General features: G+C 37.4%; 5 protein-coding genes, 2 non-coding genes and 1 pseudogene across 27 annotated transcripts in view; 2 read left to right on the top strand and 6 right to left on the bottom strand.

Annotated features, from left to right (window-relative positions):
• Positions 1-8,314, bottom strand: part of SKIL (SKI like proto-oncogene) — a 26,126-nt gene extending 17,812 nt beyond the window's left edge. The window contains exons 1-2 of the mRNA XM_072960748.1: positions 7,920-8,314; positions 4,560-6,310 (exon numbers count right to left, since the gene is read on the bottom strand). Coding sequence (XP_072816849.1) covers positions 4,560-5,657 — 1,098 coding nt within the window. The 5' untranslated portion in view covers positions 5,658-6,310; positions 7,920-8,314. The remainder of the gene's footprint in view (positions 1-4,559; positions 6,311-7,919) is intronic.
• A 10,586-nt stretch (positions 8,315-18,900) lies between these two features.
• Positions 18,901-18,973, bottom strand: TRNAA-CGC (transfer RNA alanine (anticodon CGC)). Its single transcript has one exon. It is a non-coding gene; the product is annotated as a tRNA-Ala (tRNA).
• A 16,073-nt stretch (positions 18,974-35,046) lies between these two features.
• Positions 35,047-98,408, bottom strand: PRKCI (protein kinase C iota). Of its 3 annotated transcripts, XM_072960823.1 has the most exons (19): positions 98,348-98,408; positions 97,717-97,771; positions 83,730-83,851; positions 67,925-68,014; positions 66,220-66,270; positions 62,900-62,985; positions 61,638-61,778; positions 58,996-59,050; positions 57,854-57,912; positions 53,746-53,922; positions 53,216-53,313; positions 52,367-52,453; positions 50,383-50,518; positions 45,386-45,473; positions 44,251-44,376; positions 43,093-43,172; positions 41,659-41,748; positions 41,160-41,275; positions 35,047-37,639 (listed from the first exon to the last, which is right to left on the bottom strand). In XM_072960823.1, the coding sequence occupies exons 3-19, from the start codon at positions 83,842-83,844 to the stop codon at positions 37,552-37,554; spliced, it is 1,683 nt and encodes a 560-aa protein (XP_072816924.1). In that variant the 5' UTR covers positions 83,845-83,851; positions 97,717-97,771; positions 98,348-98,408; the 3' UTR covers positions 35,047-37,551. The 3 variants fall into 3 exon arrangements, with proteins under 3 accessions (XP_072816924.1, XP_072816916.1, XP_072816929.1); XM_072960815.1 differs by lacking the exon at positions 98,348-98,408 and having other exon boundaries at positions 97,717-98,086; XM_072960828.1 differs by lacking the exons at positions 61,638-61,778; positions 62,900-62,985; positions 66,220-66,270; ... (2 more) ...; positions 97,717-97,771; positions 98,348-98,408 and adding an exon at positions 60,460-60,555.
• Positions 75,729-83,535, bottom strand: LOC102535810 (heterogeneous nuclear ribonucleoprotein A3 pseudogene; annotated as a pseudogene).
• A 23,998-nt stretch (positions 98,409-122,406) lies between the features above and the next one.
• PHC3 (polyhomeotic homolog 3) lies at positions 122,407-202,590 on the top strand. 18 transcript variants are annotated; one of them, XR_012072459.1, is made up of 21 exons: positions 122,407-122,459; positions 124,931-125,096; positions 128,318-128,473; positions 129,590-129,667; positions 144,928-145,086; positions 147,152-147,250; positions 153,255-153,501; positions 158,730-159,601; positions 159,898-159,945; positions 164,132-164,285; positions 168,172-168,422; positions 171,023-171,182; positions 176,773-176,887; positions 179,817-179,949; positions 180,041-180,272; positions 185,869-193,215; positions 196,985-197,096; positions 199,624-199,802; positions 200,657-201,049; positions 202,286-202,325; positions 202,422-202,590. XR_012072459.1 is itself a non-coding variant. In XM_031679851.2 (16 exons), the coding sequence occupies exons 1-16, from the start codon at positions 122,446-122,448 to the stop codon at positions 186,021-186,023; spliced, it is 3,039 nt and encodes a 1,012-aa protein (XP_031535711.1). In that variant the 5' UTR covers positions 122,407-122,445; the 3' UTR covers positions 186,024-194,871. The 18 variants fall into 18 exon arrangements, 2 of the variants coding, with proteins under 2 accessions (XP_031535711.1, XP_072816905.1); XR_012072467.1 differs by having other exon boundaries at positions 185,869-186,076; positions 193,068-193,215; positions 200,657-202,590; XR_012072458.1 differs by lacking the exon at positions 202,286-202,325.
• LOC116281551 (U6 spliceosomal RNA) lies at positions 179,079-179,181 on the top strand. Its single transcript, XR_004191021.1, has one exon. It is a non-coding gene; the product is annotated as a U6 spliceosomal RNA (small nuclear RNA).
• Positions 194,071-232,591, bottom strand: GPR160 (G protein-coupled receptor 160). Of its 2 annotated transcripts, none has more exons than XM_072960841.1 (4): positions 232,402-232,591; positions 231,573-231,705; positions 200,387-200,507; positions 194,071-197,179 (listed from the first exon to the last, which is right to left on the bottom strand). In XM_072960841.1, exon 4 carries the CDS (start codon positions 197,108-197,110, stop codon positions 196,082-196,084), a length of 1,029 nt encoding a protein of 342 aa, XP_072816942.1. In that variant the 5' UTR covers positions 197,111-197,179; positions 200,387-200,507; positions 231,573-231,705; positions 232,402-232,591; the 3' UTR covers positions 194,071-196,081. The 2 variants fall into 2 exon arrangements, with proteins under 2 accessions (XP_072816942.1, XP_031535735.1); XM_031679875.2 differs by having other exon boundaries at positions 200,391-200,507.
• A 26,936-nt stretch (positions 232,592-259,527) lies between these two features.
• On the bottom strand, positions 259,528-285,791 carry SEC62 (SEC62 homolog, preprotein translocation factor). The gene is made up of 8 exons (XM_006200823.4): positions 285,480-285,791; positions 277,608-277,716; positions 276,499-276,604; positions 270,879-271,083; positions 270,539-270,631; positions 268,057-268,117; positions 266,165-266,284; positions 259,528-262,295 (listed from the first exon to the last, which is right to left on the bottom strand). Exons 1-8 carry the CDS (start codon positions 285,513-285,515, stop codon positions 261,829-261,831), a joined length of 1,197 nt encoding a protein of 398 aa, XP_006200885.2. The 5' UTR covers positions 285,516-285,791; the 3' UTR covers positions 259,528-261,828.
• Between the last annotated feature and the right edge of the window lie 2,567 nt (positions 285,792-288,358).

Below are 288,358 nucleotides of genomic sequence, written 5' to 3'. Positions count from 1 at the left end.
TACTAGCTGGCTGCACATTGATTCAAGCCCATCCTTTTTCTTTTCTTCCTTGAAGTTTCTTAATTTTTTTCCCATTTCTAACATCAAAAGGATACATTTCTAAGTTTTTTATCGTAAGCCTTTTTCAAAATGTTAACATTTTTAAATGTTTTACCATTTTTTAATGGTAAAAATGATTAAAGACTCCCTATTTCCTAAACCATAAGAGGGCACTATTCCCAAAGTCATTCTGAAGACTACATTGAAATGTCCTTCAATGTATTTTATAACAAACCTGTTTTGCATACTTTTTTCTTGCATACTTCATTTTAGTAAGTAAGCAAACATCCAACTAGTATAACTGTTGTGTACAAACAACTAAAAGGTACATCTGAGCCCAACCCTTAGTTACCCTCACTTACCTTAGAAATATTTTCAGATAATTCTAGATAAACCAAGAAAATGTTTGGGGAGAGGAAAAATCCCCAAAAACATTAGTAAATATTTCAATCATAGTTTGAAGTACTAGCCTATATTTTTAGACTCTTAACTTACAAAATTCTTTTACATCCATTCTCTCATTTGATCAGTTGTCTTACTCAACAGTTTATTTGCAAATTACATATGTTTACCAAGGGTTAAACCATCTTTTTTTTTTTTAATCCCACAAATTCTAAAATGTAATGCAGTGCTGTCTTCCAAAGATGTATTCGGTTAAAAAAATTTTTTTTTTTGTTTTTCACCGTGTAGCTCTGACATGCAGGTACAAAACTACATTCTGGGAAACAGGAAAAAAATCTCTAAACTCATTAAGACAGTTATTAATTTTAGAAAGTTAGACAAAAATATTCATACTGATCCCTCATATGAGCACAAATTGTTCATTTGATTCTGACCTTATCACCACTTGATCAAAATGTACACTAATTATAAAATGCAAACTATGCCTCTGATGTAACAAATTACCATCAAATCTACCACATTTATTACTGGTACGCATTTTGCCCCAAAACTATTCTTTGTAGTTACCCATCCTCTCTAATGTATTTCCTTACCTCATTTAAATTTGCACTAAGAAATACACTTACAAGAAACAGCTTACAAGAGGGGAGAATTTTTTGTACTTTTATCTTTATTCAAATAACCTCTGCAGAAATGATGAACTGTAAGGAAAATGCAAAACTAAAAAAAGTGAAACGTTTAATCGGCTTTAAGAGGAAAATTTTAAGTTGATATCTTAGGTCATCTATTTGCACTACAGATAACCCATAGGGTTTTTTCCCTAAGCAGAGTAAAAACTATTATTTTACTTACCTAAGAGTAGTCAAGTCTAAATGTTAGACATCTAAATTTTAACTTCTAAAAAAAATAAGGGCATAAGCCATCTTTATCTAGTGGAGATTGTCAGCCACATGGTGTTAACAGTAAAGAATCACCTACACTGATCTTATCAATTGACTACAAATGTGCTTTTCTAATGTGCTTGAAAATAATCTTAACTAAACATCAACCTTCAAATTTTATTTACAAATGATCAGTTTGCTTAGTAACCTTTTTTCCATAGATAGAAATGTAAGATTCAACAAAATCAGAATTAGATCAAATATATAATACCCACTGAAGATTTGGGGAAAAAAATCAAGAATATGATATTCTTGTATATATTTGTGCACTGTAACATACAGTCATTTTTCTAATAAAAAACATGAAACACTCAAAAGATCTGAAGAGATAGTTTAATAACACCATTTTACAAAGAAACCTAGGCAGATCTAAAATCAAGACCTGTGGTGAAGCTGAGTAAGAAAAAGTTCAAAATACTATACCTCTGGTGTCTACAAAAACAGTCAGTTCTTCACTTAGAGCACTGACCCTATACCACTTACTTCCCCATCTAAATATAGCTCCTAACTATGCAAAGTAAATATAGTTTTTAGCTAAGCAAATAGTTGATGATCATTACTAATATAATTTCCATCCTTAGAAATAATTTAACAGTTCCTATATTTCAAACAACTGCCTACTGAGTTTGAGGGGTTTTTTAATTTGAAAAAAATATTCTAACTACATTAAACATATCAAATTACATTCATGTTCACGCTAAACATCAGGTCCTTTAGATTAGAGATTAATATATTTAGTATATTCTTTAATTTTTTTTTTAAGTGCCTGCTTTTACTTTTTAAAATGAGTTCCTCTGGATCTGTTTGGTTTGTTTGGCAATCAACTCAGTGACTCACAGAAGATAAAATGTTCCTCAGTATAGGACTCTCTCCTTGCCCCCTTCCCAGTAAGACACTAGTCTACACACAAGTGAATAGAGTCTAAGAACCATTACAGTAAGGTACGTTGATAAGAAAAGTTGTTTCTCAAACTTCAGTTTCTTCTACTGAGTTTGCTTTCAGCAAAAGTAGTGACACTTACTAGGCTTCAAGTCAAAAGACCTCATTCAACTCCTGATTCTACCTCCTACTAGATACACTACTAGGAGCATGTGACCCATCTGGGACTGGTTTCTCATCTGAGAAACCTTGTTCACAGATTGTCAAAAAAGAAATTTTGAGGAAGAATTTTCAAAATGTGAAGTGGAAAGCACAGTAAAACAACCACACAAGTATGTACGACATGTGAACCCCCCCAAATCTTTCTTAAAGGTTTGATTACTGGTAATTTTCTTAAATTTCCTTAAACTGCTTAAAATTCAAATAAAATTGGAAAAAAAAATAACAAAAGTACACGAGAAACATCGTAGCAAACACTGTAAAAAATAACATAGTAAAAAGATGGGAAAAAACCTCACACCTTTCCCAAAAAAACTGAATAGAAATTAATAAATTCTGAGACAATAAAGGACTACATACAGATGAAGAATAGTTTCAATTTTAACCAAACCCTAGCACATTCAGTTTCAGTTAAGTAAATTCATCACCTTCTTTTTTTAACCTTTATCACGGTTCTCAGATATTTTTTCTCACAAATAGAGCAGGAATAATAGGCAAAGTAATTTATCTCCAAAATGTTTATGTCAGAGCAATCAAGACTGGACCAAGATTATCTGGCAAATAATGTGGCCACCTGTGGACATGCGAGAGTACAGCTCCTCATCAGGTTGGGGCAAGATATTAAAAATATCAAAAGGGGCATTTCACATTTTGAGAATATAGGTAATTCTAAGCACAACCTTCAGCATCAGACCAGGCCAGCTGTAAGTCCAGCAATGTGAGAACTGGCTTGAAGTCAATCCTGCTTTAAAATCAGTTAATAACTGCGCCTGAACAATATAAACTTACCTAGTAGCCACAGGAAAAGAATTTCGAAAAAGTACAGACCCTTGGGAATCAGCAAGTAGCAAACTACTCTGAATTCACATCTGAAATTACTGCCATTAGGCTTCAGAAGCAAATCACTGTCTTAAAACGACACTGTAACTAAATTTCCCTCAAAACATGAAAGGCACCCTATTAAAGCACAGAACACCAAAACTTAGGTTCTTGCCCAAGCTCTCGTCTTGCTATAAATAACCTTCAGTCATTTAATACACTTCATTCATTTCTTCTGCGAAGTAGAAAGGGCAGAGATTATGTCAAGAAATAAAAGCTAATAGAAAAAAAATTAGATTCTTAAGATGAAATGTGGCCAATTTTCTGTGGTACCAATCAAATAAAATCATGTGTGAAACTGCTCAAGAACAATGCTTGCCACATTTTAAACACCTAGTGTTAGCTACTGATCTTACTCTAGTGGGAAAATATTTAAAAACCAGATCAACAAACTGAGTATTTAATAGCCTAAACTTTGTCTATTAGCTAGGCATTCAAACTCTTAAAATGAAGTTTTGAGTTTAAGCCTATTAGATAATGCAGTGGGCAAGTAAGTTTAAAATCTCTCTGCTGATATTATTATTTATTTACTCTAAAGTAATCTTTATTCTAGCTGTCATAATTTTTTAAATTATTTTATTCTTTAAAAATTCTTGGTGATTATAATCATAAATTCTTCAGATAAATCTGTCTTTTCCATTTGTTTCCAATACTGATCAAGTCTGAATATCCAATTACAGAAACAATGTCAGAAATCCTAAATGTACCTTTGAAAAATGCTGTTTGGAACCCACCACCAGAACTGTTTTGGCTAGCTACTATACCATTTGCAAATGGAGATAGCACTAAAGTGTAAATTGTCTTGAGTCCTAGGAAAACAACAGATTTAGTCATCAAAAAGCAGGATGTGTGAAAAAGAAAAAGGACATGGCTTGAGAAAGAAGTCCCAAATCCTCCACTCCCTGGCTATATAATCTTGGGAAAGCCACTTGATCTCTCTGAGCCTCATTCTCTTTATCTGTAAAATGGGAATAATCCCACTTCTCTCAGTAGGGTATTTAGAAGATCAAACACACACAGGAAAGCATTTTATAGCCTAAAATGTATAACACAAACAAATTACATATATCAATATTTTTGTTGTTGCATGAGCAGCAAGATTCTTAACACACAGCTTAAGCTGCATTCTAACAGACTTGATTTCAAAGTAAACCATAACCATTATTCAAAATTACTATTAAAAAATAAAATAAAACTTGCCTTGGACTGAGTTCTCTTCCCATTTCTCATGCTAAACTTCTCCTTCATTTCTTCTAAAATTATCTTCAGTTTCTTTTCTTCAGGTGTCCCTAAGTATTTTTGGTTCACATGAAGATAGCAATGCCATTTGGCTGATTCAAAGCCCCAGTGGCAAGTCCTTTTGTCGGGTGATCTGTGAGAATGCATCACAAATGTCTGGGGTGCAAACATTCCACAGCACTCCAGACACTGAATACATGGAGAATCAGGCTGAACATAAAACTGGGGTGCAAACAAACCCTGACATTTGCCCAAGCATTCATGTTCCACTTCAAAGGCACTGCCAGTTTCCTTTAACTGGGCCAATGAGTTTTTAGCAGGAAGTATACTACCGTTTTGAGGGAAAGTGCGTGGCCGCAATAAAGCATTACATAGTCTTTGTGCATCAGTTAATGTGATCAGCCCACAGGATGGGGCATTGAATGGAAGTATTCCCAGGACCTTTAAGATATGAAGCTGGTCTGATGTACACCTTGAACAATAGATGTACAATTCGTCACACACTGTATTTATTTGCTGGAGTGAAAATTCTCGGAGAACAGAATTTAAGACTTGGGGCAAACAGAGTCTCTTTTCTCCTCCAACCTGAAAACAGGAAATAGACTCCCCTTCCAACACAGTCTGGGTGAGTTCTGTGGAGCTATCAGAAGGGATGAGCAGTGGACCAGGAAGAACCTGAGGAGATGGAAGAGGCAGAAATACAGTAGGTGACATGCTTTCTTGGGAATATCGAGCAGAAAATGCAGCTGGTCCACCCAGAGAACTCTGACTACTTAAATGGAACTGTGCCAAAGTGTGTTTCAAACTGGGATTTAAATGTAAAGGTTCAGGCACAGAGGCACAGGTTCGCTTGACATGCTCTTCATCAGTTTCCATTGGCGCTTCATAGTCATCCAAGTGTTCCTTCTTTACTGTTGGCATCTTGTTTATCATCATTTTTCCATTTGCGTGAATGTCCGTCATCATTTTTTTCACTGGAGGGCTGCCATCATCTCCCATTCCATTCAGTTTTTTATTTGAGCCCTGAACCAAGGGAAAATTTGTTTGTAGGTTTTCCATTGCTAAAAAACTACTGGTTTAAATAAGGAAGTCTGAAATTTGCATTGTTATTTAGTTGCTTATCTGAAGAGAGAAAAGCAATGTATACCAATACTTATGGTAACTTACTCTCACAGAAAATTTAAGTTTCCAGAGAGACTGCCCTACTCAATAGATTTTGCAACTTTGTTTTGGTTCTGCTTATACTGTAGTGTAATTTCACTGCAGGTACTATAAAATTTCTTACTTTATGTTTAATAATAAAGAAAATAATTTTAAAAGGCACACCTCCAAGGAAGCCTTTATTTTTAATTCTTCAGATATATGTATTAAAATAAAGTTACCAATTCTCTCAATTCAAGACGTCCAGGTTCAACGCAATGGTTTGGTTTGGTTTTAAGCACAACACGCAAAAAGTCTATGTAATTACTTGTGTCAAAATAATGCACTCAAATTTAATTTTTGGCACCAAGGACACCAAAGGTGGGGGGGGGTATCTTCTCCAGAAATGATGATCTGTTGGTCTGTGTGGACAAACTGAAGACTTGTATAAATCTTCACACCAGCAAGAAGAGCCTCTGACTCTACTTGAACGTCTACAATTAAAAATGAAATCTAAAGAAAAATTGCCCAGTTATCTTCAAGGATTACTGTTAATTCTTCTTTTAATTAATCTGGAAGAGAAGAGGGGTTGGGGGGAGAGTTACATTTGAATTTGCTCCAGAGGCCAAAGGGTCAGTTTGAAACTAGTTTCTTAACCTTAAACTGAGTTCACTTCACCAAAGGTGACACTTGAGTGATTTCTTTAAATCTAACAGTTAACTAGAAGAATCTTCATTTAAATACGAAAGCAATTTGAAATGGGTAAAGGGAACAATAATATCCCTCAAAAGGGTGAGGACTATTCCAACTCGGAACAGGAAGAACCTCAAGCAGAACATCTCACCCAAAATTCAGCACTACAGGCTTTCTCAGTTATGGCTTTTTAATTAAAATAATCTATTACTTCATCTCTTAATTAAAAAAACACCAGTTTCATCCAAAAAAAAGAGACACTAGTTAACATATCTACCATATGTAACTAAATTACAATCTTAAGTGTATAATTCATCTAGTCAGTGTATGCTATTTTTCCGAATGACTGCAGGCAAAAATTAACTTTCCCTTTAAAAGGTTAGAGAATTTGCTTAATGGAAGCCAAAAGCTATAGACTCCACTCCTGGGAATCTCCATCCTTGAACAAGACTAATCTGGGACAAAAACCACAAGGCAGACAGACCTCACAAAGAATGCAAATGGAGGAAAAGGGAAAAAGAAAAGATTCTTCTTCCACTTCCTTCTACAGAGAAAATCCAAAAGAAATTCAATAAATAGAAACGTATGCCTCCCAAACTCCGAGAAATTTACCTTAAAACAGACAAAAAGGGTTAAGGGCCAAGGCCACTAGCCAACGTACTGACTTTCGCCCACCACAGGAACACCTCAGCCAACGCAGGCCAAGGAAGAGGGCAGAAGGCATGACCTAGAATGGGGGAGCCCCCAAACCGTGAAATCCTCGGCCCACACAAAGCCACTCACCCATTTCATACTCCAGGGGGAGGCGGAGAGTGGAGGGCAAGGGAACAGTCCCGCCTTGGGGTGTGCAAGGTGGCAGTGGGAAGTGGAGGAAGAGGAGTCCCCCAACCCCCACCTGCGGTCTCGGAACACCCCAGTGCCCTCCCAACATCGCCCCACTGAGGGGGCCGCGAGGAGGACTGTGGAAATCCCCCGCGCACCCTCTCCCCGGGAAGTTCTCGGGTGTTACCCCAGCACCCCTAAGTCTGCGCCTCCCCCCGCCTGCCCAGGGCCAGAGGCAGAGAGGTCAGCGGGCGGGTGGGGCGCGGAGCCGGGATCCCCGCGCCGCCGGGCGCCGGCCGACCCGATCCAGCCCGGGGCATCCCTGCGGAGCGCAGACGGGCGGCGGGGGGAGGGGGGCGGTGACCGGCGTCCGGGTCTCCGGGGTCCCGACGGCTCTGGTCAAGTGCAGCGCCCTGCCCCTGCCCGCGTCCACCGTCCGGGACGGGCGAGGCATTATCTGCCGTGGGACACCCGCCCCGCGCCACCCCATGGCTCCGACCCCACCCGGGACCCGCGCATCCGGACCCCCGACTCCGGCCTCCAAGCCCGAAGAAGCCCGAGGAGCTTTGTTAACTCCCCACTACCCTGCGACGCCGCCGTCGGGCACCCCAGGAGCCGCGCGCCCCTTGCCTCCCGCCGCGTCACCCCCGCGAGCCGGGGCCGCACCTGTGCCCGCCGCCGCCGCCGCCGCCGCCGCCGCCGCTCGCTCGCTCCCCTCGGCTGTGCCGGCGCCGCTCCGAACCCCACACACATCGCTACACACAGCCCTCTGACGTCACCGAGCCCTCGGCCCGCCCACGTCACTGCGGAGACACACGGCTTCCCGCAGACGCCGCCGCCGTCTCCGGCCGCCCGGGGGAGAGCGAGGGCGGCGGGGGGGAGGGGAGGGGAACCGAGCCAGCAGCGAGACCGTGCGCGCGCCCTCGCCGCCGCCGCCTCGCGGCTTCTGGCCCCTCGAGGACGCGTGTGCCGTCTGGCCTATTGTGGCTCCGGAGGGCACCCCCGGCCAGTCGTCTGGCGCGCGCGCCCCTCCCCCCAGGCGCGCGCCCGGCGCTCCTGGCCCCGCGCGCCGTCTGGGCGGCTGGCGCGCGGCGCTGTCTGCGGTGCGCCCGGCGCAGACAGGATGTTCCCTCCCCGCCCCACCCCCACCGCCGCCCTCCCTCCTTCCTTCCTCGAGTCGCCCAGCCGGCTGTCTGGGGCCGCCACCGCCCCGCCCCCGTCCCACCCGCTGCTCGGTGGTGACGGGCCAGACCCGGGGGCGCCCTGGTCTCTGGGCTGCCGCGCGACACGGAGAGAGGGGGCAGGGCGGCCGCACGGTGCACTGTGCACGACCCCAGCAGCCGGCAGGGCGGAGGCAGGGCCCGCCTGGCGGAGCGCCGCCGCCCGAGGTCAGGCACGGGCGACCCTCCCCCAGCGCGGCCGCAGCTGGGCCGCCCCGCCCCGGAGGCAGCCGGGTGGCGGCCGCCCAGCCGCGCCCCCCCGTGTGGGCTCTGCGCGCGGGGGCTGCCCCCCGCCCCCGCGGGGCCTCCTGCGGGAGGGCCGCCCCGCCAGCTGCCTGCGCTGCGCTCCGCCCCACCCCGGCGGCCCCCGCCTGTCCTGGGTGGCCTCCGCCCAGACGCCTTCGCCAGGCTGACCTCCTCCTCCATCGGGCCGGGCCAAAGGACTGACCAAAGTTCCGGCAAAACCGAGAGACAACATTTTTGTCTCTACTTCTCAGCCTCCCTTCGCCCCCACCCCCTCACCAGACTGCTCTCTCGGTTCCAAAAGGGACCTAGAAATTACATGTTTCTACCGTGTTTACTGAAGGGTTTGGGGTTTTGTTTTGGAGGAGAACACCAGATGAGACTAGAAAAGCAACGACTTCAGAGCTTTGGGCTGTGACCCTGAGGGCCCAACAGAGTGGTGTCCTGGTCCGTGTTCCCAGGCTAGCCAATTAGCATATTGAACTCTGCCGAGCTGCTCCGTCATATTTCGAAACACCAAGAAAAACCCCTTTTTTGCACCCCACCGCAAGATCAGGAACTGAAACAGTCCTCCAGGTCTCGGTGCACCGAATTCAGAAGACTCGAGCTTTGTCTCCTACTTTTTTTTATTTTTTTCTTTTTGCTCATTGTCGTCCAATTTCTCCTGGTTTTACTGCTTCGAGGTCACTCATGTGGGGTCCACATTTTGAGGCAGCCAACTGGGAATGCTCCTGTGCTCATAGATTTCCCCACCCCCCGTTTTCCTCCCAACGGGCCTACCAGAAGCTCAGAAGCCTCTTATTCCCTCCACTCCCAAGTTCCGTGCCTCAAACCCCCAGCGCCTTTCTCCCAGGTCGTGCCCCCTCTCCCACCCCCCACCACCTTCCCCTCCTTCTTGACTGCCTCCTTTCCAGAACATGAATAATTCCGCAGCATTTCCCATCTGTTATTGCCATAGAGACAGAAGCTCAGCAAAGATAATGATGTTCTGTGCAGAGCCAGTGGGGGGAGAACAGCATCTGCGAGTCTGGGGAATAGATTTTCTAACCTCGAGGATATTCAGAAGGCCCGGCTGAAGGTCTGATGTGGAAGACGGGACAGTCCTGAGACTTGGCATCTGGTCAGCTCTCAGCACTTGGCTCCTGTCTAGCGAGGAAAAAAAAAAAATTTTTTTTAGAAACCAAAATGACAGATTTTTTAAAAAGTGATTTCAAACTGCGGTTAATGGTACACGTTCAGTAGTCATTTTATGAGCCATAAAAATTAATTACTTGCTAGCACATCCAAGGACCTAAGGACCAAAAATCAATTGGACAGTACATAGACTTTTGAGAAATCAAGCACGTTTTCCCCTCCCCTGTTCTTTTGATTTGCTTTCTCCAGGAATCTGTTTTTTGAGGGAAGGATCTTTTGTGCTGGTGATTTTATGTACAATGGGTTGAGAAATAGCAACAGGCAAATGTGACTAGAACCAGTGAAGCTTTGAGGGTTTCTTTTTTTTTTTTCTTTTTCTTTTTTCATTATTCATCAAAGTACAAAATGTACCAAATTAAAATTCACTTTGCCCTTGAATTCCCAAGGTCTTGGCCTCAAAGATACAGGTTTGAACTCAAGTGAAACTAAGCAGGGTACATTTACATAGATCTGATGTAGATGGGGAGGTGCACATTAACCCACATTTTTGCAGGTCTACTTACGGATTTTTGGAAATTATCAGTAAAATTGATTGTATAATGTCAAACAAAAGCACTGAAAGAAGTGGTAATGGCTCTTTATCTCAGAAACAGAATTGAATGGACACAGAGAATACAGGCCTTAGAAAAAATAAACATGATGAGGTAATGAATATTGTAATCCCCACCTACTGATGGTCTTCATCAATGTTTAAAAGTCAGTTTAAAGTCAGTTTATGTATTGGTTAGTAAATATTCTTATTCTTTTTTTATTTTTTTAATGGAGATACTGGGAACTGAACTCCATGCACCCTACCACTGAGCTACACACCCCCAACCCCTCCCCCCCCAGGAAATAGCTATTAGATAGGTTTTGCATGGCCTCCTACCTCACCATCTTAGCTGCCAGCAGGAGTGAGAGTGTGTGCCTGTATGCATGTAAAAATTCCAAATGACTGGGGGTGGGGTAGGGGACCCTACGCATTGTCTCAACTTAAAGCAGCACAGACAGAAGATACAACCGACTGGTACTAGGTGGTCTAGAATTTCTTCAGTAGTCATGGACGTCTGGTAGTAATAAAAGCAAGAATTTCGAGGTTATAAATTTGAAGGCCAGTTCTGCCATGTGGCCTGATAAATGGTTTGCGGCAAATGTTTTCCTCTTGTCTATATTTACTGCTCTATTGATAATGACTTGCTAATATCAGTTATTAAGAATACGGAAGCAAAAAGGATAGGGTGAAATGCAAACATTCAATGTAAATTCATTTTATTTTTATGCAGGAGTGGTAAGAAAAGTCAAATAAATGTTAATTGAGCCTACCAACAGGCTTATGATTTCCTTTACACCTTCTGCTCTTTTCCAAGAAAGAGAAACTAGGTGTAGGTTGATGGTTCCAAAGCCTCCTCTTCCCCCTTCCTTGATTCTCAACAACAACAACAAAAACTTGTTTGAAATATTTTTAAGCAGCAAGTCAAATGCTACAAGATCCTTCAGTTTCACAAAAGACTCTCAACTGTTTCCTTTTCCATCCCATTTTTCTCTGTAGCTTTTCATTTATTTCTGCTTGTCAGAATTACGACCATAATGATGCTCTTTAACTTTCTCAGAGCACTTTTATCTTTTTCCTATCTATCCTCTTCCCCATGCACTTTACTTCCCATATTAGCTTAATGCTACTGTCCCTGCCAGTACAAAGTTACTTCCCCTCATTGACTAGACTTTCTCCTTGGGGCTCCATTCTCCTCTTACCTGCCAAATCAATACTAATCTACAAGATTCCAATTCCTATTTTCATGCTTTAAATAAGATGAGAACCAGATACTTAAAAACTATTAACCTCCTTTTCCTGAATAGTGTCACATAGCACTTCTTTTCTTCAAGTTTTAACTTATGTTCTGTGGAATTGGAATGGAAGTAAGAGGAAGAAAGCAAAAAGGAATAGCCAGAAAAGGTAAAATAGGAAAGGCTGATGTTAGGAATGTTTGAATTTTCAGGCTTAGATTGCAATAAACTCTAAAGTGAATGTAACAGACATATTAAGTGTATTTCGTTGTCAATGCATTTTAACCTACAGTTTAAGAAACAATGTATTAAAGAATAATAATCAATGTTAACATTTATATAGTGTTTACTATTGCTAGGCTTTGTTCTATTCTATTTTACAGATAATAACTCATTTAATCCTCACAACCCTATGAGGTAGTGTCTATTATTATCCCATTTTATAGATGAAGAAACTGGCACAGTGTTGTGCTCAAAATCACATAACTAGGTAAATCTTTCCCTTCAGATTATAAAAAAAATTATAAAAGATTATGCATATACTCAACTGAGTTCTATGTAGGATCAATCTGAATGTAAAAAAATGGGATTAAAGTTTTACGTTATGTGATCTCAGGGTCACTAAAGTTTCTATCTCCCCCATTGCCTTTCTGACACAGTATTTGAAATTCCCATAAAATATTTTATTTCCATTAATATTCAAGTTAAATTGAAAATATATTATTTAGAAGGGAGTAGAATTATTATTGTTATTATTATTATTATTACTCTCTAAACCTCAAAACAATACTCCAAGCTAATTAGACAATATCCCCATTTATCAAATGACAAAATGGATATTCTGGGTATCAGTTATCTGAAATCTTTGCTACAGTTTGCTGTCTATCAGAATAATTGGTCATCTAGCAGAATTCTATTATAATGGTACACAAGATTAAAAAAAACATTGCTCAGAGGAGGATGTAGAAATAGAATATACTCATGGTATAATTCAGTGATGGAAAGATCAGGTAAATAACTAAAGAGGGGAGCCCTGAGCCACCAAATGGTAGACTGAGAATTTCAGTGGCCTCTTGTAGGGTTGGCTACCAAGCTCTGTGTCTGTTCCTGGCTCCTGCCCCACCCTGTGAACCATGTGGCCATAGCAGCAGGGATTCATGCCACGATGGTTGACCTTGCCCCCAGTCATAGCCAGTTGGACCAAGAATGGATACCCGAGCCAAGCTAGGCCAATGAACACCTTCCCAGAGATGACTGGAATGTACACTGAAAGAGTCTAGCCTCAGATGGCCTGGCATATTGAATGGAGGAAATATAATCTTGGGAGCTATTGGTGGTCGTAATTGCTCTATCATGGAGAAGAAAAGCACTGTAAGCTGCTCTGTAGAGAGAAACCAAAATGAGGCAGATGCAAAGAGAGGGGCAGATAGAGTGCTGATAAGACCGAAGTCTTAGGTTCCAGTTTGGTTCCAGGCTGAGCTGCACAACTGTCCTTGGAGGATCCTGCAACTTTGAACTATATCCTCTTTTTCAGGCTTGAGCTTGCCCAAGTGGGTTTCTGTTACTTTCAACCAAATGAGTCTGAGAAAGAGGTGTAAGGATGGGGTAATGGCAGAAAGACCCACACACTTCAATTTTATGTATCACTGGACTTAGTTAGAACTGCCAAATCTCACTAGCAATAGAGTTCTCAACAACAACAACAAATCAACTAGTTAAAATACCCCTTTTTTTTTAACTTTGGCATATGAAATATTCAAGGATCTTCTCACTTCTTTTAAATGTAGGAGTCTGTGGACTAGTGCTGTCCGGTAAAACTTTCTGCAGTGATGAATATGTTCTATATCTATATTGTTCAAGAGAGAACTCTTAGTTAAATGTTGAGCTCTTGAAATGTGGCTGGTGCAACCAGGAAACTGAATTTTTAAAAATATATCTAAATAGCCACCATGTGTAACCGGTGGCTGCCATGTTGGACAGCACAGCTCTCTAGTTATTGAAAAGAGATTTTCTTCTGTAACAAGATACAAATAGTAAAAGTTGGTTTGCAGTGTTAAGATGAGAATTAAAGAAAGTAGGGAATCGAATGAGAGTAGGGCAGCAGCACTAGTGAACAACTCTGAAGGATCTGACCCAGTGATTGTAAACTACATGCCTACCTCCCACTCCAGGCAGTAACTTGGGAAAAGGATATTAAGATGGATAAAGGGTAATAAGAATTACCTGTAAAATAAACAAAAAGAAAGAAAGGAACAAAGAAAGGAAAGAGGGAAGCAAAGAGAGGCAAAGTCACTTTGAAGAGAAAAAATCAGTTCTCTGGTCTAAAATATAACTGATAGCATTAACAAATCTTTGAAATAAATGCATCGCTCAGAAGGCTCTCTGGTCAGCAAGATTAGCAAAGCTGTCGCACTTGTGGCAATGAATGCACCAGCCTCACGATATCCAGAAAGCAAATCTTGCATTGAACTCCCCTTATTCTGACCTTGTGATCTTACCCAGGAAGCAAACTTCTGACTGTAATTGGACTTGCCAAAGCACTGGCATGCGGAGAGTTCCTTGCAGTGCAAATATTCCAGTTTCTTTCTAACTCTAAACAAATGTGTGGCAGGTGGGTCATGTGCACCAAGTGCTGTGAGTTTGGTTAAAGTGAACCTGCTTACAGACTAGATCCAGTCCTGTTTGTTGACAAAATCAAGTATCTGAACCTTCAAGGCAAAGAGCCAGGTTCTACTTGACCCAGATAACATCAGCCTGACCCTTTCCTGGTAGACAGCCAAATGACCTCCCCGCATACTCCCTGACCTGTCCCAGGGGCTTGTCTTCAACATACTAATTTCTAAAGTAGGATCAGGAGAAACTCTAGAGCTCCTCAGTGGATTCTGGCACAGTAAGAGCTGGTGTACGGCATAACGTTTCAGTCATACGTACGCACACATATATTCATTTTCATATACTTTTTCATTATAGGTTACTACAACATAGTGCTATACAGAAGAAACTTGTTATATGTCTATTTTATATATAGTTGTTAGTATCCGTAAATCTCGAACTCCCAATTTATCCCTTCCCACCCACTTTCCCCATTGGCAACCATAAGTTTGTTTTCTATGTTTGTGAGTCTGTTTCTGTTCTGTAAAAAGTTCATTAGTGCCTTTTTTTTTTTTTTTCAGATTCCACATATGAATGACATGGTATTTTTCTTTCTCTTTCTGGCTTACTTCACTTAGAATGACCATCTCCAGGTCCATCCATGTTGCTGCAAATGGCATTATTTTATTCTTTTTTATGGGAAAAAAACCTTAATTTTCATTTCCTCCCACCCAAAAAGTCCCCATTAAGTCCTCAAAGCCATTTTTCTCCAAGTACAGTTTATCAAGCACCTGTGCCAGAGTTACCTGAGGAACTTGTTAAACATACGGATTCTTGGGCCCCAGAACTACCAACTTAGAATCTCAGGGGTTGGAGCATAGGACTCTGTACTTTGAGTAAACTCCCAGGGGCCTCTCTGCCCTCTCAGTTTGAGAAGCTCTACACCAAGGGAAGTATAAAGAAAATCACAGGGAAGATTTCTTCTCTCTGAAGTGTGACTAGGGACATCCCTCAGACCAGCCCTCGGGCAGGCAGGACAGAGTACAAATGCAGACTTCCCTGAGAGAATGGCTGAGAACATCCAGGCCTGGCTTTCCAAACTTTGTCAACTGTTCCACCACCCTGAGAGCAGTTTGGGTTTTTGGGGTTTTTTTTTAAGTCTTTTACAAAATTTGCGAAATTTTGTGAAAAACAGCACCTGGAATTTTATCTTTCTCTTTTTCTTGGATTGTGGCCTCCCTAGCAGCAGTCAAGCTGCCCTAATCTTTTCTTGAAGTAAAAAACATTCTAGAGATATGAATATTTCCCAAAATAACATTAAAATTCTTTCATAAACAGTTTCACAGAAAATCAAGAAAAAGAACAAGATTGTAAGGCTCAACCTCTCTTGTGAGCTGATTACAGAAATGAAACTTTTACGTCTTATAGGTTTACACACATGGAGAGAGGAAGTTAGTATTATATTCTTGGTGTTCAGTAAGTAAAATATTAAGAGATCAAGAGAAATATAATGGTAAAAACATGGCAGGATAGGTAGCAAAATTAAAAATTTGTATACCCTTTGAGTCAACAGTTAATCTTCTGAAAATTTATCCTAACAAAGTTAGTGGACAAATGCAGAAAGATGTATAACAAGGATGTGTATCAGTGTAGTTTACAATACAGAAAGATCGGAAACCTTTAACATGAAACACATCAATCATAATGCATGCACCTCTTCTATCCTTCCATATCAGAATCCATCCTGCTCACAGTCCCTTGCTGTGTGGCCTCAGATTTTTCTTGAGCAAAGGGTGATCACTGAATGGATCAGGAGTGGGGATCTGAACCATAGGCTGGCCAACAACCTAGACTTAGCCTGACCCAAAAAGCCCCGCCCAGAGGGGTGGATAACTAATTAATTAGGCCAATTAGATATTTTCCTTTTACAATTCAACAGAAAAAATATAGAATTAACCAATTAGAATGGACATATACATTTTTCTTTATACATAAATTATAAACTTATATATTAAAACCTCAGGCAGTAAAATGGGTATTTGCAAATATGCCTAATATAAGTATGAAAGTTATTTTCCTGAGAAAAATATTAACAACTCTGTTGTTTTATCCATTAATATTTCAATCATTTACTAGTTAAATTAGTTACAGTAGGTGGTTGACATATTCTTCTGACAGCACGGGAAATAAGTGTTGATTATAAAGTCTTATAATCATAAAGTTAAATATCTTGGATTTTAAAGCTCACTAGAATTGGCCTCTGTGGGCTCTGAATATTGGCTCTGTTACCAAAATCAGAGACTGGATTTCCAATGAATAGGTTTTCTTTATACAGGTAATATAGATTTTAAAGAAACCACATGGGCTCATTAAAGGTTAATATAAATGTGAAATTACTACCCTAAAGTTCCATTAGCCACTTTGTTGATTTTTAAAATAAATCAGATTGTGAAAAAAGCTCTGTATAATATTTTCCTCATGTGTTTTAGTCTCTTTCTCCTGGATGGACAAGTGCCAGGCATTCAGTATGTTTTACGCATTTGAAAATAGATAAATACTGAATTAGCATAATTTTAGGAAAATGAAGAACAACTTGCCAATAAATGTTACAGAATTATTTATTGAGTAAACAATCATCCACAATGATGTAGCCTAGCCTCAAGCCCTCCATAAAGTATACACCACAGAGATCACAGTAGGACAAAATAAACAGGAAATGAGTCCAGTCTCCCACAGGCCTCTATGACCCCACCGGTAGCCCCACATCTCCTCAGTGTGTGTCCTCAATGTGTGACATTCAGTGAGTCCTCTACCTAAACTGGGAGATCTTCTAGTTATCTCCTCTCCAGGTTTGCCTCTTGCTTCCAGAAAACAATGCCAACTCTAACACCTGCTCTGTTGATTGTCGACATATCAAAATATTCGAAATATGCATCTGCTGTTATCAGCTGTATCCAATTTCTACCCTTCAAGGTGTAACCTCTCTGCCCTTTAATTCTTATCAAAACACACCAAACACTACCTAGTGGAGTGAAAGGCCATCCACTCTTCTTAAGCTTGTTATGTTTTCTCCCCCTTAGATTTTTTTTCCCTTGGATCAAATCAGCCAACCAAAATGTTCATACTTAAAACCAGGAGCGTTCCCCTCCTTAGTAGGATTTTGGTATTATGTTCTCCATTTGCATAATGAATTTTCTAAGAAAAAGCCACCTGTCATTTGTTGGTTGAGGATAATGTGGCTTTCTCTTTACGAGGACCCGTGAGAGAAATTTCTGTTGGGCTTTAACTGTTTCGCTTCTGTCTCACAAAATACTAAAAAGGTTATTATTAACCATGTTTCCACCCAGCTCTTTGGAAGGTCAGAAGCAAATCTGTAGGATATATCCAGCTAGTTGTGTGTTGGCTCTACACCTAGTTTGATTTTATCTCCCACCTTTACTTTCTCATTGCTCTCATTTCATCCATGACACAAGGAAGGAGGGCGGGTGAGAAAGAAGTTGGTGATAAAACAAAGAGAAACTGGAAGTTCTGGCTAACTTACGCCATTTGTTGATTCCTGTCACATACAAATGTAGGGCAACATCCACCTTACAACTACAATTCAAGGCATTTGTACCAAGAGAGTCTCGGAGCTAAAAGAGAAAAAAACTGGGTTCCTATGTCCATTCATCTTGTCCATATAATTTAATCAATGATTTGGTTAAAGAACAGTTGTCCATTCCACTTACTTCAAGTCACTTAGAGGTAGAGGATTATACAAGGGACCTTTTACTGAAACCAGAGAGTCCTCAGACTCCTAGGTAGCCTGGTACCACCTTCTCCCCTTCATAACTTTGACTTACACATGGCATCATTTCACTTGAGCTCTTTCATGTGCTTACATTTAAATTATCAAGAAGACTTTCATGGGCTCAGAATGTCTTTCTAAGCCAGGCTGTGCTAGTCAGGCCACACCTGGGAGTGACAGTCCTGGGTCAGGTAACCTCCTCTTACCTAACCTGGAATAGGGGGTTGTGGGTATTAAAACATGACTGCCTGCAAGAGCCTTTGGACAAGGCGGCTTCTTTGTAAGGAATGCAGACACGCAGGCCCTGGCAACATCTAGTATACCATGGTGGTATTAGATAGGAGAAAAGCTCGCTCTCCCTTTAACACCTGCTGAAATTCAGGCCACCCTTCAAAGCTAGACTCAGTCCTCAGATCCTTTGTGAAGCTGTGCCTGCCCATCTCAGCCTTCCCTAATTTCACAGTCATATACATTTACCACATTATGCTTACAATGTAACTTTATGAGCTCTGATTTTTCACCTATATTGTAAAATCTGGCAGGTCAGGAACCTCATCTTACTCATGTCTGTATCCCCCACAGGGCTTGGTTTGGTTCCTTTACATGGTACTCTCAAGAAACCTTTGTTCTTGACTGTGCAGAAGTTGATACAGTCAGCCTTCCTGCTAACCCATTAAATAAATTAAGATTTTCAGCAAGATCCTGAAATACATCAAAAATCCTGTTGTTGTTGTTTTTTTTAAGAGTCTCTACCACATTCTGATATTTTTCTAGTGTTTAGGAAGAATCTCAGACTTTGTTGTTTTTTTTGGGGGGGTGATAATTCTGTTTATTTATTTATTTTTAACAGAAGTACTGGGGATTGAACCCAGGACCTTGTGCATGCGAAGCACACATTCTACCACTGAGCTATACCCTCCCCTACAGACTTATTTTTAAATTGAATAAAAATCAACTGATCACAGGGAGAAAAGGAGTAGGTTTTCTGCCCCTTAGGCCCTTAGTCCCCTTCCCTTTACTTTCTTTCAGTGCCCAGAAAAGTCTCTGGTGGCTGCAAAGTGAGATATGCCCTTTGCCTGTGTATGTAAGGATGCCCTTTGGAACCAATCAGTGTGGCCACAGCCTGTCATTCCAACTGGGGCACTTCTGACTCTCCATCAGGGTGGATTTCCTGTCTGGCTGACACCCTTGGTGTACAGATGCTTATCATTAAATCAACACATACAGGCTCCCCAAGGGACTGCCTTTTCCTGGTAGTGCATTTCCTACCGATCCTTGCTTTGTCAGTTTGATAAGCATAATAGTCTTTAATCCACTATGACTAGGTGCAAGACTTCTCTACTGATTGTCAAAGAGGTGGATGTGGCCAAAAGTTGTATTTCCAAAAAAAAAAGTCTATATTCATTTCAAGCATAGTTTAGGTCTGTTGCAGGACTCATGAATTTAGCTGAAGGATATAGAGCCTAGACCTATGCTCTTTGGCCTCCTGTGTTGATTCATTTTCTCTCTCTCCCCACCTATTATTGAACTTGAATGCCTTCAGATAGCACCTGTGCTCCCTGATTTACCATGGCCCCGTCACTCTCTGCTGCTGGCCCTGGCACACACATTTTCACACTCAGCAACTACTACTACTACTCACGGTGGCAGGCTCCCCTAGACCTTCCTTGGCTCTGACTGCAAGGGCCCACGAAGGGCGGGCTCTGCGGCAAGCCAGAGGGGGCCTGGGCGCCTACACTAGCCTTCTGACTCTGTTGTAAAGGGAACCAACCCTATGGAATAACAGTTTGTGGGAGAAGGCAGGCAGGCAATAGGAGATTCTCTTTGCTTTGGTTGTGTATCTCTAAACAAGAAGTCCTTTGCAAACAATCACAATACCAGAGTTGTACCTTAAACAATTAACAGCAATCCCTTAATATCATCAAATATCTATTCAGTGTTCACAGGTCCCTGATTGTCTCATAAAGTTTTGTTTGCTTTGTTTTTATAGTTGATATGTTTAAATCGAGAGCCACATACTATACTTGGGCATATTTCTTGAGTCTCTGAATATATAGGTGCTCCTTTTCCCCTTGCCATTTATTTGTGGAAGAAACTGTGCCATTTATCCTATACAAATATCCTATATTCTGATTTTTGATGATTTTGTTAACTGCATCCCTATAACGTCAATTTAACATGTTCTTGCTCCCTCTGTTTTCTGTTACAGTGGGAGTAAAATCTAGCAGCTTAATCACATTGTCTTTAATTTGTTGGCAAGAATATCTTATTGGCAGTGTTGTGCACTTCCTGTTTATATCACGTGAGGCACATAATGTCTGTTGCCTCTCTTTTGTGTAGTATTAAGGTTGATCAGTGTTTCCAGATGCTGTCAGCCTGATCCATCTATTATAAAGGTCCCCGTCAGTTTTCAGCAAATGGTTTCGGCAACCACTGATGATCATTGCCTGGATCCATTATTTCATTAAGGGTTACACTTATTTATTAATGAGGAATATTTTTTAAGAAGAAGAACTCTCTTGTATCTATTGGTCAACCTGAAGTGCGGTTTTGTTTTGTTTTTTCAGGAAAGGCAGGCTGTTTGAGTCTTTCCTTTTATTTACCAGTTTTCAGAATAAGAAGCATCTTCCAAAGATGGCCAAGGAGTTTTCTTGATTTTAATTTTTTGTGTCCATAGGAACACATCAGTTTTTAGCCTGTTTTATGTTTTGCTCAAAATGTTTCACTTTTGGCCATATGAGCTGCTTGGTTCTTAGACATGAGTGACCCATGATCATACAAACCTTTTCTTTCCCATATGACTAAGAGCTACTTTCCAGAACTTACAAAGTGGTTTGTTATGAGTTATATAATGTTGTATTTATAGCCCCAAATTGGTGTGTTACTAGAGTTTCAGAGGACGTTACATGCTGATGTGAAGTCCGACTGTCAGGCAGATGGCGGGAGGCAGCTCCAGTTGTGAGGAGGAACTTCTCAATGTGTTGTTGGTGTTGCAATGGTCGGGGTTTTCAGATTCTGCTATTCCTGTGGGGCTGCCGTGACTTTTACTCTACAGGACTGAAGTTGGGAAATGTCACATTCCTACCACCTGATAAGCGGCACTCTTGAAAAAAATAACATCTGCATCTTCCTGAACCCTCATTAAAAGTGAGGTAAATAAATAAAGTAAGCACAAACCCACAAGAACACAAAAATTCAAGAAATGAGGGCGAAGGGAAATGTGAGACTGACGGTGAAAGGAAGCCCCACAATGACAAGCACGTTCCGGCCCAGATTAACGCAGGAGGATGAGGACGGTCAGAAAAATGACACACTTCCTAACGTCTGAACACAGTGAGAGTGCCTTACTGTGTTGAGAGAAAGTCCGAGGATGAATGAGTGATGGATAGGTAAATAGAAAACTAAGCCAAGTTTTTCTAAGGTACTTATTAACTCTAGAAAAAACAAAAAGTTATTCAAGAAAGGAAATTATACTACCTGACTCTTGTGAATACTATTGTCATTGTTACACTAATGTAAATATACTTTATTAATAGCCAAAATTATGAAATTGTGATATAATTGTATTGAGAGGAGAGAGGGGAGGTAGTGTGTGTGTGTGTGTGTGTAAAAGAGTTGAATTTTCATCCTCCATGTTAAGAAATCCCTAGACAATGTATAAAACTCAAAAACTCCAGAAATGCCTTCTTTAGAATTACGGAGGGAAGAGTGAGAAAAAACAGCTAAAAGGTTGAAGGTGGTTATTCCTGGGAAGTGGGAATCTGGAGTGCGGAGGTAGGACAAGGGACTTTTATTTGACATTTTAAATTATGGAACTATGCACATTTACTAATTATGACTTTTTTCATTAACAACTTGTCATATTTCTATGTACCTCTAATTCATATAATTCGGCAGCCAGGAAGTTAATTTCAGTCATGATTTGGGGTTCTCCCCACCCCGAAAGTCATCCAGGAGTCTGAGATGTTCCCCTGTATTCTAGGATACATGGGGCAGGTCCTCTGGTCTCCAGCACACATAGGTCCCAATGCCTCTTTCAAGTCCATAATCTCCTTGGATCTTGGGCCAAACTCCAGCAGAAGAGTCTTTCACTGCTGCCCTCAAATCTTAGCATCTCCCAACTCTCCTCATCAGAGAGGCCTTGTTGCCTTGTGGGGCCCTACATGGAGTGGAACTCCACGCCTCTGCTCAGAGGACCTGAAAACAAAAGCAGCAGCTCCTTCTCCACTCCCCTCCTTCCCAGCACTTCCCTTTCCCTCCTCTCAGTGACCTTTCAGAAATCCAGGGTCTGCTTCTCTTTCCTGGAGGGGGGAAATGAGAAGAGAAGTTACTGAGCAACACCTAGGGCACCCCGTCTCACCTCCATTATCTTCCATTCAGACAATTAACATCTTCCCATTCTTCTGTAAAGGTCTACTCAGAGAGAGCTTCTGGCTAGATCTCATCGCCTCTCACTTGGCCCCTCCTCATTTGCCGCACCCGCCCCTAGAAGAATTCTGCAGCTGCAACTGAGGGGAGCCTACCATTGGCATTTTTTTCTTACTCGTGTTGTTACATTTGTAGTATTTTACTTTGGTTGTACTTGTGCAATCTGTGTATTGTTACAATTTTTATCATAATTTTGTTTCTCTCCAATTTATAATCACCCAGTTCCCCTGCTCCCCAAAGGAGTGTGATAAATGGGTCCTTTGCCTCATTAAGAGCCAGTTCTAAGGTAGCCGTTTCCAAAGGGCCTGTGCACAACCTAGAGGCACACATGTGAGCATCAGGGTGTGGGAAGAAGATACCAGGACTTCTGTTCAATTGTTTGCTTTCTACTTTTGTATGTCTCTAATGTATATAAAGTATAATTGCAAGTTAGAAATTCATATATTTGAAGGACGCATTCTCAAACCTTTTTTTTTTCATTGATGAAGTGTGTAATCTAAGATATTTGAGAGCTATGTTCTAGGGCAACCCTGTCCAATAGAAGCATAGCGTGAACCACAAAGGTGAGCTGCATATGTAATTTTGTCTTCCATAGCCACAATCCGAAGAAATAAAAAGAGGTAGAATTAATTTTAATGTATTTTATTTAACCCAGTATATCCAAAATATTCTCATTTCAACATGTAATAAATATTAAAAGTATTAGTAAAGTATTCTACACTCTTCTTCTTTTACTAAGTCTTCAAAATCTGGCATGTAGTCTAGAGGGACAGCTCATCACTCCGACTAGCCACACTGCAAGTGGTCCCTAGTACACATAGCTCACATCTGCAACTCAGGGGTCTTAGAGGGCATCTGATATGCGTCCTGACTCTGGAACTGCTTCTACTGATGGTGGAGAAGACCTCCCGAGGTTAAGACAGGACCATACCTGCCTCATAGCTGCTGCACACCCCAGGCAGTAGGAGAAGAGAAGATGTAGTTCATTGAGCACCTACTCTGCACTTCACCACATTTACATCTATTTCACTTCATTTTCCAGCATCTCTTTGAGATAGAAATTATTAAACCATGTAAAGACGAAGAAATACAGACTTGGGTTACAGAACTAGTTAGAGTCCCAGTCTTCTTATCCAAAGCCCTAAATGCAGATTCTTCTGAAGGACACTCTGTTCCGTCCTTTGAAAGCTACTGAAATGATTCCACTCACTACTGTGTAATGCTGTTACCTGTTGAGACCACTTTCATAGCACAGGTGAAGAAAGCCTAAAGTCAGACCCTGGGGCAGTCACGGGGCCCTCCCCCTGAGAGAACGAAAAATACGGATTATGTCCCAGGCCACTCTCCTGCCTTCTTAGACTTTCCAGCTGTGTGCTGTCCGATTTCCCAGCATGATACTTTCCTCGTTGGGACTCCTTTATGTGAAGTCGATCTGCAGTGGATTAATTAAATACTGTATTGATTTTCGATTCTCTGGGGTACTTCTTAAAGGATTATATTCTTGAAGCCCCTTTCCCTTCTCTAAGCTAGTAGAACATTCCCCTTTGTAAATGTGATACTTAGAACTTTATCACAGTCCTCCCACCCAGAATCACCCTCCTCCACGCTACCCCCCACCCCCATCACTTGGCATAAAGTAACTTCTTGCCTTTCCCCAAAGACAGTAATGGAAAGAAAGGGGGAGGGAGTCCTGCTGGTTTTCAGGTCATGTTGATTTAACACCATGATTTATGCATCCTGGCTGTCCTGCTTGTATTTTCATTTTTGCATCCTGCTAAATACCTTGCAGGAGTGTTGTTCCTCTTAATTAGTTAATGTTTGTAAGGCATGCTAAAGATGAAAGTGCTGTGTCAGTGCTAAATATGAACACTCGGGTATCCTCGAGCTGTCCTTTGTCTGCACAGGGTTTTCCGGTGTAATGCAAATCATGAGAGATCTGCCTTTGAGAAAAGGCTTGGATATTCTTCCCTGAACTGTAGATTATTAAAGTATACATACTTGGAAATTAAGAGTGGCAATAAACACAGCGCATTTTGCATTCACACGGTTTTTTGATCCTGATGTAACGGTGCTTTCCCCACTTAGTCAAAACGCTATGACGATGCGGAGTGAGAACAGAACCTTCCCTGTGAATTGTGCTGCCTGGGTGGCAGACCCTTCACCTTCCTGATATGTAGCAAGTAATAAGTCATTTTTTTTTTTTTTTGTTCAGTGAGTGGGCGACTGAAACAATTTAAACTGCATTTCCAACCGTTGTCTGAGTAGAAAAAAAGATTCATTTAAAATTACAGCATGTTAAATTAAGTGTTGAGTAACGTTTCACTAAGAAAAAATTTTAAATACCAGTTTCATTTACTTTTGTTATATTCACTAAACCTGAGTTTATCAAATTTCTAAATGTGTAAAGAATCATGTTAAGCATTTTTATCAGGGTATTGGTTTCAATGGCTCGTCTTTGAACACGATCAAAATATGTTTTCTTTTAGAAGACTGAGTGGCTTACCATTCTTGACTGGTTTCTAATCCTCAGCTTTTAAGCTAGGTTTATATTTTAGAATGAGAAAACCACTTGAAATGGAGCACAGAAAGTTGCAGTCTTTTCTTTTAACAGCAAGGGTTTATGAAAAACATGAATATGGGGGTAATTTTTATTATTATTTATAAACAAAAAATAAAAATATAAACTTGCAGCCTAAAACACACTTTATACTTCTTTCCAAATTCACAAAATGGCTGTTACCAGCAAGTAATTTACAGTAATAAGTGATAAACTTGCAATGACATGTAATTGTATGTAATATAATGAATAAACAGTAAGAAATAAAAAATATGTTAATAAATGTTGTTTTGGCTGATCCAGACTTCATTCCAAGGTGGTAGCAAATTATCCTTCATCTTTTAGTTACTTTTCTATGTAAGAAAATCCTAGGTTTATTTTTTATTAATCAAAATTCCTAATGGCTCCAACAGGATCTTCAGTCAATGTAAATTTACATAATTCATTTTCTACTCAACTTGTTTTTCTATAATTAGTGCAGCTGTCACCAGGGAGCCACATTCTGGTGGGCAGGTAGCTATGGGTACAGCAGGCAGGCTTCAGTCAAACATTGCCTTTTAAACCAGCCATCAGTCTTCTCCCTCATTTCAAATGACTTGGATTCTATAAAGAAGAATTTGTTTCCAACCTAGCAGACCTCCCTCTTCAAATTTGGACTGTTGGTCCATATTCTACAATTCCGTCTCCAGGTCCACTTAGCCAAAAGGTATAAGTGAATCTCTGATGAATTTCTTGGTCAAGCCAACTTTAGGCTGCATACATAATATTTCTCTTTATAGCTTCCATATTTTTATCAAGACAGATCCTCATTTCCAAATGTAGTTATAATACTGTTAAAAACACAGCCAGACCACATTATAAGTACAATGACAAAGCAAGATTCAGAATGGTATAGTAAATGTTTAGCTTTACCCCTTCCTAGTGCTTATAGTCTTTAAATGGCCTTTCTTTTTAGAAGTTTATATAATCTTTGTCAGTAGTGCTATATGTTCAGCCATTTCTATCATTGCTTCACTTGTAATATTCATTTTGAGGACTGAGCAGTCAATTTTTTAAATCATTTAAATCTTCACTACAGAAAGAGTTTCCCTTAAAATAATAAATGGATAAGAAAGAAACTAGTATTAATAGTATTTAGTGAGTGCTTCGCCTGTGTTAGGTGCAGTGGTGTAAACAAAGAAGTACATACGAGCCACAATGCTTAGGACTTAACAAGATACTCATTAAATATAGACCAAGAGTTTCCAACTTAGATGGGGAAGGAAGTGGTAGATCGCCTATGTAAAAAAAACTCCACCATGATTAAGCTGTTGACATGCTAAATGACAAGTGAAGGATTCTTCCTGAGTGTAGTTGATGTCCCTATGTCCCTGAACTGCCTGGGCCACAGATGGTTTCTAGCTACGGAGCACCTCACGGACAGAAGACGTCCCCTAACACAGTCTGGAGTTGGAGGGAGCAAAAAGCTGAGTGTCTTCAAGTGTGAAAGGGACAGCTTCAAGAAGGCCAACCCCACAGTCAGCCAGTGGGGGTCACGTAGAGGTGAGAGAAACAAAAGAGGAGCCCAAAGTGTCAAAGCCAGGGGGAGGCCATAAAAGGCAGTGGCAGAGGATGGGGCATCTGGACACGGGTTCAGAGCCCTGGTGCCATTGTCCACATTAGGGGGAACAGAAGGGGACTTCCAGGACATGTGAGCCCAAAGACAAGCTGTCCAGTGGGCCGCTGAACAAGGGACCAGGAAACTCAGTCGGTGGATCCCGGTAGCAAGGAGTGACCATGAGCCTGAAGCCACACTGACTGGAAGCAGGAGGTGAGCAAAGGAAGGGGCTGAAGTCCAGCTGATCCAAGGACTGAAGAGGGAAGTCAAAGTGGGACGCAGCTGATGCAGCCACCAGGGACCCAAAGGGGCTGTGCCAGTGCTGGTAACCCCCTGAGTAACAGTTCATGACTCCCTACTCGATCCTTCTCCATCTGAAACCTATGCCAATGCCTCTCCAAGAGTCAATTCAGGGCTACTCATCTGATGCGACTCAGCCCGAAAGAAACCCCACCTCAGCGTGGTGGAGGCGGCTGGTAGCCCATGTAGATCTACTCCCTGCACCTTCCTGGTGCTTTAGGAAAGGCCATCGGACTGAGTTCTGGCCAAAGCAACAGGAGCTTATGTGAGACAAGTCACCTGCAGGCCTGGGCCCTAATGACCCCTCCAAATGTGCCCTCCAGCTTTTCCCCTTCCTATGGTTTGAAGATGGCAGGGCCCCCATTAGCCTGGTGCCTTGAATGTCAATGGGAAACAGAGCCCCATCCTCCCGGCTCCAGACCCAGAGCATCTGTCCTGAACTATTAGGGTAGGAATAAATAAACTTCCATTTCCATATGGGTCTGTTTGTTAGAGCAGCGTAGCTTAGCCTAAGCAATACTCAGTGAGGCCAGGGATTCCCCAAGGCCCCAAAAGGATTTCCATAGAGAGAATGTCCCAGGGCACCACCTTTATGTGTCTTATGTGTGTGACCACTCGTGCATACACATAGGGTCTGTTTCCATGGTAACACTAGGTCCACTGGTGGGCTTGCCATTCTTTATTTGGAACACAGAGGATCTTTCCCCACATAGATAGCGTTAGAAATGGCAGTTAGATCCTTACATCTACACCTGCTTAATCTGCAATACCAGGAGCAATAGTTCAGTACAGTCCATCATTGTCTATAATGTCTTTTTGCCTGATGTCAGAGGGTGAAAGAAACAGGAAATTGGGAAAGGGAAATCAGACATGGTTTCCGTGAAGTCACATTAATAGAGAAGGGGACTTCATAAGGCTCCTCCAGGTTTTAAAAGGAGACGGATGCTCTCTTAAGTCCCAGAGGCCCAAGAAACCTGCTAGCCGGGAGAGTACGAATCTAAACTGGACCTAGAGATATAACCATAGAATATTAATTCTCACAATGCAAGCGGTCTGATTTTTTAAAAAGAAATATAGAAGTGAGTGATCAAATTAAAAGCAAACAAAAACAGAAAGTAAAACCAAGGCAACTGCATGCAGTTCTTTCCTTCCCTCCTCCCACCCCCAAACCAACGCCTATGTTTTCCTACCGGTCTTAGCAGCAGGGTTGGGTGTAGGGTAAGAACAGCAGTTACTCTTGTGGTAGAGGAGGTGGGGGTGGGGGAGTGGGGCGAGGACACAGATTCTGGGTGGGGTGTGCTCAGCTATTTTTAGAGAGCACCCACGTGAGGACTCCCAAGGCCTGAGGGTGAGACCTTGCAGTTGTGTGAGCTTCTAGGGATAGGATTCTTAATCAGAGGTGTGAAGTCTCTCTTTTCATCCCCACCCAACCCCAACCGCATGAAATCCCATCACAAAGAGCCAGGAACGAAGTGAATACTCTTCTGGGTCTGTGAACACCGGCTTGGGAGAGCTTCTGAACTAGACTCTCCCCAGCCCTGCTCCAGAGCAAGCCCCTGTGATACCCCCAGGGGGCTCCACACAGAGACAAAGGGCACAGTTTGGGGGGATCATTGTGCTGGGAAAAAAAAATTCTCTTCAGTTCTCTGAAATTCTTCTCATCAGGTCTCTGAAAAGAACCGGAGTTCCTCTGTGGGCCAGAGAGAAGGGGGAATGTGTCCTTTCACCTCTGGAAGCCGTCTCAAGACCTCATCCCATCAGAGGCTCCTCTGCCGGGGGTTGGGGGAGGTGGGGTTGAGGTCCACATTTCCAGGACAATACTTCCCAGATTTGCCATTCGTATCAAATTTGACTCCAGTGGCTTTTGAGTATTTCTGAGAACTAAATCCATCTTCAGGGTATGAAATGAGTGGCCACTGAGGATTTTCAATAGGATTTTTTGCCTGGTTAAGGTGGAAGAGGCAATCTATACACTGACATTCTCCACTCCCAAATTCTTCCAACAAAATAGAAAACTAATAACCAACTAAATTAGTGTATGCTTTTCAGTCTCTACAGTCTTTCAGGAGTCCCCTTTCCCTTGATTTCCATTTATTACCTGAGCAATTGTGGGCCGTCTCTAAATGCTTCCTTTGACATCAGTGATGGGGAATCCCACAAAACCCCACAATGATTCACCTTCCCGACTACAGCAAAAATTCTCTAGCCTAGGTCAGCATTTAGGGTGTGTGGGTGAAGGCCTTTCCCTGGTTCTGTTTTCCAAACCTTATTAAAGCATAAAATTTAACTGCATGACCTATAAAAAAAACACCAGCCCCTTAGTTCTAGTTCTGCTGAAGCAATGAGAGTTTCCCTGCCAACCTCTACTCATGGTGAAACCACAAGCCAGCAGGAGCACTCTCTCTCCAAAGTACACAGCTAACATTTGTTCATTCACTCATGTATTTTATTCATTTAGTAAATCTTTCTGGAGGGCCCATGCACCAAGCATTGCTCTAGGTGCTGGGGCTGCAATAGTAAATGAAACTTGCATGGCCCCTGTCCTCATGGAACACAGATTGGTGGAGGTGACAGATGATGGCAAAAGAAATCAGCAAACATATACTTGCACATCATGAGAGATGCTGTGAAGAAGACAAGGTGTGATGACAGAGAAGAGTGGAGCGGACTAGATAAAGTGGCCCTAGGTTGTCCTCTTTGGGGAAAAGACACACATGCCAGAAGGGTCTAATTGCCCACCTGAGAAAAGGAGAGAGGGGAGAAGCGTATCACAGGCAGAGGGATGGCGTATGGTAAGATCTTAGGTGGAAACGCAGACTGAGTAGGAAGAAGGGATGGGGTTTGGTGTTTGACTGGGTGTTGAATTCCTGATCCCTGAGACACTGGTTGTCACAGATGGCAGGCCTCAGAGTCGAGCAGTGAGTCAGGTACCACATCTTCCCCAAATGAACTGGAATCGGCAGGACGACGTTCCATGACAAAGAGGCAGAGCCACACAGCACAAGCCCAGAAAAACTGGTCTTTTGCACGTGGGCGGAGGAGTAACAGTTTGCAGTGGCACTGAGGAACCAGGAGGATGCTCAACCCTGGGAACCATTAGAATGAGCCGCCTCCACTTGAGAGGGCGGCAGGGAAACACATCCTGGGGGGACAGTCAGGGGAGGAAGGAGAATGCAGTGAGTAGGCTGAAAGCACTGATGCTCATGTCTCCAGGAAGAAGCATCCCAGCAGGCACAGAGAACCATTAGGAGGGAAAGGAAGAAGTTTGTGAAGGGTGAAAACAGAGAAGAATGAGAATGAGAGTACAAGGCAGGCTGCCTCCCTGGAGTCACATCTTGGAGGGTCACCATAAACAAGATGCAGGCATAGCCAACTCCAAGATGTCTAAAAGAACTAACGCCCACCCAGAGGTGTGTGTATGTGTTGCAGGGGGCACCCTGGTTTCCCAGCAGTCAGCAGCATCCTGGACTTCTTGATCTGAGGAAGTCGTGGTTAGATGAGGCCAGTCACAGGGTTATCTCACTGGGCAGGCTCACACCAAATACTGGACCTAGGAAAAGTTTCTGGTGCGCTACCATGCAGTTCTGAGTGCTTGAAAAGAAGTCCTGGGCTGTTCAAGAAAGTGTATTTCATGCCTATGAAGCGGGAGGCTCATATCATGGCAAGATGGAGTACAACATCATGGGAAAAGGCTGGCAGGGTTGAACCAACACGGATGGTTGCAGAGAAGGGACTAAGGCCTTACGCAGACCCACAAAGAGAGCCATCAAGGAGTTAACAAGATAGCATTTAAAGAACAGTTCATTAATTAGCTGTGTGTAACTTCTCAGGAGACAGAATTTAGAGCAAACTTTACATAAACTGTCTTGAGAGGCAATAGGCACTGGGAGTCATGTGGACCTAAAGTAAGTTATTAACCTCCCTAAATCTGTACTTTTTCCCCCATCTGTTGAATGATGATAATAGTACATGTTAATACAAGTTTGTGGTTCTCCGAATTTAACTTGGGACCACCTGAGATCCCGCCTACACAGATTTCAGTTCAGTAGCTCTGGGATGGGAAACAGAGGATTGATTGATACGTGCAAAATGTTTAGCACATGCCTGCCCATGTCAGCTATTAAAATCCATAAATAGTATTTCTATTTGGGTGGACCCAACAGCAAGGAGCAACTTTCTTTGGGAAAATTAACTTCCTTTGGCATCACTGAAAATCAAACAGAAGTAAAAGTTGTCAGGTCTCATCATAAGGTACAAGCTTTCTCTCTATTTCGAAATACAAAAAGGAATTTTCTTTCGTTTTCTTCTATCACTACAGAAATTTGTAAAAATGTATTTATCTATTCCCCATTTTTTGTAAAATGTTTTTTTAATCTTTACTGACGTATAGTTGTTGTACAATATAAGTTATAGGTGTACAATATAGTGATTCACAATTTAAAAAGGTTCTAGTCCACTTATAGTTATTATAAAATATTGGCTATATCCCCCATGTTGTACAATATATCCTTGTCACTTACTTTATATCTCATAGTTTGTACCTGTTAATCCTCCACCCCTATGTCTCCCTCCCCACTCCCCCACTGGTAACCACAAGGTTGTCCTCTGTGATATCACCTACATTTGGAATCTAAAAAGTACAACACATTAGTGAATATAACAAAAAGGCAGACTTACCACAAGCAAGTCTTATACTTTAAAGAATCCTTTCTAAGTGGACAGATTTCATTCTTCCTAGTTACCCGTACCGCCAACTAACAATGTGCAAATTATAAAGTGGTGTCAACAACACAATGAATCTAAAAAGTTGTTGATGAAAAAACCTGTGAAGAAGAAGGTGTGAGGTTGTTTAATGCAACTCACGACACATTGTATGATCAGTTATTTTGGGCAATGAAGTAAATAACCGCCTGGAACTGAAGTATGCTGGGAATTCATTTTCAACGGGATTAGCAGGAAAATGGCTTTCCTTGGCAGACTGCTGCTTTCAGCTATTTACTTCCAACACAAGTGTTCAGTGTTTGTGAACAAATAGCAGCATAGTGAAAACTCTCCTGAAATCATGTTTTTAATGGATTATCTGAATGTCTACAAACTTCAAGGGGTTAAATCTGATGCCATGGAATAGTAGACGTAGGAAGTTCCACAAGTAAAGAATGTGGACAATTTCTTGCATTTGTTTTAACTGAACTCCACTATATTTAAATGACTAAAGTCAGCTGTGGCTCTTTATTTTCAGCTAAAGGTATCTTTCATAGATGGAAAAATACCCAGACAGCATGAAATATGACGTAACTAGACTCTTGCTTGATATATCTCCAGTGCCCAGCACCCAGTGAGTCTTCATTTGTCTTGAACAAATATGGGAGGTCTAACACCCAGAACAGACAAGAAGGCAAAGCAGTTCTATGAAAACTTGCCAGACTGCCAGGTAACTATGTGAGATTTCCTTCAAAAGAGCAATTCAAATGTTGAACTTTAATAGTTCTGTAAAATCAAAATACACATGATGAGCACTGATGAAATCCTGGACCCTCTTGGTAACTGTCCTGGAGTGCGTACATGGGATCCTCCAGAGGGCGAGCGCTGGTGATTCTGACCTTCATTACAGCAAGACACTGGCCCCTGGTGGTGAAGCGGATGGAATCACCCTTCTGAGATGCAACCAGAGATGCTGCTGTCTCACATCCATTTTTCAGACCTCACTACTCGGGGGCAGAATGTTAATTTTTATTTTAACTATTGGAAATCTCCCCTACCTAAAGGGGTAACAGACACACTGACTTTTTTTTCTTCTAAACTTAAGCCAAATTTTCAGGAATGAATTTATTCCTTGTATCACACACACATACAAAATTCCTTACAATAAAACTTTTTAAAATCCTGTAGAATAAGCACAGCGCTGAATTACAAGTCTTCAATAAATACATGAATTAAAACTTTAAAGAAGGTAAGAATAATTTAGCAAAATATCAAGTCTTATTAGATTGATTCACCGATTCAGATTTCTTCATTAAAATATTTCAAACTGAGTAAACTTCCAAAAGGCTCACAAATGCACATACTTTCATTACCTTTAAATTTAAAAATCTGGCTTTTAAGTAAAAATCGAGTGTGGAGAAAAACATTTTACTTAGGAAAAGTTGTTTCTGGAAAAGACCATAAAATGTGAGTTAGAATTAGGTTTCTCGAATATATGTATGCATATGCATGACTGGGACTCTGTGCTGTACACCAGAAATTGACACATTGTAACTAACTGTACTTCAATGTGAAAAAAAGAATTAGGTTTCTGTATTTAACTATCTTTACATGATTTTTTTCCCTAAATTTATTATGAATAACAAAAAGTCACTAAGTATAAACCCCCACATTGCAGAGTTTACATCATGGAAGGTTTAAATCTAGGTACCCAGTACTACCTCTCAAAACACAGCACTTCCCTTTTATGGAAAAAAACAAAGCACCTAACTTTTCAAGGATTTTGCTAGAGACTTTCAACGGGCTCCTTTTCCCCCCAAGGGGTTCTTTCTTACACAATTAGAATTTGCTTCTGACCAGCTAAACTGTCAATGAAAACTTGAGCTAAAGCTCTCTCTCGTGAATCCATCTGGTATGGGGCTTAACTGTCAGACAGCCTATTAAAGATCACACTGAACAGCCACTTAATTCTTAGAAAATTTGTAATTCCATTTTTTCAATAAAAACATTAAAAAGTCATTGGAATAAAAATACAGTGTTAATGTCAGTAAGGCACAAATTGCTACACAAAGGTGAATTGCACTGCCAGATTTCAAGCCAAAAATCACTCCAAGTTCTGAGCTGGATTCATCTTAATTATAAATTTCAGAGATGAACTGTACAAATGCTAATCTAAGCAGAAGCATCTGACAATTTTCTCTCCCAATTCCAATTCATATTTCTGAGCACAAAAGCCAAAAATGATCTTATATATAGAAATACTATGTGTATGTGTGTGTATACAGAGGGGGGAATCTCTCTAGATCTAAGATTTTGTTCTTATTATGTACAATACATTTGAAAACTTTAGAGCAAGGATCAATTTTATATGAAAATCAAGTAAAATTCATACAAGTTTCACTGGTAAAGGTGATAACCTTTCATGACCACATAATGCATATTTTATGACATTTTTCTGGCTTTTATCACTGGACTATTTGTTGCGGAAATAACCATCTTTCTCAGTGTGTCTGTGCTCTCTCTTGAATGTCAAGGGCAGACATTCTCTTTTTTAAGCCTTATTTAGCACCAGGCATTGGAAATTCCAGTACCTGCTAGAACAATATACTTTGGATACAAACTACTTAGACTATCTGGGTTTTAACTGATTCCTGAAGTCCTAGAGGAGACGAGGGTAAACCTATGAAGGGAGGCCATCAAATACGCCAAATGACTTGCTGTTGGGTGTTGACAAGAAACCAAGCTGTTGGATTTTAAAGACTGGAGATTGACTTGACTTTTCAGGGAGAAACTGGCTGCCCTACTATTTGCCTGAATATAAAATTTCCCTGAAGCTTCAAACTCCATTTTGGGAATTTACTAACTCAAAGAAAACAACCAAATTTATGATTTGGTACAGGGGATATTAGGATAAAATAATAGAGAAGACACAGGAGGTCATCTTTGGTGGTTTTAATATACAGGCTCTAGCTATCTGACAAGTCAATTTAAAAAGCACTTAAGATTTCACTCTCCTTGTAAAGGGAAACACTAAGTTATGGTGAAGAGGATCCTAAGTGTGGGACACTGAGTTCATGCTTGTTTATGTATGGGCACTAGGCTACAACTGCGAAAGGAGAAGTTCTGGAACTCCAGAACAGATCACTGTAGAACACACTGTTCTGAATCTGTCTAAATTTGGTTCAGTTTTCAAACTAGTTAAAACGCTTTATGTTCACTTGATTTTTCACTAGTTTGTTTTTCAAGATAAGAGATTCATAGAAGGGTTAGTTTAAAAATACACGGACTAATATTTTATGAGCAAATGTCTATAATATGGCATCAGAACTACCAGAATGCTGCTCTAAGTGCAGTGAAATTCCAAACACAACACTCTGATATGCTACATATTAAAAATGTTCCAATCTTGATGAGTATTAAACATTTTATTTAAAGATTTTAAAGTAAAAAAAAGGTACACAAATACAGATTACATTATACGAAGACAAAAATCAAAATTAAAAAAATTTAAAAGTAAATGTATAGGCACTAAACAAGCACAATACCCGATATCCATTTCAGGCTGCACACACATAAAATGACCTGACCACACACATGCTTCTGCAAAAGAGATTTTTTCTTAGAACACCAAAATTCCAACCATTCTGACTCTCAACTGCCTTAGTCCCCTGGTGAGTAATTTGAGAAAACATCTATGTAATAGAAAAAGAATTGGCAATGGCACATAAAGACTACAAAAAACAGAATACAATTAAAAACATATTTGTAATGCAATTCTGTATAAAATATACACAATTTTATTAGTTTAAAAAAAAGATTTAAAAACAAAAGGCCACCCTGAATAATGGTTAAAACCTCATCACAGAAAAATGCTCATCATTTGTAACATTACTGATAGAAAACTGATGGATTGTTTTTTTTGAGAAGATATCTAACTTGAAGATGTCTTTCATTCAAAATTTATTTAAAATTGTAGACAAGATAGTAACTCACTGTCTACCCTTTGCAAAATATTTTATCATGAATACTCGAATGCTCTAAGGACAAAATAAAAAAATAACTCGGAGAATTTAAAGTCTTTTTCAAAATGAGGTCCAAAGACCCAACAGAATTCTAAGGTGGGCCCAGTAATGTGCATTTTAAACAAACTTACTAGGTGATTATTCCACATTCTAACATCTGAGATACTAATGCCCGAAGGGAAACAGTACCACTTAAAAGCAAGATCACAAACATATTTCCGACATAAGACGCCAGAATTTTCTAAAAGTTTATGATTTGAAGTGACTACTGCTTTTTGTTTTAAAACAAGTTTCAGGTATTAAGAGAAACACATACACCAGTTAAATAAATGTGTGAATGTATTTCCTTTGAGGTGTTCACTGCTTTCAGACTTAGTTATTAGAAGAAAAGAGAGTACATGGCCAGAAACTTTGGAAAAATTACATTTCAAATGAAATGCAGCATCTAAAAAAAGAGATAATTTATTAAATGCCTATATATTTTAAATCATTCTAAATTTAAGACTAGATAGCTCTTCTAAAAATTACATTTTACTAAGATTGGACAATTGTAAGTAATTTAAATGATCATGGTTATTTTTAAAATCCCTTTTAATAAAAAAATATTTAAAAATAAACAGAAGGATGCTATCACTGGCATCACTTTAAATAATAAATTGTTAAACACTAATATTAATAAAATATAATCTGAAGAACTCTGCCTCTGAAATGTATTCTATTCTGATTACATGTGTTACCCACTTAACAAAAACTCATTGAAGGAGCTGGAACTGTGATGAATGTGAATATATGTGCATGTCCTGAACATTTTTTCATTTTATTATTTTTCTTGGATTTCATTGATGACTCCATAAACAGGGTCCAAAAGTATGGATAATGTGGTTTGGGAGAAGAAACAAGCAAGGTTAAGACACCATTTGGAAGATAAATTATTTTCCTGTATACTAAATTACAAGGAAAAAATCGTATACATTCTGTGTCCACTGGATAACGGAATGCTTTTACAAGTTTGGTAACGAGTGCTTCCTTATTATTTAAATAAAATCACAAAAAGCAACCGTGGGATTTACCCTCCAATAAGAAATAAATATTACAGTTTAATTTTCTGTGTCTGTTTTAAGTTTCTAATTTTTTCCTTTTAATATACGAGAAATGTTCCATTTAACTGCATCCTGGGTCCTTGGAACTACATTTATTAATATTCCAGTTAAGTTCTGGTTAAAGGGACAATCCAAGAAGCTAACCCTCTAATATACTACAGAAATAACTTGAATCAGTTTTTCAAAAACAGCTAATGATTTGGAATCTGATTCTTAGTAAAATGTGCCTATTTTTTTCCTCAAGGAGAATCTATATTCCCCAATTCTAAGCAAGCGACATCTTTTATTACCAATTTAATAACTATTGCCTTAAAAATCAATAATTTAATTTTCCAAGGCAATGATAAAATTTACAGCTGAATTTTAAACCATCAGAAAGTAATAGGTAATAAAGCAAGTTGTTCTGAATTGCTCTTTTATTCCAAAATTTAAACACTTAAATTACTTACTAGTGTGACAACAATCATGGGAGGCTCATGATATAATCCCACCATGTGTCTTAATGCAATAGATACTCTTTTTAGGTAAGTATTTCCTTTAAACAAAAAAGACAACTTTATTATTCATCAGTAGGTTGCTGGATTACCAGTGTAACCAACTTTTGACACGATTGCCTGGAAACTAATTTTTTTCACAGTTAAACTGAGATGTAATAATTGACTCTTATAGTCAACAACTATTGAATACTCTGTTTTGTAGGTGAAAAATATAAAATGGTTCATTGCATCCAGGCTGCTAACAAGTGTACCCATGCATTAAATGGCAACACAAGCAAAATGCATAGTTGAGAAGTTCAGACACATTCTTCTGCAGACATCAAAAGAGGATTAATGTACTCAAAACCTTCAAATTCAGACTGATCAATCTTCTTTACAATGTCACTGTTGAAAGAAAAATAAATTAATTTTCATAATCAAAATTTCTTTGATTTTTTATTTAAATGGTAAAATAAGATTAAAAAATTAAAAATAAGGCTAATTTATATAAATTATGGCGGGAAAAAACACCTACAAGTTTTTAGATTAATTCCAAAACATTTTCTAGAAGAATCACCATGAGTGCTGAAAACTAGAAAAGACTAATAATCCCACAGGCAAGTTTAGGACCAAAAAGTAGCGCAAACCTGAAGACTGGGAATAAATAAGGCACAAATTATCACAGTCCTGGTGATTTTAACTTTTGACCTGAAGAACATTCATAATTATAGGTGAACATCCAGGTCTGAATTAGCATTCAATTTAGCAGTCACCCCAACAGCCAGATGGAAGATGGTGAAAAGAATGCCCAGAAGGAGTTAACCAAAATGAAAAGGCAACAGGAGCAAGTACACCGATAGACCTGGAGTGAAGAGACCCCCACAGGGAGGCAGTGAGTGGGTCACAGGGAACAGAGAGGCTGGCATTCTGTGACACTGTGCTTCTAGTTTAATATAAAAGAGTGTGTACCGCCACCAAGTATTTTAGTACTTAAATGTACATGCCATACTGCAGACCACAAAGTTACACGGGCTATAGTCCCTAGCTTCAAGAAGGGGAGGTAGTTCATATAACAGAAAGCAGTAAACCTGCTAAGTTTCATACAGGACAAGCTAAGTCCTGCTCTAACCACAGTTCTAAAGAAAAGGGTGACTTCTACTTGGAGAAATTAAGAAGGGTAGCATCATTCCACAAACACTTACTAAATGGAATTATGAAAGATTATGGTAGGTCTGCAGAAACACAAGTAATTTACTAGAGTTGGAGCACAGAAATAGTGGGGTGTTAAGTGGCAGATGATGGCCAGCTCAAAGAAGCCAGCCAAGTTTACACTAAGGAGTTCCCCCTCGATGGAGTCCCATCACAGATCTGGGTACAGGTGAGGTAGCTCTGAGAGATGGGGAAGATTTTAAGAGGTAAAAAGGATGGAGGACTAGAGGGGAAATGGTCTGAGCACAGTATTAACAGCAGACTATCAGGGAACGGTGAGTAACAGCCTGATTGGAACACAGCATTTGTGTTGAGTATAGTGAGAGAGATGGCTACAAAGTCAGGCTGCAGCAGATGGCGGGGGGGCCTTAATTGCTTACCAAGAGGATAGATTTTTATCTGTTAGGCAATGTAGCAGTTACTGAAGGTTTCTGAGTAGAAGAGTTAAAGAACTGGAGTGGTGCTTCATGAGGTGTATCAAATGGGTTGCAAAGTAGAGAAGGAGCCCAATTCGGATGGCACAATATTCTAGGTATGATTTGAAAGAGATCTGAACTGGGCTTAATGGCAGAGGGAACGGAAAGGAAGGATCTAACACAAGTGATGACGTAAAGGAAGAAGAGACAAGGACTCGGCAGGGGAAGGTATTACATGGTTTGTTAAGGAGAAGGAACATCTTGAATCTAAATGCAGGAATACATGTTGGTACGATGAGCAGAAAGGGGTAAATAAAAACAAAGAACTGACTGAGAACAATTTAGACTTCGTATGCTACAGGTGCTTGTCTGACAAACCAGCAGAGATGTTTAAACAAGCAGATGGAAACGCAGCTTGGAAGAGGTATCCGAGCAGGGGTGAGGTGCCTCAGAAACTACCGCTCGTTTGCTCTTCACAGCAAGCCTGGGAGCTAGGCGGTACAAGAAGAAACAGGCTCAGAGGAGTCACGCCATTCACACCAGGGAAACCAGCTGGCAAGAGGTGGAGTCGGGATTCAAATTCCCACCTTCTGATTAAAGCCAGTGCTCTTCCTTATACACGATGCTGCCAGAAACAATGCTTTTGGTACATTTCTCTCTCCTCTAGCAGATGGTAAGATTTCTGAGAGACCGGTCTATGCCTTGATCACCTCTGAAAGTTTAGTACTCAGCACAGTGCCTTTTGCTCAACAATTGTTTGCCAATTACACTGGGAGTCACTTAATAGCTGGTATTCATGCTATGGGGCTGGCTGAAATCTCCAAGGTACAAACTGCAGATGGCAAAGAGAAGGCTGTCGCGAACACAACCACGGAGCATCCTAGTCTCAAGGGGAAAGGGGAAAAAGGACAAGTGGTCAGAGGTGACACAGAACCAGGATGGGCAGTGCCAACTGAAGCAGGCCATGGGTGCCAAATGCTTTACAGACATCAGGGGAGATGGGAACAGATCAAAAAATGCTTTAAAATATAGAAATTAGGAAGTCAGTTCAACCTTCAAAAGCTGAAGGAGCAGGTTAAACTGTAAGAGGTTGAAGTGTTTGCAGCAAGAGTGTAACGCAAGCAATGCTGGCTACTCTGAACGAGTTAATAGAGATACTGCTTATTTTTCTTCTCCCATTAGCAACTATTACCTATTTTTGAAAAAGCTTGAAGATGAAAAGAAAATGAGAAAAAAAAATGCAGTGGTTCAAAGAAGTGGAAAAATTAGGATATCTGAGCATGTTTATAAGCAGAGGGAAAGAAACTGGAAAAGAGAAGTTAAGGAGGTGGACTTAGTGAAGGTAACTGACGAAATGAATCCTGGAGAAAAAGAGGAGGGTACTCCTTGCACAGGAGAGACAGCCTTCTGGCAACAGGGAAGAAGAAAACGCTTGGGAAGAGTCAGAAAGCAAGTCTGAGATGTAAGGTGGTCTGGTGACCGCTGGAGAGGGTGCAAGCTCACACCAGGGAGGTCTCCATCCTTGCAGACAAGTCAAGGCAGGGTTAATGCGTTAAGAGTGATGGGAGCAGGGGTGGGGTTGAAGGCTTCTACAGTGCAGAGATAGTCAGGAACAGCTGCGGTGAGAAATACGGTAAGAACTAACAAGATGGAAAAGTAAAATGACTGCCAAGCAGTAAGGGCCTCCATGAGATGAGAGAAGGAATCTGTCATGACAGGTGAATGATCAGATATTCCCAAGTTATTCTAAAAAATACAACATACACACAAAACATATGTCAGATCACTGCTGGCTGGACCTGATAAGTTGATGTAATCTTTTAAAAAAGCAATTTGGCAATATATATCAAGAGCTTTACAAAGCTCATACCCTTTGACCTAATTCCCCCTCTAGGAATCTATCTTTGTAATACTCAGGAACTGACAAAGACGGTCATCATCACAACGGGAAACAGTGCAGTGCAGTGGAAAGAGCACAGGCCTTAGTCAGACTTGGGTATGAATCCTGGCTCTGCCACCTCACAGCTGTGTAACTTTGCTTAACCTCTCTGAGCCTCGGTTCCCTCATCTGAAAAACGAAGATGACACAGACTAGGTTTACAAGGTGGTTGTGAGAATCATAGATAATACATATAAAGCAAAGTAGAAAATGGCAGTTACTGTTTTTATAATTGTATAAATCAAATATCCCGTAACCGAATGATAAAGTTATAGTGTAATCTGATAATTAAATACAGTAGCCATTAAAAATGGAATTTTCAAAGAACTTTAAAAATATTACAGTTTATGGAATTACTTACTCATCGTCTGGAGTGAGCTGAACAGGTTCATTCGTAAACTGAGAATCAAAGTTGTCCAAACCAAATTCCCCAGAAATATTTGGTTTAAAGGGAGGTACCACCTGCTTTTGCTCCATCTAGAAAGACACACTGGATGACAGCTCAAGCCTGCATTCTTAGGAAAATTCCACCTTTATATTTCTCCTCTGCCCTCAGATGCTTCCCGGTCTTATTACAGTGAGTCCCTAGGCATGGTTCTACAATATTCACAATGATGGAAATAATTTACAAATCTGAACATTGATGCAGGTCTCCATAATACTACATCATTTTAATATTCCATTAAATTAACACTCTAAGCTTTTACTGTTTTGAAAACTTTTTAAAAAGCACTTGCAAGAGTGGTTTTAAGTTATTTAAGCTGTGATATACTTTTTTTTCCAATGTTCTTCTAAGTTAATAAACTTTGGCCAACCACAATAATGAAACCTAATACATAACACAATCAAAATTTACATACCATATCCCAATCAACATTTCGGAAGAACGGGTGTCCTTGAATATCAGCAAATCCTGTTTGAGGATGACAACCCAATCGTTCCTTTGGGTCCTACGGTGCAAAGAAATGTTTCAAGAACCGCGTGAATATCCTGCTTTAGAATCAATCACCTTTGTGACCTATGTTTTGTGTCTAATATGTGTCTATATGTCTGAAATCAGAATGGTCTACCTTTCATTTCTAGAAAGCATAACACTGGATATCAAATGAGTATCTGAGGCTTGTAACAAGTAGGATTTCCTCAAGGCTCTCTCTAGAGCTATCTTGTAATTCAAGTGGAGACCTGTCACAACACCTTGCTAAAGAAAAGTGGGAGGGAAAAGAGAGCAGCAGAATCACTTGGGCAGCATTCAGCTCTTCTGTTGACATGGGTTAGAGTGGCAGTCAAAATATGCAAACTCCTAAACTTTACAAGTTTATTCTTAGCTCCATTTAAAAGCCTTATGCCCAATTATAGCAGCAAACCAAAATCTGTGTACTATGAGGATACAATCATTATCTGAATCACTGGACTGAGAAGGGGCCAGCAACTTACAAAATTATCATGAATGAGAACGTGTTCCCCCTTTCCTTTCCAATGAAAGGCATTTTGTTTTTTTTGCACATTAACACTTCTCACCTTCATTTTTCAATGTATTGAAGCTTAGGTATCAGTTTAAATTTTTCCTCATATAAAGTACTCATTTAAAACAAGCTTGAATTTCTTATTTTATTAAAATTGGTCATTACCTATGTATCTTAGAAAGTACACTGCAAATCAGCCTACTTTCTAACATATCATTTATTTAAAATATGATTTTAAAGTAAGAATTGGTTGTTGGTATGGGAAAAACCTACATGTTTGGTGTCAGAAGTGATGAGTAAAAACAGTTAAGAATTGCAACCTTAGATTCTAAAACTCTTCTAGCCTACCAACTGCAACAAACAATGGAATGTGTTCAGATTTTTTTTTAACGTGCCAATGATAGCACTTCTTCTGAGTATTATCTAATTATAGGACTTTGACGTGGGAATTTGTAAGCAACACGACTGCCACAAGTGCTCAATAAGTAAAGACATTCTAGGAGTAATAATCCAAAGAAAATTGAAAAATAGAGCAACAGTACAATTGAGACTATCCCCAAAGATGCAATTTTCCCGAGTACATGGTATATATCATTTACATTGAAAATGTAATATATAGCTGGGGGCAAATTATATTGGCAAAATGGAAAGGACAATTTATCTCAGGATCTAATGCTGCCAACTTACTCTACAGTGAAGAGACAAATTCCAGATCTAACTGAAAAGTTACATACCCTGATGTTTTAGAATCTTACGTTGCCTGAGCCTCTACTTACCAGTTTCGTTTGTACAGAGAGATTAAATCACTAAAGGTTTACACACAATTTATACCTTGTTGAGGAAACTCTTCAGGACACTTGCTGCTTTTACAGACAGAGAACGTGGTATGCGAATCTGCTTTTCCAAAATAACTAGAAAGATAAAATTGACAGCATTTAACTTTTATAGGGATTTAATCTTGAACTTTATTATTATGAGATATTTAAGGCATCCTAGCAGAAAGAAACAAGATGTCACATATACCAGCTCAGCGTCCTGTGTCCTTTCCCAGTCCCACTTCGCTCCTTCCTTCTCAGAGACAGCCTCTCATCTAAACACTGTTTTCACCAGTTACACGCGTGTATTTTACTCTTTGACTACCTTATTGTGCTTTAGTTTCCTCATCTGTAAAACTGGAATAAAAATAATACCTGCGTCATAGGGGTGTTGTCAGGTTTAAACGTGTCAGTACCTGTGAAATGTGTGGCACATACTACCATATTCGATTTTATTGGACACTGCCAAATTATTCTCCAAAGCTGTTGTGTCAATTTTTCACTCCCGCCACCAGTCTCTGAGAGTTCCAATCGCTCCATATCCTCACCAGCATTGGTATTATCAGACTTAAAAATTTTTACCAAATGTGGGAGTATGAAAAGTAGCTCAATGTTTTAACGTGCACACCCTAACTAGTAGTGAGGTCGAACGTCTTTCCACATATTCCACAGCCACCTGGACTTCCCATTATATGAAATATCTATCCATTTCCTGTGATGGCCTTAATCATTAAATGTAGAATTTAATGGCACTTCTGTTCAATTCTTTGTATTTCCAATTGTGGGGCTTTTTTCTTCACCTTTTGATCCCTCTTATCTTCTTGGTATGCTACTTTCCCCTCAATATGGTTCTTGGACTTCTGCACTCAGCATTGTGGTCTAAACCAAATGTCACACAATTCCTTCCTCCAATCTCTGTGATGTACAATCTGAAGGAACCTCTCTGTCACGATTTCGAGTATGAGAAGGTTACTGGCGAAAGGGACTGGAGACTACAGAGGCAGGAAGGAGATATCAAAACAAAACAAAACCAAACTCCAAGCCTCACATGTGAAGCTGTATATTGTCTAGATTATTCTCCTCTTTCTTACTCAAAGTACTAACTTGAGCTGTCTTCATTCATGCTCTAGAATAGGTTACTCACAGGGAATCTTGATAAAATACTGCAAATTACCTTGAAAAAGGTAATCCTCTGTGTTTTGATCAGGGTTATCTGAGCTCCCAACAATATCAAATGGAGACCTTCCTGCCATCATCTCAAACATCAGCACTCCAAGAGCCCACCAGTCGACACTGAAACCTTCAAAAAAGAAGTTTGAAAGCAATAAATTATCCATTCTGCATTCTTCAGAGTCAGTAATTTGAGATTCATTTTACTACATAATAAAGAAGATAAACATAATGAAAAAGTAAACTATACCCTATAACTACCATAGTAGACATTGGGGATTATAGGAATATTTCACTGATCAAAAAGGGGGGGTGTCTAAAAGATAACTTTAAAAATAAAATATAGAAAGTGAAACATCAATTTCTCTTCCCAAATACGCCTGTAATTTCAGACTAATGGCCTCTATCTAGTATTTTGTTATGAGGATATAAATTGTATTTGAGAATAACCTTCCTTGGTGTGAAACTTGATCTCTTCTGCTAGCTGATTAAAGATCTTTGAAGGACGCTGGAATCAGATTATGAGCCACTATAAGAAGTACTCATCCTCCTTTACAACTGCTGAAATCAGAGGGCCAGAACCCAAAGGGTCAAATGTTTCCTTAAGATAAACATATCTTCTGGTTCCTGACAAGCACTCAATCTTTCCTCCATCTTTCAAATTCCTAGCGGTAAATACCACAGGAATTCTGAACAATCTTCCAGAGGTTTATGACTCTGGAGTCACATGACTAAAGTTTAAATCCCAGCTCTGCCACTTTTTAGCTACATGACCTTGGGCAAGCTATTTAAACTTTCTGTGCATCAGTTTCCTTGTTTGTAAAATGGGAATTAACAGTGCTGACCTCACAGGATTATTAAGATTAACTTAGTTAATATATGCAAACTGCTTAGAACAATGCCTAGTACTCATAAGTGCCTGCCACTAATAAAATATTATTAAAATCTGCACCCTCAAATACTGCCAAGGTCCCACTGTCTCTGATTTCAGAGTTTGGCGTTTTCATGTGAGATTGAAAGGGATCAAGTAAGTTGATATTAATAAGATCAGTAATGAAATACTATAGCATACTATAATGCAATTGGTATCATGTTTAACGACCCCCTAGTACATAGCTAAAATATCACCAATTTATTACCATAATCTTCTCCTCGTAAGATTTCAGGAGCAATGTAATTAGGAGTACCACAGAAAGTGCTGGTTGTGTCTCCTGGCCGTAATCCTTCCTTTTATTAAAAAAGAGAAACAATAATAACAAAATGCAAAATGTTTTAACTTCACCTCTTTTATTTCATCTATAAGTTTAGCATCTGTAGGTAATATATTAAGCTCACATATCACTAGCACAGTTGCCTTTATTATTGAAATCACACGTTGCTGCTAAATCACTTCAAGAAAACCTATCCTCATTAGAATCAGTTCAATTGAGATAAAAATTGCATTGAAAATAATTTATATTCAAGTCAAAATTTAACACAAAAATTTAAATTACATGAGTAGAGGAATCATATTTTATGAAGAAAAGAAGCACCTTAAATCCCACCTCCCAACACAATCACTGCTTGCATTATGGTGATTCCCTTCTGGTTGTTCTTCCTAAGGCACATGTTTTTTGGCTTTGTATTTAATAGCTACAGGATGGATAAAATAAAGGTAAAACACACTAATATGTATGAATAGATACATTTATACAATATGTATAAATAACATATGGAACAATCACCAAGAAGCTAAAAGAAACTTGCATGTAGTTAACAACACAGCCTCAAAATACAAATAGTGAAAATGGACAAAATTATTAAGAGAATTTCACAGTCACTGCTGTGGACTGAATGTTTGTGTGCACCCAAAATTTATATGCTAAAGCCCCAATGGTATAGCACTGGGAGGTGGGGCCTTTGAGGAGGTAATCAGGCCATGAGGTTGAAGCTCACATGATGGGATTCATGTTCTTATAAAGCCCCCCTGTCTCCTTGCTCTGTGAGGATACGAGGAGAAGAGAGCCATGCACCTTCACCCACGTGCAAACTAGGAAGGGTGACTTCAGACGCTGATTCTGCCTTGATCTTGGACTCTTCACTAAGAGGTGCTGGGTAAACTGGACAGCTACTTGTAAAAGAATAATTAGAACATTTTCTTACATCATATACAAAAATAAACTCCAAATGGATTAAAGACCTAAATGTAAGACTGGAAACCATAAACTCGTACAAGGAGACATAGGCAGAACACTCTGACATATATCATAGCAATATATATTTTTTGATCTGTCTCCTAAGGCAAAGGAAACAAAAGCAAAAATAAACAAATGGGACCTAATTAAAATTAAAAGCTTCTGCACAGCAAAGGAAATCGACAAAATGAACAGACGACCTACTCAATGGGAGAAAATATTTGCAAACGATATGAGATACAACGGTTAATATCTAAAATATATGAACAATTCCAAAAACCCAAAAACTCAGTTAAAAAATGGGCAGAAGGCCTGAATAGGTATTTTTCCAAAGAAGACACAGAGATGGCCAACAGGCACTAGAAAAGATGTTCAACATCACTAATCATTAGAGAAATGCAAATCAAAACTACAATGAGCCTCTACCTCACAACTGTCCCACCTATTCTCAAAAGGACCACAAATAACAAATGTTGGTGAGGATGTGGAGAAAAGGCAACCTTTGTATACTGTGGGTGGGAATGTAAATTGGTGCAGCCACTGTGAAAAGCAGTATAGAGATTCCTCAAAAAAACTGAAAACAGAACTACCATGTGATACAGCAGTTCCACTCTTGGATACATACATGTCCGAAGAAAATGAAAACATTAATTTGAAAAGATACTTGCACCCTAATGTTCATAGCAGCATTATTTACAACAGCCAAGATATGGAAGCAAACTAAGTGTTCATTGATAGACAAATGGATAAAGAAGATATGGTATACACACACACACACACACACACACACACACAATGGAATACTGCGAGTCACAAAAAAGAATGAGACTTTGCCATTTACAACAACATGGATGGACTTGGAGGGTATTATGCCTCGTGAAATAAATCAGAGAAAAAGAAATCCTGTATGCTATCACTTATATGTGGAATCTAAGGAATACAACAAAGCAGTGAATGTGACAATTACAACAACCCCCGCACCCAGACTCCCAGATACAGAGAACAGATTAGTGGCTACCAGTGTGGAGAGAGAGGGGGGAAAAGAAAAATAGAGATAAGGGATTAAGAGGTACAAACTACTATGTATAAAATAAATAAGCTACAAGGATATATTGTGCAGCATGGGGAATATAGCCCGTATTTTATAGTAACTATAACAGGAGTATAATCTTTAAAAACTGTGAATCACTATGTTGTACACCTGAAACTTATATAATATTGTAAATCAACCGTACCTGAACTTAAAACACTAAAAAGATCATCTAAAAATAAGCTGAATAATAGTAAATATACAATTAAGTATGTTTTTTTAACTTTATAAGCATGTAATTTCCCATGTGATTACAGACTTCTTATTATAAATGACTATAAAATTCAATTGAACATATGTACCTATTAACCATTTCCCTATTGTTGAATTATATGGTACAAAATTCCAAACAGAAGAAGGCAGGGAGATAGACTCTAAAAACCAAGCCTTCCTCCCATTCTTGTCCCTGACACATCCAGTTCCAGCTCCCTACAGGTAACCACTGGTATGAGGTTCTTACGTGTTCCCGCAGAGATATTCTGGGCTTGGGGTACGTATTTTTCTTCAAATTTTTTACTACTATATATAACACTAATATAACCACTTAGAAGAAACATATAGTAATACATGTTGTGACTCCAAGGATCTTTTTAAGATCCCTAATAGGGATATATATGTTATCTTTGTATACTGGCACATTGTGGAGATATCATGGTTTGGTTCCAGAATTCCACGATAAAGCAGATCACAATAAAACAAGTCACATGAATATTTTTGGTTTCCCAGTGCATGTAAAAATTATGTTTACATTATACTGTAATCTAATAAGTGTGCAACAGCATTATGTCTAAAAAACAAAGTGCATACCTTAATTTTAAAATGTTTTATTGTTAAAAATAAAAGCTCACCATCATCTGACAACACAGGGTTGCCACAAACCTTCAATTTGTAAAAAAAAAACAGTACCTGTGAAGCACAGTAAAGCGAAGTACAATAGCATGAGGTGTGCCTATACAAGGAACTATGAATGTGATTTAAGTTGTTCTGTATTATTGGCAATGGTTTGACATATAGTCTCATGGTAAATGACACGCATTTTCAAGGCAAGAGTCAGAGGCAAGGGATGCAGTTTGTTAACCTGTAAAAGAGCTATGCCATAAACTTGTGACTGGCTATCTGAATGTAGGCTCATCAGCTGAATTATCTACAGTATAACATAGATATTATTATAAAACCCCCTGCTGGACACAGTCAACAATCTTATAGTTACCGGGGAAAGGGGGTGGGAAGGGATAAATTTGGGAGTTTGAGATTTGCAAATGTTAGACACCATATATAAAAATAGATTTTAAAAAGTTTCTTCTGTACAGCACAGGGAACTATATTCAATATCTTATAATAACCTTTTATGAAAAAGAATAAAAATGAATATATGTATATGTATGCATGACTGGGACATTGTGCTGTACACCAGAAATTGACACAATGTAACTGACTGTACTTCATTTTAAAAAAAAGTCACCTGCTGAGGAAAAAACAAAATTAAAGGCACATCAACTGATAAAACAGCTAAAGTTTTTCAGACAACAAGAAATCAATGTTCATAAAATATTTCAAACGTAAGTCTGACGCTATTAACTGCAGTCTTCATATGCCTCCAGTCAGCACTATTCTCTACATTCTTTATATAAAAGCACCTAGTGAGAAACTGAAGAAATTAATGAAATCTAAAGTATTTGTGGAGAAACTATGAAAAACACCTGTGTCTTAGATTTCTCAAAGAACTACTGTAAGGAAAAGAAATTCATCCAATATTTGCCCAAGGTCAGACTTCAGGTAAGTTTAAATACTAACTCTAAGTCACAAAGTAAGAACATTCAAAATTCAGGGGATTTATTTCCCATAAGCTTTAATATTGGATGTAAATGTTAGTTGGAAAAGAGACAAAGTTCTGTTAGTAAAGTCTCTGAACAAGACTTCCAACCCTGGTATCTTTTCCTACTAATAATTAGAAACACCTCCTGGAGAAGGAGGAAAGACAGAAAGGGAGACAAGCAAGACAATCAATTTCAAGAACTACTAAATAAAACCTTTAAGATTTATCAAAGATCCTGAGTAACTTGATTAAGGATCTCTGGGAAGAGGAGAATATATTACAAACCAATATTATTTTTCAATAAGAGTAACAAAAGTTCAAGTAATTTTTTTCTAATAATATTTTCCAGGCAAAAGAGGATCCCCAAATTTCTTTGAATAGAGGAGAGAGGCTGTGAAGGCACTTCCCTCAGGTGAGTGGGGACAGGTGATCAGCAGATTTACACGCTTGCTGCTGTATTTACTGGGTGAAGATCATTCCACCCCAGCTCTTTTAATGAGGAAAGTAGCTCCCTACACGTTTTGTCAAAGACTGGACCCTTACATGGAATGTTGTTACAAAAAAGAATAAAATATCAAGAAATAAAGGATATGCCCTGAGAGTAATGAAAATTCTTATTTGACTCTATTGTACTTGATGTCAGATATTTAAATTTAAATATAAAAAAAAGTTAGATTTCCTAGGAAAATCTTGAATGTATTATTAAGCGTCACAATTAAATGGCAAAAACTGGAAGGAGATTCACAAGCAGTTGCGTTAAAGTTGTGGGTTTGCAGACAGCTTTTACCACAACATTTTCTTCAATAGTGTCACAACTTCCAAGACAAAAACTTACGGACAATAAAAATAAATTAACTCTTTATTATAGAACATAACACAGAAAATATGGAATTTCGTAAATGGCTAGGAAGTAAGTACATTCGCCTTTGTGATAGAATTCCAAAAAGTATCCTAAACAAAGTAGCAATTATTTCCCCATCTTTAAATATGAAGTTATTTACCAAAACAATCTCCTGAGCCGCTGAGATCTTTTGAATAACTAGAAATTTCCCTCACCTTACACATGCCATAGTCAGTGAGTTTAATGTGTCCTTCAGAGTCCAGCAATACGTTGTCCAGTTTCAAATCTCTATAAATTATCCCTCGTTCATGAAGGTAATTTAATGCTAGACTGATTTCTGCAGAGTAAAATCTAAAATAAAATAAAAAATTGCTCATTTGATTCAAAATTTTAAATTGTGGTAAGTTTCTAGAGGAAGGTATTTAAATCCTACTCCCATCTGCAAACCAGAACATCAAAATCATGTCAAAAGATTTTTTTCTTCCAGTGTTTTTAGGAACAACACCAAAACACAAATTGGAGTACCACTTTAAAATAGCTGAGCCCCAAATATAACTACAAAAGTTCCAGTCTAAATTAAACTCATACTTTTGTAAAGTTTAATGTTTAATTTGAACGTCTCAAGCAGGGGTTCTTAATCTGGGTCCTTGAATAGACTTCAGAAAGTCCATATTCCTACAAGTGGATGCAAAGTTGTATGTATGTGTATTTCTCCAATTGTTTCCACAGCTTACATCACTTCTCTAAGGGACAAATGATCTCCCCAAATGCTAAGAATCATTGGCTGGTCTAAAATAAGAGTATGGAGAGTTGACCCCTCAAACCATAAAAATCTATACTAAACTTCTAGAAACGGAATGGGAAGAAATTATTCTACAATAGTAACATTTAATATTAAAGAACTTCTCAAAACTGCCACCAACTCGTTGGTGATAAGCAGAACTTCTGACCTGAACAATGAAAATGAAACACCCAAGCTGATTTGTAGCTGCTTTGGTGAATACTATCACGATCATGCTTGGAGGTATGTAATACACACCTTCTAGCTACTTAATTCTATGAAGAGGGAATTTGAGCCCTTATCCCGCACTTTGGTTCCTAGAAAAGTGAAGATGGTATAAAACCAGAATGGGCACTTTAATACAGTAAAAACTAGATTACTTTCCCCAAGTCCAACTGAATAAACAAGGAAGAAATACTGGCTATATTCAAAATTTAAAATATCATCTGTGGCTTTGCTATGAAGGGTAATCATTTGATAGAGCCTAAATAAATAATGAACATACAGTAAAAAAACAAATAAACAAAGAGTTTGGCCTTGAGATTAGATTAACACACTTTATACCTTCTTATGAAGTTGAAGGATATTATCTCTTTTTGACAAGAAATATCAATGAATAGCAAGATTTCACTAAATAAGTTATTTTTTAAAATGAGTATCTAACCTTTGTTACATACCTATACAAACTTACATGCTTCTTTTTGGCATTACTCTTGTAAAGGGCAAAAGGGTAGAATTACTGCTAATTATGAGTGAAAAACAGCAAAGCATGGCACTGATGGATTTAAACTTCATAACCAAGACCATGGTGCCTAGCCACCTAACTCCTCCAACATTTATATAAACAATATACAATCTTGCATAATAATATCTTAAGAGCACTAAACAAATGATATTTAACACACTTTTCTCTTATTAATCAGAACATGGGATCATAAGGGGAAAAGCCAAAGGCAAAACAATTCAGAGATTATAATTATGGAAGAACAATCAGAATTACATAATAGCTTGAGAGGAATTGTTTTATTACTCTCAAGTATATATGAAATATAATCTTCTAATAAGTATTGCCAGAGATCACTGCAAACTTGAGGAGATTAGTAAAGTGTTTATAAATTCATCAATTCTTTCAGTGGCTGATGCTGAATAGCCAAAATATTTGAAAGCAACTGAGTTCAGTAGATTAAAGGTTTCCCCTTTGATACTGTTTACACTTTTTAATTGCTTACAATTATTATATATATAACATGTTATATATATTATAATATAAATTAACTTTTAGCTTACTCTCTACATGACATAAGGAATTAACTAGTATCAAAATCAATGATTTCCCTACTGTTTCACTGGCATATAAAAAGTCCCACAGCTCTCCCTTGCAAAATCCAACACAAGCAAACAATAAACAGGAAACTAACCTGGCATGTTCTTCAGGAAGTTTTCTCTGTCGCTGCATATGAAACATTAGATCGCCTCCATTAACATACTCTATGACAAAGAACAATCTAAAACACAGGAGAGAATATGTGAAACCAAGATTCAGAATAAGGCGGTGTAACTGCGTTTTAAACACTGTGGAAGAGGGTAGGGTATAGCTCAAGTGGAAGAGCGCATGCCTAGCACGGTCAAGGTCCTGGGTTCCATTCCCAGTACCTCCTCTAAAAATAAACAAACCTAATTACCCTCCCTCCAAAAAAAGAAAACCAAACCAAAACAAAAAAACACAGTGGAAACCACTGATGACACAGAAAGCATTCTACATGATTCACCCTTAACAAAAATTCCAGGAATTCGGTGGAAACAAAGGGTCCTAGAGTAAAAGGCTGTTTGATCACAGAAAGTAAACCAGAATGATAGCAATTCTCCTATTCTAAAGCAGTATCACTTGTGATCCAGAGCTCTCACTCCCACCCCAGTTTTAGCCTGTGCAAGGTAAGTCATTTTCAACTGTCACTTAAGGTAAAAGAATTAAGGATTTATCCCCCTATTAAACTCTAGGAAACTTTCCAATCCTAGAACTAGAATCTTAGAGATATAACCCGGCCTTTTGCTTTTTTTTTGGCCTAAAGCAGTAATTTCCTACTGCTGATCTCAATGTCAAGTTGATATCACTGATTAGAGTATGAGTAGCAAGAAATGAGCACAGTACTGTTGTGTCTGTTTCCATGTGACTTCCACTTCAGGAATGACCATAGAAAGGGTTCTTATTGTGTAATATATCAAAATGTGTAAAGCCCAGTAATCGTTCCATTATGTTTCAGTCTTACCTGCTTTCGGTCTGGAAGCAAGAATGCAGCCCAACAAGGAAAGGATGATTGGACGCCTGCTCAAAGACATGCTTCTCTGTCTGCACCCAGTCAATATCCTATTTTAAAATGTGAAAGAAATCTATGTCAAACTGAAGTGATATCATCAAAACTATGATAAATATGTTCTTAGCAATTCCATTACCACGAACACAATTATTAACTAATTAGGCTAAATATCAAAAGCATTGATAATCATGAAATAATAATTTACATATAAAGAGAAAAACACTACCAGTAAATCTTTCAATATTATGAAACAGTCTAGAAGACTTTTACAAAGTTCAAGTACTTTCCTTTGATAATAATATGATTTGATTTTTATTTTTAAAAAAATCTAATAATCAGATAACTTTAAATATACCCTACATAATATGTTTGAAGCCTATATTTAGAAAAGACTGAAATAATAAGGCACAAACACTGGGTTTTCTTCTGAAATAGTATACTTGAGCCAACTTAACAGTAAACACAAACATCATTGTCTTTACCTCATCATCATTGACAAGTTCTTTTTTCACCACCTTCATTGCATAAATACGATCTGTTTTTTTTAACCGCACCAACAGTACTTTAGCATAACTTCCTCTTCCTATTACCCGGAGCAAATCAAAATCCTGAAGACCTAAACTGGATGAAGCTTTGCCACTTTCCCTGGTGTTCATTGCCTGTTGAGAACAATCATATCAGCGTTACACTTGAAATATTTTGCATAATACAATATATTTCTAACACTGAGCTATAACTATACCTATAATACTTTCAATATTTTCTGACTCAAGTTCTTAATTATTTTCTTACATCATTCCAAACAACACGATCTAACTATTCAAGTGGTAGGATGAATTCATGAGTTGAGGTCAGCAGGGTGGTGTTAGGAATGGAGAGGGAGTTGAAATCTAAGAAATGCTGGAGGCAATGGAGATGCATTAATTAAAAAAGACTAACTTTGGTGACTAGGAGATTGGAGGTATCACTGCCAGAAAAATAAAGTGTGAGCACAGGATAAGACTGACAGAGTTGATGAGATACTGAGCTTGGTTTTTCACACTGAAGTTAGAAGTTATAAGGGGACATCAAGAGGAAAGAGTCTGCTGAAAGCTTGATGTATGAAATCTGAGTTAATGAGAGGACACTTTCAAAGACATTTCCACAAGCTACAGGCAGAAAACAGGTATAAGGCAGTTCAGCTAATGGAAAACATTCTTTTTTAATACAACACCAAGTCTCCTTTGGAATGACAAAGGCAGCCTTACAATTCATTAACAACTAGAAACTCAGGCCTCTGATAATTTACAGAGAAGGCTGAAGACAGTCTTTTATTAGATACCTGCAAAATCCTCAGCACACAACCAACAGATGTACCCGTGAGAATTAAGTATGAATTTTCTGAAGTGAAGAGTATGAAGAAAAACAAAGAGCGAATTTTGAGAAAGAGAAACTACTAAGCACAAAACAGAAAAAAAAGAAAGGTATTATGAAAATTGAAGGAGAATGACGATTCAAAAGAAAGCTCAACACATTAAAATTTAAAAATAATAATCTGATTTGGTAACAAGGATAAATTAAAAGGAGTGAAAGAAACTGGATTAGAGCAGATTAAGAAAGCAGAGAATGGTAAGAAGGTAAAGCAATGTACAGACTTAAGCACAGCTGAGTGAAAACGATAAAAAAGAATCAAAAGGAACAAATGCACAGCACCTTCACAGGGCCTGGAAAAAAGGCCTGCTGACCTACAATTCTATACCCTGAAAAAATAGCCTTCAAAATGAAAGTGGAATAAAAACATTTTCAGACAAACAAAAACTAAGGAAATCTATCATTAGCAGGCATTCATTAAAGCAAATAGAGTTCTTTGAGAAGAAAGAAGACCTCATATGGAAGATGCAGGAATGAGTACTGAACAAAAAGAATAAAATATGGATAAACCTAAATAAGATTTATCCACATTTAAAACTATTGACTATTTAAAAACACTAATACACACACACACACAAATACTTAAAATATGACAGAAATAGCACTAAAGGCAGGAAGGAAGCATGAATAAATTTAAATTGTTCTAAGGTCCTTGCATATTCTGGGAAATGGTAAAAAATATTACTAATTTATGTTGAATTTAAGTAAGTTAAGAGTATAAGATGCAATCTCTAGAACAACCAGTAATAGAATAGAATCACTAACCAAAAGAGAGTTGCAGCTAAACTAATATGAGACAGAGTAGTTGTAGCCTACTGTGGTGGCTGCTTCTAAAGGGCACCAGTGATCCCCATGTCCTAGTATTCATGCACTTGCAAAGTCCCCTCCCCTTGTGTGTGGGCTGGACCTAGTGACTTGCTTCTGATGAAAAATACGTGACAAAAATTGACGGAATGTCACTTCTGAGATTAGATTACAAAAAACTGTGTGTTCAGTCTTGCTAGCATTTATTTTCTCTGGATCTCACTGCTTGCTTGCTCTGATGAAGCAAGCTACCTTGCTATGAGCTGCCCTAAGGCCCTGTGGCAAGGAACTGAATCCTGCCAACAGTGAGGTGAGTGTGAAAGCAGTTCCTTCCCCAGCCAAGCCTTGGGATGACTGCAGTCTGCCTGCACACTGACTGCAGCGTGGAATGGACTCTGAGACAAGGACCCAGATAAGTCACACTTGGGCTTCTAACCCATAGAAATTGTAACATAATACATTTTGTTTCAAGACACTATATTTTAAGGTAATTTGGTAAGCAGACTTTAAGACAAGAAGCATTTCTACAGAGAGAAATTTCTTCATGAAAAAGGGCTAACCCAATAGAAGATTTTATGATTCTGAATCATAGACTCATAAGAATACTTAATAACATAGCCTCAAAATATATAAAGCAAAAACTAACAAAACTAAAAAGAGAAGGTAAACTCAGAAACCTTTTGGTACAGAAAGAACAAGCAGTCAGTGAGGTAACAGAAGACTGAATAAAACTGTTAATAATCTTGACCTAATTGACATGTACAGTTACCACACCCAACAACTATAGAACATGTTGCTTCTAAAAATACATATGGAACATTTACCAATGCCTATGTGTTCAGTCTTCAAGCAAATTTCAACAAAATTCAAAGGACTGAAATCACATGGAATGCGCTCTGACTTACAGCAGAATTAAGCTAGAAGTTAACAAAAAAATTTCCCAAGTATTGGAAAATCAATTAGTATACTTTTAAATAATATATGGATCAAAGAAGAAACCATAATAGAGATTAAGATATATTTTAAACTGACAAAAAAAAAAAGGAAATAATGAGAGGAGAAATCCGTGTACTAGAATAGAAAATAAGCATTCAACAAAGAAGAGCTAAAAGTTCTTTAAAAAGACTAATAAATTGATACCCTCCTGGCAAGACTGATGAAGAAAAAGAGAATGCACAGTAACTTTTATCAGGAATTAAAAAAGCATATAATTTCATATTCTCAGAAATTAACATCTTTATGTCAATAAATCCGAAAATTTAGGTTAAACAAATTCCAAGGAATAACACAAACACAAGAAACAGAGAAGCTAAACTGTCCTACATCTATTCAGAAATGGAATCTAGGATTAAATACTTCCCACAAAGAAAACCCCAGGCCAAGAGTGCTTTTCTGACAAATTCTTTCTAAAATATAAGCGATAAATAATGCTAATCTTGTAAGATTCTACCTTGGAAATAGAAAAAAAAATCCCAAAATCATTTTATCAGTCCAGTATTATCTTGACACCAAAACTAAACAATCCAATACAAAAAGGGACTTATAGGTCAATGACTCTCATTAATAATTTTTTTTAAAACCTAAATATTGGCAATCAGATTCATCAATATATAAAGAGAGTAATACATCATGACACATTAAATTTATTTCAGAAATGGAAAATAGGCTTAACATTTGAAAATTAATGAAATTTACACATGATCAACTCCATAAATGCTATAAAATGTCTTTTTTTCTCATTTTTAAAAATTGAAGTATAGATGATTTACAATGTATTAGTTTCTGGTGTTCAGCATAGTGATTCAGTTACACATATAAGTATATACCCTTTTTTCCATATTCTTTTTGTACCTCTATTAAAAAAAAAAGAATTTAAAAAAAGGGAGGAGGGGTGTGTAGCTCAGTGGTAGAGTATGCGGTTAGCATGTGTGAGGCCCTGGGTTCAATCCCTAGTAACTCCATTAAAAAAAGAAGAGTATGTTTTTAATAAAATTGAACATCTTTTCATGATGAAGACAAAAAGCTTACTAGGAATACAGATAAATAACCAGACCACAAAATGGAAGGATCCATAATATATTTTAAACAATACTATCAAGTATTCTAAACACCATTCTTAAATACATTTATAGTTTTTAGATTATGCTATCTTAAAGTGAAAATAAGCTATCACACCAGATCATTTCTTAATTTAAATGAAATTAGTAATCATTGGATTAAATCAGAATAAAACTCTAGAATCATCAAAAATCATACCTGCATCTTACCACTATGATCATTTAAAAATCTAAGCAAGTCAATCTCTCACATTTTTAAACTGTCAAGCTATTATTAAAAAGCTGATGACATAATGTACCATAAAACTAATTATCTTACCTCCTTTTCTTCACCAACTTGGTCCAAACTCTCATGACTTGCAGGATTATATGGAATTACTAAAAACCCAATCCCAAACAAAAAAAAAAAGAGAGAGAGAGAGAAAAACAAAGTATCCATTAACTCAGTTTGACTTAAAAATTTCTCCTGATCTGACTTTCCTTAGTTTTTATTTCTGAATAAGTGTTCATCATTTACAATTGAATATCTGTCCTATTAACAAAAAATTATATGTGAATATGAGTTAAATCTTAATTTTTAATGAGGGTAAAGACAGCAGGAACCAATCAACAGCCAAGTGCTGATTTTAACAAATATTTCTGCTATTTTAAAAATACTTCCCTTCCTTACAAATTAATCAATTCCTTCTAAAAAAGGTGACTCCATATATCTTATTTAATTGTTTTAGTATGACTGAGGCCTAGAGACAAAAAGTCTCCAGTTTTCACTCCTCACTTCCTTCATATTCAAAATGTTCCTGATTCAGAATGTACCATGCACACAGGTCAGGTAAAGAACTGACAAAGACTGGACTATAAAGCCTTCATTTCTTTTAACCAGCTTCTTCCATGAATAATATACTGCATTCTGTCCTTCCAGAAAAACTCCTTTGCTTTCTTTTTCTTGATTCACTCCAGATCAGACTGCTCTGTCCCATTTAATTGCTCTCCAAATTTCCCAGATACATATTTAAGGTTTTGTATCTATGAGACATTTGAACTCATGATCTTTTTTGAATTTTCTGTGCAGCATCTCTTTAGTTTTACATAATTTCGATATTTCATAATAGAGCTTTTAATAAAAATAGGTCACTTGAATATAGTCAACATGACCCACAAAATCAGTACATGTTTTCATTGTTGAAAAAAAATGGGCTTACTGAATATAAAGGGGTCTCAAAAGAAATTTATCTGAATGAAAGAAAACAGTCATTTGTTGTAGTTTACTTAGTTGTCTTTATAAAGTGCCGGATGTATATGTTATATATTGTGACTCTGCTGTTAACACGATGAAATATGGTTACTTAACTTTTATTTCAGAAGAATATCAGTGTTTTTAAACTTAGGTCAAAGATTCACATAAAGAAGTCTTTAAATGATACTTTGTTAATGAGCAATGGTTTGTGCCAGTAACATCCTTACCTGTCTGTGCATGGTCTGAATGCATGGATGACTGGTCCATGGGCATCATTGGTTCCTGCAAACATTTCCAAAGATACAGTAACTTAGTGAATTCTTTTTAAATCCCAATACCACTGTAAATCCAGAAACAACATTATTTTGATGAGACACAGCATATTAAAATTTAAATTTGAAAGAATATAACTTAAGTTAAATTATATTACTGTATAAAAATTTACATTTAGTTTATTATATGAATAAATGAATATATGAATATATAGGAAAATATGAATATATAGGAATATTTCTATGAATTAGGTAATATTAGTCATTTTACAGATCACAGAAGAAATCCAAAACTAATTTCAGATCATCAATTAGAAATCAAATTAAATTCCTGTATACTCTGATTTATTTCTCCTGTAACCACCTATTCTTCCTTCAATCTCTACATACTCATTTTAAGTCTTTGGCAAAAGGAGTCTTAGTATACAGTTATTTAGCTGATGTCCAGAAATAGACTTCAAGATGTCTATAAACCTCCTGAAATTGTATGTAAAATTTTATGGGTTTCCCATCTTTCTGAAGATTCTCAAAGGTATCAGTGACCCCAAAAAGGAAAAGAAATACTCCAAGAAAATGACTTACCAAATAACTCCCAATAACCTCAGGAACAATGCTAATTCAAACTAAAATGTAACTTATTCATTAATTTTGGACCCAAGTTTAATGAATACCAGCAAGAAAGGTTAAGCTTGAGAAGCAGCATTAGCTATGCAGTTACAATTGTAAGGCTGCCTTAAAGATAAGCTCAGGGATTTTTCAATGTGTTTAGCAGCCATCCTAAAATATCAATACAATCACTAAGCCTGTCCCTCTTCTACATTTATGAACTCATACAAGTCATTCCATCACTTAAAAATACTCAAGAATATCAACAGTAACCTGGATAAATGATATTCACAATTATTGGCCTTCTGCTTTTCCTTAAGATTAGATTCTCACCTCCTTAACTATAAACCCATTTGTAAACTTACACGAACTAGCGAAATAATTCTACTATCAATGAGCCACCAGTAATAATCCACTTTCACAACGTCTAAAGAAGATACTATGAATAAACATTGTATAATCATGCTAGAAGATAACTTAGAAAGATGAATCCAGATCATTTAAAAAACGCATATCCTTCAACCCAGTAATTCTACTTCTGCATCCTTAGGAAAGAAGACTGATTTACCAGGAAGTTCATTATGATTTTCTTTATAGGAGAACTTAGAAAATAACATTTAACCATGGGGATAGATTAAATAAATTATGGTATAGACATATAAAACATTATGCTAAAAATGAAGACACAGATATAGAAAAATGACCAAAATATATTGTTCAGTTAGAAAAATGAGTTAGAAAATAGTACATATATGATCTCATACTTTCACTAAAAAGTATGTAAAAGAACGAAACACAACCAACTTTACATGCCTTCTGATGAATAAATGCTCCACCTTCTATGAAGTAGTATCAACCCACAAAAAAACAAAAACTAGAATCTAATCAAACTCCTACATTCAACCATAATGTACAGAAAATACAGAGGATTGGGGAACATTCTAAATGTAACCATGGAGACGCAAAGAGAAAGATTCTGAAACTCTTTAAGTGACAAAACAGTTTCTTCTACAATTAATTGTAAGGAAAAAGAGAGAGATGGAAGAATCAGTAAATTGAACAGTATCTAAGACACAGTATCAATCAGCTTCAAATATGAACTTCACTTAGATCCTGATTCATAATGAAAATTATGAAAACAAGATTATAACATTTATGAGACAACTGAAATTTTGAATACTGCCAGGATGGATATTTGATGCAAGGAATTTGTTTTTTAGCTAGTTTTTTTTTTTAAAGAGTCATTATCTCTTAGAGGTATGTCTAAAATTTGTTTCAAAATAATATAGGGTGAGGACAGGTGAAATGCGGGTACAGATGAAACAAGACTGTTGTGAGGTGATAAATACTGGAGTTGGATGATTGTTATACGGAAGTTCATTATACTGTTCCATCTGCTCTTATATATGTTTAAAATTTTCCCATTTAAGTTTGCATAGTTCTGGAAGAATATATGCCAAATGACAATTGCCTTTAGATGGTAGATTTCATGGAGGATTTTTATTTTTCTTTCTTTATTTTAATTTTCTATTTCTTCTCCATTGAATATGTTTTAATTTCATATTTAAAACATAAAGTGAAAAATTCCCCAGTAATCTCACACTTTACATAATAAACATGAACCCTCTGACTCTTCTTACCTGATGTCTGCTTAGTGCAGATACTAGAATAATGGGAGTTATAAACTATAAACTAATGAGTTTAGCTTAAATAAGAAAAAAATATCTTTTAAATGTTTTTCCTTACATCTTCTTAATTAGACCAAAGGAATTTTGTAGTGGGTCAAAGAAGTTAACCATATTCTACAAACAAACTGGTAATAACAATTTCAAAATCCACAATATATTATCTGACTTCTAAAGGATTCCTACCCACGTTCTTTAATGACACTGTTGAGCTGTGATTTCCTTAACACTCCTCTATTTTAGCCCTCTGTATTAGCAGTGTTATCAAAAATGCTCTATTAAAAAAATCAGAGAGCTGCGTCTTACCGGTGGCAAAGAATGCCGCCCACATTCAATTGTGACAAGTTTGTGGCACTTCTTATGGACCAGGAGTTTGCAGTTGATGCACTTATATCCCTGGCGTCCAAGCCCCCATATTCGGTCAGTGCAGATGGCACAGTGGGCACGCTGGAGGGAGTAATGCAATAGCATTTTATTAACAACAACAAAAAAAGGTCATAATCATTTCCCAACAGTTTGCTCATGAAACAGTGACAATAAATGGCTTTCTTCTCTAATTCAATTCCCATCATCATATATAACTTGTACAAAGTTCACGATCACGGAAAAATAAACAGAAATGAGAGCTTGCTTTAAAGAGACAGCAAAAATAAAATAGACAGTGAAATTTGCAACCATGTTGTTTTCTAAGTCCAAGAATTTTCAATCTTCGCTAATTAAGTACAGAGCAATGAAAATAGGAAAAATGAATTAAACTTGAGAAACATATGGCAGAAAAAGCTGTGCAAGGACTCACAAGGAAATCTTCCAGACTGTTCAGAGGTCAAATCAAAGCCTTGTTCTTCTCTTAGACACCTAAAGGATTTCTCATTTCAAAGCTTTTCAAGTATCAGTGCTAAAGGGAACAACAGGTTAGGATACTTGGGTGATGGCTTCTATTTATGAACTATAGAAATGATCCCTGAAAGTATAGTCTTGGTGGCCTCTATTTATATTAATAAATTCAGAACATAACACTAGTCCTAGAATAGGAATGGAGTCCATACATTTGTAGTTATCAAGAGCTGTGTCATCTTGGGCAAGTTAACTGCAACTCAGTTTCTTCCTCTATAAAATGGAAATATATAGTACATACCTCATAAGGTTCTTGTAAGGGAACAAACGAGTCACTACATGTCTTTTGGAAAAGTGCTTGGTATACAGTAAACACTAGATAAATGTCTGCGATTACCACTTTCTAAACAGTGAAAACTAAAAGTGCAACAGTAAATGGTTTGCAAAATAAACCTTGTTTATTTTCTGGCTTTCTTAAATTATATTAAAAAATCCAACTTTCTTACAGCTAGGGTAAACCATATAATTAATCATCCAATCTGGAACATTTTTTAAGAGTCAAAGGAGATGCTATTAAAAATTGCCTCAAGATAAAGATGTACTGCCCCAGGCAAACTGGGAATTTTAGATCAGCCTACTTACTCTTTAGAAGAGAATAACAACCTTTCTTTCACAGCAGAGAGGGAAAAAACAGATTTTTCAAATTATCAACGTTCAACAAACTTAAGGTTTACCCTGTTGAAACGTTTGGCTTGAAAAGTATGGCCATTTGCACAATAAAGCTTTCTCCAGCGGCGTGCACCTCGGCGGTAGATGGATTCTGAAGAGAGATTAAAAGTTAAAAAAGAAAAAGAAAAAAGCAAGGGTGAATTAAGTCATTTTGTAATTAAGTCTGTGATTTTTTTCATGATATTCATTGTAAGAAATAATATAAACTGATAAAAATCTGAAAGTAAAAAAACTGATTCATCAAGAGACTAGATGAAAGTAAATAACTACTGATTTTCTATTTCTTAATTTTCCCCTAACTTCTAATTTTGGAAAATTTTTAAGCCCAAGAACATCTGAAAGAATAAACACCTCCATCCTTACCTTGATTTATCAACTACTGTCATTTTGCACATTAGCTTTCCTCTCTGGTTTATACATACTTTTTTTTTTTTTTCTGAATCATTTAAAAATAAATTGCAAACATTGTAACACTTTACCCTGAAATATCTTAAGTATCCACTGCCTGAGATTAAGGACATTCCCCCTAATTCTATTTAACCACAATATCATTAACATATCTTAGAAAATTAACATTAATTCAATCTCGCCTACTATACAGTTCATATGCAAATTTCCCTATTGCCTGAAAAGTGTCTTTCATAGCTTTCTTTTTCTCCCCAGGATCCAATCAAGATTTAAGCATTGCACTTCTTTGTTATACCTTTTTTGTCCTCTAAAGTATGCTAAAACATTCACTCTGTCTTTGTTGTTTATTTTCATGATGTTGACTTTTTTTTTTAAAGGATCTAGGCAGGTGTCATATTATGTCCTACATTCTAGACTTGTTTGTGTCCTCATTAGAGTCAAATACATTAAGGATCTGTAACACACTTCCCAGGTTAAAAAAAAAAATTCCCAGATAAAAAAGTATTAAATACTTTTGGCGAAAATAATACACAGGTGATGTGTTTTTCTTACTACACCACATGAAGAAATACACAAATGCAAGATTGTTGACTCCCACTAGGTGTTCCATCACTCTGTTAAAGGCAGTGATGCCTAGTTTTCTTCCCTGTAAAGTATATTTTTGTAAGTACTTTATAAGGGACATTTTGTACCATAAGAATATTCTCTTCTGCAACAACTTTTTATCCAATGGCTCTTATACTTTTTAAATACTTTTAAGTATTTTAAATACTTTCCTAAACAAATTAAGAGGTTCCATGAGATCCAGTCAAGTCCACTGGTGCAGTTTTGGTTAAGTCAATCACCATTATATATATATTGTCTATTAGTCATTAATAGTAAGATTCCAGTAATAGTAATACTGTGGAGATTTCATTTCTAGTCATATTTTCAAGCAAGTGTAACACTGGGTCTACTACTTAAGATTAAGATAGAAAAAATAGTTGAAATGCTCTGAATTAGAAATTTTGAGATAACATTGTACAGAACCTGAGATTCTTTTATTTTTAATTATTTATCCTGTTAGAAGTAACCAAAGCAGGTTTCTGTTATTATCTTAATTTAAAAGAACATCTTATTTCAGAAGCTTTCATGAACTACAGTTTGTTATATCTTAAATTTAAACATGTTAATGTTGCCTAGAAATTAAAAGAGCCAATGCTACGGAAACAACAGGCCAGCCAAGAAACAAGCACCACTTGGAGGGCTGGAGCGCTCAGATGTACTACGCTGGAGGGCTCAGAGGGGCTTCTGCTCCGAAGCTCTGAGCACCTCCAAGACGTGAGCATGAGATTTTGCAGGGTAAAGTACAAGCTTGGGGTATTCGGCTAATAGGCATGGAACAGCTTTACCAGCATCATTATCACAAAAGTGGAGGCAAGGAGGCAGCAAATCAACATTCCAAAGCCAGATATATATCTTCGAAAATCCAGCTGGCTAGCAAAAAACATGAACAGCAAACCAACACTAATTAACTTAGATTTACAAGTTAGTCCAGCAGAACTCAGATCAGTATTCCCATACTTAGATTTGTGAGTTATCTTGTTAGCCCAGCCCGGCTTTTCCTTCACACCAAGAGACCATATTAACAATTATCAATTTTCCTCCAGGCTGTAGTTTAGCTATATTGATAAGTGTCCAAATCCCTACCAGCAAATTTTAAAGAGGGAAACTGAACATGAAACATAGTGAAAGGTTAGGAAATGATATTTTATCTGGGAAGAGTACTACAGACCCATAATAGATTTGGAGATGGGATTCTGAAACCAAGATCTGCTACAATGGCAAGTCTTTTAAAATTCTGGCCTCCACAAAGAGGACAGCTGCTTCTCCAAAACCTCTGTGAAGGCTGCCCACGCTGGCTGTAGTCCATCTGTCACGGGAAATTCAGTGAAATATTCCTCGCTGAATTCAAACCTAGATTTTTCACTATTGCTTCAGGGGTCTACCTATTCCTTAAACTTCCCCATCTTCCTATAAAGTACATAACCGCCACTCAACTCTATATACAAACACCCATAGTTCTTTAATTTTCCCTTTTCACCAAGTTACACGAAGAATCACAGAATTAAAAGTTAGAACTATTTCACTTAATACAGAGCAAAAACATTTACCACTATTCTTTCTAAAGTCATATGTGCAGAAACTACAAATGAAAATGAGTTGCCTAATATCCACAACCTATAAATTATATTATGTATCAAAAGTAATAACATATGATCATACATAAGTTTGCATATTTAAATTCCATCAGACCAAATAGTTTTTTGACTCTTCCAATTCATCTAATTAATGTTAATCATTAGTTTAGACATTCAAAAGAAAATCCCATAACAGTTCCTAAAATGCATGCTAATGTATTTAGAGGTGAAGTGTCATATCAGCTACTTACTCTCAAGTGGGATAGTAAAAATAAAATAAAATAAAATAAAATAAAATAAAACAAGCCTGTGTGTGATGTATATACATGTAGCATATGTGTGCACAGATACAGAGATAAAGCAAACCCAGAAAATGTTAATAATTGGTGAATCTAGGTAATAGACATATGGGTATCTTTGTTTTTAATGTTTTCAATGTTGTTTCAACTTCTCCATAGGTTTGAAAATTTCCAAAGTTCCCCAAAACAGTAAGAAATGACTTAAGATGAACTTAATTTTCCTTTCAAATATTCAACAGACAATTATGTCCATAAGTTGTAACTAAAAACTTCCTGATTTTGATCTGGCAAAAGCAGAGAGTTTGGGCAGTTGTTAAAATATTTTCGGAAGAATGAAAAAGAAGTCAAATGAATTAAAAGTATTTCTGATTTCTTTCCACATGTGCCACTGTATTGTAAATAACTCTATTTAAAGGTATGAAGCATATAAATACTCACTATCTTCTCCTGGACAAGGCATTCCAGGACGTTCTGGTACACAAGGAAATACTGAAAAAAAATAAACTAAAATTAATACAGCATACTTAAAACATACAAATTACAGAGACTTTTACATTCCAGTATCAAATAAATTGACCCAAATTTCAACCTGATATTCTCTTGACATAAGATACTTAGCATATGGTCAGTACTATCTTTGGAAGGGATCCATTTTACCAAGGCTGTAATAAAAGAAGTTCTTATGAGAGTATCTATGAGCAATGCATTAGAAGCTCAAATTACTCATTCCAGTCCCTGTTACATCACTAACTGATTTTTCATCATTAGATAAATCATTAACTATTTCCTTAAATTCTTGTTGTAGTGACAAGTTTGCTATGATGAAGAATTAAAATTACAAAATGTATAGAAATGAAAACATATGCTATTACTGTTTTTAAAAGATGTATACTAAACTTAGGAATAAATAACATGGAAAACAGGACCCAAATCCAAAGATGTAAGTATTGTCTTAGGAACTATAGATTTATGAATATGCTTATTCAAACTATTTTTATAAGGAGATAGAATACAACAAAATCATACATTTATGAACATCTAGTCAATTATTTGTGGTCTGTGGTGGAAAAAAGGACATGGTTTAACATACAGCATAGAGTTGGGAAGCACTGTTCCTAATATATTTTTAAAAGTTGAAATATAAGCTAACTTCTGAAACAGATCTGTGAAATAGTTAAAAGAGCAATAAAAAACTGACTGTTCAATACTACTGATCAATCATTTCTTTAAACATTCATTAGTTTTATTCTAGAAAGAGATCACCAAAAGATGACTTCTAAAATTCTGTCAGGATCTCAACAAATGAGACTATGACCCCATGGGAGTCATAATCCTCAAGGCAGACAAAAATCAAACTACTATTTTTAAAAACACACACTGTAAAGAAGAGTACAAAGGAAATGAGTCATTATACTGAGGCGAGATTTACTATCTGTTCCAAGTTTTAAAGCATCCCCTAGATCTGGTCTTCTAAAGCTCCCCAAAATGTTATGTGAAATACTGCCAATATACTGCAGTTACATTAAGGGCATTAAACAGGTTCTACACGAAATAAAAATTTGAGGGATAGCATGGCAGAATGAAAAGAACACAGATTTGGAATTAGAATACCTAGATTTACAACACAGGTCTGCAATGTGCCAGGTTACACGATGGCTGAGTTTAGACCTCTTCTGTACCACTGCCACCTCTCAGGCTTGCTGATGTTTAACACACTTATGTTTATTATAACTATGTAAATGGTTTCACAATTAACCCTCAAACAAAAGAAAGGACATTTAAGATATCTTACCTTTGGAAATCATTATTTGCAAACACTACAAAACTGCAAGGGGATGACTTTGGTTCTGCTGGGCTGTCAGTTCTTAAATTCTGTGCTAAAACTTTGCTGTGAAACACTGAGATGATCACAGTTCACTGTCTAAGAAGGCATACACAAATAACAAATTTCCCAAGATTATAAGAAGCTGATTGATTTTGTCTTCTATAGCATTTGAGATACTACTGAATAAGGACAATTACACAGCATCGGGGGATAAAGATTAAGAAAATGACATCAGGATTATATTTTCAAATGGGCAAGAATATAGGGTTATTTTCCAAAAAATTTTAGCTCTAGAAGAGTAAAAAATTACTCCTTTACCATGAATCAAGAGTTCAGAATCCTTGTTTAGCTCATAAAGTCGAAAGGCTTCTTCTAACTCCAACTGAGATGATACTGTACATGGGTCTCCTAAAAAATATAAAAAAGAGAGTAAAGCTCACTTTTTATACCCTCTAAATGTGATTAGCAAACAATTTCCACTTTATAAAATCTTGAGGAAAAACAATTACATATACATGGAGAAATATTGACAAGAACAAATCTTTAGATACTTATTTAGACAATTCTATTCTCTGACACAGGTTAACATAACTTTCATTTCTATTTCTACAAAATATTACATGAGGTTCATAGATACCAAATTTTATACATATAAAACCACTTAATTTTCAATAATGTATATATTCAAAATACAGCAAACAGAATCTATACTGACCGCATTTTTAGATGGTCACTGCAATATGATTAATGGCCAGGAATAAGCTTTCTGTTACCTGTTTCTTTGAAAGAGGAAGTGCAAGTGGTTTCACTGCCACAGTATGGTCAAGTTGAGGTCTCTATTTAATGATTTTGTCAAATTTTCCTTCATTGGAGAGCCTGCTCAAGAGGCTCACAGAAAGGAAGCACAGCTACTAAAGTACCGTGGACTGAAGGACAGTTCTACTTGACTGCTTTTACGTGTAAATGCATAGTTCTGTGTAGAGAGTGGGAAGGAAGAAACATTTCCCTTAGTCAACTGGCCAATGAACCGAGCCATCCCTGGAAATCAATGAGATGGTACGTCTTCCCGCACAATGGCATTTCTCAACGAAAAAGTCATTTCGAAACATAGTTGGGGCCTGAGTTGGGTCGTCCACACTGCCATTCTTTTGCTCACTCCTGTGGTTACACCAAACATTAACATACATGAGATGCCGTCAACCCTGTCAAACCTCAGTCACTCTCAGCAAGGGAACTCAGTCCAGTACTCAAGAAAGTGAAGGCACCTCTTTTCCCACTAACTCAAAGAAATGAGTGCCTCTGTTCTTTTCTCCAACTTGGCCACTGAATCCCTACTTCTTTTTATCTTCTCTGGGTATTATTCCAACAGTTCTCCTCAGCCTCATTTTCATTTTTTCCTCCCTACCACTAGCTCTTCTCAGGCAATAGTATGTTTGAGTCTCCCTCTCAAAAATCTTCTCTCCTGCTCAGGGTGCCACTCCATTCATTCTGTAGCCACATGTCTCAAGAGTAAACCGCCAGCTGAAAATGGAGGAGCTGAGTGAGAAGAAGGGAAGAAAAGGGGGCAGGGTCTTTGATTTTAGACTTCATACTTTTGTATTTTTTTCATCATAAGTTTATAATCTTTCAGATTTATTAGAAATAACTTTTCTTAATATCAAGAGTAATCCTACCTCGTTTTCTCCATGTTCCTATCTTCCATGCATTTCTTAAAATTTTGCTACCATGTTTTAGTACTAACACTACTAAAACTGCTGTATCTAAGGTTGTGAAAACAGCTGCTGAAATCAGTGGCATGTCTGCTTTCATTCTGGTTGACTTCTGTATACCATCTAACCAAGTTGTCCACGGACTATTTGCAGAAGCTCTGTCTGGGTTTTTAAAACACCATTCTCCTGATTCACCAACTCTTTCTTTTTTTAACTTTTTATTTTGGACATTTTCAAACATATTACAAAACCCTGTTTTGCTTGCATACTCATTCCCTTAACCCCTTCCACCATATCATTTTGAGCAAATACCTATAACTCTAGATAAAAAGTCCTTAATATAATCACAATATCATTACACACCTATAAAAACTAACAAAAATTCACTACAAAATATTCAAACATAATCATATGTAAAAGAATGAAGTTGAACCTTTATCTTATACAATAAACAAAAATTAAATCAAATTAGGTCAAAGACCTAAATCCAAGAGAGAAAGCTTCACGACACTGGATTTGGCAGTAATTTCCTGGATGTGACATCAAAAGCACAAATAAGAAAGAAAATAGATAAATCAGTCTACATCAAAATTTAAAACTTTTGTGCATAAAAGGACACTATTAACACAGTGAAAAGACAGCCCAGTAGAGAAAATATTGGCAAATCATATATTGGATAAGAGATTAATATTCAAGATACATGAAGAACTCTTATAACTCGCAAACAATGACTCAAACCCCCCCCAAATAAACAAATGAGCAAAGGGTATTTCTCCAAAGAAGAAATGCAAATGACCAATAAGCACATGATATGCTCAAAATCAATAATCATTAGGAAAATGCAAATCAATGAGATACCACTTCAAACCCATAAGGATGGCTATTGTAAAACAAAAACACACAGACACAAGTGCTCACAGACAATAACAACTGTTGGCAAGGATGTGGAAAAACTGGAACCCTTGTGCATTGATGGTGACAACGTACAATGATGCAGCTACTTCAAAAAATAAAACATAGAATCACCATATTATCCAGAAATTCCACTTCTGGAACTAAAAGCAGAGACTCCAACAGATATTTGTATATCCACATTCAGAGCAGTACTATTCATAATAGCCAAAAGGTAGAAGCAACCCAAGTGTCCATCGACAGATGAATGGGTAAACAAAATGTGGTATATACACTTGGCCCTCCATTTCTATGCATCCTGAATCCATGGATTCAACCAACCATGGATTGAAAATATTCAGAAAAAAATACAGGAAGTCCCCAAAACCAAAACTTGAATTTGCCATGTATTGGCAACTATTTACACAGAATTCACATTGTATTAGGTATTATCATCTGGAGATTCTTCAAAGAATCTGGGAAGATGTGCATAGGTTATATGCAAATACTACACCATTTTACTTATGAGACTTGAGCATCCCCAGATTTTAGTCTCTGGGAGGCCCTGGAACCAATCCCCGGAAGATACCAAGGGATGACTATACATACAAAATAATATTATTCAACCTCAAAAAGGAAGCAAATTTTGATACGTGCTACAACATGGATGAACCTTGAAGACATGGTAAGCGAAATAAGTCAGTCACAAAAAGACAAATATGGTATGATTCTACTTAAATGAGATACCTAGAGTAGTCCAATTCATAGAAACAGAGAGCAGAATGGTGGTTGCCAGCTGCTGAGGGGAGAAGGGAATGAAGATTAGTTGGGTAAAGAGTAACTTTATTGGGTAAAGTTAATGGGTAAACAGTTTCAAGTTTGGGAAGGTGAGAAAGTTCTGGAGATGGATGGTGGTGATGGCTGCACACCAAAGTGCACCTGGACTGGCTCTATCACAGCATGAACTAAGACAAAGCCACAAAGTGGTGCTGTGCCAGTTCTACGCTTCAACCTTATAATGGTCTGGCATATTTTGCTTTTTTTGCTTTTTGGGAGCACCATGTAAGAAGTTCAGTTACCTCTGATAGTAGAAGCCTTGAGACTACACAGAGAGGGCAAGAGAACCTACATGCTAGCGTCCCAGGTGAGCCCCCACATGACTCCAGACCCAGCTGCCACCTGATTGCTATTGCATGAGAGACCCCCAGTGAGACCAGCAGAGCCAGTCAACTTACAGAAGTGTGAAAGAGTGTAAAACAAAATGGTGGGTTTTTAAAAGCTCCTAAGCTTTGAGGTGATCTGTTATATAACAAACCATCTTTCAAGTTGAATCCTGAAATTCTGTGTCTCTTACAAGACCCAGGACAAATGCCACCTCTTCTGAAAAGCTTTATCTAAGGAGGTAATGTTTCACATTTTTTTAAATGTTAAAAATAATCCACTAAATTTTAATAACAACTTTATCGAGATATAATTCACATCACATTCAATTTACTCATTTGGAGTGTACAATTCAATGGTTGTTAGTATGTTCACAGAGCTGTGTCACTATCACCATAATCCATTTTAGAACATTTTCATAACCCCTCTTCAAAAATAACCCTTCCAATTAGCAGTCATTCCCCATTTCCCCCCAACCTCTCCTCCCACCGCCAGACCTAGGCAACCATTGATTATTTTCAGTCTCTATAAATTTGCCTTTTCTCGACATTTCATATCAAATGGAATCACACAATACATGGTCTTTTATGTCTAGTTTTTTTTCCTTAGAATGTTTTCGAGGTTGATCTAAGTTAAAGCATGTATCAGTACTTCAGTACTTTTCCTTAGTGAATAATACAGTAAGTATTCCTGAACTGAAATATCTGTGCTTGAAAAACTTCTCATAATTCCTTGAAATAGAACTGATTGGTTCAAAGTGTGCCCACTTAAAATTCTGAGAATTATTTCAAAATTTTGGAATGACAGTAACTCCAAAAAGGTTATGACGTATATACTCATCAGCAGCGTATCCTTCCTAACTCCCTACAGGTAACGATTAAGTTTTAACTATTTTCTAATCTGATAGGTGAAAACTGATGTCTTACTTTAAAATCTTTGTTACTTTACTTACTAGTGATCCCTGAGCTTTTTTATTTATGAATTAGCTATTTTCACCTCTGTAAGTAGATCCCTCATCTATTTCTTTTGATTAAATTATTTCATATTAAAGATAGCAATCCTTTGTAAGTGCTGCAAATATTTTCTCTCAGTTGTTACTACTCTTATATATGTGATTATGGTGTTTTTCAATATACATAATGAGGAAAAGTCCTCTGTCTTTACATTTCCTTTTTCAGAATATTCCTGTTTATTCTTGAACATTTATTTTTCCAGATGAAATTGTCAGTTTTTTAAAAATCCTTTTAGAATTTTTTTTGGGAACTATGCTCTTTATAAATTGATCTGTAGGGAGTTTGCTTTTCACATGTTACTTCTTCCTAACCCCATTATTCAGGTTTTGCTTATGGCACCCAACTGGGTTTTTAAAGTTTTCATTCCATGGTTTCTATGTAGTTCTTTAAACTTAGTTCCTAGATTAAAAATAAAAAAGTATGTAGTTACTATGGATGAAATCTTTTCTTCTAATGTATTTTCTGATTGAGAATTATTTTTATAAAGGAAAGCTATTGGTTCTCTCATATACTAACTTTATACTTGTCTTAGTGTTACAGATAACTTAAGAGGCTACATGAAAAATAGATCAATATGATTCAACTAGACTGCAAAGATAGACCAGTTTTAGATCAACACTCAGTACACTGATAATAACAAGTATTGGTGAGGATGCAAAGAAACTGGAATCTTCGTATACTGCTAATGGGAACGTAAAATGGTACCACTACTTTGGAAAAAGAAATAAAGCAATTCTTTTATACAGACTCACTTTCTCAGTTATGCAAATTTCTCCCAACTTGCCACATATATGAAAGTGCAAGTCGCATAATTACATCCCACTTTTGACACAGGTTTAAAAAAATAACTTTTGCTTCTATAGAAGTATATTTAAGTGTAGGTCAAAGTTTAAAAATAGAAATGCAACATAAAAAATAATGAAAATTTCACATTTCAGTAAGTGTGTAATTATTCTTCCAGTTAGAAAAACAAAACATTTGTTAAAAAAGAAAGAAAGGGAGAAAAATAAGCCAGTTGACTAAATTAATTCTGAATAATGAAACAGTCAAAGAATTCTAGAAATAGAATAAATCTGAAATATAATTAATGCTTCATTTCTAATTTTCCAGGTAAGGAAATGGAGTCCACACTGGCAAATACATTTAAGCTCATCTCAGACTGTTTTTTAAACAATGAGAAATAATATATCATTCATGTGTATACATATGTATGTGTGTATCTCTCTCTACATATACATTTATACAAACATATGTACACCATACATGAATGATACCAATGGATGCCTTATAAACATCTTGTTTTTTTTAATTTAAACATTAAATCCAATTTTCTCTACACTCACTGGCTGCTTTTGATGTCCTAATGGGCTATTTCTACATACTTTTCAAAAAAAACCTTAAAAGACTGAACCAAAGTCAACACCCAGCAAACAGTGATGTCCACAATTCAAGTGACTTCTGCAGTTAGCATGGTTTTACTGCACTAGTCTATGAATCAAAAAAACCCAAACCTTAACAACCTCACCCTCCGAGCAACCTCAGGTAAACCACTTCTTTAAGATGGCCCCTGATTTCCTTAATTGCACAAAAAAGAAAAGACGAGACAAAAATTGATCAGATGCTATCTATAATGGGTTGGGAGTATCTTACAGAAAAGAAACTTCAGAAACAAACACAAAATAGCACAAAGGAAACAATCAAAATACATATAAAATGAACTTAAGAAAAGATCACTGAAAATATTACAAGTCTCCACGAAAAATAAACACATTTCTGCATCAAGATGATAGAAATATGGATGCAGTTTTTTTAAAGTTTTATTTTGTAACTTGAAAAGTTGACTTAATATTAAATCCTTAGCTGGCATCGACAAGGTATCAAAGGTCTAGAAAAGGAGCTGTGTGCACTGGAGAAAAATGTTGTAGTCTCAATTCACATCAACCTAATTAGATAGTTAGATGCTCCTAAAACAAAAGAAAAAATCAGCCAGAGATTACAGGCTGTATATAATATAGATAAATGTCATATAAAATAAATCCCTATAAAAAAAAATTTCCTAGGGAATGCCTGAGACAGGTCTTTAAAAAGGAGTATAAAAAATCTCCCAAAGAGGTATCCTGGAATACTTCACAAGCAGGTTCTCTCCCAGGCTCCAGATCCCTCCTCTCGTGTAACTTAAACAAAATTACTTCTTTGAGCTTCAATTTTCTCCTATGTTAAAACAAGGGCTATTACCTATATTGCAAGGATAATGGGAAAACTAAAGATCATATATTTACAGTGACTCATAGTATGCTTGGTTCATCACAGGTGTGGCTTTTATTACTGCACTCTGATTAAAAGTCATCGATGGAATTAACTACTGTTAAAGGTAGGAGAATAACCATATTTTAAAAAATCAATTTTTCCCTTTTGTTAGACATTGTCTTTTTGCCAGACAAGTATCTGCTTGCTGTTGGCTGAAACCTGTGTCAGGGCCAAGTACTTGTTTTCAACATGTACCTAGAGACTGATGCTTCTGAATAACCACAAGGAAGTGTGAAAGTAAGAGTTACTCACGAACATTACGTATATTCAAATCTATTTTGTTTTTATTGGCTGAGTGTCTTTGGTTCAGGTATTTCCTTTTCAGGCCAACTGCTTAATGCCTGATAAAGCAGAACACATAACTCAGAAGTAAAACATTCCATGCAGAGTCATCATGAAACAAAGATGAGAGAAAAAGCTGTTTTTCAAAGCTCACTCAATTACTAAAGTCTGAATTCACATCCTAAAACAGGCATACACCCAGAGTGAGATCTGCTCAGCTCGATGAATTCGAGGTAGTGAAATCTGTATATTAACCAGCAGGACTGGTCTTTTTTTCAATGGATCTACATTTTCTTTTCACCTATAAAAACAAATAAATTGGAGCAGTGGACCTCAAAGTGCTTAGTAAATATGCAAGATCCAATTATTCATGAGATACCCTCACAAGGTGTAGAACATGGCACACATATATAACACTAGTTCTATCTCGTATTTTAGCATGTGGCTGAATTCAGTGCCCCACATTTGAAAGAATCAACACAACCAAAGTTGGCAACCTTTAACACTTCCCTGAGATAGCACCGGCACACTCTCCTGATCTTTGGGCCTGCCATAGATTTACAGATTCCCTCTCTGTTCCCACCAGGACCTTCCCACTGCCACCCTGCCCCTGGATACTGGGTCCAGGACACTATATACCACTTGTGAAAGTCACAGCACTTCCTATTCTAAAGGGTTGCATTGATTAAGATGTAGATTTTCCAAAATTTTTACAATGCTATGGTGTTTAGGTGGTCATCCTTTCAATATTAGGCTCAATCACAAATTGTAATGGATTTCTGGCTTGCTTCCTTTCTCTGGGAGGTGGAATTCGGTGGTTACAGAAGCGTATGCTATCCTAACAAGCTGCCCATCCTCAGCTTCCATTTCTGGAGAAGACAAACTAACAGGAATTGGATTTAACCCTTCACCTAAAACAGCAGAAAAACTAGACAAAATAAATGAAAAATGGTTCAAGTATTGGAAATCAAGCAATGAAAGATCAACTGTTTCCAAGTAACTTAAATGCATCCCAGAAAAAAGTTCAAATATATCTATCTATATAAATATAAATATAAATATAAATATAAATATAAATATATAAATATATTCAATATCTAATAAGGCAAAAATCACAATGTCCAGGATCAAATAAAATACAACCAGGCATGTGAAGAAGCAGGAAAATATGACCCATAACAGGAAAAAAATCCATCACCTGAAACTGACCCCCAAATTGACACCAATAAAAGAACTTGTAGACGTGGACATTAAAAGAGTTATTATAATTATATTCAATACATTCAAAAGCTAGGGGTATTGAGTAAGTTAAGAAAACCTGGAAGATATTTTAAAAGACCCAAATTTAATGTCTAGAAATAATGTTACAACTTCTGAAATGAAAAACACTCTCAAGGGAATTAAAGGCAGATTAGACTTTGCAGAAGAAAAGATTAGTGAACAGCAATAAAACTATATAAAATGAAATGCATAAGGCTGAAAGAGAAAAAATAAAAGAACAGAGCATTAGGGAGATTTATGACAAATTCAAGAAGCCTATACACACGTAACTAGCGTTCTTCAAAGAGGAATCTGGTGACAGAAAAAAATTAAAGATAATGGCCAAAATTTTTCCAAATTTGATGAAAACTTTAAACATCAATCCAAGAAGATCAACTAATCTCGTGACAAGAAACACAAAGAAAACTAATGCACTCCTTACATTAATACATGAATAGATCTCAAGACATAAGATTCAGCAAAAAAAGAGGAAGTTTCAGAATCTGTGCTGAATCATGTCACTGATATGAATTTAAAAGTACCTTAAAAACACTATGTCATTTATATGTATAGAATAGTGACAGATTAGTGGTTGCTTGTGGATGGAGGGGTGAGAGTGAGAAAACAGTTAAGATTATGGATTTATCCTTTGATAGTAGCTGGCTCTTAGAGAGGGAAGGAAGACAATGCAACTACAGATGGGACTGCCAACAAGGACAGACCTTCCTAGAGACCAAAGCATGTTTGGGAGTCGTGATGACCTACTGGGCTCCTATGGCCTCTCCTGCTTCATTTCCTAACATACCCCCTACCCACCACTCCAAAGGGTTTCTCCCAGGTGGACTCCAGTCTGATCTCTTTACCTCTCTGGCATCACCACAGCCTGGTGTATAAATGGTAGCAACCAGAATTCACTGAGCAGAATATCTGGAGCATGGAGTTGGGATGGAGGCCAGAACTAAGAGAAGTGCTTGAGGACTTCTTTAAGTGAGCTTTCTTCTCATGGAGTCCTCTACCCCGGGGAAAATATGAAGACTTTCCAGGGACTACTAAGCACAGACAGTTTTTAAAAGGTATCAATTCCAGATCTTCAACTTTCATATGAAATCCTTTCTCAAAACTACCTGCCTGAGACTATGCCTGGACTGCAGTATCCCATTTTGTCTCCTTTTCAAATTTTTCTCTTCCTACTTTGTAAAAAGCAAGCATATATACCTACCATATGATCCAGCCATTCCACTTCTAAGTATTTACCCAAGAGAAAAGGAAATATACATCCAACAAAGGCTTATACATGATTGCCACAGCACTTTTATTTATAATAGCCCCAAACTAGAAACAACCTCAATGTCCATCAACAGATGAATGGATAAACAAGTTGTGGTATATCCACATGATGGAATACCACTCAGCAATAAAACGAAATGAACTACTGATACACACATGTATCAATAATTAAGCCGAGTCAAAGAAGCCAGACCAAAAAATAGAGTACATGTTGTATGATTCCATTCCTACAAAACTCTAGAAAATGTAAACTAATCTCTAGGGACAGAAAGCAGATCAGTAGTCGCCTGAGATGGAGGGGCAGGAGTGAGGAATCACAAAGTGCAAGGAAACATTTTGGGGGGAAAAGATACGTTCTCTGCCTTGCTTGTGGTGATTGTTTCCTGGGTGCCAAAACTCATCAAATAGTACACTCTTCATATGACAGTTTATTTGTATGTTAATTATATCTCAATAAAGCAATGTTTTTAAGGTGAAATAAAGACATGAAAAAGCTAAGAGAATTCATTACCTGCGAACTTCCACCACAAGAAATGTTAAAGGAGTTTTCAAGCAGAAGGAAAAAACCAGTTACAAAGTAAGAACTGCTCAGAGGTACTCGAGTATTTTTTCTTATTGATGCTGATTTTCATTTTTGAATTTTCAGGTTTGGAGCCACAACACTGCTATCTAAGTAACTGAAGTTACACTGAACATACATTCAGTCAAAAAGTTTTCCCCTCACTGTTTTTTTCTGCCATGATTACCATTGTAAGTATATAGCGTTGGGTATTAGAAAAAGTATGAAGAATGATTTACTATTTTAGTTCTTAACACACCAGCTAAAATTACACCAGACTAAATATGTTTGGAAAATATCACGTAAGAGAAATACGGTTCTTACCATCCTAAACATGTTTTTTTTTACATCTTGGTACTCAATTTACCCCCAACGAACACACATCAGGTTTTACACTGCAAGTCAGGAAGTTTAACCTCCTAGAATCATGAAACACTCCACACTCCATGTCAAAGAATGTTTACACTCATTTTAAATTTCCATGAATCTCACCTATTAAAGTCAACAGGACATGAATTAAAGAACTATATCCAAATAATAAATACCCTTTCCCATTCTCTGCAAATCACCTACATTTTAAACTTTTTCCCTCCCATAGTCTTTTGCAGGGTGTGAAAAAAAAATTCACAAATGGTATTGGTGAAAGTGTAACAAGGGGTACATTTTTGGTCAATTTGGTATCACTTATCACCAAGGACATATTCCATTTCACGGAATTTACTCTACAGATAATACAGTACAGGTGTCCCCGAAATACATGCAGAAAGATATCCTCTGCATCAATATTTTTCATAGTTAAACTGCCAACAATACAAATCTCCATCAAAACAGAATTAGTTTAGGAAATATTGATATAACATTGTCATACAATATTACACAGCCTTTAAGAGGAAGAGGTAAATCGACATGCACTGATAGAGAAAGATATCTACAAAATGGGAAGTGAAAGAGCAGGTTAAATAACAACTTGTATAATATTAGTCTATTTGTAAGATCAAAAAAAAAATCGTTACACTATCCCTTCCAATTCTATATTCACAGGAAAAGACATCAATTTGCTCACAGCAGCAATTTCTGAGGATCTGAAAATACCCAGAGATACTTTTTCCTTCAAATAAATCAATATTTTTAACAAGCATGCATTATTCTCAATAAAAACTTTAATAAGAAACAAAGTACCCAACAGCAAGTTTTTACTAAAAGTGACAGAATAGAAACACAGTTTTAAACCAGGCAAACAGATTCTGAATAAATTAGAAATTTACAGAATTAGAAATTTAGAAAATACTTATGTTGTAAATTTTAAAAGTACATCCTTAAGGAAAAAGTCACAATTAAAATATGATGAACTAAAAATAAAAAGTCACATTTACCATTCTCTGCCCCACAATCTCTCACTGCATATGAGAACTGGATATGATTGTTACAAAATTACTATTCATCTAAAATGTTTAGTTAGGTTAAACAAACCAGTTTTTCCACAGGCACATCAAAACAAATCCATAAAACTGGTTTTGAACAAAAAGAAAAAGAGCGGTTGTCATAATCTGTTGAAAGAAGTGAAGTAAGCTTATGATTTTTATTTGCTCTAATATAAAATCCTACAATTAAATGTTTAGCTTCTAGAACGTTTCTTTCTCATAAATCAGAGAAATCAAATTATAGTCCTGTCTTCCACTGATCCCAAGAGAAAATTTCTCCTCCATATAAGCATGCCCTAATGCCTACGTGACTAAAAATAAGGATGAAAAATTGCAACTGAAAAATAATTGCAAGGAACTTAAAAATAATTACTACTGGCTCTGTATGCCTAACATTAAGAAAAGACTGGTATCAGAATTAACACGGGAAGAGGGATCCCGTGGGAATCAACAGACCTTCATGAAAAGTTTCACCTTTTTACGTGAATGAGGCAAAGGCTACAGCTTTATAGTTTTCCCCAGAAAAATTAGGACACTTAACAGCTACTTAGAGAGAAGGAGCTATGAGTTGCACTATAAACGGATAAGACTGTTTCACCAGAGAATTAAATTAATTTACTACGTGAATCTGTTAATTAAAATAAACTATTAGGTTAAGGAAAAAAAGAATAAACTGCAATTCCCAATGCTTAAATCTCTAATAACCGACATAAAACGAACTGTGGAAAGGCTTGCTACCACCCTTTGGTACAATGCACAAGTATCTTTTGAACATACCAGTATTGAGTATTGCTCCAGGTACCAGAACTCCACAGAAAAGACAAGATGCCAGCTCTCATGGAGTTCACATCCTACCATACAAATACGATACAAAGTGAATACTGGAGAACATGACATTTGAGTTAAGACCTGAAGGACAAGACAGAGACAGCCATGTGACAATGTGGGAACAGAACTCTTCAGGCAAAGACAATACAGAGGATAATGGTACTATAAAAAAGCTTAACGGCTTGTCTCTAAACCAATTTCTTTTAACAAAATGCACTCTCTGATGATTCCTATGTGCACTAACAGTCTGAAAACCACTGGATGAAAAAATCCTTAAGAGATAAACAAATGACATGAAATCATCAGGACAGGATTAAAATGAGAATAACATTGGCTCATGTTAAGAATCAGTTAATCGATGCTAACTATATTGCATGCACTGTGTTAAATTATATAGTCTCATTTTCAGGCTGAAGACATACTGTGAAATATCCACACCACTTATAATTAACAATAGTTAAACAAACCTGTGATAGAGTAGGTCAAAAGTTGTTGGAATAGATGAAGATACTCAGTCTTACTCTTACAATAGTACAAAATTTAAAATACAAAGCTACCATTTCACTTATTAGATTCCAAAAAACATTAAGGACACATAATATCTGAGGCTGGTGAAGGCCAGAGTGAAGGGATGCTCCCATTCAACATAGCTGTGCCATAAACTGGTTTAACTTTCTTAGATAGCAAATTATCACTAGCTACTAAAATTTAACATGTGCATATTCTGCACATTTGCTGCACAGAGAGTCCCACATGATAGAACAAAATTACATATAAAACTGTTCATTATATACTGCTTATAGTAGCAAAAAAAAAAGGAAACTCCAAATGCCTATCAATAAGGGATTAAATAAATCATAAAAAGTAATGATATAAATTGATGCACATTGAAATGAAAAAGTGTCCAATACACAATGTAAAAGGAAAATATTGCTTGATGGTTTATATATGATATACAGTTCTTTTTTTGTGGAAACAAGTATGCTTATAATGTACAGAAACAAGACTGCTTGTATATGTATGGAATATATGTAGAAGGATTATATATTAAGCTGTTACCAGTGGTTTCCTCCTTTAGGACTAGGATTGGAGATGGAGAAAGGAGAAAGGGCAAACAGAAGACTTCTTTTTAAATTTCATAATCATCTCTATTATTTTTCCCCCAAATAGTGAACATGGATTACCTTAGATGAACTTTTTAAAATGTCTTTAAAAAATGAAGATGGGTTTGAGTTCACCAAGAGCTTGAAGCTGGAATATCTTTCCAAGGTTCTTTTTATCAGGGAACATAGAAATGGCCCCAAGTATTGAGCTAAATGTTATGACATTTCCTTAAAATGAAATACCATTGGTATTACAATTAATAGAAAACCATTATACAAAACTAGTATACCTAGGGTATCTTTTAACTATACCTAAATGACATTCCATCATATAAAATTAAGTATAATGTGGTTTGCAAAGCCTTCTGGGACTTAGTCCTATGCTTCTCAAACTTTAATAGTCATGCAAATCACCTGCAGATCCTGTAAAAATGCAGATTCTGTTTCAGTAGTCTGTGATGGGGCCTGAGAGCCCCCTTTTCTATTAAGTTCCAAAGACGAAATTTTGAGTAGCAAGAATCTAGCCCAAGCTTCTCACCACTCTCTATACTTAATTTTTAAACTAATTTTAAAAACTAGTTTTATTTTAAGCATCTGTCGCACAAAAGTTTTTTTTAAAGTAAATTAACATCCAATCTCAAGTTTAACAAGTCCTTGGTAGCAATAATAGCCCTTATGAGCAATCAGCATCTGATTTAAATAGTAATTGAGTAATATTTTAATTATTCTTTGGGAAAAGTTGTCTTTTTAAAAGGATAATTAGCACTAGGCCCTCACTGCTTCTGGTTAACAGGTTAAACACAAAAAACTTCCACCACCCCTAAAGTTTCCACCACAACCCATAAAGTTGCCAGATCCACCTCTTTACAAACCAGCAGACAGCATTTCTTGTTTAGAAAAAGCCTTTTTCACAATTATGCCCATTAACAGTGTGGTATTTCTGAACAACAATTTTATCAACTGTATCGCGATCATCAAAAATTACAAAAGCAAATCCTCTTTTCTCCACTCTGTCTGTCTTCAGTAACTGTCTTCAATATGGCTGCGATTTTGCCATACTTTTCATAGTCCCTCAAATTATATTCTACTGTATCTTTCATATCCGCAACGAAATTTCCTTCACTTTCAGAAGAGCAGCAGGCTTTCCAGAATCCTGTCTAGAAACAACTCTCTTTGGTTCCACCACACACCCACCAACCTCGTGTGGTCCAGCACTCACCGCTGCATCCTCCTCTTAACACGAGAGGAAGTCACAAAACTAAAGGTTCTGGAACGTTTTGTTTGGGGGTTTCTCATCACCACACAATCTGGAAGTGTGCCCCATTCCTCAAAATGTTCTTTTAAACTATCATCTGTAGTTGCAGAGATCAGACCACTAATTAAGTTTCCTCAATTGCTCTGGTTCCTTTGGACATGGCCCTCCTCCCTCTGGCAGCAGGCTGGCAGCAACAGGGTGGTGGCGTTACCTTCCTTTTAAGACCAGACTCACCTCTTCCAACTCTAGTTCAACATGGAACTGAGAGGAAGAAGCCTCCTCATACTTTAGATTCCATGAATTACTGCTCCAGTCCCTACACACCATATTCTTCATACCTCTGTGCCTTTTTACATCATCATCTTCCTTGTAAATGGTTTTCCCCTCACCTATTCCACTTCAAAAACTTTCACTCTTTGTTACAAGTTTAGTTCAACTTTGCAGGTATTTCAGGCATATGTGGATGCTGTTCTTTTGTATCCCGAGGCCCCTATGCATTTAGGTTCAACTGTCACATTTCTTATTCACTTGTCTGTCTCCTTATGAAACTATGAATTTGAAGCTAGAAGATATCTATCCTCAGCACATAGATATTCAATAAATGTTTTCTGCATCCAAGTCACTAAGGTATGATTCTGCCACTACCTTTAAGATAATGGTTGTCACACTTCTATAACTTCTATACTAAAAATATTTTCTTCAAAGAACTTTCCTTTAAAGTATTTTCCAGTGAAAAATACTGTCAAATTATTGAATGTAATCTCTTAAAATAAAAGACAACACATATTCAAAATTAAACTAAAAAGTAACGCTATTTGATAGGATGTTTACCTTACTGCTGGAAAAAAGTCATGTTAATTTCACTCTATTTGAGGGTAAAAAGGGCAAAGTTGTTCTCTTTGGTCCTCTTTTAAACACTAAATAAGAATGGCATTAATTTTCTTTCCCTCAAATTAATTAGGACTTCTACTATATTTTAAAAACAAAATGACATAATAGTATCTTAAATCAAAAGTTAATATAGGCAGTCCTCTCTTTACCACTCACCTTCCTCATCTATCCACTTCATGGTGAAAAGCTGTTCATTGTCAAAAGAACACATGTCTCGAACCTCATTGCAAAGGCCCTCAAAGGAGATTGAAGGTTCAAAATGAGTTATCATGATATCTCTGAAAAAGAAAAGGAGTTTTAAGTTAGTGACTAAAACTAATATAAGACTCTATAATACCTAAGGTCTGTAATCTGTAGATGCCTGACAATCTGATGGACTTGCGTTATTTTGTGTAGGCGTCAACATGTGTTGCTTACAGTAAACTATCTCTGTAAGGCAAAAAATAAAATATCAACATTAAATAACGCTTAAAAATAAAAATAGTGAATTTATGAGAAACCTTATTAAGGCTGCCTCTCTTACTCCCTCATCTTCGGAAACAGCCTGCATTCTGTCTATGGAGTGCGTATCTACTTTTATTTTAAACAGGAGCACCCAGCCCCGACATCTCGTGGCCTTTCTCTTACCTTTTGAAACAGCCTACACTCTATATAGTATGCATCTCTCTAAATAAATCTACCTTTACTCAACTGTGGCTCGCTCTTCAATTTTTTCCTGCACAAAGCCAAGACTTCACACTTGGCGGGGCACGTCCCAGGGGCTCAGCCAAGACCTGGGACACAGCCCTCCACACGCCCCACATTCGTTTTTCCTGTATCATCTCTCTGGCATGGGGCATTTAATTAAAGAGATGGGGCTCAAAGGGCATAATCTCGATCCATCTATTGGGCTACAGCTGCCCTCTCTTGCGGAGATTCAAGTAGCCCTTTAGGTGGCGGCTGACGCCGCTGCAGGATCTGGCAGAGGCCAGCTCTCTAGCCGAGAAGAAGCCCACCGAGCCCAAGGCTTTTCTCTCCTCGATCTTTTCTCATCCTCTCCTCTATCGCTCTATCTCTTCGGACTTGAGAAGATCCACCAAGGAGACCACTTGGACATCTAAATTAAGACCACGTGGCAAGTAACTGGCAACCTGGTAGGTGTTTAACCAGACCTTTTAAATCTTTTGTCATTATAGACAGTTGAACTGCTGTTACAAAGGTACTTCATCTTTAAGATGACTCATCACAGGTCTAAGGAAACAGTGGGTTACAACAGTCTCACATCAGAAGATGGCTATGAGAGGACTCCAGCCCATACCACCCTCTGACGCAAAAACAAAAGGCTGTCCTGCCCCTGGGAACCCTAGATTAGGCATTCAGAGATTTTTTACTCCCTGATAGGCAGGGTCAAAGCCCCTACCCAGCCCTGAAGTAGTTTCAGAAGACGGACCATCACCCCTCTGCACCCCCATAAGATTATGGGAGTAAAATCTCTGAGGGGGGATGAGACAGGAGGGAAGGGGGCAGGGCACAGCCATTCAAGGAATGACACAGCAATTAACACCAAAATGATGGAAGATTCAACTCTCAGTAGGCCTTGAGGTTCAAGATGGCGGGAGATTTGACTTCCAATAGATCCTGAGCTTCATTATATGCCCACTGTAATATTAACGTAGTAAATGACACTGCCACAGATGCCATGACAGCTTCAAGGCTGACCATAAAAGGTCAAAGAGTGGGTGGTGGCCCAATTCCTGGGAATCCCAGCCCTTTCCTCAGGGTAGTTGGAATGGTCCTCCCCCATGTTTGCATGTGAAGCTACTTGACTCCATAAAAATTGGCAACACTGCCTCATGGCCCCCCCTCTCGCTCCCTCATCTTTGGAGACTGCCCACAATCTGTCTATGGAGTGTGTATCTATTTTTACTTTAACCTGAACACCCAACCTCCACACTTTGTGGCCTGTCTCTCGCCTTCTGAAACAGCCTATACTCTATGCAGTATGTATTTCTCTAAATAAATCCACCTTTGCTCAAAAAGGAAAAAAAAAAAGAATAACCTTATTCAATCTCCCCTCTTCATTCAGGAAGCCCACCCTAACTGCTCTAACAGACAGTAGTCTCACTTTTGCTTTAATGTTAGTTATCACAAGCTTGCTCTTTTGTGAGGCATTGCAATCCACAAATAATTCCATTGTTGATAAGCTTCTGCATTATATTTAACTGAAATCTATTCCAATCCCTAGTGCTCCATCTCCCCTACCCTTCTACTTTCATTCAAGAGATGGCCATTCAAAAATTTGACAAAGATCAGTCATGTCCTTTTCCTCAGCCTAACTTCCACAGATTAAACACCCATGAGACTGTCAATCATTCTTTGTATGGAATTTTTTGATTTCACGCCTTCATTTTCACTTTTTTCCAAATGAACTGTGATTTGCCAAAATTGGTTTTAAAATAGGATTCATATTTTAAGGTAGACACCCCCAAAATGGAAGAAATAGACATAAATGTGTATTTATATTTATTTTACTGTTAAATAAGCCACAGTTTTTAAATAAAATGAATCCACATAGCAGCTATTCACCACAAGATTTAAAAATGCAACAAAATATTTTAGAGCAGAGGTCTGGGATTTTCTTCAAGGAGCCATGAGAAGGCAGCCTGTGATCTAATCCAATACATAGTAGCCAGCCACAGTCATCCTTGCAAATGTAAGTCAAATAGACTGAATGACTCTAATTTAACGTATAGTGATTTCTATGTGCCAGAGTCTGTCGTAAGGGTTTTACAAAAATTAATGTAGTTCATGTTTTTCCTCTGTGTGTGTTTTTTCAATAAGCACTATGACTTTCCTTTGTTTTAAACTCTTCAAATGCCTTTCCCCCCTCTCATGCAGAATAAAATCCAAGGTCCCCAGCAGGGTCTACAAGGCCCTGTGTGAACTGCCCCAGCTGCCTCTCCGACTACCTCTTCTACCTGGACAGTTAAACCAATGTTAATAGTCCACTGTCTACCCTAGCTAGAATGTAAACTTGATGAAAGTAGGAATTTTGTTTTGTTCATTATATTCCTAGTGGCCAATGTAGTGTCTAGCAGAGAATGGGCAGTCGATAAATATTTGTTGATGAAAAAAAAAAGGAACTGTAAGGAACTATGTGAACAGACATGCGTAGTTGGAACCTAGAACACACAGTAAGAAATAAGGGATTAAAATTTTTAGTCATCTGCGAAAACGTTAAAACTGCAATCTTTAGGGACCTTATAGAAGTAGTAAGTCAAACATAGAAACTGAATAGCTTTTTCTTGATAATCATTCTCTTTCTGAGCATCTCACGGTTTTCTGTCCCTGCCTCTTAAACGCATTTTTCCTTGGCTTTCATGACAATATGCTTCCCTGGCTCCCTTTCTACTATTCTGAACACTTCAATCACAAGACACTCTTCACGCCCTCTCTCATATTCATTCCTTGTCTCTCTCTTTCTGAAAGTCAATTCTCATTCAATGTTTTAACTATTATCTCTGTGTAAGGGTCTCTTAAATCTGTAATCCTAGTTCTCTGTGTAGTATTTAAGACTCTTGATAAGCTGGTTCCACTTTCTGTTCTCAATCTGATCCTAGACATTCCTGACACTGACACTCTGTTACAGACATCTGATTTACTCACAACCCCCACACATAAGACCTTGGTGATCCAAGTTTTAATCTTAAAAGTAAGATTGACTGTTTGTATGCATTATGTTCCTCAGTTCCTCAGTTTAAGGCTCAGTTTACAGAGGGAGGTGGGGATCTCTCTTTAACTGGCTATTCAACATCAACCCCCATCAAACCTTTTTCACCCACACTATGCTTGTCCAACATGTATCTTTTGTCCATCTTTTGTTTTCAACTATTTATATACACACATCCTCAATTAAATTATAAACAACTGAAAGACAAAAATTCTTGGCCTTTTTAATACATTCATATAACATAATAGGGACTCAAATACTACTTAACTGAATGTGCAAGAAGTATTTTCTAGGAGAAACTCATCTTCTGGAAAGTACACTTTTGACAAGAAAATATCACTGTTTATGTTTCCTTAGCCTATAAACATGTATGGAATATTCAGTGTGTTTCAGATGTTTGAATTAAGTTTTTATCTTATACGATCTTCACAAGAACTGTCAAACTAGACAAATTAATCCTATTTTACAGATTTTAAAAGCACAGCACAAAGGAACATTTGCTGGAGTCTCACAGTTAGGAAACAGAATATATATTCAAATCCACGTCTCCTAATGACACGTGGTGCATGCTGTGCTCTAACCTCCCCCTCCCTCACCTCCAGAATCCCCCATTAGCAATGGATCATTTATTACACTAGCTCCTGGGAGTGCTACCAGTAGACAACCCCAGCCATCAACCTCTTTCAGAGATATGACTCCTCCCTTATGTCAAACCCCAATGACTGATTTGAGGTGGGTACAAAGGTCCTAGATGTGACTCAGAAAGGCTCTCAAGTGTCAACTCATCTTCAGAATTCCCTGGAGGGTCAACTGAGGTTTCTGTTGAGACTTCACAGCATCTGGATTTTTTTCTACCTAAGCCTGCTTCCTTCCCTTCCCGTCTCTTCCATAATCCATAACCGTCAATCCCAAGAGCACTCCTGAAAAAACGTCCTGCATGCTAATCTGAGATATCACTTTCCACAGGAGCATCCACCCAAAGCATAGCTATTATCAGATGATACTATTTGACAAAAACATAATGCATAAAAACAGTCAATCTTACTTTCAAGAGATTGGCTAATGAAAACTGTAATCCTTGTTTCAGAGACTAAATCAGTCTACTCTATAGCACATGAAGCTAGTTAATTTTTTTTTTATTCTTCAGAGAAAATAAATTGCTGGCATGTATAAATTATACATATTTTACAGTCTGTCTCCCCCAGCTAAATGTAAAATTCATGAGAGCAGGCATTTTGTTTTGCTCATTGCTGTTATCACCAGTATCTGAAGCAGCATCTGGCCCACAGTAAATGTTCAATTAATAATTGTTGAGTGAATGGACTCTAAAGAAAGCGTGAGAAAATGTAAGCATAAAAAGCTTTTCACAAAGGAGTAATGACATATATTAGACAGCCACAGAATAATGGTTAAGACCATGAGAGCTAAAGCCAGTATGCTTGGGTCTGAATCCAGGCTCTATCACTTAGGTGAGTTACTTCTCTGTGGCTCAATTTCCTCACCTATAAAATGGGAATAATAATATCTCCTATGGTGTTATAAGGAGTTAATGGATTAAGTGAATTAATATTTATAGTACTCAGAATAGTACCGAGCATGTATCACACTCCATATGTGTTGAATAAATTTTAAAACATGTATCCTACAACACTTTAAATAGAAGTGAAACCTTATTAGAACAATAAAAATAATACAACCTTCTAAAAACAACCTACAGACGCTTCTGGTTTAATATGGTGGAGGGAACACAAATCTATATCCTTTCATCTTAAGGGCCCACTAAAATGACAGAAAACTGAAATGACAAATTTATCAAAGTCTTATAAAACAAAAAAGGGACCAGCAGTAGACCAGAAAGTATGAGAAAATCCTAAATGACTGAAAGCAGATGGTATAAAATTGACAGAGAAAACATACCAGCCCCCAAAACCAAAGTTAAGAGAAACTCTTAAAAGAGAGAAATTTTACTGACACAAGATTACTTCTCGTTCTTTAATCATACCTCTTGGCTTTTCAAGGACATGACACATACATAAGCATTTATTACAAGTGTTTTTTAAATTTGCTTTAAAGAAAAATTTATGAGTTAAAAGAATAGTGTTATAAAACTTTACAATGTAAAAATTACCAAGAAAAATCAAGATGTAGAGAAAGTGAAAGGAAGTATAAATTCAAAAATGTCTCTTTCCCAGCGGAGTCAACACTCTTATCTAAAACTAATATTTAAAAATAAAAGCAGGGAACAAGAAAAAAAAATAACCCAAATTAAAAAATGGGCAAAGAACCTGAACAGACATTTCTCCAAAGAGGATGAACAAATGGCCAACAAGCTCTAGAAAAAATGTTCACTAACACTAATCATTAGAGAAATGCAGATCAAAACGTTAACGAAACATCACCTCACATCCATTAGGATGCCTACTACCAAAAAAAAACCCAGAACAACAAATGTTTTCAATGATATGGAGCAACAGACACCTTGTGCACTGTTAGTGGGAATCTGAAATGGTGTAGCAACTATAGAAAACTGTATGAAAGTTCCTCAGAAAGTTAAAAATAGAATTTCCATATGATCCAGCAATTCCACTTCTGGGTGTATATATACTCAGAAGAATTGAAAGCAGGGAATCCACTAGATATTTGTACACCTACATTCATAGCAGCATTATTCACAATAGCCAAAAGGTGGAAGCAACCCAAGTGTCCACTGACAGATGAACAGATAAATAAAATGTGATATATAAATACAAAGAAGTATTATTCACCATTAAGAAGAAAGGAAATTCTAACACATGCTACAATATGGATGAACCTTGAAGATATTATGCTAAATGAAATAGGCCAGTCACAAAAAGACAAATCCCGTATGACTCCATTTTATATGAAGTATCTAGAGTAGTCAAATTCATAGAAACAGAAAACAGAACAGTAGTTGCTGGGGGGGGGGGAGGTGGAATAAGAGAGTTGTCAGTACAGAGCTTCAGTTTTGCAAAATGAAAAAGTTCTGGAGATTGGTCACATAATATAGTGAATATAGTTAGCACTATTGAATTGTACACTTAAAAATGGTTAATGGGAGGAAGGTATAGCTTAAGTGGTAGAGCGCATGCTTAGCATGCACAAGGTCCTGGGTTCAATCCCCAGTACATCCTCCAAATAATAAATAACTAAATCTAATTACCTTCCCTCAAAACAAAAACAAAAAACAAAAACAAAAACAAAAAAAAACCGGTTAAGATGGTCAATTTAAATTTTTTACCACAATTAAAAAAGAAAAGCAGGAGAAGGTATCATTTAAGTTATAAATGTAACAAGAAAAACTAAAAATAGTCAGGAGAGGAGGCAATGAAGAAGTGCTAAATTCCTCATCTTTCATATTGATCAGCAGATATAATAAAGGAAAACAACATTTTAACAGTAGTTCTAGGTGGTGGGATTGGGGAAGACTAAAGACAGAAAGAAGATGTACTGTATACTTTAACCCTTCTGAATGGTATAGATTACTATTAGTTTTTCTACCACCATGGAAAGGTATGATCTTACGATAAATTTTGCTTTTTAATAAAATATAAATACAATATAAAACAAATTTTAAATGACGATAGTAAATAAAATTGATTTAAATATGTAAAATTTTTATTTTTTAAAAAGAAAATTATAAAATAGTTCCTTCTTCTCATGACATTAAAAGAGAGCCTGCTTATCTTAAAGAAATTTTTCTTTCAAAATACCCTCAAGACTACTAGTATGAGGAGGTGAGGGTTGGGAGAATACATTTTAGAATAAAATCAGAAGAGAAGGAAAGGCTCCAAATTTCTCTGGCAAAGAACAAGTGTGATATTATCTTTTCTGAATGCAAGAGGCAAAAAATTAGTATGATCAGATATCATCAAAATATTACTTCCTTTTTAAGGTCCACAGGTAGTTGAAATTAATACATATGTAAGCATGTCTGTAAACAACAGGGATTTATCAGAAATCTTATTTTTCAAGAGCTGTTGAAATATTTATCAGAACATACAAATATTTAAAAAAATCTGTGTAATCCTTAAAAAAATCTTAAGTATATCTTAAAGAGACTCAAAAAGAAGTCATGCTTTCTCAACTGCCACTCCTTAAGTTCCAGGAACTAAAACATTTAAGGGAGTTTTTTATAAACATTTCTTTAAGTAATTGGGAAAGCACCATGTTCACACATCCCACAATCTCCAGATCCTTATTATAGTACCAAAGCTAAAAATAAGCTGCAAAGTAGAGATATTACTTCTAAAGGTACAAAACAAATTATGCATGGAAGTTTTTTTTCCTGGTTTTAACATCAGTGTTGGTATAAATTATCTTACCGCTGGTCCTCGATAGAATACAGTCTACTTCACCACAATGATACCCAAAATGGCAAATTTAGACATAGTTTTAACTGAATTTTAGAAAAAGAAAAAAAAGCATTTTTAATTTTGCTGTTGGGCTTCAGAAGTCACACTGTTTTAAGCATTCATTATGTTCCTATGTTCTAAAATACTGAATCTAAAGTTTTTCCTTAGGACTGCTTTTAAAAATAAACCTGAAAAAGAACCATATTCAGTCCTTCTGCTGTCTCAGTGCAAACTTTTCTCCTAAGTTAAATATGGTATAATCAGAAAAAATAGCTTTATTTGTGATCACCAATGTAGTAAGATTTACCACAGATGGTAAAATCACTGGGTTTTGAGGAAACAGGACTGGCATACAATCTCAAACTATCACCTCTCAAATTAATTGTTAATTATAAAAAAGCCATAAAGCAACTTTCATATTTTAATAATCAAGGAAATAGAAAATTGACTCAAAAAGAAAAACTTCCACAGTTATGAATCTGACAATAAAGAAAAAAGTAATCTTAAAAAGCCCCATCGATATGAGAAAAGAGAAATTTCTCTGAAGGGTAAAACTCAGTTTTATATTCTGGTTTCACTAAGCCTCAATGTTATCATCCACAAAATGGAGATAATGATATCTACCTCTGAATACTGTGTAAAAAAAAAAGTTAGCATTTTTTGCTAATCTTTTTTGCAAACATGTAAAAGACCAATAAACATGCAATGGAAGCATAAGAAAAATGCTTCCTTCCTACACTGTTGTTGGCAATGTAAATTGGTAAGTTTTTGGAGAACAATATCAAGGTTTATAACAGGCATATCTGACCATGTTTGCAAGAGTATATACTAAATATAAGGATGTTCTTTCAACATGATTTGAAGTAGTGATTTAATGAAAGTTCATCAATCAGAAAAAAAGACTAAATAAATTATGGTATAACACCACTACGGGACACTATGTACCAATTATAAAGAAAGAGGTGGATCATTCTACCTATCTATATGTATCTATCTCCTAATCTGTCTGTACTGACATGGAAAATTGACCGTGAACGAAAAAACTCTAGTTACAGAAACATGTACAGAAACACAAACACATTTACTGGAGAAATAAAAGGGTGTGTCTGTGCATATGCTTAAAGATACATTGATACGCTGTAGAATATCCCAAACTGTTAACGGGGTTATTACGGCTACCCTCCAGAAGCAGGGGTGAGAGGCTATAGAGGGAACTATCTCTTTTATGTATTTCTGTATTTTTAAAAGTCACCTTTAGTGCCTTGTCTTTGAGATCTGTATTTGGCCACTGGTGGCATTTTTGTTTCTATCATCATTCTCGGCCACATTCCCACACAGGTTAGCTGGCCTGCACAAGTGCTGAGGACACAGAGCAGGCGCACAGGGAGCAACTGTTCAGCTAATTCTGGGCATTTCCACCTGGATGTTCCCAAAGCACCTTGAGCTCAAAACTCGGTTACCTGTTCCAGGTAAGTAATTACCTTTTCTCGTAAATCTCTTCCTTCTGTATTCCCTGATCTCTCCCCAAATAAGACGTCTGTGAGTTGTCAGAACCCTTCCCTCTTCCCCACAGGCAACCCATCTCAAATTCATATTGATTCTACACCCTAAAATCGTCACTGAATCCATACCCTCTTTTCCAACTCCTCAGAATCTTTCACCTGGACTACTTCCAAAGTCTCCAGATTAGTCTCATCCATTGCTAATTCATCTCCACCCATCGCTAATTAATCTAATCATGCATCCTCCTTACTTAAAATCTTCACCTATGTAAAAAAGTCTGAAGCATGAACTATAATATTCTGGCGTCTTCATGATCTAGTGCCTGTGATCCTTCTTTTTAGCTCACTTTTCATCAGTGCCCACTTTGCGTTTTACGTCCTAGTGAGGAGTGACTATGGGACTGACAACTAAACTGATCTTAATCCCCCAAACATACCCTGCAGTTGTGCAATGCTTGGAATGACCTCCCACCCAACATTATAATCCACCAGACAAACCTACTTATCCTTTGAAAGCCTCAAACATTTCACCATATAGGAGGGCTTCCCTCACCCCAAACTCCTCCCCAATAGCCACCCTTGCACATACCTTACACACACACACACACACACACACACACACACTTTTATTAACTCTTCTAAGTTTCTCCTCCAACGAGTCTCTTAGTTCTTCACAGGCAGAGCCTTGTACTCTCCAGCTCAGCATCCTCTGCACCTACCCTAGCAATATGTGCCTGGCTTATAGTAGGTGTTCAACAACATTTATTAATCTGAATTTAAACACGCTTTGGTAAAATGTGAGATCCTAAGTAAGACTGGAATTTTTATAATTCATGTTTTAACTAAGCTCATTTCAACCATTAAAAAAAGACACTCAAGTTACCTTAAAAAGAGGTTTGGGGGCTGTACTTGAAAGCCATCTAGGAAAATTTTTTCAGGAAAGAGCTGCCTTTTTCTCCTCCGTTCCCTCAGCCCTTCAGTTTGCACATGGGCGGTCCTGGCCTCACTTGCCTCTCCCTAAACTCTTCAGCTTCAGTCCTCACTGCTAACAAGCGATTTATCTCCGTATTATCTAATCCGAACTTCTGAGAGGGCTGTTTTGGTTTTGGCGCCAGGCCACCATGTCCTTTGTCTCTGGCTGGTAAAGCTACAGCTCAGCTGCCCTGTGGTTAGGTGTCCTGCTCCAGAAGCTCCAGGACCAATAACATTACCCCAACTCTCAACTGAATATATTATTTTTATTTCCTCAGAACCATTACTGAAGTATATCGCTAAAATTATTTTGCAATACTTTTAAAAACAAGTCTTGCCAAGACTTGTTTGCAGTGATAAAAACCCTGCATACTTCATCACTGAACCAGCTATACATTTCCACATACGCCAGGCGTTCATCTCTTCCGACTTGTACACGTGCACAGAAAGAATCCTCTGGATTGTCGTAACGGCTCAACAGCAGTGGATTAAGAAGTACTTTCACAAGCTTTTTTGCAAAATTTCCCATACGAAAATTTCCCATACGTTTATAGACTGTAAAGAAATGAGCAGTTCAGAGATTTCCTTGTTAAATTCTATCCCATAATATCAAGTAACTTCATATAAGGATAGCAACACAATGGCAATCTATCACTAACCCACAAAACCTGTTTCTCCTCCTCCAAACTAACACCACTAGGTAATGATTGAAGGAAAGCAGGCCACTCATCGACAAGCTCCCGTGGTGAGGAAAGAGGAGTACAGGCCAGGAGACAGGCACCCTTAGGTGGTCTCCAATAAAATCAGATTCTCAGTGCTATTAATCTCCTGCGTAAAGACTAGAAGTCTAATTGAATAATCTGTTATATCTCGGGAGACATCACATTTACACAAAGAACAAATTTAACAGAATGAGAACACTAAACCCATTGTGGAAAGGAGAGGGCAATTTATTCACTAAAAAATCCTGATTATTCCAAGATTTCAATATTCACTGGAAAGAAATATTGTTAGAAGGGGATAAGGGTAAAGCTCTCTGATAATGGCCATTCAGCTGATCTGAAGGAAAAAAAAAAACTTTTTCAAATGTAGACTGTCCTTTATATTTCCTGATAGTAAAGGTAGAATTTTCTACTTTAAAATCAGGCAGGTATTCTAGTTAGCCAACCTGTTTAACTATCCTCATTGGTGACTCATTTTAGCTTCATCTGTAGTAATGAGCAGCTGACTGTGTACATCATACCATCAGTTGAGACTATTGTTAATAAACATACAATCTTAACAGATCTAATTTCAGAGGACAGAAATTGGTACAGTTTAGAGTGTTGATGTTGTCTTTAAGTGAAGCTTGCAATGAAGGCACTACTAGAAAGTTTTCATTGGATGAAAGCACTGAAGAGCAAAGGGTTGATTCATTCCTTAGCAGAATTCATAGGTTTTTAGAAACCAAAAAAAAGGTTAACTTGGATGTCTTAGAAACATTTCAGTCAAGCACTAATAGGTTTATTAAGTCCCTACCCTCCCTTTCCAAAAATAATTGGAGGACTAAGCCAAGAAAATATATCTATATTCTAAAGTTTCGTTTTCTTTCCAAAGGAGATGCTCACGGTGATTTTAATTTATTAACTAGGTCTATTTACATTTGTCAAACTAATAAAAGTGGGAAAAAAAAAGGAAGCACTAGTTTCTTGATGTTTCATAGCTGGAATTATTGGAAACTAAATTTTAAAAATCAAGAATTTATATTATTTAAAGTCAGAAAGGTAAACCAGAGAACTAAAAAAATGGTTTAACAATCAAAAATTGAGAGGCATCAGGTGGCGAGGAAGCAAAATGAATGTGCACCCAATTTCTCATCTTTCAGACGAAGGAATCAATAAATATCACTTGAAGGTGATAAATCACAAAACAGAAGTGTAACTTTTAAAGTAATAAAGGTAACCTCCAGAAGAACTGGAAATACACTGCCAACAGTAGTTACCTCTGGAGGTTGGGAAGACTGGATGGGGAACACTTTTTATTGTATACTTCTGTATAGTTTGCACTCTCCTACCATGTGCGTATATTCATTTTTTAATCTAGCTTTCTAAACTGTCAATAATCAGATACCATTTTAAAAAAGGAAAATGTACTATATTTCATTCTCTGTACCTAACAAGTCACAGTCAACTTTCTGAAATGTAATGGGTTTTAAAGTGAAATATCTCATCTGTCAAATTAAAGGTAAGGTAATAGGAAGCAAAGCTTTTTTCCCCACAGTGCTAAGTACATATCATAGCTCTTGTTTTATAATCAAGACCTCTGTGATCAATTTAAGTAAAAACACTGCTACTCTCTGAAATAACTCTTCTGAACTACTCCTGAATACAGTCAAGCTAATGAACACAGAGGTCAGAGACTTCATGGCAGCAACCAAACTAGTAAATCTTTGTATCAAATCAATAAAACATTTAGGGGCTTGTATTTGCTTTGAAATCAAAACAAGAGAGGCATTTTGAAAGTTTGGTATCTTCACTGATCCTCTCAGGAATGTAAAAGTATGCATTGCAGTTTCAACCTCCTAGTGCTTGAGTTTTTTTTTTAAAGGAACTTACTTCTGCTTGGACAAGCAGACAGGCCAAGTGGTCAGGTTTTCTGTTAACTCTTAGTTTCAAACCTTTATACTCACTAACATTTCACCTTTCTAATGCTCCCAAATGTAATTATCTCAAAGAAATTTCAAACCACAGCTGAATTCAAGAGAAGAGGGACACTTCAAATCACTGATTACAGAATATGACCTAACGATTTTAGGACTGGATTATTTCTGGTAACCACAGTAGTTATAACTTAGGTAATAATATGAGTAAAGATCACAGATTTAAAAACTGCCTAGGCTCGTCCTCTTCCCGCAATACCTCAACCTATGAGACAGTCCTTGAAGCAATGCTGACAAGCGTTCACAATTTTTAATTTACACTATATGTGTAACCTAACCTTGGCGAGACCTAACGTATATCCCTGAAAAGGCATCAAGTTCACTTAAAGAATAATTCCTATGCTAACATACTGTCAGCCTGACCACAGTCCAGATACACGTCGCGAACTCTTCTATGCGATAAAGAAACCTGACTTAGAACCAGAGGCTTTAGGCCTGCTGGTAATCAAAAGGGTCATCAAACGGAAGCATTCCTGTCTTCTAAATCCACAGTAAATTTAGTTAACTAAGGCATCACTCAGAATCAATTCTCAACCCCAAAAACATCCAGACTTAAAGAGACGTAAAGCTCTTGTAAATCTCTTAGTAGGCGAGGCTCTCGAACTCACCAGGTGAACCTACTCTACTCGAAGGCTCCTCCCTCGGACCCTACTCTGGACCCTCAGCTGCGCGACTCCCCGACGCCCAGCACTGCACCTTGGGGGTGCCCCAATCCAGCGCTCAATGCTCCTCCCCCGACCACTCGGTTCCCCATCCCGAGTCCCCGGAGTTGCCCGCCCTGATCAACTCTCCCACAACATCTCCAGCCTCTCACCGGCCCCTCCTCCAGGCCAAGTGGAGCCGGCCTTCCCCCGCCCTCCCACCCTCACCCCTACCCCACGATACTCACCCGCGGTAGTAGGCTTTCACCCGGACCTGGTGAGAATGGTCCCCGCTGCCGCCGCCTGCGATTGGGTGAGACATGGTACTGCTGTCTCTCTGGGTCGGCATCTCCTTACTCCCCCGCCTCAACGCCGGAGGCCGAGGGTGCGGGGGGCGCGCCAGGCGCGGTCCGGGACTCCGCAGCCCGAGCCGCTCCCGTAGCCGCGGCTGCCCGCTCGCCTACCTGTCCTCCCCGCCCGCGGCGCGGACCCAAGGGTCGCCTCGCCGGGGCAGCCGGAACCGCGCGGCTCCTCCCACCGTCCGCCGCGGCCACTGCCTCTACCGCTGCCCGGGCCCAGCACGCCTCCCGCCTCCGCCCCTCCCACCTCGCTCGCTCCAAAGCCCCACATTCCGGGGGAGGGCGGGTGCAACCATCGATCCAACTCAAGGAACCTCAATGCCCGGCTGAACCATTCTTACGGGGGGCAAAGGTAAGGGGGAGAGAGGATGGGGACGTTGACCATCACATCACATACGCCGACAGGGTACCTTTCGTGAAAACTGTAACTAAGGGGATGTGAAGATTCGGATAAGTCTAGTTCTGTAAAAGCCTCTTCCTACAAGGAAAATGGTAGGGAACTAATGCTGCGGCATCTCACCCCAGTTTCCTAACTTGGTCGCGCCCGCGGTCAGCCGACTTGGGACCCGGAGTAGATTCGCCCTGCGGGTTTCTGGGATTTGGAGTCCCCATGGGATTCTGGGACTCGAGGTTCCTTACGCGTAGAGCGCCCCGCCTTCTCGCTGAAGGTCGGTCTTCGGCTTGTGCTCCGGCAGTCGTAGGCGTGGAAATCCTGAATCCAGGTTGGGCATCTGAGGGCACTGGAAATGATTGGGTTTCGTCACGATCTACACTTTGTTCTCTGGTGAATTCTCCCTTCCAATTGCGTGAATCGTCTCAGTTATACAGTGCCCTTTTGGGGAAAAGGAATTTGGTTACCTGCTCAGCATAGTCCCTTTCATGGAAAGAATTTAATACAATGTGTGTAACACATGTAATAATGAATGTAATGAAGGAGGAAACTCAACTAGAAGATACGATGGCAGAGTGACTTTTCTTCCTTCGCGGCCCCGATATCTTGGTCCTTGTGTATTACCATTGCGTGGAACAAGGGCACAATGAATGTTTAGCCAATCCATCCATCCATCCATCCATCCATCCATCCATCCATTAGCATTTGTTTCTGTTAATACTGATTAACTAAGGATTATAAAGAAAACGTCCTTGCAGTGTAGTCTCTGGCGTTCCACTGGTCTTGGCTCTATCAAAAAGTGCAATGACAGCATGAATCCAGCCCTTCCGAGAGTCCTGGTACCAACACATGCTAAAAGGGTTGGAATAATCAAAGAAATAATTTGCTTTACTATAATAACATAGGCTTGGGAATTGACTCATCGGAGTTAAGCGTGACAGCTTGGTATGATGTCCTTCAACTGCCACAAACATGGATTTTATGTTCTTAATAAAAATCCCCGCTGAAAATTTGGTCCTGATGTTTTTTGCAACTGGGGACCTGCATCAGTGTGTTAAAGACGAATCAGTTAGCTATGGAATATAAACTGTTTCCAAAGTGAGACTGTGAAATTTTAATTGGATTAATGGAAATTTTAGTATGCTTGTGACAAATTTGAAAGATGATGTAACGCTCTAGAAAAGGAAATTTATGTTGTATGGAAAATGAGAATTTAAAAAGGTAAAGGTATAAAAATAAATAAATAAATAAATAAATAAATAAAGGTAAGGTATGAAAAACTTTTCATTTTGAATTCTTATTCCTTAGCAGTTTGAAAAATCCTTCATCGCTGGCCTCATAACATGCTCTGAAGATAATCATTGTTTTCAGAGGAGTCTTATTGTTTACTTTGTCATCAACAAGAATCTATAAATATTGATCATTTGCATCAATCCCACCATATAAATACCTTTCCTTTTTCTGAATGATGAAAGCTGTTACTTGTGATTACCAAGAAAAGCATGACCTTAATTTTTTAATAGTGTTATTGAGGTGTAATTCACGTATCATACAATTCATTCATTTAAAATGTACAATTCAATAGTTTTTAATATATTCACATAGTTATGCAATCATTACTACTATCTAATTCCAGACTTTCATCCCCTCAAAAGAAACTATGCATGCTTTAGCAGAAACTCCCCATTCTCCTTAGCCTCTGTCAACCACTGGTGTGTTTTCTGACGCTATGAATTTTCCTATTCTGGACATTTTGTATAAATGAAATCATACATTGCATAGCCTTTTGTATCTGGCTTCTTTCGCATAATGTTTTCAAGGTTCATTCATGTTGAATCATATGTATATACTTTTTCATTTACTATATGGCTGACTAATACTTCATTGTATGGGTATTCCATACTAATGCTGCTGTGAACATTCATGTATAAGTTTTTGTGTGAAAGATGTTTTTAATTCTTTTGGATATATACCTAAGAGTAGAATTGCTGCATCAGACAATAATTCTGTATTTAACATCTTAAGGGAATGACAAACTGTTTTCTAAAGTGGCTATACCATTTTACTTTTGTACTAGCTGTGTACTAGGGTTCCAATTTCTTCACATCCTTGCCAACACTTGCTATTACCCATCTGCTTTATTATAACAATCCTGGTGGCTATGAAAGTGGTATCTCATTGCAGTTTTGATTTGCTTTTCATTAATGACTAATGATGTTGAGGATCTTTTCATGTTTCATTGCCCTTTCTGTATTTCCTTTGGAGATTCATTAATTTAAATCCTTTGGCCATTTTAAAATTAGGTGATCTGTCTCTTCTCATTAAGTTGTAAGAATTTTTAAATATTCTGGAAATAAGTTCCTTGTTAGATGATTGCAAATATTTTGTCCTTTTCTGTGCATTAACTTCATTTTCTTAGAGGTATCATTTGCAGCACAAAACTTTTTAATTTTAAGGAAGTCAAATGTATCTATTTTGTTATTGTTCCTTATGCTTTTAGTGTTTAAGAAGACTTTGCCTGACCTAGAATCATGAAAATTTACAACTATGTTTTCTTCAAGAATTTTATAGTTAAACTCTTACATTTGGATCTATGATCCATATTGAGTTAATTTTTGTGTGTAGTATAAGTGGTCCACTTTCATTTCTTTGCATATAGATATGCAGTTGCCCCAGCACCGCTGAAAAGTCTGGTGAACATTATAGCTAAAAAATGACCATTGGATTGGACTGCAGGACAATTTTATGCTTCAAGGCATTGTCAAAAACACTGGAGCAGTCAGTTGCCAATTAGCAGAGGCTAACAGCTGGGAGTAATATCAATAAAGGCAAACCAATCAAACACTTGATAGGAGATGAGGGAAATAGACAAAGAGAACCTGACTAAAACTATGGTCACGGCCCAGGGGAAAGACGAGGAGTCAGGGTGACAATGTATATGTCAAAGCTTCACCCTCTGAGAAGAGACATTAGTGGGGAAATAGACTCTATTGAACTAGTCTGGCCAACTCACAAATAAACAAGCAAGCAACAAGAAGGACAACCAGCCCTCCATCAAGCCTAGATCAGTCTTTGGAGTTGCTATAATGGAGATGTAGGTTTGCAATAAAAAATTAGGAATCATACAAAGAAAAAGGCAATGGGACCCATACACACAGAAGCTGTCTTTGAGAGGATACATGTGTTGGACTTAGCAGACAAAGACTTCAAAGCAGGTATTATAAATATGTTTAAAGAACTAAAGGGAACCATGTTTATGAGTATAGATTCATAATTTCTTAATAAAATATTAGCAAATTGAATCTAGCAACATATGAAAAAGGATTATATGTCATAACCAAGAGGGATTTTTTCCAGGAATGCAAGGTTAGCTTACATCTAAAAATTAATTAATGTAAAAACTCATATCAATGGAATAAAGCACAAAACCACATGATAGCTCAATAGTCCCAGAAAAAAGAACTAAACAATCTCACATTATATATATGTATATGTGTGTATATATACATGTATATGTGTGTATATACATACACACACACACACACACACATATACATACATATATATAAACAATAGAAGATTACCTGGCCATAAAAAAGAAGGAAAATCCTGCCATTTGAGACAACATGGATGGACCTTGTGGGCATTATGCCAAGTGAAAAAGTCAGACATAGAAAGACAAATGCCACATAATCTCACATCTGGAATCTAAAAAACCAAACCAAACTAAACTCATAGATCCAGAGAACACATTGGTGGTTGTCAGAGGTGAAGCACTGGTGGTGGGTTGGAGAAATGGATGAAGGTGGTACAAGGTACAAAGTTCCATATATAATTAAGTCCTGGGGATGTAGTGTACAGTATAGTGACTATAGCTATGTATTGTATATTTGAAAGTGGCTAGGAGTAAATCTGGTGTTTTTGACAATGCCCTGAAGCATAAAATTGTCCCACAGTTCAATCCAATGGTCATTTTTTAGTTACAATGTTCACCAGTTATGGTTGTTTCATGGAGAAGAGTATACAGGGAACCCCATATATTGCCATTCTGGACGTGCTCTGACATTAATTTTTAAAGCCAGTGTGATGCAATTAGACTAGATGTAAGGCACAAATAGTTAAGCTTATAGGATGATCGGGGCACAGTAGAAATTATGCTATTTTTAGTAACAAAATGCTGGAAACCATTGAGCCATCTCTTTACTTTAAAGTAAACAGGACTCTGTAAAAGGGTTTAAAAGGAACCTGACATCATATTAATCAGATCTTTGGGAAAATTTGGTTTCCTTTCTACAGATTGAGCTGCTCTAACAAGAAAGTATCTAATCAGAATAGGTAAAACTTTATTATCAGTCTTAACTAGCCTCACCAGTGTACCCTGCAGCCAGGATCAAATATGAACATTTGTTTGCCATGTGCTTTATGTCATCTGATAAATCCTGCTGCCCGAACTTTGATGCCTGTTTCTCAACTGAGAATTGTATGATACAGAATGGAAAGTCAATGGGACATTGTGAACAAGCCTCCCACAGCCCATTTTCTTTCTATTATACTTAAAATGGTGCTTACTAATACCTTCGGCTTTTGGTAAGCCTGCCTCCCTTAACCTAGCATTCTTCAGTGGTTTCACAAAGCATGTGATAATGTCATTTAAAGGAGAGAAAAGTGTTTAAACTACAAGTCCTGATCATTTGGAGGGACTTTGTGACCTGTGGAGATAAATATTTGGTACTGGGCAGAATTATACTTCCTTTTGGCTCACTGCAATGACTTTAATAGAAAAAAATTAATTAATGCTCAAATCCACCAGCTTAAGGGATTTAAGATATTTTTGGCCAACATTCTCTCATTTTGTCATTATCAGAGTGCTTGTACCAATGTGGAGCAAAGAAATAACCTCTTGGAGAATGGTGAATGAGACGATAAATAGTAGGCACAGGACCTGTGTTATCATGTCTTAATAGTATCACATTAATTATTTTGTTTAACCCTCAAGAGCAGAAGCCATGACCCAAATTCCTAATTGGAGTCCTGACAGCTGAGGTTAGTGAGAGAGGTTATTCTGTTAATTAGCCTTACGGAGTTGGCGTAGATAGCAAACAATACCCCGTGACTCCCTTTCCACCTTCCTTCTCCAGTGCCCTCTCACTGCCCCACTGACATCGCCAACTTTATCTGGGTACTCCCTTCACTCCAGCCACATAAACTTATTTCCGCTGCAATTCCCCAATCTTACTCCCACACTACAGATAGTGACATATAGCAGTTTGAGCCTTAATCTGTTTTGCCTTTGAAATAAAATGTCTTCACTTTGAATTTAAAATAACTTTAAAATTCATGTCGTATGTTCCCTGATTATAACAGATTACAGAAAAGGAAGCTCATTTATTGATCCAATACCAAATATTCCTGGCTTGGGGAATACAGTACCCTCTGCTTAGTCTGAAACGCCCTCTGTAACTCAGTCCCCATCACTCCTGATCGACTTCCACTCTCCTGCAGAAAACATTTACAAAACTCACCTCTCTTCCCCAGGCTGTTAGATGCCAGTTTTCTTCATTTTTTCCTCTTCCTCTGTACTCCTGCTCTATGCTTTGTTTCTGTATCAATTACAGTATGTATTGCACAGTATCATATTTTATTTTCTTGCTGGCATGTTCATCAGGCTGGAACTGCAATTTGTTCATCTTCACGTCCCTGGCACCTAGCACATAATAGGTTCTCAATAATGTCCATTGACACTAAACAATACCACTTTGCTTCATTTTTCTTATCTATGAGACAAGCATAAACATTTGTTTTATTTGATAAAGATTTCCTGAGGCTGGACTAATTACTTAATTCTTGAAATATAAAGTAGCTCAGTGTTAATACAAACACTGTGTGAAAGAAGGGTTTCGTCCCCAAGTTTTCCATCATTCTTTTTTTAATTTTATTTTTTATTGAAGTGTAGTTGATTTACAATGTTAGTTTCAGGTGTACAGCAAAGAAGTTCAGTTATACATCTACATACATATTTTTTTTTAAGATTCTTTTCCATTATAGCTTATTATAAGAAACTGAATATAGTTCCCTGTGCTATACAGTAGTATACAGTATACAGTGTTGTTTATTATGTAGATAGTAGTGTGTATCTGTTAATCAAGAAGGGGTTTGTTTTAACAAACCATCAATGGAAAGTTCCATTAAGCAGAGGAGTCAGCAGAAAATATGATAATTATAAAACTTTTACTTAATGAAAGTCACTGAATAGTCAAAGAGTTCTAAGAAACCTCAACATAATTAATTCCTATGGGGTTAATCGGTGCAGGCACTATATGCTCTCTTTCTTTTCAAGAAAGTTACAACCCAGATAGGATGTCAGGAGGTACACCAATAAAGGGAAAAAATGCAAAATATAGGAAGCTATGTGCCAATAAGTGACAACGAATAATTGCAGCAACTCATGAGTCCTACTGCATCTTCTTTAGGAACCAGAAGAACCAACTGTGTCTGGCTTGACTGAAAGGCACAAAGTTGACTAGTAAAATGACAGGTTGAAAAAGCCACCATCAAAAATAGAAACTTAAAAAAAAATAGAAACTTCGTTTAGAAGTATCATTGTTTAATGATGTTCGCACACCAAATATGCTATCACTAACAGCAATCAACCATTAAGTGTAAGCTACCCTCCAATTTGAAAAGGCAAACCTGTTCTTGAGGACGGCATATCCAATTGAAAATATGAACGTTATCTAATAAATTCTCCCTGTTCCAGCAGCTTACCAACCCCACCTTTGGCCTCCTCCCATAATCTAGTTCTCTCTCCTCCATAAGGTTGCAACGCTTCTCCCCTCTCACAGAGGACTAGCTCATTTTCTCTTCCACCTCCACCTACTTCCGACTGGACTCATATCTTTTCATATTGAATTTCTGCTGACCTTGAATTAAACCATATCCGATTTTGGGCCACAGAGAGATCAGGGGGAAAAGCAGAGCTCATCATCCATAATGATTTCTGGCTGCTTAATCACATGTACACTGTCAAAGGGAACAGCACTCCAGAGATAAAGCTGCCTGTTAGTTCACCTGCACACTGTGCTTATCACCCTGTGACTTAGGCACAAGGTATTTTACTGAAGTGGTATGGCTTCCAATTCCGGATAATAACAAATTATGAATCAGCCTATAATTAAATTAATAAGGGCTGTAGACACTGAGACTTGTAAAGCAAAGCTGTTGTCTTCATTAGATGTCTCGAGAGCAGGATTCTGATCTTTTAAGTTCTTTTTGGCACTTAGAAAATTGTTAATATTTGACAAATACTAAATTTTTTTCCTTAACTGGGGATTGAACCCAGGACTTCATGGACACCAAGCATGTGCTCTTCCTCTAAGTTATACCCTCAACCCAAATTAATTGAATATTTAAATTATTTTATGTTGGTTTATGTCCACTTAAATGCTAAAATTAATCTTGGTGTCATAGGAAGGAAGCTGACACCACCAAACAGGCAGAGCAAGTCTTTATTTTCTGTTTGCTTTGCTAAAGCTGTGACCTGAAAAGTTAGTTCAACTTGCTGAGTGATCGATTTACTCAAGTCGAACACAACTTCTAAGAAAGTGATGCTCTTTTTCCTGAACATGGACTCTTCCAACTAGAATAATGGGATGGTAGAATTTACTAGCTGGAATTTGCTTTGTGTCATTTATGTCAGTCTTTCTCAAACTTTGACATGCCTACAAATTTGGTAGGGATTTTGATAAAATGCAGATTCTGATTTTAAAAGTCTTTTGCTGCTGATCCCCTGATTACAGTTTGAAGAGCAAAAAATCTAGACCTCATTTTACAACTGAAGTTCAAAGAACTGAAATGACAATGATTTTATCATTGTTACAATATGTTCCATTTTTTAGCATAATTTTAAAATACTGTGATTTTGAAACAAGAACTGAGTGATTTCTGGCAAATGAGGGGAAATAAATTAACTTCACAAAATTCTTAGTTTTAATTTATTATTCTCTTGTTTGTTTCCCATGATCTAACCATATGCTAAAATACTGTCTGGATTCATTGTTATTAGAAAATCAGTTTAATGCACACATAATCTGTTCTTACTGCAGTTGATTGACAGGCTCACTGTATTCCCATAGGTGCATGACATTGTGCTAAGCATCATGTCATGACAGACTCAGTCTTCCATTCAGCCACCTTTTCTCTTTCACCTCAGTTAAACAGTTCCAAAGATTCTGGTTATGTTCCACAAGGCACAGTCCAATATGAGGCTAGATTATGCCACCTCCTTCCTCCACCTCATAACTAGAAAGCAAGCCTGAGATAAGAGAAATAGGATCTCTTTTTCTCTTTCACTTTCTGACTCAGTCATTTAAAAACTACAACTCAGAGTTCCCTTGAGAATTAGTTTAATTTACTGGGTTCTTGGGGGAAATCCTGCCAATGGTTTTATCCTTTTAAGAAAAATTTAAAACTTTCAATAGTAATATTGAGAAATATTTAAAAATATACATGTACTAATTATTAGGTGTCTGGTATCTCCATTCTTCCATGAAAGCAAGTAGACAGTAACCAGAAAACGTCCAAAGATGAGAAGATGCTTCTCCCTTTGAGCCTCCCACCCTGGGCGTCTTAGAGTAAGCTGCCCTATCACCTATGAAAAGGGGGGAAAACAGAATGAAACTTAAGCCTAATCATTCCTTATTTTAAAACTGAATTCCATAAAAGCACAAATAATACCAAGAAACATCTGCTTTATGTCCACTAGGTACAGAGCCCCATATTTCATACGATCAAGTATAAAATCTAACTCTTGCACCTGAGTCTAGCTGGGATTGTCTACTAGGGAAGGCCACACATAAACCTATGATAAATAACAATTCAAGATTATATACAAATCCAAAGCCCTAGGGCAGTACAAAACAAATTGCTAAGTTTATGGAAGAGCAAGTAAGATCTATAGAAATTCAGAGAAAGGAGTAATTATGTCTGGCTGGGGTGGAGAAAAAATTTTTTTTAAATCTCTGATAGCAGTTATCTCAGAAGATAAGTGTGGTATGAAACAGAAGCAGTTGTCTTTCATCTGGAGAGGACTTTATCAAGGCCTAAATGAAAAAATGCTTTATCAAGGACTAACTGAAAAAAAATCCTTTGTTAACTTGTAAAGTCATAATGTAATTTCAGAGACCTGGGATCCTCTGGCAAATTAACATGAGATAGGACACAGGCTGCTATTTAGCCTTTTAAGGTCTGCTTTGCCTTAGGGGAAGGTGAGGGGGTTCATGATCTCCAGGACCCATTCCAGACTAGGACTGTAAGATTCTGGGACAACTTTGGAAACTTTTAGTTTGAAAAATTCACTAGACTTGGGAGCTTCATGAACAAAACTTCCCAGCACCTAGCCAAGTCTATAGCACTTGGTACTTGTTGGTTGACACTAGGATTCTCAAATCAGCTTTTCATTCATTGAACATGTTTGTTGAGGATTTACTATGTTATAGTCTCATGCTAAACATGGAGGCAGGAATACAAAAAACCTTGCCCTCAGGGAGCTGACAGTAACAGACATAAAAGTGTCAACATTTATTTAAAAACATGTGTTAGAGGCCAAGACAATTCAGTGGAGGAAATAATAGGGGTTTTTTGGTGGGGGAGGGGTGGTATTTGTTTTAACAAATGATGCTGGAACAATTTAATATCCACATACAAAAGAATGAAGCTGGACTTCTACCTAAACCATTTATCAAAATTAACTCAAAATGGATCAAATATTTAAGCATAAAAACTAAAATTATAAAACTCTTAGAAGAAAATGTAATAGTAAATCTTTGTGACCTTAGATTAGGATTCTTAGATTGACACCAAAAGCACAAATAAGCAAAGGAAAAGATAAATTGAACCTCATCAAAATTAAAAATGCAGGTATTTCAAAGGACACCATCAAGAAAGTGAAAAGTCTTCCTACAGAAAGGGAGAAAACATTTATAAATCATATGTCTGATAAGGGGCCAGTATTCAGATATATAAGCAACTCTTACAACTAAAAAAGACATAATTCAATTTCTCTTTGTGGGCAAAGACTTTGAATAGGCATTTCTCCAAAGAAGACATACAAATGGCCATAAAACATGAAAAAATATTCATTATTAGTCATTAGAAAATGCAGCTCAACGACTTTGTACCTATAGGTTGACTATAATCAAAAGATGGATAATAACAGGTGTTGGCGAGGACATGCAGGAAGTAGAACCTTCGTAGATTGCTTATGGGAATGCAAAGAGGTGCAACAACTTTGGAAAACAATTTGACAGTTCCTCAAGATGTTAAACATAGAGTTACTATATGATCCAGCAAATCCATTCTTCATTATATGACCCTCATTATATAAGAGAATTAAAAACACATGTCTGCACAAAAACTAGTGCACGAATATTCATATAAGCATTATCTATAGTAGCTAAAAAGTGAAATCAAACCAAATGTCTGTTAATTGAAGAATGGATAAACAAAATGTAGCATATCCATAAAATGAAATAGTATTCATTTATAAAAAGGAATGAAGTACTGAAACACACTGCAATGTAGATGAACCTTGAAAACATTAAGCTAAACAAAAGAAGCCAGACACAAAAGACTATATACTGTATGATTCTATTCATATTAAATGTCCAGAATAGACAAATCTATAGAGACAGAAAGCCATTTAGTGGTTGCCAGGGGTTGCAGGAAAGGACGAATGGCGAATGATTGCTAACTGGTCTTGGAGTTTTTTCTGGGGTGATGAAAATGTTCTGGAATTAGAGAGCAATGATAGTTACACAACAGTGTGAATATACACTGAGTTACACACTTTAAACAGATTAATTTTATTTTATGTGAATTATATCTCAATTAAAAGTAGACACCTGGTAAGTATTATTAGGAGTATAAACAGAGCACTGTGGGAGCATTGACTCCATCTGAGAGAGGCTATGAAGGTCAAAGGAAGAAAATGTTGAGCAGAATTTGAAGAATAATGCCAGGTGATGACAGTGGGCAATGGGGAGAGACAGCATATGGAAGAGGCCAGAAAACGTATTTCGCAGGTGGACTTCAGTTCCAAAGCTAATTCTGCCACTTGCTATCACTGTGACCTTGAACAGGTTACTTAATCCCACTGAAATGAGTATCCTCATCAGCAAAATGGAGGGTAACAACACCTGCTTCAGGGGTTTGCTGCTCAAATTAAATAGGAGACTTAGGTACAGCACTCAACTAGGACAGTCAGCCCTCTATAGCCTTAGGTTCTGCATCCACAGATTCAACCAACTGCAGATCAAGAATACTAAAAAAAATTCCAAAAAGTTTCAAAAAGCAAAACTTGAATTTACCATTCTCTGGCAACTATTTACTTAGCATTTAATTGTATTTACAACTATTTACATTGCATTAGATATTATAAATAATCCTAAAATGATTTAAAGTATACTGAAGGATGTGCACAGGTTATAAGCAAATACTACGCCATTTTATAGAAGAGAAGTGAGAATCCCTGGATTTTGGTGTCTGAGGGGTTCCTGAAAACAATCTGCCGGGACAAATGTATTCAACATGTGTAGACTTCTCTTTCTCCCCTCAGCCTCTCCTTATTGCTATTTTAGGTGGATTAATGTAGAGTGTAATTGAGTGTAAAGGCAGAGCAGTGAAAAGGCCTAGCTTGTGTCTGACTGGTGAGAAATTTAATTAGCCTTAAGTATAAAGGCATTTGGAAGCAGAGGAAGGTGTTTTAGAGTCAGAAAATAGAGACTTTGTAAGCAAAGGAAGGAGCTTTGGATTTAGTCCTGTGATTTAGTCCTAAATCACCTGAAATTTTAGGGTGAAGAGGAATGTGAAGATATTGGCTCTTTAGATGAGAGCAGAAGGAAGAATGGCCCAAAATAGACAAAAGTGGTAGCTCTGGGACCTCTGGAGAGGACACAGATTCTTAACTTTGTTAAGTAAAACCAATGCCTGCATCTCAGAGGCACTTGATGTGGCCTATTTAACTGATAATGCATTGCTAATGATTATTTGATGACAGACTTTCTATATTTTAATTGCTTGTTCCAGCAAGCATTTTGATAAAACCAAAGCTTAGATAATTCCGGCAAAAGAAGGTGCTTGTTTATCGTGGGGAGCTGTGCAGCTCCAATCTGAGCACTACGTGGCAAAATTGAAAGGCTTGGCTCTAATTTTGACTCAGGCAGGTTACATAACTTGTTGTGTGTTTATTTCCCTTTCAGAGAGTAGATGACGACAACTTTAACCTAACTGACTTAAAAATACTATGAAAATAAATAAACATTCCAAAGCTCTTTGTATTTCATTGAGGGAAAGTACCCTTTACAACCAAAATTTCACTTTGTAACTAGACAGTGACTTATTATTCTTTTCCTGAATCAGTTTTGAGCTTTCTGTCCTCCAGTCTTGCCTTTGAACGTTTCTACAATTACAATAACAACAAAAAACCTTCTGAATTCTTATTCTGAAAAAAAATGTCCCTGCAGTATACTGCACTAAGAGTAAACTTTAAACATATGCACATGGTGCATTGCAGTTACAAAACACTTAGACAAACACAGTCACATTTAGGTTAACCGATTTCTCCCCATAAGGTCACCTGGTAAAGATTACTGTTATCCTGTTGCCGAAACAAGTCCTCCATACCCTGTTTACTGAATTGAGACTCAAGGACAGAGTTTTGGATGAAGTAGAAAAGGCAGCTTTATTTCTTTGCCAGACAAAGGAGGTCACAGTGGGCTAATGCTTCTCAGACTGTGAGCCTGCTGGGAAGAGAAGGCAGGGGGTTTTATAGTAAAAGTTCGAGAGTTCAAGGGGTGGAGCTACTTTCCATAGAGATCACATACAGGGTAACAAATTATTGCAAGGTTGTTCTTGCTTTTGCGATGCAGCCATCCCCTTCCCTCTGCTGGGTATGAAGTTCACCTCTGGCTTTGGGATTCTCTTAATATTCTCGTACCTAGAACAAAGGGTGCATAGGAAGGGGCTCCATGGAAAAAAGCTCTAGAGAAAAGCTTGTGCATTTTAGAGTCAGGTTGATAAATGCTTTTAGACTTTTAAACAGGCTGAGGCCTGGGACCTCCTACTGTAGGCTGAAGCCTACAGCTCATATAACAAGATACAAGGAAACCACAAAGGGCCAAAAACAACCAGCAGACATGCACAGTTGGGGCTGGTTATGAACAATAAGATGCACAAAACCCCCAACTGCTATTTCTGAGGTGTCAGAGTCAAGAGGAGGGCACTGGGATCAGGTGCAGGGCACTGAGCATGATTCCTGCACACAGCACCACGAGGGGACTGGGCAGACCACCCAAGCCCCACTCCATCCCAACCCTGGTCAGCAAGAGCATGAGCAAAACCCTTTAAACCACTATTCAACTAAGCAACTACAAACACCATTACAGATATCAGATGGTCACCAGTGATGACAATAGGGTCCTGCTTGGTTACAATCCCAGCCTTTGTGATGAACTTTGCGTTCGGAGAGGTTAAATGAATTGCCTAAGAGCACTCAGCTGGGAATGGGCAAGATCAGTGGTTAAACTCAGGTTCTCAACTCTAAATTTCAGGCCTGCCTATCTTCCTGCATTAAACTAGGCAAAGATCTGTATACACAGATGCACAGACGCACACAAATATTTAATTACCTAGAAAATATTCCATACCTGTTTAAAATAACAGATTGCTTCTGGGCTCTTAAATATATCAAGACAGAGGAAATTTATTATAGGTTAAGATTAAATAGTATAGTACTGGCTAAGATAAAATTATCAGCTTTTAAATATTTTAATTTATTTCCATAAAACTACTTCAAGTAAGTAATCTGAGTATTTCTCAAAATAATATGTTAATATTACACAAGTTATTTGAATAAAACTATATACATTAAATTATCATAGCATAAATCATTCTGATGTCAATGTATATTGCACTACACTTTGTATAAATATATAATGTATTTAAAATACCACATAGTCCTAATAGTTTGTATTTTTCATCTGAAAAAATTAATCAGGGAATGAACATTCATAATATCTAAATTAGGCTAGAAAAGTATTAATAATGCTTTTTATTTTGTATATTTTATGATGCTTTGACATCTTCATGGCCTTACTGACAGAGGAGAGACTGCCACTCCCAGGGCTTTTATCTCTTCGAATTGTCCTAGAGACAGTGAATGACTCCTTCTGTGAATATGCCTTTCATATACAAACCAACCAATCCAAATTTCCTCCTTTATTTAATTCTCATACACCAAGCCAATACTCCCCCAGCCTTAGTCACCCCAGGGCCAGGTACTGGACAACTAGAAATCACCCCTATGGACCAGAGCCTGCCAAAATTATTCAAACTATCCAATCCCAAATTTGTTCAAACTTTCCTACACCGTCTCGCTCATTCCTTTCAGCAAAAACCACAATAATGGCTCTGGGCCATGTTTCTCTTTCACTCCTGCCTCCAGACTGATCCTGGTGCTTCCCCATGTGGCTCTGCATGGTGTGTTATGCCCCCTTCACTTGGGAACAGTAAATAATAAATTCTTCTTTCAAAAGCAGTTGTCCCTGTCTCTGTCACCTTACCATTCCTGATTAAAACAAATTCCAGGTGCAAATCAAGACAAATACAGTTGACCCTTGAACAATATGGGAATTAGGGGCACCAACCCCTGTGCAGCTGAAAACTTGTATATAACTTTACAGTCGGACTTCTGTATCCACAGTTCCACATCTACAGATGCAACCAACTGCAGATCATGTAAGTACGTTAGTACATATTTATTGAAAAAAATACATGTATAAGTGAAATTGCACAGTTCAGACTCATGTTGTTCAAGGGTCAACTGTATAGTATTGTTTCTTAATTAAGAATAAAGAACTGAAGAAAAAAGAAGGCAATGCTCTATCCATCATGGATACGAAGTGAAAGACCAAATACACCTTTTTCAGTGTGTTACTTGCAAACTTATTTTTTCCAACACATTTATTGAGAGCTATGTGCCTAGCACTGTGTGAGGCACTGAGTATGAGTAATGAACAAAACAGTTTTGTTCCCTGTCCTCGTGAGACAGATTCACAGTTTAGAGAGAAAAAGTAGGCAAGAAAATAGGTGAACAAGCACAATTACAAACTGTGGCACCTGCTCCAAGGGAAATAAGTACTGTGTAGTAACAGAGAATAATGGTGGGGAGGAATATTGTTCAGGGAAAAAATTACTTAAAGAAATGACATTTATGCTGAGAATTAGAGGGAAATAAGGAACTAGATTTGCAAAATATGGGAAAGAATATTCCAGGATGGTATGGAAGGCTCTGAAGTAAGCAAAGTTTGGCATCTTTGAAGAACTGGAAGGAAACCATTTGCACTGACATAGAAAAATATACAGTTAAGTGCAGAAGAGTATATATATTCCAATACCACTTTTGCTAAAAGAGATACATACACATATGTATGTCAATACATAGAAAATCAGAAAGAATATAAAATAGGCTATAAACACGGAAAGAGTGGATTATAGTGGACTCTCACTTTCTATTTCATATGTATTTCTGCATTATTTAGAGTTTTGCACAATTTTGTATTCAGGATTTACTAAAGATAAATATTAAAATCAAACTCTGTACTTTTGTTTCTGTCATAAAGCTTTCCCCCAACTTTTCATCCCTCTTCACTAGCTTTGCTTATTCCCTGTAATGTATTTTGTTCTGCCTCCTGTTGTCTCTGGCATTTTATGTAACTGTGAGAGACTTATCTACCATAAGTAGAATATTACAATTAAGACTGAATATGAAACTGATATGACACTGTTTAATACGTTAGGAGCACACAGGCAAAAATCTATTCTCAGATATAGACACAAAATATTTTAAAATACAGCGTAGTCAAGTTAAAAAATAATGTATAATATAATTAACTTAAAAGTAAGGACTGCCTTATCAAAAATGCATAACTTTTGGAAATATGATAGGAGGATTGTTTTCCCTTACTTTAAGCATATGTTGCAAAATAACCCAAAAAGGTAATTAATAATAACAGCTATGCTTAGTGAACATTTATTATGCTCCACTGTTTAAAAACATTATTTCATTTTTTATTTAACCTCTACAATAACTGTGGTAAATGTTGTCCCCATTTTTCAGATTAGCAATCCGAGGATTAGAGAGGTTAAGTAGCTTCATTCATTCAATGCGTATTTATCAAGCACTTAATGTTTAAAGAACTAGGAATATAGCAGTGAACAAAATGAGCAGCTTACAACCTGAGAGTTGATAAGAGTAGTAAATAAATAAAAAAATATGTACATAACATAATGTCTGGAGCATTGAAGTGTTATGAAGAAAAGTGAAGTGAGCTAAGGGACAGAAAGTGATGAGAAGGCCATGTTGGGTTAGGTGGTGGGGAGTGTGTTCTCAGGAGAAGATACTTGAGCAGAGTCCTGGATGAAGTCAGGATGTGAAATCTGTGTGAAAGGTTTGCCCAGCTGGGGAAGTAGCAAGTGCGAGGAGGAAAAGCCAAAAGCCAGCGTGGCTGGAGCAGAGTGTGCGAGGAAAAACTCAGGTCTCCCTGCTGAGCATGATGCATAGCTACTGGACAATTTGAGCAGGACAGTGACATCATCTGATTTACAGTTGTGGACGCTTACTGAATAGACTGTGGAGGACAAGAATAGAAGGAGGCCAGAGAGAGGGTATAGCTCAGTGGTAGAGTCCATGCTTAGCATGCACGAGGTCCTGGGTTCAATCCCCAGTGCCTCCATTAAATAAATAAATTAAATAAATAAATAAACCTAATCTCCTCCCCCCAAAATAGAAGTAGGGTGACATGTCAGGAGCCTATCACAGACCAGGGGAGAGGAGATGGTGGCTTGGCCTCGGCTGATAACTACGGTGGTGGTGAGACATGTCAGATTGATTTGGTTTGCAGTCTGAAAAATTCATGCATGTTCATGGTAGTATGGCTAGATATGAGGTTATCTTTTGAGGGTGGGGCTGACGGGATTGCAAGAGGTCATACAGCTAGTGAGTGACAGAACCAGGATTCAAATCTAAGTTTGTCTGATTCTATGGCCCTGCTTATAACAGCTCTTCCAGGCTGCCACAATGCTATGGAAACACTATGGATAAAAGCGGACGGGAAGTGAAAGTACATAGAGCAGCTTCAAGTGTTTATCAAGCACCTACACGCTTGGAGTAAGGCTATGTGACACAAGGCAAAAAACTCTGGACTTGGAGGGGTTAGGAAATTATGAGATCAGAGTTCAAATTTTGCTTCTGGCATGGATTTCCTCAGTGTGGGTCACATGACATCTAATGTCCTTTCTGAATTTAACACCTCCTTGTTTCTACTATTCAGCACCTGGGGAGATAGAACACACTCAGTTCAGTGCCACCCACAGGTACACAAGGGAAGATAAGAGTGATAAGTATATGATTAACATACTGATTATTGCAAAAGTAGATGAGAGATGGCGGGACTAGACTGTCTTTTCAGTTTCAATAATATTTGGTTTAGTAAAACTATCTGGTTTTGGTACATTATTTTTAAGTAAAAGAGAAAGCAAGTCCACACATTGTGTCATTCCAATCTATAGGATACACTAGAATTTTCTGTCTCATTCCTCCAAATATTCAAGCAGTCATTCCCTCAAAAGGCATTTAAAACCTATTGCAAATTAGGCATACTCAGCATTTACTGACCAAATCCAGGTGAAGGAAGTCCTTGATAAAAAGTTAAAAAAAAAAAAAGAGGACTTCTGTAGACTCTACATTTGGTTTTTTAAGACTGTTCAACAATCTTGTAAGGAGTTGTTCCTTTTTTTTTTTCATGTTCTAAAACTAAAACTTGAAGCAGTTCAATCACTGACCCAAGGTGGCTCACTACTTTACCAGTATTCAAATTTGGGTTGCTGAAATTTTTGGCTCACCATACAGGATATTATGAGAGCAGTCACAGTTGAGTTGGGGTATAGGACAGTATCTGTGTTCTATTAACTGCCCTGAAAGGGTGCAGCACCAGGCGACCAGTGATGTAGAATACAGGTCAGCATGCTTTTTCTGTAAAGGGCCAGAGAGTAAGTGGACCGTTACTGTGTCTGTTGCAACTGCTCAGCTCTGCCTTTGCAGCACAAAAGCAGCCATAGATGATGAATAGCTGTAGAAAAATGAATGAGCGTTACGGTGTTCCAGTAAGACCTTTTTAATGAACACTGAAATATAAATTTCACATAATTCTCACTTGTCCCAAAAGTATCTTTCTTCCTGTGATACTTTTTTCAATTGTTAGAAAATGTAAAAAGACTTTCTTAACTAGAGGGCCGTACAAAAACATGTGGCAGGCTGGATTTGGCCTGTGGGCTTGTGTTAGTCTGTCTTGGCTGCTATAATAAATACCATAGACTGGGTGGCTTAAACAACAAACAATCATTTCTCACAGTTCTAGAGGCTGGAAAGTCCAAAACCAGGGTGCTGGCAGATATGTCTGGTGAGAACCTTCTTCCTGGTTTGCAGACAATGGCCACCTTGTTGCTGTATCCTCATATGGTGGAGAGAGATCATCTCTCTCATTTCTCTTCTTACAAGAGCACTAATCCCATTTAGAAAGGTTCCACCCTAATGACCTAAATACCTCCCAAAGGCTCTAAATACCATCACACTGGGGATTGGGGCGTCAACATTTGAATGCTGAGGGGACACAAACATTCAGTCCATAGCAGCTTGTAAAGGGAACTCTGGCATCCCTGAAGGGCTCTGTGATCGTTCTTCTCTGCAGGCCAGACTTTACAGTGGGAACTGCAGCCACTGCATTGGGAAACCTAAATGCAATAGGAGTAACTGGATCCTAGGGTAGCAGGGGCCAAGTGGCAGCACTCAACTGCGAAAGGCAAGGTGGGCATGGTTACCATGGTGGACAGCAGAGTCTGACAACACTCAGTCTGACTTATGCGGACCTATGTCATTAGCTGGTTGATCATGATGTTCCTAGAAGTGAAATGGATAGGAAACTGACTAAATTCTTACTTGAACTGACTATATCAGTTGAAAAGTTCTAGGTTAAGTAAACAAAAGTCTAACCTGAATCATTAAAATGGAGTCATATCCCTTCAATCATTTCCCAGACTGGAGCCAGTTTACAGACCTCAGAATCTCTTAAATAAAGAGGAGGCCACATCCCCTAGAAGAAGGACACTGGTACACCAGCAAAAATTTATATAGTTTTATATATCTTTATAACATATTTATATCTATTTCCTCAATTTCACCAAAGAGACCTACAACCTTTTAGTAGGGTAACTGTACATTGGGGAAAAGGAAATAATCAGACCATTTGGGGACTATTAACACTGGCTCCGAACTGACACTAATTCCAGGAGATCAAACATCACCGTGGTCCACCAGTCAGAGGAGGGGCTTATGGAAGTCAGGTGATCGATGGAGTTTTATCTCAAGTCTGTCTCACAATGGGCCCAGTGGTTCCCCAAACCCGTCTTGTGGTTATTTCCCCAGTCCTGAAATGCATAATTAGAATAGATACACTGAGCACCTGGCAGAATCTCTACATCAGTTCCCTGGCCTGTGGAGTGAGGGCTATTATGGTGAGAAAGGCCAAGTGGAAGCCAGCAGACTTGCCTCTACCTAGGAAATAGTAAACTAAAAGCAATACTGTACACCTGGAGGGACTGCAGAGATTAGTGCCACCACCTCCCCATTCAACCTGCCTGTCTGACCTATGCAGAAGGCAGATGGATTTTGGAGAATGACAGTGGATTACTGTAAGCTTAACCAGGTGGTGACTTCAATTGCAACTGCTGTACCAGATGTGGTTTTACTGCTTGAGCAAATTAATACATCCCCTGGCACACAGCTATTGATCTGGCAAATGCTCTTTTCTTGATACCTACTGGTAAAGACCACCAGAAGTGGTTTGTTTTCAGCTGGCAGAGCCAGCAATCCACCTTCACAATCCTACATCAGGGCTAAATCAACTCTCCAGCCCTACAATGTCATTAGTTCACAAGAAACTTGATCACATTTTTCTTCCACAACATATCTCGCTGGTCCATTATACTGATGATCAGATGCGGTAAGCAATAAGTAGCAACTACTCTAGACTTATGGATAAGATATTTGCATATCAGAGGGTGGGAAATACATCCGACCAAAATTCAGTGAAATTTCTTCTTCTATGTCAATGAAATTTCTAGAGGGTCCAGAGGTGTGGGACATGTTGAGATATTCCTTCTAAGTGAAGGGTAAATTGTTGCTTCTGGCCCCTCCTATAAACAAAAAAGAGGCATAACACCTAGAGGGCATCCTTGGATTTTGGAGACTGCATATTCTTCATTTGGGTGTGTTACTTCAAACTACATGGCAGAGACAGGTAGGATGCCATTTCGAGCCTTCGGCAGCCCCTATAGGTGAATCACAGCACAGGCCCTTCGGATTTTGGAACAAAGCCCTGCCATCCTCTGCAGATAATAACTCTCCTTGGCCTTTTACTGGAACTTAGTAGAGACTAAATGCTCAACTAGAGACTGAATGCTCAATTTAGTAGAGGCTGAGTGCTTAACTACGGTCACCAAGTTACCATGCAGCCTGAGCTGCCATGAACTGAGTGTTGTCTGATCAGCCAGGCCATAAAGTTGGGTGTGCACAGCAGCATCCCATCATCGAATGGAAGTGGACTATACATGGCAGGGCCGAGCAGACCTCGAAGGCAGAAGGGAGTTACACGAAGAAGTGGCCCAAATGCCCATGGTCCACTGCCTTCTCTGTCCACCATGCAAGGATACAGCGAGAAGGTGGCCCTCTGGAACCCAGGAAGAGGGCTCTCACTGGACACTGAATCTGCCTGCACCTTGATCCTGAACTTCCCAGCCTCCAGAACTGAGAGAAATAGGTGTTTGTTGTTTAAGCCACCCAGTCTGTGGTATCTGTTATAGCAGCCCAAACTAAGACAGAAGTAATAGTTTGCCAATCCCTGATCTGGCATGCAGACTACCCTGTCCAATAGCTGTCTATAATGATGGGAATGTTCTGTATCTTCACTGTACAATACAGTTGCCACTAGCTACATGTAGCTACTGAGGACTTGAAGTGCGAGGAACAAAAATTTTATCTAGCCCTCCTTTCCATTTCTGTAGCCCCTGTTTCACTAAGGGTTAATACAGTTTCCCAGTAGTTTCCCTGTCTCTAGTTTCAGTTTCCTCCAATATATCATTGCTAGAGGAATTTTTCTAAAATCGAATAGGATGCTAGCATTTCTCCAAAGCAACATTTCCTGGAAACTTTAGAAAGAAGTTCAACCTGTTAGCATGATGCATAAATCTTTCCCACAGGCATCACAAAGAGGTAAAAGACTTTCCTCTGTTTCATAAGATAAGTGATGATGAATTTCTAGAAGTAGTCCTTCTTCATACTTTGTCTCCCCTAACATCTCACCAAATGGCTTGCGGAATGATGCAGTGAAGAAAACTTGGCTTTGGTCATGGAAAGTTTATGTTAGAACCCCTATTTCTGTTACATTCTAACAGAGTCATGGTAAGCATTTAATCACCTTTAGCCTCAGTATACTTTTGTGCTAAGCGAAAGTGATAACTAGGGTTGTTGTGGAGATCAAATGAATCTGTGGAAATCCTCTGCTCTTAGTAGAAGGCTATACAAATGTTACCGAGTCCAAACTCATTCTGCTTGCCGCATGACAGGCCAATCAATCAAAGATGTGTGGGGGCAAGGAATAGCGACTTTATTTGGAAAGCAGGCAGACCGAGAGGATGGCAGACTAATGTCTTGAAGAATCATCTTCCTCAAGTCAGAATACAGGCTCCTTTTAAACTAAAAAAGGTGGGGGGAGGGGGTGTTGTTGGTTGTTGCAAACTTCTTGGTGTAGGAATTCTTTGTTCTTGCAGCTATCTATAGTGGGTCAGGTCCAAACCTCCAACAAAACAAATGTTATTTTCTATTCTGCAAGTTGTTATCTTTACATAAGTGTTAATATCCTTTTACAAAAAGTGCAGAGCTAGCAAGACTAAGCCTAGAAAACAGGGCACAGGGTTAAAGCCAGAGGAGCAGATCTAATATGGAGTCAGATTTGTTCTTTTCTATTACACAAATACTAGTTGTTGTTACAATAAATACTGGGTTTTGAAATGTTTTTAAAAAGTAGCACCAACCTGACATTACCTAATATATGGTCTGACTTTTAAAGCCAATCTGTGTGAGATGGCAATATAGACATAGGCCTTAGAGGTTCAAAGAAAAGAGATGAAAAGGAACAATTTTGGCCCATTTATTCCAAACATTCCTTTGAATTACATATTTTTCATGTTTAAGTCTAAGACTGCGTTCTTCAGTTTTATTTTAGTAAACAAAAATTTCAGTAATACCAATAGATAGTTGATTCTTGAGAGTTGAATGACAATAATATCATATAAGCAGTCAGAAAAGAAAAAGTAGTAGTATCTCATTTTTAAGCACCTACAGGGACTTTTCAAAGGGAACTTTCTCAGTGAGTTCTCCTAGGAGTAGCAGGAAGGGCACTGCTTTCAGATGAGAAAATAAGGCAGAGACAGTGTTATCATACAGGAAAAAAACGGTATAGGGTCAATATAGTTTACATAGGAAGTATTCTTTTCCCTCCCTCAGGGGAGCCTCATCACAGGATTTTAAAGATTAAGCATACTTTTCATTAGACCACATCACACTTTGTGCTGAATTTCTATCACTACTTTGTTTTTCAGTTCTTGAAATGCTACTCCACCATGTTAAAAAAACGCAAAAAGAATATATCATTTGTGATCAGTATGCTTTTCTCTGTGAAGGACAGTAAATACTTATTATTCCTTTGACTTAAAGTATCCAAAGCATGAATCTGTATCAGAACATTTAGATTGTGTGGATATTTCTACAAATCCCACTTCACTCTCTAGATTAAGACTTGTTGGAAGACGGGGACTTCTTTCACTCAACTTTACATGTCTGTCTCATTCTGTTACCGGGAAAAGGGAAATAAGAATTACCTCAGTTCTCAGTCACCCGAAAAAAAAATTTTTTTTGACGAGAGACAAAAAGCGTGATATAAGTAAGATTTTTATTAGTGAAGTTAAAAAAAAATAGTAAAAGATAGTACACTCCTGAGAATTGGGAGCGGGCCAATCCAAGAGAGGAAAAAATGGCGCAGCTCCTTTGTTTTTCCGTTTCATATCCTGGCCTAGGGTGTTTTTGTGATTGATTGATTGATTGACAATCCAGGTTCCCTGTGCTCTGGCACACCCATCCCCTTTTGGGCAGGTTCATTGGGTCAAGTTATACCACGGCCTTCTCTTATACACAGCTGCAGTGCTTTGATTTTAACTGGCTTCTTTTACTGGCCCTCATTTAGAGAAAGTAAAAATTTCTGGAGTCCTTTTTCCTAAATGCAGACACACTTGCCATTTTCTGGGTTGTTCCTTTCCCCTTCCTCTCCCCCTACCCAGTGCTCATTTCTATTTACTGTCTAACAATCCTGCTTGGAGTAATTGCCACACGTATATAATATAAAACCATATTAGCAAACTGGCATCCATTCCTGCTTGTTCCCTGCACTATTCAGGTCTGCAGTCCCTACTAAGTGCTCAGTAAACTCCAGTTAAAGTAAAGAATGATATTCATAGGGTAATCAGAATGATTAACCACACACCTCATGGGCATTTGGAACACTATCTTTGAGCTTAAGAGAGGGACTCCTGGCTCAGACCCCAAACTGCAACGTGCCCCAGGTAACAAGCCCTCCGGCTATCATGGCATTTCCTTTACTCTGAGACCTCAGGATCCAATCTTCGTGGTATTTTCTTCCGTCTCACTTTCTGCAGTTTACATAGGCTTTTGGTGTATTTTAAATACTCTTAAAAATTTTAATTTAACAGTCTAATCAGAACTTTTCACGTCTTGGTTACAGACCCCTCCCCCAAACGAGTAAGACCCTAGGCAAGAGAAAGCAAGGGCCTGCAGGTGAGACACTAGGAGCTCAACTGGGGAAACCTGGCCAACTCCCAGAGGGAGCAAGGCTTGAGCTAGGACGGGGGATTGGAAGCCGAGGACCCCACGTGACCTCGGGCCCCGGGCTGAGCAGACCCCGCCCCTTCGTCCGCCGCCGCAGCTGCCGCGGCCGCTGCCGCCGGGGGGCGCATGCGCAGCCCGTGTTAGTGATGGAGGAGAGAAGATGGCGGAAGCGGAGTGAGTGACTTGCTGGTGACTGATGTCGTAACCGGGGAGCGAGTAGGGGCAGCGACACGTCCCCTCAGGGGAAAGCTGAGGGCTCTTTGGCGGGCATTGCGGGGAAGGGGGGACGCGAGAGCTTCCTTCTCGTGGAGGAGCCTGCTTGGCCCTTGTGGAGGAACGGAGGCGAACTGTAAGGGTCCAGTTACCTCCAGGCGGGAGCGCTCCTTCCGCCGTCTGGTCCCGGGGGCCCTGAGCACGGGGTCACTTCTCAGATCCCGACCCCTGGGGTCTGCTGGAAGATGAGCCGGGGTGGGGCTCGTCAGCCGCTGTCATCCCTGCAAGTGGGCCCCGCGGCAGCCTTGTCACGGCTGCCCGCGCCGGGGGCCCGCGGAGGCTGGGTAGGGCAGGGCGGGCACTGCCAGGCCTGCTTCGCGCTCTCCTCCTTCCCGCCCCGGCGCCTCTCTACTCCTTCTCAGTGGGAGAACCCGAGACGTGGGGCTGCTCACCGCCCTCCCCCGGGAGGCGTGGAGGAGGTGTCTCAGCGCGGGCCTTAGAGCGACGGGGGCTGTTGCGGTTCTGGCGAGGCTGAGGAAACACCCTGGAAGGAAAGATCCTCTTTCCCTCGGGTCTCTGGCTGCAGCGTTGGTGCCGCCCTAAAGGGCCACATTCTTGTGTGGCGGTGTGATGGTATGCTTAGTTAGCGACTCCAACTTAATGTTTCCTGGGTAGGCCGCTTGGATTTTGCAGGCAGTACTATGCATAGACGGTGGAGTTACCAAAATTGTTGTTTTGTGCCAGGAGTCCAATTTCAGTGCAACGGTTTGGCTAGTTCTACCCACCGATGTTTAGACTTGTGCCTAGAATTTGGATTCTCTGTGACCATTTTTGGTTAGTTACAGAACTGCTTACCGAAGGGTTTGAGGACGTGGTTGAACAAGATAGCGATGAAAAGGACCAGAATTTAAGCTGGCTTTTTGCATATCACTGGTACATGCCTCAGAAGTGTTTATGACAGGGAGTCCATTTGGTAAAAAGTTTACTTTATCTACCACTATATCTATTTGCTGTTTAGTAATTACCGTATGATGCTGTGATTTGATAACTGGAAGGTAGGTTGAAAAACTAGGGGGAAAAAACCCAAACCAGAGAACCATAAAAATGAGTCATTTACTAATCAAAAAAGTTAGTAAGTAAAGAGTCAGCTTCTCCCTTCGCGCTTTTTTCCTTTCACTTTTCCTGTTAAATCAAGACTTTTTAACATTTGATTGCTCAAAGAGCACATAAATACTGTTTACATACGTGATATAAAGAACAAAGAAGATTTGTACATAAAAGGACACCATATGGGAATAGTGCGTGCATACACAATTAGTGCCAAATTCCTTTGTCTTTTTCTGAAGTAGAAAGTGTTCTTGTTACAGTCTTGTCAGTGCTGCTCTTGTGAGGTGGTTCAGATTTTGTTTCTCAGAAGAAAAGACAAATAAGACTGTCAGATAAAACCAATACATTCTCAAGGGTGCTTTTCACCATTGTGGTGCATTTCTGACTCTACAAAAACTAGTGTAGTTCTAGTTTCTAACAATATTAAGTCCCTGATAACTGCCTTAAAATAGAATGTTGCTTGAATTTATTCAAATAGGGATTCTGTATTTAGTGGAGTTTTGTACCATAACAGTGAAATGAGGTTGTAATATTGGAGGGAAAAGAATCAGAATGGTACAAAAATGCACTTTACTGTCCATAGCTGAGGGAAGTGACATAATCATGCTGTTTTCAAAATTTGGAGCAGTTCTTTGTGAAAAAGATTTCTGTAAGGAAGTAGAGAAATTGTTTTCAGCTGTTTCTCTTATTTTAGAGTAATCTGCTCATGGATGTAACTCAGTTATTAAATGTAGTAAGGACAGTGTTTTAGAATAATTAGGGAGAAAGCAGTATGAGTTAATAAAAAATTATTAAACTTATTTTTTAAGAGAACTTGTTTTTAAAATAAACTATGTATGGTAACCAAAAAATAAGCTAATTAACCAAGTTAAACTAAGCCAACATAAGTCCATAGGCATCCTGTTTTAATGTGTAGATAAGAATGACTCTAATTTGTAATTAGTATGGTCAAAAGAATATAAAGAACTATTTTAATACTCTGATGTTGTTTAAGTTTTATTTTCCTAGGTAGTTTAGTGTTTTGTCATCATCTGTTTTGGTTTCCTTCAAGAGTAAAAACGTAAACTTTAGGTTAGGCTTTATTTGAGTTACATATCCTGAGTCATTTGAATTCAAATTTAGTAGATATGAACTATTAAATATGCTGTGTGTTTGTGAAATATTTTTCCCTTCCAAGTGCTTATGGTGACTGTGTGCTATCTATATTTTATGAGGGCCTTAGAAATTTAGATTGTTGCTGATTATTTCTTGGAATAATTAAATATTCTTTAAACACCATATTGATAATGCTTTTGCCAATACAGACCCTTTGTGTTATCTGCTAGGTTTAAGGACCACAGTACAGCTATGGATAGTGAACCAAATCCTGGAACATCTTCGGTGTCGACAACTACCAGTAGCACCACCACCACCACCATCACCACTTCCTCCTCTCGAATGCAGCAACCACAGATCTCTGTCTATAGTGGCTCAGACCGACATGCTGTACAGGTATTTCAGTTATCGCGATGGGCAGGCTGAGATTTAGGCTGTCTTTATTTTCTGCTTAAGCCAGATGAGTCTATTGTTTCATATCCTCAAATGACTTACATGATACCCTCTAAATGAGTACAGTTAGAATTGTTAATGTTTGAAACAACCAACAGAGTTATTTCATAATCACTCTATTGGGAGGGCTTACATTTGTCAGCATGTAGCTTACAAGGTTATATGTCAGGAAAATTATAATTGGAAAGTCTCCTCTAGGTGCGACTACAACGTGGAGATACTGATACTCAACCAAGAGCCCCAACATGAAGAACGGCTCTAGGTTTTTCTGGATTATTTTACATTTGAACCCAAAGTATAGACTTAGGGAGATCTATTCAGCTCTGTAGATGTGTTAAGTTCATTTTAAACCCAAGTGGCCTAAGAACGCTTAGCGTGAGAATCCATTCAAGAGCTCTACGGGGCACAGGGGAAAGGACATATTTAACTAGGAAAAATCTTAGGCTCTTCATTTAGTTGAGAAAATAAAGTTTACTCAGTTACCTTTATAACAGTGGAGGTTGAGACAATATGGTATTGCATAAAAAGGGCCTGGGCATTGGGATCTGGTGTGCTCTTTGAATTCCATTTTCTCTATCATTGGTAGCTGTATAGCCCTGGGTGAGGGGCATATGTCCTTGAGCCTCAGGAAACTATAAAATGGAGACCACCTGCTTGAATAGTTATGAGGATTGAAGGAAGCATCTAGAATTGTATGGGGTATGTCATGTGTACTCAGTAAATAATAATAGCGAATATGTGTTGAACAGTTGCTGTATGCCGAGCATTTGATAAATGCTTTACATGGATTATCTCTTTTAATCCTAACTGCACCCTTATGAAGTAGACCCTTGTACTATCTCCATTGTATAGATGGTAAAACTGATGTTTTAAATTGGCTAAATAACGTTCCTAAACTCACGTAGCTAGTTGGTTCTCTGGCTTTAGAGTTATGCCCTTAACCACTTTGTGAGTTCTTATTTTTTCCATTTTACCTGGTTTCTTATCAGATCCACATAATTTTACTCCATCTTGGAAAAAGCTTCCCTGTTTATGATGTAGTCCTCTCCCCACACCATTTTCCTAGAGTGGAAGATCCCAGTTTAATGGCTATTTAGCTGTAATGTGGTTTAGGATTCTGAAGTTACTGTGGAGTGGAATCGGAATTGTTGGAGCAAAATTCAAACTGGAAGGCAGAGTGTGTTTTTAATGTTTTTCACTTTTTTTCTGAGGCAGGGGCTATAGGGAAGAGTATCTGGATCTTTGAGCATACAGATAATGTGATACTTTAAATGCTGTTTTGTTGTCTAGCTTTTACCTAAGCTGGACATGTTAATAAAAAGTGAAGTGTTACTGGAAATGTGTAGATGTAGATACATCTCACAGATAGCACTAACTTTAGTTCTCATGAGATCATAGAATTGCTTCTCTTAAGATGTAATCAAATCACTATTTATTGAACTACGTAAATAGTTCTTTCATACCTTTCAGCTTTATTTTTCAGTCCTATGAATCCTCTTCACCCTCCTTGTTCCTTTAGAGGGACAAAAAAAGAACTATGTTCTATGTCTTTAACTTGTATTTAAAGAGTCTCTCTCCCGTGAGTGTAGCATTGAGTGGTAATGAAAGACTGTGCTGACTGTAGAAAAAAATTACTACACTCTGTCAAGTAGGTTATTCATTTTTAATTTCACTTTGATTTTAGAATTTTGTTACGGAATTAGAGGAACATACATAGATTTCCCTAACCAAAAAGACATCATCTTGTAACTCTAAATTACTTAATGCTGGTCTTCAGTCCCCTGCAACTAGGGGTCAAAAGCCTACATGGATTTTGTGACAGGAGTTTGTAGCTGGTGTAGCAGTCCATTGTTGGGGAACTGACATATGAACACGTGAAAGTAAACAACACAAGGAAATACGCCTTCTTGGAATTCGGATGAAGAGATTCATGGCTTTGTGTGAAAGATGCCCTGACTCAGACCCTCAAACTGTAGGATTATGTCTCTGTTACTCCCTTAGCTCTTTGAAAACTGGTTTGATACTGAGATTAGGGTGCTCTTTCAGAGTCACCGTGGGCATGATGTGATTTTGGGACGTGGTTGCAGAGGACTGGTGTAGTCTGACTTACCATTGGGACAGATAAAGGATTTTCCTCTTTTATTGGAATACTTCTCTAATTTATCAATTAATGAAGTTTGGACTCAGCTTTTACATTCTGGCAATAAATAGTCATAATAATCAGTACTTTTTCAGAAACTTTTTTTAGTGAGAATAGTTTTATTCTGTGTTCAAACAACTGAAACAAGGAATATGACATTTAAAAATTTAAAAACATTTTGAAAAGTGATTAGTAATTTTCTAAAAAAAGCTTTATAATTTTATGTGGTTATCACAAAACTAAGTTTTTTCAGACATTTAAAGTACAAGTGAGAAGGTAAAAGTCAGTTCTAATCTAGCTACCTGTCAGTAGTCTTTTAGTGGTTTGCTGAATATTCTGTGAAATATTTCAACATAAATGGTTATCTTTCTCCATACACTATTTAGTAACCTGCATTTTTCAACTAATAATATATTTGGGAATTTTTTGTTAATAAATATAGATTTATTTGCTCTGTTCAATACAGTAGCTACTACCTGCAGGTGGCTATTTTATATTTAAATTATAATTAAAATTCAGTAGAATTAAAAACTTAATTCCCTAGTTGCATTAGCCGCCTTGTAAGTGCTCAGACTAGTGGCTCCTGTACTGGATGGCACTGATCTACATTACTGTTAGTGATGGCTGCAGGGTATACATATCCTCTCTACTCTACCAACTTTTACCCAAAACGGTTATACCAATTTATACTCTTACTTACAGTAGTAGTAGTAGTAGTTTAAATCTTTATCAGTCAGAAAGTTAGAAAATAGTGTCTTGTTTTAATTTGTACTTTTGACTACTAATGAGATTGAAGATCTTTTCCAGTGTTTACTTGGCCCTTTTTCCTTTTGTGAATTGCCTCTACTGGGTTTCTTTTATTTGTACACATTAGTGAATCCTAGTAATAACTAGGAGAGCACTATATTTGTAAGTTTGATGACATTGAATCTTAAATTAGTGAAATTTTAAACTGCCGCTTTTTTGATACTTTATTTTATGGTTAAGGTTATGGTTTGACACTGGTTCAATTGACTTATCACAGGTAATTCAGCAGGCATTGCATCGCCCTCCCAGCTCAGCTGCTCAGTACCTTCAGCAAATGTACGCCGCCCAGCAGCAGCACTTAATGCTGCACACAGCAGCTCTCCAGCAGCAGCACTTAAGCAGCTCCCAGCTTCAGAGCCTTGCTGCTGTTCAGGTGAGGCTGAAGTGAATTAAGAACTTATGAGGCCAAAGTTGGCATTACCTGCAGATAATTACTGAAATTAAATACATTGGGTAGTATTTCAGAGTTCTCAGGTGTCCTGTAATTATTGTTTCTTAAGGACATCTAATAGGCTGCCAAATAGAAGTTAGTTTAAAAAAAAAATGGATATGTTTTATTTGTTATTCTGTTGCTAGCTTTTGGCCCTCTGCTTTTTATCTCCGTTTCAGAAATGCTATACTAGTGTCATGGTTTTGTGTATAAAATTCAAAGTACAACAGTGAATAGTTAGGGTTGTATGAATCACATTTACATTTTAGCAAAAAACGTTTTTTAATACATCAGCATTTTACACTCATTAAAAAAATCAAGCAGTATAAAACTGCTTATAAGTAAAATATAGAGGTGTCCTTTTCCACACCCGCTGCTGTTTTCCACTCTTCAGATGTGACCCCTAAGAGTTTTATTTGTATCCCTCCAGAAATTTTCCGTATAAAAACATATATGTGCACTTTTCTAAAATCCAATCATATGATTCCTACTACTAACAGGATGATTTTATCATTAAATGCTTATGTTTTAAAAGATTTTCAGTGTTGTTGTATTGTTTATTTAAGTAAAACTGTGTGAGATTTAAACTTAAGCTCCTCACCAGAGGAGAATCTCAGTTGACTGAACCTGAAAAAGGTTTATTTCTTTTATAAACACATCCCCACCTGTTGCTTCTTCTCAGTAGTGTAATTTCATGTAACGTCATGTTCATGATACGAATTAGGAAACTGAAACCCACTGGCACTTGATATAGCTCCAGTTTCTTTTTCATAACATTGAAGTGGTGATTTCACTTCAAAGAAGACAGAGACCTATAGAGTGAAACTGACAATGTGTGCAGCTATTAAAATAAGATTAGCCTTTGGATCTTCTCTTGTCACCATTCAATTTTTTTCTTTTTTTCTTAGTCAATTTGGCCAAAGCTTAATCCGTGTTGACTGTAAAATGAATTGCTTCATAGATGTTTTGACTTTTATTGTGGTTTTGTGGTATTCTGGTACCAGAAAGTTTTAAACTTCAGCCTTTTATAGACACATTGTAAAGATCTTATTATTTTAGGCAAGTTTGTCCAGTGGAAGACCACCTACATCCCCCACAGGAAGTGTCACACAGCAGTCAAGTATGTCCCAGACATCTGTAAGTGCCCTAAGTTTTTTTTCCTGGATTTAAAATTTTTAATTATTGCTTTCCAAAAGTGAGCTGTTAATATTTATAAAGCTATTATTGTGTATTTGTTGAATGCTATTTAATTAACAAGTGCCTAGAGATAGCAATAAGGTTCAAAAACTCAGAACTAATGTCAAACTTCTGAAAATCTGAGTCTTAAAAATGTTTTTGTATTATTTCTTACACATACTTCTCCACTGATTGTGTTCAGGTCTTATGTAAATAATTGCAGTTCTCAATGTGTATTGAAAGCCTGAAATACACAATGCAGAGGTATTAAGCCATGAATTTACTGTGGTATGCTGAAGAATGTCATGTCCTTGGTAGACATCTAAATGTTTCTATTTTTTTTCTGTGAAATCCACATTTTAGAAATTTTACTTTTAAGCTTATGCTTAACTTGAGTTATGTGAGTCCAATCTGGAAGTATCCATTCAAAATAGTGTAATTTATTTTGAGAAAGGAGTGAAAGAAAGGTGATTTGCTCTATTGCACATATAAACTGGGAAATTGTGCAGAGTTTCCCAGTTAAAAGAAATTTACAGGTATGGTGATACTTGTTAACTTTTAATTTTGATATAATTTCTTTTTTTAATATATATTTTTATTGAAATATATCTTCTTTTATGAAGCCACATGAAAATGACCAAATTCTGGGAGGGAGGGGTAAATTAGGAGTTTGTGATTAACATATATACAGCTACTATATATAAAATAGATAAACAAGGACCTACTGTATAGTGCAGGTAACTATATTCGGTATCTTGTTATAACTATAACGGAAACGAATCTGAAAAAGAATTATACACATAAGTATATGTGTAACTGAATCACTTTGCTGTACACCTGAAACTAACACAACATTATAAATCAGTCATACTTTAATTTTTAAAAAATGATCAAATTCAAGAAATTTAACATTGATACAATGCAGTGCATATTCAGATTTCATCAGTTGTCCCAGATTTCTGAGCCTCATCACTATAGACATTATGGGCCAGATAATTCTCTCTTGTTGAGGGGTATCCTGTGTATGATAGGTCATTAAGCAGCATCCCTAGCTTGGGTAGGCTGTGCCCTCCTTCCCCCAGCATGACAATCAGAAATGCCTCTAGACACTGCTAGATGTTTCCTGAGGGGTCAGGAATTGCCTCTGTTTTTTCCTGATTCAGGATGGTAATACTTTGATACTTTGTAAAATTGACTCCAATAGAATATAGTTTATAGATTGCCAAAGAATTGAAGATGAATTTGTGCTGTATTTCTTTAGCTAAGGGTATGGTCTTTGCAGAGTAAGTATATGTATGGTGAGCATATAGTTATTTTGGGGCTATTGGTCTGACATTTTTAATTAAAAAAATTCTGTTTTAGCATGGAAATACTCTGGAACATGAATAAAATTAGTTAAAAAAGAAATTACTTATGACTTGAGAATGTTAGACTGAAGAAAAAGAAAAATTTAAGTAATGTAATCAATCCCTAAGCATTATTGCTATAGTTATGGTTATAGATGTCAGATATGTCTTTAATTAATACATTCGGTAGTTAAGGAAAGGATTGGTAAACATTTTGTGGACTGGTTAAAGAAATTATAGATTAATCCTTTATGAAATAACATTAGGATATGTATAGAAAGATATGTGTTCTGAATTTTTTTTCTCTACATTCTTAAAAGGTATCCTTTTAAGTTGTTTTTCTTTCATTATGATTTTATGTATGTGATTTTCACAATCACATTTCCAGTGATTGTGATTATTTTTTTGTGACATCGTTAGTACTAGTTGTCATAAATTAGGTAGACTTATATGATGAAGGATGCCAGAACTTACTACTGGCTGATGGAGGAGAAGAAGTAAATAGGGAGAGCAAGTACTTAGGAAAAAAACAAAAGAATAACACATTGCATTTGTTTTGTTTTCTATTCTGACTGAGCAGTGGCTCAAGTGAGTTGACTAGCAGTCCACATTATGATACCCAAGGTAGCTTAGTAAATTCAGATCATTCTCCAAAAGACTGGCAGAGCATGGTAGCAGAAATCTCTAGGTAGTGATAACAATGATCGGTCAAGTGGCAGTAAAGTAGTTTTCAGAGTTTTGGTTCTTGTGAGGTAGGTTTCCAGTAACAGTGAAAGCCCTGGGGAGGGGTCCAACCTCCAGTAGGAAAAAGGGCTACAAGGTAGGTTGTCAAGCCACCATCCAAATAAGTTGGGGTTTAGAGTAGGAGTGGGATCCCAGTGGGAAAATGGAGTATTATATTTTAAAAAATGAAGTCAAAAGTCCATCATATCACCTGGAGAAACAATATATGTGGAGAGGACCATTGTTAACTGAATGTATAGGTAATTAGTGGGTGCCAGCATCCTCTTCTTTCCCCTCATTAGAACAGAAAAGCTAATTCTAGACTCTTACCAGTAATGAGAGGTGATTTTATAGTTGATTGGTTCTAAAACTAGTTGAGACTGAGCCTTTAGGTTGACGGCTTTGTCCTTCAACTGAATGGGACGAAGACTTAAATTTGATTTGCTAAAATGAAACCTAGACCAATTTAAAACTTTTACGCAAAAAAGAGCATCAGCAAAGTTATAAAACAACAAAATAGTTGAAAATACATTTGCACCATGTATGTCATCCAGCTTATATTTGTAAAATATTAAGGGCTCTTTTATGTTAGTAAGATGAACAGTGAGAATTCACAAAAGACCTGCATTGGTAATTTTCAAAAGAAAGCCTTTACCCTGTTAGTAATAAAGAAATGTATGTAAAAGCGACAGTGCTGTACTATTTTCACTTGTCAAATTAGGAAACAAGGAAAAACACTGAGACAGTACTCATTGGCAGGGATGTGAGAAAGTAGGTATACTTGTACACTATTGGTGGGAATGTAATTAGTACAACTTTTCTGGAGGGTTATTTGGCAATGTGTGTGAAAATTTAAACTGTGCATGTGCTTTCACATAGCAGTCTAATTTTTTTGTGATGTCTTTTACTAAAAATAACAATTATGATAGATAATTATGCAAAAAATGGCAAATAATTATGTAAATATGCATGGCTTATAATAGTGGAAAATTATAGACTAAATGTTCATTAATTGAGGTTTAGTTAAGTAAATTATACTTAATTCATACAGTGGGATACTATAGCTGCTTAAAATGCTGTATATGTACATAAAGAGACTTAGATTTTCATTAGATATTAAGTGAAAAAAAGCAAGAAAGTATAGTATCATCTCATTTAACTTATTTATTTAGGTTATTCTATTTTTCGGTTCTGAAATTCCCATTTGGTTCTTTTGTATTTTGCTGAGAGTTTATTTTTTCATTTGTTTCGAGTGGGCTCATAATTGCTTGTTCAAAACATTTTTTATGATGACTGCTTTAAGATCTTTTGTTGGATAATTATAATATTTCTTTCATCTTGGTGTTGGCATCTATTTATTGTCTTTTTCATTCAGCTTGAGGTCTTTTGGTTCTTGGTACAATTAAGTGATTTTTTTGATTGAAACCTGGACATTTTCAGTATTATGTTATATGACTGTGGGTCTTATTTAACCATTCTGTTTTGACTGGCTTCTGAAAAGGAGTGTGTGCCACCTCCTTACTGCCATATGGGGGTAGAAGTCCATGTTCCACATTTGGTTTCCACTGGTACCCAAGGGAGTGCTCCTTGTAATTGCCAAGTTGGAGTGCGTTATGGCTCCCCACTGATGTTTTTGTGGCTGGGAGGGATAGGAGTGCAGTGTTACTGCACCCCATGTGGTCTCCACTGTTACTACAGGAACGGGGTAGGTTGTTGGTGCTGGTCTGTTACTGCCTGACTGGGATGAAAGTCCTGGCTCTCTACGTGGCCTTCTTTGACACTAACCGGTTGGAAGGATTTGTGGGATTGGGGTGCCTCATTATGGCTTGGTGAGGGTGGAAGTCTAGGTCTTTGCTAGTGTGGAGGTGGGTGAGGCCACAGTGTTTTCTGTGGTGTTTGGCGGGAGTAGAGCAATTACTATCTGAAAGTTTTCTGTGTTGTTAGGCTGTCCCTTTTCTGGTCCTTGGCTAGAAAGAGCAGACCACTGGAGTTTTTTGTTTGTTTGTTTCTACCCATTGATGTTTCTAAGTTACTGACTTCTCAGCTTCATGTTTGGGTTATGTGAGACTTGAAAACCCAGGGAGCTTATAACCACATTGTTCACTGGGTCTTGAGGTCCCTACCGAGTCTGCTTTTAACCACCTTTTGGGATCTTACGTTTATTTTATGTGTAACATCCAGGATTTTTAGTTGTACTTAGGGACAGGAATAGGGAAAAAGTATGTCTATTCCACCTATCTGGAAACAGAATTCCTATTATTTAACTTAAAAAAACGGTTCTATCTATATGTCTGTCTGATTATATAGGAAGAAAATCTGTAATATGCAACCAACTGTTGATCAGTGGTTATCTCTGAGGAAGTAGAGTGAAGAGCTTCATTGTGTTAGTTTTTGTATTGTGTAAATAAAATATGAATATACTCTTGTCTAAGAGACAGATAATGCAAAAATGTAGAATAAAAGTGGCATTTCTTTTCAATAGTCCTTCTTTGCGCTGATGAAGTTTTGTGTGATGCTTTCCTATTTAATAAGTGTACATTTCTACACATAAATGTAAATAGATATTCCTATGGTTAATTTTGTTTGTTCCAGTGTAGGTGAAGTGCCGTCATTTTCTATCTTCTAAGTCTTTGGGCATTTTCATCTGGAAAGGATTATGTGGCTGGAAATTGCAATCATAAGTCTCTAAATGACTCAGGGGCTGTTTGTATCTCATTCGCTTTCCCTTTCTTTGTTTTTTGGCCCTAGAATCTACATTAATCCCAGATGTTTTGACTTTAATTTACTGCACTGTTCTGTCGAAAGGGAAAAACCTTATTTTTGATAGCTTTCTAGCTCTGGTACCAGATAAGGTGCGTTTTTGAAGCTCAGTTAGTTTTATGACTTCATTCATTCACACATTCACTCACTTATTCAGTAGGTATTTATTGAACATTTAATATGTGTCAGACACCCTTCTGGGTGCTGGGAATACAGCAACACAACAAATTCTCTGTCCTTATGGAGCTAGAGATAGATAGTGTAATATGTCAGATGATGGTAAGTTCTAGAGAGAAGAATAAAGCAAGGAAATGGAATGAGATGAGGGAATTTGCACTTTAAATTAAAATGATGGGGAAAGCATTGCTAGTAAAGATGGCATTTGAAGAAGAGTGAGGGAGGCAAACATGCGCCGGGGACAGAAGGAAGGGCAGTGTGGCTGGAGTGGAATGAGAGTGGGAGTATGTTTAGAGATGACATAGGTAATTGTAATCCAGTCAGGAGGAGATTATTAAACCCTTGGGTTTTTACTCAGCATGCATTGGGAAGCTATTGGAAAGCTATTTTAGTAGGGGACATTACATGACCTCACATAGGCTTTAACTTAGCTACAATGTTGAGAGAAAGTTCTAGGGGGCAGAGATGGAACCAAGGAGACCAGTTAAGTGGTTCCTATAATAATCCAAGAGAGAGATATTGGAGGCTTGGACCATGATGCTGACTGTAGATGTCATGAAAAATGGTTAGCCAGATTCTGAGTATTTTTTCTCTAATATTTTATTATAGAAATTTGGATGTTTTGAAAATATAGCTAACAGTTTATGCTGATGGATTGAATAAAGGATGTGAAGAAGGTGAAGAGTCAGGGATGACTCTGTAGTATTTTGGCCTGAGCATCTGGAAGGATCTGTCAAAGCAGGTTTTGGAAAAGAAAATCAGGAGTTCAGTTTTAGACATGATGTATATTAGACACCCACCTGTAGATGTTGAGTAGAGACTGGATATATGAGTTAGGAGTTCATTTGGGAGGTCTGATGATGAGTGATGGCTTACGCATCTCATTGAAAATTCAAGTCATAAGTGTACATGACTTTGCTACCAGTTGTGGAATATTATGTGAGAGAGTTTGGTAGAACGGAAGACATGAGGGACCTGGGTTCTAGGCTTAATTCTGTAACTGACTGCTGGCATGACTTAGGGCAAATCATTTAACCTCGTTATACCTCAGTTTTCTTTTATGTAAAATTGAGTTATCTAATTAGATGATTTTCAGTCTTTTCATCCAGCTATCCCTGGGTCTAGCTCAAGGAGAAGGTTCAATAGATGGTGCTATGCACTGAACTGCATCTCTCTCAAATTCGTATGTTGAAGCTCTAAACCCCATGTGACTGAATTAGAAATTGGGCCTTTAAGGAGGTGATTAAGGTTGAATGAGGTCATAAGTATGGAACCCTGATCCAGTAGACCTGGTGTCTGTAGAAGAGGAAGAGCCTCTGGAGATCTCCCCCTCTATTGTGAGGACGCAGTGAGAAGGTGGCCATCTGCAGGCCAGCAGAGAACTCTGCCAGAAACTGAATTGCACAGTACCTTGATCTTGGACTTCGTAGCCTCTAGAACTGTGAGAAATTCCGTTTTTTCAGCTACCCAGTTTGTGGTACTTTGTTTTGGCAGCCCAAGCAGACCGAGATGGATGGGGTGCTGAGCCTTACCCAAAACTTCAGACAGAATAGTTGTGTGATGTTTGAATCTGGGAATTCTTAATAAGACTGCCTGGAAAGAAAGGGTTCTATTTTTTTTTTTAAAGTTTGGGAACCGTTGTTTAGATGTTAATATAAGATTCTGTCAGGGTGTCTTAAATTGTTTATATGCATTATGGGAAATAGTGCCTATCACATAGTAGGTGTGTAATAAATATTTGTTGAATGATGAAGTTGTAGGAATTATAATCATCAACTAGAATATGTAATGCATAGAATTAATTTTAATTCTTGATTACTTCAAGTGGATTATCTTCAATTCAGAGAATCATTTTAGGATATTCTGATTGCCTGAAATTGCATTATCGAAGAGAGGCTAAGTCCTCACCTCTGTGATGAGATTCTTTTGCTGCTAGTTATGAGCAGGCAGCCAATTACCAGGTGTATCTATTGTCAACATTATGCTAGTTGCCCTTGGGGTACACATGAGTCAAAGTCCCTTCCCTCAGAGACAGTAATAGGCATTTGAAGAACTACGCCTAGACATATCAAATAGTAAACAACAAACAGTGTATAATCAAGTGATGAATGCCATGAGAGTTAACAGAAAAGAGATCTTTGAGTAGTTGGGAAAGGCTTCCTATATGGGACTTAAGCTGAGCTATAAAAAATATGTAGGGTTTGCAGAGACGAGGACTCATCCTGAGCTCGTGATTCTGAAACAGCAGAGCTTAGTTTCTGGGATTCACTGCTGAATGGGATTCTGTATTAGTCTCCCACACTTCTGAGGATAATCTGTGCCAGTATTTTCTTGCTTGGTTCCGGGCATGGTATTAAGTGCTCAGGAGCCAAAGTGAACAAAGGTCTTAGAGTACAGTGGATACAGAAAACAGACATGTAAACAAAGGACATTGTGATAAGTTTTTGTTTTACTGGAGTATCTTCTAATAACTTGCTTGTAAAGGGTACATGTAAGATAAATTTGGAATATTTGTAGGCCCCCAATTCCCTCCTCATACCTTTTAAGTAATTATTTGTACATAAATTATATATTGAAAATAATTTTTCTTAGGAAACTTGAAAGCAAGGACCATTGTTTTCAAAATTCTGGTACTGCCAAAGAGGCTGATTTTAAGTCTCATCATTCCTCTGGGGAAGTTGTTTCTTTCTCTTTACAGTCATTTACATTTTCGTGTTTTCTTTAGTTTTTCTGGATTTCATGACGTTGTGTCTAGATGTCATTGTGCAGGACACTTGTTGGACCCTCTTAGTGTGAAACTTAGTGTTCATGTGTATGAAACTAAAAAAAGTTTTAACAAAAATTAATTTCCTTTTATTTTCTCTGTTCTTTTTCTGAAGCTCCTTTTAGTTGGAAGTTGGTCTTTCCAGATTGATCAGAATATTTTTAGCTTTTTACTCATTTTCTGTCTTTATTTTGTTATACTATTGTGACATATTTCCTTGTCTTTTTTTTTTTTTGAAAAAACCTTTTCCTTTTACATTAAAAAGAAAACTGCAGTTCAGCTTTTGTACTTCCAATTTTTAAGCACATTTCCTTATTCTTTTTCCATAGTATTCTGTTTTTCTGTTATGGATGAAATATTTTAGATCTCCATTGTGATACTTACCAGCTTTTAAAACACCTTTTTTCTGCTTCCTGAATAATTTATATTTCTTAGAAACTATCTTCATTTTTTTCTTTCATGCTACTGATTTTTCTCTTAGAAAAGTTTTCTCTTAGAATGCTTGGTTTTCTGCTTATATTTATGGTGCAAATTATGTAAATTAATCAGCATGGATTTCTTTCACTGCTCTGAAGATAGATGTGCTCCTAGTTAGACCTCTCTCCTAGTGGAAAGGCTGATTAGAGTTTCTGTGTTTGCATGTGGGTATAGCAGTGGGGTGACAGTGGGAAGGGATATATCTTCGGCAGGTTTAGAATTGAAGGTATGCAGGTTGGAAGCTGGCTGTTAGGCTGGGGAGCGAGTAGTTTTCAGAATAATGAGGATTTTACTTCAAGGTACGAGTCCCAGTTCTACAGTTCTAGCTTTTCCTCCGCAGTTCTTTGACTTTTTTTTTAGCGAAGTGTCCTTTTTCTCCTAGGTCTCTATGCCTGTTGTTCTAGGTGCAAGAGGGGTAGGGTTATGGCTGGTGAATCTGTTTTCTAGACAGACCTGCAGATAATCAGTTCTTCAGTTTTTGGCCCCACTTCTTTCTTCTGCTTTCATGTCTCTAAATTCTGGGCCTAAACCCATTCTGGCCTATTTTTTTCTGTATTCTGGACTGCAGCTTCCTATCTGTTTTCTGCATCAGTATGATCCCATCTTCTTTAGATTTTAAAGAAATGCAGATGGTACCTTCCTCTCTTTCTCTTTGCTATATGTGTTTTCTTTTGTTTATTTCTTTTTTTTCTTTCGATACTATTCTTTCATCCCCCTTTTTTTTTGTTTTTGAAAAAAAACATTAAACCCATGGAAAAATGCTAAGACTAGGCAATGACCCTTGTGTACCCTTCATGTAGCTATCTATACCAGTTATTAAGTTTCTATTTATACACTGTTTTCCTGACCATTTGAAAATAAGTTGAAGATATCATGACACTTCAGTCCCAAGGGCTTTAGCGTGTATTGCCCAAGAAGGAGATTGTCCTACATAACCACAGTACCATGTCACATCTAAGAAATTTATTATTACAATAGTAATATCTAGTATATGCCTCACAAGTCCTATTTTCCTTTAATATAAAAAGGTCTCCTTGTCTTTTTTTTTTTTAAAGAGCACAGGTCACCTATCTTATGGAGTGTGCTACATTTTAAATTTATGTGTTAGTTTCTCTCATTTTTATTATCATATTTACTGCTTTTCCGTGGATTTTAGTAGGGGAGAGAAACAAATGGGTGTGCTCAGACTATAATTTTCAGTATTTGTTGTTTTATAAACATGAATTGTAATGGCTATATAATATTCTTCATTTTTTTAAACCTGTTTTCCTCTTGCTGGCAGTTTAATTTCTCATATTGTTTTGCTGTTATAAGTAAACCTGCATTGATGATTCTGTTATATATCTTTATTACATATTTAGTAATTTTCTTTAAACAAAATTTCCTAAGAGTACACTTATTGGGTCATTGAGGTTGTTTTTAGATCAAGAACTTTATAAATGATCAGTTTTCTCTATAAGTATCTAAATTAGATCAACGACATATCAAATGAATTCATTATGAATTCATCTGAGAGAAAATTACATGCTTATAACCAATGTCCTCATCCTCTGTTTTTAGGAGGCACTTTTAAGTTTTAAAACTCACTGTTTTCAAGGATTTTTAAAAATATAATTTCAAATGATTGTTTGAAGCATATTCCAAAACTTAATAGCAGTCTAAGATAAAACTGTAAACTGAATGTTTGTGTGGTCATCAGGAGCTTTCCTGAATTCTTACAAAATATGCCAGTAGTACAGAAAAAGTGAAAGTCCCCTTCAGTCCTTCTGTCTCCTCAATGTGCTAGATATCCCTCCAGATGTTTACGATGCATTATGGACATATATAGTATAAAGAAATTTCTGTGTATGTGTTTAACACACATTTTTTCCCCCACACTGTAAACACAGGCAGGTATTCTGCATTTTGTTTTTACATTTAATAGAGTGTGTCTTCAGAGCTTTCTGTCTCACTCACTTAAGCTACTGCATGGTTGCACACAGTATGGTTGCACTTTATCTTATATAACCATCTCTGCTGCTGGACAGTTACTTCCCATATTTTGATTGTTTCAGCCTTGCCACTATTCTTTCTAGGATGTCAAAATCTGAAAGCAGTTGGAGATTGTGAGGTGGTTTTTGCTTGTTTTGCTGTTGTTTTTACAGCTTGTATTGCAGAAAGTAGAAATAATGGTTTCCTATAATAAATAGGATAGACGTTTTCTTTTTTTCTTTGAAGTAGTTTTTTTTTTAAATTGAAGTACAGTTACAATGTGTCAGTTTCTGGTGTACAGCGCAATGTCCCAGTCATATTTCATTTCATATTAAAAATGTGCAGTCTCTTAAAAAGGAAGTCCTTCATGGGTAGATATTATTACTTGAAATTTCCATATAATATTTTACACTCCTGGGTATTTGAATTACTCATACATAAATTCCCACTGAATGAAGCAAGAAAATTTATATGCTGCTTTACATTGATAATAACAAAACAGCATACTAAAGTAAACATTAAAGAAAAAAAGGAAAATAGCATATTCTCTCTGATTCTAAAGTCAGTACCTACAGAGAAAAGACAAAAACTTTGAAAAAGAAAATATAAATTATTGCCAAATTTTACCCCTGGTAGGCATTATTCACCTTTAATGTTTTGGTGACTATTCTTCCAGGTGTGTCTGTATATGGGAATATATCTACACCAAATCTAGTAAGATGCAGTTTTATGAATATGCATTACTCTGTGTATATTACAATGCAGTCATTTTTCTCAACATATTTTTCACATGTATGGTATATGGTGTGTGTGTATATATATATATACAGTACATGTAGATATTAATATGTAATTACAGAAGTCCATTATATTCCACATGTTATTGTATAGTTTTTTCCACTCAGCAGTGGGTTATAAAGATATTTTCATGCCACTGAATATAGAGATACATCAACCTTTTAATATCTGTGTACCATGTCTCTCTGTAGATACACCTGATTGATTCTGATCATTCAAATGGCAGCAGTGGGTCTCAAATGGGCTTTAGTTCTAGGGAGTACTCTGGGCCAGAGACCCTGTATAACTTCCTTTTTTGGGGCACTGATGAGTGGTTGAGAGTTAAGTGACATTTCTTGGCAGATTGTGGTTTTCTCTGTGACTTTTATTGTCAATAGGGAGAGAGCTTCCAGTAATAGGGCTCAAGGAGTGAGTTCCTTTATGGAGTGTGGGGCTTGAGGTGTGAGGTGACAGGATTGGCCAAGGTTTTAAAATGAAAGAGAATTAAGAATGTTGAGATGGGATTGACAGAGAAGATAATGGAAACAGTTAAGGTCATCTGGTTCAGGTCAGCAGGGTGAAACAAAAAATAGAGGAGAACTGTATCATTTGTGGAAAGGAAGGGACTTCTTGCAGAAATTGCTACTGATCTGCTTGCCCTCATGGGTTGGGCATTCATTAATAGACACTGCCTGAAATGATACTTGCCCTATGGAACTTAAAAATAAACATGGTATTTGTTCTTTGATCTCACAACTTAGACCAAGTGAAATGCAGGTGGTTAGGAAGTTACTATTTAGTTTTCTTCCTTTTTTTCTGTTTTAAGAATAAGAAAAACATTGTTTGTACTTTATGTTCTACTTCCTTATAGAGTACTCTTAGCCATTTTAGCTATCAGCCAATCATTTTTTAAAAAGACTTTTAACATTATGCTGCACACCAGAAATTGACACAACATTGTAAACTGACTATACTTCAATTAAATAATAAAAAAAAAGGCTTTTATGTTTTTGTTTAGAGCGTGTGGTCTTTCCATACTACAGTACTTTCTTTCTTCCTTTTTTTCTTTAAAAGAATCACTGAAAAAAGTGATTATTAAAAAAGACATTATTACGGTAGAGTGACCCAAATTAATGAGCTATCAGGGTATAGGAAAGCACTTTGAACGCCAAACTATGAGTCAGAAAAGCTGGTCCAGTTTTACCCTGCTAAGTGATTTAATCTTTGGAGCAAGGCTTTATCCAGAACATCCACTTGTGGAGTGTATAGGAAAAGAATCAGTTTTTATTGGGGGGAGCTTATTAATAATTTATTATATAGCACGTCAAGAGTTGAGCTAACATGCTATCTCTGCATTTTTACTCTGCTTTGTTAGGGCCTATACCAGAATTGTTTTTTCTCTCTCTTATACACACAGTGTCACTGTGTGTGATAGGCTTATATATTTAAACTGTGAAGTATGCCTTAAAATTACATGGCATTCATTAACTTAATAAACTTATTGAATGAAGGCACTCTGATGGATATTGGATATATGATGATAAATAACACATGGTCTACAGCCTTAAAGAAATTATTGTTTAGAACAATGAGATGGAAGTATATGGCAAAAGTATACGGCAGTTACAGAAGATAACCAGGCAAAAGGGAGAAGAAATAGTCAGTTCTACTGTAGGGTGTAGGGATGCCTGAAAAAGTTTAGCAGATGATATTTTGAGAAGGAGTTGTTCACTCAGGTGGGGATGGGGTGGGTATGGGGGTAGTGGATGCTCAGTCCAATCCAGAGCATCATTACCAGGGCCATAGAGGCCTGAGACATTATGACACTGCATATAGCTTTATATGGATAATGTGAAGGGTATGTATGAAGGAGTGAAAGGAGATGATGCTAGAGAGGTAGTCAGGGGAGATTGTTATCTAGGAGATTTTGAAGTAGTTAATATTAATTAAAATCAGGGAAAAATTATCTGGCAGGTAGGAGGAGACAGGATTGCAAGCAGGGAGATCAATTTGCAGTTGCTAAAGTAATCTAGCTGAAAGTGCTGTGGGCCCAGAGTCTCAAACCAAGTGATTCAAAATCAAAATGAAATTGAGGAGGATAAAGGTGTAGAAACAGTAAGATGTGTAACTGATTTTGTGTGTGCGTGTGTGTGTTGTAGGAGAGGGAAGAATTAGAATGACTCCCAGATAATCTGTCTTGGGGATTTTTAGAGGATGCCACTGGATATTTGAGGAAAGGCTGGTTTAAGAAGGAATAATAATGAGTTTGGTGTTTGAGCATGTTGAATTTGAGTTGGTAAGAGATATCCAGAAAAATGTGTTCTGTAAGTATTTGAATCTGGAGAATAAGAGTTTGTTGTCAAGGATTGAGAGTCTTCAGGAATGAATTGTTTGAAACTATGAGAGTAGATATGATAATCAATTGAAGAATTGAAGAAGAGAAGTGTGAAGGACAAATTGAATTGAAGAAGAAAAGTGTTAAGGACAGAGCAAGAACAGTTTGAGGGTGGAATGAAAAAAAAAGGCTTGGTAAAGAAGACTGAGAGAGAATGGTCTAAAAAGAATCCACTGAGTTTGTCAGAGGATATGGGTGATTTTTGCTAATAGGATTTTAGTGGTATGCTAGGAATAATAGATTGCAGAATGATTTTTATATTAACTATATTTATGCACTGAATTACAGATTTAAGTATTTTATTAAAATTAAGGAATACTTAAAAGATACATTTAGGGAATTAGTTAACCAACTCTTGTGTACCCACTATGCAGTTTTAACTTTTAAATTTTTAAGTAATTATAGCCTTGGGAGTTAATAGTACAGAGAGGTCCTTCTATATAGCCTTCATTCAGCTTCCTCCAATCACTTATTCAGTTTAACAGATGTCCTGGACTCGTAAAAAGGCTAATGTTTGAGGAGGGATTATGGAACTATGCAGGTAATGTGAAGATGGATTCTGTACCCGGACATGGTGCAGCCCTGGGATTTTGATTCTCATAGGAGCCTCTCTCCTTCACTGGAAACAGTGCGGATGGCAAGCTTTCTTGCTGCTTCTCAGGACTTATGAGTGGAGCTTTTCCAGCTCCCTTTTTACAAATTGATGAGCCCTTTTGAGTATATTGGTTTAAAGTGGGTTTTATTTCCAGCTCTTCCCTGAAGTAGGCTCAAAATTGGGTCTTCTCTCTCTGTAAGGCCAGTATTCCCCTAAACTGCCTTGGTGTCAGCTGAAGCTTTCATCTTTTGAGTTTCTTTCTGGCACCTGGGAATTTCCCTCTCCTTTCCCCTTTTGTGAGTTCAGCTATAAATTCTAATTTTTCATTTTGATCTTGCATTTCAGTGAGGATATTTGAACCATGGATGTATTAGTCCAGTCTGTGTTGTTGCTTGAATCAAAAGTCTAATAAACTATTTCTTAATTTTCTCTGCGTCGTCCACAAAAAGGACTTGAGGCCAGATTGTATTACTCTTGTTAAAAATACTATTTATTTTTAAAATGAATAATACTTGGTAGGAAATTGGAAAGAAAAGGGACTACATGTCTTCGTTTGCCCTGTTCCCTACCTATCCCTCCCAGTGTGCCTTCCCAGATACAATCAGTTACCAGTCTTTTATATATCCTAGAGATGGCCTATGGACTAGTTTATTCTTTAACAGCAGTTTTAAATTTAGTGTTTATAATTTAATTTTGTAACCAGTATTCAGGGTTTTTCCCATCTGTTTGACAAGTAGCAGTTTCTTCTTCTCTGAGAGCTTTTGAAGGAGAATGTTATACTAATTACATGTTACATGTATGTTTTTATATATGTGAGTGAATTATTTGTGTTTTACCTTTTATTCATTTCAGAAACCCCTCAAAATTCGACAGAAAATGACAAAATAGTGTAAACGGTTGATTTGAATGTTTTAAGTTACTATGTAGAATATTAAAATAATAGCGTCCTAATTTTGGGGAGGTAGTGGAAATGATATTTTAAGATGCTAGAATCTTATGAAATACAATGAGGATATCCTTAAAAATGGTCCTAGTTGCTAACCACTAAATGCTTTTGTTTGCATATGTGCAAATAATTGCCCGAAGAAGTGACAGAAGTCTGTCAAAGATGAAGCCCTCTCTTTTAGGTTCCTTAGCCATAATACTTACATTGATTACCTAAGTACAGCTTGGTGAAATTCAGTGACATGGAAGCAAGAAATGGAAGCCTATGACCTGATATGTTTTCTTCCTTAGATCAACCTCTCTACTTCTCCTACACCTGCACAGTTAATAAGCCGTTCCCAGGCTTCCAGTTCTACCAGTGGCAGTATTACCCAACAGACTATGTTACTAGGGAGTACCTCCCCTACCCTAACGGCAAGCCAAGCTCAAATGTATCTCCGAGCTCAAATGGTAAGATATGAGCTACCAGATTTTCTCAGTGTTTAAAGACTTAAAAGAAATCAAAATGTTTCTTGATTTGATGCAGTAAGAGGCATTTTTAATCTTTAAGAAATGTTTAACAAACTTTTTTGTGTGTGCTTAGCTTTTGTACATTTTGTCATGAAAATTTCTTTTAGTCAGTAGGCCTTCTTGGTATATCAAACAGTAATTAGCAACATTGGGAAACTAATAGATTCTGTAACATAGGAGTGATTATTTTTTAATATCAAAGTTCATTGATTTCAAACCTTTTTTCCTATTTTAACACATCTGAACCTGAGATGCGTTTTATAATTGGTGGCATCTTACAGTTAAAATTGGTACTTACAGTGATCCTGAAATCACTGTATATCTTTGACGTCTTAGATTTGTGAAATGGTTAGAAATGTTAAAAACTTGATTGTTAGACATAAATTAGAATTTATATTGTGGGCTCTGCAGAAATCTGGCTTGGAGTTCCTGATAATTTACCAGATGAGCCTCAGCTTTGGTTATTTCCATCTTAAATTCTGCAAAGTGATTTATGTTCTTGCGCTCACTTTGATCTTTTGTTAATACAGGAATGTTAATTTGGCTATTCTGTATTTGAGTACCCATTGATTACCTAATTTCCGTGCTAGACTTCTTTAAGGAATGTAGAAATTGGTTGACATTTACTTTATTTGATGTCTTTACAGGTAGCTAGAGAAGTGCTTTTTCCCTGATACATATATATATATATATATATATTTATTTATTTATATTCTTTTTTGTTCAATAAACTGAGTATATATCTGGATCCCCAGTTCTCCATTAAAATTGGAAAGAAAATTGCCCATCATAATTTTAACAGGAAATAATGATATGGTCTGCCTTTTATTTACAGATTATTTAGTAGACATTATCATATTTCTGGTTTTTTTCCCCCGTTAGATCTTATTTGATTAATAATGTGCTTCAAAAATTGGCTGAACCATTTGAAATGGTTGCTATTTGACCATTTGTCAGCTCTAAATCTGGTAATTTCACATGATTCAAGCAAAATAGAACATCTTTTTAGGTTTAGTGCTTTCAGCTGTTTGTACTGGAAATTACCTTCTTGTGAAAGTTATACTTTGTTGTTTAATTCACTTAAATTTAGTGTATGAAGAACTGAAGTTCAAAAGATCCCTTAATTGGTAATTTTAATTTAAACAGAAATGGTTTTTGAGGAACTGAATAATCTTGATGGAATACTGAAATAGAACATTTACACATTCTTTGAAACAACTCTTAAATTTACTAAATTGGATTGGATAATCTGAGTGGATTGTATTGTCTTTTAAATTAATGGCATTCTGTTTCAGTATTGGAAAAGACATTTGAAAAGAGGTGGTGATAAGTATGTCTTGTCTTACCTACCTTTCTTTCTTTCTTTGTTGTGAAACTTTTTTGCAGGCTGTTTTGTTTTGTATTTTGGCATGTTGTGGCATTTACATTTACAATGAATATTTCTTTAGAAATAGTTTTAAAATCAAGAGGTAGACCTAGGTTTGTGCTATGGATTCTGTGTAGCTGAATGAAATACTATAGCGTAGTATGAGGCATTGTTATCCTTTGGGGTAGAGAGGACTGAAAAAGCTTTTTGCTGTTTCTTTTCATGTTTCTCACTGAAATTTAATTTGCATTCAAGAGTAGTGACTATGGTTGCCCATTATAATGTCCATTTTATGAATCCTTCCACAGTAGTTTTAAGCTGGGAAGAGTTTAATAGCTTATTTGGGGCAAACTTTGGTATGAAGATTTTATATTACCAAAATACATTTTCTTTTTTGAGCACTGATTTATTTTTCTACTCATCAGAATCACGAGCTGTTTCAGAAATGTTTATGATTTTTTTTTTTGAGTTCTCTATTATCAGAAACTTCTCTGTCATGTAGAACCTTTTGCTTAGGAGACAATCCTAAACTGCATTGTCTTTCTGTCACAAATTTCAGTCTCTCTTGCCTGCTATACATTTTGTGTGGGACATGTTCTTTTGTCTTAGGGTATTTTTTTGGTTTTTCTGTCTGTACAGCTGATTTTCACACCCGCTACCACTGTGGCTGCTGTACAGTCTGACATTCCTGTTGTCTCGTCGTCATCGTCATCTTCCTGTCAGTCTGCAGCTACTCAGGTGAGCTTGTCTAGCTTCATACTGTAGTACTTACGGTCTGGACCTGGAGGTTAAAGATAAACCTACATTTGTGTTTAAGTTGCTGATGGTTTCAGTGCTCTTTGTCACACAATACAGATTAAAATTTAATACCGTGAGAACTTTAAGAAAGTTTTATGGTTCTGTAGAAATTGAAATACCATTAAATACGGATATTTAGGTTATTTGACATTAGTGAAAGTTAACACATTTTTGGTATGACATGATGTTTAGTTTTACTATAAAGCAGATTTATTTCTTTTATTATGTAGGATGTATTATTCTTCAGATTCCTTTGCAAGCAGTTATGTAATAACAAGTCAAGATGGATTTTAAGTTTAAAAATGAATTGGGTAGATTTCGAATTTTAAAAATTGAGTAGAACATTACCCAGTTTTTTGTTTGTACTTTGTTTGGTATGATGGAAAAAAGGAACCTTAACTTTCTCTATCCACCATTCACAAGAATAAACTAGAAGTTGAATGTAGACCTAAAGATATGGACCCAAACTATAAAACCTCTAGCAGAAAACAGAGAATAGCTTTATAACTCTGGGGTTGGCAAAGCTTTCTCAGATAGGACACAAAAAGCATTAACCATAAAAGAAAATAATGATAACTTGGACTTTTTCAAAATTAAAAACTGTTCTTCAAAAGACATTGCTATGAAAACAAACAGGCAGGCCACAGACTGAGAGAAAATGTTCACAACACATATTTCTGACAAAGGGCTTATATCCAGAGTATACAAAGTAGGTTTACAACTCACTAATAAGATCATGAACAGTTTAATTAAAAATGGGCAAAAGACTTGAACACTTCACAGAAAAAAGATATACAAAAGGCCAATAAGCACACGAAGAAATGCTCAACATCATTAATCTTTACAGAAATGAAAATCAAAACCACAAAGAATATCACTACACACTTAGAATGGCTGAAATGAAGGATAATGAAAATTCCACATGTTGGCAAGAGTGTGAAGCAACCATACCATAATACATTGCTGGGGAAAGTGTATAAAATAGTACAACCACTTTGAAAAACAATTTTCCTGTAAAGTTAAACATGCTTAACATGTGACCCAGCAGTTCCACTTGTTTACCCTGAGAGATTTGAAAACATGTATCTACATAAAGACATGTAAATGAATGCTTGTTCAGAATAGCCCCAAGCTGGAAATAACCAGTGTCCTTTAGCTGGTGAATGGATAAACAAATTGTAGAATATTACTCAGAAATAAAAAAGAACAAACAACTGATGTGTCTTAGAAACATTACAATTAGTAAAAGAAGCCAATTGTCAGAGAGTACATACTCTGTGACTCCATTTATATGAAATTCCAGAACACGCAAACTAATCTATAGTGAAAAGAAATTGGATTTGTGATACCTGGGCAGAAGGAGGGGGAGATTGACTGGGAAGGGTAATAAGTGATGGAAATGTTCTATATCTTGCTTGGGGTGGTGGTAACATGGTGTAAACATGTTTCAAAACTCACTGAACTGGCTTATTCATTTCATTGTATGTAAGTTACACCTCAGTAAAGCAGATAAAAATGAATTAAATTGAGTAAATTTTAAATTAAAGCAGCTGAGTAGAATATTACTTTGAGACCCTTTTGGTATTTTTCTGTGGTTAATGTTTTAGATTGCGTATGGCAGAAATTGATATATGTCAGGGTCACCCTTGGCTTCATATTTTTAATTTAATAATCTTAGTCATCTGGTAAAAACAAAAAAGTAAGATAGCAACAATATTCTTTGGTACTTTTCATGGAACACCTTTATTATTTTATTTAATAATAAATACCAGTTTTCATATATCAGCATACAAAGTTGGTGATCATTTAAACTCAAGCTTTTTCTAATGTGTTCTGTGACTCTCTACAGTTCCTTAACTTTGGATTTTGGTTTCCACATTTACAAAATGAGACCTTTGGTTTTTGTTAACTTTAAGATTTTTTCAGCTCTTAACTTTTGTAATATCTCTTTATGGAATGAATTTGTTAATGTAATGATCCTCTTGATTTTTTTGTTTTTTTGTTATTTTTTTAATAAAACCTAATAGAGCTAGACAATGATCAACTTCCAGAATATTTTAAATTTTATTTTTTACTTTGTTCCAACTAAGATTTTAATTGGTTTACAAGTAAACTGCAAGTACTAGCTCAGAGTTGTTATAAGGAATAAATGAGATGGTGATCATAAAGCATTTAGCATAGTGCTTGGCACTTAAGATATGACATGCCACTAATTACTGTTTTTGTTATGCACTGTCTAAAGATGAGTGACGAATTTGGTTCTTAAGCTTTCAGTAGCTAATAGTCAAGAGAGAAACACAACCATTTAAAGCATTTGCAGTTTCCAAGGTAAAATAAACCAGTTATTAGGAAAATACAACTAATAAGCTCTCTAGAGCACAGTCTGTCTTGTGGGCTTTCATGGAGAAAACATCTTACATTGTCTTTAATAGCATCTTTAATGTGAGCATAGTCAAAGTAATTTGTAGAAGTGCTCTTTGGGGTCCAGTTTGATGTGTACAGGTATGTGGCTCTGTGATGATCTGACTTTATTCAAGGATAGACTTTGAGGAACTAGAAGGATGGATTGATCTTTAGGAACTTCTGTATTAATGTTTTTTCTTGCTGTGCTTTAGAAATGGCCTTGACTGAGGCTGGCAGTGGTGGGTCATGCTAATACTTTGAATATTCCAGTGGTAACTTTCTTCGAGTTCAAGGCTTTAGTTTTGAAAAATCTTTGCTCCGCTTTGTTAACTTTTAAATAGATATTTAAAGTTTTCAAAACAATTTGTTTATAATTGAGAAATAACAAGTTGAAGTTTTATTTTAATACTCTTTAACTGACAAAAGTCAATATAACTGTTGATTTTTCCTTACTATTAAAGTTTATAACATATTGTCAAAAAAGAGAAATTTGGAATATCTTACTCTTATTTACTATTTTAAATGCTTCATCTCTTCTTCCTACCATGAAAAAAAAAATCTTAACTTTCAGAAAGATATCCTAAGACTAAAAGTATGTTGTAGAAAGTATGAAATCTTACCAAGGGTATCTGGGGAATGCCTTTAGAATTGAGGAGAAAACAACCTTTTAGATTTAAAAGCTAGAAATTGAGTTCTACCACCAGCAATGTGACATTAACTCTTAATTTTCTCATCTGCAAACAAGGGATGCTACGATAATTCACACATGATTTGTTACATACAAATTAATTGATGTGAGATTATTTGGTACATAAAAATGAAATTAAAAAAAATTTCATATGAAATCTAGACTTTTACAAAAGCCAGAATGTTTCCACAAATTGATCATAGGAAAAGTTCAGATGAAATTAAGGTTGGACATTAAATGCGATAATGTTCTTTATCTTAGAAAAGGTAGATTCTTTTCAAAAGTGAAGCTCTGTCAAGGAAATCTGAACCTGTGATCTTTCTATTAACAGCTAAATTAACTGTGTATATATACTTTAGGAGTATAGTTTACATGCTTGAAATTTATTATAAATATTGAAGCCAAGACGACCATATATAGTAAAGTCATATTCTAAAATGTATCTATTCATATAATATGTAGTATATAATGTACACACATACATTTTCTTTCAGAATTCCAGAAAACAAAAGGAAGATTAGAAAAAACTGTATATTATTCGGAGGATTGGACTGCTGCAGGTTTAAGGGTTCATTGTGTCAAATCTTCATTTGCTGTGAATATGCTTTGAAGGAAAATTTTTAAGTTACTCAGATTATAATTCAGCCTTTGCTTATCATTATTATGTGGTCCACTTTATACGTTATTTTTGGGAGATGTTAAATTTTATACTGTTTTTTTTTTAGGTGGGGGTGGGTATAGCTCAGTGGAAGAATGCATGCCTAGCATGCAGGAGGTCCTGGTTCAATCCTCAGTACTTCCATTAAAAACAAATTATGCTGTTTTTCTCTTGCTTTCTGAGAGATGTTAATATGCCTCTGCTAGACATTTGTTGAGATTTTTTGGTTAAACGTGAACAGACTTTAATGTTAGCAGCCTGAAAAACTGTGAATAGAATGAAATACTTAACAGCAGCAACAAAAGCCATGTAACACATATTTCAGAATCAGATATAGGAGAATACCTCAGTCTTGTGTGGTTTCTGTTATGTCTGCCACCAGAACTGCAGGGAGTACAGACATGAATGTCAGAGATGAGGGCCTGCCAGCTAGAGTCCCAGTATTCCACAAGCGCAGACAGTAGTAATTCTAAAACAAACTAGAGGTTTGTCAGTGGTATAGGTTAGTATGATCCAAGTTCTGTGGGAAAAGCATAGAGTGGAGGAGAAATTATTTCTAACCAGGGGCTTTGGGGAGGTTTCTTCAGGAGAACAGAATTTTTACTGGTCTTGAGCAATGTGTTGGGCTTAGGAGACAGTGTTGAAGAAGGTGTGGCATTTTAGGCAAGAGGAATTGGAGCAAGGGCTCTAAATGAAAGAAGCGCAAGGCATGTTTGGAAAAGGGTGAGCAGGACAGTCTGGCTAGGATATGAGGATTGTGGACTAGAGTAGTGGAAAAGGGAGCTTGTTGCAGTTTGGGCCTTGGGTATGGAAGGCTTTGAGTGGCAAGCTGAGAAATCTAGATTTTAGTATATTCTATTTTTGCATTAAATCTCAATAATACAACAGTAATTAGTCCATTTAAACTGCCATGAAATATTTGACAAAAATCAGAGAAGATGCTCCATATGGCTTCACTTAGAAAATTCTTTCAGTAGCTTAGAATAGAACTGATTAAAATCTCAACTGCCCTGAAGTAAACATTTGTTTAGCATCTGCTGTTGGCTGAACACTCCATTGGCACTTAAGAGAAAGTATAGAGCATCAGTTAATGATATGATTGTAGAGACAGAACATACATGGAACTGAAGAACATTCATAAAGTAGCAATATACTTGTCACTTTAGAATCTCTTTTACATTAGTTTCCCTCCCAAGGCCAGTGCTAGCATAAATGTATTTGGTGCATTCATTCCAGAGAGGCAAAAGGTTAGGCAGCTACTGGAGAGGCATTTTTGAAAATGTTATAAACCTCAGGTGAGAGTAATTGGGATGATCCTTTCCACCATCCAGACTGACAGTGTATTTAGAATAGCCCTGATGTGGACAGGAGCCATCACGTGAACCGTTTCCAAGGCCGTGCACAGTTTTTCAGTTCAGACCTAGTTCTCAAAGGCAAATGTTTCATAACCACCACAACAAAATCTCATTAACTTTTTAAAGTTAGTTAATGGGAAATGCTTTTCATAATTATCACAGTGGGGTAGGTGATTTCATGAATTACTTTTCTTACTCAGGAGATTAGTGTTCCCTTACAATATCTGTAGAGCTGGTAACTTTTTAAAAAAAAAATCTTTCTCATCGTTATTAAGGCAGCAATATTGTATCCACACTCTCCTAATTCTGTGTAGTAATTTCTCACAAGTTCATGAGGTACTTGTAACCTAAAAATGTTTCACAGTCCTGGCATGGAGAACTCAGTGAAGGTGCGGGAAGTGCTCTTTCTTCCCTCCACGCCCTGGGCTCTCCCGCCTCTGTGGCTTTGCTCAGGTTTTCCCCTTTGCCTGGGATGCTCTTCCTCTTTCTCCTTCTTACCTTTCTCTGACCTGGTAACTTTGAAGTGCAGTATGTTGCAGAGTAATTTCCTCATATTCATAGTTTATTTGTTTTTTATATGTATATTCTGTTTTCATTTACTTCTTAATGATTCTCTTTCCCTTAATGTCTTTTTAAAAAAATTGCCACAGTGTTTAAGGTATGATTACTTACAATAATAACTCTCCTTTCCTTCAGGATTAATTGGTTGTTTCAAGTGCTTAGACCTTTATGTATGAAGAGCATAATATAAATGTGTTGTCATTGTTGTTATAATGGTAGTGATTACTACATCAATTAATGCCATCTATTTCATCCTTATTTTTTTTATGTGGTTCTTAGGTTCAGAATTTAACGTTACGCAGCCAGAAGTTGGGTGTATTATCTAGCTCACAGAATGGTCCACCAAAAAGCACTAGTCAAACTCAGTCATTGACAATTTGTCATAACAAAACAACAGTGACCAGTTCTAAAATCAGCCAACGAGATCCTTCTCCAGAAAGTAATAAGAAAGGAGAAAGTCCAAGTCTGGAATCACGAAGCACAGCTGTCACGCGGACGTCAAGTATTCACCAGTTAATAGCACCAGGTGGGATAAAGATTTTGTTGAAAATAGTTGTATTATTCATTTTCTTAGCAGGCAGAGCAAAACAAAAGATGTCCATTACTTGAACAGGAATACTTTTAAAACATTTAAAAAATGAGTTTTATAAATTAAAAATAAGAACATTTAATATTGTAGCTTGAAAAAAGACAAAAGAGCCTACTAGCGAAAACAAATTGTGATAGTAAAATAGATTTTTTTGGTCAGTTGACATTTAATTAACATCTTCATTATGTGCTGGTTTCCTGTTATATTGATAAAACCTTGTAGCTTTAAAAATTTTTTGCCTGTGGTTTATTTAATATGCTTTAGTGGAACAGAATTAAAAGTTTTTTTAAAAAGCAAGTGTATATTTTTCTTTAACGTTGTTATTAGTGGGATGAATTTATCACTTTCCGAAAGTAAGGATTATGCTTATTTTCCTTACCGTGTTGCTTTTTTTCCACCTTTGATTTCATTTCTGAGAGGACACTGTAAGAAATTACCTGCTTTCTTCTTTAAAGTTAGCACTGTTTCCTTATGTCACTGACTGCATCTTTTTTCCTGGCTCTTGATGTTCTCTCATAGTTACTATAGCATCTTGACCTTCTTTCATAGTTGTTATGGTATCTTTTGTCTCCCTCATGTTGGATCCTTTTCTTTGCTTCTCAAGCATACTTAGACCACTCCTATTTTTTAATATATCTACATATATTTTTATATCAGTATAACTACTGTTTATTCAAAGTGTGTGTGTGTGTGTGTGTGTGTGTGTGTCGTGTAATGAGCTAGATACCTCACATGTTACATTAAAAAAAAAAATCTTCCTCTGTTCCAACCTCATCAGGTAAGCATCTTCCTTCTTTCCTTATATAATTATGTATTACTTTTTAAAGATTCATTTTACACTACTGAAGTTTGTTTATTCTTCATCTAAACCTGTTTCTCTTTCCATGTTTCCTCTCTGCTAATATTGCCAACATTCTCTGTATCGCCCAATACTTGTATTAGCATTTTTATGCCTCTTTATGGTATTGTTTCTTTTATAATTATTTATATAGTTACTGATCATAGCTTTTCTACTAGGCAGTAACTAAACTCTTTGAGGGTAGGATAGTAATATGTAGCACTTACATGTCAGGTACTTTACATTTACTAAATCTTTTAATTCTTTTTCATATTCACTTTTTCACCCTTTTATCTTGGCAACACCAAGTTGTGCCTTATGTGTACTTATATCTATAATAGGTAGACAGTAAGTATTTGTTGGATTAATAGTTGATTTTTTTTCCGTTTGAATTTTGGAAGTTATAGCACAATTTTTTTCCATTTGTACTGATTATCACTGCTAAGAATTCTTAAATCTGAATCTTAGATAAGTGTAAGCTTTGTTATAAATTAATAAGTTAATTCAGAATATGGTTAGATGTGAATGTTTTTTTATAAATATTTGTGTGCCAGGTCCTGCTAGCTATATGGCTTGTTAACAGGATTTTTGTACTGTATTGTCCAGAGCATTCTTAGCCTCAAACCAGCCTCTGGTCAGTGTTGATAGGAGGAGTCACTGTGGAGGAGCAGTGACCCACTGTTCTTGGAATGACTGCTCAGGAGACAATTTCTAGTGATTTCTATAGTTTTAACAGATTATGATGGCGGATAGGTAGATTTCCTTCCAAAGAGGAAAGGTAGGAACTCTTTCAGGGTTATTCAAGCAAGGAGATCTACTTTTAGACTTTGAGTCCCCCTGAACTCTCAGTATTGGGCTCTAAATTGACACTTATTCTTTCCTCTTTTATTGATAGTGTGATAATATCCTTAAAGTTGCCTTCCTCTGATGGCCACTATTTTATGTAGGTATGGAGGAGAAAACCAGCAGAGTCTCAGGACAATTGGAATTCCAGATTCAGATCTTAATGTGTATTAACCAAACTCCAGTTTTCTGTGGTGGTGTTGATTAGAAACAAAACCAAATGGAATACCCTAAGCCACATAAACCTTTGCAATTACTGAACTTTTAAATTCATTCAGGTCTTACACTGAAGTTAGTCAAAGCAATTCATATCTTCTGGCAGGGCAGCAGTTATATTTTTCCAGAAAACAAGGAGTTTTTCTTCTCTTGTTGGTGGGAAGTTAGCCTAAAGTTAAGATTTTTTTTTTTTTTTTTGAGATTCTTGAATTGGTAATTTGGCCTTTTCTTTGATTATAAAAATGCTTGCTTCTGCAGGTTACTTTCAAACTAAAAAAAAATATCTACTTGTGTTCTAATGTAGTACAGTCTAATAATTATTATAATGGACATGATTATTATTTCCTTAGGTGTATTTCTAAGGTGCTAAAATCATTTGGTTTTCTTCATCATTTCTTCTTGGTGGAATTCTCACATAATATTTAATAATTCTATTTTTAATATTTAAAATAAAGCCAGACTTTAACCAAATGTCTGGAAGTTATGAATTACATTAGAGCTCGAGTTTTCTTATAGCAGTTTTTAGAGTTTTATGAAATTAATCTCATTGGAAAAAGCATGTACCATTTTTTGCAGACGTTAACTCAATATGGAGTGAGAAGCTGATTAGTCTGCTTAGGCTGCCATAAAAAATGCCATATTCTGAGTAGCTTAGACAACAGAAACTACATTTTCTCTCAGTTCTGGAGGATGGAAAGCCCAGGATCAAGAACTGACAGTATTTGGTTTTTGGTGAGAGCTCTCTCTTCCTGGCTTGCAGATGGCTGCCTTCTTGCTGTGTCCTTACATGGTCTTTCATCTGAATGCAAGGAGAAGAGAGGATAGTGAGCTCTTTGGTGTCTCTTCTCATAAGGTCACTAATCCTGCTGGGTCAAGGCCTCACCCTTCTGACCTCGTTTTACCTTAATTACTTCCATAGAGGCCCCATTAGCAAATATAGTCACATTAAGGGTTAGGGCTTCAACATATGAATCTGGGGACATAAACGTTCAGACCTCAATAAGAACCCAGAGGTGGCTAGGGTTATGTGTTCTTTTACACCTAGCACTACCTCTCAATAACTAGGTGATTTCAGACAAGTCACTTAAATACTCTTAAGTTTCTTCACCTGAAATATACTGGATTAGTATAGTATCGTATCTACCTCATAGGGTTTTAGTAACTACTACAATGAAATAATACAATTATTTACAATAATATATTTAATTATTGACAATAGTTAAATAAAAACCTCTACTACATATACAAGAGATGATGCCAATCATTAATTCTCCAGTTAAAAGGCCACCCTGACAATGAAATGTTTATTAAAATCAGAGAAATTAACTGATATCGTATGATTCTCCAAAGCACTAGGGCTTTTCTTATACAGGAGTATTGTTTCAGATGTCCTCACAATTATTCTGTAGTGTATGTGCTTGTCAGTGGGACTTCTGGACTAATATAAAACAGATAGATTCATTTTAATTTCTCAACAAAGAAAAATTTTATTTAGGTGGAAGGATAGACTTACTTTATTGGATTACCAGCTCTAGAACGTAAGCAAAGATTGCTTACTTGCTGCAGCACAGAAAGTGTTTTTATTCCCATGAATATAATCTCCAGTGTACTTCAAGAATATTGAAGTATTGAATTTTAATTATAACTTAAAGATTGAATTAAAGTGGGCCTTTGCTGTTAATAGAGGTTTGCTTGCAAAACCTCTATTTCCTTATCTGTAAAAGGGGCATAATACTACCTACTCCATAGGCATTTTGTGAGTGCAAAGGAGAGAGATGTGAAAGCATCTTAAGCCTAGCCCCTTGGTGGAAAGGTACTCTATAGAAATCCAAGATTTTATTGAATACTCTGTAATATAGAGTCTTTATCAACACATTTATAAAGTGCTGATGTAAAATTTTCAGTTTTAGTTTAAAGTGCTAGTCTAGTTATATGAAAATTATTTTGTTAGCTGAAATTTTAGGTCCGATTTCCTTTTTTTTGGTGGGTATTTGAACCTTTAAATGCCACTTTCTTAAGATGTTATTTAATCAGATGCTAATTTCCTTAAAGTATCTCTGGAATTTTAAATAATAACCAACCAAACACAAAAGGGTTAAAAAAGAGTTGTTAGAAGCTTTGATAAGGTCTTTGTCACAAATGTAGTTGAATATAAAAATAGATACAAGGCGTTACAGTCTTTATCTTAACTTTTTGAGATTAAGGGAAAAAATTGGCCTGTCCTGAGATCTGTTTTAAATGTGATGATTGTTACATGAAATGAATATTAAGCAATCTTTCCAGTTTATCTTCTAGTGAACCCAGTTTCCATTCTTAGGATTTCTCCAGCATTCCCTCTGTGTAATCATATGCAGTATGTAGAAGAGGCATAATGATGGGAAAACTGCTTATTACTGATTTTGCTAATTCTTATATTTTATTTTTTCCTATTGAGTGGTTCCTCTATGGAGAAAACTGATACTATCACTTAGAGATTACTGTAGGGTTTTGTGGGCAGGGGAATGTGGTGTGGTGGGGCAGGGGTGGGAGGCCAAGTAAAACAAGATCCTTTATTTAGATATCATGGACTTCTGATTGCCTCATTCTCTCTGCAAACGAAACTAGTGCTCTCCTAGATTTGGAATGGCCGTTGAAATTTCATTTTGTAGTTACTGTAATTATTTAACCGTGCTGTAGGATTCACACATACATTTTGCTTAACTGAATTAACTTTTATACAAAACATTTTCTCTTCTGGGTCAAATAATACCAACTGTTTATCTTGGTTCAAATTTGGAAACTTATTTGGGAAGCTTTATAAGTAATTACTTTTACTGTTAGTTGGAAGATTTTTTAGACATGAATTAGAAAGGATGGGACCTTTGTTTTATGATTTTGAAGTTATCTTTATGTGTATTATACTTGTTCAGTTATATTCCTCTTCTTCCCAGAGAAGGAATTCAAGTGGATAAACTTTGTTAAAAGTTAATGGAAATATTCTGGTGACCTATAAAATTTAATAAGAATAAATCATGTATGAATCAATTGTTTGAGGCAGTTTTCTTTTGGAACTTATCACAATACAGTTTATTTTATGAAATTACGTAGTTTTCCAAGGAAAAGTTGTTTGTCGTTACATTTTCAAGTCACTCTTGTTGGGAAGACTTGTAATTGGTTTCTGATGATTATGACCTTCTGATGTGAAATCTTTCCTCCTGTAGATTTATTTTAAAATTTATATGATGATATTTTTGAAATAAATACTAATTGTCGTTTTTTTCTCTCACAGCTTCATATCCTCCAATTCAGCCTCATCCTCTAATAAAACATCAGCAGATTCCTCTTCATTCACCACCTCCCAAAGTTTCCCACCATCAGCTGATACTACAGCAGCAGCAACAGCAAATTCAGCCAATCACACTTCAGAATCCAACTCAAGACCCACCCCCATCTCAGCACTGTATACCACTCCAAAACCATGGCCTTCCTCCAGCTCCCAGTAGTGCCCAGTCACAGCACTGTTCACCAATTCAGAGTCATCCCCCTCCTTTAACAATGTCTCCCAGCCAGTCACAGTCAGCACAGCAGTCTGTAGTGGTGTCTCCCCCACCACCCCATTCACCAAGTCAGTCTCCTACTATAATTATTCACCCACAAGCACTTATTCAGCCACACCCTCTTGTGTCATCAGCTCTCCAGCCAGGGTCAAACTTGCAGCAGCCACCTGCTAATCAGGTGCAACCTACAGCACAGCTGAATCTTCCGTCCCATCTTCCACTTCCAGCTTCCCCTGTTGTACACATTGGCCCAGTTCAGCAGTCTGCCTTGGTGTCCCCAGGTCAGCAGATTGTTTCTCCAACATCACACCAGCAGTATTCAACCCTGCAGTCTTCTCCAATCCCGATTGCAACCCCTCCACAGATGTCGACATCTCCTCCAGCTCAGATTCCACCACTGCCCTTGCAGTCTATGCAGTCTTTACAAGTGCAGCCTGAAATTCTGTCCCAGGGCCAGGTTTTGGTGCAGAATGCTTTGGTGTCAGAAGAGGAGCTTCCAGCTGCAGAAGCTTTGGTCCAGTTGCCATTTCAGACTCTTCCTCCTCCACAGACTGTTGCGGTAAATCTACAAGTACAACCACCAGCACCTGTTGATCCACCAGTGGTAAGCCCTTGGAAGCTCTTTGACTTTCTTGCTGAACTGAAAGTAAAAATGATTTTCTCCCACATTATGTTTTATTGCTAGATCTAAATGCCTATGAATTTAAAAAGCTTGGAATTTCCATCTGTCAGTGTCTGACAAACATGCTGTATGGGCACACACACAAAAAAATGCCATTTGTTGTAGTATGGTTGCATGCTTGATAATTTGTGATGGTTATTAAAAGTCCCTCGTTTATTTTATTACTATTTAAACAAATCCATCTGCTATCTTTACAGAGTTGATTTTTTTTCCCCAAGGGAATGCATTTGAACCAGTGTCATCTGCACAAAGTTTTTTCTCTTAAGGTGATTATCCTTCATAGATCCCTTCTGTTGGCTTGTATGTTCTTAAACGTATGGTTTATCTAGCTAACCTTTTTGGTTGTGTGCATTCTGAACTTCTAGGCTTTTAAGGGCTTTGTTTCATGGTGGAGGTATGCTTGTATGATGTCATTTTCTGGTAAAATTATATTTTGTAATTAAAATTTTATAAGAAACAGTCAAGGGAATAATCCAACTTTGCCAAAAACATTAACTGAAGGCCATCTTTTAAGATTATTAAACTTCTGATTTTTTAATTTCTGCTAAAGGAGAACATAGACTTGAAATATTTCTCATTTAAGAAGCTAAGAAAATCTCAGTGGATGAACTGAATACTGAGGCTGAAAAAGTCTACTGGGAGGAGTAAAAGTTTTGAATAATTGAGATTGTGGTGAAATTTATCAAAATAAACTTGTAAAAATGGTACATATTGCCTAGAAAGCAAAATTAACCTGAAAAATGATTTTCTTTTAAACATTCTATAAATGACTTTTAAAATTTATTAAAGAATTTACAATACAAATTGAAATAAGGTCTCTGAATGTTCATTAGAATGATCAAATTCATAATTAATATGTAACTGAGGAAAACAGTCTTCCCAAAGGAAGTTTTATATCAAACCCCACTAAAGAGATTTTGTCACTTAAGGGCCTAATGACCATTAGCTTAGAAAGGAAAGGAGTTTCAAATTCTGTCTATTCCTTAATGGGAAACATTTTGGTTCCGGGGATGCAGATTTACAGATTCTTTATTCTTGTCATTCTGACTGCTCTTAATAGGCATGAAGAGATTGAATTCTACTTCCTACTCACTTTTATTAAAAACAGAACTTGATGGAAAACAATTCACATCTAGAAATGTTTGTATTTCAATTATGTCTGTGTTTTCTTTTAATGGATTTTTGAAGAATTTACTATGGTTATTATAAAAACACAGGATTCAAAATGTACAGTACCTTCATAGAAGTCATATTTAATTTGATTTTATATTCTCATTTTCTAGTTCGATAAATTGGTTTTTAACAAGTAAAATCTGAAATTTCTCTATATGCCTTATATTTTTCTAATTGTTTTTGTCAGGGCAAACAGTAGAGGAATATGTTTGGGATAGAAATATCAAAAACATAATAACATTTAAAAAGCTAAAAATATTTAAGGTCTTGTTACTTCCTGCCTTCCTCTCAAAGTTTTTCTTTTAATTTGTTGTCTCATTTTGGGATTTTTTTTTTTCCCCCACAAAAAGAACAACTTTCTCTGCTATCACTGATATGATCATACTTCCTATAGATGTTCCATGTTATCTTTCTTATCTTTTACCTTTGAGGACTATAGCCTATTTATTAAATTGCTGTATTTTTCTTTTTTACCTTTAATCAAATCTGTTTTTTTAATCATCATATTTCTTCACAAATTATACATTCCTTCACAATTTCCTGGTTGTTTCAAGTATTTAAAAGTAGAAAAATACTACTTCTTAAGAAATGTGAAATTTTCAAAAATAAATGTGATTTATCAAAGTAAAACCAGTATGTTTTTTAAAGGATGTATTTATAAAACTAAGATTTTTTATTTGACATCTGAGTATCATAAGTAAGATTTGGTGAGAGTTCATAATTTATTACTAATAAATGTTCCACAATTTAGAAAAGGGAGACAGATGGAGCTAATTATTTTACTGAGGTAAGTTTGGCACACTGAAAGTTCTAGAATAGCTGTAGTTAATGAGCTAAAGAGAAATTGTGATATGCAGTGTCCAAATGATCTTATGAGCAAAATCTTCACGTCTTTGCTTTTATTCAATATTTTAGTTTGCTGTGCTTAGATTTTTTTATGCTGATGGTGCCAGATGTCTGTGACAGATGTTTACTTTTTTTATTCATTAACTTATTTTGCCTTTACATGGGAAATTTGGAAAAAAAGTATGTATAAATAAGCTTACCTATAAGGAATGAAATATTTTACAGTATTTTTTGATGGATTATTTTGGAATCTATTTGTATTTGCCTCTCTTTATCCTTTACAATTTTTTCATTATTTTTTAAAAATCAGAGTACTATGCATAATCAAACTTTGATTCCTTAAAAGGTACCATAGTAGGTGTTTGAAAAACTTGTGGCACCATTAATCTTAAAAGGGTGTTTCAGTAGTTTAAGAAAAAATGCTGATCTTTGGAAGAAAAGTAATACCTAATAAAAGAATGCTACATAGATAGATTTTGAACTGGTTGATAAAAACACACTTGTCTAATTACCTCTGAATCAGCATCCCTACCACTCTGCCAAATTAATCACTGCTTCAGCAGATGCCCCTCACTAGAAGGTTTTTTTTCTTTTTTTCTTTTTTTTCCCCCCTGTGTAACCCCTAGGACATTTTTTTTTTTTTGGATCCCTTTCCCTGTATTGGACATTATCATCATTGAAAAAACTTCCATGAACAGATACTAGCAGCTGTCATTGCTGCACTGTACAGTAATGAGCGACTGCTCTCCCTCCTGAGGACCCAGACATGAGGCAAGGACTCTTTTGGTGAAACAGGTTTCCAGATGCAGGGTTGTGAGCAAATAACTTTTTAAAATGTTGCATCCTTAGTAGCTGATTCAGATTACAGTTCTGTAAATTATTTTTGATACAAAATTATCAGTAACAGTAAGATTTTGAAGTTTTTAAAAAGGCAAAAGGAAAGATACTTTATTCTTAGTAGAGGCTTGGAAAGCTAGGGTTTTTTTGTTTATAATTCTATCAGTGTTGTTAGATATGCCTTTGTAGGTGAAACTTCATAGTCCTTTTTATCATACATGGTTTATGCTGGTTTTCAGAAATCTTGATCATTTTTATATTAATTTCAAATCATCAAACTTTTTCAGTAGTTTTGATTAAAAACTATATACAATATAAGATACCACATAAAGTTTTTTTATGAATGTTGGAATGTATTTGTTTTAACATTTATTAAAAATATTAATCATATATTCAATATCTTATAATAACCAATAATGGAAAAGAATCTGAAAAGAATATATATAATATATATGTATAACTGAATCACCTTGCTGTACACCTAAAACTAACACAGTATTGTAAATCAACTATACTTCAGTTAAAAAAGAGGGGGAAAATATTGATCAGTTTGCATAAGTTATCTTAAAACCTCATAACTTTAAATTTAAAGTTAAGTAATAAGCTTTGTACATAAAAAAGGGAGGTGAACTGCTTTATGGCTTTGTTTTTTAGTAACGTATCATCTTTCAAAAGTAATGGTTAAATAATGACAACAAATTAAAATACCTGTGTCAATCTCTACAAGTGGACTTTGAAAATTCAGTCTTCAGTTTAATAAAACAATTAAGAAATTTGATATTTTTAGTTATATAGTTCCTTCTCAGAGTGCTCTTAAGTCCATGTTTTCCTCTTAAGTATTGTCTTTACCATACTATAACAAAGTAGTTAAGTGAAAGATAAAAACTTTCTTCTGTAAGAATAGAACAATATTAAAGAACTAAAAATAACATGTCAAATATTTAGGATGGGGTGTGTATGTATGTATTATTTCAAAGACAGATATTTTCTGTTTAATTGATATTAGCTTAAAAAATTTATTAAATACTTGAGTAGATCGGAAGATTAACGAAAAGATGTAATCACATGCCTTTTTTATAGGTACTCAAGATACTACATTCAAAATTTAATTTTTAATTCACATAAGTTTAATGAAGAAGAGCCTGGGATGAAGTCCTTTAGACAGTACATTCTCTTATATATTATGTGTCATTTTGGAGATTACTTAACATGCTTGTGAAGAATATTAGTGTCTGTTTTGATTTATGACAATTGGAAGTTAACAGAAACAGTAGTAAATTTCCAAAATAGTTATTTGAGTCTGTAAAATTAAAACATTTAAAAAAAATTGACAGATGTAAAAATATATCCTGATTTGATTATTACCTTTTGGGAAACCTTAGTGATTTTTAGCCTAGATCCACAACTTGCTTTCAGTGAAATCATCAAGTATTATGAAAAACTTCATTTGAATGAATTTAAAGTTTTCCTTTCAACCAAATTGTCATTTTGTCTTGCTCTTCAATTTTAAAAACATTTAGAATTTATTTTTAACTAGAAACGCCTTATTAAATATATTTTAGAAACATTTTTAGGCAGTGTGGTTTGTTGTTGCAGGTTTATCAAGTAGAAGATGTATGTGAAGAAGAAATGCCAGAAGAATCAGATGAATGTGTACGGATGGACAGAACCCCACCACCACCCACGTTGTCTCCAGCAGCTATAACTGTGGGGAGAGGAGAAGATTTGACTTCTGAGCATCCTTTGTTAGGTGAGGACATACCTAAATATGGGGGAATTTTCTTATTAGATAGATGTTAGTAATGGGAAATTTTTTTTTCCTACTAGAGATGATATTAAGCTAATTTATTATGTAATTAATTGCAGCAAAACATAGATTAGAATTCAGAAAAATTTTTTTTGGTGAGGAACAGTTAAAACAATTGCTAAGGAACCACACAAAGTAAAAACATACTTCAGTCTTCAAATTTTTAGTGGTGTGTACAGATGTTTCATATGCCCATTCAGATTCATGTGTCAAGCTATTTCCAGCTTAAAAATTAGAATAAAGTTCTATCAGAAGATTTCAATTATACTTTCTGAAAATCACAAAGCATTTGAAGTCATATCTGACATTCCTCCTAATTGCTTGTGATCCAGATTTAGTAAGTGCTTTTAAAAGTGTTCTTTCCTGGACGGTACTTAAATTAAGCCTCACTAATTCTTACTAGAGACATGGATTAAAAAATTCTTGAGCTTAAGCATTAATTCTTACTCACTACTTCAGAGCCTATGAGTTCAAGTAAATCCTCTCTATACTTCTTACAATATAAAAGTGACTGTGAATCCTAGGTATTTTATTAAAACATTATGACCTACAGCCACTGTTTAAGTCCTAAAAAAGATATATTCTGTGTTAGGTTTTTTTTTTAAATTTATGAATATTTGATTTAGATCAGCAATTGGCAAATTATGGTTCATGCTTCAGTTCAGGTCTTTCCTGCTGCCTCTTTTTGTATGGCCCATGAGCTAAGGATGGTTTTAAAATTTTCAATGGTGAAAAACAAAATCAAAAGTAGAGTATTGTTTCATGTCATGTGAAAACTAGGTGAAATTCAAATTTCATTGTCCATAAAGTTCTGAGCAGCAGCTACATTTGTTTGTTCTGCTATTATCTGTGGCTGCTTTTGCACTATTGCAGCAAAGATGAGTTGTTGCAGAGACCGTATGTCCTGTATGGAAAGTTCACTGACCCCTGATCCAGATAATACTAATCTTGATTCAGGCTTTGTTGTGAGAGTGTTCTGCTCTATTGAATATCTCATGGCCCTTATGATCACTTTCAGTTAAGAAGAACCACTGTACTAGGCATGGAAACAAACTGTAATGGGGCATTGACTTTGCTACCAAAGCAACCGTTGTCCTTGCTTTTCTTCAGCATGCCACATCTTTAACCATTACTTCCCTTCTCTCCAGCTTTTATCCCTTACTGCCAGTGTCAATCTCTGCAAAGCATGAAAAGGAGAAAACCAATTTTCTTCCAACTTTTTCCCCCTCCTAAAAAATAGAAAACATTTACTCAAAATTCTGTAAAATATTTAAGACAAGTTTAATAGTACTGCCTTTGTTTATTCAAAATAATAATAAAACTGTAGTATTAAATTTTTGTAGTTTCTGTACACTGAAAATGGATTTATGTTGCTGCAGTTTTCCTGGAGTTTTGATTTAAAGGCAGCACTATATGTTTAAATGGATACTAACCTTGTATTATGACTATGATTTAATTGCCTAATAAGCATTACTAATGGTACTCAAGAAAATTAAACATTTTTAAAATATTGAAACTCAAGAATAGCTTCACATTGCTTCTTCACAAATATAATCTGAGATCCTGGCAAGCATATATCTCTGGCTAAATTGTCTAAGTACAATGTAGACTTTTGATCTTCCTTAAATTTACTTCGTGCTTATTGTTACTACTTTTCTATAGTATATGACCGGGGAAAGCAGGCACGGGTTGGTTTTTAGAATAACTCTCCTCAAATCATGTAATAAACTGACCTGCAAAAATAGAGGGACTTGTATCCATTCAATATTCAGTCTTCATAAATCTATAAAAATTCTTCAAAAATTTAAAGCATCCATAAAAAGGGTAGAAAAATGGATCTTGCTCAGAAAGTGAGACTGCAAATAGGCAGAGTAACCTGTAACGAAGTCGTATCAGTTAACTTGGGTTTTCTCTTACACAGTTGTCTTAAATCTAGAGAATGTAATAATTGTGTTCTTGTTCTGTATAATACATCAGTGCTTTTTGTGTTTTTGAGTTTAACAGCTGATTATAAACTCACAAGTAATAGTTACTAGCATCTTCAAAAAGTCAGTAACTTACAACTCTACTTTCAGCAAAACTTAGATCCGTTTGTATGTATGATCCAAAAGTTAGTTAGAACATATACCAAGCAGTATTTTCTGAACAAACCAAATTACACTTAATGCAGCTTTATATTTTTAAAATAACAAAGTATCTATAAATCTGTAAGGGAAATTAAAATATGTTCTTATTTTTCAGTTCTCCATAGATTTGTATTTTCCTTTCAAAAGAAAAAAATGCTTCTCAGTCCCTCTTTAGAATTTTACATCTTTTGTCCTTTTTTTTTTCTAGGAGTATATGTGAAGATTGAGTATGTGGGATAGGTTTTTTTGTGAAGTTCCTTGGTTTGGTAGTACATGTGTACAATTGTGTATTTGTTCCCAGAAATCAGTAAACTGCTGACTTTCTGTTTTAATTTTTAATGAGGGATTGTGTGACTTTAAACACATCTTCCAGTACAGTTTATCCTGGAAATGAGGTTAAGTTATGTCTGTAATATTGCTGTGATAAGCTACATAGTGGTGTTAGTCACATCAGAGTTACTAAGTGTGAACTGTTTAGTGTTTCCATTTCTGACACTACACTGATGATCACTATACTATTTTTTAGCTGAAATTTTAATTATTCAGGGATTCCTTTTCTTTCTTCTCTACCTAACTGGCCTATATTTTGACCACCTTTGATTGTGATGTCAATCCTTTTCATACTGATGGTGGAGAGGAGTTACCATAGCAATTAAAAGCATTGGCTCTAGAACCTGACTGCCTAGGTTAGTATCCCAGCCCCGCTGCTTATTAGCTGTGTGCCTTTTGGCAAGTTACTTTATCTTTTTGCGTCTTGGTTTTCACATCTATAAAATGGAAATAATAATAGTACTTAACCCATAGGCTAGTTTTGAGGATAGAATGAGTTACAATGTATAAGGTATTTACACGTGGCATATTAAGTGCTCAGTAAGTAGCAGTATGTATTCTCTTTACTACATGCTCTTTATTTTTCTTAGACATCTGTACTCGCTGATACTCCTAGCTATCAGCTGGTTGCATCTTTCCACTTTGGTACAGTTCTGTGAAGGTTCAGTACTGCCGAATGGATAGGTAAAGTCTCCATCATAGGCTGCGGGTCTATCTCACTGTGGTCTTCAGAGCTTGAAGGGAAGGAATCACAGTGATCCCGCCCAACGTTGTGCCGTTGCCTGCGTCTGCAGTGTTCCCCAAAATTGACACATACAGTGTCACTGAAGGGTTGTAAAAAACAAATAAAACCCAACAAAGGACATTTATGCATGGATTTGAATTAGCCTTACTGCTTGAAATAAAGGTAGTGACCTGTATGACTCATTAAAATCTCTACTCCATGGATTTCATGATCCATTTTTACTTAAGCGTATTTTCAGTGTACTCCCCCCACACTACCATTTAGGATATATAAACAGGAACCTAGGAAATTTAATATCTATATAGTTTAAAATTAAAAATGTTTAGTGATTATTCTAAATTGACATTCTAGAACATTTTCATGTCTTATGGGACAGTTCTTTTTAACCAAGTTATAATGATAACTTTGACCAAGTTACCCCTTTCCTCTGTAAGTGGGGATGATAGTTTGTATCTTTTAAGGTTATTGTGGAGATTAAATGAGATAATAAATAGAAAGTTCTTAGAATGTTTTTTAAAGCACCAGATATTAACTATTATTGTTATTAATGTTTATTCTTGAATTTTCTTTTATATTTGTCTGAGCAGAATGCTAAAAAAAATTTTTTTTAATGACTTTTGTTTTCCAGAGCAAGTTGAATTACCTGCTGTGGCATCAGTCAGTGCTTCAGTGATTAAATCTCCATCAGATCCTTCACATGTTTCTGTTCCTCCACCTCCGCTCTTACTTCCAGCTGCGACTACAAGGAATAATAGTACATCTATGCCCAGTAGCATACCCAATGTAGAAAACAAACCTCCACAGGCTATTGTTAAACCACAGATCTTGACCCATGTTATTGAAGGTTTTGTGATTCAGGAAGGATTGGAGCCATTTCCTGTAAGTAGCAAGCAAATCTGTACTTTTAAAATTATTCATGTAGCATTATTTTAAAATTTATAGTCTATTATTCTCTAATAAAAAGCTTGTAATTTTATTTCAAAAATTGTTACTTTTATCTAGAATTTCTTTCTATGTATTATTTATATATTTCCAAATATACTTCTAGAATCTTATGCTAGCTATTTAGAAGTATAAACTAGAGAAATTTTTCAGGATATAAGGCTATCAGTTTTATAATTTTTAGAGAAAGGATGTTTATTCCTGTGCTACACAGTACAATCTTGTTTATCTATAGTCAGACTTTTTAAATGCTTCAAAATGCTCACTTCAAAATGGAGGTGCTGTATCCATCACTAAAACTCTTGAGATTAGCTGTACCTAATTATATGCTAATATTTAAAGATGAACATTTTTCCTTAGAAAATAAATCAAGACAAGTGGCCAAAATCAACGCCCAAATCAAAGACAACAAAATTATTTATTTTGAAGGCCTTTGAATCATCTTATTTTTCAAATTCATGGTAGTGCATTGTGATTGTACTCTGATAGTTGATTGTCTAATCAGTTGCCTTTGTTTTCAGTTTACTGTGTATTAAACTTGAATCTCTTGTAAGAATGTCTGATGTAGTAAAGTGGAGGAGCAGTCTTTTCTCCCTTCTCCTTAGTGGTTGGATCCTAACTCTGCCATGTAGTGACTGTGTAACCTTTGTCAAGTCACTCAACCTTTTTGAAATTCATTTTGTTCAGCCAGCAAATAGAGATGTTACTTTGCTCTTAGGGTTGCTGTGAGGACTAAATGTACATGAATTGTTCTGTGTAATGCCTGGCACTTAACAGCCATAGCTATTATCACTTATTACTAGCAACAGTTACAATTTCTTTTTTCAGATTACAAAAGTAATATGTATTTTTTTTAATGACAAATTTGGGAAATGTACAGAACAAATAATCCTCAGTAATATCACAGAGTATATTTGAATACCTATATTTTCATGTGCTCAAGATTATTTCACATATATATAGTTCAGCTTCTTTCACTTAGTATATCTTGAGCATTTGTTTTCTCATTTGGTTAAATACTTTGGAAACATTTTGAAAGGTTATATAACATTCCACTTTATGAACAACCATGATTATGTAATCCTTCTATTATGGTTGGTCCTCAGTATCCACAGGTTCTATATCTGGGGCATCAGCCCAAATTTAGATTAAAAATTAAAAGAAAAAAATCTAGAAAGTTCCAAAAAAGCAAAACTTGAATTTGCTGTGCATAGACAACTATTTACTTCACATTTAGATTGTATTCGTTATTATAAGTAATCTAGAGATAATTTAAAGTATATGAGAGAATGTGCATAGGTTATATGTAAACAAATACACCACTTTGTATAAAGGACTTGGGTGTCTCCGGATTTTTGTATTCTCTGGAGTCCTGGAACCAGTCTCCTGCAGATACTGAGGGACAACTATACTGTTGGACATTTAGGTTTTCATTTTTTCACTGTTTAAAGAGTCATGAAAGGAATATCTTTGTATGTAAATTGTCCACATTTTAAATAATTTCTTAGGGTAAATTCCTAGGTATTGGATCACATTATGTGTATATTCATAAGACTCTGATACATATTGCCAAATTATTGTCTAGAAAGATTATTTATTCACACACCAGAAGTGTATACCTAGCAGCACTGAATGTTTTTCAGCAATAATTTCCATAAATTTTGCTTGAAGCATATTACATATACTAGCTGAAATGAACAAAATTTAAAAGCTTATGAGTGATTATTCCCTAGAGTTACATGTAGAAATTTCCCAATAAGCTATTGTTTACCATGTGTGGAAGATGTTGGAGACTTAACCAGCATTCTCAAATAGAATAAAAGTTTCCATTTTTTCAGATTAGCTGAGAGTTCAGTAGTGAATCAGTAAATTTTTTTGGTCTAGATTATTTTTGCTGAAAACATTTCTAAAATAAGGAGTTTTCATGACTTAACCAAGTATACTGAACATAAGGGAATTTATTTTTGTTGTTGATTTTAATGTTAATGTTTGAGGATTTTTCCAGTTATTTTTCTGATTATAATGGATTAGGTTGCTGAACTAAGAGTTAGGAGACTTGAGTTCTAGTCCTGATTCTGCTTTTGTAAAGAAATCACCTACATATTTTGAACATTAATTCCCTTATCTTTAAAGTACATATAATAATGATCTATCCTGAGGAGATAATCCTACAAATAAAAAGCTTTGTGCATGAACAATGAATTTTAAAAGTTGTTGTAGAAAAAATAAATTAAAAGTACTGGTTAATCAAAATTTATTACTGATTTTTAAAGACTTTTTAGACTACCTACCTAAACTAGGACCCTAGTTCCCATTTGACCGAGACTTTGAAGCAGCCATACTGCTGATGATCTGCAATATAAAGTATTTATGTTCAGATTGCCTAACCTTTTCTCAAGGAATAAAGCACTTAATGAATAGATGTGATAAATCGTACAAATAAATTGTCACAGGTACCATTCATTTCAAGAGATTTTTTTAACTAAGTTATTTCTGAAAGTCTTTTAAAAGATTATTTTATTCTCTCTCTTTTAAAGGTGAGTCGTTCATCTTTGCTGATTGAACAACCTGTGAAAAAAAGGCCTATTTTGGATAATCAGGTGATAAATTCTGTGTGTGTTCAGCCGGAGCTACAGAATAATGCAAAGCATGCAGATAATTCGTCTGACACAGAGATGGAAGACATGATTGCTGAAGGTTTGTGGATTTTACTTTAAGATACTCTTTAACTTTGACTTTTACTGCTTGAATGAAACAGGACATGGATTTTTATTCTACACAGATTTTCACTTGGAAGTATTTACTTTTATTTTTATATAATGCATTATTTGACTAAAATAATGGGAAAGCTAACCAGACTCTTACTGGCCATATAATTAAAATAGCAAAATTGGTGTTAATTTTCATAATGTTATTTGATTTTTGAAGAAGTGTGGGTGGGAAAAGTTCCATTATATATGAAAGTAATTCAGAATTTTAGCATCAAAACAACCCATCTTTTCTTTTCTTAAGCAGACTTAAGTAAATGACTATTTTACTGAGTTTGCTTAAAAATTTAGAGCTTCTGAGTTGCTTGCTTGGCTGTAGACTTCATGTATTCTGATGTTTGATATCAGGGGGTATTACAGTTGTATTAAGGATGTACTCTTTGATCAAGAGGTGATTAAATTTGTTCAGAGAGGAAATAGCACTAAATCTTCTCAATGTCAAAATCTTTTTCTATAGACTTAAATAATGGATAGTCCATAAAAGTTAGAGTGGTACACAAAATGACTGCAGGAAAACAAATACAAATAAATGCAAAAATGGTATATTTTATCATTTATTGATTCTGATCATGGCTCTGTAATTGATAACAAATCAATTTAATTAAATAGCATTTAGTATAATCAGGGCTCTGTAATAGTGAATTAATGTCTGTGTCTAAGTAATTATCCTCAATGTATTAGTATATTTCATCTAAAGTTAATTTACTCATTTTGTGGATATTTATTATGCATATACCGTGTGCCTGTACTTTGCTAACTAAGTAAAATAGCATGCTGGTAAGCAAAGTAGATGCTGACTTGGCTGGTAGTTTTCCTAATTCTTAACTAAGAGGAAGGCACCTCTGTCATGTTGGTAATTTATGAACTGTTGCAATGGATTTATCACTGTTTTACTTCTTATTTGAATAGCAGAGTATGATAGTAGTATAAATTTTGTTTTTTATTGCTAACTTACGTTGAATTCAATTTGATGGTTTTTTTCTATTTAAAAGAATGTTAAACATGAAGAATTTCATACATGCAGTTAGAACTGTAAAAGGAATCCCCACTCACCCAGGCTCAACATTATTACCCAGTTTCAGACCTTATTTTGCCATACTAAGCTTCATCCATCCCTTTTGTTTTTCTCCCTCCATTCCTCTCTTCTCACTTTCTCCCTCTTTGTTGCTTTTTCTTTCCCTTTTCTTCCCTTCTTCCTATTAAAAAAAAAAAAGTAGTTCTTGCTGTATTTTACTAGTACGTGCTTCAGTGTGCAACTTTAAAAAGTATACTTTTTTATATAACTACAATGCTGTGTCATGTAAAATAAATTAATAATTCTTTGGTGTCATCTAGTACCTGGGCCATATTCAGATTTCCTTAGTTGTATAATTGTGTAAATGTCCTTTTATAGTTATTTTTCAAATTAAGATCCAAACAGTGTCTGCATTTTGCCTTTTGTTGTTATGAATTTAATTTCATTTAATTCCTGAATACTTGCTTTTAGTTATGCATACTGTTTATCTGAGAAAAAATTTCATTTGAAATGAAGAGTTGTAAAGATGAATGTGCATGGATTTTTTTTCTTACCTATGTCTACAATAAGTGTAAAGTGAAAGTTTTCTAGGCTAAAAAGCGTATATAATATATGTGCACACATTGGAGAAAAATGGAAAACTGCCTAGGAAGCATCTTAGCATATTTAATGATGCTTGTGGTTTATAATATAATAGACACATACATGTGCTGGACTGTGCTAGAACCGAGAGAAACTTTTGATCTAGTAGGAATTAGTTTCCACAAGAGAGATAACTAAGGAGCAGCATATGGTAAGTTTTAAATGAATTATATAGACAGTAAGAACTTGGCACCTTAAAACTGGTTGAGAGTATTGCTAGTTTAGAGTTTTCTGTAGAGATGGGATTTGACCTGGGTCTTGGATGGTAAAGCATAGATTTAAGATAAGAAACAAGAAGAACCTCTCAGGTTAGCATGTGCTGAATAAATGCGCAAAGGATGTGCAAGTGCTAGGTAGCTTCAGGAGGGGGCAGTGAAGAGTAGCAAGTTGGGTCAGAGAAGTAGTGGAAAGTCAGAGGAGAGTCAGATTCTAGAGTACTTTGATACTCACCTAAGTTATCTTGCTGTCATGAAGATGGTTACTTAAGATTTCTAGGCAGGTGATATGGACAAGAGTGTTTTTGGAAACACTGCTGGTCATCTGTAGGATGAATGTAGAGGTTTGGCATATAACTGATTCTTGTAGTCATGGTGGGAAGAGGAAGGAAAGAATTGAATGAAGACAAGGCAAAGGGTAGTTTAAAAGGATAAGATACCAGAGGTAAGGAAAAGGAAAATTTAAAGATGATTAATCTATGCAACGAGTAGTAAATAAACCATAGAGATCGAATGCACAGTATAATGAATATAGACAACAGTATTGTACTACAATCATCAAGCTTGCCGAGAGACAAAAACTTAATTATCCCCATGACTAAAATGAAAGGATAAAAATGTAATAGAAGTGCTCAATATTGCTACAGAAGCAGTCATTATATATAAATGTATCAAATTAACACAGTGTACACCTTAAATTTACAGTTATATGTTAAATTATACTTAGTTTTAAAAATGATTATTTCATAGTAGAGATATGTTTATAGAAAATGTGTCAAATTTTAAAATACTTCATAATTTAATTTCCCAAGGAAATTTTATAAAGTGTTTCTGTTACTGTATACTTCATTGTTTACGGGAGATACTGTAGAGTGAAATGGTGAGGTCACTTATTTAGTGGCTTTGGTTTCAGTAGTATATACAGTTTAATTTGGTATGAAAATATAAGGATTATTCTTTTTTTAAAGGATAAGCTATGCCTCTGTTTGTACTAGTTCTATAACCAGAATCTCCAACCAGTAGTTTGTGATTTACCAAAATGTCATATGTCTTCCCTGGTAAATCATCACACTGATCATGGTTTCTATCTTATTGCCTCTTTCTTCGCTGCTGATCTTCAGGTGTCCTCAAGTCTTCAGAAAAATTAAAAAGTAACTCCTCCTTGCACAAAAAATTGGGGATCTCTATTGGTTAGGGTGTATGTTTGGCTGTTCCATTAGAGACCCAGAATAATATCTTATTAAATAAGAAAGTTTAATTTTCTCTGACGTAGCCCTAAGGTAAGCAGTCCAGGGCTCCATTGTGTTGGGCACCTAAGTTCCCAGTGTCTCTTGGCTCTGCCATCCCTAGAATGTTGCTCTTTCCAAGATAGCTAATCTTCATGATCACGGTCTCATCAGTGAGAAGGGGGAAAGGGCACCTGGAATTTGCAGGCATTTTCATTCGCATGTCATTGGTCAGAAATTGGCCACACGTAGGGCAGAAACTACTTTTTATTCTCAGTGGCCGTATTCCTAGCTAAAAATTAGGACTTTGTTACTATGGAAATGAAGAATGGATTTTAGAGAATTACCAGCTATCTCTGCCGTAGAATCCCATCTTTATTAGCTAATGCAACAGTGTTTGAAAACTTACTTGGCTTTGTAATGTTTTATTCACAAATGTGAAAAAGTAGCCTTGGTAACATTACCAGATTTGTTAAAATTCTGACCAAACATTAGAATTGGTTTTTTTTTTTAATCTGTTAATGTTCCTCTCTTCTTTATGAGAAATAAAACTGATGTTCTATTTTTGTCAGGTTGTAAACCCTTAGACCATACCTGTTTGGAATCTCCCCTCTCTCACCAGCAAAAACATTTCCTTCTCCTTCATAAGGTATTCTAACCTATTATCAAGTGTTGCATATTGTTATGTTAATTATAAAAACTTTGAAATAAAGCTTTCAGTATAGTCTGGAAATGGAACAGCTTGAGGAATGGACTCTTTGGGACTGGATTGGTGGTGGTGGTGGTGAAGTGAGAGATTCTGTCTCCAGTACAGGCTTTTCCAGGTTGGATCTGGTTACAGGCATGACAAAGTGAAAACAATACTCCTTGAAGTTATGACGCTAGGTCCAAGGAATGTGTTGTGGAGCACAGGTGTGTGAAAGCTGTCTCTAGGTCATTGGAAGGAGCAGTTTTTATTTTACTTGTTTTGAGACTCTTCCTCATCGCTACTGAATAGCTGAGTTTTGCTTATGAAGGCAGTCCTGAGAATTTTCTTAAGATGATCACTTGCTAGTTTATGATTTGATCAGTCATGACAGTGTATTTGGATGTCCCTTGGAACTTCCAGTATTTAATAGTATATTTTTCGGTTGTTCTCACTACCTTCACTTGATTTAGCACTTTGCCTTTTGCTTCTCCAGTAACACTAGAATACTGTGATGCTTGCATGTATTGAGTACATGTCATCCATGTCTACATTTCAGAGTCCCTTTCTTCATCTTAACAAGTCTTGGTTAAATGAATAACATAGAAAAGCACATATGGAGCTTACAGCTAAAAGCTTTAGTTAGTGGAGTGCCTTTTTGGTATATTTTATATGACTTGGTGTAGGAATTGTGGTGATGCATGAAAGTGGCAAATTATGGTGGATTTAAAAATTTAACAGTTTTCATTGAAGTTGTTCTTAAGCACTTACTACAGGTCTTACACTCTTAGTTCTTATGTGGAAAATAGGAAATGGAACAGTCACTTTTTTATGCCTACTACCTGTTGGACATGTATGTAATCTTCTTGGCAAGTCTTTGGGAAAAGGTATTATAAACTCCATTTTACAGATGAGAAGACTATGGGTCATGAAGATTAAGTTGCTGGCTTATACGTGACTGCTGCTGAATACTTGAGGATTTAGGTAGGAAGTTTCTTTGAGTCCTGTGGTAAGGCTTGAAGAAAGTTATGGATATAGAGGTGGAGGAAGGACATTCTAACTTAACAGAACACCCTGGCAGAAAGGAGCAGAGGTTAGAAATTACAAAACTATTGGTGATTTTTAAGATTAATCTGAATTATTTTTCTTTTAATATGATGTAACTAGAAGGGACTGCTTTATAATTAGATAAATACACCTTTATATATTTTGTTGTACACTGCAGATCTTTGAGAGTGTCAATTATATGAAATGCTCCTCTGAAATCAGACATATCAAAATTTTACCTTCTTTTGGAGTCATCCTCATTCTCTCCAGTTAGAATTGTGTTTTCTGCTCTATATATATCAAAATTCATATATTCACAATGTATCAAAATTAATATATACATGATGCTTTCTGAAAGTGTTCCACTTGAAAGGTAGTGACTTTGTCTTATCTGCACATTTTAGATAGGTTGGAGTCTTAGCAAAGTGAACCTTTAGAAATTTATTGCTTGTTTATATAGAGAAACTCCGTGAAATTTTTATACAGGAGCAAGAGGGAGTTGGTGGAAGTGGTTGTTTTGGGGAGCTTTTGCCTGGCCAAAGTGGCTATAGATTGAAAAGTTAAAAGACCATTCCTTTTAAGTTTCCTGGAGGGTCTGAACTAGCAGCATCCAACCAAAGTAGAAGCTAAAAGAAAATCTGCCACAATTAAATTTTTGGAAGTTTTTCCCTTTGTTTCCTTCTTTTTAGAGACATTAGAAGAAATGGACAGTGAGTTGCTCAAGTGTGAATTCTGTGGGAAGATGGGATATGCTAATGAATTTCTGCGGTCAAAACGATTCTGCACTATGTCATGTGCCAAGAGGTATTTTTTTTTCCCTTGAATTTACTAAATAAAGCAAAAACCAACATACAGTGCTAACAAAACCAGAAAACTTAGAATAGAGTTTATAATTAGTCAAAACTAGATATTACAGAGGAATGGTATCAAATAGGCATTATCTGGTGTTACTTTAGTTTTTAGTCTTTAAATTTTGCTCTGTGAAATTTGCATATTCCTAACACATACAGCATAATCTAATATGGAAGTAGCAATCTCCTGGTGGTAAGAATATGTTTAGGAGAATCCCTCCTGTAAATAGACTACTGTTCCTTAAGGTAGCAAAATAATACTTGTTTTATCAGTATTGAAATACCTGGATTTACTTGGTTACGTTTTAAAATGTTTTAATTTCTTTTAGCCATATCCTATTTCAGGTTTCTAAGTGAGATAGCTTAGCATAAGTTCTCCACATTGTTACATTACCAGACACCAAAATATCTGTCTTTTCTAAATCTGTATTTTCAATAGTAATATTATAGGTAAATAGTATTACTAACAAAAGAAATTTTAGTATCTTCATTGAACTTGTCACAAGTTTAGTTCACATTAAAGAAAACCCCTCTGATTCTGATAGTAAAGCCCATATAGGTATTTCCCACTAACGGTGAAGTGTATGCACAAGTTGATTATTTTCAAATTTGTTCTCTGTTCCAAAAGTTATTATTCTCTCAAAGAATTTGAGATCTTAATGGCACATCTAGGGAATTTCTTGCTTGAACATATTATTTATTATGGTGCCACTAAAATATATTTAGTAAAACCTAAGTTAAATAAGTAGTATAAGTATTTTCCTCTAAAAATGGGTTACTGATTTCTCAATTGTCAATCTGTTATTCAGATATATATTCTTTCATGTTATTGATAGTCCTCATCAAATTATGTAACTCCTGTTTTGACTTGGGAGTTTTCCAATTTGCATGTACCTCAGGAAAGAATAGTGGCTCTCTGATTCTAAGAGATTAAAAACTGAGGGAAAAGAAATGCCTTTCAGAATATTTTAAACTTTAGACTATTTAGAAATATTTCAGGACATTTAACACAACGACCATCACTCTTTTCCCAGAGATGATTGGTGAGCTGTCACGTTTTTGTACCTTTAGGTGAAACTCTTTAGAGGTTTAGAGATCCTAGCATAGGAAAATGCAGATGAGAGAAGAGCAAGGAGGAGAGGATAAATTAGGTCAGGTAAGAACTATGGTTTACCTGTCTGCCTGCCTAGCTATCTGTCTTAGAGATCTAAGTATTTAAGGACTAAATAGCAAGGACTAAAAAGCAAAGTTTAGTCTCTCTCCTTTGTTCTCTAGTCAGTTGGGAAAGAAGTTTTGTCAGTTGATGTGATTGGAAATCAGAAACCTTCAGAGCTGAGCCCACAGATGAGGATCATGAACACAGGAGGAGCTTGGTTAATTGTTTTAGGGTAAAATGAAATGGCCATCAGGGCACTTTTTTCTTTTTTATATTTTTAGGGGAAAAACAGCCAGTTCACTCCTGATATTTTCATAAAACATAGGTGAGGAACATTTATTTTGATATCTGTATATTGGTCTTAGAACAGTTATTAATAGCAAAGTTAATTGGGATTTATTATTTTTTCATTTTCCTGAAAAATCATCTTAGAGCAAGAGTTTTGAAAATAAGAAATTAAAATGACAGATTTATATGTTAAAAAAAAAAGAAAAAGGAACTGTGTGTATATTTCTTAGCCTTCCATAGCTTTTCAGAAATTCATTTCTTTGATTCATTCTTTTCACTCTTCTTTCTAGGGAAAGAGTTGGCAAACCATGCCCTGGCTGAGTCCTTCGTGTAGCTTATTTTTGTATGGCCCCTGAACTAAGGATAGTTTTTAGGTGGTTGAAAAAGAATCAAAAGAATAATATTTTGTGACACATGAAAATTGTATACAATTCAAATTTAAGTGTTATTAAGTAAAGTTTTACTGGAACACAGCCATGCTCATTCATTGTCTATGGCTGTTTTCATGTTACAGTTGCAGAGTTGAGTAGTTATACCAGAAACTTGTGTAGCCTACAAAGCCTAAAATATTTACTATCGGGCCCTTTATAGAAGAAGTTTGCCAGCCCCTGTTCTAGGGCACTGGAACCCAGTAAAAGGCATAGGACTCTTTTTAAGCTGTCGTCATGCCTTATAAAGGTCTACATTAAAAAATACTAGAGTGCTCACTTTGACAGCACATATTCAAAAATTGGAACGATGCAGAGATTAGCATGGCCCCTGGGCAAGGATGATGGCAAATTCATGAAGTATTCCATAGTTAAAATGTATATATTAGACAGTCTGTTTTGGTAAAATAAAATCTTTCAGCCAATTTCAAAGAATTACATATAGTTGAATTTCCTGAATAGTGAGAGCCATGAATTCCTTGTGTATTTTGAAGTCTAAACTACATTTTCACTCTTCAGTTTTAGTTACGTTTGAAAAATATTTTACTAGCCATTTGAGATTTCCTCTCTCTCTACTAAATTAAGCTCTTTTCATTATTCTCTCTTCAGAAATGATTACTTGAGAAAATAACAGTTTCAGTGAACATCTAAATAGTTAATTCGTAACTTCTTTTTCTCCTGGAACCTTGAATTATTTTACTGCTAAAAAAAAAGTTATTCTCTGTATTTTGCAGAAAGCCTCCCACTGTCATGCTGTTTTTAGAAGAAAACATCAATACCTTGCTAAAGGTGTCTAATATTACATTGAGAACTATGTTGTGATGTCTAAAGAGGCCTTTTTTTTCCTAAGTGTTAGCATAAATAAGTCTATTAAATACTGTGGTTTACTTTCTTAGGTATTATTGTCCGTAATGAAGTAAATGACACTTTCTGATTCACTTTAAGGTCATAATTACTAAGTGGAGTGTCCCATACATTATTTAATATTTTTTCTTACTTGAATTTCTTAGGTACAATGTTAGCTGTTCTAAAAAATTTGCACTTAGTCGTTGGAATCGTAAGCCTGATAATCAAAGTCTTGGGCATCGTGGTCGTCGTCCAAGTGGCCCTGATGGGGCAGCAAGAGACCATATCCTTAGGCAGGTCTGTAGAAACCTTGCTTCAATGTACAATACTCTTTTCAGAAATACAAGGAAAGTGCAATGCTGTATTTTACTTGTACTACATTTTCCAGCTTCCAATTACTTATCCATCTGCAGAAGAAGACTTGGCTTCTCATGAAGATTCTGTGCCATCTGCTATGACAACACGCCTGCGCAGGCAAAGTGAGCGGGAAAGAGAACGTGAGCTTCGGGACGTGAGAATGAGGAAAATGCCCGAGAACAGTGACTTGCTACCAGTTGCACAAACAGAGCCATCTATATGGACAGTTGATGACGTCTGGGCCTTCATCCATTCTTTGCCTGGTATGTGATTCACCACTTTGGCCTTAGTACATTTCTTGTGCATTCACACACTGGAATGACGCTAGATCCATCCACCCTGTTGCACAAAAGGGCTAGAGAAGTTCTCTGTATATGTACCCTTTAAATGGCATTTGCTATTGAAATGTGATCTGTTTCCTCTTGCTTATTCCCTCAGCACAACTGGGTATTTTCTCATACCTTCCAAGTTGATAAAAACTGACTAGTCCTGCTTCTGCTGTGACATCTCAGCCGGTGAAGATATTAAAGGTGCTCTCTTCTCTTCAGTCTGATTTCTCTCGAGAGGTCAGTAGAGAGATTGAGTCAGACACTTCTTCCCTTCTGCTCTTCAAGTTTTTTATCGTTATTTCCTCCTTATTTCCTACTTTAACCTTTTTAAAATGAAATAAATAATTTTTAAAAAACATTTTTGAAAGGTAATCAAGACCTTTTAGTATATAAAATTTTGGTTTCTTTTGAAAAATTAAGCTGGTTCTTTTAGAAATAGTTGCATTCTTTGATTCTTTGCAGTAAGTAGACATTAAGACCACTTCTGAAATTAAGTAGACAACTAAAATTCGTTCCAGTATTGAGGGTAACTTTCTTATTTATGTTTTCTGCTCTCTCATTTGGTACTTCTTCGATCAGCTTAAGTTGCCATTATGTTCTTTATCTTTTTTCTTTAATACAACAATAATCTTCTATATCCACTTCCTCTAAGGGGCTGGCTACTAAAGACAGCTGCTCATGCTGCTCACGCTGCTCACGCTGCTCACGCTGAGACCCACACTGGCTATATATATTAAGACTATATATTTTAAATCAGCAAATCTTTATTACTCATTTTGACTTTATGAATATGGAAAATAAGACTTTTAAAATATTTGTTTCAGTTTTTTTTTTGTGAATTATACCATTTCTCTTTGACACAAGCTTTCCAGAAAAATATATCCCCTTTGAACTTGTCTACAGACTTATTAAAATTAACCCAGCTATTTTTGTTTAATCTTTCTGTGAAGGTGACCACTGTCTCAGAAGCAAACTTATAACTAAAGTGTTGTGTGAGTGAAGAAAGTATGTTCAGAAGTATTCTGCTTTTTTAAAAAATTTATCAGCCATTTACCTTATACAGATGACCCCTGACTTATGATGGATTGACTTACAATTTTTTGACTTTATGATGGTGTGAAAGTGGTATGCATTCAGTAGAAACCGTGCTTCAAATCTTGAATTTTGATCTTTGCTAGAGAGATGCAGTACTATACTTCCTTCTCAAGCTGGGCAGGGTAGCAAGCCACAGCTCCCAGTCAGCCACACAATCACTTACAACCATTTTGTAACCATAAAACCATCTGTTTTTCACAGTATTCATTAAATTCCATAAGATTCAGTAATTTATTATAAAATAGGCTTTGTGTTTGATGATTTTGCCCAACTCTCATTAGGCTAACGTAAGTGTTCTGGAGGATGTTTAAGGTCGACTAGCCTAAGCTGTGATGTTCGGAAGATTGGGTATATTAAATGTATTTTTGACTTAATGATGTTTTCAACTTATGATGGGTTTATTGGGATGTAAGTTGAGGAAGATATATATATATATATATACGTGTGTATATATATATATATATATAGCTCAAAATTTTTATTTTTTTAATAGCTAATTTTAGAAATGCTAAATAAGTTTGGTTCTTTTTTTTAAAACAAGATATGGTCACTTTCAAAGAAAGATGAAATTGTTTAAAGAAGGGATACATTTTTCATGGGAAGATATTTAAACACACACCTAGGAAAACCTTTAGGTGTGAGTTAAGTACTGACTATGTGTCAGCTTTAAAAAACTGACATATTTAGAGGAGGTGAGTCTTCCCTGATTATGATTTTAATATTTTCTGAAATAAATTTTAGGTTTTATATCAGTCTAGATATCTTGAGAATTAACTTTGTAATCAACACTGATCCCCTGGGCTGGACTTTGATTCTGTCATCTTCAGACATAGTTTTAGGGTACGTGAGCTGTTCGTTAGCCTTATTTCTCATTTGGGGGAAAGTATTTCTTTTCCTTTGGGGAAGAGGAAAGTAGTTGGCTAAATAATTAAATAATATTGCTGATTCTTCTATCACTTCATATGCTATTTTTTAGGGCTTGTTTTCTGATGTTCCTCAGCATCCATTTGCCATGAGGATACTCTTGGCTGCTTTATTAGAACAAAGGCTAACTTCTTTGTCTCATTCTTGCTTCATTTGACTTGAAAAAAATAATTTTTTATAACTTGAGATGCCTGTCTTAGTGAGTTCATCAAGACACTTAATTTTGTTGCCAGTTGTTTAGAGAACATTACATATAAAGGAGACTGCTTTATAATTTAGAATTGCTTGGTGCTGTTTATGAGTCTGCTGAATATAACTCTGCTTTTCTTTTACTGAGTAAATGAGAGTATTTCCCAGCTGCTTTGACAGGCTAAATAACAAGCTTATTTGTGTGCTCAGTTACATTTTCTTTCCTGGGGTTTTTCTCTGAACAACGCCTATAGCTTAAGGCAAATCTCATGGCAGAAAATGCCTCTGTCTTCTCTTCTCTATGTTCTGTCCTTTATAAACTTCCTTTTGAGCCTCTTGCAGCTCCTTCATGGCTGGATTCCACCCCTCCCCCCCCCACCAGTAGTCTGCTGCCAAGCTTTTCTTATGGAGTGGGCAGACTTGTAAATTTTGAAATCTCTTAAGTTTTGTTTCTTTCCAGTTGAGGTTTCCCTCTTTTATTAGGATACCTATGTTTATTCCTGGAGTTTTCTCTTCTGTTTGTATAGTGTCCATATACAAACTTGTGAACCATATTGGTGGAACCATAATAGAGCTGATACACAGACCAATCTCAGAGCTATTTCCAGAGTGAAAAATTATTTTCTTCTAAATATTTGTACATTAAGAAATTCTCTATAGGAATGGTTCCTTTTATTTTCAGTTTATTGCAGTTACCTTCTTTAACTCTAACTTGATAACAATGAACTGCTTTTTGCAAAGATCAGTTTAGTCTGTGTTTGTTGATCTGTAAACCTCCAGTAGATTTGGTTTCTCTGTAGGCATTTAAAGTACAAATTGTCTAAAAACATATTATTTACTGGTTTTCATCATACTGATACTGGGACTTGTTTATTCTGTAGTACTGAGTGCAGGTGATATCTTTTCACCATCTTTACTGAACGTATTTTTTGTGCAGGGTATTTTTGCTTTAGTAAAGTTTAGCTGGAAAGGTGACTGGACACTTAGAAAGTTCATTGGGACCCACGTCCGTGTCCAGAGGTCCATGCCTAGACTGATGGCTGCTCCTGTTGACGTAAAGCCAGCTGAGCTGACTGGTGGCTGCAGTTGGGTTATGTTTTGTAATGTCCCTGGGGCACCAGCTGTTTAACAGAAGTAGATTCTGAATATTTCAGAAACTCATAGAACTTTAGCATAGTATATCTTGAGTGTATAGTTTTTTTTAAAAAAATGTATCTTTCTCTAATAAGTTTCTGGAAGCATAATTGCTTTTGCTTCCTCCCTCCCTTTTGAAGTTGCTTTATGTTTTTATTTCTATACTAGCGTATTACTACCTTTTTTTGTGGTTGGTTTAAGAAAGTTGTGATCTAAACTTCTGAAGATAATGCATTCCTGTTTGATCATGCTGTTTCCCCAGACACTTCTTATTCTTTATTATTTTGCTGATACATTTGCTGTCCACCTACAAGAAGACATTTGGAGAGGGATCTGTTAATACAGAGGAATAAGCACAGGCTGTGTATTTCTTCATGGAGAACTCCTTGTTTCTATTCCCAAATGTAGCTCCTATGGTCCTCATTACTTCTCATTGCTCCTGTTTTCTGAATCTAAGTAAGTCCTATCCTATCTTTCTCTCTCTTCTTTTCTTCCCTGTGTTCTTATAAGTAAGACTGAAGAGAGAAGAACATTAGTTCTTTCATAAAAAGAAGGATGAAGTCACAACTAGATGCAAGATTAGTCAGTTTTGTCTGCCCAGTTTTGAGAGCTACCTCTGGGAAGAGAAAAGGGGCTTTTCTATGGTGAGTAATCCCATTTTAACTATATTGTTTCTTTTATGTGGTAAATGGCCAAAACCATAAAAATTTCACATAGATACTTTTGAAATGTCAGTTTTAGAAAGTCTGAGAAACGATTAAAATAGAGAAATCGAAAAGCTAACTGATACGTGGGAAACAGGAAGGCTACAAACAACAGAGAAGGTGGGAAAAGAAATAACCAAGAAAAGCTGGCTACACAGCTGAATGCAGGGGGGAAGAAAGTTTGTATTACTCTTACAGATGGCTCCTTTTAAGCAGATTACATTTTTGTTCATTATTCATTCTTAGTCCTTCACTTATCCAAAAATATATGTATTTAGCACCTGTAATATTTTGTGCTTGATGCTCGGGTTTTAGAGATGACATTATCATCTTATATAAACAAGAAGATGATACATTTACCCTAGAAAGAATAGTCATTCCAACAAAGGTGTATCCAAAGGTTTACGTAATGTAATAATTTCCATTTTGCATTATCTTTTCTGATTTCCCTTTGAATCCTGATTTGAATAAAAAGAAAGACTTTAAGCTGTTAGTTTTTATTCTTAAATTGATTTTTGTAATTTTGTCTCTTATACGGAAGCGACCACATTTTTGCATTGTCTCCTCTTGTGTTTCCTTAATTCATTACCTTCTCTGCTGATTTCCCAGTGGGGAAGTTTATTAGCCTGGCTGTGCAGAATTTGTTAGATAATAATAACGTTTTAGGTTTAAGTAGATTGCTAGCATTGTTACTTGCTAAAGCACCTGGTTTATGCTGAGAGGTGAAATACTGGTTATTTGTCAGGAGAATAGCCAGCAAGCTCAAAATTTCAATGAGAATTTGTGTTTTCTTACCAGAAGTGGAGATGAGTCCAGTGATACTAAGATTTGAAGTGAAAATTACAAGTTGCGCATTGTAATACATTTCAGCAATAGTTTGATACTACAGTTTTGATGGATTGGTTCTGCCCTGAGTCAATAATAAAAATGTTTTAGATATGCTTGGCAATTGAAGGTTGTAAATTAGAATAGAGGTATAAATGATAATGAAAGTGGCACTTGAGAAAATATTTCTAAATTGTTCTAAATGGCAGAATATTATATTTTATTCTTCTGTACCTGTATGTATGTGAAGGATCTGTTATACAAAGAAAAATTCATGAGGTTTAGTAACTAGTTGAAGCTTCTATCTGTGGCATGCTTCCAGCTGACACCATTGTCCTTTTCATGAAGGTATGTTATATCTGGACTGATCAGTCTACATTTTACCTGACCCTTACTATTTATTTCTGCATTATTATTTTTCAAACAAGAATTCCAGATAAATTGCTTTACCTGGATTTCGAATTAATTCTTTTTTTTCAGAATGCCAGGAAATACCCTCTTCTTCAGGAGTGAAGCCAAGACTGCCATCAATATGTTTCATTTGTTTCTAGCCTGTATTTCAGATACTCAAACCCAATGAGAGTGTAACTGTAATTATTAGGAGTGACATCTAATTGATGTGTATTGACACTAACATCCTTCCTCTGGTCAAATTTTAGGCTGCCAGGATATTGCAGATGAGTTCAGAGCACAAGAGATTGATGGACAGGCTCTTCTCTTGCTAAAAGAAGACCATCTTATGAGTGCAATGAATATCAAGCTAGGCCCGGCCCTAAAGATCTGTGCACGCATCAACTCTCTGAAGGAATCTTAACAGGATCATGAGGCTTTGAGATAACAGCAGTTTTATTCTTCTTAACATGTAAGGTAAAGGCTCAAGTTGGCCTAGAATATTATCACTGATTGTGCTGGGTAGCCAAGCACATTGGGATCTCCACATCAAAGGCTGACATTTCTTCAGGTGTGATAATTCATCGTACATTTTCATAATTAGCCAACATTGGTGAAATTAATTTTACAGGTTACACACAACATTGAAAGACTTGTTATAGAGGGCCATGATATTTTTCAAAGTGTTTTTACTAGATAATTTTTTTAATGGTGATGTTTATCATTAATATAAAAAATCCTCTTAAAAGTAATTTAATGATTTACATTTCTCTTCGTTTGATTTGGTTTTCTTATACATTTTTCTACCCTTTAAGTTTTCTATAGGTTTTCATGAGAGATATAATTTAGGAGTAATTTAGGAGTCCAGTGACTGGAATTGTATGCAATGAGATATCAGTGTGTGTTTTAAAAAAACATGTCTGTTAGACAGTTGCTTTGTCTATAAAAAGGATTGCATTCTAGCATGAATCATACTGATCTGGAAGTTAGAAGAGTTGGCTTCTAGTCCATACTTGACCAAGAATTTGGTGTGACTGAGGAAGTTAGTTTTCCTCATATTTTTTTGTTCATTTTGAGCAGTGGTTCTCAATGGAGGTCAGTTTTGCTCCCCAGGGGGCATTTGACAATGTCAAGGAACATTTTGGTTGTCATAGCTTGGGAGTTTGGTGGGTGGTTGCTCTTGGTGTCTGGGGCATGGAGGACAGGGATGTTGCTAAATATCCTGCAGTGCACAGGACAGCCCTCTACAATGAAGAGTTACCTGGTCCAAAATGTCAGTTGTGCCAAGGTTGAGAAACCCAGATGTAGGAATGATAAATATTGCTCCCTTTCACCCAAAGGGATATTTTGAACAAATGAGACGTAGTAAGGAATACATTATACTATGGAAGTATTTCAGATAGCATTAATGTTCTGCTGATGTATTTTTCCCAGTTTTATGCAGTCTAGAAAAAGGGGGGAAATCCATTAAATTGGCCTATAAGATAAGGACTAGTACACCAGTAATTTGACTCTCAGTATGCATATTAGTTATCTTTCATATCTCTTTGCACTGATGAAGGCATAATATGATTATACCTTATGAACCAGTGCACAGCCTTTGCAGGCAAGGTGATAGTTTGTAGTGGCTAGTGGTTGGTCTTTGGATTTTTCTAGTGTTGAACATGCTGTGCCGAGTCTAGCTAGAATGCACATTCCTTTTTCCTTGACTAAATCCTTGTATGCTTCCTACAAAGCACTTACCCAGCTGATCTCTCTTGGATAATCTGACCTCATTTGGTATGTACATGTTTTAGGGGGAAAAAATTTTAAAAAACCTTTCATTGAACATTTAGTATTCTGTTAGAATTATGGCACTTAAACAAAATTGTTGTGAGAGCCCTTTGAGCTTTATAGTCCTGGACATCAAAACTGTTTTAATCTTTTTTTTAATCTTACCTTTACCATACAGTGGAAGTGTTTCAGTAATGGAAGGAACATTCATAGATATGTGGCAGAAGTTCAGTAAGTGAGGAAGAGTCCATGGGTTTCAGTCATTGTCACTGCTCTTTTCAAAAAGATTGTGTTACGCTAGTAGAAAACTAAAGATGTCATTAAAGACATCACAGATATTTATCTTTTGGCTTTGTGTACATTAGAGAATGTTGATTATTTTTATACAAAAATACAGCGGGTAATTTTTTTAACCTTTAGATGCCTCTTGTTTGAATGTATGCTTTGTGGGATTCTTTTGTGTAGTAATGTTTAAAAAGAAAAGATGTTTACTGATAGTTTTGTGTAGGATTAGAATATGTAACATAGTGTAAGGCTCATGTTCCAGACCTACAATAGCTTGTAGTCTATGTCACATATTTCTTTATATCACATTTTTAATTATTGGATTAAAGTTTCAAGGAAAGGTAGGTACTCTACAGTCAGTTTTCATTTATTAGCAGTTAATCATTGTGACAGAGTTGTCATATGCTTGACTTTTCCATTTATCTTGCAATTTCAGAACACAAGTATAAGCTGAGCATTAGTAGGAGATGGTCCACAGTATGGGGGCTGAGGGACACAGAGAAAAATCCCCCCTGGAATTAAAACTTTATCATAGGGAATCCACAAACAGTTCATACAAAACTGATTCTTTCAGGATACACTCCCCTAGCAATAATGATTACCTCCCATAATTATATTTTCTGTAGCCTTTACGGTATTAACTTGGACCTGTGTTACGGGGTTTCCTGTTTACTCCCTCTTCTGCTGTCAGTCACTGTGTACTTACTGAAAGCCCCTGTGCTTAGCACTGTGCTAAGTATCCAAGAAAGCTTACAAGAAGGGTTTCCATTTGAGAGCACCTTATAATCCTAAATCTTATAATAGTCTGAAGAATAGTCCAGATCTTTGGTTGTCCCCTCTTAAAACATACCCAGAAAATACACTTGCTTTTTTCAAGAGTTATTTTATTTAGAAATGGCTCATTTACTTTTCAATAGTAGTTTTCCTGTTGATGCAGCTGTTTCCTTCTGGATGATTTAACCATCTGAATTTCAAATTTTCAGTTATATATAATGGATAGTATAACAGACAGTAACACTGGGTGTCCACATGTCTCTGACCTTTTTTTTTTAAATGGAGGTACTGGGAATTGAACCCAGGACCTCATGCATGCTAAGCATGTGCTCTACTACCGAGCAATTCACCCTGCCCCCTAGCTTTAAGCACAGATTTAGCATGAAGTAAGTTGGGAGAGTGCTATTATTTTTATTTTCCTTCATATTATTAGTTGTTACAGGATTTTGATTGAGGAGAGGGAATGACAAGCAGAAAGGGGACATGGGAAGTTCTTTTTACTTTTGCTACTACCTAAGTTTGCATTTCTGACTTCTTTATACTGATGCACTCTTTTCTCATCGAGGAAGAAAATCCCTACAAGTTTGAAATTTTATTTGCTTTAAGCCATGTGTTCCTAAGAAAGTAAACAGAACAGTTGATTTGTAAAAGTTGTTTCTTAAATGACATGCATTTTCATCCAACCTCCGGTAGGCCTGTGTTGGATGCAGCTCTGCAGCTTTGAATGTAATCAGTATGAGAGTGCTGTCTCCAAACCTGTCACTTTTTAAGTGGCTGGTAATTTCTCCATGATGGTACTTTTAATTTGCTGGGGGTTTTTTTTTTAAGTCCCAGTTTAAGGGCCGTCTCCTCAGAGTAGAGAACATGGAATGGGAGGAAAGAAATATTAGTGAAGAAGCTTTAGACTAGGGGAGAGGGAGACAAGAGACCTGCCACTTTGTTAGTGTATCCCACTGCAACACTGAACAAATTTCTGCACTTTTGAAGTTAATATTCATGTTCTACCTAGTTTTAAATAGAAATTATTTTTTTTGGTAGCCCACTTTTTTTTGTTTCCTGGTGTGTTGAAACACTTATGAAATAAGTATTGTTGTACCCATGCCTTTGAATAATTTTCAGCATAGCTAATCTTCCTATATCTAGTGTGATATTCTAGTCAGACATTTATTCAAATAACTAGTCTTAGATTAAGATCTGGCCTAGTGCCCCGTGTCACTGCCTTGTTCAGTTAAATGTTATAAAGCGCCATTTATGTTTGCAGGGTTTTGGTACCGCCATGGCACAAGTATGGTAGGGAGGCAGTGTACAGATTGTATAGTCTTAGGCTGCATTTACATGTGTGTAAACCGTCTTGGAAAGAGTAAACTGTCACAGGTGTGTGTGAACGACGCTAGCCTCACAGCCATGTCAAGTGGGAGAAATCCCTGGCTGGACACACTGTTAAAACATTTCAAAGGTGTATTTTTCAACCAGAACAGCCTGGTTATGTTTTGTGGTTTGAAGATCCTCACCCTTAGTGAATGGCAAGAATTCATGCTGCCTTTGTGCAATGGGCATTGAACATTATTGCCCGATAGCATGAAAGGGCCTCACTCCCCCCTACCTCTTCTAGACCCAAGGAAACTGAAAACTTCCTCCTTAGAGAGACCTTTGCCTGAAAATCCATACAGTGGACTTTGTAGGGGGGATAATTTTAGGGATGTAACTGTTGCAAAACTTTCTAATACCTAATAGCCATGTTTCCATGAACCCTCTGGGCAGTGGAAACTGGCCATTTATGTACAGTGTTGCTCAGTCTGTTTCCTGTGCACAACGTGAAACTATAACTGGGCCTTTGGGAAGGTTTTCTAGAGGAAAGGGCAGGGAAGTGAAGGAAGAGACAGGAGGAAAAGCATTCTAGACCCAAGAGGATAATGCGGTTAACTGAGTGAGGCTGTGTAGTATAGATGTGGCCATCAGCAGTGCTAAACAGTAAACTGTAATGGTTGGCTCCCAGTTACAGCAGTAAACGGGATATGTTTTTTCTAAATGTCAAGATTTACCTGTAATCAGACTCATTCTTTCACTCTCTTTATCAAGTGATCCTGCCCTTAGAAGCATATTAATAGCCCTAATGATATATAAATTGGTGATTTTTGACTTCTGAAAAAGGTGACACCTATTACAGTTGGAGAATATTTATCAAAAACTCAGTAATTGAGTTATCAGAATTATAGAGATAATCCCTTTTCAGATACTACAGTTGAATCAACCATGTGGACTGTTAACAAAGAAAGGCATTTTAAAGATTTTTTAGATAGTATTTTGTTGGGTTGTGTCTCAGTCTAAGAATTGGATGACTAAGAGCTGTGGAGTTGTTTCTTTGTGTGGATTTCAGTAAACACAAGCCTACCTCTATTTCTTTGATGCACAGTAGTGTGGAACATGAAATGAACTGTTTAATCCACATTCATCAAAATTGGTATTTTCTGAATCTAGAGCATTTGATTTCGTCTTAACAATTGTGATTCAATTAAATAAGCACAAGTACAGAACTAGGGAAAATAAATATGCAATCTGACTAAAATTTAATTTCAACCTATTATAAGCTGTACATCTTTTAAAAAATTCTTTGGGGAGGATATTCCTCTTGTTAGAAGTTCATAAGATGTATCGTTATATAGTTTCCCTCATAGCACTAATAATATAAGCCATTTCTTCAATAAAAAGTTGAAAATTATATTATCTTCTTTGGGAAAAGTTTCCTAAATTTTTAAGAATTTTTAAGTTTTATGTATTATTTTTCAGAGCTTATTTACTCTATTTTAAAATAATACTATGGGAAAGCTTTTTTTGAAAGTTGTAAAGCACTAATACAGATATAATTATTACCATCATACTCCAGAGCAAAACATCTGGCTTTTTCTGACTTTCACTTTAGTGCACATATATGGAAAGGGAGACCTGCCCTCCTTTTCAGATCTGAAGCCCAGCTTTTCTTATGAAAACTCTCCCCTTCTACTCTTAACAAAGGCACACACAGCTCTTAAGCGCCATGTTTATGGAAGCTTTTGGGAAATGTTTTCTACAAATGTTTCATTTTTTTCCCTTTTTATAACTTGTGAACATTTAATTTTACTTAAAGATGACAATTTCAACCTCCAACATTAGAGAAGAGGTACATTCAAGAAGTATTTTTTTCTACTGCCTTTGAAAAATACAGTTGCTCTCAGTGATACTGGTGGCATCAGTATGAATCCACAGAAAGAAAACCTGTGTAAAGGTTTTTAAATGTATTGTTTAAAAGAAGTAATGATTAAAGAAAGTAATGAGTGAATTTTAATTTGGAAAAAGGAAATCAATATAAATTTTAAACACTCTTATGTCAACATGGTATAGTTTTCAATGTGAGAGTAACGAAGTAAGTCCTTTTAGACCACCTACTTAAATTGACTCCAGTAATCTTAAGCATTGATAGTAGCCATCGTTCATTGACTTAAAGGTTGTACTTCAGGGACTGTTATCAGTGTTAAATCCTTGATTTTGTGGAGCTTTAATGATGGAGATGAAAAAGTTGGTGTTTATAAGACTGTGGTGGGGAATGGTAATGAAATGAACATCAACCTATTTTAGAAAGAAGGAACTTTTTTAGTCTTGCCTCAAGCAAACCAAGTGTCCTTTGCTTAAAATCTTTGTTTAGAATGCTTATGTTAAAGTCATAATTTTGTTTTAGGTAATACTAAATAACCTACTTCAATAATAAATAATAGATGAATATAATCATTAAGTTAACATGGTAAATGAAGGTAAAACACCGGCTGGGGGAACGAGGGTTTTACCTCCCGTTGGTAAGTTAGCTGTGGTGACGCCTCAAGCGGCTACTTCGCTTGTGGCTTGTCTCCTCTTCTGATCATACAGAATGGAGCCGGTACTGCACATAGTGTGGATTTTGTTTAAATCGTTTTTAAGCTATATAAAGCTATGATTCTAGGCCACATAATGGCATACTTTTTAGTTTCTCCTACTTAATTCCCTTTTATCTTAATTCTCTTAATTTCCTTTTTTAATGGTTCGTTTCACACTTACAAGCTTTTGCTAAAGGGTGATTATTGAACATTCATTTCCTGGTTCACCCCAGTCCTTTGTTCTCCTAAGGAGTAAGGTAGAAAATTCATACAGGTGAGCAGATGAGGACATTTTTCTAAGTGCTTCTTGTTAAACCACTGAACATATGAACACATCTGAACATTGTCATTCATGCATTTATCCATTCATTTAGGAAACCATTTGAACACTTACTATGCAGTGTGTGGTATACCTGACTTAATGAACTAGTAATAAGTAAACAAAATCACCCCCGCCCCATTTTTTATTGTGACGTAAACAAACATGTAAATAATTATTACTTAAAATGTACTGAATGTAAAGTTGGAACTGAGAGGGAATTTTTATGCACTGGGTGAAAGATTAGGCTACATGACATCTTGGGGGTCTGAGTGAATTATTACAGTTCCCATAGCACACTTCACATAATCGATTAACCATATACCTGATTAGGTTACAGAATTAAAAGTACCTCACATTAGGATTTACATTTTGAAACTGTTGTGACAGCCCATATTGCTCAGAATTATTTTGACACTTGACTCTGTTCCAGAGGTGTTGCTATGCAGGGTGTGACAGAACAAAACAAAGAAGCTGGTGCTGACTCACTGTACATTTTGAACTACGAAAGCTTTACACCCAGTATTGACAGTGCAGTAACTTTTTGAAAACTTCAAGTCTCAAAGGAGCTCACTGAACAGGTTTGGTTTTTATTGTTTTGTTTCTTTTTAAAGCAAGAAAGATTACATAAAATTTTAGTAGTATTACAAATAATACACTTTTTAGAAAGCACACATGTAGTATATAGTTAAAGGGTTTCCTTTAAAATGCAGAACTGGTAGACAAAATAGTTCCATGCTTGGAGCTTGAAACTGACAAGTTTTGGGGAGTAAACAGAATGGGAGAATTGATTGGGTAGAAGCTCCCTGGCTGCCCAGGGATTCTATGAATTACAGTGTAATTCCTATTGACACAACTTTATATATTAACATCCACTTGATACTAACATTCTCCATAAAGACACAAAATGAAAATATATTAAAAAGATCTTTTATGCATCACAGTGACAGCTTTTTAAAGCAGGAAAGTGTTAGATTAGAATCTATAATAAACTGTAAAGAGAAACACTAACATACAAGTAACCAGATAGTCTGGGTTTAAAAAAATTTTTCCATGGTACTGGCTAATACTCTTAAAATATTTTAATTTACCTAGTTTTTCAAATATTTTATGCTGTTAAAATATCTATTACATACTTTTTGTATGTGTATTCTTAAAGTTCAAAAAATCAGTGGGAGTGTGCAAAGATAGTATAATTTTGGACATCTAATATCCAAGACATTTAACTAGATTCCCGTCTCATTCAAAAGCGTGGTGGTTTTGTTTTTCCCATAGGAAAAAAAAAAAGCAAGCTCCAAAAACTATCCTCAGAGTAAGGGGTGAGCTTGTGAAGGTTGGAGTTGTGGACAGCAGTGTGCAGGATAGATACTCACACTGATGTCAGGCATTTCAGGCCTCTTTGTTACATTAGTGCTTTTTGTCGTCTTGCTTGTTGAAAACATTTTTTTTTTTTTGTTAACAAAAGCAAATTGTGATAAACTTTAAAATTTAGTTTTGTTGCTTTAAGCAAATGTTAACTGATTTTTTTTTATTCCTCCTTTTGGTTCCTCCCATTGTCCTAAATAGGACTTTCATATTATTAAAACCTCAAACACTGATCCACCCAGGATGAACAAAGCATCACCAAGGGGAAAGGAAACATTTTTTATCTTTACAAAAAATAAATGTTAAGATTATATATAGATGTATTCTTTATGTTGGATATTGTAGTAGAGTCCTCCTTATGGGAAATGAGATAGTTTTAGCACTCTTAGCATTAGCATTACTAGATTGGTGTCTGTAGCTACCGTTTTAAAATGTATAACCTGAAAATGAAGTTAATTTTTGCATTATAAGAGCACACCATGATCTATGTAAAAAGATTGTCCATTTGGTGTATTTTTTTAAAAAAGAAAGCACTTTCATATTAACAAGTAGCATGTGTATGAATTTTAGATTTTCATATTTGTTGTGTCTGTATTCAGTGAAGTAAAATTGAACATTCAAATGTTTGTTGATGGCAACATTAACTGTTAAAGTAAAGCACCTTATACTCTGCTGCTTAAACTTGCTTGTAATTGCACCTTTGTTACCTGCACATTTTCACATAGAATATTGTTGTAACATTGCTTCATGTGGGTCTGGATGGAAGGTTAGTGGGCCTACAGGATCATTTATTTATATTGTTTATATTACAATAATATATTGTAGACCAGTTGTAAGTTCATTTCTTTACAAATAAAAGCCTCTTCCATTTGGCTGGTCTATTGAATAATTTCTTTTTTTCTTTACGAGGCATGGGGAATCTAAGTAAACGAACAGCTTAAGGAAGGGCTTGAAATAAATTTTCTGGATTTAAAATCTTGCAGAGTATAAGTCTTTACTAATTAAGTAAAATATATTTTTTAATCCCTGAGTTCCATGTGTGGCCAATTAGAAAGCAATACATTCAGAAGGAAAGTAACACAGAGAAGTAGAGCAGGCTTGGACATTGACAAATTAGACAACATCTATGTAGTTTAACTCAGTGATTTCAGATGATTCTGTCATTCATATTGCTTCACTCCAGTTGTTCTCAACTGAGGACAATTTTGCCCACCAAGGGAAATACGGGAATTTCTGGAAACTTTTTTTTTTTAAATGGGAATTGAATACAGGACCTCATGCATGCTAAGCATGCACTCTACCACTGAGCTGTACCCTCCCCTGGAAAGATTTTGATTGTAATGACTGGGGAAGGAGGTTCTACTGGCATCTAGTGGCCAGAGGGCAGAGATGCTGCTCTACTGGCATCTAGTGGCCAGAGGGCAGAGATGCTGCTCAACATGCTACAACACACAGGGCAGCAGCCCCCACAGCAAAGTATTATCCAACCTAAATGTCAGTAGTGCTCAGGATAAGAAACTGTACGTTCACACTGTGATACGTTGCCTGTGTGATTATGTAAATATGTGCCAGGTGTGTTACAACTGGAAATGAATTTGGTATGTCATGGAAGAGACCTAGTCACTACTGAAAGGTAAGCAACAAAACTTTTCTTTTGGAATATTTGCATTAAGAACAGAAATATATATTTTTTAATTAGCTAAATTTAAATAGAACTAATCTTTCCCCTAATGTTAAAGAATACGATCCTGACTTTCTTGCCCTGAGTTTAATAAAAATGTTTAAGCTCGTATCTGAAATGTTGACAGTGAATCTCAGATTTACATAACAGTTTTTTGGATAACACAAACATCAGTATGGCCAACAGGTATAAAATTTTTTTGTTGGAAGTGTTTTGTTTAAAACCAACCAACCAACCTAATAAATATCATAGCCCCCAAATGACACACTGTGAAAACGTATGAAAGTTTGGGGGTAAGGCGGAGTAGGGAAGCTTAAGTTTAGTTCATTCTTTGTATGTCCCAAGTCATCATTCTTTACCATTTGTAAAATTCTGCTTCTTATAGCTGTTAAGTTTTAGTATTAACATGGCACCATATCAACAGTTATTGATATAGGCTTTTCAATTTGCTCAAGATTATGAATTGTAAGTGGAATGAAGCAGCATTTCCAGTTGACAAATGGATCTACAGGCAATGCCATGTCTCTAAAATTAAGTTTGTGACAATTAAACCAATAAACTGTAGCAAGGAGGAAACTATTGACAAAGTACAACCACGGAATGTTCATCTCTATGTATGCTGGAATCTGTACTTTAAATAAAAGGATAATTACCTGTAGTAGTACAAATGGTAACCAGGTACCAAGAAAACAGATAATGAACTTAGGCAAGAGTGTTTTTTTAGAGCTTATAGTATAACTCGGGTGGGATGAAAAGGGAAAATATAGGATAGTCTCATTCATATAGGAAGTTATCCTAATAGCCTGTACCAAGGTAGTAACTTCTGACCAAGAGGTTATAAAAGCCATAAATAAAATTATCACCATGGAAAATGACAGCCAGTAACTCTGAATGCTAATGTAGAAAGGACATTGATAAGAATAAGCATTCTGTACCTTCAGGCTTTGGTAGATAGCTGGATCTCCTAAAACATAAGCAAAGACTGAAACCCAAATTAAAATAACTGTAAAGAAATAAAATAATTTTTGACACTTAAAGGGAAGCTTGGTGGTTTTAGAGAAATTCAGGTAATAATCTATAGAAGCTGTCAGGAAAACTGGATAATGCAGAAAGCCATAAGTAAAAGAAATAATTTGAGTAAATAGGCAGATGTGGTATTTAGTAAACCTAACACCTAAAAGCACAAAATCCCTGAAATAAGATATAATGGAGATGTTTACCAAAAGTAAAAGATCAATGAATGCTAGTGAAATGCAAAAATAGTCCATAAAATTTTGATGGGTGTTTTTTCTTCTCATTCCTAGTGTGAGGATATTTAATAATATTTTCCCAAGTATAATCACGAGTAAAAGACAGTTACCATCAAGGAGATGATTTGTTTGATGTAGCTGGTACTGAAAAGAGCAGTTCTCTGAGGTAAGAGCAGTCATTTTTTTTTTTAGTTAAATTTCAAAGGCCTGCTGCTATAATAAAACAATGCTTCGCCTTATTTTCCATCCCTGCAAAGAAAAGTAAAAAGAAAATCTTGATGTTACCTTGATGCTATCACTATTTTAAAACTTTACAAAGCAAGCACCTTTAGTCTCGAAAATCTAATTTAATCCAATCATTTCCCCAAATAATTAAATAGTAACTTATATTTCTCATAGTACTTACAATGATCAAAAAGAAGTACTGTGTTTACTTTGGTCATTCTTTGAGACCCAGGTGGTCCAGAACTCTCAGATCTATAACCGTTAGATATAAATTAATAACTTCTACATAAGTATAGGTTTTAATAACTTATTTTTTTAAAAAGTAGAAAAACACTTTATCTACCAGAGTCAAAAATACAGGCTTCAAATAGTAGCTTGATAGTAATTGTTGACTCACTCTGACTCCAGATAACATTACCCATTTTTGTCTTTTTGTCAGTGAAATTCAGATAATGCTTATGAAGCCCCTTTAGCAATTTACAAAGGTTTTTGACCGCAGGATTAACATTCAGATCAAATCTCTGAAGCTCAAAGATAAACAACAGATGGTTCAGCTGAAAATAATGAGAATATTGATAAGGGAAAGAGAGAAAGATTAACCTTCTTGATCAGATCTTTCAGGTATGGCACCTGGAGAGACAAAAGAACAGCAGGAAGGAGCAGGGACACCTGAGAGCATTAAGAAACGCTCGCTCGGTAAGGGCAAAGGAACAGGAGCTGAGCTTGATTTATAAATGCATTTGAAGCAGGAAAAAAAGAGAAAGGTCAGAAAAATCAGGAAAGGATGGGAAAAGGAAGGAAATTCAAGAAATTACCCTTAAAAAAAACAAAACACAGTTGACCCAAAGTTGTTTCTGCAAGACTCTTCAGTGTTTGTAACAGCAAAACAAAACCCAAACAACAAAACTACCCATGAATGTAGAGATGGGTTAAAAATGACACACGGGGTGGGGGTGGGGCTCAGTGGTAGAGGGAATGCTTAGCCTCCCAGGTACCTCCATTTAAAAAAAAGACAGTACATCCTTATGATACACTATTATGCAGCTATTAAAAGACTTAGTTTTCACTCTACCTTTTGTATACTTGTTAAATGTTGTTATACTTTGTGAATTTGTTAAATGTTAAAAAAAAATACTGTGGTAAATTTTTACAGTATGTTAAGTAAAATGTAGGTTAAAAACTTAAGCAGAAACATTATTTTAAGACATTATACATGTATAGAAAAAGATTCAAAAGGTATATACATCAGGTTATTAATATGGCAGTATTATAGATCTTTCTGAATTTCTCAAACTCTAAGGAAAAAAATAAGAATCAAGTCTGAAAAGTAAAAAACTGAATTTGCCTAAAAGCAGATAACGGATGATTAATTTCAAGGAAGCATTGAGGATACTATCTGAGGATAAAGACAAGAGTTGTTGTGGGAGAGGGCTACTAGTTCTTTTGACAAAATGAACCCTAACTTAAAAGAGAGTCTCTCCTGGTTGAGAAGAGAATTCAACACTTCTTCAACTAGCCCTGACTTCGGGCTTCTGTGTTTGTCTTTTCATTCTCCAGTTTTAGTAAGAATATTGCTAAGTTGGTTTAGTTAGAATCTCTCACCCTCGATATCTGATCAGGTTTCTCATCCCCACCATCTTCTGGGTCCAATCACCTTCATCTGCCTTGAGCAGGAATTCTGGCAGGTAAGTTTAACTAGAATTCCCCTTACCCTGGTGTTTCCTTGGTGATTGTTAATTCACTGACCACTCCCCCCCACCACTCCACCTTCTTCGGCTATAAATTCCCACTTTTCCTTGTTGTATTTGGAGTTGAGTCCAATCTCCATACCTCCCACCCCAACTGCAGAGTCCCATTGCTGCAGTCCCCACACCTATTGCAGTGGTTCTTAATGACGTCTGCCTGACTGTTCTTTAACAAGGGCTATTTCCATTTTTTCTTTAACATACATGGCCATAAATCTACCATGTCATTAGCTCAGATTATTAAGGTACACAAATAATGTATCTGTTTTCACACACGTGTATATGTAAAGACAGTCCATAAAAAAATCATACCTATTTTCATAACTATAGGTATAAAAGAACAAGTGAAACAAGTTATTTTTGTACACTCAGTTTTTTCCCCTATATTCAATATACTGTATATTTTATCCTGTCGCCAAAAAAGTTCTATTCCAGAAGGAATGGTAAGACCATGTTAACTCCTCCCTTGTGCCAAGTTAAAAACAGACTTAGTTTTAAATAGAAAAATGTTGGTTTAGAATGAGGGTAGGGAAGAGTTGATATTTATATAAAGACCTATTTTAAAAAATCATGTCTAGAATGAAAGAAATTAAGAATTATCAGTATAAAATTATTTTATCCTTTGTAACTCCTATCCAAAATTAAGTAAAGCTATGGAATTGTGTTTAAGTAGATGACATCCAAGGGATGTGTCCCAAATTTCCATTTCACCATTGACTCCAGGGGGAGCCGACTGGAAGGTACCAGGACGGCAGGCTAGCCCCTGAAGGAGGGAAGTAACCCTGAGTGTCTCCCAGGGACTAGGGAAGGTCAGGAGAGAAGGGGGAGGACGATCAGCCACAGCCACCTCGAACCTCTTCAGAACCTCCTCAGAAGGTTGGAAGAAAGAAGAAATGTAATACGTAAGAGAATTGTAAAGCTGGGAAAAACTTAAGAGATGAGAAAAATAAGGCCCAAGGAAGATATGCAAATTGAGGCAATAAAAAGCAGTCAAAAGGAAGTATGTCGGAAAATGAGGTTCTGGTTGTTTTACGATGGTTCCTGAACGCCATGATTATGGAAGCCAATCAAAACTTTCTTAGATGATACCAATCTCATACTCCACTTCCCCCATAAACCACTAAAAGTATTCAAAATTCCACTATTTCATTTTTTTAAAAGGCCTCCCAGGACGAGACAGAAATCCTTTGATAGGCCAAATAGTCCCTTGAAAAATGTTCACTTTAACTACGGTGATTCAGAGATTTATTAAGCTATGATCCTTTTCCTGCGTGATGTTTTAAACTACTTACGAATTAAATCATATGTGCCATATACAACTTAAGTTAATGTGGAAGTCCTTTTCAAGGCAGCTTACTCTGTGATCTTGCCAGTTTAGAAGTATTAGCAGGGCCTGAAGGAAACAAACCATAATTTCTTTCCACTGACCCATTCTCTGCTTTTCCATTTATAACCCAGTTGATCCTTAACAACACACCATACTTACTTACTCTGCCTTCCCCAGTAGGACTTTCTTGTCTGACGAGCTTCTATTTTATGTCAGCTTTACAGCCTTTGATCATTTTATTCTTGGTTCCTGGCATACCAGAATGCCATGGGAATAAGCTCTGTGTGACAGAAAACAAACACCACCATCATGAATAGCCATCTAAATGACCTGAGTTCAGTGTAACTGTCTCTCGATCTCTGCTTAGGAAAACCGTAATTTTCTGTGGGATTAGAGCCAGTAACTAACTGCTTATATTCTTTTTTCCAGCAAAAGGAAGAAAGGGGATACATAGCTTGAAAAGCACCAAAGACCCTGAGATACGGGTGCAGATTCCATGGCATCTGTTTACAGAAATCCTGCTTACACTGCCACCCACAGGGTCCGAGTCTAAACTGGTAGTTCTCAAACTGTTTCATTTCAGGACTTTTTGACACTTGTTGCATGTTAACATAAGTAACATTTTTTAAAGTGAAAAACTGCTTTATTTTCTCCAAACAAAAAACTAAATGAGCAGAGTGGCACTATTTCACATTTCACAAGTGGCTTTAGTGTCTGGCACAAAAGCAGATGAATTCTCCATAAAATCAGTGGCGATATCACACATCATGTAGTTTTTGGAAAACCTGCTGTACATTCATGACAGTTTAAGAGTGAAAAAAGGTAAGTAACTTCATAGCATTATTACAATCATATAGTTGTGTTACGTAATCTCAGAAAAGTTTAACAAAACCATCTGCAGTAAACAATGGGAAGAGGGGATGAACACAGTTACCATTCTGGTCCACTGTTAACACAGAACATGAGATTAGCACTGCAGATGGATTTCCTGAGCCTTAAGAGCAGAGAGAGCCTATGGGAGAAATAATGTACCAAGCCTTGTCCAGGGGTTTTACATACCTTTTACCTAATCCTTACAGCAATCATGAAAGGTATATAGGACTTTTCCCCATGAGGAAATGCTCGGGGGTTAACAAGCACATTTCCTTAGGATGCATGGACTGGTAAGTGCCGAAGCCGAAGTTCAACCTCAGGTCTGATCTCAAAGCTTATTGTCTTCAGTAGGTCACAATTATGGCTCAACTCACTACTGGAAATGTAGAAAGGGACCCAATAAATACATATGTGGAAGAGCTTTCCAAATAAGAGTGATTGCTGGTACTCAAAGGATCATAACTAAGTAACTGATCTATTTGGGTAAATGATTTTATTCCTCCAAAATGTAAATATAAATAAAAATTTCAAAATGTGATCCTTGCTTCATGGTAGGTCAAAATTCAGTGGAAAAAAATGTCATTCAACTCTGACAGCCTTTAAAGAAACATGTTTTGTTCATTTACAAAGTATAATTGATTCAATATAGGAAATTAAAATATATAAAACAGGTTTTTAATTTTAAAATAGGTAATATAATTTATATTGTATAAATTCAAGTTACAGAAGTATATACAGTGAAAATTATTTACCTACCCACTCTTTCAACACCCCTCACCCCTACTCATCACTATCCAAGTCCAGTTTCCTTCCATAGATAAAACCACTGTTACCAGATCTTAGAGATTTTTCAGATATTCTAAAACAAGGTTTAAAAACATTTTTTTTTAATTCAATGTTGTTAAGAACTAGCAAGGGATTCTTGATCTGCCCTTTCCCAGGTCTCCCTTATATACTAATAAAATCAGTAACAGTTGCAAGGATAGAATACAACAAAATAAGAATCAATGATTGGTCAGACCATAGGGACAGTTTCCACCAACCCAAATGTAAGGTTGGCCATAGAGGTCAGTGGGGCCAGGCAGGAAGACAGACGTAGCAATTATCTAAAAGTAGGTGATTTTTAATTTTTTTCCTGAGGTACAGAATTATGCTCACTCACAGCTACTCCTCCTCTGCTTCTAGGCCCAATGGAAGATTTTAGTTCTTTGAACTTTACAATGAGGTAGGCCCATGTGGCTATTTTTGGCTGAAGGGCTATGAGGACAAAGCATTTAATTACAGATGAGAGTCCCTTCAGTGTTCTCTTCCCCTGCCACAGGGAACGTAGAGGCCATGTGCTCCATCCAGAAGGTACAGTTCAAGGTAGTGGAATCTCTTGTCAACCTAGGCCCTTGAGTGACTGTGGAGCAGTGGAGCAACGCCCCTGATGACTCAGAATGGATGTACAGTGTAAGCAAGAAATAAAAGTTTGCTGTATCAAGCTGCAATGATTCTGTGATTATATGTTATGGTCTATCATGACATACACAATTCCTTAATTTACTGTACATCCGTTAACATTTCTTTCACAGCATGTATTATATTATCAGAATTTATAAAAGCTATAGTAGAAAAAACTTTGAAAAGCAACCATGCAATATATATATTAAAAAAAAGCAAAAGCAAAATTCAGTTTTAATTTATACTACATTAATTGCTTTTTCATTGTGTTCTGATGTTCTTATATTTACTTATATTGGAAAAGATTGTCTTGATTCAGTGACCTAAGTTTCCACCTTAAGAAAAAGAAGAGTGTATTAAACCCAAAGTATGCTAAAAGAAGTGTATAATAAAGAGCAGAAAACAATGAAAATTTTAAAACAAAAATAATGAACCAAAAGTTGGTTCTTTGGGAAAAGAAAAAAAAAAACAATCAAATTGTAAACCTCCAACCAAACTGAGAAAGAACTTACCAAAATTAGGAATGAGAAGACCTCACTACAGATCCTACAAATCTTAAAAAGATAATAGGGGACTATTATGAATAATTTTATTCCAATAAATGAGACAACTGTGATTAAACAAAAATTTCTGGAAAGACACTGACTACGGAAACTCATTCAAAAAGATCCCTAAAAATCCCTATTAAAGAGACTGATTTTATATTTAAAAACCTTTCCACAAAGAAAATGGTAGGCTAGGTTCCGATGTCTTCATTGATGAATTCTACCAGACACTTAGGGAAGAGATACCAAATTTAAGGAGAACAGAAGAAACACTTTCCAGCTCATTGTACAAGACCAGAATTACCCTTATAACTAAACCAAAGACATTTCAAAAAAAATTATAAAACAACATCCCTCAAGAACATAGAGGCAAAAATCCTTAACAAAAATATATGAAATTAAGTCCATTAATATATAAAAAGAATAATATATCCTAATACATCACAGCTAATGCAAGCTTGGTTTAACATTAGAAAATCAATGTAATTCATCAGGTTAATGGAATAAAAGAGAAAAACTATATGATCATCTGAACAGATGTAGAAAAAACATTTAACAAAATCCAACGTGATTTAAAAAAAAACTCACAGAAACAAAACAACAGAAGGGAATTTCCCAACCAGATAAAAAGCATCCATGAAAAACCTACATCTAACCTCATGCTGATGAAGGAGTGGCCACTTACCCCCTAAAATCAGGACCAATACAAGGATGTTCACCCTCCAATGCTCCTCAACATTTTATTAGAGGTCCTAGCCAGTGCAGTAAGGCATTAACAAGAAATAAAAGGCAGGTAGATTGGAAAGAAAAGTCTTTAATCATGCGTGTGACATGATCATGTGCTTTGAAAGTGTGCAATAAAAGCTACTAAAAGTAACCAGTGAATTTGGCCAGGTTAAAGGTTAATTTTTTAAAAACTTTCTATATACCAATGATAAATAACTGGAAAATGAAATAGCATGTCACAGCATCAAAAATATGAGACGCTTAGGGATAAATTTGAGAAAGCACATGCAAGCATTCTGAAAATTTAAAACATTGTAGAAGGAAATTAAAGTCTAAATTAATGAAGACATACAATGGACTGTAAGACTCAGCAAGTTTTTTGTGGAAATTGGCAAGCTGATTCTACAATTTATAGGGGAATGTAAATTTTGGCAGAGCCAAAATAATTTTTAAGAACAACAGAGTTGGTGAACTTACACTACTTGATTTTAAGACTTGCTATAAAAAGTACAGAAATAAAGTGAGTATTAGCATAAGGACAGTCCTATAAATCAATGGAACAGAAGAGAATATAGAAGCAGATCCACCCACTTATGGCCAATTGATTTTCAACAAAAGTGCAAGGTAATTCAATGGGTGAAAGGATAGTCTTCTCTAAAAATAGTGCTAGAAAGTGGATATCCATATGGGAAAAATTAACCTTAACCCTTATCTCAAACCATACATAAAAATAAACTCAAAATGGATTATAAGATTAAAATGTATAAGTGAAACTGAAGTTTTCAGAAGCCAACAGGAGAAAATCTTTATGATCCTAGGTGCATGTATTCGTTTCCTAGGGCTACCAGAACAAATTACCATTTGGTGGCTCAAAATAACAGAAATTTATTTTCTCACAGTTCTGGAGACCAGAAATCTGAAGTCAGGGTGCCAACAGAGCCATGCTCCCCTTTTTTTTGTTTTCGTTTTTATTCTTTAATAGAAATAACAGTTGATTTACAACGTTGTGTTACTTCCAGGTGTACAGCATAGTGATTTAGTTATACATATGTTATTTTTCATTATAGGTTATTACAAGATACTGAATATAGTTCCCTGTGCTATACAGTAGGACCTAATTTATCTATTTTGTATATAGTAGTTTGTATCTGCTAATCCCAAACTCCTAATTTATCCTTCCCACCCCTTTCCCCCTTTGGTAACTGTAAGGTTGTTTTTTATGTCTGTGAGTCTCTTTCTGTTTTGTAAATAACTACATTTGTGCAATATTTTTCAATTCCACATTTAAGTAATATGTGATATTTGCCTTTCTGACTTACTTCACTTAGTATGATCATCTCTAGGTCCATCCATGTTGCTGCAAATGATATTATTTCTTTCTTTTTTATGAATGACTAGTATTCCATTGTATATATATATATATATGCATCACATCTTCTTTATCCAGTCTGCTGTCCAGGATGGACATTTAGGATGCTTCTGTGTCTTAGCTATTGTAAATAGTGCTGCTGTGAACATTGAGGTGCTTGTATCTTTTCAAATTAGAGTTTTCTCTGGATATATGCCCAGGAGTGGGATTTTTGGATCATATGGTAAGTCTGTTTTTAGTTATTTCAGGAAATCTCCATACAGTCCTCAAAAGTGGCTACATCAAATTACATTCCCACCAACAGTGTGGGAGCTTTCCCTTTTATCCACACCCTCCCCAACATTTATCTTTTGTGAGCCATTCTCCCTTTGAAAGCTCTAGAGAAGCATCTTTCCTTGCCTCTTCCAGCTTCTGGTGGCTCCTGGCATCCCTTGGCTTGCAAGAAGGTAGCACCTGTCTCTGCATCCATCTTTACCAGCCTTCTCCCTTGTGTGTGTTCTCTTCTCTTTTTGTAGGAACACTGGTCACTAGATTTAGGGCCCACTCTAATTTGGTAAGACCTTACCTTAATTACATCTGCAAAGGCCTATTTCCAAATAAAGTCACATTCCAGATGGACAAGAATTTGGGGGGGACATTAGTCACCCACTGTAAGTGGGCATAGCTTTCTTAGGACATGCACATGTGCTCATGCACATACACAAATTGATAAACTGGGCTTTATTTGAAAAGAAAAAGATACCTCTCTTTGAAAGCATAGTTAAGAAAACGAAAAGGCAAGCTACAGACGGGGAGAAAATACAATAAATATCTGACCAGTGACCTGGACTCAGAATATGAATGGATTCTTACAGCTCAATAAGACAATTAGCCCACTAGAAAAATGGGCAAAAGATTTGAACAGACACATCGGGGAAATGGAAACCACAATGAGATACTGCTGCACACCCACTGGAGTGGCTAAAATGTGAAAGACTGACAACACATGTGTTGACAAGGAAGTAGAACAACGAGCCCTCTCAGACGCTGCTTAACGGCCTGGAGGTTAAATACTCAATGACCCTTTCATCCAGGAGTCCTACCCCTAGGTGCCTCCCACAGGCTGAATCTGAGTCTGATCAAATCTCTGGATCCAATTGCCAATTTGCAAGAAATGCAGAGGACACCAAATTGGAAACAATCCAGACTTCTATCAATGAGTGAATGGATAAACAAAACAGTGGTATATCCATGCAGTGGAACACTACTCAGCAATAAAAAGGAAGAACTATCAATACATGCAACAACACAGAACCTCAGAATAATTACGCTGAGTAAGAGGGGCTGGGCAAAAAAACAATGAATGCTTCATGATTCCACTTACATAAAATCTTAGAAAATATGAACTCACCTAGAATGACAGAAAGGAGATCCTTAGTTGTGGAGGAGATAGGGAGGGGAGGAGGGAGAAATTACAAAGGGGCACAAGGAACTTTAGGGGTAATAAATGTATTCACTATCCTGATGGTGGTGATGTGTTCATGGGTGTAGATGTGGCAAAAGGTATCACAGTGTACACATTAAATATGTGTGGTTTACTGTATATCAACTACACTTCAGTAAAGCTATTTTTATTTATTTTAGGGGGAAGGTAGTATTTATTATCATTTTTTTTAATTTATTTAGCAGAGGTACTGGGGATCGAACCCATGACTTTGTGCATGCTAAGCATGCGCTCTACCACTGTGCTGTACCCTCCCTGCAATAAATCTATTTTTAAACAAATAAATACAGAGGAGCGCAGGACACACCGAGCTTCACCATGAATGTGCAATCAGCAAAGGTCTTTGTGGAAAACTAAAGGTCCAGTTTTTGAATAGAGGAATGGAGAAGTGATCTACGGATTAAAAGACTTAAAAGACACCTCAAATACTTTTTGTGTGGGGAGATTAAAAACTATTTTTTTGTTTGTTTTTGTGGGGGCAAGCAATTAGGTTTATTTATTAATTTAAACAGAAGTACTGGGGACTGAATCCAGGACTTCGTGCATACTAAGCACACACTCTAGCACTGCGCTATCCCCTCCCTCTTCAAGTACTTCTTAAAGAAAGGGTAAAACTTTACTAAAGTCCCCAGGGCTACACACTTGGGTGGTAAAACTATTTTTAGAAACGCAAGAGAGAGATTACTCGGACTCAAGTTATCTGGGGGAAGGGACTTGCGGAGCAGAAGTCTAGCTCTTTTTCTGAGTGGTAGTTAACCACTGTGTCCACCTTACAATAATTCATTAAGCCATATATTTTTGATGTATATATGTGTGTGTGTATAATCAGCATGGGGTCAGGCTCCTCAGCATCACTGGAACCCAAAGATACCTTTAACTCTAAGAAACTGTGAAGTTCAACCAAATAACAGCACTTCCTGGCATAAAAACCACACGTGAAATCAAAAGAAAACAACAAACCGGGGGAAAAAACAGTACAAAATATTAATCTCCCTATAAAAAACCTCTTAGAAATCAAACAGGAAAAAGATCAAAAGCCCAAGAGTAACACAGTAAAATGAACAAAATATGAAGAGACAATTCACAAAAAGGGAAAATGGGCTATTAAATATATGAGAAGATGGTCAGCATCACTCATAAAAAGAAAACCAGAAATTTAAACGTATACCATTTGCCTCTTAAAAGACAGGCGACCCCCAAATTCGTCAGTAGAGCGTATCCGTGAGGCAGGAAAAGCAATTTGACAATGTCTATCAAAATCACAAACTTACATATATGTCCTTTGAGTCAACACTTCCACTCCTAAGGATTTATCCCATAGATTCACTTGCATGCATAAAAAATGAAGTATTTATAAGATTATTCATGGAGGCACTTTATAACAACAAAGAAGCGGAAACAATCTAAACATCGGTCAATATGGCAACAGTGAAATAAATTATGACACATCCGTCCAATGCAATACTATGCAGTTAGTTATCTGTTAAAAATGAGGAAACTCCACGTACTGATGTGGACATGTCTGAGACACATTGTCAAAGAAAAAAGCAAAATACAGAACAGTGCATAGAACACATCACCATTCATGTAAAGGGGGTGAGAAAAAAGATACATAGTCAAAAATGTTCCATATATGCATAAAAAAACCATGGAAAGACACTTAAGAAGTTAGAAACAACTGTTACACATGTAGGAACTTGGCAAGTGGGGTCATGCATGGGATAGAGACTTCAATACCCTTTTCCTACTATTAAAATTCTCCTAACCATGTCAATGTATTAAGTATTCAAAAAATTAAATACACTGAATAAGGAAAAAAGTAAAAAAGTTATCTCCAAATAGGTACAGCTCTCTACTATATGAACTATTTAAGTATTTGTTTTACTTTAAAGAGCTTTTAAGTCTTTAATGAGAAAAATTAATTTCCAATGTAGAATTCTATACCAAGCCAAATTAGATCAATTAATTTAAATGAAGTTAATTAAGTATAGATATAAAACAAAGCCACTTTTAGATATGTGACGCCTCAAAAATATCTGCATCACACAAAGGTCTGAGGAAGCCAACGGAAGGCACGTTTCATCAAACGGAGGGAATAAACTAAGAAAAAGACAGACATGGGATCCAGGAAATGGGATGAGAAGACAGGAAGAAGGAGCCCCGGTAGGAGAAGACTGTCCACCCAGGGGCAGAGCACACAATCTAAATCAGTAGCGCATATGGCTTTGGGGGAAATTTCTACAGGGAGACGGAAATTCCAGGTACCTCTGAGTATACTTAAAGAGATTTACAGAACAAAGAAGAGTTTGCGGCTGAATTAGTATTAAATATAAAGAAACAAAAAAGAAAAAAGACCACTCAAAGGAAAACAAAAAAGTTGTTTAGAAAGGAAATGTAATAATCGACGTTGGTTAGCTGTGGATAGTTTCTGCGGTCATAATTAAACAACACTATGAATGCATACTGATCTAAGCCTAACTGTAACAGTTACACTGATAGACCGGGTCTGGAGAGGGTTCGTGGGTGTGGTGGTGGTGGAGTGGGTCTTGCCAGCAAGGAGCAAGGTGGAAGCAGCCTAGATAATCATTTTCCTTTTAGGAAGTCGACAGGTGAGGATTAAAGTGAAAACCATTATTAGAAGCCTTTTACCAGAGATAGAGGTAAATCCATCAGTTCAAAGAGCTGAAGTTGCCTGTGGGGAATAGGTAGAAAAAAAATTTTCCCCCTCCTGGAATAACCCTTGTGACCCAACTAGATAATCCCTTCAGTTGTCTACCTTTGTTACTTAGGAAAAATTAAAATTATATTTAAATATAAATTTTTTAAAATTTTATTTTAAAACAAGAGTCTGTGTTTCAACACTTTAGGACACACTGCTCCCCAACATTTTGTATGTCTCTTCAGTCAGGATGCTGATGACATCATACAATCACTGTTAGCCAGATACGGCTTATCACTGCCCATGTGGGAGTGAACTCAGTGGTTTTTCCTGGTGGCTTGACTGGGCAGATATGTTTTGGTCAACTACCATTTAAAGACCATTTGAAGAGTCCTTGGTTGCTGTTTGAAAATTTCTATTGACACCTTCTGATAAGATCGGGAAGCATCAGAATTTTTGGCTTGGAAGAAAATCCCAGACCTAATAATGGAACTTTTTGTTTTAAACAGCTTTACTGGGATATAATTCACATACCATACAGTTCATCCATTTAAGGTGTAAAATTCAAAGAGTGGAGCACTCCTAAATGCTGTACCATCCAATGCTTTTCATAGCACAGAGGGTGATACTGTGGGGAAAAACATTCTGAAGGCTAAACTGAAATGTAATTCAGAAAAGTTGGACATTCAACGTGAAGTTCAAGGAAGACCTTAACCAATTTACTTCTTTATACCTTTCTAATTATGCATATACAAAAAAGGTATGACAAAAAAAACTGGCTAAATAAGTCTAAAGGAGCTCTTTCAATAAAGATAACCGTTCTAAGTAAAAAAAATACTGCATCATAATTTGGCAGCGTATTTCCCTTTTTAGCGGTATATAAAATAATGATGTCTTACAACTGATGGAAGGTTAGACTGGATGAAATATGGTAATAAGGCTCAAAAAAATACATTCAAAATTAAGAAAACCTACAGAGATATTATATAACCACTTAATGTCTTTGAGAACTATTTAATGCAATGGAGAACTGTCAATAATATGGAACAAAAAGAAGCAATATAAAAAAACATGTACAGTACAATTCAATTTTGTTTAAAATATGTAGAGTGGATGAAAATATACCAGATTTTAAAAATGGTTTTCCTAGGTTATTCCTATACAGGTTAGCCCTATATTTTCTCATTTTTCCTACAATGATTTTTGATTTTATGACTGGATAGCTATTTTCCTAAATAACTACAATACCATTATTTTACTCAGGAAATTAATTAGTAACATAATAATACTATCTAATACACAGTTCATATTAAAATCTCCCCAGTTGTCCTAATACTGTCCTTTGTAGCTTAAAAAAAAAATCTGAGATCCAATCAAGGATAACACATTACTTTCACTTGTCACATCATTTCATTCTCCTTTAATTTAGAATAGTTCCCTGCCATTTGTTCTTTTTGATCCTTCATGATACTGACATTTTTGCAGACTCTAGGCCAATCATCTTGATTAAGGAGGTGTGTGCCACATGTCTCTATTGTACGGGTCCCTTCTCCCATTTGTAATCAGTAAGCAATCTCTAGGGTCATACCTTGAGGCTGCCAGACGATGCTGCTCCCCAGCAAAGTCTCAACAAATAGTTTCAGTATCCATGGCCTGAATCAATCATCATACTGGGAACTGCAACTTAGTGTTTTTTTATAATTCAATGATTCATTCTGTTTTTACCAGCTGACAGTTTTTTTCCCTCAAAATGTATTAGGGATTCGTGGATTTGTTTTTATTCAGTATGCTATAATCCACTGCCACCACTGTTTCTCTGAATAGCTGAATTTTCCCACATTCATCCTATCAGAGTTCCTTCGGCCTGGAACTCTGTCCTCTTGACATGTCCAGTCAGTTATAAGCCACTTGTTTGCTTTCTGGCATCTTGTACTTCTGCAGACCCAGAGTTACTTCTTTCCAGGAACCCTAGTTCCTTGTAGTAAAAAAAAAAAAAAAAAAAAAAAAAAAAACCCAAAGCATTTAAAAAGCAAAACCTGGGCACAGAGTGTGCCCGTTGCTACTGGGGTGTCTTTGTGTCTAGGCCCTTTTAGTGGGCAGGGCTAGAATGTTTTTCTTTTTTTTAAAACAAGAGCTGATACTGATAACCTCCAATTCAAAGCTAACAACACAGGACTCTTCCTCACCTCATCTCAGTCCGTATTTTTATTTCTTTTCTCCCATAGTGAGAAGCTGGTTCCCAGTTACATTAGAATGTTGATTTATTTGGTCTAACTACAATACTTACTAAATAGTTTCCAAGTTACTACACTGATACCATTGGCAACAATTAACCATGTAAATAAAGTGTAACATTTTTCCCACGCCTTTTCCCCTTGAGTATATCCCTACTATGGGTATAGAGTCTGAGTATTGTGTTAAAAAGTTACCCGAATTCTTTTTCCTCTTTATGGGTATGTAATCAATTTGATATACTGTTTTTAAAAAATATTTTTATTAAAGTATAGTCGATTTACAATGTTGTGTCAATTTCTGGTGTATAGCACAATGCTTCAGTCATATAGGAACATACATATATTCATTTTCCTTTTCTTTTTCATTTCATTCTATGTTACTATAAGATATTGAATATGGTCCCCTGTGCTATACAGTATAAGCTTGCTGTTTATCTATTTTAAGTATATTAGTATCTGCAAATCTTGAACTCCCAATTTATCCCTTCCCACCTTCTTTCCCGCCTGGTAACCCTAAGTTTGTTTTCTTTGTCTGTGAGTCTGTTTCTATTTTGTAAATAAGTTAGTTTTTTTTTTATATTCCGCATATAAGTGATATCATATGGTATTGTTTTTGATTATTAGTTGCTCTTTGTCTATTCAGTGACAGAATTTGCTTTGTTTCCATTTTTATTTAATTTTAAGTAATTGAATAAAATATTTACATGATTCAAAATCAAAACTACATAAAAAGGTATACTCAGGAAAATTCTATTTCCATTTTTATTACCCATATCCACCCACCCCTATCACTCGTTTCTGGTTTGTAGTTCCTAAACATTTTCCTCAAAAGTGATTTGTGCAGGTGTTTCCTCTGGAATAACTATCAGGAGTGGGACCGCTGGGTCACAGGGTGAGTGCGTATGTACTTCTGTTAGATACAGTTCTGCCCAATTCTCCTCATTAGGGACTGCTGACCTTCATTCCTGAATGACGGTTTAACTAATATTAAATAAGTTGAAGGTATGTACTCTCTTATGTTCTAAACTCCATTGTTGCTAAGAAACCTGCTGTCAATTTCACTACTGTTTCTTAGTGGTATGACAGAAACAGTCATTCTCAAAATTTGCGCCGCCTCCTTTTTCTGAAGCACACAGCTGACCCTCGTAGGTAGGTGTGGCCACAGGACTGATTTCTGGCGGAGGGGATGTGAGCAGATGTGACAGTATCCATTTCCGGGCTGAGCTCATTCCCCCTTACTATGGGCAACAAGAGCAACTCTGAAGGACACATGGTGAAGGCAGCAGAGGGTGCAGGGCCACCAGATGACCCAAAATACCCACCCAGGACTGTTACATGAGAGAAATAAACCTGTACTGGACTTGAGCCACTGCATTTTTAATCTTTTTATAGCATTTTACCCCATCCTACTTAATATAAAATACTTATAACTGCTTCCTTTTCATATCCCTTCCATCTTGCTGCAAAGGTCCCTGCTTCTATTTCAGAATTTTTATCCACCCTAAGCCTTTACTGCATATTTTGCCTGCTCTCAGCCTCACTGAAGGATTCTTAACCAGAGCACTGACTTCTGAAGGGTGGTACTCTACATAAACTCGTATTATAATTAGTGATAGCTCAGCTACCCTGTGATTCACCATGGCCCAGGGGCTTTTTCTGCCAGGAACAGGCAGAAAACCAATCATTCTCCAATTTGAACTTCCTACTTACAAAATTAATTAGCCTTCATTTCACATTGTCCAGTATGTAAGTACCCAGTTTGTTCAGGTCATTTTGACTTCTCTTTCCAGCATTTCTGGCACACAAACAATAATATACACAATACATCACTAGTCACAGAATAAAGCTGATTTAATAGAACTGGGTCCCAGATGGACCTCTTATAAGAGCTATCCCACACCGGCACCATGTCCTTGATGTCTCTGACCTTTCCACCATCCAACTGTGGTATCATATCAGCTAAACTATGTTTCCCTGGGTTGCTGAGGATTACGTTATGCATAATTAAATCAACAGCACGAGAAAGTCAAGCTATATGTGCCCTGTTTCCTCCAGATCCTGACAATGTTCTTGAAAAAATTAGGTTACACTGATAAGATTCAGTTTTCCATACAGCTACCATTCATTTTTATCCAAAGCCCTAGGTTTGCTCGTAAATTAATATTCTGTTACTGTATATTTTCACATATCCCTCCCTTCCAATGTGACTGTATCTTCTTATTTACTGGAAATTCTGCATGTATATTCATCTCTTCATTTTGGTAGGAACAGATAATTAATGTAAGTACAATGTTCAGAATTAAGAAGAAAGGAGTTCCACATCTTGTATTAGTCAGTTCTTGCCACCAAATTTTAAGAGATAGTAGTAAACAGGAATAAACCTAAAGAAGTCAACACACCCGGGAAAGGGATACATAAGAGCAATAGCTAAAGGGTTACGAGGTGAGTGGTTTGAAAGTTGGACACGTTAGTTTGGGAGCCAGTGTTTGCACCACTACCAGAAATGTCCAAATACATACGGGATGACTGCTTACTAAACACGGTTGTAAAAGAGGTTTCATCTTCAAAGCACATTTGAATTGGAGACAGGGTCCTAGTTCTCAATGATTATCATCAACTTCAGTCTTGCTCTTAAGCAAAGGAAGGGGTTTAAGCACACAATCAGCATGCCGGAAGTACCAGTTAGAAACCTGTACTCAGTGAGACCTCACTCACAGTCCCAAGTTCCTGAACATGGCTCCCAGGATGACTCAACAACCAGAGAGATGGCGACACTGCTCGAGTTCAGATGTTCATGGTTTCTAAAACTATGGCTTTGTTGGTCATTGCTGAGAAAGTGAACCAGGCCAGTCACCTGAGGGAGGTCCTTTTCTCAACTGCATACCATCTGGGGCAGCCTGCCCAGTTGACTAAGGCCTAGTTCTCCCGTAAGTCGTCAGCAACAGCATCCCAGACCTTCCCCAGCTTACTCTCCTACCATAAACACTCACCTGTTTCCATTCTTTCACCATTTGGAAAATATAACATACACATCTCCTCATATTGATTTATCTTTTTATTGAAGTAGAGTTGATTTGCAATACTGTATTAGTTTCAGGTGTACAGCAGTAATTCGGCAGTTTTAGACTATACTCCATTAAAAGTTATAAGATAAAGGCTATAATTTCCTGTGCTATGTAATATATGCTAGCTGCTTATCTATTTTATATACAGTATTCTATATTTCTTAACCCTATACCCCTATATTGCTCCTCTCTCCTTCCCTCTTCCCACTGGTAACCACTAGTTTGTTTTATCTGTGAGTATGTTTCTGTTTTGCTGTATACATTTGTTAAATTTTTTAGATTCTACATATAAGTGATATCATATAGTATTTGTCTTTGTCTCACTTATTTCACTAAGTATAATACTCTCTAGGTCCATCCATGTTGCAGTAAAAGGCATTCTTTTATGGCTGAGTAGTATTCCATTGTGTATGTGTGTGTACATGTATATTCATATACATGTACATATACATGTATGTACACACATACACACACACACATCATATTGTCTTTATCCAGTCATCTGTTGATGGACACTTGGGTTGCTTTCATATCTTGACTATTGTAAAGAGTGCTGTTATGAACATTGGGGTGCATGTATCTTTACAAATCAGTGTTTTCTTTTTCTTTCTTTTTTTTGGGGAGGGTATATATATCCAGGAGTAGAATTGTTGGATCATATGGTAGTTCTATTTTTGGCTTTTTAAGGAACTTCCAGTACTGCTTTCCATAGTGGGTGCACCAGTATTCTGTTACACCAAGAGTGTACCAGGGTTCTCTCTTCTCTATATCCTCATCAACATTTGTTATTTGTAGACTTCTGGATAGTTATTCTGACAGGTCTGAGGTGATAGCTCACTGTTGCTTTGATTTGCATTTCTGTAAAAATTAGCAATGTTGAGCATCTTTTCATGTGTCTGTTAATCATCTGTATGTCTTCTTTGGAAAAATGTTTGTTCAAGTCTTCTGCCCATTTTTTGATTGGGTTGTATTTTTTGATATTCAATTACATGAGTTATTATGTATTTTGGATAGTAACACCTTGTTGTCTTATCATTTGCAAATATTTTCTCCATGCCACAGGTTGTTTTTTTGTTTTGTTGATGGTTTCCTTTATTGTGCAAAAGCTTTAAGTTTAATTAGGTCCCATTTGTTTATCTTTGCTTTGATCCAAAAAATATTTCTACAATTTATGTCAAAGGGTGTTCTGCCTACGTTCTAGGTATTTTATGGTTTCAGGTCTTACATTTAGGTCTCTAATCAATTTTAAGTTTATTTTTGTATATGGTGTGTACATTTTGTGTAAGAATGTTCTACCCACTCTCACTAATATTCAACATAGTATTGGAAGTCCTAGCCATAGCAATCAGACAAGAAAAATAAATAAAAGGGATCCAAATTGGAAGAGAAGAGGCAAAATTGTCACAATATGCAGATGACATGATACTATATATAGAAAACCCTAAAGGCTCCACACAAAAACTACTATAGCTGATAAGAAAAATTCAGCAAGGTAGCAGGATACAAGATTAACATACAGAAATCAGCTGCATTTCTTTATACTAACAATGAAATAACAGGAAAGGAAAGAATCCCTTTTAAAGTCACATCAAAAAAAAAAAATACTGAGGAGTAAATATGACCAGGGAGGTGAAAGACTTATACATGAAGAACTGCAAAACATCAATTAAGGAAATTAAAGATGACTTAAAGAAATGGAAAGATATCCTATGCTCTTGGAATGGAAGAATCAATATTCTTAAAATGGCCATACTACCCAAAGTAACCTACAGATTTAATGCAAACCCTATCAAATTACCCAGAACATTTTTCACAGAACTAGAACAAATAATCCTAAAATTTATATGCAATCCCCAAAGACCCAGAATTGTCAAAGCAATACTGAAGAAAGAACAAAGCTGAAAGAATAACCCTCCCAGACTTCAGACAATACTACAGAGCTACAGTCATCAAAACAGCATGGTATTGGCAGAAAAACAGACATATGGATCAATGGAACAGAAATAGAGCCCAGAAATAAACCCACACACTTATGGCCAACTAATCTTCAACAAAGGAGATAAGAATATGCAATGGAGAAAAGACAGTGTCTTCAGCAAGTGGTGCTGGGAAAACTGAACAGTCACATGTAAATGAATGAAGTTAGACCACTCCCTCACACTACACAAAAAATAAACTCAAAATGGCTTAAAGACTAATGCATAAGACAAGACACTATAAGCCTCCTAGAAGAAAACAGGTAAAACATTTTCTGACAAATCTTAGCAATGTTCTCCCACGGCAGTCCACCCAGGCAACAGAAATAAAAGCAAAAATAAACAAATGGGACCTAATTAAACTCATAAGCTTTTGCAAGCAAAGGCAACCATAAGCAAAACAAAAGGCAGCCTATGGAATGGGAGAAAATATTTGCAAATGATGCGATTGACAAGGGTTTAATTTTCTGAATATATAAACAGCTCATATAACCTAATAACAAAAAACAAAAAAACAAACAAAAAATCCAATCCAAATATGGGTAGAAGACCTAAACAAGCAATTCGCCAGTGAACACATACAAATGGCCAGAAGGCACATGAAAAAAATGCTCAATATCACTAATTATCAGAGAAATGCAAAACTATAATGAAGTATCACCTCATACCAGTCAGAATGGCCACCATTAAAAAGTCCACAAACGATAAATGCTAAAGAGGATGTGGAGAAAAGGGAACCCTCCTACAACTGTTGGTGGGAATGTAGTTTGGTGAGGCCATTATGGAAAACAGTATGGAGATTCCTCAAAAAACTAAAAATAGAATTACCAGGGGGAGGGTATAGCTCAGTAGCAGACTGTATGCCTAGCATGCACAAGGTCTAGGGTTCAACCCCCAGCACCTCCATTAAAAATAAGTCAAAAAAGCAAAAAAACAAAAAACAAACAAAAAAAACTAATTATCCCCCCCCCCCAAGATTTTAAAAATTAAAAAATACTTACCATATGATCCAGCAATCCCACTCCTGGGCACATATTGAGACAGAACTCTAATTTGAAAACATACATGCACCCCAATGGTTCATAGCAGAACTATGTACAATAGGCAAAACATGAAAACAACCTAAACGTTCATTGACAGATGACTGGATAAAGAAGATGTGGTATATTTCTACAATGGAATACTACTCAGCCATTAAAAATAATAAAATAATGCCATTTTCAGCAACATGGATGGACCTGGAGATCATCATTCTAAGTGAAGTAAGACAGAAAGAGAAAGAAAAATATCATGTGTGGAATCTTAAAAACAAAAACAAAAACACACAAATGAATTTATTTACAAAACACAAACAGATTCACAGACATAGAAAACAAACTCATGGTTACCAGGGGGGAAAGAGGGTGGAAGGGATAAAACAGGAGTTTGAGATTTGCAGATACCAACTACTATATATAAAACAGATAAACAAACAAGTTTATACTGCATAGCATGGGCAACTATATTCAATATCTTGTAGTAACCTATAATGAAAAAATATGAAAAGGAATATATATATATATATATATATATATATATATATATATAAAATATATATATATAAATTATATATATATGTGTGTGTGTATGATTGGAACATGCTTTACACCAAAAGCTGACACAACAGTGTAAACTGACTTTACTTCAATTAAAAAAAGAATGTTCTAATCGCCTTCTTTTACATATAACTGTTGAGTTTTCCCAGCACCACCTGTTTAAGAGACATTTTTTCTCTATTGTGTATTCTTGCCTCCTGTGTCATAGATTAATAGGCATATGGGTTTATTTCTGGGCTCTCTATTTCGTTCCATTAATCTGTCTGTTTTTGTGCCAGTACCATGCTGTTTTGATTACTGTCGCTTTGTAGTATAGTCTGAAGTCTGGGAGGGTGAGACCTCCACCCAATCTCGTCTGAATTCATTTTAAGTCATTGATTTCTCCAGTCCTTAGACCAAGGACCATAGACTTCTCAGTCCCTCGGATCTGCAAGGGCAGTGAAGATTATGGGTAATGAATACACAGGTTTTTCTGAAAAAAAAATTTTTGGTGAAATATCACTGGATACTTAAATAGAAAGACTGTAATAGCTATAAGTTAGGTCTCCCAAGCTCAGCAAGTAGGAAGTAAGATCTTTTAAGGTAAAAATCCCACTGTGTGTAGTTCTATTATTTTCATATTGATTTTTTAATCATGAGACTAATCATAGAAGTTTCAGAGATTAAGAGAAGTTTTAGGGGGCAGGTAAGCTCCTTAAGTCAAATAATTCTACCTAAGTATACATGGTGCTTTTTAGTTTACAAAGTATTTTACAGAGATTATTGTATTCAAAGTGTCTAAATCATGTTCCTGAACCTATATTCCAAGAATCATGGCAAAATGTTCAAGTGTTCAAACTCAGTACTAGTGGTCTTTTCCCTCATTTGAGGTGAAGAGAAAGTTCCAAAAGATGAAAAAAAAAAAAGACATATTCACCTGAATAGAATAAAGGAAAACAAACCATATGATAATCTTGAGAGATGCAGAAAAAGCTTTTGACAAAATTCAACATCCATTCTTGATAAAAAAAACCTCTTAGTAAAGTAGGAATTGAGAGAAATTTCCTCAACCTGATAAAGGACATCTGTTAAAAAAAATCTGAAGCTATCATCATACTTAATTGTGAAAGACTGACCACCTTCCCCTTAAAACTGGGAACAAGGCAAGAAACAAAAGGGCACAGAGATTAGAAAGGATAAAGTAAAACTCTTTGTAGATGATGTTTATATATGCAGAAAATCCTAAGGCATCTACCTAAAACTTACTGGAATTACTAAGGTACTTTGGTAAGGTTGTAGATCAATTTTCAAAACTGCATCTATATTTCTATATATATATAAGAAACAAAATTTGAAAATGTAAAAATTACCGTTCCCAATAGACTTAAAAACATAAAATACATAGGAACAAATCTTTTAAAATATGCACAAAACATCAATGCTAAAAGCTATAAAACACTGCTGAGAGAAAACTAAAGACCTAAATAAATGGCCACAGTAAGAATATTAATATTGTTACAATGTCACTGCTCCCCAGATTGACAGAATAAATATAGTCCTGATCAAAATCCAACCAGGCCTTCTTGTAGAAATTGACAAGCTGATTCTAAAATATATATGAAAATATTCTGGCAAAGGGCCAAAATAGTTAAAAATTTTGAAAAAGAACCAAGGTGAAGGGCTTACACTACCTGATCTCAAGTCTGGTAAACTACAGAACTGAAGATCGTGTGGTACTAGCTTAAGAACAGACAAATGGATAGAACAGAAGAGAGATTCACAACAGTCCACTTGATTTACAAGAAATTATCAAGGCAATTCAGTGGAGGAGAGGAAAGTCTTTTCAAAAAATGATGCTAAACCAACTGGATAGCTATGAAAAAGAAGGCTCTCAATCCCACCTCACATCATACTCAGATTAATTCAGGACTGCTTACAGTCCTGAACATAGAAGTTAAAACTCTAAGCTTCTAGAAGGAAAAACAAAGAACATCTTTGCAACCTTAGGGGTAGATAAAGAATTAAGCAAAACACAAAAGCAACAACCATAAAAGAAAAAACTGACAAATTAAACTCATTAAAATGAAAATCTTATGTTTATAAGAAAATCGAAAACCAAGAGACAGACTAGGAGAAAATACTCACTATGTATGTATCTAACAAAGGACTTGTGTTCAGATTACCAGGCTGTCTGTCTACCTCTCTATCTCTAGTGCTTACAAATCAATAGTAAACAGACAAAATCAGAACAAAAATGGGCAAAATACTTGGCAAGATAGTTCAAAAGGAAAGCATACAAATGGTCAACAGCATATGAAAAGGTGCCCAACATCATTAGTCATCAGGAAAGAGCTAATTAAAAGCACACAGACATACAATTTTACATCAGTTGGCTAAAATTAAAACGACCAATATGAAGTACTGGAAAACATGTAGGAGTGTAAAATGGTACAACCCCTTGTAAAAGTTTGGCATTTAAACATACATCTATCCTATGATCCAGTACTTCCAATCCTAGGTATTCACCAGAAGAAAGTAAAGTACACGTCCACAAAAAGACCTGTATGACAGCGCCAAAGGCTAGCAAGGATGCGGAGCAACAGGAACTCCCACTGCTGGTGGAACCGCAGAATGGTACAACCACTTAGGAAGACAGCTTGGCAGTTTCTTAGGAAATTAAACTTACTCTTATCGTACGATCCAGCAATCTTGCTCCTTGACATTTACCCATAGGAGTTTAAAACTTATGTCCACACAAAAACCTGCACACAAGTCTTTACAGTAGCTTTATTCTTAACTGCCAAAAGCTGGAAGTAACCAAGATGTCCTTCAGAAAGTGACGGGATAAACTAATTACTCAGCATTAAAAAAGCTAGCAAGCCATGAAAAGACATGGAGGAATCTTAAAAAATGCATGTTACTAAGTGAAAGAAACCAATTTGTAAAAGCTACGTACTGTATGATTCCAGCTATATGACATTCTGGAAAAGGCAAAACTATGGAGACAGTAAAAAGATAAGTAGTTGCCAACAGTTAGAGGGGAGGAAGGGATGAATGGGTGGAGCACAAAGGATTTTTAGTGTCACTGTATGAAGCTATAATGCTGAATACATGTCATTACACGTTTGTCCAAACCCACAGAAGGTACAACACCAAGACTGAACTGTAACGTACACTATGGACTTCGGGTGATTATGACGTGTCAGTGTAGGTCCAACAACTGTGACAAATGCATCACTGGTCGGAGACGTTGATATCAGGGGAGGCTATACACATGTGGAGGCAGGAGCGTACGGGACGTCCCTTTGGGAAATTGTACCTTCTGCTCGATTTTACTGTAATCTAAAATTGCTCTAAATGATAAAGTCTATTAAAAAGAAGGCTTGTACAAAGTTAGGAAACATTTCTTAGATATGTAATGAAAAGTGTAAGCCATAAAAGAAAATAAATCGACAGACTTCAGCAAACTTTAAAACCTTTCTTTAAAAGGCACCATTAAGAAAATAAAAAGTCAGATTCAGAGAAAATATCTGCGAGTCATATATCTGATAAGGACTTTGCCTCTAGAATGTAAAAAAATATTTTAATTTGAATATTTTAAAGGATATTTAAAAATTTTTGAAATTCATATGATGGTGGTGACAACCTAATTTAAAAATAGGCAAAACATTTAACTAGACATTTCACCAAAGAAGCTATATGAATGACTAATAATAATAAGCACATGGAAAGTTGCTCATCATTAGCTACTAGGGAAATAAAAATTAAAACTGTAATAAGGTCCACCAGAATGACTATCCCCAGAAAAACTAACAATACTAAGTGTTGGCAAGAATGTGGAGACATCAAACCATCACACATTATTGATGGGACTGTAACATTGCACAACCACTTTTGGGAAACAGTTTATCAGTTTCTTAAAAAGTTAAACTTACCATATGATCAAATAATTACACTCCTAAGAATCTACCCAAGAGACATTAAAAATGTAGGTTCACACACACACACCTGTACATGAATGCTCTTAGAAATATTATTTATAATAGCCAAACCCAGAAACAATTCAACTAGTGAGTAAATAAACAAAATATGGTACATCTGTAAAACTGAATATGACTCAGCAATACAAAGGAAGAAGCTACTGGTACATGCTGTAAATGGATGAACCTCAAAAACATTATGCTGAGTGAAAGGACCCAGACACAAAAAACTACATATTCTAGGCTTCCATTGATAAGAATTATCCACAAAAGGCAAGAGACGGAAAGTAGACCAATGGCTGCCTGGGCTTAGGAGTGGGACTAAGCTGGCATGAGGGAAATTTGGGGGTGACAGAAATATTCTAAAATTAGGTGGTGGTGATGGTTGTACAAGTCTATAAAAATCATAGAACTGTACACTTACAATGGGTGGATTTTATGGGATGTAATTTGCACCTTAAAAGACTTTTTTTTAAAAAAAAAGGACTTGTAAAAGAATATACATAGTGGCTTTCTTTGCAATAGCCCCAAACTGAAAACAACTAAAATGGTCTTCCAAGGAGAACGGGTAAAAAATGGTGGTATAGTCAAAAACTGAAATATTAGCTATTAATAAGAACAAAATGTAAACTGACAATAACTCAATTAAAAAAAATTTTTTAATTAAAAAAAAGAACTACTGAAACACACAACATGCATGAATCTCAAACCATTATGTTGACACAAGAAACCATTTTTGTTTTCCTACTGTACACTGTATTCCTTTCATAAAAGAACCTGCTGTTTGCTGTAGACAAACTCAGAATTAATCAATCACATTTATTTCCAGAAGGTATGATTATTTTATGTGTGTGTCCATTTGGAATTTACAACATGTCAAATAGTTAATATAAATGAGTGGCTAACAATTTTTAAATGTCATTTTTAAATGTTTTAGTTATGTCATGTGATACACATATATTTAATATATATGTTATTAAACATAATCAAACTCAGTCATTCCTTGCATATTCATTCACTCATTTACTCCAAACATATTTATGGAGGACCAAAAATATATTCCAGGCATCCACGTTCAAATTGTGACTCAAGAACAAATATAATGCTGATATTTCACTTTTTTTTTTTTTTTTTATGACAGACTGAGTATGCCTTACAGAATTACAGTTTACATGAGTTTCCTGGTCTGTTCCTGGGAGGAGAAAGTGTTAGGTAACCTGGCAGTTCCAGACTTAGGAAGCAAAACAAGTTTGGTGCCAGTCAGGTCCAGCGGACTCAGGACTAGTAAGTGAGGTCATTTCAGGTCTCCACTAACTCCCCATCCTGCCCCTCCAGCCACTGGAAGATGAGTCCTGGAAGGAGAGTTAAAACGTGCAGACACACCCTGAAGGAAGCTGCTGCCTGGCTGGCGGCATCTGTTACACTCAGGACTCCGGGCAGAAGGAAGAAACGCAACCACCACCACAGGCAGCCACCCACCCTTCCGGCAACTTCCCTCCCACCCTGCAACCCCCCTGGGAATCATACTTTAGAATCTGCTAAGTCAGGCCTTGACACGTGATGAGGAAGAAGGCATGACTGCTGCTCCCCAGAGAATCTGTCTACAGACCACGCTGCCCAGTGCCCAGCAGGGTACGGTGTCAGGTACTTCCCACATCCTGGTGCATGTTAAGGAGTGTGTAAAATGTTCATGCCTTTTGACCCAGTGTCTCCACTCCAGGAATTCATCATAAGGAAATAATCAGCGCTGAAGGAAGTGATTACTGCCTGAGCAGCTCACTTCAGCATACCTGCAACAGCCCACAGAATGCGCTCCTGCCCCAAATGGATCAGGACAATTTAAATCCTGACCATAGGGAAGCAGTCAAATGGGTTACGACAGTCATAAAGTGAACTACTATCTGCAGCCATGAAAGACCCGTTTTTCAGAAAAATAAAAAACTGGAAAATGTTGACAATATAATGTTAAATGAGAGAAGCAAGGTCAAAGCTGTATATATCAGGGCTTTTCGGGGGAGGGGAGGTAATGGAATTCCCTCCCAGATTCCACCGATCCCTGAGAATCAGCGCTACTGAGAGGAGCCAGCTCTTGTCCTCAGATAGTCTTGTGGTATTGAGGTGGGGGCTGAAAATCAGTGTGCATACAGGATTATTCCAATGTTGGGTAAACAGGAAAAAATGTATGTATGTACATGGGTCAGAGGTCTTTAATGCCATGCCACCTGTGACTGGTAAGGTCACGGTCTTGTAGACCAGTACTTCTCAAGCTTGAATGTGGATCTGGTTAAAAGCTGGGTTCTGATGAACTATGTCTGGGATGGGCCTGAGGTTCTGTATTTCTAACATGCTCCCAGTGCTGCTGGTCCATGGGTCCCACATTGAAAATCAAGGATGCGCATGCCACACATCCTGCTGGGACACATCTGAGCCACACTCACAGTGACCACCTCTGGTTGGTGAGACGATGGGTGTGCATTTACTCACCTACGCTTGCCAGATTTTCCATGATGAAAATTTACTGCTTTTGTAATCATAAAGCAAACATTTTCCTATTTAAAACCTTGACTCAGGAATTATTCTTACAGGAATCTATTTCAAATAATGTGAAATGAAATCCAAAGGTTAAAAATACCGTCTCTACCCACAACACTTCTGACACCAAATGTGTGGGTTTTTCCACACACACAATTCTGACATGAACTTCGAAGAGTTAGCACACGGCTCCATCTTGTGGATTGAGGGCTCAATTCCGCAAGACTGCTTCCCACTTTAGGTGCCAGTCTCAAGTCCCAGGTTGTCACCTGTACTTCCACCAAGTGGCTGTAAATCAACCGTTCCCATGACCCCCTCCTCAGGTTCAATGATCTGCTTTAACATCTTATAGAACTCAGGGAAACACTTTACTTCAGTTTATTTTATTTTATTTAAAAAAATTTTTTTTTTACCGATTTATTTTAAAGGATGCAACGCAAGAAGAGTCAAATGGAGAGATGCAGAGGGCAAGGTATGGGGAAGGAGCACAGAGCTTCCAGGATCTCACTGGGCCCACCACCCTCCTAGCACCTTGATGTGTTGGCCAACTCAAGCTCTCCAAATTCCTTTGTTCAGGGGATTTTACGGAGATTCTATTACAGAGGCCTGAATGATTAAATCATCGGTCCTTGGTGATTGCATTCAATCTCAAGCCCCTCTTCCCTTCTGGTAGGGAGGTGGGGGCTAAAAGTTACACCCTCTGATCATGTGGTTGGTTCCTCTGGTAACCAACCCCAGTCTCCAAGAATCACTTTATTAGCATAATTCAGGTAAGGTTGAAAGGGGCTTATTATGAGTAACGACAGATGCTCCTGTCATTGGGAGCTCTGTACCAGGAACTAGGGATGGAAAGCAAATATATTTACTTATATCACAGAATCAAAGGTTGACGTACATTCAATTTGGAGTGACTCACAATATCAAAAAATGAGCAATCGCCTGGTTCTTTAGTATCAAGAGAATGGCTAAAAAAAGACTGAAAGAGCATGCAATTATTACAAAGGATATTTGTAAAGACATGGAAAAATGCTATGATAACTGTTAATCACAGTATGACAACTCAGTGAAAATGCTAACATGAATGTTTATAAAATGTTAAAATTTATTAAATTTAGAAAAAGCAAAGGCAAAAGCAAACAAAACCGGAAGCAAATGTGCCAAAAGGCTAATGTATTTGGATCCTTGGATAGTGGGGTCACAGATGGTTTTTTTCCCTTCAACTTGCAAAATAAACGGAAGGTGGGAGGAGGGAAGGCGCCTGTGCGGGATTAGGGGCAGCGGGGCGAGGGTTCCAACGGGAAATAGCAGAGGCAGTGGAGCGAAAGGGCCTCGAGGGCGGTCGGAAGGGGGCAGGCTTTGCGGCCTGGTAGCTGGGGGCGAGGGCGGAGGAGGGTGTTCAGTACCTCACTGGAACTCCTGGCCAGAAGCGGAGGAGGGGAAAGGAAAGGAGGAGAAAGGCCGTGGTTCCATGAAGGGGCCTGGACCTGGGCAGGAGGAGGAGGGAATCCAACAGCCTCTCCTCCTCCCTGGGCCCCGCTGGCACTTCCACGAACGGGTCTGGGCAGGAGCTGTCAACAGGGGGACTCTGCCTCGGCTGCTTGCAGGGGACTTCGGGGGCGGGGGGCGGGCTACCCGTCCATTTGGCCTCCCTGGACACGCGGATCCTTTCAGCTTCCCGGGAACATCTTGGCTCTCAATCTCTCCCTTTCCCTCCCCAGGATGACAGGGCTCCCTATGATTCCTAAAGGGCATAAAGAACACAAACTCCTGCTACCTCCTCTGATAAAGTAAAGCGAACAGCCCATTCCCACGTCCCACTGCTGGGCTCACTTCTGGCTTGAACGTCAGTTCACTTGGGCACCTCTCCTGACAGAGAGCAAAAGGCAGTCAAAACAAATGCCAACAACCCCATACCACCGGTTAAAGATCAAATTAGATAGCCCTTTTAAGACTCCAAAAGTGCTTCGTAAATACGAGTTAACAGCATCTGTATTACCTGTCCAAGTTAAAAGTAAACCTGCGGTGTACCTGGTCTATGATTTCACCACTGAAGGGCAAGCCAGACGTAGTTCTCTGTTGGGCCTGGGTCAGGATTTCACAACACTCCTGTCAGCCCCTCGCGACGTTCCTACCGGGAGTGCGCATCCCCAGCTGATCCAAGAGGTACCAGATGCTCCGAGGGCGCAGGTGGCCGAGAGCCCCGCCCGCGAGGCAGAGGCCGCCCCACCGTTCCGGCTCCTCCTCCCGGAGGGGAGGCCGCGCCCACGCGGGGGGGGGGGGAGCCGGGGATCCAGCTCCTTTCCAGAGTCAGAGAGGATTTAATCCCCAAACAACAGAGCCAAAGCCTCGGGCTCGGGCCCCATTCTCTGCATCAGTTTCAAAGCTGCGGCTCCACCAAATCCTCTGCTGACTTCTGTCACGGAGAACATTTCCCTAAGGCCACGAGGCAGCCCCGGCTCCCTCTGAAAACAGAGGTCAGAGCCGGAAGGCATTTCTCCCCTGCAGCCTGCATTCTAAATCCTGGGGAAGCCCTCCCAAGTAAAGGCAAAAGTGAAGGAGGCGGGGCTCAACATGAGCAATTGCTAGCCTGCGGTGAAGCCTTATTCCACGCCGGGCATCCCACGTGCCATCGACTCCTCACCGCCCTAGCAGATGGGGATCATTAGCACTTCCACTTTACACGGGAGAAAAATGACGCGCAGACTGGTTTAAAAAAAACTTGGCCAAGGTCACACAGCAGCCAGGTGGTGGGAGAACCAGACAGAAATCAGCGGCCACACTGGGGGCGCTGAGCCCCACCTTTGCTCTGCCTGTAATCAACCCCCTTTCCTGGCCGGCTGCCCGTTTGACACGGAGATAGTAATCACCTCCCTGAGGATCACCACCTGCACACCTGAATCCCAGGGCGCTCCTAAAAGGATCCAATCAACCCGCTGGCCTGGCGGTTACCAAACACCTCAGCCTCAAAATGGACTTTCAACCCCATAAGGCAGTCCACCTGCAGGCCCGCCCTTGGCCCATTTCCCTTCTCACGCGGGGGTGCACGCACACCTGCACGGGCAGTTCTAGTGACAGAGCCCTCAAAACAGCACCTGACATCTCCGCAAAGCCACTCTACGAGGCTCCATCCGTATTTCCTCTTCCTGTCCTCCACCCCCCCCCAACTGCTGTGAACACTCGAAATTCAGGGAAAGGAAACAAAGATCTAAACAGACGCTTCCACTGTAACAAAACTCCAGATTATGGGCAGAGGTGGCAGCATCTGTCCCACAGCCCTTAGGCAAGTTTCAAGGTGAGGAAACGAGGCCGCCCTTGGACTTGTACAACAGAAGCCTCTCAAAGGCTGGACGAGGGCACACCCGCTCCTCACGCCTGCAGGGCTTTCCCACAGGGCCCGGCCTCAGCTGCATGTAGGACAGAGGTGTCACTAGCGGGAGGGGCGGGCAGAGGAGCGAGAGGGTAGTGCCTTCTGGGTTCCCCTCAGAGCACCTACAGAGAGCCAGCCCACAAGCTCAGGAGCCATCTGGACCCCAGGGTCAGGCTGCTTAAAGAGAAAGGGCTCCTTGGTGCCCCATCCCCACAGGACACTCTGGGAACCCCCAGGGGGCACAAGACCACGGTCCCACTCACAAAGAGCCAGCGTTGGGATCTGCGCGGCACTCCCTTTCTCTGCTGCGGGTGCCCACACAAGCACTCCATTTTTGTGGTACTGCCGGGGCAGTAAACTCTAACTTCTACATAAATGAGAAAAGCAGACAGGGTGCGAGAAAAATGACATACCTTGTATTTTCTGTCATAGAAGCTCTGCAGAGTAAACACAAGCATCTTCATTCTCTCTGAGGAATATGCTCTTTCCCATTTTTCTTGGGACAAGAGCCCTCAACCTCTCTTTTGTTATCCCATTTTTGGGAGATACACACAGAGAAAGACCTCTTACTGCTAAAAACAACAATGCAAGTGCGATGGTCCCCTGCCTCAAGGATGGGGGACACGGTTGGGAGTGGTGGAGACCAGGGGGAACAGGAAGACACTATCCTTCCCTGGAGACAAGGCTGCTCTGGTACTTGTTTTCGGGAATTCTTCAGGGCAGAATATTTGAAATCTCCCAGTTTTTAATGTTGGGTCAGTTTGGTTTTGTTTGTAAACTCTGTGCCGACCTGTTGGTTGGATGTGGTGCAGGCCCCCCCGTCTATAACCCGCGCAGTTGAGTGTGGCAGAAAGATAGGTTGCCTAGATGAACTAACCAACGCCTGGGGACGGTAGCCCTGCCGTCTGCTAGAGTTTGGAACAGCACAGAGGCTGGAATGAATGTAAACACTAAGATCCAACAGATCCTGAATCTGAATCCTGGCTCTGCTTTTACCAGCTGCCAGACCTCAAGTGAACTACTAACCTCTCTTAAGTTAACAATTTCACCTGCAAAATGGGCTGATAACACTTCACTTAGAGAACTTTGTGAGAATTAAAAACATGTATGTGAAGGCTACTTGCACTCTTCAAGAATGTGACATTTCCTTCCCCCATGTCTCTAAAGAAACAACCTGAGAAGGCTTACCTTTAGATTTCAATGTTCTCATCTGTTAAAAACTAAAATAAGCCTCCAGCACTGCGGCTCCACTGCACAGGATGGGACGAAGTGATGGAGATGAGAGCAGAGTGCTAACAAATGAGGAGCGGAGTATTGACTGGACTGCCAACACCCTTTCCTCTCACTTCCAGGCTAGCAAAGCTGCCTGTAATTTGCTTTTCTAATGTGTTTATACCCTTTCATAACATGATGTGGGAAGGTGGTGTCACATTTGTGGTAATTCCTTAAAATGGCTATTAGCAGTCGGCTCTCTAGAGTCCAATTCCACCATCCTCTCACAGAGGAGAGCAAACAGAAGGTCACTGCCTGGTCACTTAAGGGCCTGGCAAGTTTCTTTTCTCTCTCCATGCTCTTGTTTCAGAGAACTGAGGTAGAAAATGAAGTCACTGAACAGTGGCTTATTTCTTTTATTCACATGGAGAAAACTAAGCCACAAGCAGAACAATTTCCCTTAAGTGCCAACATGAATTTACTGTGAAATCTTCCAACTGTAAGGGGATTGTTGTTGGTTCTCTCATTTCCCCACGCACGGCGAGGAAACCGAAATGTGCTCTGGTAGCTCCTCAATGGAATCTGACTTAAAGCATCTTTACAACTTTTATTCTAGCAAACCTACACGGGCAAGGTCTAGGCTGAGGGGTTTCAGCTAACACTTCAACTTTCAGCTCTCACAGATACAATTTACTTGGCTTGTTTTCTCTTAAAAGCAAAGAGGCATTAAAATCAGTTCTACAGAAGTTACAAAGAAATGTGGGTTTATCATTCAGGACTATGCCTTCCCTTCCTCCCTCTGTTGAACTTTAATAGCTCCCTCATATGATCATCACTTTTCCAAATTACTAATCAGGCACAACAGAATGAGTAGGAATTACATGATAAATCCAGAGCAGGGGAAATAAGCAAGTTGGATAAACATATAGATATTACTTCCCACATCTCTCCTCTTGAGAGCAGGGTTCTTGAAAAAGAATGTGCAGAAATTTTAGGAGTCAGTTCTTTGCTAAATATTTACGTGTCACCATGCCCGAAGCAAACAAGGTAAGGATATGAAAAAGGCCACACACAGATAAGATCTCTTTCAGGTAATAAGTAGATCTCCATTCACCTTGCGATTTGTTTTCATAACATAGACTTTTTATTGATGTATACAGTGCTTCCACTTCCTAAGTGTGTATGGGAGCGTTCATTTCTCTGAGCTCTGGTTTTTGATGAGCATAACTTGGAAAGGATTGGGGCAGTTCAGAAAAACTGCTAACACATTTTACACAACCTATCTGTTTGGAGATAACTCAATCTCCAGGCTTGCTAATACCCTTTGATGAAAACAAAAAAGCTGACCCAGCATCCACCTGCATCAACTTGATCCTCTCAGCTCTGTCACACTCAGCAAACACTCTATGCCTTTGGAACAAAATAAAGCGGCATCCCCCAAGGAAGGAGGAAAAGAAGACTTGTTACGAGACTAGAGAAGCGGTCTTTACGCCTAATTAACAAAGAGTGAGGGTCTGTGGCAGGCTTTGAATCTAGACTCACTTGTGTGACCTTCCAAATCTATCTTCTGCAAAAAGGTGGTGGTGTTACTTTTAAAGGAAAATGCCAAACATACAAAAGTCGAGTCAATAGTACAAGGCAGTCCATACCCCCTACCCTTCCTTCAACCAGCTTCAATCAGGAACAACTCACGGCCAATCTCCCTTCAGCTTGTCCCCTCTGACTTCTCCACTAGCAGCCCTCCCCAAAACTGGATTATTTTGAAGCAAATCCCCAACCTATATTTCAAATTTAGTATGTATTTCTAAAAGATAAAGGCTAAAAAAAAATTACCAAAAGTAACTAAACAAAACTAATATTCTTAATACTATCAAATAACCAGTAGATATCCTCTATCAGCACAATTTTTTAAAACTTTTTTCATCAAATCAGGATCCAACCAAGGTTTACACATTGTATTGTCGCCTTATGTCTCTTAAATAGTTTCTAAACCACAGGTTCCCGGTTCTTGTGATTCTCATAGAAGCCAGGCTGGTCCTCACCTGCAGTTCTCAATAATTCTAGTCTAGAGATACCACAAAGAAACTCCAGTCTTAGAGGCTGTCCAAAAAATGAGTAAATAATGTATATGTGAATTAATCATTTTACAAGTAAAGCAGCTTAAAGAAAACCAGAAAAGCACAAGTGAAATAATCTGACCTGAAGCAATCAGCAATTCTGAGATCCAAACACTTTCACCTGTCCTTTGCAATTCTGATCTGAGTGGGTTTATCCCTGGGGTTTAAGCAACACCCTCGCCCCACTTACCCAGTCATTTGCACAAGGAGGGGAGAAGCAAGCAAGTTTCCTCCCAGCTGGACCTTATTCTGCAGGCGGGGTCCTCGAGGTCGCCTTCGGAATGCCGGGAGGGGCGGGCCCTGCTGCTACCTCCCGAAGTCACCTGCCCAGGTGAGAAAAGGCACTTCACTGAGCCAACAAATTCCGGAGGGCGGTCCCAGGTAATTTACAAGGAATTTTGAGCCATCCAGGCTGGTCACTGAGAAACGAACCAGAACGCCACAGTCTCCGAGAACAAACAGCCCTGAAAAACTCTCAGGCTTAATCCCAGTGCCCGGCGCGCGCGGGGTCACGGTCCCCAACGCCCGAGGGCCAGGAGAGGGGACGCAAAGTCCGCCCCAACGAATACACAAGCGTGTGTGTCTGACTACGCCCACCTCGGTGTGCCACGCAGGAAAGCTACATACACTATTTTTATAACATCATCTGTTTTATAATGTTTAACAGCATCTCCCCCGGAAAGGGGGTGCGAGTGTCTGGGTTAGAGTATAAGTCCAACCCAGGTCACCAGGTTTCATCCCCGCTACCCCACCCCTAGGGCCTCAATCCCAGGACAACCCCCCAGCTGGAGCGCTCAGCCTCAGGCGTCCTCCGCTTTCAGCCCAGGCTGCCCACCCACCCGAAGATCTCTTAAGTAGTAGAGAACCCCAGCCACTGAGGCCGTAGGAGGGACATTCCTCTCCCAGTGATGCGCAGAGCGTCCACCCGGGAAGCAGGAGCGGCGCGGTGCCGTAAGTCCTCCCGTGCCTGGGCCGGGGAAGCAACGGCGAGGCTCCAGGCGCAGGTCCCCGCAACTCACCCGAGGTGCGGTAGCTCTCGGCTTGCGCTCGGCGTCCCCAGCGCTGAGCGCCCGACCAGACGCCGCCTGGACACCTGCTGCGCCCGGCCCCAGGTGAGCAGGGACGGGCGAGGGCGGCGAGCACTGGCCCACGAACCCCGCAGCAACGCCGCGGCGGCTCCGCCCGCGGCGACGAGGAAGTGCGGACGCAGACCTTTGAGCGCACAAGCCCCGCCGCGACCCCAGCGGGGACGGCCCCGAGGGCGCCGCCTACGGGCGGGGCGGCTAGAGGCGGGGTGGAGGCTGGCATGGGGGACGCGGGGACGGCGAGGAGGGTCCCCCGGCACTTGGTGAGACCCCTGTCCGCAGGCCGAGAATTGAGACACCCCCACCCCCACCCCTGACCAAGGAGCTAGCATCTCCCCAGTGGGTAGGCAGGGGGCCACTGGCAGTTGTCTTCAGATGAGGGTACACACATGGAGACAGAACTTGATCCGTGCACTAAACCGCCTGTAGTGCAGTATGAATTCACGTTTTAAAATAAAAATCTGCAAGTAGCGTATCTGCAGATAACACACTTATATTGCAATGCCTTTTTTATGTCAACAGTACTAATTTGTTGTATTTATTCAACAAATATTTGTTGAGCACCTATGACTTGCCAATTATTTAAACATTTAAAACTTAGCACAATTTCCTCTTCCTCCTTTTCTTGAAGAGCCTGGTACAAGGGGAGTGGCCTGGGCCTTTCTTAACCTCCCAGAATGCCTTTACTGGTCTTACAAGTAATGTACCAAACCAGCCCAAGGGCGTAAAACTGAACAGTGATAGAAGTTAAGTGTGGACTGTCAGAGGGCCCAGGAGCGGCATGATCTAACTTGAGGAGGTCAGAGAGAAACTTCTGGAGAAAGGGAGAGGTGTGCTGAGTCCTAAAGACTACAGGATTTACCAGGATGTGAAGTATTTCAGCCAAGATTCCACCAGGAGCAAAGCCAGAATCTGAAAGCTAGGCAGAGTGCATGTTCAGATAGAGAAATAACACATGAGTCGATATAGCTGAGGAAAGGATCTGAGCTGAGTTAGAGCAGGAGTCCTATGGGCCAGAACACGCTCCTATCAAAAATAACAGCTGCCATCTGTGGAGTGTATAGTATAAAACAGGAGCTGGACGTGCATCAGTTCAAGCTACACGGTAGGGTTATTACTCCTCTTTAAAGAAGAGGAAAAGGAGAACTAGGAAGATGAGGTGCCTTGCTAGTGACAGGGCTGGGAGGAGGTGACACTGAAGAGCTAGCCTGCACTCTTAATGATTCTTTCCAGGCCAATCTAGGAGAATGAATTGTTTTCAAATGTTCTCAGCATCCTCAAGTATCCTCAGGTGCCCACTACTCTGTATCCCAAAGCCTGTGTCAACAACTGCTCTCAGACCCCTCCTGTCTAGAACAGATTCAGAGCATATATATGGCTGTGCATACCAGACTCTTTCCTGAAGGGAAATCAGTTTCAGGGGCTGGTAGAGGGACTGGGGAAGAGCCTTTCCTTGTTCCCCAATATCTATTCTCTCCTCCATCTGTTACGCAGTCAGATAGAAATGAGCACTGGGCAGGGGGAGAGGGAGGGGAAAGGAACAACCCAGAACACACAAGGAACCTGAGCTGTCAGTCTGAGCACAAGGAACCTGAGCTGTCAATCAGCTTGATCACTCAAAGAACCTGAGCTGTTAATCAATCAATCACAAAAAAACGCTCTAAGTCAGGATATAAGACGGAAAAACAAAGGAGCGGCGCCATTTTTCCTCTCTTGGATTGGCCCGCTCCCAATTCTCGAAAGTGTACTATCTTTTACTACTTTTTTACTTTACTAATAAAAATCTTGCTTATATCATGGTTTCTGTCTCTCGTTCAAAATTCTTTTTTTGGGGGGGGTGACTAAGAACTGAGGTAATTCTTACTTCCCTTTTCCCAGTAACACATCCATAATAATAGAATTGAAGCTGAGCCCAGGGCTGCTTAAAACAAAGACTACCTTCCGTGCCTCTTGCAGCAAAATACATCAGCAGTGGCGCCCAAAGTCCTTAGAATCCACTTGATCCAGTGGTACTTCTGAGGCAGCTGTTTCTCCCCCAACATCTTTGATCTATCAGATATTCTTCATGGGGCACACCCTTCTTACCTCCTCAGTCCATTCCTCCTCCTTCCTTTCTCAAAGAACCCAGATTTTGTTCAAGGAGGCAACCCGTGGAGCCGAAACACTCGCCTTCCCAGACGTCCTTGTTGGGCTGTCACGTGACTCGATTCCAGCCACTGAGGTGAAGGAAGTTGCGCAGGTTTTTTGTGCTCCTGACATGGGCACCAGCGCTTTTCTCCTTCTGTTTTATTCCGGGAACTTGGAAGGGGACTAGCCATTTTATGGCCACAGGGCAACACACAAAATGAGCAACACCTACTGCAGACTGCCCAGCTCCAGACTTCTTATTACGTGAGAAAAATAATCCCCTTATTTGTTTACAGCACTCTTGGTTAAGGTTTGTTGCAAGCAATTGAATATAATCCAAATGGATACACTTTCTTTCTTAAGAAAAGCCTCGCAAATCAATTCAGCCAAGCCTACCGAATACAGTGCGATTGCAGAATGAGGGTGGGATTTGGCATGAGACAATCCGAGTATGACTTTCAGCTCTTCATTTGTTTAGCTAATGACCTTGGACAATTTTGAGAAATTAGATTACGCATTGAAAAAATTAGAAATTGTTGTAAAAACACAAGGCACAGTGCTTCCTGGCATGTGGTGAGTGAGTAAAAAATGATCAGTTTTTAACCTCCACCAAAGAGATGCCTGACCAATATGTAAATTCACAATCACATATCCACTTCCCAGTTTCACCCCTTAGACAACTCTATTCAGATCTTAGATGCTTTGTAACAGCAAAGTCAAACTTAAAGTTTCAGTAAAAACTAGCCCTTGTTTCCTCATTTCCTGGACTATATATACTTTACCGAAAATTTTAAAAAGGAAAAGAATAGAAGCCCATGCTTTGTAGCGGCCAGTCATGAATTACTGTTACACTAGTTCAGCAGGTACATGTGCATATTTTTGTTTGACTCTAACTCTTTTTTAAATAAGGAACTCCAATTTCATTGCTGCTAGGTTTGTATTTTTAATTGCCAAACAAGATGTTTTCATGGTCCCAAAACATGCTTTTGTTGAAACTACAGCAAATATCCCTCTATGCTGAAATGACTAACATTAAAAATGACTACTATTCACTTAGACTTTAATTTTAAAAATAACACATTCTTTCAATCACTACAGAAGTTTTTAAGTTAGAAAAAAAAGATGTGCCATAATTTATTTAACCTGCCTTCTTTTAATGGACATTTAGGTTAACTCTAGTTTATCTCAATTACAAGCAACACTGCCTTGAGCATCTTTGTCCCTAACTTTTGCACGTTTGTGTAATCTGACTACTTCTCCCCACTTCACTGCTTCCTCCCCAGATCCAAGCCACAACCCACCTCTTGCCTGGATTGTTGGAATAGCCTCCTGAATGGTGCTCTGTGTTTGACCTTGTCCTCCTTCAGCCCATCTGCAGTGCAGCAGCTGGAACAGTCATTTGAGAACGTAGGTCAGATGTTATCTCTCTCTGGTCAAAATTTTCCAGTGGCTTCCCTCTCATTCAGTAAAAACCAAAGCCCTTACAATAGCCTGTAAAGCTACACTGTCCCCCTCTGTGGCCATTACCTCTTGGAACCATCTCCTCCCACACTCCACTCTCTGCTCAGCCACAAGAGGTTCCTTGGTGGGTGGTTGGTTGGTTTTAATATGCCAGGTAGGCTTCTGCCTCAGGGCCTTTACACTTCCTGTCTCTTTTTGGAACTCTCTTCTTCCAAATAACCCATGACTTAATCCTTTGCTTTTTTCAGGTTTTTGTTTTCAATGGTTAACATTTATGGAGGTTAACATGGGCCAGGCATCTGGTTCTAAGCGTTTGACTTGTATTCCTTCATTTAATCCTTACAACCACCTTAATTTTATGATCCCCATTTTATAGATGAGGAATATGAGGCACAGAGAAGTGAAAATAATTTGCCCAAGACACACAGCTTGTAAAGAACAGAACCAGGATGTTAAGTGTTCAGAGCCTCTACACTTTACCGTACTTGTGGTAAACAGAGAACCTCTCAGGAACCACTGACATCCTTTCTGTTTGCTACAATCTTGCTCAAGATCTGAACAGCCACATTTCTTCATAGCCTGGATTTGGGAAGTTGTAGTTACTTGCTTGTTTGTAGATGGACTTGTCTAAGCTTTTCATTGTTCTTTGTGTTCATTTCAGTGGCTTTCCTGGAGAAGCCCAGCATTATACACACTGTACTTCGACTTTACCAGAAATCTTTAGTAGCATTATTTTCAAGAAAATTGCAAAGTAGCTGTTGATTCCCCTACCCTGGGCTCTGTCCAATACAGAAGCCACTCATCACTTACAAATATGAAGGAAGTCCTTAAAATATTGGTAGTCCAATTTGAGATATGTTGTACCTATAAAATATATACTGCATTTCAAAGACTTGGTACAAAAGAAATAATGTAAAATATCTGGAAAACAATTGTTTATATTGAAACTGTATTAAAATAAGAACATTTTGTATATATTAGGTTAGAGAAATATAATGCTAAAATTAATTACACTTGTTTCTTCTTTTTACACTGTGACTACTAAAAAATGCAAAATTATGCAGGTGGCTCACATATTTTGACTGGACAGTGCTGCTCCGGGGTTTTCTTTCCTGCAGCAATGGTTTAGGGAAACCCAGGAGGCAATATAGATCCACAAAGACGTGACTTAATTACACTGGTGGCGAACATGCTGGGGGTGGGGGGACAAGAGGCAGAGGTGTTATACTCAAGATACTTGACAGGCAGACCCACCACATTCCCTTGTCCACAGCGAAATTTTGCCCACCTGGTGCGTTATTACCTGCCCGTGCAAATGCCCATAATCCACGCCAGTTTTCTGTGGTCAAAACCACACAGCCTGTTCCTCTTGTTTCTGTTTTGTCAGGTACGTTGCTGACAAAGTCATGTTTATTTATTCTATTGACCCCATACATTCTACACTTTACCAGCAGAACACAACATTCAAAATATTCCCGAACATGTTTGCTTCAAGATAAAACAGGAGGGGCAGAAGTCGATGGTAATATAAATGAAACAGATTGGCTGTGAGTTGATCATTGTTGAAGCAGGGTGATGGGTACAGGCAGGTTTATTATACTATTTGATCTACTTTGGTATATGATTGAATTTTTCCTTAATAAAAAATTTAAAACAAATTCCCAGGTATGCATAATTAATAGAAAATCTCTTTTCATGGTTCAGGTCCAAACATGTAATTTCCCCTAACAATTTCTCTTTTTGAAAATATAATAAATTTCCTTTTGGTCAGCACCCACCTGTGGGAGGTAAGCAGGCAAGATACAGTGTACAGTGATGGAGACAATGCAGAGCTTTCAAGTTGCCTGAGAAGACAGCCTAAGTTCATGGCAAGCAGTAGCTTCACAACTTGAGAGTTTCTGGTTTATACATTTTTTATAGGAAAGGTTTGGTACAAAGTCCAGATTCAGTGGTTAGCACCTTGGGCCCACAGGAACCTGGCTTTATCAGTTTTTTTAACAGCTGCTATTTTTCCGTGAAAGTGCACACATAGCTTCTGACACCAGAGCACGGGGTGGAAAGTGCAGATGAATTGAGAAGTGTTCTTTACTGTATTTTTCCCTACAGCAGTACTCAAAGATTACTTGTTTGCCCCAGCATAGAGTGTCGGGGTGCTCCCCTTGAAGTTAGACTCCCTGGTTTCAAATCCTGGGTGACTTAGAGTTACCTAAGTTCTTAAAGCCTTGGTAGTTTTTTTTTTTTTTTAATTCTTTTAATGGAGGTACTGGGAATTCAACGCAGTACCTTGTGCATACTAAGCATGTGGTCCACCAACTGAACTATACCCCACCCAGCCTTGGTAGTTTTTAAAATACACCTGTAAAATGGGAATAATGAGGCGTATCTCAAAGGGTGTTGTAAGGATTAAAGGAAATCATGTGTGAAATATGCTTTACACCACACCTGGCCCAAAGGAGGGACCCAGTAAATGGTAGCTGTTGTTTTTACAGCAAACTCCTGCTTATTCTTAGTTGTTTGACACTTTACAGATTGTCTAAATAATTAAATGTTCTGGCTCCTATATGTAAAACATGAGAAATGTTTACCAATTTTTAGATAATTAAGTGACTGTTTCTTCCACTAGACTCAGCTCTCTAAGTGTGGGATCCATGTATTATTCACTTTCATCCTCAGGGTCTGGCAGAGTGCAGCTCATAATCTTTAAAAAAAAGTCACATTGAATATAACAAAATACACGTACAGTTGAAGGTCTGAGCATTGCTTTGATGGTTATAAAACGTTTAGGACACTGGTCTATAAGCAATTTACATGAAGTGGGTATGGCATTTGTGTTTACCTTTCTTGGAGACCTCATTCAACAGACACTTATTAGGTACCTCCTGTAAGGAAGAGACTGTGGGCTGGGTGCCTCACTGGGGAATAAGGCAGACACAGCTCCTATGCCCAGAGTTTGTGTTTAACAGGGGAGACACCTTTGTATGACTACTTACAAAATTACATAAGGATAAACGGAGGAGAAGCACGGGACTGAGAGAGCAGACAAGGGGCACTGAGCCCTAGCCTAGGGGCCTCTTGAGAAGTCATGTGCAGGGTGACAGACAGAGCAGGAAAAGTTGAAGCTGAGCAAAGAGAGTGAAAGAGGATAAAGGACTGGCTTTCTGAGCACTGAATACAGCCCAGCCTGAAGGCCTCAGGATTGTAAGGAGACAACATAAAATGCTGGAGGAACAGAGAGAAGGATGGTTTGACTGGGTCTGGGGAGGGGGAACAGCAAATTGTGATCTGCAGTTGAAGTCAGCAGGGATCAGATCATGGCAAGCCACTGAAGGATTTAGAATTTCATTCTGAATGCATGACAAGACCCCCCCACCAAAAGCTGTGACTTCTAGAGTTTGCTTCAAATAATTCAAGAATTTTGGAGAAAATGGGTGGAGTATATATGAGACAAAGTTGATTATTGTTGAAACTGTGTGATGGGTACATGGAAGTTTATTAAACTCTCTATTTTGTAAATATTTAAAATTTTCAAAAAAAAAAATCCCTCCAGCTACAGTGAAGAGAAAGAATTGAGAAAAGATGTGAAGAGACCTGACTTGGCTATAGAACAGGTGAAAAAGAAGACAGTCTTGAACTAAGGCAGTAGCAGTAGAATTTGAGGGATGTGAATAGATTCTACTGAAAATTAAAAACTTGAATAGATAGAATTTGGTGATTGATTATATGTAAGGGAGAGAAGGAGGGAGATATGAATGACTCTTTGTCTTCTGGCTTGAGCAATTAGGTGGAGAAGCTCTCATGAGAATGTGTGGCCTGCAAAGGGAAGATTCAGGTATAGTCTTAATACTTCCTCCCACCTACTCTACCACCTCAAGCTTTAATGTAATTCAACAAACATTTGCTGCCTTCCTACCATGTGTTAGGCACTATATTGGGAGATGTGGAGTAGGCTAAAGAGGAACATGTAGTTATAAATACAGGATACCGTTAACTGAGTGTCTGTGATGGGAGAGGCATTTTGCATACATTACCCATAATCCTCACAGCATCCCTGCAAAGTAGGTATTATTAGGCCCATTTTATAGATGAGGAAACTGAGGTCTGGAGCGCTTATGTAACTTGCCAAAAGTCACAGCAGGTGTGAGATGGAAGTCGAGTCAATTTTTTTGTGATCTTTCCAGTGTATGATACTGCCTCACAGGAGTGCTAAAAAGGCTGGTGAAGATGTTCCAAAGACAATTCTATCCATGTCACAGTTGTTTTTCTCGGACTTGTACAGTTTCATGATTCAAAGGGATTATAATGCTAATAGGCTGCCTGGAAACTAATGTATGAAAATTTTGAGACAGGTCAAGCCAGATCATTGCCGCCATCATAAAAAACCACAATTATCTCTTAATCAAGTTAAACTGTCTTTTCCCAGATGGTATCTTCAGCCCTTTGAATCCAATTACTGGAATAATGTTCCAGAGTTTTATGTGTTTCTTCCCTGCGGTGCAGGACCATAATAGTTTCAAGACGAGCAGCAGACAAGATACCTAGTACTTTCTCTTCCCTGCTGTGACTCCCGAGACTCCACAAAATGACTGTCAAACAGTCATATGCCTGCATTTACTTACTGTTTTAGTCTAGGCAATTATTTAGGCAGTAAAATATCCAAACTAATCCAAAAGTTAAGTCTGTTTCCATGACATGAGATGAAGTGCCTTTTTGCCCCTTAACATTTTTAATTATGGAAAATTTTAAACATGCAAAAAATAGACTAGTATAATGATCCCCCCCATGTTCTTATCACCCAGTTTCAACAATTATTAACTCATGGCTAAGCTTATTTCATCCATACCCACCCACTTCCTCCCACATATTTGCTCAGAAGCACATCCCAGACCCCGTGTCACTTCATCCGTAAATATTTCAGTATGTGTCTTTAAGAGATAAGAACTCGTTGGGGACTGAGTGTTTTGTCAAGCATTTCCTGAGACTGGTTTGTGGGAACATTTACCAAGAAATGGCTCAGATGTCTTTCAGAAAGCCGCACTGGGAGAGGTGGGAGGCGAGGTCAGAGACCCGGGCGCCAGTGGGTGGTGAGCCCTGGGGGAGTATGTGAGTGGTCCAGGCAGCCCGGCACCAACCAGGGAGTCGGGCCCACACTTTGTGAAAACCACTATGTCAAATGTTGGCCCCTACTCCTTCTTGTTAGCTCTCTCCTTTCTTGGTGAATTTATCAGTGTTTCTTCCCATGAGTCAGATAGTGTATTAGTGGCCCCAGTGGTGGAAACCCGGCAGAGGTGACAACGTGGTGGCTGCCTCTTGAAACGCCTGCCTCATTGAGCTGTGACCTTTCATGATGGCCGGCTCACTTTAACTGGACCAGTAAGCAGACTGTCCAGGAAAGCTGACTGTAAACTCCTCGAGGGTCTGGATACATAGTTTTCTCCCCACAATGCCCGGCAGAATGTTTAGCACAGAGTAGGCGCACAGAACGTGACTGCTGAATACAAGGGAGGGAGAGAGGAAGGCCTGACCAGCTAACTGAGAGAAGGCCAGAGCTTTAGAAATGGTTAAAGCTGACAATAAGCAAAGCAGCAATGAGAGGGAAAAAAAATCTACGGAGAGTGTGGTGGACAGAATGATGGCCCATCAAAGACGTCCACGGTCCCATCCCAGCACCTAGGCACGCGCTGCCTTACTCGGCAAGAGGGCTGCGGAGACGCAGAAAAGTCAAGAATCTCGAGGTGGGGAGATCATCTTGGATTATCGGGTGGGCCCAGTGGAATCACCACGGTCCTTAAAATGAAAGGAGGCAAGAGAGTCAGAGAGGGAGATGTGACGACAGAAGCAGAAGTCACAGCCAGGCGAGTGCCGCTTTGACGACGGAGCTGTACCCACAGGAGCCTCTAGATGCTGGAAAAGGCAAGAAGACAGGTTCTCCCCCAGAAACTCCAGCGAACAGCTCTGCTGACACCTTGATTTTAGCCCCCATTTCAGACTTCTGACCTCCAGAACTGTAGCATGTTTGAATATGTTCCTAAGGCAATTCTCTTGTCTCTAAAAATGTATTGTGACTCTGCCCCTTTTCGGGTCTCCACACTGTCCCCTAACGCACACCACCCGGCCCGGCTCTGTCACAGCCTCCTGACTGCAGTCCCCTCTCCATGCAGCAGCCTGGGCAGGGGATCGGCGGGGGTGCCTTCCATCCGAGGAGACTCCCTTCTGCACCGGGTGTATAGAGCCCTTCACCGGCCTCTCCCACCTCACCCATTCCATGCTCTCCTCACTCACGATGCCCCGTTCTGAGCAGGCAAAGCCTCTTCCTGCCTGCAGGCCTGCACACTGCTGGGCCCCTGCCTGGAGCCATTCCCCAGGGTCCTTGCGTGCCTGGACCCTTCTTCTCAGTTAGGCATCTATTTAAATGTCGCCTCCTCTGAGAGTCCTTCCCTAAGCTTGATCCAAAGTACTGGCCTTGCCCTCCCCTTGCTCTCTGTGCCATTTGAATTTCCTCAAGAACACATAGCTCTCTAAAATTACCATTTGTACGCTTGTTTATTGCCTACTTCACCTCACTGAAAAAATAGGCTCCTAAGAGCCTGGAGGCCTTCTCTGTCCTGTACTAGCTGTATCCGCAGTTCTTGGAGTAGCCTGCCTTGTTTGCATTGATCAGCGATTTATGTTTGCTGAACAATGGATAGATGGATGGATGGATGGATGGATGGATGGATTACTGGCTAGTAGGGTGGGAGCCGGACTAAAGATTAAGATCCTCACATCACTGGGCAGCCTTTGAGAGTACCTGATGAGCAAGGAATTGACCCATACAGTACCTGGGTGGACAATGGTGTCAGGGATATTGCTGCCTGCGTCCCTGCCAATGCCGTTCACCTCACCTTCCAGTCCTGCCCACCAGGTGTCTCGTGTCACTTTCCTGTAAAGAGAAAAGATGTTTCATGAAGCAGAGTCTGTTGATGACAATTGATGGAACCAGAGAGCAGGAAGCTCCAAGGGGCAGAGCAGTGACAGCAGGAATCAGGCAGAAGGGAGGCCGGGTGGAGACAAGGTGCCAGGAGGGCAATGATGAGGCAGCAACTCTGGCGGGAAGGGAGACAGATGCACAGCAAGGAAGGGCCTATAGCGGGGGTGGTCCCTGAGCACGGGTGAGGGGGCAGGGAGCATGCTAGGCTCACAGAAGGGCTACTGTGGCTACTGGGGAGCATTTGTGACCTACCTTAGAAGTCTCTGAACAAAAAGGAGGGCCTTAGGGTTAGGCTCCAGGTAGTTTTGGCACTTGAGTCTGCGCCAGACCACTTTGTTTCTCTCTGTCTCACTATTATTGTGATTTGGCCCTGGAATGAGGAGTGGGGTAGAAGCGGGAGTCCAAAAGCCAAGCATGTAGTGGAGCTGACTCACGTCAGAAGTCTAGTCTGCTTCTCAGCTCTGAGTTGCTGAGGTGGATGCTGTGGGTTTGAGAGCTAGGACTTTTTAATCAGGAGGCTTGAGATCTCCCATTGCTCAGAGGAGAGGGTGGCTCAAAAGCAACAAATCCTTCCATGTGGGACATGTCATGGCCAGCTTGTTTTCCATCTAAACACCCCAAGTCTTAAAGGTGATCATGTGGGTTTTTCCCCCCCTAATAGACAGGAAATTACTATTTCAGAGCAAGAGACCCACCTCTTTGAATCTCCTGGTTCTTCAAAGCAGCAATTAAAGACAGCGGCTTGGGACAGCACCAGTCCAGCCCAAGTCGCCTCCAGGATGCTTGCTGGCGGCAGCGCTGGAGGAATCATCTCTGGCTTGCAAGAAACCAGTTTACTTGAGGTCTGAGCTGCTCTCCAAAATCACATGCAGGCAGCTAGTGCAGGCCAGCTCGCTCAGGAATCCTGCAGCTAGGTGGCTCTTCGAACATTTTTCCTGTCTTTTGGAGATGGCTCATAGCTGGTGCTCTCAGACCTCTGCCTGAGTTGAGCGGCAGGCCCTGAGGGTAATCAGTCGTTTCTTCATTAACTGGGCACTTCCTTTGTGCTCAGTACTGTGCTGGCTGGTTTGGGTAGAAATCCAGTGAAAAAAGCATTAGGATGGGAGTTGGGAGACTGGGGTTCTATCCCTCTGGCTCCACCATTAGCTAGCAGCATGGCTTCTGCAAAGTCATTTAATCTGTCTGTGCAAATGTTTCCTCATGTGTGAAATGAGAGAAGTAGACTCTGTATCTTTAATATCTCCTCCATTTCTATAATTTTAGATTCTGAGAAGTAGAAAAATCATATCTAGAGATTTGAATTGAATATCCACTAAGTGCAAGATATGGTGAAAACGTTAATTCCCCAAATCCGTTGGTTAAAACATTAGGGAATATGATTTTGAGTTTATAACATAAATGAGGCTTCCAAATTATGCGACTTAATTAACAAAATGTTCTACCCGGAAGAGACCTGACATAGGTGTTGGTTAGATGCTGGTCAAGCAGAGGGCTGAGAGTCCCCACAGCTCTCCTGCCTATGTCTCGGAAGTTGTATCTCTTGCATGACTCAGGCTTGGATCTCTGGATTCACTTAAGCAACAACCAACTCAAGTTGAGTTAAGCAAGAAGGTGAAGTACGTTGGCACATGACACTGAAATGGCAAAGGATGGGCAGGGTCTGGCACAGGTTGATCCAGGAATTCAGTTCTGTCCCCAGGAGTTGGCTTCTCTCCATCTCTTGTCTGCTCATCTCCACTTGTCCTCATTCTCAGGCTCCATGTGGTGGTGAGATGGCTGCCAGGAGCTCCAGGCCCCTGCCGACCCACACTGGCACACAGGTCCTGGAATTCACCCTGATTAGACTAAGCTGGGAATGACTTACAATAAGAAGTGATGTTTGAGCTGGAACTTAAAGGAAGTGTGAGAACTTGTGAGTTGTTGGTGGGACAGAGGAAACAGCCCAGGCAGGGAGAAGAATATATGAAAGCATGGTGTGTTTAGGGAAATCCAAAACTCCAACTCATCAGAAGCACGTGTGGTAGGCTCGGGGGGAAGTGAGTAGTGACGTGGCCAATTTTTATCCAGAATTTTAGACAGTGCCCATACCCAGCTCCACTGTTTTGGCAAAAAACGTTCCTTCTAATCTACCTACTTCACTTGAATTCTTTTTATGGGCTGAAAATGTCACTGAATAAACTGCAAAAGCTTGACTGAATAAGACTACCAACCCTAGAGTTATCAAGCTATATTAAGTTTTAGGACAAGTAGCCAATGAGTTCATATTTCCAGTCCAAACCCTTGGTCCGTTTAGAAAGGGAGAGTGTCAGTGGACGTTTCCACCCTGTTGGGAGGGAGTCATCGGAGAACCTGGGGGTGATGTTCACCTTTAAACCTACTGAGGCCTGGATTATTTTTTCTGTCTTGGCTTTGGCTCCCCAGGAAGCAGGCCTTGAGATAAGGATTTGAGTACATGTAGATTATTGGGCAGTGACCTCAGGAAATATTAACTGGGGAATAGGAGAGTGAGACAAGGAAAATGTTTTGGGTTGAATTTTCTCCCCCCAAATCTATAGGTTGAAGTCCCAACCCCCAGTACCTCAAAATGTGACTGCATTGGGAATAGGATATTACACATGTCATGACTTAGGTTAGGATGAGGTCATATGGAGCAGAGTGGGCCCTCGTCCAACATAACTCATGTCTTTATCGAAAGGGGAAATTTGGACACAGACATGCACACAGGTAGAACACCATGTGAGCATGAAGGCGGAGATCAGAGTGATATTTCTACAAACCATGGAACACCAAAGATCACCAGCAAACCAGCAGAATCTAGGTTAAAGGGATGGAACAGATTTTTTTTTTCCATAGCATCCAGAAGGAACCAACACAGCTGACATCTTGATCTTGGACTTCTAGCCTCCAGAACTGTGAGACAGTACAGTTCTGCTGTTGAAGCCATCCAGTCTGGGGGGCTTTATTACGGCAGTCCCAGCAGACCAATACAGAAGGGAAGGTGCCAATAAAGGATGTGTTACCAAGCAAGTTACCAGTGTGACAAACATACATTAAAAAACTTTTTCTTCAGGGGGGAGGTAATTAGATTTGTTTGTTTGTTTGTTTGTTTAGAGGAGGTACTGGGGATTGTTTGTTTAGAAGAGGACCTCATGCATGCTAAGCATGCACTCTACCATTTGAGCTACACCCTCCCCTCTGACAAACATATATTAATCCCAAATGGAGAAAGAACTCTGCAGACAGTGTAGAACATGCACCTCAAAATTATCCTGACAGATACAACTCAACAGTAAAAGGACAACCCAACTTAAAAACAGGCAAGGATAGATATTTCTCCCAAAAATACATGCAAATGGCCAATAAGTACAAGAAGCGATGTTTAACATCTGTCTTAGTCTGTCCCAGCTGCTATGACAGAATACCATAGACCAAATGGCTTAAACAGACATTAATTTCTCACAGCTCTATAGGCTGGAAGTCCAAGATCAAGGTGCCAGTGTGGTCGGGTTCTTGAAGGCCCTCTTACTGTTTTGCAAATGACAGTCTTCCTGTATCTCACGTGGAGGAGAGAGAGGGGGCTAACTCTCTTCCCCTATTCTAATAAGGACATTAATCTCAACATTAATCTCCACCTCCACGACCCAATTACCTCCCGAAGTCCCAACCTCCAAATACCATCATATTAAGGCTTCAGCATGCGGACTTGGAGGAACACATTCAGTCCACAGCAAACATCATTAGTCATTAGGGAAATGCAAATCAAAACTGCAGTGAGATACCTCTTCACACCCACTAGGATGGCCAGTAATAAAAAAGATGGACAATAGTAAGTGTTAGTGGGGGTTTAGAGGAATTGGAACTGGCATACATTGCTGGTGAAAATTTTGGTGCAGCTGCTTTGGAAAACAATTTTCCAGTTCCTCAAAAAGTTAAACAGAGTTATCATATGACCCAGCAATTCCACTCCTAGGTGCATATCCAAGAGAAATAAAAACATATGTCCATACAGAAGTGTATGTGAATGCTCGTAACAGCATTATTCAGTCTAGCCGAAAGTGACAACAACCCGAATGTCCATCAACTGATGAATGGATAAACAAAGTGTGGTATATCCACAGAATTTATTCAGTAATAAAAAAGAATAAAGTACTGATACATGTGACAACATGACTAAATCTTGAAAACATATTAAGTGAAAGAAGCCAGGCACAAAAGGCTACACTTTGTATGATTCTGTTTACATGAAATTTCCCTAAAGACAAATCCATAGAGACAAAAAGCAGATTAGTGGTTGCTAGGGGCTGGAGAAAGGCTGGAATGGGTGTGGCTGCTGATCGGTACAGGGTTTGTTTTTGGAGTAATAAAAATGTTCTGGGATTAAATAGAAGAGACGGTTGCACAACTATACAAATATACTAAAAACTGCCAAATTGTGCACTTTAAAAGTGTGAATTTTATGGTGTATAAATTATATCTCAATAAAAAAATGAGAGATAAGATGTTTAAAAATACTGTCCTGCCTGAGGGAGGAGGGAGCTGGAATATTTATCTACCATCTCCTAGCAGGCGGCTGTTGAAGGCTGCTCCTGGGGATGTTTTAATTCCCTGGAACTTGTGGCTTGATTCATATGTTGCCTCCAGGAGCCAGAGAGAGCCTGTGCAAGAATTGGCATTTGGAAGTTGGGCCTAGATACTTTCAGGAACTATCCATTCCAAAAGTGTGGAAAGTTCCCTGTGGGCTCACAGGCCAGTGCTGCTTGCCTTCTGGGGTTTCACAATATCGACTTCTTACTGCTCTGTCCTCACACAAGTCAAAAGTAGTCCTTCAACTTGGAAAATGAAGCAGTTGTATAGTGAGGGCTTTCCACAAAGTGTTTATGATTTAATTCATTTTGAGATGATCCACAGTTGTTTTAGCTGCAAGCAGTGGAAATCCACCCTGGCTAGGATGGCTCTGATAAAAAAGATGGCCAATAACAAGTGTTAAGAAGGATGTGGCAAATTGTAACCTTCATTTACTGCTGGAGGAAGAAGAAGAATTTATTGTTAAATCTGAGTGGCTCTGAGACTTCCTGGAAAAGCTGGAGAATCAGGCTCAGACAGTGGGCTGCAGCCAGAGAAGCCACGCATCAAGAGTCAGAGCCAAAGTCACAGTGCTTTTGTTTCCAAGGCCTGCACTTTCAGCAGGACAAGTTTGAAAGAGTTAAGATCTCACACTAGATGAAGGCAGGACTAGACGGGATTTTGAGTCCAGGGCTACTTGAATCCAAAGTCCTCCATTCTTCCTTCTGCAAGTTTGCCATTTCTTCATAAGTAACGTGGACATATGACAGCAGAAGGGTAACCATGAGTGATGATGCCACCAGGGACTTGGACAGATGCAATTTAAATGGCATTGTTAATACGTGCAGCCACAATCTGCAATCATCCCCGCGTCTCAAACACCGGATCGCCGACGTTGCGCGGCAGCCACGTCTGCCGGGTGCGGCTGGTCCAGGCTGAGCGGGTCACTCGCTTACACCCCGGGGACCACCTCCTCAGAGCTCTTGCTCCTCCCCCTTTCTGTGTAAACCTCCAGCTTGGGTTTTCTGGTCCTGGTCTGTCTGCTTCCATTTCTAAAGCCCTTCCTTCATCCTTTCTGTTTGTTTGTTCATTTTTAAACCACAGGACTTTGTGTGTCATCAAACTCTCCTTATTTTCAGTCATGTTTGTCAAAGGCCTTTAAATGCAAAGCTGCTCTGGAAGAGACCTTCACACTTTCTGGTCTCTGGACTCCTTACTCTGTTAACAATCACAGAGGATGCTAAAAAGCGTCTGTTTTTGTGGATTATTTCAGTCAATATTTTACTGCATTAGAAATTAAAAAAACTGAAATTAAAAATAGTTATTTATTAATTACTTTAAAAACAACAATGAAAGATTAAAGTTAACATACGCGTTTTATGAAAAAAGTATTCTTCAAAACAAAAAATAGGTGAGACAGTGGCACTATTTTACATTTTAAACAAATCTCTTGAATGTCTGGCTTAACAGAAAAAAGCTAGGTTCTCATACCTGCCTCTGCATTTTGAGCTGTACATACATTTATGATTGTGTGTAGATTATACTGCAATAAAAAGTAAAGCAAAAACAAAAGCTGTGCAGACTTAGAGAATATGAGAAAAGAAGTCTTTAGTCAAACTTGCTGTGGGCTATTTACTTTGGTATCTTTTATGCACTTTGAGATAATTGAGAGAAGACCGGACTGCTCTTTCCTGGGAGGGGCGAGGCTCTAGACCATGCACCAGGTCCTGGCAGAAGAAGATACAACTTTCCTTCTCCTTAAAGATACTCTTGCCTGTGGTTTAGACCAGTGTGCTACCCAAAGCGTGGTCTGAGGAGTGGTGCTGCCCTGTGACTGTTTTATTACTAGACGACAATAACAAAGAGAACTTGTGCAAGAATGTAATCCACATTCTGCTTACTTCATCAAGAAAGGCTTTGAGATGGTGTTTGAGCCTTGGTGACCCACTGGGATCAACAGGATGGATCTGTGGAAATATTCTGGGGAAATGCTATATGCTGAATTAAAAACAAACAAAAAACAAAGACGGACAATGGGCATGCTGTGGAGACCAGTAAGGGTCCCAGTTGTCTCACTCAGAGAGAGTACTGGGAATTGAGTCTAGAGAGCCAGGTGGGAATCATACGGAGACCTTAAACGTCCAGATAAGGAAGGAATTTATTCCAATGGCTTCTTCTACTGGCTTCTGTCCTTCAGCCTACAAACGTACTCGACCTTCCTTTTCCAACAACTAACCTGTTCACTTTGCTTCTCTCTCAAGTGTCTTCACCCTCCCTTAATTCCTCATCCTTTTTAAGAATTCTTATTCTCCACTCCAGTTTAACCCACGGCAAGCTGGTTTCTGTTCCCAGTATTCTTCCAAAATTGCCTCTTCTGAGATCTCAGTATATCTCAGAGTTCTTGGTTATAAAGAACTGAACCAACTCTTGTTAGGGGAAGAAGAAATGGGATTGATGAGGAAGGATGTTGAATAGCTCCCAAGACTGAAGAGAAAACGGGACAAGTGTGCTTAGAAAACAGGTAGGAACCAAGAAATCGGGCAGCCTAGAACCCAGCCACCAGAACAGGCTACCCAGGGCTTCACTGCCACTCAGTCCTCCTGTCACACCTCTGCTTGATTGATCTGACTGTCCCAACTCTTTGCATCACTCTTCCAAAGGTCAAGGTCCTGGGTGGGAGCATCTTTCTAGCTGAGCTTGGATCAGGGTTCTGACCTCTCACCCAGAGGTCAGGGAGGAGAGCTATTTAACCTTATCTCTCAGCTTTTTAGTGAGAGGCAGAGTCCTCAGGAATAGTAAGGTATTTGAGTAAGTACAGCCTCTCCCAACTGCTAAGCCAAATAGCCTCTTTGGAGCCTTCATTCTACTTTATCTCAGCATCATTCATCACCATCAGCCACCAATCCCCCACCTCCCACCTTCTTGAACTTCTCTCTTCCCTCAGCATCCAGGATGGGACTTTTTCTAGTTCTTCTCTGCTTCTGGCCACTCCTCCTCTACCTACCTCTTCAATATTGGGGATCCCTAAATTCCTTCCCTGGTGTATGTATTAATAAGCCCACTCCCTCAAGAAAGTACATGTATTTCCTTAGCTCCAAATGTGACCCTAAATTTCTTGCTCCAGCCTTGATTCTGGGCCTAAGTCCCATGAACACCTCAATACCAGCATGACCCAAGTGGAACGTTACTGTCCACCCCTGCAGGGCTGTGCCCCTTACTGACCTCAAGCCACAACTAGCCAACTGGGAATTCTGTCATTCTGCCTCCGTGTGTAATGAGCCACCAGATTCTATTCATTCTGCTTCAAAAATGTCCCTTGACTTACTGAAGTATTTTTAAAAAGCCTCTTGACTCTGCCATTCTGCCTCCCAGTCAGCGTGGAGGAGATGGACTGTGTTTGACTAACAGAGCTTTGGCCTAGAGAGACAGAAGGGAGGAAATCAAGAGCGCTGTGTGGAGCTTCTATACCTTAGGAGTCTTCAAGAGCATTTTCTTTCCCTTCAAGTTTAATTTTGTATTATATTCACATGTTCAAAAATTAAAAGTTATAAAAGGTTTACAAATCTCCCTCTTAATCTTGTATCGGCCCAGTCTCTCCTCTCCTCCCCACCCCTAAAGACACCCTTCCAAAGTTTCTTTATGCGCAGACAATAAAGTACCAATGTAGGTTGTTATATTCACTCCCTCCCCTCTTTGTTTTTACCCAAAAGGCACACGCTGTATCTTCTCTTCTGTGTCTTTCTTTTTGCTACGAACAACATGTGCTGGTGTCATAAATGCCTGAAAAGTTTATTATACGTCTTTTGATTCCATCTGGCTGAACTGCCCATCAGACGTATCATTAAGGCACTTCATTTTTTTTTTTTTAGTACAGCAGGTTTGACAACAGCTGGTCTTTCTCTGACTCCTGAATGTGATTTCCTCTGACTTTAAAATTCCCAAAGCACATCGTATCTCTCTTCTCCCCTCTAATCAGACTGTGCCCTTGAATGACAGTTATCTGTGTCCTGTCTCATCGTTCCTTCTTGGGGTTGTTACCCCTGCAGCGCTCACACAGCACAGGGGTTTACACACGGGGGTGCTCAGCAAGTATTCATTGAATTGACAGGAAGGGAACAGAAAAATTCTTAACAGGGATTGAGGTTTAATTGTCAGAGTTCTCAGGAAATGATTCTTCCAGCCAGGAATCCACCCTCAGTGGATGACAGTGGCTCTGTTCATCCAATGTTAGATGGGGCAGATGAGGAAATGGAGTTGCACTTGGGAGTCCCGGTCAGAGGGAAACATCCCCACTCATCTGTGTGGTCCTCTCTCCCATCCAGGATGCGACTGATCATCTGTGCAAAGACAGTGAAGGAGCTTCTGCTCTACACAATATGGATCCCTCAATGTTGAAAAGTCCAGCATAGAAGAGTACAGATGATTCCGTTTATAGGACATTTAAAGCAGGCGGACTTGAACATGGTGGGGAGGGGAAGAGGCAGGTGGCTGGGTGGGGGCACCGGGGGCTTCCGGGAGCTGGCGTTTACTTCTTGGTCTAACTGATGTCACACGGGTGTGTTCACTTTGTGGTAATTCATTTAGCCACACACTTAGGATTTGTACACTTCCCTTTAGGAATGCTACGTTTTATTTTAAAAAAGTTTAGTTTAAAATGTTTGCTGTGAATGTGTGTTTCTTAATTATCCAATTAAGCTGTTCCAGCAACAGAACATTAAGACACAACAGGAAGTTGGTCACATACAACATTAAAGCAAACCCCCTTCTTTAAATACACAGTTCTTTGCTGCCTTGACCTGCAGGGGATCTTATGTTTCTATAAGAGAGACTGAATTTTATAGTACAAGTGTGTTTGGAAAAAATTCCCATAATTACATATTGTATCAAGAAAAAAAATCAGTCACCAGCAAGGAAATGGAATCATTCTCAGCAGCACAACAGTGTCTTGGGTTGTCTCCTCTTTGTCATGTAGGATAGAGTAAACAAAATGAGGATCCTGATGGATTTTACTTTAAGCAGTTTTAACTTTAGCTATGATCAGCATGAGATACTTAAGAAATAAATGCTTCTTTGATGTTGTCCCAGATACGAAGGCTCTGTGCTGGAAGCCTCTATCATCACAAAGAGGCCCAAGGAGTTACTCTTTTGTTCCTTTCCTGTCCACTCCAACAGTGAGTGGTTATTTTTCACTTGGATTTGTAAGCTCCTGGAGGGCAATATTCCCAATTTTGGAGAGCCTCTGTCAATGGTGAAAAGGAAGCACAGGGTATGAGTGATTGCAGCATTAAAACCTTGCTTGTTGGATAAGTGCTATCCCATCCGTCTTCCCTTTTTGCCTCCCCAGTCTCTCCGTCCTGATTTCTGAGCCCCACAGCACCATGTTTTGTCTCCATGGCACACAGGGTTCGGCTCTGTCATTGCCTTATCTCCCCCGACAAGACTGAAAATGTTCATATGGCAGAGACTGTGTTCTTAGGGTAGGAGACAGATCTCCTGCTGCACCGTGCGTTTTTGTATGGGCAGAGGCTGGTTGCCTGCGCCTTCCCTGGACTGTGAGCTGCTTGGGGGTAGGAACTACAGGTCCCCAGGTTGTATTTTCATTGTTTAGTACACAGTAGGGGCTCATTACATGTTGGCTGAATGAAGAAAAGAAGGGAAGATGAATCAGTTCTCCCAGTTTCATGATTCTCCAGATGACCTACCTCCTTCCTGGGTACTGCAGAAAACTGCCTCCTGAAAAAGGAGTGTATGGTCTACACTGGGAGTCCAAATGACATTCCTTCTGCCCGTACTGGTCACCACACTCCTCCCACTCTGCACAGAGTGGAATAAAGGATGTGAGTTGGCTATGGGGCTGAAAATTTGAGCTTATGTCCCAGGACTTGGTCCCCCTGCTGTAGGGAAGCTATCCGTTTATAATAGTGCCTTGCTGTTGATGGATTTTTAAAACAAACATTCCATGCTCCTCTCCAATACTGTTATTTAATAAGTCACTTTGGTTGGAGACTGAGGGAAGCACTCGACATCTTCAGAGTCCTTGCATATGCTGTTTTTAAGAAATAAAATTTGCAATTTGTCCTTTGGTAAGAGACTAAGTTGGGGGCAGGATGGAGGGTGAGGTAGAAGCAAATGTACAGAAGTTTGAAGAAGGGAGAACTCTGAGAGTTCTTTAACAGTGAGAAAAAAAAGTCAATAAAGAGTTTCAATCTTGTAAATCTTGCAGAGTGTATGCAACTAGAGGGCCGGATCGAGATGCCATCTGTCTGACTTGCGGAGCCTCCAATAGCTCTTTCCAGTCGTGAGCTCTGACAGACACTGTACAGACACTCTTTATACATGCAGACCACTTCTATATAATCATGGCTCTTTTCCCCAGTTCCAGACTAATTATTAGTAATCTCTACTTTTTCTTTGCAAAGTACTATAATTGTAAGAGGTGACGATATGGGAGTGTTAATCATTACATCTTCTAATCCCTTCTTACGCTGATCATCAAACACATTGTAATGTGAAATCTTTGTAACATGCATTGTGTGTATATTAAGTCTTAGGTTAACATTAAGTTCACATTTTGAAGCTTGAAACTGATGACCAGACATACAATTTAAAACCATAAGCTGGTTGAAGATTTGTTCTGGAAAAATATTCTCTGTGATTTCACATGAGATGTTCTTTTTCCAGAACAGTAATTTTTGCATATTCTAAGTGCAAGGTACGTATGGTATGACCTCATTTAATACATTTTCCACCTCAGTGAACACATGGACAGTCACGCACGTAAGAGTTTAGAATTATAAACGTAAGTTTTAACAGTGGTTGTCCTTGAGGGTACTTCCTTATTTTTACTTTTAAGTACTTTCTGAGTTTTGTGTAATAAGAAAATAATTTTTATTTTAAAACAAGAGGGAAGCTGTGGTTAGAACATGTAAATTTAAGAACCATTAGAAATATTCAGAGAACTTGATGGTCGCTCCAAAAGCCACATCTTCTCCTTCCCTCTAGACTTGCCCCATCAGCCCATTTCCATGTGGTTAGCATAGTCTAAGATGCAGATTTGACTGTGACACTTCCCCACTTTGGTTAATTCCCTCCAAAGGTACTTCATTGTCACTGTTCATACTTACTATCCTGTGTAAGTCAGTCATCTTTCAGTTTCCAGTGACAGGCCTCATAAAATAGCTTAAGCAAAAATGTGGAATTGTTCACTCATGTAACTCAAAAGCCCAAGGTAAGCTTCAGGTAGGGCTAGATCCAGGAGTTCCAAGACAGTATCATGCCTTATCTTTCCTGGTTCTCCTTTTGTTGTGTTGGTTTTATTTCGAGGCAAACTTGGTCTACCTGGAGGAAACACAGCCATTATTGTCTCCAGACCCACTTGGTCCTTCGAAGTCTAGATCCTGAAGAGAGGGCTTGGATTGCTCTGGGTTGGTTCATGTGCTGTTCTGTGGGACTAGTCACTCTAGAATGGAATGAGGAGCCTACAGAAGGGGAAGGAGTGTCCCCCAAAGGGAGGGATTCTACCCAAACCATGTCAGGGCTCCAGCACCATCACTTCTCCAGGGGCGCATAGCTGAGCAGCTTCTCGTCAGGTGCAGCACGCAGGCTGCAGCACGCTTCAGGCCCAGTGTGTCCAGGGCATCCTCCTGGGGGTGCCTGGCCTGCAGCAGCCCCAGGCGGGCCTCTCACTTGTTGCTGACGATCTTGCTACAGGTGATGCAGGACACAAGGATGATGATGGCAGCAGCACGGCAGCTGGCTGCACCTGTGGGCTGTCCCACCTCTGGTCACGCTTCACAGCTCTCCAGATTTGTTTTCTAGCTCTATCTGAACTATTTTCAGTTCCAGGAACTTGCCAGACTCGCTCTGTTGTTCTTATTTTGCATACATCGCTGGAATGGCCCTAAATAGCCTTCCTCTATTCCTTACCTGTGCCAACTCCTCCCTCAAGATCTAGTTCATGATACGTCTACGGGATGCCTTTCCTGACCCTCCCTGTCTGGGCTGGGTGTTGATTTATATGATCCTGTAAGCATGTCACAGATACCCTTGACGTCACACTACATTGCTGCAACTATTTGCGTAAGTACTTGTCTCTTCCTCACCTAAACTAGCTCCTTGAGTTCAGTGATTGCACAATGCGTGGCAAATAGTCATTACCCCACACATGCTTGTTGAATGACTGAAAGATAACTCAGTATGGAAAAGACCTTGCCAGGCTTCCTATGAGTATGACTGGGACATTATGTGGTACACCAGAGATGGACACACTAACTGACTATACTTCAATAACAATAAAAATAAAAAATAAAAATAAATAAAAAGTTCCTATGAAAAATCTGAAATTTTGGTTTAGGAATCAGATACAACCAATTTAAAATAAACATCACACAACACATGGAACTTGTTAAATTTCTGTCAGTGAAGTAGACATGAGATGTAGGTAACATTAAATACTAAATTATGCTAAATTATCACCGGCCTTTGAATATGGTATTATACTCCTGTTGGAAATATTGGTGTATCCGATTAGCTATGTCAGGGGTTCTTAACCTAGAGTCCACAGACGTCTAAGGGATCTGATAGAATTCAGAGGATATGTGAACTTGGATGGGAAAAAAAGTTTTTTCACTAAACTGTTACTGAAATTTAGTATTTCCTTTGAATATAAATGCATACAACAAATCAGAGTTGTTTCAGGTATTAACAGTGAGTCTGTCAGTAATAGAAATGAAGTCTTTTCATATCTCATTACAGTTGTTGCAAATCTCAATATATTGTTCATGCTACTTCAATGCCATAGCAGTTATTAACCTCTCTGCTAAATCTGGTTATTAAATGAACATATACATTACTGTAACACACTTTTGATAACTTACACTTCACCATAATTGGTTTTCTTTGTAATCCCATGCATTTTACTTTCTGCATTTAAAAACATTATTCTGAGAAAGGATCCATGACACAAAAAAGTTGAAGTGATCTAGGCATTTGCTTAAAACAAGATGAGACCAAAGTATGGTGATCTGATTCCAGAGAAACTCAGCCCATCCTGCTCTTTCTGTCATGCTGAGATAGAGATTACGAGCCATTTGGACAATCCTAAACCTACAAACTTACGATGCTCTCTCTGAAAACTTTATCTGAATGGAAAAGCTATGTGATTTTCTTTAGTTTCAAAGAGTCTCTGGTCTAGGTTGGAAAAGTGAAGTAAATGCATTTGGACCTACTCAAAAACTTACAACTAAATGCTGCAGACAATGGCTTAAGAGCTTGCTAAGGAAGACAAATTCATTTCTTTGTGTGGTTGCCTGCAGACATATCCACTAGCATAGGATTTTGGTTATCAAAACTCTTAGGATATGGTCTGTAACACTGTGAGATCCTTTCTAATGTTTGGTGACAAGGATCCATAAAAGAGGCAAACTCTTCATCAGAATTGTTCTCTAGGAATTTCTCTTTGGTTTACTGGTCTTGGTTCTAACTGGAAGTAGATGGTTCTTAAATTAATAAATTTTGAGGAGATACTATACAAAGACGTGGGTGTAAGGGAGCCACAAGAGGAAACACAATAGCTTCAACAACTCCGGGCTAGAAGCAGCAGACCGACATCACCCCTTGGCCAGAAGGGGAGAGAACAGGGAGTGGCAAATCCAAGTAGTGAAGGCAAGTCTGGAGGATGTGGCGACCTCTGACTATTGAGGCAGCCCACTGCGGGAGAGCTGAGAGAAGAGGTACTCTGACCATCCTCACATCTCCGGCCAGGACACTCCCTAGGACACCCACTCAGAAGCTAAGGGGCGAAGGAGCCCATTGCTGTGGCCTACGCATCAGTCTTTTGGGGTTAGAGAGCAGAGCGGAACTGGAGGGGTAGACATATCCAGCACATTTGACAAATGCCTACCATAGCAATTTTCACACTACTTGGTGGTCCAAGAGGGCAAAATATATGTATTTTTTTTAATTCATGGCTATGCCTAAAATTCTGGCACATGGTAAGTGCCTGGTATTACTGAATGAATGGACAAAGAATTGAACTATTGCTGAAACAGAGTAAAAGGAAACTACCACATACAATCAGGAACTAAGTATTTACTTTCAGACAGAGTAGATGTTCAAAATGTTATGGAAATACTAGAGCGTGATTCAGCAATAAATTCTATTCTGTAGATCAGGCAGATAAATGTCACAACTTTATAACACAGTTAAGTATGGTCAATCCTCCTTATTTGTGGGTTCTGTGTTTGCAAATTTGTCTATTCTTTAAAATTTTCATGGTGCTTTCATAGTCACACATAGAGTGGTGAAAAATTTGACTTGCCCAAGGCATATGTTCAGTTGAGGTTGACAAGGTGACATGCTGTGTTCTCGGTTCTGCTCTCATATTGTAAACAAGTGTCCTTTGCTCTACTATGTTTTTTGCATTTTTGTATTTTTATTGGTGATTTTGCTGTTTAAAATGGCCCCCAGGAGGGTGGTTGTGGCTCAGTGGTAGAATGTGTGCTTAGCATGCACGAGGTCCTAGGTTCAATTCCCAGTACCTACTAAAAAATAATTATAATAATTGTGAATATTCCTTGAGTTAGTGCACAGAAAGCACTTTACATAGTGCCTGCAACAAAGCGAGCCACAGCAGGTAAGTGAAAAGAAGTGGCTTTCCTTCCATGTGTGTGGGAAGAAATAAAACACCATCTAGTTACCTTTAAACGAGGTGGGTGGCTTCAGAGTTGGCATTTATCCCTCTGGCAGGAGGCCTCCAATGGGAAGCAGGCAGATCAAGGCTGCTGTCCACTAGCCTGTCAACATACCTTCAACACACCCAAAAAGCAATCTAGTTACAACTAGACTACCAGAGAGAAAGACTCACTTTTGTCCACCAATCACCTGCCAGCTTAGTACCCCCCAACCCGGGATTCCTGCAGCCAACAAACTGAGCAATCTAGACTCTTGTTGATAATAATGAACACAAAACAAAAAGCTAACAGGCACAGTAGATGAGGAAAAGTTCTTTCAGAAGAATGCCAGCCAAACCTGAAGAAGAAATGAGAAAAACCATCTTCCTGACCATAATACTGAAATAACTGATTCAAGCCAAAATCATCAATGGATTTATAAATAATTGGGTGAAGAGCTGATGGGAAACTGGATTTTCCCATGATGCCAAAGAATCACTTCACTGATTATGTGTTAATCACTAGGGAGAAAACATTACAATGGAGGAATTAGTCTGTCACCACTCAAACCTACTGTTTAATCTTGTCATCATTAGTAGTGGGACATATGTAGGCCAGAAACTATGCGCCTTCTGCTGTGTACAGCATCATTTCTGAATTATTCATGCACAACAAATAAAGGCCCCCAAATGTACTGCCGAAATGCTGTCTAGTGTTCCTAAGTACTAGAAGGCTGGAATGGGCCTTATGGAGAAAGCACGTGTTAGACAAGCTTGGGTCAGGCACAAAGTTATGGTGCTGTTGACCATATAGTAAATCAGCAAAACAGAAAGACACCTAAAACAAGTTTATGTATTGATTAATTGATGAAAATGTGGCGAGAGGCTAACAGAACAATAGCCCCAGTATTTCCACTAGGAGCAATGGTTCAGTATTTGCTAATTCCGTGTTGGTGGTGACTTTATAGACTCTACCACGAATAATGACAATCAACTGTACTTGCTGTTTTCCAGTTCCTAATAAAGATTCAAAAAAGAAAATTCGATTTGCAAAAGACACAAGATGATTTTTATATAGTTAGCAGCTAATTGGTACACATAATGTAAAACCAGAAAAGGGAAAAACATTAAAACCCATTACTACTGCATAATTTCAATGTGATACATTAAAATTTATTACTTTTTGATAATATTTGGCTAAATCCAAATTATTTCAATTAAAGTTGTCTAGAAGGCCATATAATTTGAAAATTAAAAAAATCAGTAGGAGGGAAAAGGGAAAAACAATATTTAATACATTGACTTTACAATCACAAATGCATTATTATTATCTGGACTCGGTTAATTCAATCTTGCTTATTAGTTAGGCCTATTTATACCCACTCCACAATAAATCCTACATTACCCAAAAGCTTCATGCTTCTATTTACAGTAGCACAGCAAACCTGAAGTTCTTTTTTAAAAAAATCACCATTCCACTGACTAATGTAAACAATTTTCCATGCTCTGGCGTAAGAATAATGTTAGTCAACAAAGACAGCCATCTATTACTCTGAGAAATGTAATAGTGGCAGCCTTTTAATTTTTTTGTTTAAAGTACACAATCTTGAATAGTAAAAGAGCTGAAATTTCTAACTTGCTTTCCAACCATAGTAAGCGTGACATTTCCCCCCAGGGACCACCAAATATTTATAAAAGTTTGCACTGATGTCCTTTAAGAATCCACAAATATCAATATGAAGCTGACTTTCCTGCCATGCTCCAAATGTCTTTAAGATCAGATATACTGTATATATTATAAAGAGCTTAAGGATAAATATCGAGTGCCTGGGCATTATTATAGCAGTAAAGGTTAAATCACTTTTATTTCTGAAAAATACTTTTGGTACCATTATCATATCCCAAAATAGGTATTAATGCTACTGGTAATTAAGAAGCTCAGAAGGTATAATTATGCATCCCTCACTGTGGAAATAAAGCAGCAGGCTCTAAAAATGTGAGGGGAAAACACCCAGGCACGTAAATCAATGAACATCTGCTAGAAGGAAACAAACTGATTGACTGCAGCCTTGACAGAGTTGCATTAACATCAAAAAGCCACATTTCTGTCCACTTACAAGGAATACTATGAAGAAGCAAACAAGCCATGTTTAACAAAATGTGTCAGTATACAGAAAGTGTATTTCTTCACAATTAGAAAAATTTAATATCCTTAGTCTACACTCAGATGGAAAAAGCCTAAAGACTTATGCATACCATCTATTTCAACTACAAAGCAAAATGCTCTCACTGTGACTGAAGGAAAATAATTTAATATTCATTATCATTTAAGGGTATAACTCCAAGGAATGATTATGCTTATAAGTAAACACAAGATTTTCTGTAAAGATTTGAACTAAGGTTTGCAAGACATGAAATCAAACTGCAAAACTAGTTTAAAGCAATTGGAGTCCAATGGTTCTCTTATGTTTTCTTTTATGTTCTTTATTTTAAATTGGTATTTTAGAACAGTAAATTATCTTTCATAGCAGTCCTCTGGTCTGAAAATACAAGTACCCCATTTCTGAATGTAGAGATTTAAGAAAAATCAAATAAACATTAAGGCGTACAAACAGCTACTTTAAGTCTGCTCTTATTTAATAAGGATCGTTTTAACTCATATTCAAATACATGGAATGTTGGCACAAAACTGAAGCTGCTGTAGAAAGATCACAGGTGTTCTGTGGGTTATTGAAACTTCCATTTCTCTAAAAACACCCTTAAATGGTCTTAATTTTACAAATTTAAGTGTTGAGAAAATGTCTAAATAATAAGTAACAATTAAAATAAAATGTTTATTTGTAAATTATGTACAGAATACATTTTATTTTACGATAAGGAAATGGGAAGAAGAGCCATCACCTTCCAACCAATGCTGCTCGCTTCCACTGTTGGAGGTGACCATCTATCTCACTCTGAATCAGAGGTACAAATCAGTTTGGATTTCCTAAGTTGGGAAAGGAGAATTTGTAGCTAAACTAAAAAGTGATGCTGCATTATTACTAGTTGGCTTATTTCCACAAAATGCTTTTGAACCCTGCTAACTCAGAATCTTAGAAATTTCCTGGTAAAATGTTATAATTAACAAAAGCTTAAGTATCAAGAACAATGAGTTTAAGCATTTCATCTCAAAGGAATTGTGAAATGGCTACATAACTATGCATAATCTGAAATGTTGGTGTTTGTTTTTATCCCTTTTAGTTATTTTGATTAGTCTAACAGTAAAAAGCCATACAACTATCAAAAATGCCATTAATCTAAATGTCATTGTGGAAAGTGCATCTTTGATAACTATCAAAATAAATGAGACCTATTTACTGTAAAATTATCAAATAGATAAAACTTATAAATGGCTTTAGACTGTACCAATAATAGTATTATATGAAATGAAGGACTGAATATAACTGCTTGGATGTCAAATCCACTGCAGTAGATGGATTTAAAGAATGCTACAAATGTCATGTGTACATTGTGATGATCAGCCAACATAGAAAATCCAACCTCTTGCACTCATTTAGTCCTCAAATTAGTCAGATTATGATTTTTCATGTGAGGATTTAGCTGTTTCTTCATCGTTGTCTTCTTCCTCCTCTTCACAATCCCCATCTGTCTGCTGTTCCAGTTCCTCTTTTGTGATCATTTCAAAATCATTCCCATTTCCACTACTGTGTTGGGATCGGTCATCTTCCCTCCTATCACTGTCTGTGTCTGAATGCCGTTCTCCACCTGAGCCTTCTGTTCCATGATTTCCTGGTCCTACTTTTCCCTCCTCATCTTCCTTTTTCTCACTGTCTGACTTTTCCTCACTGTCGGACTTCTGCTGCTTTTTGGTTTCAGATTTTTCATCTTTCTTTAAGTCTGCTTTTGGTCCTTTATATTCATGTGTGTACAGAGGCCTGAAGGAGTCAATGAAGCCCACGTCAGCGGTCAGATTTGGCAAGAACCAAAAATGGTGCCTTCCTCCAGTTATGAGCCAAATGATGAGAAACAGAATGCAACGAGCTGTGGGAGAAAAATTTCTCTAATTGAATAATTCAAGTGACTCAGACAGCAGGGAATATTTGTTAATGGGAAAACAAAGTTTATTATTTGCATATCACATGCACCTGAAATATAAACAATTAAATCCTGACTGGTTTAGCAGCTATCAACAGTATTCTAGGCACACAGCATTCTGCTCTGAACTTGAGGGCGTAACGCTACAATGCCATTCAAACACTTACTTTTATTTTTTTTTTAGTCTGGGTGCTGTTTCATGGAGATACTTATGATTTACGCACTTTGCTATGTTATAGTTCAATAAGCACAGGTGCCAGCTGGACCTTGAAGTATACATGAGAACACGGTAGAAGAAAAAGGAAAATAAATGCAAGTAAGGGATGAAAGATACCTTAAGAAACCTTTAAAAAGGAGAAAGCAGGGCTGAATCATGACTTCTTTAGAACCTAGGCATTTTTGCCTTTGTAAGGCAATTCTTCCATTAAAAAATATTAAAAATTAGGCTTTTTACAACCATATTGGTATAAATATAATCCCACACAGGTTCACAACACATACACATGTAATAATATTTTATATATTACATATTATTATCCATATAAATATTACATAATACATAACACATGTAATAATATTTACACATGTAAATACATGTGTACTTGATTTTAAAAGAAATGAAAATAAAATCATTTCTGTGGGCCCCTAACTGTATTTCTGTGGCCCCTAAAAGTCCAAGGCATGTGCCTAAAGGATATCTTCTAAGGAAAAATACTTTTGAACAATAAGAGAACATTTTCCTAGAAGTTATAATTTTCTTAAATAAATATATAATTTCTGCTTATTGAAGAACCAGCTGTTTTCCAATATTAGGAAACAATACAATGCTAATGAAGGCCAGATTGCTTCAACAAATAGGTTCGAGGTTACTCTTTTATAGCAATATATGACAAAACTGTATTTAGATAATGGAAGAAATTAAGAATTTTAAAGTTTATAATAATGAACTATCAGGAACACAAACCTCAAAACTTCATATAGTTTTCTCTTAATTTACCAAATACAAAGAGCTGAGTGATTTGCCTAATTTTCCTGTCCCCTCCGCCCCGAGGTCATGATTATGTGAATGTTATGAACTAATCAATTGTGACAGGTTTTTGGTTTTGTTTCAGTTTTTGTTTTCTTTACAAATAACTATATTACTATTTTTAAATAAGGCCTAAAAAAAGGTCATCAATGCATCTTCCATTATTTTGCTTTGGTTAGATAAAAAGAAATGGTTAGAGCTCCCTTGACTTTTATAAAGCAGTAATTTCTATTTTTCATAAAAGAACATAAATATTCTGAAAGACTCTGTATACATCAGTGTCTTTTGTGGTACAAACAGAAAAGGCAAATATGCTTGAAATTATGGAATAAATAAGTAAATAAATCCCAGTGATAAAAAAGAAACAACGAACATCTTTTAAGGAGGCTGCATACAGCATTATGTACGATAGGATTTAAAGGTTTGTTTTAAGACAGACAATTTGTAATATGAAATCTTGCCTCAAATCCATGAAAAAGCAGTATCAAAATGGCAAATAAAATCTAAATTCTCATTCCATATACAAACTGGGTGTAGCAGATTTCTAACGTTTTTTACTGTTTTTCTCTATGTGGCAGCAGATTACCAGGAGCCAAAGGGGGAGAATCATGGGAAAACCACTGTGATGTAAAAAGTCATACTGTTTCTATTCTAAAAGTGACAAACTTACAAAACTGTCAAAGGTCCTATTTTAAACAGCAATACTAACAATACATATTCCAAGTAGCACCAAAGATAATTGTGACCAATATATAATACTTCATGGGATAATATAAATCTCTGATTTGCAACTGGGGTACAGATCAAAACCATTTGAAAGTTAATTTAGAATTTCATTTTTCTAAGAGAAAAAACAAAAATGTTCAGTTTATTTTCTGATTTATTTAATTCATGGGACTATTTAATGCACAATGCTACTTAAATCCATAGTATATTTAAAATGAAAAATTATAGGAAATACTACTGAAGAAATAATTTAAAAGGCAAAACAAGACAATAACCATAAATTATTGAGAATACTGGTTTAAATAAAAGATAGCCAAGTAGGTTAATTCTATTCAGTGGAGTTAAACGTTTGCTGAAAAATTTCAAAGAGCTTCTAAATTTTCATGGGTTTGGGAGCCAAAAGACATCAGTCTCATTAGTGTATCTAATGCCAGATCGAAGTTTGTGGCTTCTCATTTTTGATGCAGGTAGTACACTACCACCAGTTACCTGCTTCACAGTCTTAGATACTATTTCTTGGCCTACAAATGTACTATATTACATGCAGAAGCTTCTGGGGCAATTTTCAAGGTGACTTAGCTAGAGGAAGGAAAACTGAAAGGTGGGTGAAAAAGGCTTCACACACAGTCAGAGATCCCAGAAAAAAAGGAAGCCCATAAACATGAACCGAATGAAAATGCTACATGACTTGACACAACATTGTAAAATGACTGTAACTCAATAAAAAAAAGTTAAAAGAAAATGATACATGAGTTCCTGGGTCTATGGATGGTGGCACCAACTTAGGACAACACCTTAATACCCAGGGTGAAGGGATGTGCAGAGGGAACCTGCTTAAGGCTGTAGCAGTAATGCTTTATAAATATAAGCATCTATTACATTACACACCATATAATCCCAGAAATGCACCCAGTTCACATAATCTTGGTTAGATTATGTCCTCTAACAAAACAACAGATATTAGGTCAGTAATGTGAGTGTTTTAAAAAATTTTTATAAAGAAGTACTCCTATATGTCTTGATGGAAAAGCTGATTTGTCACGTGATGAAAATAATCAGAACTTAGTACCATACACCAACATAAACTCCAGATGGATCAAAGAATTACATATAAGGTTAAAAAAAAAATCACTAAACAGCTTTAGATGTGCTGAGAAAAAGCCTATTTCTTTCCCCAAATCAAAAACTAAATTAGACCAGTTCATCCTTTATTGGAAAACTGTTGAAGACTAGGATTTTAAGTAAAATATTATTTGTTTTTCTCAGTTAGTAATATGTTCACTGTGAAAAATATAGACAAATGTAAAGAAGAACATTAAAGTCATTCATAACTACCACTACCATTTATAGTTAGGCGTACTTCCTTATAGTCAAACCCTCTTTAGCACTGAGTATTTCCATTTCAAAAATATCTTCCTAATGATACAAGTAAAATATATTTCATTATCTTAATTTTACTGTTTGATACTAGTGATGAGCATTTTCATACATTTATTAATCACTTGTTTTTAACTTCATCTTTTGATTTGGGTTATTTTCATATTGTCTTATTTTTAGCTATGAAAGACCCCACTCATCCAGAAATGTAAAATAACATTATTTACATTTTCTTGTTGATTTTTAAAAAGCATTTTAAAACTTTTTAATGCAATGAGAATTTATTTTGGCACATGGTGCAAACTGACTTTTCCCCAAAACGGCAAATCAATTGTCTAGAATCATTTACTGTACAAAATGGAAATGTTTAATACAAGTTTCATTTGCCTCAAGTCAAAATATAAAAATGCTTACTGAAAGTATTATGTTAACAAATGATCGATCATTGTAAAAATATTAAAGTTCCTGTGGTGGTTAAATTTTAAAGCTACTTATATCTAGTTGCAGATTAAGACATATTAAAGACACATTTTCTCAGACCAGACCACATCTAATTAAGTATACATACTACTTCAAGCCTGAGTCAGTTTTGGGATAAGATCAAAAAGTAGGCCCATATAATTCTTGATATCAGTATTAATTTTGCTATTAAGCTTTACTGAAGCTCAATAATAACAGTACTTACCAACAGCAAGGAGAAGAATGCTGGCTACAAAACAGCCTGCACCCACACTGAGGTAATAAACGCCTACTCTCATTTCTGCTGGCCAAAGAGGGAAGAGGGTGGCTGCTATCACTGCAATCACTGGAACAAGAAATGGCAAAGTTACACAGATAGCCTTTAGATTAAAATTTTAAATGGCTTAGTTACCAAAATAGTGAATATATTCCTAGGGTGAGAAGTGAAACATAAACATATGGAAATAGGTAAAAAATGGTCAATTATCAGTCATTTCATAGTATTTTATAACACTTTATTTGATAATATTTTATAATTTCATAATATTATAACTATTGTTCTTAGATTAGGATTTTTCTAGTATAAATTATATAAATTATGTAAACTTATACTAAAAAAAGTGCTGTGTAAAAATGTGAAATTGTTAGCTCCTTAAATGATCAACTACTGCTGTGTTCAACCTTATTTTTGACTATAAAATAACTGCCTACTGAACAGGGGAGCTTAAAGAACAACCAAATGACAAAACTAACCAAAATGATTCCAAAGATCCCTCCCTGGAGAGTGATTCTGAGAGCTCTCACATCTACTGATTGAAAAGTTCACCAGGTGATTCTGATACAGATGGTTTTTGGGAGTTAGGGAAACGATACAAGGATCTCCAGTTTTATTTCTCAGGGGGACCAGATGGAACAATCAGAAGGAAGCCCTTTTTAGGTATTTAGAGCAAGAGAGATCAGAAGTCAAATTCCAGCTATTTTATTTATAAGCTAAGGGTTAGACTTATTATTTTGACTGGAATCCTGTGATATCATATTGATCAAACTTGTTTAGTTAACTGGTATTTTTTCCTACTTGTTAAATCATTCTCTCTGCACCTCCCATGCCCCCTCCCCTGAATTTACAGGAATAACACATACCTATGGTAAGGAAAAACAAAAAACAAACAAAAACGGTATAGTATAAAGTCTTCATCCAGTTCTTGGTCTACTATCCAGAGGTTAATTACTATTGTTTCTTATCTGTACTCCCAGAGCCTGCCTTTATACAATTAAAACGGAATTTTTTTTTACATAAATGAGCTTGTAATATTCTTACTCTTTTACAGTTTTCATTTAATATATTCTAGCTATCTTTCCGTGAGTACACCCTATCTCTTTAAAAGCTGCATGGTATTCTAGCATGCAGTTGTAATTTATCTCATTGTCCTCCTATTTAGGGACTTAAACTGTTTCCAGTTTTATCCTATTATAGAAAATAGTGCAACAAATACCATGTACATGTACATTTATGCAACTGTGTTAAAACTTGAAAGATATCTGCTAATCACTCTCCTAAATACAGTCTGAGGGATTAGAATAGATAATGTGTCAATGCATATTTCTGAACAGATACTCTGTACAACTGTATTAGTATCCACTCATGGAATAAATTCCTGGATATGGAAAAGCTGGCTGTGTATACATTTAAAATTTAAAACATACTGCCAACTGCCCTCCATAAAAACTAAAACAATGGACATACCATCAATTGTTGGAGACTGTGGGTTTTTCTTAAGTGTTGGACCTTCACTAAGACTAGGTACTATTAAACTTTGTAATCCTCTGGATAACTGCTGTTGTTTTAATTTGTATTTAATATGTCTGTGATTAAGTATCATTCAGATTATTGGTCACAGCATTTCTTTATCTGTGAGCTAACTTTACCATTTTTCTAGCAGGTTATTAATCTCTTAAAGATCTTTGCTTCAGTGTAGTACAAATATTTTGCTCTGTTTATCATTCATATTCTGGCTTTATTTAAAATGTACTTTAAAAAATAACTACTTTATGTTAAACATTTTTCTTTCTGGCTTCTGCATTATTTATTTTCCTTTCTAAATTTGAGATTGTACTTACCAAGAATTAATCCCATGACAAATGTTTTGAAGTGAACTGGGTCATAGATCCACACAAATACCTGGAAGAATCAAGAAACCCCAGTGCTTAAAGTTCTATAGTCACATTAGTAAGTCAAGCTTAATTCTTTATTTCAGATACTCCACAACAGTCACTTCCAACCTCTTAACGTATAAAAACTATTTTTTAAGGTAAATAAATTTGAGAGAACTTTCCTTCAGTAGTAGTGTTTCTTTTGGTATCCACTCAATTAGAAAATTATTTTAAAAATTATAAATTATGTAATGCAGTTAAGTACATTTCTACGTACTTGCATGTTTTTAATATTTATGTGTGCAAACCATTACTTATTCAACCTAAAGACTAGCAATTATACAGCCTTTTTTCCCCTAATGTGATGATGCACATTGGCATGAGCAGAACCAACCAGTCTAAGAGCACAATAAAGCCAGAGTCCAGTCTGGCCCTATTACAAAACCAGCAGTTCTCAATTTCACCCTATTCTCTCCTGCTGATGAGATGCTTAGTGAACATAAAGATTCTGTCTGTGACTCCTTGCAATAATTTCATTGCCGGCTCCCCATGGAGAGTCTGTAGCCCAAAAGCTGGGAAGCAATGCTTTAAAGCTTACTTTATACAACAGAAATTAACTTCATTTAGAATAATTAGAACTCTGCTCATCATCCACAAAACTCTTAGTTTTATCTCTTAGTTTCTGTAAATAACAGTACTCTTCTATTTCCTGGTTTTATTTTGACCAGAGCTCTTTGTTATTGTCTTTCTGATTTGGTTCTAACATTTCTTTTTTAACTCTGCAAATTTACGTTATAAATCAAATCCACAGACATCACTTCTGCCAGTTAGCACTTTAAATAAATAAGTTTTTAAAGACGTTTCCCATCTTTAAAAGTTTGAAAGCATGCTTCTTTCTACAGCATAAAATCTAGCCTTTTTGAGTAAGTAAGGACCTGTGCTTTTGCTCAGGCTGCTTCCTTTGCCTAATAGATCTGTAACTCCTTCTCAGTGCACCTGGCAATCTGCTAGTCAACCTCCAAGGCTCAGCTCAAGTGTTCAGGATCTCTGGACCCTCCCTATCCTGCAGTGATTAAATTAACTATCCCCAACTGGTGCTCTCCCATCATAACATTTACCATGCCACAATACAGTACAGGTATACCTCAGAGATACTGCAAGTTTGGATCCAGATCACTGCAAAAATGCAATTTTTTTGGTTTCCCAGTGCATATAAAAGTTATGTTTACACTATACTATAGTTTATTAAGTGTGCAATAGCATTATGTCTAAGAAAACAATGTACATATCCAAAGTAAAAAATATTTTATTGCTAAAAAATGCTAACCATCACCTGAGCATTCAGTGAATCATAATCTTTTTGCTGGAGGAGGATTTGAAATATTGTGAGAAATAACAAAATGTGACAGAAACAAAGTGAGCAAATGCTGTTGGAAAAAATGGACTTGTTCAATGCAGGGTTGTTGTAAACCCTCAATTTGTAAAACAAACAAAGAAAAACCGCATTAACTCTGGAGTGCAATAAAGAGAAGCATAATAACGTGAGCTATGCCTGTACCATGAGATGTCTTGAAATTCACAATAATTCAATGACCAGTATGTAACTAAATGGTTCTGTATTGGTTAAATGACTAAATTAAGCGGTCTTCATGGAAGGCTACCACCACACAAATATCTTATTAAATAAAATAAATAAAAATGATCTCCTTGAATAAAGCATCATGTAATGTTGAAAATTTTAGGCCCCTATAGTAGTGTGTCTGACTATAAGAGGCAGAAATCAGTAGGTGTCCCTCATTAACCATTCTACTTTTATTTTCTTTGATTGTCATGGAAATCCTACATTTTACTGAGCAAATGACCACTCAGTATAAAAAGCATATTTCTTGGGCAAATGACCACTCAGTATAAAAAGCTTATTTCTAAGACTTTACTGCAGGTTGCATGACTATGTGACTAGGTTCTGGCCAATGGAATCCAAGTAGAAATAAACTATCAGTTTCCTGAAAGGTATCCTTAAAAAGGAAGTAGGTCCCTCATTCTCCTTCCCTCCTCTGGATGCAGATATAAGGCTGGCAGTCATTTTGGACCATGAGGTGGTCTTTACTAACTGCCTCACACAGTTGGAAAAGTTCGGATCTGTCATGGAGCTGCCATATTGTACTGCTTGCCCTTAGATTTAGCTGATGAGAGAATTAAGTACTATTTTGTTTTATGCCACTGTTATTTCAGGTTTCTTATCAATCAGAGAAATGAACATGATTCCGACTGATTTTTTAATACATTTTTAATAAATCTAAATGCAGAGAAACCGATTTTTAAAGAGAGTAGATTTTGTATCTACATGGTTAAATTTATCTAAATTACTTTTCTTAGTAAATGCATCAAAGATAATTCTAAAAACTCCTATAGAAAATTAGATTTCTACTTAAAAGCTAGATACTCTTACCTCATTTCCATCCAGAAAAACTTGATCATCATGTGGCTCAAGCTTGAATTTTTTCTTAGTTTCCTTCTTTTTGGGAGTTCCAGGAGCTTCCTCCTTTAAAAAAATAATAGAAAAAAAAAAAAACCCCACTTTTACAAACAAGCAAAAAGCAATATGACATTCACACAGTCAAAAGTTTCACTATTTGAAAAAATCGAAATTCTCAACTACGGTATTTATGAGAACCCTAAAATGGTTTCTTAAATGGTTATTGCACATTAAATTTAAAAGTGCTAATATGCCAGTAGTGATAATGTGCACATAGTAATTTTTGATTTTACTTAATTTTAGTTGAAATCACCTTTTTGGATTCTTCCTTTTCACCATCTTTTTTTTTTTCTTTTTCCTTTTTTGTCTTTTCATCCTTTAGATTTTCTTTCTTGCTCTTTTTATCTTCTTCTTTTCCACTTTCAGCTTTTCCCTTCTCTTTTTCTTTTTTTATGTCTTTCTCATACTTCATTTTCATTACTTTTAGTGCCCGATGGAAAAACTGCTTCTTTAAAAGCCTTTGGGGAAAAGGTATGACATTACATTCCCTATCAATCATACAGATATAGACTAAAAGCAAAAATATCAAGGCCTGAGTAAAATAAGTAAAGAAGACACACAATGGCATCTTTCAAGAAAAATTACAATAAGCCCACAGAAAAACAATCAACCACCTCTAATCAAAAAACTGTGCAGCCAATTTGACTGCATGAAAGTTGTCAATCTACTTTTCATTTTTTAATTATATAATTTAAATGAGATTATAGGTTTAGAATTATCCTTAAGTTCTTCTTTAGGTTCATTAGGAATAAGCAAAACTCTGCTTTATATAATACTGTGAAGTCTCAAATTCAAGAGCAGACATAAGTGGAATATAAATCTATAGGGAAAATAAATATAACAATTTAAGAAATGTTAACAGATTAAAAATGTGCCTATGACTTGATTGATCCAACTTATGTCTTTAGCTGTCATTCTTGCTGTAATTTTTTTCTCTCCATGTACTTCACTCTTCAGCCTGCCACTATATTGAAGTATCTTCAATTAACTAGTGAATAATTAAATATGCTAAGGTGAGATTTCTGGACTCTGAAGACAACTCTTCATAGTATCAAGCTAGAAACTGTACAATATATTTGGCAAAACAACACTATGTGCTCCTTGTTCTACTAATTTCTCAATACACTGATCTTTCCTCTATTTAGCAGGGGTTTTGTTTTGTTTTTGTTTTTAATATTACTACTTCAGGGCTTTTTCACTGGCTGTTCCCTTCACTTGGAATGCTCTTCCCCCAAATAAGCACGTCCTTTTGTTTACTCCCTCACTTCCTTCAAATCTTCCCTCAAATGTTACCCTCTCTAATTGGCCAAACCTGTTTAAAATTATAAATCCATCATTCATCCTCCCTCCTATTTCCTACTATTCTGTTCATCACATTTATCTTCTAACTTAATATACAATTTATGTTATATGTTTGCCTCTTTCACTAGACTGTAAATTTCTTAAAAGTGATATTCCCCGCTTTATTCATTTCTTTATCTGATGAGTTTAGAAACTCAGCTGACTCCCAAATTAAGTTAACTTTGGCTGACAATCTTTTCTAATCCCACTAAAGAAACTGGATTACCCTTACCTTTGTCACCTAAAAGCCATCTTTTCAAATCTTATGTTGCAGTTTCAAAGTTTGTGATTTGTTTATTCATTCCTGCCTTCATAAAAGTATAGCTACCAAGCCACAACCTAGAAACTAGGTCTCACTGGCCCCATCTGTGCCTGTTAACAGTGACTATCCACCTTCCTACCTCCAATGGTACCTGCTCCAGCACATGATAACACTTGTTAACTAAATGCCTGCTTTTTGCCCAATGACTACTTATTTCTGGTCATTATGTTGTGCTGCCAGGAGCACCTGTGTTTTGACCCGCCTGGCTGGATTTCTTTCTGCTGCCCAATTAGGTCCACTCATGAACATCTCCACAAAGCTAATTTCTAGGTCTCCTCATCTGGCCTTTTACTTGTTCAGAAGACCTATATAGCATATAATTGTGCAACTGCCTGAAATGCCCCCAAAGAATTTACCATTAATACCTGCTATACACATACATACATATATACGTATATATATACACACATATATACAAACAAGCAAAAATCTGTAATAAGACTCTTAATAATTAACTGTGTATGAGTAGAAAGTGAGATTTAACAGTAGTGGTGGGTATTTGAATATGAAGGGGAACTTTAACTTTCACTCTACTTCAGAATTTCTTATAAAAATTTATAATGAAAATATTCTAATTTCTTTATTTTTACACTTATATGATTTCCCGATTTCCTATCAGGATCATTCATTACCACTTACTATGAAAACAAAAATACATCTTATTGTATGTTAACTGAAAAGCAGCAGTTCATATTACAGTTCATATTATAACTCTCCATATATTGATACAACTGGATATACGTGTACACACAGACACTTGAGTATATTCTCAAATGGTAATGTAACCATCCATGAGGCAACACTATTAGTAATTTGGATTTTCTTCTGTATCATTTCAAAGTTTTCTCAAATTTATTTTAGTGGAAAAATGTTAATAAAGAAATAAATAACTTAAAAAAAAATAAACCACAGAACTTCAGGAGAAAAAAAAATTTTCCTTTCATGAAAAGATACAGAAAGGCACATTTATTAGCAGGAACATCTGCTTCTGTCACTCCTCCTGCACAGATGCCCTACCCCCATGAAAGAAAAGTTAAGACTATTAACCAATCAAATTGGTATTGAGAAGTTCATTCAGGTAGATGGGTTCAAATATCACCTCTACCACTTAACTAGACGTGTAGTGTTGGGTAACTTAATTTTTCTATTTCTAAAAATGGGTATCTATCTCATAGGGATTTCTAGGACTAAATGAGAAGCATGTAGATTGTTTAGCATGGTGCCTGGCACGTATGTGCTCAATGTTAGCCATTACTACTGCTGTAGCAAAATCTTGAATTTCATTTAATAGTTACGGAAAACACACACACAAACACATTTGGTTTTATAAATCACATTATACAATCATTCCGTTCAGTAATAAGTAGAATCATTGACTTACTCCTTGATAGGTCTTTAGAGGATGTCTATTTCAATTCACTCTATGCCTCAAAAAATGAGATGACATTTACTATTGTAATAAAATCACTGCCTTCATCTATTTAGCTTTAAACACACTGTATAGTATAAATCATCTACATAAACTCTAACAATTTTGAGACTACTCACTTTCCTATCTCAGTATGTGCCCTCTGCCAGGATCTAATGTCTATTCTCCTACTGTTTGCTGGGTAATCACCTATTTATGTTTCAAAATTTGATTAAAACATATTCCCTGTGAAGCCATTCTTGAAGTTTCCCCATTTCTGTCTTTCTTACAGATCACACTGCATTCAAATTAGTCATGAATCTTCTCTAACAGACTGTAATATGTGCTTTGGAGGCAAGAACCAAGTCACAGTCATCTTTGTGTTCCTGACTCCTGGCATATGATAGGTATTTGATAAATACTTGTGGGATAAACAAATGGATCAAAAGCAGCTTGTAAAAAGTTATTAAATTGCTTATTTTCCCTCATCTCTCTTTTTTTTTAACAGGTTTAACAAACATTTATTGAATGCCAGACATGTGTTCAGGACTTTCACCTATCTGACAATGGTGAGGTTTTATTAAATGCCCACATTGTGCTAACTGCTGCGGAACTACAGTAAGGTGTAAAACACTCCTCCAATTGCCTTTAGATTTAGCTAGCAAGAAATTTTTAAAAAATGAACACATATGTAACAACCCTATTTAAATAGTTAAGGACTAAACTGTATGATACTGACTTTACAAACTCTGTAGAACACTGGATATAAAGATTAATGTGAGCGCCAGAGGATCTAGGGAATACTAAGTGGTAGACATGGAGAACTTGAGGGATATTTTTATAGAGGGGCAGACAGGATAGAGGAAGAACCCTTTGGGGAAAGTGGCAAGTTATTATCAAAGAAAGACCACAAGAGAATGAGTGTGGTATATGAATGAGCGTGAGAAGGATATTACTGGACTGGGGGGCTGGAGATGTAACGTCACATGGAGGGTTAGGATGATGCAAGATAAAAGGTTGAAGAGTCTGTACTTGAAATAGGCCATAAAGAGGCATAGAGCATATTAGAAAAAATTTTGTGTGTCATCCTACAAACAGTTTCCTATTTTCTTTCATTTTTCCTCAGACTCCCTCAAGCCCACTTCAGAAAATGAGGCAGGACAAGCGTCTCTTTGTGGTTTTCCCTGGAGTCAGGCAGGAAGGAACCCATTTGGGCTGGCCATCATAGGGTCTCCATGGTTGTTATTAAAAGTGGCTTTGAAAAACTAATGTACTTATGCTTCTCTGTCTTAGTGTGGGAAGGACACAACCTGATATGAATGGGAATAACATATACAATGAAAATTAAATGTATCTCTAGGATAATCTCTGTACTGAGATTTTTTGGGTTTTCCGTATAACAAGATACCAAGTTTCCTAAAAGGTCAAGTGATGTAGATTGATACTGGCAGCTCTCCTCAGAGATTAGGCTCACAGATTTAACATTTAAATAGTATTAAGAAGTGAATCCTTCATCCTAATTTTTGGTTCATTAAATGCATCATCATTTTCTTGGAGGAGACAGTACACTGCAGTGGTGAAGAGCATGGACCACAGAGCCAGATGGTTGAGTTTAGAATTCTGGCTCAGCCACTTACTAGTTGTACTATCTTGGGTAAATTATTTAACTTGTTTCTGCATTTATAGCATCTCTTAATTTTTACACTATATATAAAAAGTAAGTCTATTTTGAGGTAGGCAGGGAAATTTGCACTTTGGAGTTTCAATGGCCGTAAAGGGCAATACTGACGGCACCATTGTTAGCTAACCCCTGCATCAACAATGAAATTTTCATTGTCTCTGAAAGGTCATTAGTGACTAGTTTTTGGCAGCTAAGAATTTAAAGATATATTTAGTAATTCTCTAACTTTACAGCTTTTGTGAGAGAGTGAATTTTAAGAGGGGTCTCATGTAGCTGATAATTTAAATGCCATTAAACAATATGTTAGTAAATGCTATGTGTAGCTCCCTATTAAATATATAAAATAGTCTAAAATGTCAAATTCCCATCATTTATAAAATTTATTGTCACAAAAACAAAATTTGATTTACTAACATCTCAATACAATATGCTTAAGTAGTAAATAAACCAAGGGAAAAATTGGGGAAAAAACAAAAACAAAAACAAAAACCCAGCATACTTCTTTTCAAGAGAAAAGTGACTTTTGTACACCATTCACCACGAAAAGTTTTTCCCAAAGGAGAAGTACTTATTATAAAAAACAATGGCTATGTTATTGAACTGTCTATATTTCATCTTGGAATCAAGAAAAGGGAGATGTTGCAGTTGCCTTCATTTTACAAGGAGTACATTAGCAATCATAAACAAAATAGGGAAAGGTATCTGGCTAGTGGCTTAGTGTGTAGGCACTAAAAAAACAAAACAAAACAGGGACAACAGGTCTATTAGGAGTCCCTTACAAAGTTTTAGAAAAGATTCCCCAAACGTTTGCTGTAAAAAAAGAAAGGACTGTTTCTTCACGATAGGCACTAGTGTGTGATTTATTGCTGACCCCTTGTTCAGTCAATCTGGCAAATGTACAAACGTAATAGAATAATAATTATAAAAATATGGTAGTCTCACACCAAATAAATGCATTTCCAGAGGTACTGAAGAAATTCAGGTTATTATGTAAAAGCTAAGCTTGAACTATGCTGTAGTATCACTACACTTAATGATGAAAGAGGCAAGGAGCTTCAGAGCCAAGGAGAATATTTTAAAATTACTATTTACACTATTCTTCGCCAAGAAATTAAAACTACCTGTTGCAGTAGTCAACCACAGACTCCCTCGTTGTAAATAAAGCTTCCTCTCCTTTCTTGGCCTTTGCCCACTTTGAATCCAAAAGGCAATCCACTGCTTTTGAAGCTAAAGAAGAAATTCATTATTTTAAATTAAGTATACAGCGGAATTTATGTCTATCTAAATATTTTACAAAGCAAGTTTCAACATTCTGGCATCAGAAAATAATACCAAGCTCAATAGAAAATTTAAGTCTGACACAATCATGGTAAACAGTTCCTCAAAACCTCAATTTGTGAAACATACTGATAAGCATCTTTAAGTAATGCTAGGAAATAAATGACATATAATAACTAAAGCAAGATAAATCAATGAGGAAAAGCTCTAAACAAAAAAATTCAAAATATCACTCTTACCAAATAATCATAATATAGGATAAACAAACCAAAAATCCTCCTCTACCACAGTAATAAAAATTCTGTCATCAAGCTTTACCGTTACCCACCAAGGAATAAGCTCTATGAACAATCTACTGCTGTCACTAGAAGCAGCTAAATATATGAAATCTGAAAAGAAAAGCATGTCTGTTTTTTTAAACTTTTAATGAATAACAAATCATTAATCATAAACTAAAGAGAAGACAAAGGAATTTCTTCTTTCTAATGGTAATTCAATCTTAATTCATCAGACAGGCAAATTCAACAACTACTTAAAAGCTGTGGGGCAATATTATAGATGACATTAGCTTATAAATAAGTTGTTTGGATTATGTGAAGAAACAAGCTCTCAAGTTGATTTCAACAGACTTGTTTCATACTGAATTCTACACCAGAGTTTTACAAAAAGATTATCTTTAAGTACATATACTATCTAAAGAAAAGTTAGTATTAATACTGAAAATAAATTCTACTTTAAAAACTTCCAACAAATATTATTAAAAAGCACTTTTTAAAAAATTATTGACATTTTCAATAATAAAAGGAAAGAATAGTGTAATCAATTACCATATGCTCATCACCCAACTTCACCAATCACTCCTGGAAAGCACTTTTAGAACATCTACATATCCCCAAATTAGGTATCTTCATAAGATATAAACACTAATATAATTTTATTGATGTAATCCTACCAATAAAATAATCAACCCGGTGACCCATCATATTGGTGGACTTTGTTGGACAATTGAATCGAAGAAACTTGGCTACAGCCTTCTCTTCTTTAGACGGTTCACCAACTTCCTGCAAAGAATATTAATTTAATGTAATCATTTATCTGAGAAATTCATACAATGAAGAATAATTTACAGATCTGTTCTGAAAATCTTTTTAAATGCATTATAGGCCTTTCTTTCAAGCTTTTTCAGGAGCACATCTGGTAATATGTACAGAAGACAGAATGGAGATTTTAAAATCACACATTTTTCAAATACAAGTTGACAGGGCCAAAACTTTTCTGCCTCGTGGCCTCAACTACAAGGCATTCATTTTGAGTTTTTTTCCCACAGGGTAACTTCTTTGTATCAGTTAACTTTCACTCTTACTGGTCTCTTTTTAAAAGCCATAAAGCAATAATTCAAAAGATTAAGAGGTTGCCAATAATGAGTGCCCAGATGTCAAAGAAAGGAGAAACAGGTGCCATAAATAAATGTTAAACAACAGCTAAAGCTACGTACCCTGCACAATGAACAACAGTTCGTAGGAGGAGTTCTCAAGTTAACCAAAGATAGTTGTCCCAGTGTCATCCCAAACATGAGCTACTAGCTGAGATGCTGAACATCTGCATTTTCTTCCCTTTCCCCTTGTGGCTGCAGATTCTAGATGCTGTCTGAGATTCCTTTCTCATCTTGTTTTCTTCTTTTCATCCCCTCCCCTCCAAAAGCAACAGACAGACAAATTACAATCTCATTTAAGAACTGATTAATGGAAGTGCAGAGTTTTGGAAAGGCTGCTTTAATCCTTCCCTGTTTTCTTTCTTCCATTCCTTCTGCCAAATTTTCTACCACCTTAATTGTTTATCGTTCCTCATCTTGCTTTTATTTCCTTACATTCTGAATGAACTGCTATAATTTGACAATTCCTCTTATGTACTTATTCTCCCCACCCATACACTGAAGAAAATGAAGGCAGTCTACATTTGCATATATCATATATACATACTTTTAGAAGTTGTTTTATTGCTGAAAGCTATTGAAATACAAGTATTGTTTTTAATTACATGTTTAATCACAATACATAGAGCATTCAAGCAATATTTCTACCACTATGCAATTTAAATATGAATGATTTCAAAAAGGTTTATTTCTTAAGACAAAGTGGCAAATAATAATAATTTTCTGTCAAGAATCTAAGCTGCTGAGAACAGTTAATGCTAAAGACAGTTCTGTTTCAGGGAAGACATTCTAAGAACACAAATAGGAAAAGTAAATTATCAGTTTCCCCACAAATTTCAGGTTAAGTCTGAATTCAGTTATGTTTGTTGAAATTAAGGAACAATTAACAAACCAAGATTTCAACTTTAATTTCATCTTGAAGAGGACTAGAAATCTGTGAGATGAAGTGAAAGTCTGTGCTTTGATTATTGGGTCACCTGGCAGCTACTTCTCCTCCCTCTTCCTTTGTACTTTCCAACTCCTCTGCTTCCAGTAGCTCAATTAACTGAGCAATTAACACTCTCATATCTACTACTATCCCACTTGTGCATTACTGTGTATGACAATAAAAGTTACAAGCCCAAACCATTCACTCCAAATGAAGACTACAGTAAAACCCAAATATTTTTGTGAATAAATTAACTTTAGTTTTATATATATAAATATATACCACAGAAAAATAGAATCTTAAAAAAATTACAAATTCAAAATTTAACACTCCAAGTTTAGTAACATCTACAATGTTCATAATTATTTAATCTGGGGCCTAGTCATGAAATAGTTTCTGACAAACCAAAAAGTAAAAGTTCTGTATTTGTTTTTGAAATCACGTTAAAATATATTAACATATGTTAGTATATGTTAAATGGTAGCATTTAATTATGCTTGTGTAATACACTGCATTTCTAGGAGCTTCAACTATTAGAAATAATATCCTATATATTCATGGTACAGTGAAAAAAGTAATAATGTATAAATAGTTGGAAATAATGAGATACTATAATTACCAATTCTATTTTAATCACATCCATATATGTTGTTTTCACCTCAGCTGATACATCTGTTGTCAACTTAAAGGTTTATCTAATTAACTGATAACTTGTTACAGGGATTTACTTGATAAAAATGATTGTGGGGGAGAAGTCTCAATAAACATAAACTGTTCAAATACATACTTACTGAGGGTTTACCCTATAATATCTTTTGGCGCTATAGTTAAGATCAAAAATTTGTTAAGTCATGATATCTACACTTTGTTACAATTACCCAAAACAGCAATTGTTATTTTCCAAAATGAGTGGTAGAAAAAGTATTTTAGGAGTACAAAAGGAGCAGGATTATCAGAGTGGATGAGAACAGCTATGAAAGACCTCTTGGAAGAGGGACCTGGATTTTGAAAGACATACAAATATGGAATAAGCTGATTGAAAAGCATAAAAATGGCTGAACATGAGCACAAAATTTGGCTCCAGTCAAGACAGGTTAGGAAGTACTGTGAGTTAAGTATGCATAAGTAGAATAGAGGTAAATGGTCTTCAAGGCAATCTGAGAAACTTCAAATTTACCCTGTAAGTTGCAGAAAGACCATTAGTAGTTTTTGAACAGAAGGAGGAAATAATTAGAAAAAAATGACGTAGACACATTATTTTGGAGACTGCATGAAGACTGAATTGGGAAAATAATACACAAAGCAGGGAAACTAGTTAGTATTCAAGTAACATGTGCTGTGATACTAGACTAGGAATGGAAGGATTGTGATATTTGAAATATTTCAAATGTAGAACAGATAGGACTCAATGATGAAGGATGAATGAAATGACTGAGTAAAAGATGTCAGATTCCTAATTTGATCACGTGAAAGGGTATTTTTCAAAAACAGAAATTTGGGAGGAAGGTGATTCTGGGGGAAAAACAACCACTTAAACTTTAGGCATGAAAAATCTACACTCATACAACATTCAAACCATTTACTGAACACAAGCATACTGGTACTAATCTACTGACTGTTGACAGAGGCATCACAGGTAAAATCTGCTACTAGGATACACAAGGAACTGAAAAGTTCGTTCTACTATTACACAATAGGGAACCTGATTCTATGTGAATCCACAACATTTTAAAACCTCACTTTAACAATTAACTTCAAGTTAACCAAACTCTTTTCCACAACTGCAAAAACACACTCAAGAATTCTATTTTGATTCCATTTCCCTCCTTGGTAAAGGCACTACTAAGATTAGACGCAGAAAGCATGGACTTGGATAAAGTCTCCCAGTTAGACACAGTTACTTATTCACTGATACTTTCTTAAAGTATCAGTAACTTCCCTTAAATGGGTGACCAGAAAAGAAGTGAATTCTATCAAGATATTGGTATAATGGAAGGGATAACCTTCCTTGCTCCTTCTTCATGTTCAAATCCTTAAAAAACTTCTATTACCTTCTGTGAAATACTAGGAAATGTTCATTACACCACATATAAGTTATACATATTGTAGACTGCCTTAACAGCATAGGATTTGTGCCATCTGCTGGGGCTTTGAAGTCAGGAAAAGACTGCTACAGAAGAGTACCAAAACAACATGACCCTGGGAAGCTAGTAGGATAGAAGCTCCTGTAGTGGAGTCTTCATTCTCACTGCTCCCCTGCTGCTGGCTAAAGAGAGTATAAAACAGTCTTACCCTCTTCCTGTTTATACGTTAGACTATAGTACCTCCCCTCTTTGTTCCCTTTTGATGAAAACAAATCTTCAGAATATTTTCATCACTTTCCTAGAAACCTTCTAAGAAAAAGTGAAGGCCTTTTGAGAATAGCATCACCCACTAATAAAGAGAAATCAGCTCACGAACCCTTAAATGAAGAGAATTTTTTAGCTCAATGGATGAGCTCAAATATTTTAGAATGAGGAAGCGAAGAACCAGTAAATTTTGAGGCTGGACTGCCATTCCCACCCAAATAAGAGGCCGGCTGCCTCAACTCACAAAATTACAATAACCAGAAGTTCGATTAGAATATTCTTTTAAAATTATTTAATACTATTTTTTATTTTAGAACGTATCAACATTCAAATATTATTATGAAATTGAGGTTGCCATTTGTAACTATGTATTAGCCAGTACTTAAGATAACTTTTTGAGAAAAAAAAATTAGACAAGAGTCAGTAAGCCATAGGCTTCAATCTTACAGAATTTTTGACTTAGAATATTTTTCCCTGTCTTCCCACCCCTAAAATGACTAGAATTTTTTTTAAATTGCTGTATTCAATGAAATAAGCTTAGTGATAAATAAGCTTGTTGAGTGATTTGAGCAAAAGATTAGTTTGCCAATTGTTAATTTGTATCTTTATACAAGCAGTATACAATATTTGTGAAAATGTATGCAAATAGGTTAACACATTAAAATCTGAAAGCAGAGACCTTAGATAAATCATTTACTTAAAGCCACAACATGTTACTAATAAAGCTTTACAAAATAGTCTCTGTATCTTGACTTTGGCCGTGTCCTTCTATAATTCCTCCCCTCCTCCCCAGTCCTATTTAAGCCTTCTATTAAGCCCCTGGAGGGAGTTTAACTGAGATGTAGGTATTATAGAAATTTTAAGAATGAGTAAGCCATTTAAATGTCCCAAAATTCAATGAGATACTTTACACATAAGCAGGATACTAAATGGGATGGTTGTCTCTTTAACAGGGACAAGTCATGTTAAGTCTTTATTATCAATTTAATATAAAGATTTCAAGATTAAAGTATTTCAGAACAATTTATTTTTATTTTTTATTTTATCAATGGCACAGTGGAATGAACATTCAACTGGAATTAGAAGACCTGGTCTAAATCTAGTTTTACTATCTTGATGAGTGACCCTGGGTCAAGCCACATAACCTCAGTAAACCTTAGTGTATCTGTAAAATGGGTGTAATGGTTTAGATCATTAAGTTTTCTACCTAGTAATACTTTCAGATGTAGGTCCTAAAAGTAGCTTAAAGGATGAAGGATAATGGTATTGGGGTAGTGAGGTGATACGGCTTTGGGCCCACCACCCTGCTTTTACCTAAGAACTGCATTTGTGCAAAAAGATTCCAAAAACCCTACTATTTGAAAATCCTTTTCAGCTCTAAAATGTCATGGTACTAGCATTCTAAATTAACCTTTCTAGTAAGTAGCACTTTGTTAATCTATAGACACTTATTGTATGTTCTTAAAAACTTAGATAACTTAAAACTACTTATTTTAAAATGTTTTATTAATTTGAATTGAGATCAATCTCACCTGAGAATCTCAATCATGCAAACTCCCCAATATAATGTCAATGAACACATAGCTCACTTCTGGTTTTTAGTGACCAGTAAAGTGAGTCCAAGAAGGAAATGTGACAAAATAGTCCTCTTGCTTTCAACTTTGATGGGATACCAGAATCTAAAATTAGGCTACACTAGAAAACGCATACAAATTAACTACTTCTTAAAACCCTGAAATTGTATCAGTCATTTCCCCCAATATACAAATTATAACTCAAGGTCACTAAATCTTAACAGGTAAACATAAAAATCTTTTCTCAACATGACAATATTAAGTAACAAACAACAGGAAACTGAGTCAATATTACAGACTGTTTTGCTCAAAAAGTCTTATGATAGAATCTTTTCTGTAACTTCAACTCTTAACTTGGTCATTACATTTGGTCTTGTTGTTTAAAATAATGTCAATATTACAGTGTTTCTGATTCTCTGGAGGAAAAAAACCCAAGAAGTTTTATAAGATATTGTATATTTTTATTAATTTGTGAAGACTGCATAGTAGTACTCCAAGTAGCACTCCCAAGATCTCCACAACATTAGAGGATGTGAAAAACGCTATTTTCACTTAGCAGTATACCAACCTGATTTTTAACGATCAGATCCTACATATTTATCTGACCCCCAACTAAACAATAGTAAGTAAACAGCTATTCTTTATGGAACTCACAACTCAAAGGTTTATTTACCTTTGAATAGATAACTGTTAATCTTTCTTCAGCATATCAGAGTGCTCAACAAAAACCAAAACAAGTCATCCTAAAGTCTTCATCCTTGGGGAGGGGGAGGAATGAGTTATATGCCAAGCACTCTTTTAATAGCTTTTACAACCTTTAATAACAAGTCACTGACTTATCTATTTTTTTCACAACAACCTTATCGTTGTCTTTTTTTTTAAGGTAAATATTTCTTCTTACAGAAATTGAGGGAAAAAGTAAACTTGTCCAAAGTTACACAGCTACTAATCATTGAAACTGGGGTATAAACAGGCACAGTCTGGCTCAAGTTTTAGTTCCCAGTCATTACCACTACTATACAGGGTCTTAATCTATGTTTCTGCTCAAAATGCGATCACAACTGAAATACAGCAGCTATTCAAAGTGAATTAGGATCACCTTTACAATATTAAATGCAGCTGACACTGTAAGAACTGTTTTTTTAAGGCCAAAAAATGTACCATGCATGTAAACATAAGTCCAGTAAGTACTAATTTGACAACTCAATACAAATCCTAATAAAACTATTATGTATCCATACCTGACCAATAACACTAAATTTTGAAAGACTAGGAATAGTACAACTAGAAACTTCTTCCGCAATAACCTTATGCCTTGGTTTTATGACATGTCTGAACTTGGGGGAATTTGTCTCTTTCTGATCCCCTTCTGTACTCTTTTTGAAACTATTTCTACCCAATTTCAAAATCCCAAATTTACTGATCACTGGCATCTTTTTTCCACTAGTACTTCAAAGTTTTCAGGAGAATTTTAACTTGCACAGCTTAAAACACCTGTGGTGAAAGCCAGTTAAATGATAAACTTTTTTTTTAATGGGGAATAAAACATTAGACAGGAAGTCATTCTAAGCAATGAAACAGTAAGGAACAGAAAGACAATGATGAGTGTAACAATTTGTGACTAGGTATATTAACAATTTATAACATGCTATCAATTTATGATGACATACGAAGGTTTCTAGGCACGGGAGCTAATAATGAGACTAAACACCTTGAAATTCCATATATTTAATCCTGTTGGCAGAGAGCAAAAACAACAGGAGGAAAATTGCAGGAAAGAAATACAGAGATGACATGCATGTGGAATGAGGGATGCTATGTAGGTTATGAGGATGACACACTGGCAGATGAAAGGTTTCTGGGCGCGTTTCTGGGCGCGACACGCTCGTTAAAGTACCAACGGGGCTATGTTTATTTACACTGTGTCGCCTGAAAGAAAGCCAGAAGTCTTCAACTGGACTCTTAACTAACCCTGAAGAGAAAGGAGGGTACACGCAGCCGAACATCTGGATAGGCAGATCGCCGTCTGGGCCCCCGGGGCAGCTGACCAAATACAAATCACTCCCCCTCCTCCTTCTATTTGCGCACAAAGAACAGGCAGCTTTAGGTCAGTCCTCCGCCTCCTTCTACCTATTACCGCGGCCTTAATTTCGGGATAGCAAAGGAGAAAGGATGGGGCGAAAGGAGGGGAGGAGCCCGGGAGGGTCGGTGTCTGAGCTCTGAAGACGCGGACCTCCCAGCGGAGGCCGGGGTCGGCGCCGCCACCGGAACCCAGGGCTGGCGGCCGCGCCTCCGGGGCGGATTCCGAGCGCGGCGCCTCCAGCCTTCCACCGCCGCCCCAGCACCTCCGTCTTAGTCTCCACCGTCGCCAGAACCGCCCTCCCTCAGGCCCCTCACAGCGACGCAGCCCGCAACCGGCGGCCTCGCGGCGGAACCCCACCCCACAGCGCCCTCCATTTCGCTTGCCCTTCCCGTGAGCTTCCCCTGCTTTTTTCACTTCCGAGCGCCCTAAGTCCCCTACCCCAGGGCTCGGCTTTGCTACCTGAATCCGTTTCTTGTGTCGCCTGCGTTCCGCCATGTTGGCCGCTCCGCCCGGTTCCCTCTGACGTGGAGCGAGTAGGGGGCGGTGGAAACCTCGCGAGAGCGCGTCGCGGGGCCCGTTATGTAACCTGGCTGCTGGCGCCGGGGGAGGAGGGAGGCCGGCGAGAGGCCGGTACCCAGGCGCGCCGGCGGGCCTTGGCGGCGCCTTCTCTCCCCGCTTTCCACGGCTCCTTTTACTGCGGGAACTGGAAATCTCTGGGACAAAAGAAAGTTGAGAAGTGGATCAAAGAACAGGAGAGCTGGAAAGAGTCCTTGTTCTCAAGCCTGACTGGGCATCTGAATCACCTGGGAAGCTACTGAAATACAGATTCCTGGGGCCCCACCCCTCTTAGTACACTTAGGGTGGAGCCTTTCACAGAGGATTTACTGAGACCTATGGTGTTCTAGACGTCTCTGAGTGTGGCACTTGCTATCCTGCCAATGAGTCCTGCCCTACCCACGTGTGAATTTTTCTAACTCCATTTTAAAGATGGAAAAACTGAGACAACTGGGGTGCAGCGACATGAACTGATTTATCTAAGGCTCCACAGTTGGTAGAAGGCACAGCTGAGACCTAAGCCAATTATCTTTCCCTGTACAATGTAGGGGATAGTCGAGCTCATCTGAAACACACTTTGGACTCCCCATTCCATTTTCCACGTTGTTTCTCAAAATGCGCCTTTAGAATCCAAGAGACAGAACCCAGGGAAGTGCAAGTAACTAATAAGACCAATAGGAGAAAGATTCTAAGAGTTGGAATGAAAAAGACTGCAGGGTACTTCTAGTTAACCATTGTCATTGTAGAGCTACTTAGAGCAAATAGAATGGCTTTAAATTGCCAGTGTTTTTACCTAGAAATTGTCATGACTTTATGGAGATTTTAAAGCATTTTAAATGGTAGAAAATTAGGAAAATACAAGAAAGTTAGATGAAGAAAATAAGAATCCTTAATGCCACCGCCCAGAGATGTTACCATTTTAGTTTATTTTCTTCTACTATTTATTCCTACTTTGTGTGTGTGTGTTTGTTTCCCTCTTCCCCCCCATTGAGATCATACTGCATAATATGGTAGTCTTTTTTTTCAATTAATGTTATGATGAGCATTTATTATATAATTTAAAGATCAAGTTTCCCATATTGTAAATATAACCTAATAGCAATTAAATATGCAATTAAGGCAAATAGTGGCATGCCTATTTGATGCCTATTCTTTTACAAAGTAAGATAGCCAAAGTTCTTCTTTTGGACTATGCAATTCTACACTCAGGGGACAGAATAAGTAAGTCACTTAGTTCCTTTCTCCTTTTATAATCTATAATTAGGGTGTGTATTGTCAGAGAGTGGGTGAGAAAAAAAATGATTTGTACCAATTTACCCAAAACATAACACAGGATATGCAATGTCTTTATTTCCTTCAGTCCTTCTCCCCAACCAAAATGTTGATGGATGTGTTTTGTACTGTTTTATTCATTGGATTCTTTTCATAGGAAAGCTGGTTTATAAATAAAAATGCTATCGCATTTAATAGATGTTGAGTACCCACCATATGCAAAATGCCAGGGCTGTGATGGGGAACAAAAATCCTTTGTGGTCAATGACTCATTCTCTACTGCCCTACCACCTTTTTCTTCAGAAGAGCTTTAGTTTACTATGCCCAGGTTCTCACTAACTTTCACTCCTTAGACTGCAACAATTTGGTTTCTACCTCCATCATCCATTAATAAGTCCAGCTTTTTTTTGTAGCATCTTATTAAAGATTTGACAATATTGACCACTCGTTAATTTATTCTCCTTCTTTGGCATTTATGATACTGTGTTCTTCCTTCTGATTTCTCTTTGTCTCCTCTCTCTTTACCTAGCTCCTCAATGTTTCTGGCCACTATGCTTCCATGCTCCTCTTCTTCCATTTTCTCTATGCATTCTGGGAATTCCTATTCATGCTTACAACTTAATTCCAAAATACTGCATAAACATTTATTTCTAGCTGTCTTCTGGATATCTCCACTGAATGTCCAACTAGAAATCACCGTTTTCTCCACAAAACATGCCCCCTTTACTGTATTTTTAAACTCTGGTAACTGCATCACTCTTCACTTAATCACTCATGCTAGAAACCTTGTAGGTATCCCAACCATGCCAATCAGTAAGCAATGCTATTGATTTTACAACTGAGATGTTTGGAATTCTTCCCTTCCTCATCATTCTTACTGCCATTGCTTTGATCAAGTCTTTATCATTTCCTACCTGAACTATTAGTTGCAAAAGCCTCCTACTCAGTCTCCCCAACTCAACCCTCTCTACACTCCAGACCATCTTCCACTCCCTTGTTAACTGCCTCCCCCTTCCACCCCATTACTCCAGTTTTGTATAGCAACATTAAGGATGGCTAATGGTTGCACATATAACCCAAATGTCACATTTCTGGGTCCTCTTTCCATTTAATATTTATTTAAAAATAGCTCAAGCACTCTTCTTATCACTCCATTTATCTTTGATGGTGACAGTGGGAAGGAAGTTTCTCCTGGCTACTTTTTGTTCTGATTTCCCTTTGAATTTGCAATCTCATTCTTGTCGTTTGACTTGTATTTCTTTCCCAAATGAAAAGCATTGCCCCTCTCTTTCTTTTGCCAAAGCAAAACATCTCTTTACCCTGGGTTCTGCCACTTTTTCTCCCTAGGGTTGTCTCTGAAACTCAGAATTTCTTTTGCTGTGTAGAGTAGAGAAATTGAGGTCTTCACTCTTTACTGGATTCCTTTTGGCACATACGTGTAAAAACTCACTACCATGCTCTGATAAACAAAGGGTTCTCTGATCCAGATCCCCTTTTTGGAGGACTGATGA

The sequence above is a fragment of the Vicugna pacos genome, chromosome 1 (assembly GCF_048564905.1).
Source record: "Vicugna pacos chromosome 1, VicPac4, whole genome shotgun sequence".
Lineage (NCBI taxonomy): Eukaryota > Metazoa > Chordata > Mammalia > Artiodactyla > Camelidae > Vicugna > Vicugna pacos.
The sequence above is the reverse complement of the archived record's forward strand: the minus strand, read 5'-3'. Positions and strand labels throughout refer to the sequence as shown.

Excerpts from the sequence above, each read along its gene's own strand:
- PHC3 (XM_031679851.2), top strand. Across the intron at positions 153,502-158,729 it reads TCACCAGTTAATAGCACCAG|CTTCATATCCTCCAATTCAG; the intron begins GTGGGATAAAGA and ends TTTCTCTCACAG. Across the intron at positions 159,602-159,897 it reads CACCTGTTGATCCACCAGTG|GGAATGCATTTGAACCAGTG; the intron begins GTAAGCCCTTGG and ends TTTTTCCCCAAG.
- SEC62 (XM_006200823.4), bottom strand. The coding sequence starts at position 285,515 with ATGGCGGAACGCAGGCGACACAAGAAACGGATTCAG. Across the intron at positions 277,717-285,479 it reads GACACAAGAAACGGATTCAG|GAAGTTGGTGAACCGTCTAA; the intron begins GTAGCAAAGCCG and ends TATTCTTTGCAG. Across the intron at positions 266,285-268,056 it reads TGTCATGGGATTAATTCTTG|TGATTGCAGTGATAGCAGCC; the intron begins GTAAGTACAATC and ends TTCTTGTTCCAG.
- PRKCI (XM_072960815.1), bottom strand. The coding sequence starts at position 97,817 with ATGCCGACCCAGAGAGACAGCAGTACCATGTCTCACCCAATCGCAGGC. Across the intron at positions 62,986-66,219 it reads GCCTTGTCCAGGAGAAGATA|AATCCATCTACCGCCGAGGT; the intron begins GTGAGTATTTAT and ends ATCTCTCTTCAG. Across the intron at positions 37,640-41,159 it reads CAGCTCACTCCAGACGATGA|TGACATTGTAAAGAAGATTG; the intron begins GTAAGTAATTCC and ends TTCTTTCAACAG.
- GPR160 (XM_072960841.1), bottom strand. The coding sequence starts at position 197,110 with ATGACTGCTCTTACCTCAGAGAACTGCTCTTTTCAGTACCAGCTACAT.